Source organism: Cynocephalus volans, chromosome 8 (assembly GCF_027409185.1).
Source record: "Cynocephalus volans isolate mCynVol1 chromosome 8, mCynVol1.pri, whole genome shotgun sequence".
NCBI lineage: Eukaryota > Metazoa > Chordata > Mammalia > Dermoptera > Cynocephalidae > Cynocephalus > Cynocephalus volans.
Window position 1 is genome coordinate 102981375 of NC_084467.1, and position 288358 is coordinate 103269732.

The 288358-nt window shown below is 43.7% G+C and overlaps 3 protein-coding genes across 5 annotated transcripts in view; 1 reads left to right on the forward strand and 2 right to left on the reverse strand.

The window, feature by feature from the left end:
• Positions 1-54473: 54473 nt before the first annotated feature.
• CD58 (CD58 molecule) lies at positions 54474-124528 on the reverse strand. 3 transcript variants are annotated; one of them, XM_063105634.1, is made up of 6 exons: positions 124408-124528; positions 105054-105350; positions 98251-98514; positions 88091-88171; positions 85483-85519; positions 54474-56425 (listed from the first exon to the last, which is right to left on the reverse strand). In XM_063105634.1, the coding sequence occupies exons 1-5, from the start codon at positions 124475-124477 to the stop codon at positions 85503-85505; spliced, it is 729 nt and encodes a 242-aa protein (XP_062961704.1). In that variant the 5' UTR covers positions 124478-124528; the 3' UTR covers positions 54474-56425; positions 85483-85502. The 3 variants fall into 3 exon arrangements, with proteins under 3 accessions (XP_062961704.1, XP_062961703.1, XP_062961705.1); XM_063105633.1 differs by lacking the exon at positions 54474-56425 and adding an exon at positions 80799-81153; XM_063105635.1 differs by lacking the exon at positions 54474-56425 and adding an exon at positions 83093-83160.
• Positions 124529-127953: 3425 nt separating this feature from the next.
• On the reverse strand, positions 127954-218280 carry IGSF3 (immunoglobulin superfamily member 3). The gene is made up of 11 exons (XM_063104496.1): positions 218216-218280; positions 216874-217542; positions 168652-169029; positions 166664-167074; positions 161001-161390; positions 156740-157141; positions 152929-153333; positions 141532-141942; positions 137711-138118; positions 132824-133294; positions 127954-131000 (listed from the first exon to the last, which is right to left on the reverse strand). Exons 2-11 carry the CDS (start codon positions 216914-216916, stop codon positions 130750-130752), a joined length of 3570 nt encoding a protein of 1189 aa, XP_062960566.1. The 5' UTR covers positions 216917-217542; positions 218216-218280; the 3' UTR covers positions 127954-130749.
• A 66332-nt stretch (positions 218281-284612) lies between these two features.
• CD2 (CD2 molecule) overlaps positions 284613-288358 on the forward strand; it is an 11661-nt gene continuing 7915 nt past the window's right edge. The window contains exons 1-2 of the mRNA XM_063105818.1: positions 284613-284673; positions 284812-285123. Coding sequence (XP_062961888.1) covers positions 284613-284673; positions 284812-285123 — 373 coding nt within the window. The remainder of the gene's footprint in view (positions 284674-284811; positions 285124-288358) is intronic.

A 288358-nucleotide genomic window follows, 5' to 3' on the forward strand; every position in this document is an offset into this window, starting at 1 on the left:
AAAAGTTGGTTTTTTGAAAAGATAAATAAAATAGACAAACCATTAGCATGGCTAACAAAAAAAAGAAGAGAGAAGACTCAAATAACCAAAATTAGAAATGAAAAAGGCGATATTACAACTGATTCATCTGAAATACAAGGAATCATTCGAGACTACTATAAACAACTATACGCCAACAAATTTGAAAATCTGGAGGAAATGGATAAATTTCTGGACACACACAAGCTCCCAAAACTGAACCATGAAGATGTAGAAAATTCGAACAGACCAATAACAATAAAGGAGATTGAAGCTGTTATCAGAAGGCTCCCAACAAAGAAAAGCCCAGGACCAGATGGATTCACAGCAGAATTTTACCAAACATTCAGAGAGGAATTGACACCAATTCTTTACAAACTATTCCAAAAGATTGAAATGGACGCAAATCTCCCAAACTCATTCTATGAAGCAAATATCATCCTCATACCAAAACCAGGTAAAGATATAACCAAAAAAGAAAACTACAGGCCGATGTCCTTGATGAATATAGATGCAAAAATCCTCACTAAATTACTAGCAAACAGAATAGAGCAACACATACGAAAAATTATTCATCACGATCAAGTGGGATTCATCCCAGGGATGCAAGGTTGGTTCAACATACGCAAATCAATAAATGTGATACACCATATTAATAAACTCAAACACAAGGACCATATGATCATCTCTATAGATGCTGAAAAAGCATTTGATAAAGTTCAGCACGCATTCATGACAAAGACCCTCTATAAGTTAGGTATAGAGGGAAAGTATCTCAACATAATTAAAGCCATATATGCCAAACCCACAGCCAATATCATCCTGAATGGGGAAAAGCTGAAAGCTTTTCCTTTAAGAACAGGAACTAGACAAGGATGCCCACTCTCACCACTCCTATTCAACATAGTGTTGGAAGTACTAGCCAGAGCAATCAGAGAAGAGAAGGAAATAAAGGGCATGCAGATTGGAAAAGATGAAGTCAAACTGTCCCTGTTTGCAGATGACATGATCCTATATATCGAACAGCCTAAAACCTCTACAAAAAAACTGCTAGAATTGATAAATGATTTCAGCACAGTAGCAGGATACAAAATCAACACACAAAAATCAGTAGCATTTCTTTTCTCCAATAGTGAACATGCAGAAAGAGAAATCAAGAAAGCCGGCCCATTTACAATAGCCACCAAAAAAATAAAATACTTAGGAATTGAGTTAACCAAGGAGGTGAAAAATCTCTATAATGAGAACTACAAAACACTGCTGAGAGAAATTAGAGAGGATACAAGAAGATGGAAAGATATCCCATGCTCTTGGATTGGAAGAATCAACATAGTGAAAATGTCCATACTACCCAAAGTGATATACAAATTCAATGCAATCCCCATCAAAATTCCAAAGACATTTTTCTCAGAAATGGAAAAAACTATCCAGACATTTATATGGAACAATAAAAGACCACGCATAGCCAAAGCAATGCTCAGCAAAAAAAATAAAGCTGGAGGCATAACACTACCTGACTTTAAGCTATACTACAAAGCTATAATAACCAAAACAGTATGGTACTGGCATAAAAGCAGACACACTGACCAATGGAATAGAATAGAGAATCCAGAAATCAACCCACACACTTACTGTCAGCTGATCTTTGACAAAGGCATCAAGCCTATTCAGTGGCGAATGGACTGCCTCTTCAGCAAATGGTGCTGGGATAACTGGATATCCATATGCAGGAGAATGAAACTTGATCCATACCTCTCGCCATATACTAAAATCAACTCAAAATGGATTAAGGATTTAAATATACACCCTGAAACAATAAAACTTCTTAAAGAAAACATAGGAGAAACACTTCAGGAAATAGGACTGGGCACAGACTTCATGAATACGACCCCAAAAGCACAGGCAACCAAAGGAAAAATAAACAAATGGGATTATATCAAACTAAAAAGCTTCTGCACAGCAAAAGAAACAATTAATAGAGTTAAAAGACAACCAACAGAGTGGGAGAAAATATTTGCAAAATATACATCTGACAAAGGATTAATATCCAGAATATATAAGGAACTCAAACAACTGTACAAGAAGAAAACAAGCAACCCAATTAAAACATGGGCAAAAGAGCTAAGTAGGCATTTCTCTAAGGAAGATATCCAAATGGCCAACAGACATATGATAAAATGCTCAACATCACTCAGCATCCGGGAAATGCAAATCAAAACCACACTGAGATACCATCTAACCCCAGTTAGGATGGCTAAAATCCAAAAGACTCTGAACGATAAATGCTGGCGAGGCTGCGGAGAAAAAGGAACTCTCATACATTGTTGGTGGGACTACAAAATGGTGCAGCCTCTATGGAAAATGGTATGGAGGTTCCTCAAACAATTGCAGATAGATCTACCATACGACCCAGCTATCCCACTGTTGGGAATATACCCAGAAGAATGGAAATCATCAAGTCGAAGGTATACCTGTTTCCCAATGTTCATCGCAGCCCTCTTTACAATAGCCAAGAGTTGGAACCAGCCCAAATGCCCATCATCGGATGAGTGGATACGGAAAATGTGGTACATCTACACAATGGAATACTACTCAGCTATAAAAACGAATGAAATACTGCCATTTGCAACAACATGGATGGACCTTGAGAGAATTATATTAAGTGAAACAAGTCAGGCAGAGAAAGAGAAATACCACATGTTCTCACTTATTGGTGGGAGCTAAAAATTAATATATAAATTCACACACACACACACACACACAGACACACACACACACACACACACACACGCACACAAACCGGGGGGGGGGAGAAGATATAACAACCACAATTATTTGAAGTTGATATGACAAGCAAACAGAAAGGACATTGTTGGGGGGGAGGGGGGAGGGAGAAGGGAGGGAGGTTTTGGTGATGGGGAGCAATAATCAGCCACGATGTATATCGACAAAATAAAATTTTTAAAAAAAATAATAAAAAAAATAAAAATAAAAATAAATAAATAAATAAATAAATAAATAAATAAATAAATGCTCACTTCAGAAGAATGGAAAGATGGCAAGTGAACAACCTAACACTTCACCTTAAAGAACTAGAAAAACAAGAACAATCCAATCCTAAAGTTAGCAGACGGAAAGAAATCATTAAGATCAGAGCAGAACTGAATGAAATTGAAAACCAAAAAACAATTCAAAAGATCAACGAATCAAAAAGTTGGTTTTTTGAAAAGATAAATAAAATTGACAAACCATTAGCATGGCTAACAAAAAAAAGAAGAGAGAAGACTCAAATAACAAAAATTAGAAATGAAAAAGGCGATATTACAACTGATTCATCTGAAATACAAGGAATCATTCGAGACTACTATAAACAACTATACGCCAACAAATTTGAAAATCTGGAGGAAATGGATAAATTTCTGGACACACACAAGCTCCCAAAACTGAACCGTGAAGACGTAGAAAATCTGAACAGACCAATAACAATAAAGGAGATTGAAGCTGTTATCAGAAGGCTCCCAACAAAGGAAAGCCCAGGACCAGATGGATTCACAGCAGAATTTTACCAAACATTCAAAGAGGAATTGACACCGATTCTTTACAAACGATTCCAAAAGATTGAAATGGACGCAAATCTCCCAAACTCATTCTATGAAGCAAACATCATCCTGATACCAAAACCAGGTAAAGATATAACCAAAAAAGAAAACTACAGGCCGATATCCTTGATGAATATAGATGCAAAAATCCTCACTAAAATACTAGCAAACAGAATACAGCAACACATACGAAAAATTATTCATCACGATCAAGTGGGATTCATCCCAGGGATGCAAGGTTGGTTCAACATACGCAAATCAATAAATGTGATACACCATATTAATAAACTCAAACACAAGGACCATATGATCATCTCTATAGATGCTGAAAAAGCATTTGATAAAGTTCAGCACTCATTCATGACAAAGACCCTCTATAAGTTAGGTATAGAGGGAAAGTATCTCAACATAATTAAAGCCATATATGACAAACCCACTGCCAATATCATCCTGAATGGGGAAAAGCTGAAAGCTTTTCCTTTAAGAACAGGCACTAGACAAGGATGCCCACTCTCACCACTCCTATTCAACATAGTGTTGGAAGTACTAGCCAGAGCAATCAGAGAAGAGAAGGAAATAAAGGGCATCCAGATTGGAAAAGATGAAGTCAAACTGTCCCTGTTTGCAGATGACATGATCCTATATATCGAACAGCCTAAAACCTCTACAAGAAAACTGTTGGAATTGATAAATGATTTCAGCACAGTAGCAGGATACAAAATCAACACACAAAAATCAGTAGCATTTCTTTTCTCCAATAGTGAACATGCAGAAGGAGAAATCAAGAAAGCCTGCCCATTTACAATAGCCACCAAAAAAATAAAATACTTAGGAATTGAGTTAACCAAGGAGGTGAAAAATCTCTATAATGAGAACTACAAACCACTGCTGAGAGAAATTAGAGAGGATACAAGAAGATGGAAAGATATTCCATGCTCTTGGATTGGAAGAATCAACATAGTGAAAATGTCCATACTACCCAAAGTGATATACAAATTCAATGCAATCCCCATCAAAATTCCAAAGACATTTTTCTCAGAAATGGAAAAAACTATTCAGACATTTATATGGAACAATAAAAGACCACGAATAGCCAAAGCAATGCTCAGCAAAAAAAATAAAGCTGGAGGCATAACACTACCTGACTTTAAGCTATACTACAAAGCCATAATAACCAAAACAGTATGGTACTGGCATAAAAACAGACACACTGACCAATGGAATAGAATAGAGAATCCAGAAATCAACCCACACACTTACTGCCATCTGATCTTTGACAAAGGCACCAAGCCTATTCACTGGGGAAGGGACTGCGTCTTCAGCAAGTGGTGCTGGGATAACTGGATATCGATATGCAGGAGAATGAAACTAGATCCATACCTCTCACCGTATACTAAAATCAACTCAAAATGGATTAAGGATTTAAATATACACCCTGAAACAATAAAACTTCTTAAAGAAAACATAGGGGAAACACTTCAGGAAATAGGACTGGGCACAGACTTCATGAATACGACCCCAAAAGCACGGGCAACCAAAGGAAAAATAAACAAATGGGATTATATCAAACTAAAAAGCTTCTGCACAGCAAAAGAAACAATTAAAAGAGTTAAAAGACAACCAACAGAGTGGGAGAAAATATTTGCAAAATATACATCTGACAAAGGATTAATATCCAGAATATATAAGGAACTCAAACAACTTTACAAGAAGAAAACAAGCAACCCAATTAAAACATGGGCAAAAGAGCTAAGTAGGCATTTCTCTAAGGAAGATATCCAAATGGCCAACAGACATATGAAAAAATGCTCAACATCTCTCAGCATCCGGGAAATGCAAATCAAAACCACATTGAGATACCATCTAACCCCAGTTAGGATGGCTAAAATCCAAAAGACTATGAACGATAAATGCTGGCGAGGCTGCGGAGAAAAAGGAACTCTCATACATTGTTGGTGGGACTGCAAAATGGTGCAGCCTCTATGGAAAATGGTATGGAGGTTCCTTAAACAATTGCAGATAGATCTACCATACGACCCAGCCATCCCACTGTTGGGAATATACCCAGAGGAATGGAAATCATCAAGTCGAAGGTATACCTGTTCCCCAATGTTCATCGCAGCACTCTTTACAATAGCCAAGAGTTGGAACCCGCCCAAATGCCCATCATCAGATGAGTGGATACGGAAAATGTGGTACATCTACACAATGGAATACTACTCAGCTATAAAAACGAATGAAATTCTGCCATTTGCAACAACATGGATGGACCTTGAGAGAATTATATTAAGTGAAACAAGTCAGGCACAGAAAGAGAAATACCACATGTTCTCACTTATTGGAGGGAGCTAAAAATTAATATATAAATTCACACACACACATACACACATACACACACAAACCGGGGGTGGGGAGGAAGAAGATATAACAACCACAATTATTTGAAGTTGATACAACAAACAAACAGAAAGGACATTGTTGGGGGGGAGGGGGGAGGGAGAAGGGAGGGAGGTTTTGGTGATGGGGAGCATTAATCAGCTACAATGTATATCGACAAAATAAAATTTAAAAAAAAAAAAAAAAAAGACGGTGATCATGGGAATGGTTCTGAGGGCATTAAAAGAAGAGCACATGAGAGGTTAGTCTCTCTCTGCTCTGCCGTTTCCTGCCATGTGAGACCCCTGGGTCACTGTTGCCACCACAAAGACCCTCACCAGATGTGTTTCCTGCACTTTGGACTCCCCAGCCTCTGAAACTGTAAGCAATAAATTTTATTTTTTATAAATTACCCAGTTCTGGGTATTTTGTTATAAACAGCAGAAACAGACTAATATAGAAAATTGGTGATAGAGTTTGGATGTGTTGTCCTCTCCAAAACTCATGTGGAAATTTGATCTCCAATGTGGCAGTGTTGGAAACTGATTGAGTCATGGGGGCGGATCCCTCATGAATGGATTAATGCTCTCCCTGGGGGAGGGGGGATTAATGAGTGAGTTCGCGCTCTATTAGTTCCCTCAGAGCTCGTTGCTTAAAAAGACCCTGGCACCTTCTCTCTCTCTTGCTTCCTCTCGCCATGTGATCTGCTTGTACCCGCCGGCTGCCTGCCACTTTTCCGCCATGAGTAGAAGCAGCCTGAGGCCCATGCCAGATGCAGCTGTCCCAGAATTGTAAGCCAAATAAACCTCTTTTCCTTATAAATTTAAAAAAAAAAAAAAAAAAAAAAAATCAGAATTCCTATCACTGTTTAGCACTCTAGAGTTTACAAAGACACTTTACATACATTATGCCATTTGCTCTTAACAACCCTGTAGGACAGGCAAGGAAATTACCATTATTTCCATTTTATTACTAAGAAAATTAGGGCTCAGAGAAGAGAACTGATTTTCCCAAGGTCACACAGCACTAGAAGCCAGGACTCACAGCTGCAAGTCCAGCACTCATTGCACTAGATACATCATGGTTCAGGCCCACCATGTCTGCTCTTTGCCTCAGAGCCAACCTCTGTGCTCTACTGGCCACCTCCTCTCCACTGTCTGCAACCATTCTCTGGCCATTCATTCCTGACAGAAAAACTTGCTTAGCATCTTGGCAAACCTTTTCCCAGATGTTCTGCAGCCACTCTGAGCTTCCTCTAGGGCCACAGTCGTAGACTGTCCTTACTTCCTAGATCCCCCAACCCTTTCCCAATTTTTTCAAGCAGTTGGTTAACTTCCTTGTCTGCTTGGAAGCCTTCTGTGGTGTTTCTAAAGAAAGGCTACTACAGCCCCCTCTGCCCCCTGTTCTGACTCATGCTATGGGTCTCAGCTTGAATGAAACTTCATCTAGGAAGTTCCCTGACTTCCCAGACTGTATTAGATCCCCCTAGCATGTGACACTTTTCCTTTATAGCTATCACAACATTTAGTAATTATTTGTGTCTTCCAATAATGATAAAAAGAGTTAACAATTACTGAGCACCTCTTGCGCTAAGCGTCTTTATTATTTTATTTAATTCTCATAATCCTACAGGGTGGAAACACACAGTTAATCGGATAGGGAATACACTTCTTACCTATTGCATCTCCTAACATAGTACCTGGCACAGGCACATAGTAGGTTTTCAATACCTATCTATTAAATGAACTCCCTTTTGTACCATATCATTGAAACACAGTGCTCTCAAGACACATCTTTCGTGACCAGTCCACAAAATTCCCCAGTCACATTATGATCAACATTGGGGAAAATCCTATGTTAATATCTGCTGTCCATCTATTCATTCAACAAATACTTGCTGAGCTCCTACGGTGCACCAGATACTTGCTAGGTGCTGGGGCAACAATGGTGAGGAAGGCAGGCAAAGTCCTTGCACCCCATGAGCTCACTTAAAGTCTAGCATGCAAGAAACACAATTGAATAGGTAATTCTTCTAAAGGATAATAAATCTTACTGGAGAAGTACAAAGTGCTGTGGGACTCAGTTACAGGGATTCCTAATCTAGTTTAGGGAGACACAAAAGGCTTTCCAGAAGAAGTGATATTTGAGTTGGGACTTTAAAGAATGTGTAGGATGTCAGTAAATTATTTTGTTCTTTATGAGATATATGTAGAGGTCAGTGCTTATTTTGCTATTTCTTTCGCTCTTGCATCTTGGTCAGCATCATGCATCTCAGACTGAAAGCTCCCACAAGGAGCTTTCATCCACTGATCCTCTTTGTCCAATAACCAGACAGATGCAGAGAATAGAAAGATGCCTTTTGATTATGGTGATGATGATGATGAAAAGGGGGACACATGGAACCCTTCCTTTGCCACCCACATCTGTATAAATAAAGGTGAAGTTGGGGACATAGTTCTACTTGGGTCCCCTAGAAGGACCAGGGGATGTGGGAATCCAAGATAAGATTCAGATTGTGCCCCTACCACCTGCTCACACTTCAGTCCAGATAGAATTGGGCTGAAATGAACAAGCACAGTCCTGATTAGCAGAACCTGGGGTTTCTACCGGAAAGTGCTGGGAGAGAAATGATGGAGCCAAAGGGTGGAACTCACACAGATGAGGCCCATTTAGCCAGTGGGCAGCCTGAGAATGAGCAAAAGTTCATTCTCCAGTGCCTAGGGGTGCACAGTCGGCCACAGTCTTAGCTTCAGCCCCAGCCCCACTGATGTTAGGTGCTGCATTTGTGCAGACAGGGGAGAGAACATGCCAACAGACCAGATCCTGGCTGGTTTAGCTCTTTTTTCCTCCACCCTCCATTGCCTTCCTGAGTCACAGCTCAGCAATAACCACTTCGAAGTGGAAGCTACAGCAGCCCCAGTGCCGTGATTTGACATCAGAATTGTTCAGTTCAGGTGAGGTAAACATTTGTACTGCCATCCTTTTGTCTTCCGAGCATTTTATTAGGCTCTTGTTTAGGAAACATTCTCTTTAGGCATCCTAGCTGCCCAGAGTGTCCAGGAGCCAGTTGAGAGTGGGGGTTGGAGAGCCGAGTGTCAGCATGTCCTCAGTGTCCTGCTGTGATGGTGACCAGCGGGAGACTTCGCCTGGAAATGGGCAGAGACAAGAAAGGGCACCCTGGGAAGGGGCATGTGGGGTTATCATGCCCTCCTGCTCCTCTGCAGGGTGGCTCTGGACTGTAAGTTTGGACAAAGAGTCCTGGCCCTTCTGCAGGTTGGACGCCAGCACTATTGTTATTGAAACTTTCTCTGCGTGCCTGCCATCCTGCCTGACCTCAATCCCCTTGCTTTGGATAATCCAGTCACTAGTCTCCTCCTTAGTACATGTTCTGACAACCCCTGCAATAATAAGTTTCTTCAAAAAATGTTGTGTTCCAGATGCCCAAGTAATTCTTTCAGGGGAAGAGCTCTAAGGACCATAGGAAAGAGAAGTTTGAATCTTAGCATTATTAGGTGAATGCCTGAAGGTGCATTACTTATTGCTCCAAACTGATGGAGTGGCAGGCTAAATATTCCCCTGAGTGTAATGTGGATCTTGAGTTTTTCTTTGATTCCCCGTCCCCTCATCTCAAAGCAGATCTTTCTTATTTTGCTGACTGCACATTGCTAGAGAAATCTGTGCTAGTTTCTTACTCCATTTTTAGATTTTCCCTAGACTAACTCAACACATGAGAAGGTTAACCCAGCATCTGAGGTCAAGACTATACACCAACAGTCTCAGGTACATCTGGGCAAAAGTTCTAGAAAGAATAACCAGTACTCTTGCCCTGCTGTGGCCTGACTCTGGCCTGAAGGAGACTCTTCAGCAAAGCAACCACCACAGCTGCACCTGACCCTGAGCCTGACCTCCAGCCCAATCCCAGCAATAAAGTATCCCAGGGCAATGCATGGAGCCATGGTTCACACTCAAGATGTGCAGAGCTTCCTTCCATGGCTGAGCTGTGGGTGGGCACAGGACAGAACTACAGATAAAGGCCTATTTCTACCCATCTGGGTTTTGGCATTTGTTTGCTATTCAACTTTGGGCCCCAAACCAAACCACTCACAGCTTCAGTTTCTTCATATGAAGTTTAGTATAACTTATGTCCCTAAATTTTGGTTTGTAGTGAGGCATATGATCCAATTTGAATGTAAGCATTATTACTTAGTAGCTGTGTGTGAGTTACTTATTTTCTATAAGGATGCATTTCCTTATTGTAAAAATGTGAATAATAATTTGTACAGAGTTGCTGTGAGTAGAGTAGTATTATAGGTTCATAATACAAGGTTAAAATAATTATGATCACCTATAACTAGATGGCTCTTTTTCTTCTTTTTTCCATTTCCAAACCACATCACTAAATTACACATACTCCTCTGGGATCTAACTTGACACATGATTGTTTCTTTGTATATATTTAGTGAATTGAAAAGAGAAAAAAGGGCCAACATTTTTTCTGAAATGTTAACAGTGAATTCTCAGTATTTTGTATCTTTTTGATTTTGTGTCTTATATATAACTCAGTGCTTGGAACAGTGTCAGATATATATGCAGCATTTAAAAAACATTTGCTGAATGAATAAATGATCTAACAAAGACATGTAGAGGAATCAAGGTGAAGTTATTACAGATGAGTGAATCAAACAAAAATATGATCATATTCCTTCTGCCTTCAAAGTTTGATTATATCCCTGAAGTCTACACAAGCCAGAAACCTGGCTATCTTCCCTGGGTCCTCCCACTCCATCTCCTTCTATGTCCAATTGGTCAACACATCTGGTAAATTCTATTTCCTAATTATCCCTTAAGATTGTCCTCTCTATTCTAAACCCTTTGCCTCTTCCCAGATTAGGCCAATCATCTCTTGCCTGCTGCCGCAGCATCCTACCTCAAATCCCTACTTTCTGGCATTGTGTGGCACATTTTGACCAATGTCATTCCTCAAAACAGAAGTCAGATCCTGCCACTGTCTTGCTTAAAACCCTTTGACGGCTCCCCATCTTCTCTACAGAATGGTTTTTAAACTTAGCTAATGCTAATGATTAGAATCACCTGGGAAGAACTTTTAAACACTCATATCCCTGATGGTGGGTCCTGGGATCTGTAGTTGCCCAGGTGACTTTGATGGCCAGCAGATTTGGGAACCACAGATCTCCAGGGTAAAAGTCCAGTTCCTTTGCCTGGCATTGAAGGCTCTCCATGACCTCTCTCCCCCTGCCTTCCTCTCCAGTGTCATCTTGTGCCTTTTTCCCCATCCTGCATTTAATTCTAGCAGCTGGAAGCTGACAGTTTTCACACAGATGTTATCCCCTCTCTCTGCTTTAAGACCTCTTCTTCCCACAGTGGCCCTCTCTGCCTCCTCCCCTGATGAATTCCTATTTATCCCTGCAGGTCCATCTCAGCCACCAAGGAGTTTATGCAGAATGATACCATTTATACAGAATTTAAGACAGGCAGGACTAACCTGTGCTGTAGGAGTCAGGAGAGTGGTTACTCCTTCGTGGGGGTCGGAGGGGAGGAGGGTGGTTACTGGGACAGAGTAGGAGTGGGGCTTCTAGGGTGCTGGTCATGTTCTTGATCTGGGTGATGGTTACACAGTTATGCTCCAATATATGAAGATTCATCAAACTGAACACTAGTGACTTATGCCGCTTTTCTCTGTGTTGAACCAGTTCAGATGATATTTCCTCCAGGAGGCCTTTGTGGATACCCTCCCTTAGCCTTAACCCTGCTCCTTTCCTGTTGTGCTCTGCCTAGTTTTTTGGTATTTAACCCCCTGAATTACAATTCCTTTATTGATATATCTAGATCTAGGTCTCCCCACCTAGACTGTGAGCTATCTGAGGACATGATCTGAGAATCCCCAGCAACTACCCAGTGCTGGCTCCCGTGTCCCAACAGATGTGTGTGGACTGAATGAATGGACAAATGAATGGAGAAAAGTTGAGCTTTGGTGCAGTGGCAAATGGTAAAGAAAAAATGATTAAAAAAAAAAAAGGCAAAAGGTAAAACTCCCCTTTTACCTTTCTTCCTATTGACAATCCACAACATCGTGATATTAAGCCACTTTTAACCAACCAGGGCAGGAGATTGAACTCGCTCGCACCGTTCCTCTCGTGCCTGGGAAGGACTGAGCGCTTCCCCACAGCCGCGGGCTCTGTCTCCATGGACCCTGCAGCGCTACGCTGGGCTCTCAGTGCACTGAGCCGGTAGCAGCTCTTCTGGGCTCATCTTATGTAAACAGCACAGACCAGAAGGGTCCCGTGGGATCACTGAGTTGGCATTTGCTCACTGTCTTTCATTACTGCTCAGCTGGAGAAAACATTTCACTGCCCCAGGCAAGTCATAACAACTTTTTTTTTTTTTTTTTTTAAATAAAGGGCTTTTAGGACTAAGAGGGGTTCCTGTGTCCACTTAGCTAAAAGCAAACTCACCACTTGGCAACAATCATCCCTCCCTTGTGTCCCCTTGGGAGGCCCACTTCCTACTGATGCTGTTTCCCTCTCTTCCTACTTGCAAGACCAGCTTCTGGGATAATGGCCACTTATAGCTCAGTACATATATGTATATATGTAAACACAAGTAAGTCAGAAGTAGGTTAGGCATAGTAAAAAGAGCTCTGGATTTGGAACCATAAAATCCAGGTCTCAGTTCCATCTCTGTCACCTACTGTCCCTGGACAAGTCACTCCAACTCTCTTGTCCTCAGTCTCCATTTATGTAAACTGAGAAATGAACAGGATATATATATCTCATGGATTCATGAGCATTCTCTATGAGATAAGCTAACACAAATGACTTCATATTACTGTAATGTTCCATATAAATATGAGGAGTATCACAGTAGCATGAATAGAAGGCCACCTTTTCAAGGAACAATTGCATTTTAAACCTTACATTTCAAAGAAATTTTAAACATCACTAACCAAGTTGGGGGGAATGTGTGGGTCAGATGGTTTCCTGGTAAGAGTGCTCCAGGACAAAAGAAAATAGTAGTACGTGAAGGTTGCTCGCCTTCTTCAGGGAGCTATGTTTCCACCTCTTGAGCATCCCGTCTCTCTGGTTTTCAACATGCCCATCCCTGAGGTCACAGGACCTCTTCCTTCTGTAATAAGGCCTATTCCCCAAAGCTTAATAGAGGCTCCAGCTTCATTCAGTGGACACCACTGATGGCACACCCTGCCTGCTGTCCCTTTGAAGGACTGCTGAGATTCCCTGCAAACAACCTGTATCATAGGTGCTCCAGCAAAGCTGGATGAGGAGGAAAACACACATACCTCTGTTTACACATCATATCATTGGACTCAAATGGGGAAAGTGAGTTTTGGGAGACCATTCATAGTGAGGGGCCTCCAGCTCATCAAAGAGAAAAAACAGACAAGTACTTAATTTAATACCTAGTACCTAATTTAACAGTCAGCACAGGATGCTCTGAGCTTCCCTTTGAATTAACCATAATAGGGTATATATGCCCAAGGAGTCCCAGGTGGAATTTCAGTGCAATTGCCTAAGAATTTCTGATCGAATGAGGGCTGAGATACGGTCCTGTGAAGTTGGCAAGTTTGTCCCTTAAGCATCTAGAGGAGGCGCAGAAGATGTTCATCTTCGCATGTTCACAGCCACTGACACAGCACCCAGTAGCACAGTGACTACAGGAAAAGGCTTTGGTGTCTGATAGGCTTGGGATGAAATCCTGGTTCTGCCACTTATTCACTGTGGGACCTGGTGACCCCTGGGAAAGTTAAAGAGTCAAGTATCCAAACTCAGTCTCCTCAACTGTAAAACAGGAATTTAAATGCCTACCTCATACTGGTGCTTTGTGAATTAAAGAAAGATGATGCGTGCAAAGAGCTTATCAGTGGCTGGCAGGTAAAAACTCAATTAAATGGTAGTTATTTTAAAACTCTGCTTTATTATTAATTTTCTAGCAAGTGGTCCTTTACACGAGGACCCAGACATTGGTAAAACACTAGCATATTTAAATTCCATTTCCATCCTCCCAAGGTATATTAGGAGAGGAAGAGAGGATACCCAGGCAAAAGGACTATTAAGGGATGTGGTTTCTTATTACTCCATTCAAGGCATGGTACAAGCTGGAGGAGAAAGTGTCTATGGCTGTTCATTCTGATAGCCTATGAGGCTCACCCAACAAAATCAGATCCTTCCAAGTGGGGAAGAATAGAACTTACAAAGATGGGCCCAGCCTCAGCACCTCACATGAGGTAGAAAGATGTCTAAAACTTTAGCCCGTCCTGAGAAGTAGCCACATTGGCTGTCTCTCATGCGGCTTGCTGCGTATCATCTTGCTTACTAATGAGAATGAGCAGTCATTCAGGGACTGGGCTGCCCATGCACAAGTAACTCCCCAAACTTTCAAAAGCATTTAGCTAAAAGAAAACTTAGGATCTTATATTTCAACTATAGCGTAGGTACCTAATCCCACCTACCAAATTATAATCACTTTGCATCAGCCAATTTCTTATTTATGCCTGTTTCTACTACTTTGGGGGACAGTCAACTAACAAAGAAGGACAGTCTCTTTATAAGGTAGGCCTGAAAGGTTAACTCGCTTGGTCAGAGCATAGTGCTGATAACACCAAGGTCACAGATTCAGAGCCCTATACTTCTCAGCCACCAAAAAAAAAAAAAAAAAAAAATTCTTTATAAGGTGACCTCTGCTAAGGATCTTCCAGCCCCAAAAAGGGATTATCCTGCCAAGACACTATTATACAACATAGTCAATATATGTTTATTAAGCAATTGATTTATTCATTAATTCAACAAATGCCTACTGGGCACATATTCCTGCAAGGCTCAAAGGCTAGAGATGACTATGACACAGTCTCTAATCTAAAGAAACTTAAAATCTAGTGGAAGAGTTAGAAATTTTAAAAAAAGAAAGACAAAAGGCTGACTATATAGCGTCAGGAAGAGTGAAATAGGTGCTCTATGAAGTGCGGCAGGAGCTCAGAGGAAGCGTTCAGTGACATGTTGGTAAATGAAGCCTAATGGACTTGGCAAACAACTGGCTGAGGGTGAGATGCTGGCCTCCAGACAGACACGCTCTGCAAAGCAGCCTCCTCCTGGCCCACTCCACATCCGCACTTCTCTGCCTTCCACAGACCCTCTCCTGACCCTCTCTGATGAGCTCTGTCCTTAGCAGAGCTGGGCCCAAGAGTCAGATGCCTAGTGCCTTCCAGCATTCTCAGCTCTGCCTCTCTCCACTGAATTCAGGCCAAGCACTGTTTTTTCTGCATTGTCAACATGTCACATCACTTTGCATCTTATGGGCTCAGCTGATAACCCTCCAGGGGATCTTAGGCAGGAGGCTCGGCCCAAGGGAAAATCGGTTTGGTTCTGAGCCCTGTTGTGACTAATCTTCTTCACATCTTATTAAATATGGATCTTGTCAATTTGGGGGCTTCTTTTGCTCTTCCTAGGAAATAGAATAGAGAGAGGAACAAGAAGGGCTAAAGATGAAGGAGTGAGATATATAGCAGCGTCAGGAATTTTGTCAAGAGATGTGCCCAGCAGTTGACGGTTTTTGTCGTACAGATAGTGCAGCCTGATGACTTAATACAATAAAATCCCCGTGGGACTCTGTGATGTTTCATAATCATAATGGCTGGGACTTGTCAGTTTCGAGGTTCCCAAAATGCTAGTCTTAGTCTAATGGCAAAGTGGAACCAAAATGGTGCTTTTGGAAGATGTGGTCTCATCAGCCCCGGGAGCTGCTCTGGGTCAGGGGAGCATGACAGTGGCCCAGGAGACAGTGGGAGAAGCAGCTGCAAGGCACCAGCACAAGACAGAGGAAGGCAGGGTTTGCAGTGCAAGCCCTGGCTTCAGGTCCTGGCTCTGTACAAATCCAGACACAAAGGCTTAGATAAATTACTTCACCTTTGTGAACCTCAGTTTTCTCATCTTTAAAATGGGAGTATTAATATCTACTCTAACACGATGGTCCGGAGACTTAAACACCCCTGAAGCTCTTTTCCAGAAAACAGAAATCAGTGCAAGGAGGATTTAGACACTATGAATTTGTAAGCCTAAATTTACCAATCAAGAATAGCATTAGCACACATTAAGAAACTAGCTTTTCTTTTCTTCTTTTTTGAGATTTGACTGTTCCTCATCTCTTGACACTTCCAGTTCCCTAAAATAACAATTAATTTTAATTACAGTAACTATTTATTACACACTTGCTCCATGCCAAGCTAGCTCTGTGTTGATCTCTTTATGAGTATTATCTCATATAATCCTCACAACATTCCTATGAGATAGAAATTTCACAGATAAAGAAGGAAAGAGGCAGAGAGGGAAGTAATTTTCCCAAAGTCACACAAGGGCAAAGGCAGGATTTGTACCCAGAGCTAAATCTTCTTCAGGGCTAGTGTTGGTTCTGAAAATAAGAGCAGAGAGATGGCTAATTCTGAAGCAGTGTGAATTTCCTAGGCCATAAAGGACAGAATCCTAAAGTCTCTCCTTTCCTTATTTCCTTTCTGGGACTCTCGCCAGAGGAGGAATGGAGAAAAACCAGAGCTTCAAGCATACAGATCTCACTCACTGAGGCATAGCCCAGTGCTACCCTGGCAGCAGGCAGCAATGGTAATAATTATTCTAGTAGCCATGTGTCCTAATAAGTTGCTACCTCTGCTCAGTATTTAATCCTCATCTCAATTAACCTGCTTGTCCTGCTCTAAAACTTCCCCTATTTTACAAGTGTGCAAACAGATCAATGGATATTGAAATTGCATGCTCTGAGTCTTGTGCTATAAAGTGAGTCTTGTTTCTGCTGCGTTCACTTGAGACTGAGCCCATTAAGTGTGTAAATGTTGCCCATGAGGCTCGCTCAATGCCAGTGCAGTAGCCAGTGGAAGAGAGCTGATTTCTGGAAATGCACCAAGGGCAGCCTGCATCTGTCTTTTTAAATTGTTTTGAGATGAGCTGATTTCAGATCCCTCCCCTTGCTGTGGTTATGGCGGTAGGATAGAAAGGAATGGAAGAGAAGGAAAGGTAAACGGTTTTCTCCCACGCAGGAGTGGGGACGGATGAATCATGCTGTGTAGACGTGGAGGACCCATCAAGGGCTTTCAGGCCAGAGAAGCATCTTTTCTCACAAGATGACTCACCCTGCAGCAGATTCCTGAGATTCCACGTGGCTTTGCTGTGAGGCCTTATCCTGCTGACCTCTCAGCCCAGACTGCCCGAGGGCAGCCCCTCTCTGAAGGAGCCTGTTCCAGCCAAGGCCACTGAGCTCACTCCGCCAGGGCTACTTGCTTGGGCTCGGGCCTCAGTGTGGGCCAATGGTGTAGTAGATGCTAAGGAGGAGGGAGAGAAGAGGAAGGAGAGAGAGGAGGGAGGAGGAGGAGCAAGAAGAGGAGGAGGGAGGGTTTGGAAAGGGTGGGGAAGAGAAGGGAGGTCAGGCAGCAAAAATAGAAGCCACATGTAGATGTCTAGTGTCCCTGCCTGGATGGGCCAGAGTCTAGGCCCCCCGCCATGTATATCTGGAGCCCAAGTTGAACATGAGAATGAGCAGGTGCAGTTTTAGGGTTGAAACCAGAAGCAATTCCAGAGGGATAAGACTTTAATATAGGCGAAAATGAAACCAGTAGGCCTGGACCAAAGCACCAGGTCCAGACAGAGCAGGACAAGAGGCTCAAGGCAAGATTGATTGCTGGGGAGTAGGGGGTTCCAGATGCAGGAGCCTTGCCTGGGGAGAGTTGAGGGTGCACAAGGAGGAGGTCAGAAAGTGAGGTCAAGACAGAAACTTGCCCTGAGAAAGTCTGCCTGTGGAACTCGGGACTTGGGCAGCATTGTGCCCTGGGGGGAAGTCAGCAGGTCCCCTCACTGTCCCTCTCCTGCTCCTACCCCTGCTCTACGTAGAGCAGGCCCAAAGCAGACTGTCCAGTGGGTGCCTGCATCCTTCCTCCTTGTGCTGAAAGAGAAGCATGCTCAGCCCTCCCTGCCCATTCTACAAGAATGCACAGAGAGACTCCATTTGGGCCCAGGCCCTCTGTGACCTATCAGACCCTCAGAGCTCACCTGGGAGTCTGCCCATGACCATGGCCTCCCCACAGGGACACCCAGAGCCCTGCTGATATGGCCAGTCCACCAGCTACGGTGAGGATGATCTGGTGTCTCATCACCTACCCGAGCTCAATCAAATCAAAGTAAAATAAGTTCCCGAAGCGATGGGAACACAACAAACAAAAACAGAGCTCCGGAGCTCCAGAAGCTGGGTATTTTAGTCAAAACAAACAACCTTGTTTACCGCTCACAGAACAAGGCCTGGTCTTGAGCAAAGTGGTTGTCCTCAGCCTCCCGCCTCCTCCCCAACCTCAGTACACAGATACAGTGGCGGCCCTCACTGTCCACCTCCACGCTGGCGAGCATCCAGCCCAAGGTGCCTCACCCCACACAGCCCAGAGCTCCAGACTTTCCACACTTCTAACCACGCCCACCGAAATTAACCCTTGCCTCCCACACATACACCCACAGCCAATCTGTGAATCCCCCAGAAGGGAAAGAAGACTAACTAGCTGAGCTCCTACTACATTTCAGCCACTGTAATGTGTACTTTACAAATGTTACAGCACTGATCCTTACAACAACATTTTGGGGAGTTTTGAGACCACCATTCTGTAAATAAGAATCTGAATTGTGTATGCCCAAGAGCTGGCCTAGTGCCCAGTAGGTAAGAGGTAGAAAGTCGATGTCGAAGTAGTGAGTGGATGAGTAAGAGAAAACAGGTGTATTGAAATAAAATTTGATGATCATAATTTAAGGTGTTAGTCTTCTCGGATGACATCCTATGTATTTGTACAAATGTACTTCAAAAAATTCTTGAAAAATAGAATTGAGAGATAATAGAATTGAAAAATAGACTTGAAAGGTAAAATCTTTCCATGAACTTTTAAAGTACCCTCATACTCCAAAGACAGTTCTGAAGCAGTGGTCCCATTTTAGTTGGTGCCTTCTTTACCAGTTGCAGAAAAACAGAAACTTGTTCAGAGGAAAATATCAGGATTGAAAGGAGCCCCACAATGATATATCACAAAGATTAGTTGCTGAAACTGCTGGAGAATGGAATATAATGTGTTCAAATATTTGAAAGGTGGTTAGGGAGTACATGCAAGAGGAAATGGGCTTGGTCTGTGTTGTTCCAGGCCATCAGAGTTAGGATGAAAACGTGACACTGTGGTGGGGCTGATTTATTATTAATGTATTCTATTCATGCATTCATTCAACAAACACTATTTGTGCACCTTGTGCAAATGAGGCACAATTGAAAATGTCTTATATAAATTGTGATGTCTCTTTAAGAAAAAGGATACAAAATTAGTAGGGCTCCCCTTAGGGCTTTGAAAAATGTCTTTATGGGTATGAGGTCTTGAAGCTTAGGTTTTATTACCTTTCATAGTCGATTTACCTATACCCTGTTCGCTCCCTCCCCCATCAGTAATCCTTTTATTTAAACTTTGTGATTTATGCTTCCATCCAAAAATAAGCAAGTATGTACAAATATTTATATCTTCCCTTTCTTTCATAAAAATAAAATATAATACATTTTTTTCTTTCCAACTTGAGTTTACATAGCCTAGTGATAACTGCATAGTTGTATGTAGAATTATTTCTCATTCCTCTTCACAGCTGCATAGTACTCCACTATGTGCATATACCATAGTTTATTCAATCATTTCCCTGTAGATGGACATTCAGTTAGTTTCCAGGCTTTACTCTCTAAACAGTGATTCAATGAATGGCCTTGAGCACCATCTTTTTATATTTCTGCCAACATATCTTTGGGATAGAGTCCTAGATGTGGGATTGCTGGCAAAAAGGGTCAAGGCATATGTAATTTTGTTAGATATTGCCAAAGTCCCTTCCATTGGGGCTGGAGTTTAGATCTCTTTTAATATCAGCCTCTCCTCCTACCTGTGGCTTCTGCCTAGAAGTGGAGCCCCACAACCACCCCCAAAATTGCTGGTATCTGGGAACCACTCTGAGAAAAGGGAGCATCACAGAATCACATAATAGCAGGTTGGGAAAGGACCTGAAATGTACACATCTAGAGAACAGGACCATTTCTAAAGTACCACTGTCCAAGGCTGCCTGGAGTCAGTGAGCTTTCTCTGAGTGGGGAGATGATTAATAACAATGGTGATATTAATCATTCGAAAGATAAGATGTAACTCAGGAGAGAGGTAGCTGTGCCAGATATGCCTCAACACCCTCATGTGAGTTAGGGAAAGGGACCCTAGTCCCCAGGGCCAGAAGAAAGGGGACTCAGCCCTTCAGGGAGATCCTGTTCTTCTCTCTCAGCCAATATGTTCACACTCATTTAAGTCAGTAAATGGACAGCGGCTACCCAGGACTTAGCTTATTTATAGCACAAACTATAAATATGTCCCCTTTGCCTCCCTACCCTCACCCCTGTGAAAACCACGTGAAGGCAACAAGCCAGCAGGATGGACTGCGTTGCCATCTGCGACTATGTCTCCACAACAAATGCTTCACAGCTGCACGTCATCTGCCGGGCTCCCAGCAGCACTGCTCAGGTTTGCGGGCTGAGGGCATGCAGGGTGCAGCTGGGGCACGGCCTGTGGAATCCCAACCCTCTGTTACCTCATCCCTTCTTAGGAACAGCCTGACAATAGGACAGCCCTTGGAGGTCATTCTATGTGCTCCTAAGGAAAGAAAAAACCGTTCCATGACCAAAGAGTCTGCAGCACGTGGGGGTACAGTCAGCCCTGGGGCATCCCCAGCAGGTACCTCTGTCTTTTGCCACAGTCTGCAACAAGAAGAGGCTCCTTTGAAGGCTTGCAGAACACATGGGTGCTCTAGGGAGCAGGAAACTCCCACTCCAGCGCAGCAGCAAACAGGTTAGACCCTCAGAAACTGAGGGCAAGCACACTTCAAAAACGCCTCTCCGCTGGAACAACTGAGAGGACAAACTTATGTCCATGTTGTGCCACTGATCGTACTATTTCCAGGTCAATGCTACTGTTTTTAAAAGGTTAGGGTCACACTCCATGCTATTTTGAAATTGTTCTGGGCCCACCTTAGGCAGCCAGCAGTCTCTCGGCACCAGGCTCTTGCAATCTGTCCAGGAGCTTAAAGAAAAGGTAGCCAATGGACCCCCACCTTCCAGCTGCTCCCACACTTCCTTCTGACTCCAGGTCCTTTGCAGGGTTGCTTGGATTGCTTTGCCCAAAGCCCAGGAGAATCACTTAGGTAGGGAGGATTTCAGCACGTCTGTGACAAGAAAGGGTTTGAAGAAACCATCCTGGCACTTGGAACGTGACCTGACAATGGCAGCTCCTCTGCCAAATGTGATCGTGGCTAGAGCCCAAGAAAGAGGGGTGCTTTTAAAACCGCCATTCCTTGTCTCTATACCCATGTTCATAGCAGCATTATCACAATAGCCAAAGGGTGGAAGCAACTCAACAGATGGACGGATAAACAAAATGTGGTGTATACAGACAATGGGACATTATTCAGCCTTAAAAAGGAAGGAAATTCTATGTGACAACATAGATGAAACCTAAGGACATTATGCTAAGTGAAATAAGCCAGACAAATGCTGTATGAATGGTGGTTGTCAGGGGCTGGGCAGGGAATACGGGGAGTTGTTTAATATGTATGGAGTTTCAGTTTAGGAAGATGAAAAAATTTTGGAAATAGATGGTAGGGATGCTTCCATACCAGTATGAATGTACTTAATGCCACTGAACTGTACACTTAAAAGTGGTTAAAATGGCATATTTTATGCTATGTATTTTTATACCACTAAACAAATTAAAATTTTAAAAATAAAGATTTTTTTAAAAGGTCTCTCCCAAGGATCATCTAAAAGGTACATTTGCTTTAAAGTTTAGTTAATAAAACCAGGGGTTTAAAATAATCATGTCATTTATCTCTTTGAGTCTTCAAAGAGATCATAAAACAAAAGTCAAGGAAACCAGGACAGATGATGGTCCTGGGGAAGCAGGACTAACATAACAGCAAGGAGAAAATCAGGGGAAGGAAGGTTAACTGTAAGGTAAGACTGCCTTTGAAGTAGCCTGGAGAAGTCAGTAAAAAAAAATCCCCATTCCTTCAGGCATAATAGACTTCAGGATCCAGACCTGGCTTGAGGGTTCTAGTAGCTACAGCTGGGTTCAGAAGCCTGGATAATAATGTGTCTTCTTTCCATTGGTGTGGCCATGTGGAGAAAAGAGTGAAGCAGGGAGCTGGCATATTGATCTCAGGAGACTGAGTGCTGGCTCTCTGTGTCTTCAGGCTTTTCACAGAGAGCTCATCTGACCCATGCATGAGCCACACCAGCCCAGAAGGGCAAACCCTCTCTTGACTCCCAGCCCTCTTGGCATTTGCCCTCATATCCCGGTTCTCAGATTCCTGATTTTGTACCCAGGATCCTTTATCTGTGCTTGGTTCCTTTGATTTGGCAAATCCCTTTATCCTAGTCTTGTGGGCTTCTTAAAAGATCTTAGCTCAACCCACAGAAATTAGCTCCGCCCCTAGCAATTAAGGGCAGCATTTCCACCCCTACAACTCAGCTTCCCCTGATACCCCTTCCCAAGAAGGCAGAGGGAGAGTCAGCCCCCCAGGTCTTTTTGAGAAGAGACCTGTGCACTGAATGTCAGGTTGCTAGGTCCCCGCACTGCAGAGTAGAGAAGAGTGCTGGCCCTTGCAGAGGCCAGGCCTGGAGAGACGGGCTTCCTGACCTATTACAGAGCAGGGCCCTAGACCTTCAAACCCACAGGCTCTAAGATCAGGGGCTAATCTGGAATCTTAGCCCTGCAGTGAAAAATTCAGGGCATCCGTGATGGCAGCTGCTCTCTGCCTTTGTGGTTACACCTCTCCCCTTCCAGACCCCTCTGGGTGAGGGGCTCCTTTTGTCCTCCCAGGCCTTCAGCAGCCACCCTCCATCCCTACCTGTGTCTCCCCCCACCTCCATTCCACACTAGAAATGGTGTATTTCAAGGACACAAGAATATCTATCTTTAAACATACCCAGGGAATCCGACTCCTTAACCTCTCGGTGACTGCCCTGGCCCAGATTCTACTGATTATACACAATGAATAAATAAACTTTAGTCAAGCCCTCTACAGTTACTAAAGATTATTTACTCCATTTAATATCTAACTTACAGATCCCAAACTAAGCCTATGACTGTTGTCTGCTTGGGGAAAGGGCAGATCTGCTGAGTCCCTGCAAGAGAGACATCCTGTTAGGTTCCTCCTGCCTTTTCCCCATAGACCACCCACCTAAAAGCCTCCACCTTGATAGCTGAATTGGCTGTAAACAGGAGACCATACACATGTACATTCACATATACACACATGTGCATATATACACACACATGTATAGGCATGTATATTTGAATGCATGTGTGTATATAAAATATAAATATATATGTATATGAAATCTAGACACTTAGCACTTACTATATGCCAGACTCTGTTCTAAGCACTTGACAAATATCAGCTCCTTCAATCCTCATAGCAACCCCATGAGGTGGACATTATTCTTATCCTTATTTTATAGATAAGGACACTGAGTCACAAAGAGATGAAGTAATTTTTCCAGGCTCATTCAGCTAGTAAGTGACAGAGTCAGGATTCAAACCCGGGAAGTGTAGTGTAATGTAAAGCACTTGGCATTAAATAGGTGCCTGGTAAATAGTAGTAGGGTTAGTATTACTACCTTACCATAGCCTTAACTCATCTACCTTTTCACTATGTGACACTGGAAAAATGACTGAATATGCGCATTTGGTAAATGGCCAGTTTTAGTCAAGTTAGGGATACAGAACTACACAGAGTAATTCCGAGCACATGATCTTTGGTATTCCTGCACTTAACATTAGCTGGTTTGTCTAAGGATGTATAACTGATAGTAATTTCTGTGTTGCTGAGGCACAGACCTGAGGCGTGTGTGCTATTCAGAAGCTGGCTGGCAGGTGCTGGTCTCCTGGTCACCAGGCCAGAGGCTTGACATCCGCAACACATCACAAGTTCATTATCCTCTGTTTGCTGCTGTTCATGTAGAAACTCGTGAATGACAAAAACTCATGTTTCTTTGGGGCTGGCTGGTTAGCTCAGTTGGTTAGAACATGGTGTTACAACACCAAGGTCAAGGTCAGATCCCCAGACTGGCCAGCCGCAAAAAAAAAAAAAAAAATATATGGATGCTACAAGAATGACAATTGCTGGTGCTGATGATAGAAACAAAGAGATCTAAAAAGTGACCATTCATTCCTCAAAACAGCACTCAAACAAATTAAGAAGTAGAACATCAAATTGGCAGTGACTCAGCTCTGTGCCGTGAGCAAGTTAACCATAAGCTCTGTTTAAACCTAAGAATAAGCAGTTTGTGAGTGTTTACAAATATCTCCCTAAAAAACTGTGAAAGCTGAAAAGGTGGGCTCTCAAGGTATGAGAAAATAGTAAAGGGAAAAGGAGACCTGACAGAAATAATATGTAATAGGTGTCCTTGCCATTTTGAGAATTTGCCACAGTTTGGGGATGTAAGCTCCAAGAACATGAAGAATCTGTTCTACCTAAGTACAGGTCTTGGTGGGGGCTTGTATATAGAAATTGCTTCCTCTTTTTTCAATGAAGAAAGCAAATGCGAGCATCTGAGACCGTGAGGGTCTCATGACTCCCCATACTCCCTCCCTAGGCACAGCCAAAGTGCCAGCCTGACCCGCCTATCCAGCCTCCCACATCCTCAACGCAGCCCAAGCACCTATTCCATGATTGGCAGGTTTGAGTATGATTGCTCTACACTTGGCCTCAGATTTCCTCAATGCTCTCCTTTGTCCTCTGTTCTCCCATCTTCAGTGTTTCTACAGACATTTTCAATATAGAAGGACAATCATCAGATCAGATCAGCTTCTATTCAGGGCCGATATTTAACTTGCTGGGGAGCTAACATTTGTGGCATTAAGAAGGAACAGTAAGAGCAAGGGTATCACTGAAAACAAAGACAACTAGTGGGTTATTTTATGCACGAATGGTCCCTTGCCATCCTCATCAAGCTGAAAACAAATATCCTGAAACTATTGACTGCAGCCAATTAAGTTAAATATCTAATGAAAAGAGAACTGGAGCTGTTTTAAAATCAAACACTTCAAACACTTGCCCATCAGAACATGATGAAACTGGGGGTTTTAACTGAAGTAGCAGCAGCAAATGAAATATTTACAGATCTCACTGGAAATAAATGCATAGATTCTCATTTTTAAGGAAAATGCACAGGCGGCTATTTCAAATTCACCCTGGTGAATACTTGATGCCTCCGAGTTAGAGAATGTGCAGGGAGTACAGAATGCAGAAGAGGCATCATTTGTCAGGAAATGGGATAGCATCACCCAGTCTTTCCAGATGTCATCATTTCTAACTGAATGAGGAGAATACTGTGAGTAGAATTCCAGTAGGGTTACCAGATGAAATACAGGACAACAAATTACCTTTTTAAGATAAGTGTTTCACAAATATCACGTGGGACATACTTAGACTAAAATTTTACCTGTGGTTTATCTCAAATTCAAATTTAATAGGTCATTCTGTATTTTCATTTGCTAAATCTGGCAACCTTAAACCCAAGATATGCAAGTAACCCCCACGACGTGGGAGTGTAACTGGGTCACGAGCAGAAGAGAATCCTGGAGTGGTTCAAGTGCTGCAAGAGTGTCATAGGAAAACCTGAGCCTCTGTGTCTTCGGCTGTGCAGTGGGCAGAATGATACTGTGCAGAGCTGTTGTTGTAAGAATGACCGGTGAAGTCCTACGGCACCTGTCACATTTTATGTACTCAATAAAGAGCAGCCATTATTGGTATGTAGACAGCCTATGGCCAATGAGCAGCATACAGCAGGCCCTTAATATGGGTTAGTTAGTTCTTATGTCTAAAGGAAAGAGAACTGTTAGGTGAGACTAGCCACCATTTGTGAGTTCCTCCTGCATACCAAGTGCTTTACAGCATTATCTCATTTAAGTCTCATAATAACTCTACAAAATAGGTATAATTGCTGTCTTTTTGTGGGTATGGACACTGAAGCTCAGAGCTTATCTAGTTTGCCTAACATTATAATACCTGTTAGAAGCAGAGCTGGGGTCCAAATCTGCTTAACTCCAAATCCTGTGCTCTTTACACTCTATCATTCTGTCCTCATCATTTGATTCCAGACAGGTAGGAGCTTGCTAGAACAACAGATAATCCTGTTTGCCACAGAACTGCCCTCTATTTAACCTCTGCTCATGATAAATTCTCATCTCTGATTATTGGGGGATTTTCTTTTTGTGTGGGAACACATCTGTGGTCTCATGATGAAGTCAGTGGAAAATGGGTTTTGCATTTTTAAACTCACTTCCCTGTGAACCTCGCTGATGTGCTTACTTTGCATAAAATAGACAATTATAAAATTTTAAAATAAATAATATATAATTCCTTTAGACAACTGGCAGGAAGTTAAATGATAACTATAGATTCTTTTCAAGTTTCTTACCACCCCCACCCCCATTCTTTTTAACTGAATCAGAAAAGCCTCCTGCTCTTTTCCCCTGGGGTCTTGACTGGTGAGAACAGAAAATAAAATAGTGGGCAGGAAGGCTGTCAAGCTGGAAAAGGAAATCTTTTGGAGGGCAACACATAGAAGTCAATGTCCCTTTTTATAGCAACACAAAGGATCCTAGTTGGGGGCCCACCTGGGAGGGAAGAATCCCTCCTTCGAAGGAAACCTTGATGTGGAGAGAACATGACCAAGTGTTATTTGTTGCAGGATTGAAGGCATCAGGGACTTGGGAAAAGACATAGGAACAAGTGTCATGCCAACCATGCCTAGAATAGGAAGTTGAGACATAAGGCCAAAACAATACATAAAAAAGGGAAATTTCCATCAATCATTTTTAAAACACTCTCCATCACAGACTTAGTTGTCCAGAATGTCAAAATGGGGAGCCAAGGCCTCAGCTCTGGCCAAGTGTTTTCAGTATGCACACTCCCAGTAAGACTTTACCTTCAATGTCTTTTTATCTCTTTATTGATAAAATACCCCAGTACTTTGAGATCTTTCCCTGAGCCTACTTAATATTTTTCCAAAATTTTTTTATTGTGGTAAAGTATACATAACATAAAATTTGCCATCTTAACCCTTTTTAAGCGTACAGTTCAGTGGTTTTAAACACATCAATGATGTTGTACAGACATCGCCAGCTACTTAACTTTGAATTGTAATTTTGGACAGGGCAGACAAAGAAGAGCATTTGCCCCTGGTTTCTTAACAACAGTAAGTTCCTTGAAAAATACTTGACTGACTCACTTGGCTCCCTATGGAACCTTCTTTCCTTCTCTCTCCTGCTCCAGTCTCTTTGCTTTTCACTCTCCTTTTACTTTGTCAGCAAAACGTCTCTTTACTGGAGCAGTCCCAGCCCTTATATTGATTATACGTTCCCTTTCCAAGTCCTGTCCGAGCTGGTTCCACACCCGTTCTCCTCGTTTGCTTCCCCTCTTCTGTTGCTTGTCCTCAGGTCCCCTAATGAATCAGCAAATGTCCTGGGACACCCTCATTGGGCCCCATTCCTCAGATCAAGTGCAGGCGCAGCCCCTCTCTGGATGCATGGATCTGAAATTGGTTGTTTTAATCCTGAGTTTGTGTCTCAGTGTCAGCTGCAGAGCTGTTTACATGTCTGTGGGCCCCAGGAGGCTTATTTGTACAGTGCACTCACCTAAGCAGAGCAGGTCACAAGCCTCAGAGGCCCCAAGAGGGCTTCCCAGGCCTCCCCAATCCGGGCACAATTAGGGACCGGGGAGGACCTTTGTGGCCAACATTGGTTTTCAGCTTCCAAAAACAAGTCTTCTGACTTGCTACCAAGCCTTTCCCCTTGTTTATGTCAGCAAGCTCTCAAATCTGAGTTCCCAGTGAGGTTAAAGCCTTCACTGCAGAACTACGTCCATCACGCATTTGTGTGTAAGGCAGCTTATGAGGCACCCTCTTAGACACAGTCTCTGAGTTCCTGCTCAGGGCCAGATACAGAGAGACACGAATTGGCACCATGATGTCTGGGGTTTGCCTGAAGCTTCTTTCTCTTAACCTGGTGACCCTGTAGCTTTGAGACTGCCCTGAGGGTACATGAAGAAAGCTGAGTTTCTTTATATCTGTTTTATATCTGCTTTCATTTTGAAGGGATTCTGAAGCCTTAACAGTTTGGTACATTGTTGTTCTATTGCAAAGGTTGGAGTGAAGGATTATGGCTCTGCTTTTGTATTTATGTTGGCATCATCAGTCTAGTTCATGCTCCCTAAAATGTGGCTGGTGTAAAAGAGAGAACTATCTGGGCAGAGTATTCTTTGGGTTCTCTAGGATGGGAGTGGTGGTGAGTAATGTTCATGAACAACATTCAATACATAATATTAAATTTTTCTCCATAAACAAATGATGGTGGCAGTGGTAGCAGTGATGATGATATAGACAGTGGCGATGGTGGTGGTGACACCAATGACAGTGGTGCTGGTCATGACGGTGGTGGTGGTGGTGACAGTGGTCATGGTGATGGCAGTGGTGGATGGATGATTGGGATGGGGTTGTTAATGGAGGAAGAAGAGGAAGATGATGATGAAGAGGAAAGGGGGTCAGTGGTAGAACCAGGTTGTTCCTGGTTCTGAGACCTCTTCTCAGCTTGAAAGATTGCCCAAATAGCATCTCTTTTCACTAGTCGCCCCATTTACTATGATCTTACCAGCATTCCAGAACATCAAGTCTTTGTGGACAACAGTAGGATCTGAAATGAGAAAAATAAAGTAATTTCTTATAGAGCTTCCAGAATCAAGGTTGCTTGGAGGGAGTTTGTTCATCCATACATGTCGTTACCTGTTAGCCCACGGTGGCAATCTTTAGGTACAGAAAGAAAAATGCCAATGATGGACGACAGTGCTCTGTACCCAACACCTGCTTGGGGAGAAAAAGCAGGAACTTTGGAGTCATATAAATGAGGGTTCAAATCCCAGGCTTTTCATTTTCTAATAACTTAGACTGTTTAAGTCTGGCTTTTCTCATCCATGAAATGGAAATAATAACACCTCTTGACAAGGCCATGCAGATTAAACGGGACAAGGCCTGGCATGTAGTCGGTGCTCGATGACTGTCAGTTTCTGTGGTGCGCACACCATTCCCAGGATGAGGTCTGAGGCAACATAATGATGCTCGAGGCAGTTTCAAGCTAACCTTCTGTTTCTCCTCATTCTAGATCTCAGCCGGGACCAGTAGGCACTTCCTGACCTAAACATTTTCATGAGCCACATTTTTACTTATTAAGAATCATTTTGATTCCTATGTCTCAGGATAACAAAGCTTCAGACAGCAAAATAACAGTTTAAAAAAGAGAGAGAGAAAAAAATTTTTAACCACTCAATTGCTTGTTTTCTTAAACGCTGCCAAGCTGTTTTTTTCCACTGAATGAACTGATATTTTGGTTGACTTAACCATGTGAAATGATTCTATAAATTTTTTTTTACATTGTCAGGATGTTTTCCTTGATATCTGGCCCAAGTTCTGTTTGCTTATGTCATTCCATTACTCCTACTTAGGCCGTCTGGTACCTGAATAAAACATCTAGATTCTACCACTTGAATTTGTACTTTTCAAATATTTATCAGCCATGGTGATGACTTCATACAGTCAATCCTATACATATTTAATTTTTCTTTATAAACAAGTTCTATTTTCCTTAAATCATTTATTTCCTCTTCTAAAATCTTTCCAAAGTTGTTTTAGCCTTAAAGCAAAGAGATGCCCCTAAGTGAACTGTTATCAGACAGATTCTAAAAAGTAGTTGTTCTGGAACCTGGGGTAGGTATTAAAAGTTCAGATTCCCTGCCCTCATCGTTGGTGATTCTGATTCATGGTTCTGGGATGTGTGGCCCAGGAATGTGCATTTTAACAACCCCCCCCCCCCCCCCCATACAGGCTTCAGGTAATTTTGATGGGGTTTCCCTGTAGGAGACACTTGGAGGTACAGCATCACATCGCAGTTGCCATGGTAAAGCAAAATATAAGCCATTGGGTTTCTACTTCCTAATGTGCAATCACATTTAGGCCTGTCTTCCTGAGATTACATCAAGATCACCTTGATTAGAGTTTTGAGTGTTCCCAAACCCTTCAGTTAAACACGCACTTGTCTTGGTTTACTAATCTGTCCGTTAGAGACAGATTTTGCCCGTTCAACTTCTAGAAGGCTATCCCATCTCCCAGCTCTTTAGTCTTCAGGTTCTGGTTTATGGGAGGCAGAAGGGCTGTAGAGGGCCACTTTCACTGCTACCCCCATGTACGAGAAATCTAGCAGTCTGGCATCATGTATGATTACCATTCATCGCTGTTTTTTTTTTGGTAAGAATTATACAACCCGGTTAATAACAACATTAATAATTTTTTATATTCGTATGGCACTTTGTGGTTTACAAAATACCCTCACTTCCATGATGTCATTTGACCTTTACAATAGCTCTGGTGAGGTGAGGAGGCCAAGTACTACTGTTTCCATTTTACAGATGAAGAAATGCTCACAGAAAATAAGTAATTTGCCCAGGGATTTGCAAAAAGTAAAAGGAGGTCCCAGGCCTTAAAATGATGGATTCTTCCATACTCTGCCTTAAGTTTGCACGTTTCCAGACTGTTGTATTATCAAATGTATAGTCTTTGAATATTTCCAATTAATAATAATATATTTGTTTCAAGTTATCTATTACTTAACATATCTGTTTAAAATGGGTAGAAAATATTCTAGTAGGCTATTTTTAACCTACCCCTTAATTATCGCATCGATGTTCACAATTATATAATATAGTTCTTAATTCCTCTAAGTTTTTTTTTTTTTTTCTGTTTTTTGTTTGTTTGTTTGTTTGTTGCACCTGGCCAGTACAGGGATCAAACCCTTGGACCCTGGTGTTTTCAACACCATGCTCTACCAACTGAGCTAACTGACCAACCCCTCTAAGTTTTCTTTTTTCTTTCTTTTTTTTTTTTTTTTAAGCAAGAGAAAAAGGCACTAATTACAGAAGTAAAATTCCGGAGGTAGGAAATTGATGAGATTTGGTGTACAGGTAGAGAGGTAGGCCACGGGAAGTTCACCCTGAAGCACCTTCATTACCTTGTAGGACCCGGAAAATTAGAATCTTTAAGATGTGGGAGAATAAGGAAAACATATGACTGTCACCATTCCAGGAAGAAAAGATATTCCTCCTTGGTGCAAAATGCAAGTCTTTGGTCCATGTCAATTTTGTCTACAGTGTGATACCCTGGTCAACACAGGACTCTGTAGAGTTTCCACCAAGAAGAAGGCCATCACCAAATATGCTCCCTGGACTTTGGACTTCCCAGCCTCCAAAACTGCTCCAGTTAGTTCAGTTGGTTAGAGTGTAGTACTGATAACACCAAGGTCCAAGGTTTGATCTCTTAATTTGATCCTGGAAAAACCTACAGAATCTTAGATACCCAAGTCTGAAGTGATCATGTCTTTCCTTTTTACCTTCTAGTTGTTGCATTGCATTATCCACAATTCAAGTACTCCTTCATTAAGTTTCCTAGGCTGGGAAGTCCGAAGTCCAAGGAACACACCTGGTGGTGGCTTCAGTGACCCAGCAGTCTCACATTGGAAGATAGTGGAAACAGAGTGAGAGAAGAGCAGAGAGCTAAGTTTTATTTTGAAAGCTAAACATAAAAGACAATGGCAATTTATCTTGTTGTGAAGAATACAACTATTAATTTCATGGGTTCATCCCGCAAGTAATGATTTGACATTACTTGCGGGATGGAGAGGGATGGAGAGAGGTCTCCCAGTTCTTAGATAAGACCTAGGCCGTGAGTCTAATTTTCCCAGTCAATGGATCATAGTTAACTTAAAATATTTATTGGACACTGGCTGTATCAGAGTCCACACATCAGATAAGATTAAAAGAATATAAAAGGAATATAAGCAAATTTAACTAAGAAGTGACCTGTAAGTCCTTGAATTTGCTGCTTTTACCTCCATTTATTTATTTACTCACTTATTGAATAAATATTTTATTGAGCACTTACTGAGATTCACTCACTGTGCTGGGCACTGGGGCCTCAACAGTGACAAAACAGACTTACTCCTGCATCATGAAGCTACCAGCCTAGTGGGGGACGTAGACAAGGACTCCAGCATTCCAGGCTGTATGAAGAATGCTGCAGAAGGGAAAGGCAGGTGTTTCACGTGCACTCACAAGTGGCATCCAGCCAGCTGGGAGTGAGTGGCCCTTGCCAGGAAGTTGGACTTGCGTATGAGGCCAGTGTTTTCACGTGGATTGTGGATTCATTTGGAGTGGCCTGTAAGGGGTGTGCTGAGGGCGTGGCCCCCATTTCCCTTCACACTCTGAGAGGACTAGGGTGTCTTTGCTTTACACATATAGTTGCCCTGCCTGAAACATTTTCTTCCCCTCCTCCCTTCGCTAAATTCTAGTGCCCACACGTCCACGTCCCCAGCCCTCGCTGAGTGCTGCAGCATCCTATGAAAATCCTCTAACATCATCCTGATCACTCTCACTGCCCCTCTAATGTCTCCCCCATCAGGCTTCCAGCACTTCTAGGTCAGGGCCTGTGTCATTTGCCTCTGTATACCCTGCACCGAGCAAGTGTCTGTCACATAGTGGGAGCTTGACAAGTAGTTGTTGAACACACAAATGAATGAATGCCCCTAACCTTCAATATCTGGTTAATGAGGAGGAGGGAAGCTGAACATATACAAACAAAACTGTTTGCAAACAATGAGGCATGAGTCAATATTTTCATGTATAAAATCATGGAGACCCCTCTCTGATGTTTGCAGTGTGCCTCATTTACCCAGCACACACATTCTTGAGGACTGTGGACTGCCCTCACAAGAAAAATATCAGGATTACTCGGAATCACTTGTGGCATTACCCCACCTCACCCCAATATAGAGTAAATCATTTTGGAGTTACTATGGGCAGGTCTCTCATAAACATGGGTTGAGTAGGGGGGTTTCCATCAAAAAGCTGCTCGGTTGCTGAGGTAAAACCCAACAGAACTAGGATTAGGGTGAGGTCAGTGAGATCAGGTCATCCAAGCACAGGGTCAGATTCTGTCTTCATTTAAATTTTTGAGAGTTTTCTCATTAGGATTGTTTTGCACTAGTTTTTATTTTTTTAAACATCACATTGAAATATTTATTTTGATTACTGGGGTTTTTCGTCTCCCCTATCCCACTCCCAGCCCTGGGCCCCTGGGGTGTCTGCCCTCTGTGTGCACAAGTTGCAGGGGACACTTAGGCCCGTCTGCAGGAGCTGGCCATCAGTTGTCATCAGGGCATAGCTGACCATTCCTAGGACACGTTCTGCTTCCCTGGTTCTCCTTTCTCTGCAGTTTCGCCTTCCCCTCTTCCTCCAGCAGACTGAGCCTCTGCACATTGCTTTGCCTGGGCTTTAGTGACATCCATGCCAGGGCTGTGTGCTCTCTATAGTCTGCTCTGTCTCCCTCTTCCCCTCCCTTCCACCCACAATGGACTTGATTTATAATGGAGGAAGATTTTTAATGCCTGCCATGAAATCCTGTCATCTGGGCAGGAAAGGACAGGCTTTCTGGCTGGATCATCAAGAAGAGAGCTCCCGAGTGGAAAAGAGCTCTAAATCCTCGACAGATCTCTTTTTTAGTTTTCCTCCCTCAGAAAGGTCCCCTGGGCCCCACCTGGAGGTGTTGAACCAAAATACCTGCCTGGCTGACTGTGAGGGTCACGTTATCTCATCTCTCATGGATTTCCACCCACTGTGTGTTACATACACGTTTGAATCCCTGACCTCTGATAACTGCCACACATTCCTGTGCTGCTCCCATATGACAGAGAAACAGAGGCCTTGGCAGATCAAGTCATGTGGATCGATCACTTAATCAATCACAGACAAGAGATTAAACCTAAGTTTTCTGACCCTCAGTTCTGTGTCCATTTCATTACTCCGTGTACTCTTTCCTCTACCACTCCCTGCTCCCCCATCAAGTGCCCGCCCCTGCAAAGTCACTTGATCTCTTGATCGGTTAGCATAGGCCAATAAAATAGCAAACTTTTTAGGCTTAAAAAAGTCAAGGTAGTCTTTAAGTCCCCCCAGGAACATATGCCACACTGATAGAAAAATCCTCTCCCACATCTCCCCTCTAGTCTGAATTTATTCATCTACTTTTCTCCAGCTCCTCTGCAGAGGCTTTTACAAATTCCTGCTGAAGGATAAAACATACTGACATGCTCTCCCAGACGGACTGCTACTGTGCACTTCAAAAACACAGACCCAGCACCAGTGAGTGTGTGCATGTATTATATCTCTCAGCTGAACATCCTCAAAAGCTGGGAATGTTAGTTTTCCACTCCAGCCGGTAGGCTCTGTGGCCCCTGAGCCTGTGGGAGGGCAAAGACCTGTAGAGAGGCCATTGTTTTCCTTGCCTTTGCTGATAGCATGAGATCAGCTAAATGATGATGGCAGGTCTCCAAGACCAAGCAAAAGAGCAAGTAAGAGTACAGTAATGGGAAGCAGTAAATTGTAGGAAATATTTGTAATCTAACCAACAGAAGTCGTGCCTTTTCTGGGATATGCATGAAATACCAATTGCTTGAGTGCCTAATGGGTTTGAGGCCCCAGTAAGTTCATATGAATGAGTGCTAGGAGCACAAATCATTGTGACCACAAGCCATCTCAATCCATATCCAAGATGCACACTGAGAATGACTGGAAAGGCTACATGACGTGGGAACCTAAAGCAATTCAGATGTGGGAGGCCTTCGGCAATACCCATCCCCAGTGCTCTCCAGGAGGCATCACTTACAACATGACCTTTGGTCAAACACTGACATAGGTGCTTTACATGTATCATCTCAGTGACAACTCACCACTCTATTGATGGCATGGGTGTTATTATATCCCTATGTAAAGATGGAGAAAGTGATGCTCAGAGAAGTTAAGACCATGCATTTATTAAGAGATGGGGCAAAATCCAAACTCAATTTTGTCTGATTCCAAAGCACATGCTCTTAGCTACTCCACTCTGTTGGCATCAGAGCTCTGGGGCACCAGGCATCCCTAGCTAGAGGGCAGCTTTCATTCATTCATTCAATATTCAACGATATCTTGTGAGCATCCACATTGTGCCAGGCCTTTTAGAAGGCATGGGACTTCACTGAAGGAAAAGACATGGACCCTGCTTATGGAACTCAGGATCTAATGCCCGAGTGCCAGGGTCTGGAAAGGGAGTTAAGATTTCACTTAAGGTTGGGCAGGTTGTGCCCTGCACAAAGGCTCCTAGGCAAGGGGGATAGTGGATACTGAAACCCAGTTCACATTCTACTAAGCTTTGTGCCACAGAGCTGCATCCTCTAAAGAAAGCAATTTTTAAAATATTTCCTAAAGTGTTTTAATGTCCTATCTGGAAGTACCTACCTCCCTTAACTTTTCAAGCCAGTGCCACTCTGCAAGACAGCCCAATGCCCAATCTGCAGTGCCTAGAGAATGTGAATCTGTACCAGGGCAGATTCTGGACTGTAAGGAGGTCAACAGCAGGTCCAAGAAAGTGTTGTCTCGTCCATTTGACCCTGGCCAATGAGGTCCACACCCCCTTTCAGGGAATCCTGGCCAACCAACCATAAATTAAACTAATCCCCGCCTCCAGCAAAGTGCCTTTGTAAGTAAAACATCCAGTGATTCCCAAAGATAATACCCCGCTCCTAGCAGAGAGCTGAGCCCTTTGCTTGGCCCTGGACCTGCAGGCCTCTTCCCCAACTCTCAGACCCCATAGGAACTGAAAGGAAGGCTTCTGGAGACACTTCCTGCAGGGAACAGGGAAAAAAAAAAGTCAAGATGACATTAAGCCCAAAACCTCAGTAAGGAGGAGGAGAGTGTCTCCATTAACAGATGCAGAGATTGAAGGAGTTCTTTGGGAAGAGGGATGAGTTCTTTGTGCAAACTTTCAAGTTATAAACATATAATGGCTTCTACTTACAGACTTCTTATATGAGGAATCGAGTGTAATTCTTACAAAAACCCTAACGTGATTCCCTTTTTATAGATGAGGAAGTTGATACCCAGAGAAACCCAATAATTTGGCCTAGGTCACAGAGCTAGGAAGTGGCGGAGCTAGAACCTGGCAAAGGTGGGTCCTCTTGATTTGAAAGACACAGCATCCACTTGTAGCATAGCTGAGAACAAGTTCTCAACCTAAGATGGACGAAGGACATGAGAGAAAGAAAAGGGGCCAAGAAACAGAGACGGGACAGAGAGAAGGGAAGGAAAGAAGCAAGGGCAGTAGAGGGCAGGCCCTGATGACTCCTCATGGGTAATAAAGAAATACGACAACTGCAGTTAGCTATGAATGGAGCTCATTGGTCTCAGTATCCAAAGCAGAGAGTGTCAGAGCTGGAAAGGACCTTTGTGCTCTCATCCACACCCTCACCCCCTCACTCCACAGCTTCCCCAAGGCTCCTCAGGCTGTAGGAGGCCGAGCCACGACAGGTCCCTGGTCTCCTGGTGCTCAGGTCTAATATTCCTACCACGCTGCATGGAAGAGACGATTCTCCCCTGTGGCAATGTGCTATCAACAGCTGTGGTCACCATCGAGTTCCGCCGCACACAATGTCCTGGCAGCCATCTTAAAGTGTGGCTTGAAGAGAACACTGCCCTGGCCACGTGCACATGCGAAGAGTGGAAAATTACAGGTCAGTGAACAACACCCTGTCAGGTGTCCTTCTTCATCAGCCCTGCCTTCAGAGGCTCCCAGGTCCATTTGTCACCCACCAGTTAATATTTCACTTCAATGAGACTTTAGGGAACAAAGAACACGAAGCTGGCCTTGAGGGGCCAAAGGTAGGCAGCCCGTGGTCTCCGATGAAGCCATAAATAAGAACAGTGCAATGTACTTTGGATTGGCCATGGCTCAGCCTACTGCAGAACAGCTGGGGAAGCTATTCATAGGAAAGTATGCTATTTGCGTCTGCCTGGCATTTGGATTAGGCCCACCTAACTGTGCTGCCTTCCCTACAGATGTGAGTCATGCTCCTCTTCACAAGTAAGGAGCAGCCAGGGGCAAAGGAGCATTGCTTCCCCAGCTAGCTGAGTGAAATGTGGGGGCAGAAATGTGGGGGCATTTCCAAGGAGGGGGAGGGCTTCAGATGGAAAAAGCTCATTTGGTAGTCCTATCAGCCTGACTCACCTCCACAAGGAGGAGGCGCCTCCTTGGACCCTTCCTAATCACACCCTTTGTCCAGGCTGTTGGTCAAGCACAGGTGAAAATCCACAGCCCCTCCCCACTGTGGCTTGGAGTGCCCTCTCACATCTTGAGTACCTGGGAAAGCCAATAGGAGCACCATGGAGGGCAGCCCACAGAGGCCGCAGTCTACTCCCACCCCTCAGTGCTCCCAGCTCCCTGGACGTCACATTGCTGAGCTTACATGCTGTGGACTTAAGGGCCAAGGTTGTGTGTGAGGTGAGATGGGGGGTGACTCTTCCCCCATGCTTAGCACTGCTCCCTTGTGAAATGCCATCCACCAATGCTCATGCATCCAGTAGAGTCCAGTGTGGTTCTGGCCTGGTCCTGAGCCAAGAGCATGCCAGAAACAGGGCCCATTGTGGCCCAACGTAGCCCTGGGAGTGCAAGTCCAGGCCTGAGCATCCCTCATGCAAGTCCCCCTGGAAGGGGACTTCCAGGGCCTTGCTGAACCCAGATGGTTCAGATCAGTCTCAGGCCCATGAGAAAAACTCCAGCTCTGCACCAAAAACGAAATGGCCTTTGAAGCCCATCAGACTCCAAGCATTAGGAAAGGACCAAGTCTTCTCCACTGGTTCCTCCTCCTTCCCTACAATTCCCTGAATTCCTCTCTCTGGCTCTCAAAAGCCTGTGGGCCCAGTGAAGGCCCTGCACAGCATGACGCTGGAGGCTGCAGTAAAGGGGTCTCTGTACACCTAGCAAATACTCAGCTGTAATCAGTGATCACCAATGTGCTAGACCATGAGCTTCTCAAGGAAATGTGCTATGCCTTTCTTTGTATCCCACATGGCTGAACACAGCCAGCATGCAAACGAGGGCTCCATACGCACTTGATGTTTGACCATATCTCTTTAGCTACTAGACTCTGGTCCTGTGGACAGGGACTTCTTATCTCTGCATTTCTAAAGAGGCTAGTGCCAGCTCTGACACAGGGAAGGTATGTAATCAGCGTTGATTTGAACTGTCTGAATGGAGTAAAGAACTTTCTAAATGAGTCAACATTATGACATAATGGATGTTGGTGAGACCATCTGATACATTTGAAATTATACTAAAGGACACATGATGGTAGATACTGTGGATACACAAACTAATGCAAATTCCGCTTTCAAGGAACTAGTAACCTATTTAGAAATTGTACTTTTTACTGTTCTTCATAGGCAGAGGTGATCCCTGCATGGAGGACATGGCATTTAAGCAGTTTCCCCAGTAGAAGGGATGGTTCTCGGGCTAATTCACTCTTTCAGTCTACATTTATGGGCACCTACTGTGTGCCAGGCACTGTATTTTGTGCTTCGTATTCAGAGAAAAACAAGGCCCAGGTGAACACTGCATGGAGGGCTGCGGGGCTATTGGGGCTGAAGGCACTTTCTCAAGGAGCTCATTACGCTAATAGGTGCTGCTTCAGAAGTATGGCCTAAGCTCGGTGTGAGCAGAAGGGACGAATTCCTCCTGGGGCTGGGAAGGGAGGACGAAATTGGGAAAGGCTTCCCATAGGAGGGGAATGTTTGCAGGATGCACAAATCCAGATGGACAATAGAGTATTCTAGGCCAGAGGGTATTAACAAAAGCATCCAACCCCACCAGTGCTTTGGGAATGGGACAACCTCCCCACTCTTGCTTTGGCTGATGGTGTGACAGCAGACCAAGGTCAGGGTGGTACCTTTGCCCAGGGAAAGTGGCATTTGCTTCTCTCTAAGGCAGCTTGTTCAAGGGCTCTTTCTGTCTGAGAATAGCTGGCCAGATTCATTTCCCCTGTCAGTCCCAGAGGCCAGAGATGGGTGAAAAGGCTTTCTCCATGTACAGGGCAGAAGCCGGAACCACAGCACAGGGACCCCCTAGGGAGCCTGGCGATAGGCCATGCCTAACCACACCTTAAATTCTGACCAGCAAAGTTTGGACCCTTTCTAGTTCTTTTCCCTTCATGTGACTAAGAACCGTATAATAAAAGCTGTAAAAATGCCAAACCTTAACCTTATAAAAGACATCGTGTTCTGGTCTTGGCAACCTTAATAGGATTTTACAACTCAGCCTCTCCAACTGGAGTCCTTGAACACCCCAAGGTCCATCAGGGTCTGTGATGGGTGACTAAAACCCACACCCATTCCCACCCCCTCCCCCCGTGTCTATCTACCATCTGGGCTCACTGTGTCCTTCCATAATGGCCTCCTGTTTGTTACTAATGGAAACAGAAATTTCCACATCCTGGACCCTGGGAAGAACCTACAAGTGTACCCTACAGCACTTACCAGCTGACATGGTATTTTCCTCTGGATTAATGAAGCACAGGGGAATTTTCAGCTGTCTTTGTAATGATTAATATGTCAATTCCATATCACTGGAGAGGCAAACAGGAAAGTGATGTGGGAGCACAGGAGGAGGGAAGAGAAAAGGTGGGAAGGGAAGAAAGGCAGCAAAGCCAAAGAAGGCAAATGGGGAGAAAAAGAGAAACAAGGGAAGGAAGAGAAAAAGCAGGGAGGGCGACCACCCTCATTCCCATGGGTTTGGATCAAACAGGCTCAATCACAAGCAGGGGTCTCCTCCTGCCCAGGGCTACATTGTCTTCTAGGAGCAACTATTAGTATAAGATTCTGCATCTTGGGGGGTCATGGACCTTGAAAGTTTAAGGAGAGGTATGTGGTTTTTTTTCTCAGAAAAATTCTCAGAGAGAAATTTTGCATCCAGTGTCAGAGAATTCACTAAGCCCCTAGACCCCTGTACAAAGTAAACCAACCCTCTGTGTTTAGCTGATGGTGTTTTGGCAGCTGGAACTGTGTCACTTGTCAGCACCCCCTCCACAAAGGGATGCCTTTTGGAAACACATTTGGGAAGGTGACGGTGGCATCAGCCACAACGTGCCCTCCCTGCTGAGTCTCTCTCTGCCTTGTCCTGTGAGTGCCCAATCCTGTCCACCCAATGCAGCTCCCAGGAGGAGGTCAAGGTTACTCACTTGCCCTCCCCACCCACCTACTCCCTGTCCAACGCCCAGGTGTCCTACATAAAGCGGTGTCCACACTGTGCGGGAACATGCTCAAGGGTCTTGAGACCATTACACAGATGGACCGAGGGATACGTGGCCACACTGCCAATGGGAAAGTCATTTGCAATGCAAATGAGTCCCCAAAGCCAAGGATTTGCTTCTCCTGCTAATTATTTTTTTCCAGTTGTAACAGAATGATTTCATATTCTGTATAATAAGTAGCTGGCTCAATGTAAACATCATTGTCTCTATCAAAATCACCTGTCAGTTCCAATAGGGCTCAATCTCTTTTCCTGTTTCTTGACCTAAGCCTATAAATAACATCATGGACCAGGGTAATTAAAGTTTACTGAACATTGTGTATTATCATCTGGGCTGTCATATGTGTGACTTCTCTAAAAGCAGAAAGGAAAAATCAGGTCCTGTATGCCCTACAAAAAGTTCAATGATCTCTGTGATGGGAAATTATACAAAGGTTGACAGCAAACACCAGTTTATATACCCAGCAGAGGAAAGAATTAGCCAGATCATATATTTTCTTTCTTTCTTTCTTTCTTTCTTTCTTTTTTTTGTGACCGGTAAGGGGATCGCAACCCTTGGCTCGGTGTCGTCCGCACCGCACTCAGCCAGAGAGCGCACCGGCCATTCCTATATAGGATCCGAACCCGCGGCGGGAGCGCCGCTGCGCTCACCAAGCGCCGCACTGCCCCAAGTGCACCACGGGCCCGGCCCCATATATTTTATTTCTGATTGTATTTTTTAACTTTTTATTTTGAAATAATTATAAGTTCACAGAAGTTTGCCAAAAACGTACAAGGATCACAATAGCTAATAGGTGGAAACAAATCAAAGTCCATTGACAGATGAATGGATAAATAAAATGTGTTACATGTATACAATGGAATATTAATTGGCCTTAAAAAGGAAGGAAATTTTGATATTCTATTACAACATGGATGAACTCTGAAGACATTATACTAAGTAAAATAAATGAGACACAAAAAGACAAAAACTATATGATTTCACTTACATGAGGTACCTGGAGTAGTCAAATTCAAAGAGATGAAAATCCGGGTGGTTGTTGTCGAGGGCCAGGGGAGGGGGATGAGGTTTCAGTTTGTGAAAGTAAAACAGTTCTGGAAATGGACGGTAGTGTTTGTTGCACAATAACATGAAGATTCTTAATGCCGCCAAACTGTGCATGTAAAAATAGTTAAAATGGTAAATGTTATGTTATGTATATTTTACCGCATTAAAAAAATGTACAAGGAAGTCCTGTGCGCCCTTCCCCAGCCTTCCCAGTGGTAACACGTTGCATAACCCCAACACTCAGCAAAACCAGGAAATGGACATTGGTACAATCCACAGCTAATTTAGACTTCCCCAGTTTTATGAGTACTCGTGTGTGTGCGTGTGCAGTTGCAGGCAGTCGTATCATCTGGGTAGCACTGTGTGGCCACCACCACACTCAAGATCCAAATTGTGTTTTCACCACAGGGGACCCTTGTACTACTCTCTGTGGCCACACCCACTCCCTTCCCCCATCCTTAATTCCTGACAAACACTAATCTGTTCTTTAGTTCTATAATGTTTTTTAAGAATTATTTTTCAAGAATGTTACATAAATGAAATTATGTAATAGTAATGCTGCGATTGGTTTTCTCCACTCGGCGTAATTGCCTTGAGATCCATCCAAGTTATTGCATGTGTCAAGTTTGTTCTTTTTTATTGTTGAATAGTATTCGAATAGTATTCAATGATACAGTTGTAAATTTCTGCTTATATTTTTACACCTAAAATTAACTAATTAACAATTCAATTTTCTGTCCACATTAGGGCAAATGGATTTGATTCCATTGTGGCCACTACAGAAGAAGCTGTCCCAGGGGCTCACCAGTGCATCCGGCCTTCACCCCACTACCTGGGGACCTTTGAAGAAAGAGGTACCACCGGGCAAGCTGTTCTGCCTGCTGGCTTCCACCTGTGGGGCCTCCAGTGGACGGGCAGCACGGCGCAATGGGACGCCTTCTGTCGACAGAGATGACACAGTCTCATCCCCCTCCTTGTCCACCCTAGGTGCTGAGGCTGCCTGGGCAGACATCAGGGGAACGGGGAGTGAGGGCTCCTTTAAGAAAAAAGGTAAACTCCAAGACCATTGTTGAAAAATATGATGTTGTTTCCAATCCTCAGAAGGAAACTTCTATATTTCTACCACCCACTGTACTCCAAGCTTCACCATGCTGGGATTTAGTTATTTCCTTGACTATTGACTCCAATAGAGCATAAACTCCCAGCCCCTGACCTACCATAGTGCCTGGCACCCACTGGCACTCAATAAATGTTGCTGCAGGTGGTGGTGTTATTGAAGGAGAGGGGCCAGATCAAGGGGGATTACAAAGGATAACCAAATCTGGCAAGCCAGATTTCATTTCATTTCATTTCACTTCAAAAGCCTGCTATGTTGGCTCTTTGACAACAGGTGGGAGCCAGAGGGCGAGAGAAAGAGAGAACAATAAAACAGTCCCTTTTTTCTTGCTCCTCACTTCCAGCTCTGACTGCGGCCCTCCCCACCCTCCCTTCACACCCCAAGGTCTTCCTCCCAGACTCTGGGAGAGAACTCCACGTTCCAGGCAGGGTGGGGCTTCTTGCTGAAAAGCAGGTGGCAGCGTGGGTGAAATAGCAGGCTGGGCAGGGATAGGGGTAGAGGTGAGGTAGTTCAAGGGGATTCTTCAGCCACCTAGAAATGAGGGAGTAGAATTAAAGTCAACCCCCCCCCCCAAAAAAAAAACAGGACAGAGATTCTTGGAGCCTTTCCCTCCATCTCCCCCTCTCCATATCCATACCTTAGCTTCTCAGCCTTTGACTCTGCTATGGGCAAACTGAAAAGTTTGTTCCAGACAAATAGATGGAAGCAAAGAGTAGCCATGACCCAACATCTCTGTAACTGCCTGAGGCCCTAACAGCTCGGCTCTTCCTCCTCTGAGAAGGACAGAGAGGATGGGGTTGGAGCTGACCTGGAAAGCGAGCAGGCATAGGCACAGGCTCTTTGAAAACATCAAATGCTATTCAAACCTGGGATTTGGTCCCCCACACTCCCTGCCCCCCTCCCCCAAGGATCCTGAAAGTGACTGCTCACAGATGGGCAAGATGCACCCTTTTCCATGAGAACCATAGCATGGCTCCATGAATGGTGGGTGAAGACCTGGCACCAGCCCCTCCGCTGTGCATGCCTGCCTTCCAGGTGTCCTTCGTGGAGCTCACATTGAGTGTTAGGTGCTATGGCCTCTGTGGAGGAGAAGACCTTCCTCTATCCCTGGAGATGGAGTAGAGGTCCTTCTTTGACACCAAGAAAGGCTCTCACCATTCCCTCAAAGCCTTGGGGATTTTTATCCTTGTCTTAGTAACCAGAATTGCTGTGTCTTCCATCTAGAATTTGGTTTACAGGGCAAACTCCATGTCACAAATGCAGTATTTCTTCAAGAAACTCAGTATTCATTTACTTTTATCTGGTGGCTAAAAGTAGCCCAAACACCTAGCCTTTGTTCTTTAAGATGGAAGACTGCATCTCTTAGTAAAAACCACCAAGTCCTAAGAGTCTCTATTGAGACCCTGGGGTTAACACAGGCTCTGGCAAACCCAAATGTTGGCTGAGAGACAGGAGTTAGCAGGATTACTGCTGGAGGGTCAATTTTTATCTAGAACAGGGCTATGCCTGCATTAATTTATCACTAATGGAATGAAAATATGAACCCACTGAGTATGATAGAGCGTGATGTGAGGAGCGGTCAGTTACATAGAACATTTGAAACAAAAAGCCCATGAGAAGTCTATTTTTAAATGCCCATTAACTCCTTCTTAACAGGGTGACAGAAGGTCTTATTCCTGCCACATGGAATGTGTTAGTCTATGCTTGCTTCCCAGTTTGCAAACGTGACTCCTTATCCTTCAAGTCATCGCATTTATTTCACCCTCTCACAGTGGCTTCTTGGACCCCTCTAGGTAAACCAGATCCTTCCTGCTGCTCTTGAGCAGGAGATGGGGCTGCCTGAGCAGAGACTTTGCAGCAGAAGAGGGGCCGGCAGAAGGCCAGGACAGCGGCCACAGTGAGTGCTGAGGAAAGCCACACAAGATTGGGTTGGAGAGTCTGTGAGGAAACTGGGGACATGGCAAGGCCCTTTCTCCCAATGTCCAGAGCAGGGAGGAAGAATCTGCAAGTTCCTTGGGTAAATCAGAGCTTTCTGCCCTCAGTCAAGCCCTAGCACAGGGCAGTGTTTGCCATGCCTGCCACCCTGACTGAGGCACTGGGAGTAGAAGCGAACCACCTAGAGGGGTCAACAGTGACATAAGCAGATAAGCCATGTCCCAGTGGGGCTTGAGCTGTACAGGAGGAGAATGGAAGGCACTGTCCCTGCTTGGAGGTGGTGGCAGGAGTGAGAGGGCTTCAGGGAACCTCAGCTGCTTGGGGCAGCTTCAATCCTGCTCCTCCATTTCTAGGTGGCTGAAGAGGCTCCTGCTCTGACTCATGCTTCTCTTCTCTCCCGCCTCCATCTCTGACCTCTCTCCCCCTTTCCTTCCCTTGAATGCCCCGCCTGCCTCGGCACATCTTGCACATGGTCGGTCCGGGGCCTCCCAGAGTCGGCGGCAGGGAAGAAAGGGGCTGATCTGGGGTTTCCTTCTCACAGACACTGGCTTTTACCTCTGACAAAAAGCAAAGGCAGTGGATTTTTAAAATGGAATGAAATCAAACCCTGTCTGTGGGTGTGGTCAGCCTTGAAATCCCACATGACATGGGGTTTCCCAGGACCTGGGACTTTCAGTACTCAAACCAGGACTGTTCTGGACAAACTGGGACAGTTGGTCACCCTGTAGGAATTGACCACCCAGTAGGGTCAACAGAGAAGATAAGCTGCTGCACAGATAAGGGAAGTGGCAGGTACGAGTAGTTTCCCTCCTTAGGACTAGAAACACCATTCTTGGCACTTAGCTCCCTTCTTGACAGGGCCCTGGGTGCCACCCAGGCCAAGCCTAAGCCCTTGGGATGGGCAAGGATTGGTGCTGAGACAGTGCTGTCTCTGCTGTTTGCCAAGGTTGTTCTCATTATATCAAGCTGTCGAGCCTGTCCACGCGGCTCCCACAGGCGAAGGTCAGCTAAGGACAGCCGATTAGCTTGCCCCTGAGGGCCTTTCTCTTGGTGACACAGCCTTTGGCTCAGAACAAAGGCCCCTCGTTTTGCTGAGGCACCGTTGTTGACCGTGAGGGTGCTGCCACCTGCGGGCTGCTTTCAGGCAGTGAGCTGGAGCCACAGGAGGGAGGCTGGACTGTGAACCTGGAGCTGCTACTGCTCCAGAGGCCATAGCACAGCCTCCCAGAGGGTCCTGGGGAAAAGAAGGGCCTCTAGGGAAAAGAAGCTAGGAACCCCCTAAAAGGCTCTCCAGTGCCAGAACTCTCTCAGGGCTGCCATGGAGTCCTAGAATTCCCTGCCAGTATGGGTGATCTTTTAGCTATGATAGAATCCTCAGGCCCCAGTGGTATGCTGGAGCTGGCTTATACTGGGGTCAATTATTAAATATTCAGGAATTTCACAAGCTGCACTGACAGCTTGAAATCAGCCATGGTGGGAGTATTTATACCATGGGAATTGGCAAATACTACAAATTAGAGCTTTCCCGTGCCCCAGCCCCCTCCAGCCAATTTGTCAACACACCACCGCAAAGCCCATACCAAATTTAAAATATTGTCACCTGGAAGAGAGAAAGTGTCAGCCCGTTAGCAGGGAATTTCTCAGACATACCACCAAGAATGGAATTGATGTCACAGAGAAGAGACACATTCTGATAAGAGGGAAATTGCAAGGGGGGAATAAGAAACTTTTTTAAAGCTCCCTAAGAACAACTAATGTAATAGTTAAGGTCCTGGAATCAGAAACACATGAATTCAAATAACAGCTCTTCTGCTTGCTAACTGCATGACACTGGGCAAACTGCTTCACCTCTTTAGCTCCCAGTTTCCCTGTCTGCAGGTGAGGGTAATAATAGTAGCTACCTCGTATGGTAGTTGTGAGGTGATGCATTTAAGTGCTTAGAACATTGCCAGGCACAAAGCAAGTGCTTATTCCGTGTTAGATACTATCGGTTATTAATTAGAACCTCAACTTCAGCAGGTCTGAAACTGATCTTGCCATCTCCCTACTAAAACCAGGTTCACCTCTAGATGTCCTTTGCAGGGTTGGGGGACGGGGATTGCTTCCTCCATCCTCCGCAGCAGCTAAACTTTCACCTTAGCCTCACTTTTGGCTATTCATTTGTACTTGTACCCTGCAGTTAGTACATAGGACAGGGTATCTTCTAGAACATAGAAATAATATAAGGGAGCATCATGAATGTAAAAGCCTGAGGTTCTAAACAGTGGACACCTACAGAAGCTACACAAGAGATTTCCTGTAAATGAGTCACTGGCCAGTTAAGATGTCTTTATGTAAGTTCAGAAAGGGCAGGACACAAATCTGATTCTAATTTCAAGACCTGAATTATTCTCAATTGTTTTGCACCTGATTTGAAAAAAGACTGTATTAACAAGATGCAGATTGCATAGAATCTAGAAAAGGGGGAATCAGAGAGTACTGCTCTTCCAGTGGAAAAAGACACAAGGCTTAGAGGACATAAACTTTCCTATCATGAGAGAAGAGGGCTTGGTTGTGCAGTAGAGAGACCTGGCAAAGTTTCTATAGAGCCCAATGGACTGATGTCCATGACTTGTCTGCTCCAAGATTCTATGCTCACCTCTCAATCTTTGGATGAATAGTTTGGCTTTTTGAGCACTAAAATCCTTGGGAAAAATTGTCTTCTAGAGTAGATGCAAATATTCCTATTCTTAGAAAGTTATAAATGAGTTGGCATTACTCTCCCTTGAGATTTGTTATATAGAATAAAATTAGATCAGATTTGCTTGCATAAAACATAAAACACAAAATGGTAGCATAAACAAAATACACATGTACTTCTCTTCCATGTCAATGAAATCCAGACATTGGCAGTCTGGGACAGGCATGGTGACTCCACAATCATCAGGGATCACTATTTTATGGCTCCATCATTCTCAACATGTAGTTTTTGCCTCATGGTTCATGCTCTAGTCATCAAGTCCACCTTCTAGCCAGCAGGAAAACTATATTTTCCCAGTCTGACACTCCTGATTATGTAGTGTGTGACCACACCTAGAAGCAAGAAAGGTGGGAAATATGTTTATTACAAGTGAGGGTAGGAAGCATGTGCCTACTTAAAAATTAGGGGTTCTATTTTTAATGAGGGAAGGCCGAGGCTGGGGGATAAACCACAGACCACAGGAGGTTGATTTCCCTAAGTCTGCTCACTCCTTGACATCAGGGAGCTTCTGGACAGCAACCCCAGGATGAGCCACCCTGTGAGCCCAGGATGAGAAGGTGGCCGTGTTCCCTCTGCAGCACTCTCCTTCCTTGGTGTGACTTCAATCCCCACCTCCCATCAGTCATGGAGCCCACTCTGTTGCCCCCATAGCACCTTCCCAAAGTCCCCCTCCTTTCCAATCCCAGTCTCATCACTGAACTTCGGATCCTATGACCACTGGTCTGGGTTGTTGTAATGATCCCCTCAGTGTTCTTTCTACCTCCACTCTCACTTTTCTTAAGGTACATCCCTGCTCAAGAATGTCCACGGTCTCCCAGTTCCTATCCCTAGTCTGAATTCCTCAGAATTCTGAAGACTTTCTATGAATAGGCCTTTACTTGAAGTTCTAGACTCATCTCCCTCAGATACTTGATGCTCCAGCAAGAAAGAGCTCAGGCTTCCGGTCGGATGGCAGAATACACGGTCCCCAGCATCACTCTCTCCCACAAATCAACCAGTTTACAACTATAGAAAAGCAACAACAGCCAATCTGGGGCCACTAGAGCTCAGGGAAAGAGGAGGAGAGGCCTATGGAGTACATGAAGGCAGGAGAAGCCACGATGAGAGAAAGAAAAAACCCGCTCCAACCTTTTAGTGCCCTGGCCACTTTAAGGCTGGAGCTGCTGAGTGCACAGAGCAGGAGCTGGCAAAAGCCACTGCTGTGCCCTTTGGATGAAGTTGCTTGGAGGCGGCAGGAGAGAAGGGGGCCTTGGTGGCCCTCAGGCCAGCAAGACCATTAACAGGCTTCCCATGGACCCACATACGTGTGAGGAGCCACAACAACTGAAAAAAAAGGAGCCATTCAGAGCCCAGTGAGTCACTACAAGGCACCAGTGCATGGCCTGTCCCATGGGAAGTGTTTGCAGCATGGGCAGAGGGGGTGAGACAGGCCCACCTAGAGAATACTGGGGCACAGCAAGGACAGCTGATCTGCCTCCCAATCAGCATAGGACCACTCAGAGGAGACTGGTCAGGAATATAGAACTGCAGGGGGTGCAGTTTGATGAAAAGACTCAGGCCCAGACCAGAGTTTCTACACGAAGTAGGTGCACCGGGTCTCTGGAGAGCCAGAAGTACCTATAAAGTCAACCATTAAAACCATTTTTGTGAGCTACACAAAAAGCTTTCCTAGGGAATCAGCAGCAAAGCAGCAATTTAGCTCAACCACAGAGCTCAAATACTGGTACCCACAGGAAGTTCCCCCATTTTAGAAGTAAGCAAAGGACAAAAAATTAGTTCTGGCCCAGGCACACTACCATTTCCTCAGGGCCTGCTCGGGGTCCCAAGGTATGGATCTGGGGACTGTACCCCCCCACACACACACAACCAGGCACACCACCAGCACCTCAGGGCCTGCCCAGGGTCCTGAGGTACGGATCTGATGACCAGACCCTCCTCCCCACCGCCAAACAATCAGGCACACCGCCAGCACCAAGGAGCATACCAAAAACATCACCTCCATGTGGTCGTCCACCACAGCCACCACAATAACCATGGCTGCTGCAAAAGCGGCTAGACGCCACAACCACCACGCAGATGGTCCACCAGCCACTGGAGTCCATTGACACAAGAAGAGTCACCAGCAGAGACCAAAGAAAAGAAAAGGACGTCTCTCTCCACTAAGCCCATTCCAGAGTGACAGAAGAAGCATCTGCTCTATGATAATATTGTGGGACCTGAACACACCTCTCAGCACTGGACAGATCACCTAGGCAACAAATCAACAGAGTAACCATTACTCTTTCAGAAGGAGAGAAGACATCTAGGATAATTGGAGGTGGGAGGGGGAGGGAGGGGGGATAGGGAGAGACTGAACAAGGGGCAAAAAGAATAAGTACAATTTATAACTATATATATGCTAGTAATATTGATTTGATCCACATGTCAATGTTGAACCCCCAAAATATGTATAATTAATTACGATTCAATAAAATTTTTTTTAAAAAAGAAAGAGCTCTTGTCCCTTCTTACATATGACTTGTGCTCTTCCACCTCTGTGCCTCTGTCCCCATTCCTCCCTCTGCTTGGCATGCTCCTCCTTTGTCTCGGCCTGCCTGCATCCTACCCATCTCACAAAGTGCAGACAAAGGCTTCCTCCCCCATGAAGCATTACCCAGGCTGGATGACTGTCACCTTCCTAAATGTCATCACAGGACTGTATGTCTCTATTAGGCTTGGACTGTGAGGATTTCTGCATTCCCTACTAAAGTGTGAGCTTCCGCAGGGCTGGGGCTGGGCTTGCTCACTCATGGCACTTAGCAGTCCCTCCTGCCACATTGGTGACATGCAATGAGTGTTGGCAGAACTGAACTGCAGAGTAGAGGTAGGGGCTCCGTGGAAAAGGACCAGTTGGGAATTGGACATGAATTTGAACAGCTCACAGAATGACCTGCTGAACCTGCTAGAATTCAGAAAGTTGGGGTGACCATTTACACTACTCTGGGTGTAAGCATTTGGGCTCCATTTGAAAATACGGATGTAGGTACAGGATTTCCACCAAAGTGGAGCCCCTCTGGGCTATATTTGAGGAGCCATGTGGGGTGATAAGGTGGTCCTGGACTGCTGTTATCTCTCATTGGTTTAAGGCTCAAAGTCTGAGTGGCCATGAAAATAAAAATTTTAGAGGAGAGCGTAGAGGGACTTGAAGGGAAATTTTAAATTATCTAGACAAACTATTCATTTTCCAGAGGAAGAACCTCAGTGCCAGAGAAGAGAGGTGGCTTGCCCAATGTCATACAGCTGCAGTGGAGGGTGGAACTTAGACTGTCCCAATTCCCAGTCTACTATTTTTCTGCTCCACCACACCAGATGCCCAGGGTTAAGGCAATACCAATTCCCAAGTTCTCATCTAGTTTTGGGAAATAAGAGGTCACGAAAGTTACACATAGATTTGGCATTTTATGCCCACCATCATAAAATCAGTTTATGCTTATACAACCAAAGAAGAAAGGCATGTGGTCAATTCTCAAAGTTTAAATTCCACATGCCTTTCTATCAGCTATTTAGATTTCCCCCTTCTCTGTTCATTATCACTTGTCTTGAAGACGTAACAAAATGTCTTTTCTGATTATCTGTTGGGACTAAGAAGCCTCACTAAGGATCGCACATTCTCCCTCCAGTTTGTAACTAGCTAGATTTGATTGGAATTGATAAGGCCTCCCATCACGGGCTGCTGAAAGGCTCTTTGTTTGTGGATTACAAACCGGTCATTCAGTTTGTCGCGTTCATTATGCGACCCTACTTTTTTGAATTGCAAGGTTAAGGCCTGGGGCAAAATGTTGATGGAAGGGAACATTAAGCACCAAGTTGTACTGTGTTTGTGTTCATTCCAATCTACTTTCACCCCCCTTAGTTGGTGAAGGTTATGACTACAGCCGACTCTTTAGTGACTCACTCCAGGAAAAGAACATGTGACAAGAACCTGGCTCTCATGGGACCACTTGCCAGGGTGCCAGGACAGAGATGGCATTGTTCAGGGAAGATTCAGGAAGTCAAACATCCGGAGAAAAGTGTGTATGGTCAACTCACCCCCAGGCTGGAAGAGAACAATTTTTCCCCACTTGATCAGCCTGTATGTACTTCCACAAGGGCATGCAGAGGACTTCTGGAATATTTATTCCCTTTGGTCTCAAATGCAGCATTCCTGATGGCCAGAAAAGGGAGAAGGGACCAGTATTCCTGGAAGTGCCTTACCTGTTATCACATTTAATTCCATCCTCCCAATAGCCCTTTGAGATAAACATGATCCCCACTCTCATTTTACAGATGAGGCAATTTAGGCACACAGAAGTGAAGGAGTTTGCCCAGGCCCATGCAGCAGCTAAGTAGCAGAGCCAGGATTCAAACCTGGGTCTAGGTGGTCATAGAAGTATATTTCCAATGTCAGAAAAGGTCCTCTTGCCATATTGATATCCAGACTTCCTCTGAGACAAGTGCTATCTGCTAGCAGCTGCTGAACACATGCTTCTGCAAGCTTCGTCTCTCCCGAACACACTTTCGTTCTGACATCTTTCTCTTCATCCATCTTCAAGACCCACACAAATTCCACATTCCCCAGGAAGACTTCCTGATCAGCCAGTCCCAAGGCACTGTTCTACTGTTCAATCTCTCTCTCTTTCTCTCTGTAATCCTGTCTGCTTACACTCCTGGCTTAGTCCTTAATAGACTATAACTTAGCTAATATAAACTTTCACATGCATATATAAACCCCGAGTTATACTCTAAACTCCTTCTGGCCATGGGCAATACCTCTACTGAGTCCTGAGAATTCTTAGCATAATGAATAATACCAAGTAGCCGCTGAGAAATGCATACTGAATAATTAGCTAGCTAATTTTTAGGAGAGGCTATAGGAGTCCCTGTAATTCTGTTAAGTAGACAAGCACAGAAAACTTAGGGACAGGTAGTTGTCTCTTTGACCAAGACTCACCTTTGCACCCCAGTCTGTAATCCGCTCCCTCAATCTTTCTGAGTGTTTTAGAGGAGACCGCCATTGCTCTGTGCTGAAACCATGCCATAGCCCTCTGCCAGGTCTAAGTGGGGTAAAGCATCCTGCCCACTGGGCTCAGGAGGCTCAGCTGTTTCAGGCCTTCTGGCAGCCTTGTCTTTTCCAGGTCCGGGCGCCCACCCCCCAGCTCCTCCCCAGGTGCCCATCTCTCAGCCTTACCCCAGAGCCTTAGAGATGATGGCCTGAACACCCTGGTCACTGATGTCACCTCAACTCTCCCCCAGCGGCAAATCTGCCTGCACAAACCCCCAGATCTTATCCTCTTCCCTCCTGGGATCCTTATTTTCTTTCCCCTTAACTGCCTCTTCCTCTCTGTGTGGTCTGCATACCTCTGAGAAGAATGATGACGTCAGAGAAGTGGCCACAGGGGCATGTCTGCTTCCCCTCGCCCCCTCCCCTGAGGTTCCCAGTCCTCTGGGGCCTCCTGGGCTCCACCCTCCACACACCCCTTGCCTCACCTGGCTGTGAGGGCCCTGCAGGCGCTATCGCTTCCTACCTTCACTCCTGATGCCCAGCTCTGTGACTGTCGCATAGCAGGTGGTTGGGCAATATTAATCGAGGGTGGAAATGAGAGGTGAGTGAGTAACTGGTCTTAGTTCTGCTCTAGGAAAGCTCTCAACATTCAGATCAATCTGACCTTTACAGTTCAGTCACTTAAAGCAGACCTGTGCACTAGACAGAACTGGGAAGCATGGATTAGTGCAAGCGGGAACTGGTCCTACTCCTCATCTACAAGACAAGGGCCAAGACAGGTGAGTGACTTGGGTCACACAGAGCATGAGGGGCAGACAAGGACTGGACAAGACCCTTTGGTTCTCTGCCAAAGGCCCTGCCTCAGTTTGCCTTCAGAGCAACCATGTGCTTTGCTCCTACTATGCCTTGTAATTTGGACTTACTTTTCTCCCAGTATTTCTAATCAGTGAGGCGTCCTCCTTGAGCGCATGCGTGGATGGATGAATGAAAGCTAGGGTCCTGTTAGGTCTTTCTGGGTCACAACCGCAGCAGTGCAGCTTTTCTAGTGAAAGCATCAGGGATGGTGCAAGAGGAAGATGGTGTATTGAAGGCACCTCCTTCCTGCCTCATAGACTGACAGCTGCATCCCCGGCCCCGCCATCGCCCTGAGTCTGCAGACGGACAGCAGCTGTTCTGGGCTGCCCTTTCCAGTGTCGTTCTTGTTGAACCTATTCAGTTGTTATTGTCACTTTTAGCAAATAGCTGATGCCTCATGGAAAATGTAGCATTTGCTCATCCTGGTTCCATTTATCTTCCAGTTTGTGTGTTTTGACTTCTTTATTAGCAGCGGCGCTTACTGGAAAACTAGATCCCCGCCACTGAGCGGTTTCATATGTTCCTTCTGTTCATAACCCACCTGGAGTCAGAATCATGTCTCTGTGACAGAACAATTGGCTGCTATGGAAACGACTGTACCACCCCAGGCAGCAGGCTGTGCTTGAGAGAAGCGGGAGTGCTGTATGCATGGGGGAGGGGCTGCAGGAATCCTGAGTGTGACTCTTTAGACTAGCAACAGACTTCTGCAGGCTGACTTGGTCCCTCTGCCCCTCTTCCTACTTAAAGCTCTCTGTGTGTGTGTGCGTGTGCGTGTGCGTGTGTGTGTGTGAGAGAGAGAGAGAGAGAGAGACAGACTTCATTTATCCATCCTCCTCCCACCCCCACTAACCACCCCACCCAAATATGGAAACGTTCCCCTAGCTTCTCTCTTCTGCCTCCAAGTCCAGCTTCAATCTTGGCTCCTCAGTCTTCTGTGGTTACCCACTCCTGAGTAATCCCTTCGCAGCCAAAATCCTCCCATTTCTAGTGAGTTTGCCCATACCCATTTGAATCAGAATCCCTTGCTTTGTTTCTCATCATGCTAGTTCTTTCCTCACAGGCTCGAATGCTTTATCTTCCCAGCAGTGTCCAGGCCCCACAGGTTCATGTTTGGGCCAGTGGGCTGTGTCTTCCCACAGAGCCCAAGCTGAGTTTGGTTGACAACAGGTCCCTGATGAAAGCTGCTCCCTGACTCAGCCCCCAGCCTGTCCAATTCAACTGACTCAGTCTTACTTTTGAGGATCGATAAGCCTGGAGCAACAGGCAAATTGGACAGCTCTGGATATAATTTTGAACATTGACAACCCAATGAAGAGAAAAAAACTCTAAAGCTTCTGTTGCCTAAAATGCCCTCAGATGATGAAGGAAGAATGAGAAAACAGTGCTTTGTTATTTGAAAGTGTTTCATTTTTGTGGGTATTAACTCATTTTCATATTTCAAGTTTGTCTTTAGTCTCAGGTGCCTGTCACCCAGAGAAACGCTGACCTCCAGGGTGTTGCATGTGAAGGGCTGAGCGTTGACAGCCCACTGTCCTGGCTGGGAGAACCTGGACCTTTTCCAGAGAGCTGTTTAGGACAAGGTTAAACTCACAAACATGATGTTTGGGTTGGGGGCCTTCCCTTTGTCAAATGGGCAATATCCCTACATCTGGAGCTGGGGAGTGCAGAGCCGGTGAACACCTCTTGCTGTGCGTGGGTGAAGCAGCTGTGTGGCTCAGCTGGCAACGTTGGCTTTGGTGTCCCCACCCCCTTTTTCTGGAATCTGTCCCCCATTCAGTCCCTGAGGTGGGAGTAAACTGATACTCAGGTAAGAAAGGGGAGGAAGTCAGGGTGCCTCTGGAGAGGGAATCAACACTGGAGCTGGTCTAGAGGAACTCCCTTGGTGTGCAGACCAGAGCAGCTCAGAGAGGATGCCATCCACCCAGCGGCAGAGCATGGAGCCCAGCTCCCTGCCACCCAGGCCAGGGCTCTGTCCACTCACGAAAAGGGGCATTGTGCCTGGAAAGCAACACAAACCAGAGAAGCAATTGTGGCATAAGGACAGGGGTGTGGGTCTGTGTGTGCACGTGCCCAGGTGAGAGATGTGGGTATGGAGGGCTTGCCTTTTTCCCTTTCTCAGGGCTGTTTCAGTGAGGGGGTCCTTCTGAGACTGAGGTGGTACTGGGCAGGACATAACCACCAGGCAAAAACACAAAGCAAGTACCAAGCCTACCAACCATCGAACACGTGGGCTGAGCCCCCAGACAGGAAAGCCTAGAAGAGCTGACTGGGGTCCAAGGTGGCTGGGAGAAGGGCCTCTTTGGGGACAGGTCATGAAGAAGCTGCCACCAGCCCTCCCCAGTCTTGCAACCCCAGTGCCCCACTGAGAACCTTGATTTTCCTCATCCCGCCCAGCATGGGCTTAGTGGAGCTGGGAGAAGGCCTCATGCAATGTCCCCTCTCTGCTTCTGACTGAACTCTACAGCCCATGCTCAGGTGAGGCCTCTGTTCTCCATGAAAGGAGGTTTTTGATGGTGCGTTTTAAGGTTCTTTCCAGCATTCTACCCTGACTATACAAGTGAAGAGGCATCTTGTCCCATGGAACACAGACCTTCCTCAAGCCCTCACTGCTTATATTTACTTACAGTTACCCAAGGAGTCAAAGACCCTCTCCAAAGCCATCATCCACTGTTAGGCGGAGAGGCCACAGGCTGTGTGGCCAGTGGAGACAGAGCACAGAGCAGCTTTAGAGCTGAGTGTCTCTCATGGGCACAATGGGGACCCAAGACAGGTCATTAATGTCCCTTCAGCATCTGGCCCAGATTCTTTGTCCTTTCCAAAGAAACTATTTCAATAGTTCTTCCCAGAGAGAGGGAAGACAAAGCTCAAACACCAGAGCCACGGGAGCAGCCAGAGGCCAAGCAGCTCCGGCAGGCCAGGGCTGCGGCCTCCCTCTGACAGCCTTGGTCTGAAATAACAGAGGAGTCACTGCAGGCCCGGGGACCCAGAAGCACAAGGTGCAGGTTTGCAAAGGGTGTCCCTCAGCTTCTGTCCAGCCCAGATCCCGGAGGTGAACATCAGCCCGGGTGACTCCTGCACAGTAGGTGTGGAGGAGCTGGAAAGGGGGAAACGTGGCCAGGGAGGCAAACAGTCCCAGGCCGAACGTGGCTTGAATCAGGCCTGGCTGCCAATGGAGGTAACTGCATTATGGGAAGACGGAGAGGTTAATGTGAAACCAGCTGATACTGAAAGAGAACAATCAGGTAGGTTAAGGGGCTTAATGTTAGATTACTGGCGGCTGGAGGATGAAGTTCACTGCTTCCAGGAAAGAAGTCTCAGAGAAGTCTTTTTAGTTGAAGGCTCTTGGTCCAGTTTTGTTGATACGTTTTTCTCCCTGGCAACAGAGAAAATTACCATTCATTCACAGAAGATTCATTCTCCCCTCTTCTCTCTTCCCCCCTCTCTTTCTGTTTGGAACCTGATTTTCTTTAGGTTCTGGAATGAATTTTGGAGTCCCACCTATGCAATTTGCCTTACCCCACATGTGTCTCCACCTGCAGGGGTCTCTCCCAGTGAGATTGGTGGTGGCCTACAGTGTTGGTTGTGTTCTTGGAATATTTCAGGCCTCTAAATAGTTTCACAGATCAATAGCTCTAGGAGAGATTTTCTGAGACAAAAAGGAGTTTACCAAAACATAGGCCAAGTTGGTAGGTTCCAGGTGGCTGAGGAGACTGGGAGGAGATGGGGAATTACCATGATTCCCAAACCTAGCAGCTCGTCAATTTCTCCTGGGAATTTTAGACATAGATTCCCAGGCCCCACCTGGGCCAACTGAATTAGAATCTTTGAAGGAGCAGTCTGAGAGTCCGCATGTTCTAAAGTGCCTTAGAAGACCTCATGACCAGCCTGGTATGGGCACCACTGGCTTAAAAGAGACATGAAAGAAAAAAGGCAAGGAGGTGCCAGGGACCCCTCAGACCCTGGACTTGGCTGTTTGTGAGATTTCCTAGTTTCTGTACCCCCGTGGCTTTCCTGAGGCAGACATTTTATCTTACTCATCCTGAGAATTCCTACACATGGCTGGTAACATTCAATATGTGCGAACTAAATTAATGTTCAAAATCCCTCCCTTTCCCAGACCCTGAAACCTGTCCACTTTTCAAGTTGACAGAGGCCTGGCTGATGGAGATTGGGCCTGGTCCCACAGAATCATGTACAGGCTTAAAATGACCTAACAGGATCACAGGAACACAGGAGCCCACAGCTGGAAGGGCCCTTAAAGACCCTCTAGTCCAGTGGTTTTCAAACCGTGATCCTAGGCACCCTAGGGTTCCACAGTAGAACCTCAGAGACCACCAAGAGGCAAGAGCGGAGGCCCAGCAGGAGGGGTGGCAGGCCCTCCCTCCACTGCCACCCCTTCAACCAGGGCAGCTCTGCTTTCATAGTCTGTATTACCATCTCAGGAACCTCTTAATTGGTTTCCCAGCTTCTTCCCTTGCCAACCCCCACCCCTAACCTCTACTTTCCATTCAGTGTCCAGAATGATTATTTCAAAACATAAGGCCAATCATGCCACTCCTCTGTTCAAAACCCCACACTGGGTTTCCATGTCACTCAATAACAATCCCAGGTCCGCTTGCCCAGCTGCCCCTCTGCCTCATCTCCAGGCACACTGTCCCCCTTCAGGTCCCTGAGCATGCTAAGCAGGCTCTTACCCAGCACCTGGCACTTCCTGTCCCTTCTGCCTGAAACATCTTCCCCCAACACCCCCATGCTTTGTTTCCTCATTCCCTGACCTTGCTGTCAGAAATGGAGCTCTGTGCCATCAGCCTCCAACACCTCACTCTGCCTGCCCTGCTAGAATGTAAGCTCCATGAGGGCGAGGATGTTGTTCCATTCACTGCCGTATCCCCAGCACTGAGAATAGTGCCTGGCATATAGTAGGTGCTCAATAAATAATCATTTCCTGAATCAATCAAATTGGTTTTGAGTAAGAAACTATTCTGTATAGGGGCTGGCTGCTTATCTCAGTTGGTAGAGTGTTGTGCTGACAACACCAAGATCAAGGGTTTAGATACCCATACTGGCCAGCTGCAAAAAAAAAAAAAAAAAATTCTGTACATTTGCTTCTTTACACATTTCTGTATTTTTCACATTTTCTGTAGTAAATACGTATTATTTTTAGAACCACAAAAAGCAATAAATGACATTGTCTTTTCTCCAGGGCCTTTCTTGGGAGGCCCAGAGCTGTTAGCAAATGACTTAAGCAGATGCAGGGAGGGCTTGCCCCAAGCCCTCCTGGGGCTGGGTGGCACCAGGTGTGTCCTGAATTCTCCCATGACTCAGAGTGTCATAGAGAACTCAGAAGTTCCAGATGAAAGCACAGCCTCACCTACTAGAAACAATTCAGGAAATGAAAGCCCCTTTTACTTGATTATTGTTGGTTCATTTTCTGATGGAAGCTTTTCTGATCCTCTTTCATGAGGCGCATCAGAAACAGACAAATGAAAAGAGAATGAGGAGGCCACATTTCCTCTTTCTCCATCAGCCCCAGAGCTTCGTCATGAGTCATGCAGAGCCCTAAATCCTGGAGCTGGATGGGTCCTAGGGGTCATCTGGCTCCTGCTTGTTTTATTATGACTTACCAGCCAGGTCCTACAACACTCAGGCACAGAGCTGCCCATTGCCCGGGCTAAGACTTTCCTGAGGTGCTCTGCAGCAGGGGTCGGCCAGCTTTATAAAGAGCCAGATGGTAAATACTTGAGGCTTGCAAGCCATATACAGTCTGGTGTCTGTCACCTATTCTTCGTTTTTTCTTACAACCCTGTAGAAATGTGAAAACCATTCTTAGCTCACAGGTCTTTCAAAAGCAGGCTGCTTTTTGAACCAAGTACAGCCCATGGGCCAAAAATCCTGCCTATTGCCTGTTTTTATAAGATAAAGTTTTATCGCAACACAGCCACGCTAATCTGTTTATATATTGGCTATGGCTGCTTTCATGCTAAAGTAGCAGAGTTGAGTAGTTGAGACAGAGACCATAAGGCCAACAAAGCCAGAATTATTTATTACCTGGCCCTTTATAGAAAACATTTTCCAAGCCCTGCCCTAGAGTAATAATGTAAACAACTCATACATACTTGCATTCTTAAAGTGTTTCATGGGCATTCATTCCCATTTAATATGCAAAACAATTTTTGAGGTGAGTATTTGCCCCATTTTACAGATGAGGAAACCGAGGACCAGAAAGGTAAAGGCTTGCTCAAGGTTACACAGCTAGTAAATGGCAGAACCAGAACCCAAACCTTGATCTCTGACCTCTAAACCAGGGCTTTTTGACCAGGTGAAGCTCTCCTGAAAGAGAGCAAGCCATAAAGCCTCGGCTATGTTTCTTGTTTGGCCCACAGGGGGGCAGCAGCACGTCTTTGGTGTCTGGGTCTGAGAGAGACACTGGGCATGGAAAACAACTGGACTGATCTTATACAGAAACTCTTTAGATTCTCATGAAATCCCAGTGTACAGAGAACGTCTCCGAGGGCTTTCTGTGCACAGGAAAGACTCCTTTGATAGATGGGCTGGCTGGCAGGACGCCTGTCCCCTAAAAGCCGAGTTTGGCTTCTGCAAATGTTTAACAGTTGGTGACGTCACTGTGAAGAGCCTCTAAGCTGCAGCAATCCTCCCACCAAAGCCTGCACTGGCCTTGCATACCGCGCGGTCCAAGCGCTGCCGTTTTCTCTAGAACTGGGGACAGCTTTGCTGGCACCTGTATGAGAGAGACCCCCAGTGGGCATTGGTGGTATTGCTGCCTCTAAGAGCAGCTCCGGAAACACTCTCAGGTTCCCAGGAACTCACTTCCTGAGCTGGGTGTGCTCAAGGCTATTGTCTTTGAGTAACTGCCCCAGTACATGAAGCTAAATAAATGTTGTACTCTTCAAAATCCTCCTCAAGGGAGGTTGATATATGCATGTTCTAACAATGCTGCTATTTCACAGAACTTATTTGGAGCACTTCCTTTGGACCTAACTTCATGGCCTTTCATGTGCTTTTTAGAGTCTCATGTGTGGGCAAATCTGAATTCTCAGAACAGGTTCGTCTTTGTAAAGCTTTATTTAGCTGCCTTCAGCCCCAGCTTTGCTCCAGAACCTGTTTTGGGTGCCCCATAGCATTGTTAGTTTTGGTTGTTATTGTTTGTGATATTTTATTTGAATTGGCTACCCAAAATCATAAATTAGGATTCCAAGCATTTCTGGAAAAGTCAGACAACACTTTTGATTTGATTACATTGCTTTCCTGGTCCTTAGAGAAGCTTTATAGTTATATCACACATACAGAATAATTGCCATAGTAATAGCTGCTGCCACAGGTCCAGACACTATGCTAAGCACAGTACATACATTTTCTCATTTAATCCAGTGAGATAGGTATAGCATTATTCCCAATTCATAGATGTAGAAGCTTGCCCATGATCAAACAGAAAGTATCTGCCCCATGCTTTTAACTGCTGTGGTCAGGCAGGCAGGCAAACCTGGATTTAATCCATGAGATACTGGAAAGTCAGGTTACATTGACAGGAAATGTCTTTATGAGTCACAAGGGTTGGATTGACTTTCAATTATGGACCTATGCATTTTGCCTTGCCAGATAACAGAATCCTCTCATTAGCTTTACTGAGACTGGCTCAGTAAATAGACCCCAAACAAGCACCAGGTTTTCCTCTTTTCCACTTATAATATATTCAAGAATGGCTAACCCTGATCTCGATCATGAAGTAGGCAAAGTATTGCTGATGTTAAAGACACTGGAACATCCTCTCTTTCTTCCTCAGGACACCTGTCTTGAGCCCCCCTCTGATGCCAGGTGCTCAGTGCTCTGAGATCTTCCCAGGGGGCCTGCTATGACACAGTGTCTAGGCCTGAACTCTAAGACAGCACCTCACCTTCCAGATCTTCTCCATCCCCTTTGTCTATCAAAACATCCTCTGCTGTGTCTCATATGTCCAAACTCTTGCTAATGACTAACAAATTAATAAGTGATTTGGGAGACAAGGTGTTAATGGACTCATTCATTCCTCTAACAATTACTTATTGAGTGTCCATCCCCTCCTTTTAAAACCACATGATGGCATCCCATTGATCTTAGGAGACTAAAGACCAAAATCCTTATGAAGGCCTAAAAGGTCTATAGAGGCCTTCATCTTCTGGCCCCTCCAGCTGTGCTTCCCACCCCTTTCCACCCAGCATTCCCCCTGGCCTTCTTCCAGTTCCTGTGACATCCCTTTCCCCTACCTACTGAGTCTTTACGCTAACCCTGTCCTAGTCCTGGAAGTCTCTTCCCACCCCTCTTAGCCACTGACTGCTTCTTTGTCCTTCTGATCTCTGTTCAGTCACAGCTTCTTCAAAATGCATTCCCTGACCTCACTGGCTAGCTGCAATCCCACCATTAGACAGGTGCTGGCACCATGAACCTCTCCTGTGGAGCACTCCTCAGGGTTTTAATCCTGCCTTTATTTATTTAACATACCTCTACCTCATCAGACAATGACTTCCATGAGGCCATCATGGAGTTTTATTTGTTTCTACTCACTTTTGTATCCCTAGTGTCTAGATGCCTAATTCATATTTGTTGAAGGGAAGTGGGACGGGGTGAAGGGAAAAAGGGAGGAAGAAATTTTTATTACTTTCTATAGTTGAAATTAAGAGAAACTGAAAGACTCGCCGAAAGACACAGAGCTAGTTGGTGACACACCAGAAAGTTGAACCCAAGTTTCCAAGGCACATTTTTTTTTCCCTACACTGTCATTCTTCCTTCTGGGGCCCTGGATGTCCTCTTTGGGCTGTGGTAAATAATCGCACCCTGAAAATTATTACGACTTTGGAGGCATGCCCAGTCTGGCTCCAGGCAGAAGAGGTGCTGTGTAATCAGACGGCAGCAGTGTTACTTGGCCACTTGTAGAGGCAAAGTGGTGCTGGGCACGCCAGGGCAGATCTCTGAGACGCACAAAGATGACTGACTTGGTGCCATCCAGGTGGATCTGGGGGACACTATGGCTGGGCTTAGCAGGAATGTAAGATCTGGGATAACCAGGCTGCTAGAAAAAGAAAGGTGACTGTCTGTTGTGCCCTTGTCATGTGCAAAACACTTTAAGGACACTATTTGGTTGATTCTGATGTGAGCTCCCCCACAAGGAGCTATTATTTTCCCCCACTTTACAGATGATAAAACCGAGGTCCAGAGTTACACAACTAGTCAGTTGTCAATGGAAGAACTGGCTTTTAAACCCAGGCATGTCGGATCCTGAGCAATTTCTCATTCCATGATGCACTGCAGCCCTGAAATAGAACAGAATGTTCATGCACCTCATATAGAATGTGAGAAAGAAATCAAAACAAGAAGAGTGAAGAAAGAACCAGGTGGCGCTGAATGAACAGTCATGGTTGAAGGCTTGGTAGAAGGCTGCTGGGCCAGGAACCAGGGCCCAGGACCCAAGGAAGAAGGGTCGCCTGGGGCAACAGGAAGCACAGAGGGTGGGAGCCACCAGCTAGCTCAGCAGGACTGCTGACTTATGGGAGTGGGGAAGGGACTGGGGCCTGGGCAGAAAGGGACCTCACTTAGAAGTTTAGACCACTACACAAATTCAATGCACCGTCTTAGTTCTTGAGGCTTTGCCCTTCCCCTCGTCCCGCCCCATTCTTTTTAACAGAAGAATTCATTATTTCCACTTTCTATGGAAACATTAACTTCTTTGCAATCTGATGTCCTAGATCTGGAAGAAGGAAGTGGGTAGGGTGGATCAGCTGTACAGCCCAAAGGAAAATGCACCGATGCTCCTCTGTCCTTAATGTTGTCACTGACCCCTGCTTCTAAGCAAGGGGCAAATAGAGGGGGGAGGAGAAGCACGGTGCGTCCCAAGGAAAGAGCCCTGCTGGGCCTCAGCATCAGGCTTCTAACCAGGCTGCTTTGGGCTCCAGACGTTCTGGGCTTCAGTTCCTTACCTGTGGAGGAAGGTCTCTTGTACTTTTATGCTTCTTTAACATAGGCCTGGGGTGGCAGCAGAGTGAGATAAAAAAAGGACAATGTTGACAGGAGTCACAAGAGATGGTTTAATGGATGATGGCAGAGTAATTGAACAATATGAGCTTGTGTTAGAAACTTATCTCATTTGCACGTATTTCGTAACTTGAGATTTTCTTGCATTGTAGCAAGGAAAATCATGGTAGATTTGAATAGATTGTGGGTGTTGTTTAATATAAACAGTGTAGATTTTGGTGTCAGGCTTAGGTTCAAAAGGTAAGACCTTGGGCAGATAGCTTATCCTCTCTGAGCACAGGTGTCTATTTGTAAGGTAAGGATAATGATACGCACACCTCCCAGGGAGGCTGAGAGGGTGCGATGAGCTTCTCTGTGGAGAGCACAGAGCACAGTACCTGGTGGGATCGCCATCAGTGTCATCTGTCCTCCTCCTCAACTCTCCCCTCCTCCCCCTGCGAGGGGAACAACCAAAGTGGAGAATGGAGTTAAACCTTGCATTCAAATTCATCACAAGCTTTCGAATACGATTTGCCCTGGGCTTTTGCCCAGCTCTTTCATGTGTAATATTCAGCAACCGCGTGGAGTAAGTATGGCTCTTCTGTTGTACAGATGAAGAAACTGAAGGATAGGGATTTTCAGCTTACACATGCAAGGGCTGGGCTTTGAACTCCGTCTGCCGAATGCAACCGCAAATAGCCTGTTCACAGCTCCACATCAGGGGCAGATGCTGTGGGGGAGAAATTCATGAGGAGAAGCTCCTGCTTGGGGGTTGCTGTGGAGGCCCCACTGTTGTATACAGTTGGATCTGATAATCCCCATGTTCCTGGGCCCTAATGCAAAGGCTTTCTGGTCCTTCATTCTGGCTGGAATAGGACCAGCATCACTGTCTGCCTTTCCTACGGTAAGCTAAGGCTTTTAGATCATTACCCCTCCAATTCATCACAACAGTCATATCTATACAGCAACTCAGAGTTTCACAATGACTCCACTCACTCTCCATGAAGTGGGGGATGGATATTATTATCCTTAGTCTGCCACTGGGAGCAGGCCCAGGGAGCTTCCATGACTTGACGGAGGCTGGTGTGGGCAGCTCGGGACCCCGGTGCTCAGGGCTCCTACATTGCCCACGCCTCCCTTCACCAGCACCGGGTCTCAGCAGGGAGCTCCTCCAGGCCTCTCAGTGCTTCGTCCTAAGGGGTTCTTGTCACACAAAGGCTGATGAGGTAGAGGAGAGGGTGGCCTGAGAGTCAAAGCACTGGGAGTCCAGGGATAACAAGGCTGTTTGTTCTCTCTCCCTCCTGGGACCGAGCCAATCATAATGTTAGTTCCTTAACTCTACTCTTCCTTAATGTGCTGTGACTCATTTCACCGCGATGGCCAACAGTGCGGGTGGTGTGACATGGGCAAGGCACTTTATCTGGCTGGGCGTACGTCTGGGGCGGTGTTCTCTTGTGGCTGCCACCCTCCCTGCCCCCGGTTAGGGCCCTCAACAGCCTTACAGGGCTGGAACCTTCCCCAAAGCCTCCCCTGACCACACCAGTTCCTCAGGAAATGCTCACCCCAGCTCAGGCAGCTTCAGCTTTTCTGACTCCTTCCTGCTCCCTTTTAACCCCTTCCTAGGCCAAGCTTAGAACCCAGGTCTCAGCCAGAGTTCTCTTGATGCCAGCTTTGTCCACACTGGCTGCTCCTGGATGGTTCTCCCCAGTCATGTGCCAGCTTAGGGCTTGGTGTCAGGCAGACCTGGGTCCACATCCTGGCTCTACCTTGACTAGCAGTGCAACCTTAACCTTGTTACTTCATTTCTACGAGCCGTTGTTTTTCCATCTATATAATGAGATGAATTTTACCATCTCTTCTTAGTGAAGGGTGAGATGCAGCAGGCAATACACTTAGCCCAGTACCTGGCACACTGTAAATTCTCAGTGAATGACGGTGTGTGCATGTGTGTGTGTGTCCTTCCCTTCTTTACTGTACTTTTCCACCATATACCAATTCATGCACCACATGGCTCACATCATTCCTATCTCCTCAGCATCCTGGTTTCTTATTTCATCCTTCCTTTTGCTTTTGGTTTTCTAACCTCTTCTTTCATATCATTTTTTAATAGCCCTTTGAAGCTTTCATTTACTCTGGTCATTTCAAATGGTTTATGATTACAACATATCAATATATATAACATTTTCCAGTCTTACCCAATAGGACAGGGAATGAAAGCTGATAGGCTAGCTGCAAAAATTAATTAAAGCAATGATTTTTTTTTTTTAAAAAGAAAGAAAATGGACAAAGGATGCAAATAGGCTATTCACAGAGGAGCAAATCCAGATGATCAAAAACATATGAAAAGACTTCAAACTAATAATCTGGGAAATGTAAATTTAAGTAGCAATGAGATATTTCTTTTTTCTTTTTTTTCTTTTTTTTTTTTTGGCAGCTAGCAAGTACAGGGATCAAAACCCTTGACCTTAGTGAAATAACACTGTGCTGTAACCAACTTAGCTAACCAGCCAGCCCAAGATATTTCTTTACTTCTACCAGAATGACCAAAATTTAAAAAGACTGATAATACCAATTGTTGATGAGGCTGCAAGAAATAGGTTATTTTAATAATTGCTCTTGGAGGTCTTCCAGTCAAGATGGTGGAAAAGACAGTCCCCAGCATCACTCCCACAAATCAACCAATTTACAACTATAAAAAAGCAATGACAGCCAAGCTGGGGCCATTAGAGTTCAGGGGAGGAGGAGTAGAGACCTACAGAGTGCATGAAGGCAGGAGAAGCCATGATGAGAGAAAGAAAAAACCCCTCTGACAGTTTCAAATCCTGGCCATTTCCAGGCTGGAGCTGCTGAGTGCACGGAGCAGAAACTGCCAAAAAGCCACAGCTGTGCCTTTTGGATGAAGTCGCTTGGAGAAGAGGACTGTGGTGGCCCCCAGGCCAGCTATACCACTAATAGGGTTCCCATGGACCCACATAGGAGCAAGGAGCCACAACTGAAAAAAAGGCGCCACTCAGAGGCCAGTGAGTCATTGCAAGGGACTGGCACATGGTCCATCCCATGGGAAATGTTTACAGCATGGGTGGTGGGGGAGACGGGTACACTGGGGGAACACTGGGACAGAGCAAAGACAGCTGATCTGTCCCCCAATCAGCATAGGACCACTCAGAGGAGACCAGTCAGGAATATAGAATTGCATGGGGTGCAGTTTGATGAAAGGACTCAGGCCCAGATGAGTGTTTCTACACAACCCAGGTACATCAGATTTCATTAGAACCGAAAGTACCTATAAAGTCAACCATTAAAACCTGAGCTGCACAAAAAGCTTTCCCTGTGGAATCAGCAGCAAAGCAGTTTAGCTCAATCACAGAGCTCAAGTACTGGTCCTCACAGGAAGTTCTCCCACTTTAGAATTAAGTAAAGGACAGCAAATTAATTCCAGCACAGAGTCTGAGAGGTGGGAACAGCAAATAATCCAACACAGAACTGAAATAAAAAACAAAGTACCCACACCAAGGGACAAAGTTTGATATTAACTAGTAAAGGTCTCATTGCACAAAAGAACACCTATGCCATCCTATGTTGGGACAGGCGATGCAATTCTGGGACAGGACTCTGACCCAGCCTCAGAACCCCTTGTCAATTCTAGTTGACTTTTCACTACATCTGTCCCCTTGTCTGCAAAATGGGGTGACACTGTCTAATTCACCAAGTTGTTCTGAGACTCAAATGAGATGGAAGTTCTTAAAAGTATGTGCCATAATGACAGACCCACCTGGGTTTCTGGGTTATTTTCATATCTGTATTTCCTGCATACATTTGTAGCAATGGGTGAGGGGCTTCATCCCCACAACAAGCAGCAAGGTTCCTGGGAAAGAACCTGCTCTCTGGAGGAGATCTGGAGCCACTCTCACCAGGAGCTCACTGCACATCCTTGGGCAAGTCAATCTTGCTGAGCTTCAGTTTTGTCATCTGGGGGATGGGGAGTAACAGCAAGAAAATTATATCTATCTTGAGAAGTTACAATGAGGATTAGACACAGGTTATGGGACTGACAAGGTGTCTAGAACATAGGAGAAGCCCAGTAAATGTTACTCTTGTGCCTATGACTCAATCCACAAACTAAGATCTGAAAGAAATGTAACTTCCTCTAGTTTCTATGACTCAATTTATTTCTGACTTTTTTTTTTTTTTTTTTTTTTTTTTTTTTTGCTGGCCCGTACAGGGATTGAACTTGGGACCTTGGTGTTATCAGCACCATGCTCTAACCAACTGAGTTAACTGGTCAGCCTGGTGACTCCACCTATTTTTGACTGAGTTCATATTTCTCTTAGCTGGTAGAAAACTTAAACCCAAGCCCTTTCTGAGGATCCCTCTTCCCTGGCATTGTAGACTATGATTTCACATTACAAAGGGATTGGGGATGAAAGATATTTGCCCTTGATTCACACAGGTTGGGGCTGGCTGTCCTTTGCTCTGTCCATCTCTCCTGTGACTTTCTATTGCTCCAAGGACATGTTTGAAATACACAATTATCTCCAAAGCTTGGGGCACAGAGCCAGGAAACAAATGAGTGTAAGACAATAGGGAGGAGTAGGGCTTATGGTGAACTGGAGAAAGATCGATCTGAAGGCATACAATTTTTTTTAAAAAACTTAACACTGTGAGGGCTAAACAAAACACACCTGTGGGCTGACTGAGAAAACAGGCCTCTTCACTGCTCTGTGAACACACTGGCCTGCTCTCACCTCAGGACCTCTGCTGGGAATGCTTGTCGCAGGGATGCCATCCTTTACCACTGTCCTGGAGGTCCCCTTGGTGAGGATTGTCCTTGCCCCTTCCCACACTTCCTGCCCAGGTCCCTGTCTTCTCTTGGCCCTTAGTGCTGTAGTTTCCTTATTTACTGTTATCGCTCTGCCCACTATAATGCAAGTCCCATGAAGGCAGATTTTCACTGTTATATCCCAAGGGTACAGAACACTTGGCACATAGTAGGCACTCGATGACTATGTGCTGAGTGACTTTGTTGTTAATGAACAAACTGCTTTCTTTTCTTCCCTTCCTACAATGTCTGCAACTATCAGAAGATTCTCAGCAGATCTGGGACTAGGGTGAGGTGAGTGAGACACCTTCAGCACAAAATTTAAGGGAGCACCAAAAACCTCAGAAATCAAGATAAATAATATTTTAATGCAATATTTTAAGAAATCACAATTAGTGCAAAAATATCTGTGGTGAAAAAATATCAAAATTTTAAATAAAGACACAATCTGAAAAAACTTGCAGGTGAGCTAAAGTTAATTAAAATTATTTAAGATCATCACTTGGTCAAGAGAAATTCTCAAACATGGCAATGCTCTTAACTGAAAAATAAGATACGTAAAGAAGTAGATTTTGAAACTTTTATTAATGAGTTTTCTTCCATTAGTGCTGGGGAAGTAACATTCTAATAAATTCTGGGATTTTTTGTGGGGGAGAGTATAAATAAAATATTTAAACAATGTAGAGTTTTACTATACTTACTTTTCAATTTTTCAATTATTTTTTATGCTACCTTCATGTTCTGGAAAAAATGAACCATTAAGAAAATACATGTATGGCTTTTGTGCAAGTTAGAAAAAGGATCTACTTGGTCTAAGTAGATACAGCCCAGTGCTGGGATTCATGGCTGGGTGAGCAGAGAGCAGGCTGGATTTCAAATCCTTCTTTCTGTCTCATTTGGGCATTCTGGTGCAGGCCACAATCTGTACAACTGTACATGGTGGCCCCTGATGTAACAAGGGCTAACCCTGGCTAAACTGAGAGAAGGAAAAAGAAAGCTCATCCCTCTGGTCCTCAGTGGATTGAGAAGAGGAGAAAGAGAAGGAGTGTGACACCTGCCATCACTGTTGCCACCACCAAGACCTTCACCATCTGTGTTCCCTAGACCTTGGACTTCCAACCTCTGAAACTACATATCAGCTTTCTTTTGGTTGGTGTTAACAAGGGCATGAGCCAAGAGTGGGATGTGTTCCCTGGACTTTGGACTTTCTAGCCTCTGAAACTCCTTAACTTAGTGGCACCAGTGGTAGCGGCAGCAGCGGTGAGAGCGGTGGCAGCGGCAGCAGTGGGGGGAGCAGCAGCGGCAGGAGCGACACCCTGTAGTACCACCCCGTCACCCAGCAGCCCGGCAGAGTCCAAGCTGACCAGAGAGGTGGCTCCCCGGAGAGGCCCAAGACCCGAAGCAGCCACACACGCAAGGTACTAGTGGCCAACTGGGTAGTCACTGAGGTAGCCATACCAAACTGGCAACCACAGCAACATCTTAGTCAATCAATAGTGTCAAACCTGTGGACTGTGAAACCCCCTGCCACAATGAATAAACATCAAAGAAAAGATACCAGAAATACAAAAAATCAAGAAAGTACACCACCCAAAGATAATAAACCTCAAGCTCTAGATCCTATAGAACAAGAAGCCCTTGAAATGACTGACAAGGAATTTCGAGTGATAATTCTAAGGAAACTGAATGAGATACAAGAAAACTCAGCTAGACATCATGATGAAACAAGGAAAGGTATACAGGACCTGAAAGAGGAAATGTACAAGGAAATCAATGCCGTGAAAAAAAATGTAGCAGAACTTGCTGAACTGAAGAAGTTATTCAGTGAAATAAAAAACACAACGGAGAGTTTAACCAGCAGGCTTGTCGAAGTTGAAGAGAGAACCTCTGAACTTGAAGATGGGCTATTTGAAATAATACAAGCAGACAAAAAAAAAGAAAAAAGAAAGACATTGAAGAAAATCTGAGAGAGATATCAGACAACCTTAAGCACTCAAATATCCGAGTCATGGGTATTCCAGAAGGGGAGGAAAAAGGAGATTGCATTGAAAACATATTCAACAAAATAGTGGCAGAAAACTTCCCAGGTATAGGAAAAATCACAGATCTTCAGATCCAGGAAGCTCAATGATCTCCAAACGTATTCAACCCAAAAAGGTCTTCTCCAAGACATGTTATAGTCAAATTGGCAAAACTCACAGACAAAGAGAGAATCTTAAAAGCTGCAAGAGAGAAGCATCAAATCACCTATAAGGGAGCCCCAATCAGGCTAACATCAGACTTTTCATCACAAAGCCTAAAAGCCAGAAAGAAATGGGATGATATATTCAAAATACTAAAAGACAGAGATTGTCAGCCAAGAATACTCTACCCTGCAAGGCTATCCTTCTGAAATGAAGGGCAAATAGTATATTTCTCAGACAAACAAAAACTGCGGGAGTTCACCACCACACAACCACCCTTACAAGAAATTCTCAAGGGAGAACTGGGTTTGGTTCCTGAAAAATAACTACCACTGCCATAAAAACCCAAGAAAAATCAAAACCCACTAGTATAATAAAAATGGCATTCATGAAGAGAAAACAAACAAAAAGGCTATCTACAACCTGAGGAACCAACAAACACAGAAACCAAACAGTAAATCAGAAAGCAAGGAACAAAAGACACCTAAGACAACCAAACAACAATCAATAAAATGCTAGGAATAAATCAACACTTTTCAATAACAACTCTTAATGTAAAAGGCTTAAATTCCCCAATCAAAAGACACAGACTGGATGACTGGATTAAAAAGGAGGACCCAACTATATGCTGCCTACAAGAGACCCACCTCACCCATAAAGACTCACATAGACTAAGAGTGAAAGGATGAAAAAAGATTTACCATGCAAAAAGAAAAGAAAAATGAGCTGGAGTAGCTATTCTTATATTTGACTAAGTAGACTTTAAACTAAAAACCATAAAAAGAGACAATGAGGGACACTACATAATGATAAAAGGACTGATCCATCAAGAAGACATAACAATCATAAATATGTACGCACCCAATGTTGGAGCAGCCAGATTTATAAAACAAACTCTATTAGACCTAAAGAAGGAAATAGACACTAATACCATAATAGCAGGGGACCTGAACATCCCACTGTCAATATTGGACAGATCATCTAGGCAAAGAATCAGCAGAGAAACACAAGATCTAAACGAGACTCTAGACCACTTGGAATTGGCAGATATCTACAGAACATTCCATCCAACAACCTCAGAATATTCATTCTTCTCATCAGCACATGGATCATTCTCCAGGATAGATCACATATTAGGTCACAAATCAAGTCTCAATAAATTCAAAAAAATTGGAATTATCCCATGTATTTTCTCAGACCATAATGGATTAAAACTAGAAATCAATAAGAAACGAAATTCTGGAAACTATACAAACACATGGAAATTAAACAGCATTCTACTTAATGACATATGGGTGCAAGAAGAAATCAAGCAGGAAATCAAAAAATTTATAGAAACTAATGAAAACAATGATACATCATACCAAAACCTGTGGGATACTGCAAAAGCAGTATTAAGGGGGAAATTTATTGCATTAAATGCTCACCTCAGAAGAATGGAAAGATGGCAAGTGAACAACCTAACACTTCACCTTAAAGATCTAGAAAAACAAGAACAATCCAAACCTAAAGTTAGCAGACGGAAAGAAATCATTAAGATCAGAGCAGAACTGAATGAAATTGAAACCCAAAAAACAATACAAAAGATCAATGAATCAAAAAGTTGGTTTTTTGAAAAGATAAATAAAATTGACAAACCATTAGCATGGCTAACAAAAAAAAAGAAGAGAGAAGATTCAAATAACAAAAATTAGAAATGAAAAAGGTGATATTACAACTGATTCATCAGAAATACAAGGAATCATTCAAGACTACTATAAACAACTATACACCAACAAGTTTGAAAATCTGGAGGAAAAAATTTCTGGACACACACAAGCTCCCAAAACTGAGCCATGAAGACACAGAAAATCTGAACAGACCAATAACAATAAAGGAGATTGAAGCTGTTATCAGAAGGCTCCCAACAAAGAAAAGCCCAGGACCAGATGGATTCACAGCAGAATTTTACCAAACATTCAAAGAGGAATTGACATTGATTCTTTACAAACTATTCCAAAAGATTGAAATGGACGCAAATCTCCCAAACTCATTCTATGAAGCAAACATCATCCTGATACCAAAACCAGGTAAAGATATAACCAAAAACGAAAACTACAGGCCGATATCCCTGATGAATATAGATGCAAAACTCCTCACTAAAATACTAGCAAACAGAATACAGCAACACATACGTAAAATTATTCACCACGATCAAGTGGGATTCATCCCAGGGATGCAAGGTTGGTTCAACATACGCAAATCAATAAATGTGATACACCATATTAATAAACTCAAACACAAGGACCATATGATCATCTCTATAGATGCTGAAAAAGCATTTGATAAAGTTCAGCACTCATTCATGACAAAGACCCTCTATAAGTTAGGTATAGAGGGAAAGTATCTCAACATAATTAAAGCCATATATGCCAAACCCACTGCCAATATCATCCTGAATGGGGAAAAGCTGAAAGCTTTTCCTTTAAGAACAGGAACTAGACAAGGATGCCCACTCTCACCACTCTTATTCAACATAGTGTTGGAAGTACTAGCCAGAGCAATCAGAGAAGAGAAGTAAATAAAGGGCATCCAGATTGGAAAAGATGAAGTCAAACTGTCCCTGTTTGCAGATAACATGATCCTATATATGGAACAGCCTAAAGCCTCTGCAAAACAACTCTTGGAGGTGATAAATGATTTCAGCACAGTAGCAGGATACAAAATCAACACACAAAAATCAGTAGCATTTCTATTCTCCAATAGTGAACATGCAGAACAAGAAATCAAGAAAGCCTGCCCATTTACAATAGCCACCAAAAAAATAAAATACTTAGGAACTGAGTTAACCAAGGAGGTGAAAAATCTCTATAATGAGAACTACAAACCACTGCTGAGAGAAATTAGAGAGGATACAAGAAGATGGAAAGATATCCCATGCTCTTGGATTGGAAGAATCAACATAGTGAAAATGTCCATACTACCCAAAGTGATATACAAATTCATTGCAATCCCCATCAAAATTCAAATGACATTTTTCTCAGAAATGGAAGGAACTATCCAGACATTTATATGGAATAACAAAAGACCACGCATAGCCAAAGCAACACTGAGCAAAAAAAATAAAGCTGGAGGCCTGACTTTAAACTATACTACAAAGCTATAATAACCAAAACAATATGTTACTGGCATAAAAACAGACACACTGATCAATGGAATAGAATAGAGAATCCAGAAATCAACCCACACACCTACAGTTATCTTGTCTTTGACAAAGGCACCAAGCCTATACACTGGGTAAGAGACTCCCTCTTTAGCAAATGGTGCTGGAAGAACTGGATATCAATATGCAGGAGAATGAAACTAGACCCATACCTTTCACCATACATTAAACTCAACTCAAAATGGATTAAAGAAATAAATATACACCCTGAAACAATAAAACTTCTTAAAGAAAACATAGGAGAAACACTTCAGGAAATAGGACCGGACACAGACTTCATGAATATGACCCCAAAAGCACGGGCAACCAAAGGAAAAATAAACAAATGGGATTATATCAAACTAAAGAGCTTCTGAACAGCAAAAGAAACAATTAACAGAGTTAAAAGACAACCAACAGAGTGGGAGAAAATATTTGCAAAATATACATCTGACAAAGGATTAATATCCAGAATAGACAAGGAACTCAAACAACTTTACAAGAAAAAAAGCAAGCAACCCAATTAAAAAATGGGCAAAAGAGCTAAGTAGGCATTTCTCTAAGGAAGATATACAAATGGCCAACAGACATATGAAAAAATGCTCAACATCACTCAGCATCCGGGAAATGCAAATCAAAACTACACAGAGATACCATCTCGCCCCAGTTAGGATGGCTAAAATCCAAAAGACTCTGAACGATAAATGCTGGTGAGGTTGCGGAGAAAAAGGAACTCTCATACATTGTTGGTGGGACTGCAAAATGGTGCAGCCTCTATGGAAAATGGTATGGAGGTTCCTCAAACAATTGCAGATAGATCTGCCATATGACCCAGGTATCCCACTGCTGGGAATATACCCAGAGAAATGGAAATCATCAAGTCGAAGGTATACCTCTTCCCCAATGTTCATCGCAGCACTCTTTACAATAGCCAAGAGTTGGAACCAGCCCAAATGTCCATCATCGGATGAGTGGATACGGAAAATGTGGTGTATCTACACAATGGAATACTACTCAGCTATAAAAACGAATGAAATACTGCCATTTGCAACAACATGGATGGACCTTGAGAGAATTATATTAAGTGAAACAAGTCAGGCACAGAAAGAGAAATACCACATGTTCTCACTTACTGGTGGGAGCTAAAAATAAATAAATAAATTCACACACACACACACACACACACACACACACACACACACAAACTGGGGGGCGGGGAAGAAGACATAACAACTACAATTCCTTGAAGTTGATACGAAAAGCAAACAGAAAGGACATTGTTGGGTGGGAGGGGGGAGAGGGAAGAGGGAGGGGGGTTCGGTAATGGGCCACAATAATCAACCACATTGTATATCAACAAAATAAAAATAAATAAATAAATAAAATTTAACCAGGAAAAAAAAAGAAAGAAAGAAAATACATGCATATAGGGCACACATTCTCTCTTTTGCACCAGGCTCCATGTGGGTTGGTGGGGCAATGGCTCTCAGCAGGTGCGTGCTGATTAAGTGGTTTCAAGAGCCATCCCTCCCCAACAAGCTTCGTTAACATTCACAGCCTGAAATGCTTTCATTGAAAGGAGAGGTAGAGGGATTTTAGGAGGCTGGTGGGGGAGACTATCTTGATTGGGGCTCTTTTCAGTGATCCCCAAATCAAGCCATGTGGGCCAGCTCCAACTGAGCACTAGGTTTTCCTTTGTGTGACAGGATCTTGAAAAAGAAATCTTGAAGAAAAAGATAAATGCTGAGACCAGGGACAGGAAGAGCCTGGGGAGAGGAAGGACCCTTCCTGCTTGTTCCCCAGGAATCAGACATCAGTGCGGGCATCCAGGCAGCTCACACATGTGCTCACTCTGTCCTCACTTCTGCCAACACCCACCAGCCCACTGTGACCAACAGGAATGGATGCCTCCCAAGACTGCCAGTGCCACGAGCCCTAGCCAGGTGCAGGCCTCCCACTACGTGGCCCTGTGGCCAGTGCCATGCTTCCTCAAGCTAGCAATGTCTGATTCCTAGCAGGGGGTTTGCAACTAAGGGCAGGTGTTGGGAAGCACCATGGTGTTGTGGAAAAGCACTGGAGTGGAAGCCAGGATATTGGGGCTCCTGCTCCTATTTCTTCCACTGAACTAGTTATGAGACCTTGGTCCAGTGATCATCCCTCTCTCTGCCCAAGTTTTCTCATTTGAGGACCCCTCCAGCCTTAAAAGCTTAGAAGGCGGAGTTCGGTATAGTATTTGGTTCCTCTACGACATGCTCAACGTAAGTGATTAAAAGCAAGCCCCCTCTTTAGAGAATACCTAAATTAAGGATAAACTCTTTCTCGGAATAAACACAAAACAGAACTTGGAGAAGACTTTCAGAGAGCTCCCACCTACATGTGTAAGTTTGACTGCACATACTTCTCACAGTTTAACTTGCTTGCCAAGAGGCCTCTGGGGCCACACTGCCTGGGTTTGAATCCTGGTTCTGCCACTGATAACTGCCTTGGGCAAGTCCCTGTCTGTTTCCTCATTTATAAACCAAGGATAACAATAGTACTGACCTCTCCATTGGAGAGGGTGGCTAGTGGAGACAGAGTCACTGGGGGGAAGTGCCAGGGGATGCAGACAGATGGGTATAACTAAAATACAGAGATGAGGCTGAGGGTTGAGGGTGGAGGGTAGACTGTTGACTGTGGAAAGGAGGTTGCACTGGCTTTGCAGGGAGGACAACCCTGGAAGGAGGAGCACAGAGCAGTAACCCTGGCAGGAAGCAGAGCAGTATGTGAATGGGAATGCAAAGAAGACGGATGACCAGGGGACCTGTACATTGGCAGGGCATGGCTAGTGGTATCAAGGAAGAGAATCACAGTGTGGCGCTCTGTCTTAAGACTCTAAGTTGAACTCTGGTTTAAGAACCTTTCATAGACTCACTGGCTATTACATGTGGCCAGATTATTTTTCTTTGCTCAGATGCACAAATAGGAAGTTGCTTTGTGCCCTGGTAACTTTCAGCCCCTTGTAGAGTGGGGAAATGTAGTCAGAGTCCTGAAGGGAACGTAGTCACCTACAGAGTCTTTCAGCTTCCAAAGAGCTCGGTCCTGGATGAAGAAATTGACAGGTAACGGCCGGGTCAGGACAGGAGCCCTGTCTTTCCTGGGAGGAGGGAGTGCCATCTCCTTTAACTCCTCGTTCTTCTTTTTTATTTTTTAAAAAAACAGCTTCATTGAGGTATAACTCACACACTATACAGTGTGCTCACTTAAAGTGTACAATTCAATGTTTTTCAGTATATACAGAGTTGTACAACCATCACTAGAATCAATTTTAGAACATTTTCATCAACCCACCAAAAAGCCTTGTACTCGTTAGCAGTCACCCCCTTCCCATCCCCATCATCCTTCCCCCAACCTTAGACAACCACCAATGTACTTTCCGTATTTATAGATTTGTCCATGCTAGATGTTTTGTATAAATGAAATTATATGTGGTCTCTTTTGACTGGCTTCTTTCCTTTAGCATAATAATGTTTTCAAGGTTCATCTATGTTGTAACATGTATCAGAATTTCATCACTTTTTATAGGTGAATAATATTCCATTGTACAGATATACCACATTTTATTTATCCATCCTTCAGTTGATGGATATTTTAGTTGTTTCCACTATTTGGCTATTATGGATAATGTTGCTATAAACAGTCATGTACAAATTTTTGTGTGGACATATGTTTTCAGTTCTCGTAAGCACATACATATACTTAGGAGTGCAATTGCTAGGTCACGTGGTTGTAATTCCATACCTCTTTGCACACCTTCCATTTCAGAACTTAGTATACTCACAGGCCTGCTTGCCCTGTTGCACTAGGAACTTTCTTCAGCTTGCACACTCCTTTTGAAGCCAGCACCTATGAAGCACTGAATAAATGCGTGGGTGGGCTCCAATGTGTCAAATGCTGCTTACACACAGCCTAAGATGAGGCCTGAGAACTGACCATTGAATCTTACGGGGAGGGGGGGTCACTGTTGACCTTGCCAAGTACTGGGGCTAAAGTCTGATTACAGAAGGTCCAAGAAAGAATGGGAGAAAAGGAATCAGAAAAAAGCAAACACAGTTCATCTTTGGAGGCTTTTTTTCCATAAAGGACATCATAGAAATGGGTCTGGAGCTAATAAAGAAGTGGAATCAAGGGTTTTTCGTTCTTTTAGAGATGAGAGAAATGACAGTATGTTTGTATGATAAAAAGGTAAAAGCTGATAGAAAGGTAAAAGCTGACAATGCAGGAGAGAGGTGGGCAATGATAGGAGTGATGTCCTCAAGTAGGTGACAGGAGGTGGGGTCCTGTGCATAAGTGGTGGTATAGTCTAAATGTCTGGGTCCCCCCAAAATTCATATGTGGGAGCCCTATTCCCCAATATGACTTTGTTTGGAGATAGGACCTGTGAGGGGGTGATAAATGTTAAATGAGGTCATAGGGGTGGGGCCCTAATCCCACTGGGCTAGTACCCTCAGTAGAAGAGGAAGAGACACCAGAATGCTCTCTCTCTGCTATATGGGGACACTGTAAGATGGTGGCTGTCTGCAAGCCAGGAAGAGAGCCCTCACCAGGAACCAAATTGGCTGCACCTTGATCTTAGACTTCCCAGCCTCCAGAACTGTAAGAAATAAATGTTTAAGCCAGCCAGTCTGTGGCATTTTATTATGGCAACCTGAGCAGACTAATACAAGTGAAAGGACTGGCTTCAGGAGGGGCAAGGAGAGTTTATCCACAGTCAACAGAAGGGGAGGCAAAGTATGTGAGCACTGGCACAGCTGGGTGTGTGGGTGTGGTGAGGTGGGGGAAACGTCTCTTCTGAATGCTACTTTTTTTCAGAGAGATGGGAAGCAAGGTGACCAGGTGAGAGTGAGGACACAGGGTTGGTGGTCTAAGAAGACAGCAGGTGAGGAGACAATGACAGAGAATGCAATGAGGACATTGGAGAAACACTACAAATGTTTTTGAGGTTTGAGGTTATTAAAGTGAAACTAATCAGCCTGGTGGTCGATTTTTCTCCAGGCCTGTTCCACAGGTTGGTGTAAGGAGGGAACTGGTGGAGATAACTATAACCATGGTTGGGATTTGCCAAATGATGTGCCAAATGAGAATGATGATGTGAGAGAAGAAAAGAGTGAACGTAAAGGTGTAATTTTAATGATAAACAATGGGAATCCCAGCCAAAGGGGTTCAGGGCCAGGGAACAGGTGGCAGGGTCACTGGCATGTAGGTTCTGGAGGGGTTGAAGAAGTTTTTAAGTTAGAGCCCTCAGTGGAGTGATGTGGAAGACAGGAAGTAGTGGGGGCTGGAGAAGGGGGTGCTTGTAGCTGAGACTAGGGGGGCAGGGCTGCTGCAGGTACTGGTACAACAGGAAGGTGTTTGGAAAAACACAAACTGTTTCTCCTCTGCTCTCACAGCATAATTATTAACACAAAAGACCAGCTTCCGTGACCAAATGTGTGGAGATTTCTCTACCAGCAAGGGAGCAATCAGTTCCACACTGGACACCAGCTGGGTGCCCTCCAATCCAATTCTCAAACTATCTACCTGGAGATAGTATCAGATCCTACAGGTTGCGGGCTCAGTCCCCAAGACTGCCCCCACCCCACTTCTGATGGCACTCGCAAGCTACAGGTTGTTTTACCTGAGCTTCTGACCAACTGGCTACAAATTGGATTCCCACAACCCCTTCCTTGGGTTTGATTAATTTGCTAAGTGGCTCACAGAACTCAGGGAAACACATACTTATGTTTACTGGCTTATTTTAAAAGACATTACAAAAGACACAGGTGAAGAGATGCACAGGGTGAGGTATGGGGGTAGGGGTGTGCCACGCTCCAGGAACCTCCACATGGAAGCTCTCTGAATCCAGGCCTCATGGGTTTTTAGGGAGGCTTTATTACATAGGCATGACTGACTAAATCACTGGCCATTGGCAATCAACTTAACCTCCAGTCCCTCTCCCCTCCCCAGAGGTTGGGGAGTAAGACTAAAAGCCCCACCTTGGTCTTTCCTGTGACAGCCCCCATCCTGAAGCTACCTAAGGGCTGCCAGCCATCAGCCAACTCATTAGTATGAGAAAAGACTCTTACCGCTTTGGAGATTCTAAGAATTTTAGGAGTTGTGTGCTAGGAGATGCAGATGAGACCAAATATATATGTACAATATCACAGAAGGTCAGGGGGTCCGAACATGGGCTGGCTAGCTGAGAAAGAAGGAGGATCCTTGAAGGAGATCATGCCAGGGTATTAGATTTGTAGATTTTGAAAGAATTAACATTCTTTTTTTTTTTTTTTTTTTTGTCTTTTCCATGACCGGCACTCAGCCAGTGAGTGCACCGGCCATTCCTATATAGGATCGGAACCCGCGGTGGGAGCGTCGTTGTGCTCCCAGCGCCGCACTCACCCAAGTGTGCCACGTGCTCGGCCCAGAATTAACATTCTGATAGAAGTAGTGTTACCGAGAGTGATTTTGACATAGTGCTAAAATCTTCGAGTGATGAAAAATAACAAAATAACTAGAAAAAGGGTTGTCAGGTGGTGATGATCCGCCGGCGTGAACATTGTAGCTGAGGAAGGAGCAAGGGCCTGGAAGCAGATAGGAGCAAAGAGGACATCCTCCCTCCACTAGGCCCCATATACAAAGGGTACAGGAAAGAAAACAGGTAACCCTTGAGGGCTGTGTGAGGCAGCATCCTTGGGGACAGCCAGCTTTCAATTAGAAAAGTGAAGGACACATTCACAAAAGAGGATATTGGGAATGCTGCTGTTAATGGATGGGGGCAGAAAGGGTGACCTACAGAACTACATGGGGTCACAAATCTCCACGGGAGTCCTGGGCTTCCTATAGGGCCTTGAATAAAGGGTTTGACAAGGCTAGTGTGAGACAGACTTGGATAGGAAGCTATGCTACCTGGTGTGGGGGAACTGAGGTGATGTGGGGTCTTCCCAGGGTACACAGAGCTCCAAGGCCCCTTTCTCACTCTTGCTGATGGCTGTGGGGAGTCTGGGTGGGGCCTGTGTAAGAGAGCCCCTTCTTCACATGCCTGCCTTGGAGCAAAGACACATACCTATTCTTTCAGCCTGAAGACTCACATGACAGGAACTCCAGGAGCAGTGCGGGTTAGGAACTAAGGCGTTTGCATGTTGACTCTGGGGGCTTGGGTTCATAGGACAGCTGCCTGGGGGTAGCTGGGGCTATCCACCTCCTAACTGCAGTGGCTGCTGTTCTGCATTTGTAAATGACTTTGATTTTTTTCAAGTGTTCTCTGCTGTTACCAGTGTGTCCCAACGTGACAGCCAAACAAGACAATAAACTAAGTGCGTTAGGAGATGGTGAGAGAAGTCTCCCTGTCCCAACTGTTACACAACTGCATTGGATGTGCGTGATCTGGTCAAGACCCAGGTGTTCACCTGCCTCCCATCTACAGCATAGACCCAGCAAGAAAAGTACTTTGTCCATCTTCTCCTTCAATCCACGACTCTTCCTGCAATGAATCATTTTTCCTCTAAAGCAAAAGAGAAATGGAGTATAGATTCTAAAAAGGTATGTTACTTTTATTTTTCTAACAGGAAAAAATGGCCAAATCACCTAGCCATTATGTACATAGTTACACTTATTTACATAAGTTTCTTTTTGTCCAATAAAAACAATTTAGTGACAAGAAAGTAAGTATCCTGTCATATAATGTGCTGGTAACAGTAGAGACAAATGCTTATTCTTTGTTAGTTGATATTTCTTCTAAAAAAAAGAAAGTAGCTGCTGATGAAGGACCAATTCAGGTTAGATTTCTGAAGTTTCCTCAAAAGGTGTAATACTCAAATGAGAAACAGTTGGCTTTTAAAAGATATTTAGTTAATTTAGTTACTATGCCTCTGCTTTCATCTTCGGTTACCAATCAACTGGAGCTGCAAAAAAATTTTTTCATATTAGTAACTTGTAACTTTCATATTAGTAACTTGTAAAATGCAGTGAATCTGTGCTGCAAACCAGGAGTCTTAATTACCCTCCTACCTTAATGTGAGCAGCTCTTTCGTCATAAACTCGTCAAAGCCAAGGGAGCTAGGGAGCAGAGATGGAGGGAGAACAGCCTGGAGCCGTGTGGGATGGTAGCTTGAATTTTACCTTCAGTATGCAGCACAAATTAACAGTCCCAAGCCTCCTCAAACCAACTCAGTCTTTGAGTCTAACTGAAATTACCAAGTAACAGAGCTGACACTGTAAGACCCAGATGTAAACTGTCACTTGTCTCTAACAGTGAGATCCTTCTTCACCCCACAGAACTCCTGGGGATGGTTTTCTTCCCACCTCAAACTTCTTTTCCTGTTTTGTCATCTTTGTGGTGATGACAGAACTAGAGGAAATCAGCCAAAAAACCAAGCTCCCTGCTCGAGCAAGCCCCTTAGAACCAAGAGTCTGTTCCTTGGCTTTTGCCTTCCTTGGGTCTGTGCGTTTCCATGGAGCCCACAGATCGGACCAGGCCAGAGTTCCCCAACCATTTGTTTCCCATTGGTAACAAAACTTCATGAAAAATTAGTGCTGTGGTCACAGGGTGAGGTAAAGAAAAGCAGATTGGAAGTTTTCCTTATTTAAAACCTCACAGAACATGAAGATGGGTGCTGTGAATTTCTGAGGGGGTGTAGAGTGGGCGATGCTTCTCAAGCTAGCTCAGGTACACAAAGGACTCCTACTTGGAGGGGCACATTGCAGGGCTTTGCTCCCTCTCCCAGGGGCTCCTCATCCACTGCCAAGGAACCACACCTGCATCTGCAACTCAGCTCCAGGCTGAAATCCCACCTGTATATCTTTCTTCTCAGAGAAATAAGACTCCCTGCTCCCTTTTTAACTTGGCTGACTTTGTGATTTGTTTTCTAGGCATTTACACAAAAAAATACCAGGACTCTCAGAAATTGTCTGAATGGAACTGTCTAGGTGAGAAGTGTAATATGTCCATTTTCTCTCAGATGTTCACTATTTGTCTATCCTCTAATATTTCTAATTGGATTTATCTCTTCCTGACACTGTCCTCATGGAGCTGTGACAACTTTGCATTTATACCTGGTTATGCTTGCCTCCACCCTGTCTCTTCCCATGACCCTTCTGCCTCCATCGTATATGTAACCCTTTAATATCTGAGTTTAGAGAGTTCCCCTTGCAGCTACAATGAGTTTTTTAAATTTAAAAATTATTATTAAATAGGTAGTAAACACACATGGGACCAAAATCTGAATAGTAAAGAAAAATATACAGAGAAAAGTAAGCTCCTCTCCCAATCCCAGCCCCAACTACCCAGGTTTCTCCTCAGGATGTCATTGGGGGTGTCAGTTTTACCTTCTTAGACTCATCCCCAAACAGTGCTTTTCATGTCAAACTCTCCTGCTCAAGAACATACAATGGCTCCCTATTTCTATATCACTCCATTTTAATGTCTCTGATTTCCAAGGTTCTCCTTGCAAATATTAAGTCTTTTTTGCCATCACTTCAACTCAATGCCAGGCAGGCTGATCTCATTATCAAATAAACCACAAATGATTTAATTCCCTTCCATGTCTTTGCCTCCGCTGTTTATCCCACCTGGAATGCCTTTTCCACTCTGCTCTTGTTTTGAAAATGTAGCTCACATCTATTCCTCCAAAGTCTTCATGATTATTCTGGCCCTTGCTGGTTGCTGGCCCTCCTCACCATCCATGTCACACACTCTGGCCCATCACCACATGCTATGCTTCTTGCTCAAGTCCTTCTCACAGTTTCTTATGCACTCGTCCACTCTCTCCAGTGTGACCATAAGCTTCTTGAAGGTAGGAGCCCTATTATATGCTTTCTCTGAATCCTACACAGTGTCGAGCCTCCCTGGGTATGCTGCCCCCATGCCATCAGCCATCATAGTCTCTGGCATCAAGTAATCTCCATAATGTCTGTTGAATGAATAAAGGAACAAGTGAAGGTGAGTTCTGGAATACCCCATCCCCTTTCTCACTGGCCCTGGATGACAGCCCTCCCCTGTCATTGCTGCCAGTAGCCATACTTCCAACTCCTCCAGTCAGTCCTCCCCTGCACTGTAACCACCTGGCTTTCAGCAGAGGCCCACCTTGGATCTCGCCCTCACCTGGCACTCACACGTACTGCTTCAAATCTGAAATGCACCACCTCTGACCACAAACCCCTAGTCTTAGACCTCTCCCACCCCACTGCCGGCTCACCTGCTCCTCAGCTCAACACATCTCAAGCCGCTCAGCTCCTCTCCGCCCCCACTTCACGAGGCCTCATCCACCAAACCCTCGTGGCCCATGGCTAGCTGAGCTGTCCCTTGGAATCCCTTGCTGCCAGGCTTTCTGCCTCAGCTGATTTCCCTGGGCAACCTGAGCTTTGTTCCACCTGGCAGCTGAGGAGAAGGAAACCCCACAGCCCATCGATTGGTCCCACTTCACCTAGGCCCTGGCTGCTGCTCAGCGATTCTTTCTTCATCTCCACACCAACCACAGCAGCTCACTCAATAAAGCCAAAGGTCTTAACCACTTGCCCACCTTCTTTGTCTCTGCAGCTCTAACATGCAGCCTCTGCCCATGGGAGCTCTACCAGAGTGCTACCCTGGCTCTCTTCCTAGACTTTACTTCTCCAGTCCTGCCTCCTCTGCCTCTTCCCACCACCTGACAGCTTCTGGCTTTTCTTTCTTGGTGACCCCAGGAGCTCAGGGCATCAATTACTGTACTGATGAAGATGCTCCCCAATCTGTAACTCTAGCCCCAGCCCTGAAACCTGTATCTCCAATTCTGTGCCTCGACATCACTACCCAAGTAATACGCAGCATCCCAAACAACCTGTCAAAGCACAAATTCATCATTTTGCTTCCCAAGTAAGTTCCCTGTCTGACTACTCTGCTACACTTGGTAGTGCCACCCTCTTCTGGGTAAAAAGGGTCAAAATTCCTATTGCTTTTGGCTTCTTTTTTGAATAACAACAATATTCATAACAGTTAACAAGTATTGAACAGTATTATGAGCCAGTCACTATTCTAAGCATTTTACTTATATTGACATATTTCTGCATATCACTATTTCTATGCTGTTATTATTATCCATGTTATCATTGTTATTTTTATACTATTGTTATGCCCATTTTGCACAGCAGAAATCTGAGGCACAGAGAGTTTAAGTGACTTGTCTGAGGCCTGTGGGAGATGGAGCTGGCATTTGAACCCAGGGAGTTCGGCACTGGAGCCTTTACTCTCAGCTGAAAGTTTTAAGCAGGACCTCTGCGGTTTCTCTCAAACCTGACCCTACACATGCATTTCTACCACTGCCACCCTGACTGAGGCTCCCTGCTATGCTTGGCTGGATTACTTCTTTAATCCACTAATCAGTGTCCCCATCTCCAGTCTCTTGTCTATTAATTCATCCTGTGCTTTGCCAGCAGTGGTCTTACTAAAGCATAGCACTGCTAAAATAACACCCTCAATGGTTCTCCCCCCAAAATGACCCCACACCCCTAGCAACTCTCTCTCAGTGTCTCAGCCTGTCTCAGTCTGGAGCCCAGCCCCATCCTCTCCAACCCCTCAATGCTCACTGCTCCAAAGAGGACAACTTGCTACTCCCTATCCTGCCCTTTATAGCCTAGGTCGCTACTCTCCTCCTTGTCCCTAAAAGCCCAGCTCATGTACCCCTGCCTCCTGACAACCAGGGCGATCTGCGAGGAGGGGGCCTTCTGGGGCGTCCTTATGGCAATTTACTTAAATGACCTTGCTGCTGCTAATCATGTTTGTTTACTACCTTTTGTTTGCGACTACAGGCCCAGCTCTGACCCTGGCTCCTGAAGTAACCCAATCCTTGGTCAAACTTTTCCTAATATGGGAGATGGAGGGAATACATTGTGGCTAACAATACTCTTGGAGTTCAAAGACCTAGACTTGAGTCCCAGCCCCACCACTTACTAGCAATGTGACCTTGACTTCTCTGAGCCTCACATGTACTGTCTCTAAGCAAGGGGTAAGGATATACTGATGCAAGGCTCACTGAGAGGGTTCAAGGAGATGATATCTGGCAAGTAGCTAGCACAGTGCACAGCACACAGTTGGTACTTGATATACTATGCTTAGAATACCCACTGATATTACTGCTTATTACCGCACAAGGCAACCAACAGAATCTGGCTCCCCAAGTAATAGGCACTCTACATCAGGCAATTCTTGTTCTGGGCCACGATACAAAATTTACCCACTGCACAGTCTACACGGTACTTACTTGGTTCTGTGTGATTATGTTCAGGCTTTCAGAATACCTAAAAATGAAGAAGTGTTCATCTCATTAAAAGAATTGAAAAGAGAAGCTGAAATCTGGAATTACTAATTGCCTATCAGAGAACTGAATTTGGAAAAGTCTAAACCAGAGCTCTGTCAAGCTGGGATTTCGTACTATCCCAAACGCTTAAATCAAATTGTCTACAGAGGTGGTCCAAAGAGTTGTTTAGAAATTGGTCAAAACATGATAGAAAAACCGAAACAGAAACTGTTGAGAAAACCGTTAATATAACAGCACCTTGTGCATAAGGCTAAAAATGAAGGGAAGGCTAGAACTGTTGGGACTAGTGCTTCCCAAGAGAAACATAATGTGAGTCACGTAAGTAATTTTTTTTAATAATTAAATTTTTTGTGTGTGTGTGTGGCTGGCCAGTATGGGGATCTGAACCCTTGATCTTGGTGTTACAACACCATACTGTAACCAACTAAGCTAACCGGCCAGACCAGTAACTTAAAATTTTAGTAATCACATTACAAAGTGAAAAGAGGGAAAATTAATTTTAATAATATTTTATTTAACCCAATGTAGCAAAAATATTATCATTTCAACATGTAATCAGTATAAAAATTATTAAGGAGATATTTTATGTTTTTCTTTTCATACTAAGTCTTAGAAATCTAGTGTGCACTTGAGACTCATAGCACGTCATAACATGGACTCCCGTTTCAAGCGTCCCTGGCCACATGTAGTCTGCGGATGTAGTACATGTAGTACCGCTGTGGATGTTAAGATGCTGCTCCCACACGTGCATGCAAAAGGCATCAGCCCTCACCCAGAACTATGTGAGTGGTCCAGAAGCCTCATCAATAGGGCAGAGCAGAGCTTATAAAGTTGCCTGTCAACTACAACTAGCCAACTATAGTCGTCTACGGTCAACTCTCTCCCCTTCTGAAGGCTCACCATTTCCCAGTTAATGGCTTTAAGGTTGAGATACTTGCTGAAGTAATTAGTTTTTTAGAATAATTTTTTTTTTTTCAGGCTATCCAGGGCTAGCAGTACTGACCACTGGAATAATTTTCTCTACATTGAATACACTTTTTTTTTTTTAAGTTAAATCAACCCATTATTTTGAAGATCTGTGGGCACTCAATTCCATTCAGGTATCCTGGTGACAGACCCACACACTGAGGGGAAAATAATTTTGGTTTCTGGGGACCAACTTATTAAGGAGATGATTAACTATATAATACCACTATTTGGGGATTAAACATACCTTTAAAAAAAAAGATTTGAACTCCCAAACATTTTATTCACTGGGTAATACTTGAAAACTGATTCAGCTGGTTTTCGATTTTGTTGTTGTTGTTGTTTGGTGCTGGCCAGGACATGGATCCAAACCTTTGATGCTGGTGAACACCATGCTCTAAACAAGTGAGCTAACTGGCCAGACCTTCAGCTGATTTTTATAACATTGTTTAGAGGACAGTCAACTAACTTAAAATCTATTACTTAGGGATCTTCATGTTATTTGCAACCTATAACATGGAAACAGTATCCTTAGGAAATTATATTCTAGCACCAGTAACCCCAAATAGTCTGTGTCAGCACTGACCAAGAGAACTTTCTGCAATGATGGAATTGTTCTGTACCTGGGCTATCCAATACAGTAGCCACTAGCCAGATGCAGCTACTAAGCACTTGAAATGTGGATAGCAAACTAAGGTATGAATTTTAAATTTAATTTTAGTTCATTAAATTTTATATTTAAATCACATGTGGCTAGTGGCTACTGTGTTGAACAGTGCAGGTCTAGGGAAACTGAAATCTAATTTGCAAACTTGATTCAAGACACAAGTGTGAAATGACAAGGATCCTAGATGCCATCACCTTGTAGAAAGTTTACTCTTCAGCGTTCCCTGTGGGAGTAGCAGATTAGCCTAGCAAATTGCCTTTTGGTGAAGGCTGATTTGGAAATTATTCGGGCATCAGGATCATCTACCCTTTACATTTATAGCCTGGTCAACATCTTTTGGGACTTGAGAGGCTTTCCTCGTCACTAGGAAAGAACAGGCTGGGAACAGGTCACCAGTTATCCAAGGTGTATTGCTGGCCCAAGATCTCCGTGGGACTGAGAAAAGCTCAGAAAGTGATACTAACATAATTACACCCGCTTCAAGTCACCCAACTCAACAAAAATTCCTTTCCTACCTAGGCTATAAGACATGGAAATTATGAAATTATGAAGGTGGCAACCAAGAGAGAGGAGTCCTTAGCAAAATTCTGCTTGGAGACTAGAAGTATAACATACACTGAAGCAAACCACAGAAACAAGGAGGCTGTGCCACAGGTCCCAGAGGACGAGGCTGTGTGCCCAGGCCTGTAAAGCTGTCTGTGGCCCAAGGATTCATTCCACCTAACGATAATTCAGAATCTTTGGAGGAACCTAGAACACTCAGCAAACCCAGACAACAAGTAAAACAAAAATGTTTTTATCTTTTCAAATTTTTAAATGTCTAAAATTTCAAACTTTGTTTTCATCTTCAAACTATTTTCTGGCCTTTGAAAAACCAATCCACGTTTAAAAACTATCTTTTTTAAAAAGCATACATACCCGTTATGCACATCACCACAACACATATCATAATTGCTACTACTGATACTGGTATAAGCACAAACCTGTGCCTTACATGACCTGTAAAAAAGGAAAAGAAATCCAATTAGCTGAACTGATCAAAATAAAGATACAGTTGATCCTTCTTATTTGCAGATTCCTACTTCAAATTTGCCTATGTAAATCTATTTGTAATCCCCAAATCAATACCCATACTAGTCATTCTCAGACATAAATGGGCACCATGGTGAGAAAGTTGAGTCCCCAACGTGCACGTTCCCAGAAGAGGTGGACCAGGGCAAAGTTCTGCCTTCTTGCTTCAGCTCTTACACTGTAAACAAATCTAACTGCAGTCTATTTACTGCCATGAGCTTTGCATGTTTATGCTTTTTGTTGATAATTTCACTATTTAAAATGGCCCCCAAGCATAGTGCTGCAGTGCTGGCTAGTGGTCTTAAGGGCAAGAAGGCGTGATGTGCCTTACAGAGAAAATACATGTTAGATAGCTTCATTGAGGCATGAGTTATAGTGCTGTTGGCTGTGTTAATGTTAATTGTTCTATGTTGATAAGACAACAACATATATTAAAGTGTCTTTAAACAGAAACACACATAAAACAAGGTTATGGGCTGATCATTAATGAAAATGTTTGACCAGAGGCTCACAGGAACCCAACCCTGTATTTCCCTAGAAACAATAGTTTAGTACTTGCTAATTCAGGATTCACGAGGTCTATAGAACATAACTAGAATAACAAGAATCTGTGAATAACAAAAATTAACTGTATTTCTAAATGAACTTATATGCACAAGGTTAATACATATCAGGACCTGTGTTATTTATTAAAAGCAAATATTCCATTGGAAGGTTTGTTTCTAACTGTCCCACACTACCAGTGGAAGCGTAACTTGTCATCCTATGATTGGTAGGGCAATTTAGCAGCTGTACATAACAAGTCTTAAAAATACTCATCATGAAGCAGCTAGGCACTGTGCTAAGTGATGTGCCTGCAGTGTCACTGAATCATTACAATGTCAAACAAGTGCCTTAACAACCTTTCAGGGCCTCAGTTTCCTTACAGGGTAACTGTGATTAATAAATATACCTATACGATAGAGTAGTTGTGAGCATTAATTGAGTTAATACACTTAAGAACAGTTATCTATTGTCATTAACCCACTGAGTAAATGTCATTGGTATCTCTATTGATGTCCTTTGACTCTGCAATTCCATTTCTAAGATGTTATCCTTTGAAAACTATCAGTGACGTGCCTCTCCTCTGGCCACCCAAAAGGCACAAAGATACTTTCTGCAGTCTGACTTACAGTGCCAAAAAGCTAAAACAACCTAAGTGTCCTCAACAGAAAACTATAATTTATTCACAAGGTAAACTTTACCCAGCTATTGAAAATCCTGAAGCAGTATGCTTAAGAATATGGAAAAATGTTCACAATGCACTGCTAAAAGAAGGCGGGGTCACTAACAGAAGTAGGACATGGATATGGGAGGAGAGGGGAGGGGAGAGGAGATAGAGAAAATGAATGAATAAATGAGAATAAGAATACAAACACCTACCCTTTCCTCTTACTAGGAATACAAGTGGAACAAACAGGCAGTCACCTACTGGTTTGATTTGAGAGGACCCTGGCCAGAAGCTACTAGCTGCCCTCCAACATCCATTCTCCCCTCTTTAGTAACAGAATTCAGATATGCCATTAGGCACACTGCTACCCAACTAAAAGATTAATTTCTCAGACTTTCTTGCAGCTAGGTTTGACATGTGACTGTTTTTGGCGATGAAATACAAGAAAGGTTGTATGGTATTTCTCAAAAGGCTCCCTAAAAAGGATAGGGCAAGGTACCCTCCCCTTTCTGTATCCTGCTGCCTGAAATGTGATGCACTGGCCAATCTCAAGTAGTCATAGCCTGGAGAGGCAGCAGGATTTGGACTGCACCTGGGTTTCTGACAACTTCATAAAGCAGCAATATGACCAGGGATGCTTGGCTCCAATTTCTTTTTTTTTTTTAATATGAAAGAAATAATCTACATTTCTAAGTCCTGCTACATTTTTCCCCTTCAATTTTATGCATCTGAATCTAATTCTAATTGATACAGTCCCTTCCGAACACTTCTTCCTTCTGGGATGATACCAGATGCTGTTGTCACTTTGAGACAGCAGATATTTAGAGAGATTACAACAACAATAATACAGGTTCTTAATTCTCTGTTCTTCTTTTTTTTTTTTTTTTTGGCAGCTATCCAGTACCAGGGATCCAAACGCTTGACCTTCGCACGACAACACACTCTAAAACAAGTGAGCTACCTGGCCAGCCCTTGTTCTTCCTTCCTGACCTGTCCATTACATTGACCACTGATCACTCCCTCTTCACTTGCTCCTGAGGGTTTTCTTCCCATCTCCCAAGAGATCCTTTTCAGTCTCCTTTGCTGGATCTTCTTCCTCTTAGCCACTGAATGCTGAAGTCCCCAAGACTCAATCCCAGTACACCTCTCTCTGACATCTGCTTTCTCTAAGTGATATCATCAAGGCACATGGCTTTAAATGCCTACTATACCCTGATTATGCCCAAATTTCTATCTTCAGCCATGACTATTCACTAAACCTAGACTTGTAAATCTAAATACTTGATGCCTCCATCTGAAATCTAATAGGATCTCAAATGTAACACATCTCAAACCAATGTTTTTATTTCCTCCACACACGTGCTGTTCCTAAGTCTTTCCAGTCTCAGTAAATGGTAACATGATTCATCTCATTGCTTGGGCCAGAAATCTAGGAATCATTTGAGTATTTCTTAATAGGCACCCCTTTTCCCAACACAAACCATTAGGAAAACCTCTTGGCTCTATTTTCAAAATGTGTCCTGAACTGAACTACTTCTTCCAATCTCTACTGCCAGCACCCTAATCCAAGACACCATATTCTCTTGTTTAGACCAAATGAGGTACATGCACCCCAGGAGATACATAAGATGATCAATTACATGCAAATTAGAACCTCTAATTATATTTATTATTTATAGCCTTCTTTAAATTTTGTCTATTTTTTTATATGTTTTATTTTATTTTTTGGCTGCTGGCAGTAATATTATTTTGTATGTTTTAAAATAGTACAAATTATATTCATTTAGTAGTACACTACAGTACAAGTGTCTATTGCTCCACCAAGTTCAATCTCTTTTTTTCCTTTGGTAATAGAAGCCCTGTGTTTTAACTGGGCAAATGGCCAGATTCCCAGCCTCCCTCAGCTAGTCGTGGCCAGGAACACAGTCTAGCCAAAGGGATGTGATTGGAAGTGATGTGTGCCACGCTGGGTTAATCCTGAAAGGGAAGAACCATGCTCTATCCTTCTTCTCTCTCCCCATTTGCTATGAGATGTGAACCACTGTCTTTGACTTCAGAGAACACAATTCTTAAGCCATAAACACTTCAGTATAAGTTTCCAGAAAAGTATTATTTGTAAAACATAATCATGCTATTACCATACCTAAAAAATTACTTGGTGTTTAATAACAATCAAATATGTAGTCGGGTTTAATGATGGATTACATTAATTGATTTTCGTATGTTGATGGTGTATAATTCTTTTTACACGTTGTTGGATTTGACTGGCTAAAAATTTGTTGAGGATTTTTGCATCTATGTTCAAGAGAGATATTGGTCTGTTGTTTTCTTCTATTGCATTGTCTTTGACTGGTTTTAGTAGTAGGGTAATGTTGATCTCATAGAATAAGTTAGAAAGCATTCCCTCTGCCTCTATCTTCTGAAAGATATTATAGAGAATTGGTATAATTTCTTCCTTAAATGTTTGGTCGAATTACTGGTGAACTCATCTGGGCCTGGTGCTGTTTTGGAAAATTATTAATTATTGATTCAATTTCTTTACTAAATATAGGCCCATTCTGATCATCTGTTTCTTCTTGTGTGAGTTTTGGCCAGTTTGTGTCTTTAGTGAATTGGCCCATATCATTTAAGTTATCAAATTTGTGGGCAATGAGTTGTTCTTAGTATCCCTTGATTATACTTTTAATGTCCACGGAATATGTACTGATGTCTTCTCTCCCATTTCTAATATTAGTAATTCATGTCCTCTCTCTTTTTTTCATAGTTAGCCAGACTAGAGGCTTATTGGTTTTATTGTTTTCTTCAAAGAACCAGCTTTTGGTTTTGTTAATTTTCTCCACTGATTTCCTGTTTTCAATGTTATGGATTTCTGCTCTAATTCTTATCATTTCCTTTCTTCTGCTTATTTTGGATTTAACGTGCTCTTCTTTTTCTAGTTTCCTAAGATGGAAACTTGGATTATTGATTTTATATCTTTCTCCTTTTCTAATACATGCATTCAGTACTATAAATTTCCCCTTAAGCACTGCTTTTGCTGCATCCCACAAGTTTTGACAAGTTGTATTTTCATTTTCATTTAGTTCAAAATATTTTAATTTCTCTTGTTCTCCTTTGATCCATTTGTTATTTGGAAGTGTATCATTTAATTGCCACATATTTGGGGATTTTTCAGTTATCTTTCTATTATTGATTTCTAGTTTGAGACCACTGTGGTCTGAGACTAAACATTGTATGATTTATTTATTTTTTTATTTGATAAGGTGCATTTTATGACAGAATGTGATCTATCTTGGAGAATGTTCCATGTGAGCTTGAGAAAAATATGTATTCTGCTGTTGTTGGATGAAATAGTCTACAGATGTTTATTATATCCAGTTGATTGATAGTGTTGTTGAATTCAACTACATCATTACTGATTTTCTGCCTGCTGGAGCTGTCCATTTTTGATAGACGGATGTTGAAGTCTCCAACTATGATAATGAGTTCATCTATTTCTCCTTTCAGTTCTTTCAGTTTTTGCCTCATGTTGTTAGGTACATACACATTAAGGATTGTTACATCTTCTTGGACAATTGACCTATTTATCTCTATATAATGTCCTTCTTTGTCCCTGATAACTTTTCCTGCTTTGAAGTCTACTCTGTCAGAAATTAATATAGTACTCCTGCTTTCTTTTGATTAGTGTTAACATGGTATATTTTCTTCATCCATTTACTTTTAATCTAATATGTGTTTTTATATTTAAAGTGGGTTTCTTGTAGACAACATGAAAGGATACTTCAAAAAATTGTGGAAAAATAGGATTAAAAGATAATACAAATCTTTCCATGAGCTTTTAAATTCTGCTCATACAGTTGAGTCTTGTTTTTTGATCCATCTCTGTCTTTTGTAAATTTAGATCACTGACGTTCAAAGTGAATATTGATATAGTTGGATTAATATTTATCATATTTGTTACTGTTTACTTTTTGTTACCCTTCTATTGTTGTTCCTTTTTCTTATTTTTCTCTTCCACTCCTTTCTGCCTTTTGGGGTTTTAATATCCTTACATTTTTAATATAAAAAAACATTTTATACAGGGCACATGTATGTTGAACACATATATACTTAAATTTCCCTATTCTTGAATAAACTTTAGCACATGATACTGGTTAACACGTGATACACAATTTTCCTCACCTTGCTTTGTCATTTAGCATTATACCTTGGCAATCACTCCAGTATGTATGGAGATGATTCCCATTCCTGTTCACAGCTGTATAGACTCCATTGTGTGGATTTATTCCACTTTATTCAATCAAACTCCTACTGGCAGGCATTTGAGGAGTTTCCTCCAGTCTTCTACTATTACAAACAGTCCTTCAGTGAGGAACCGTATGTATAGTTTTTTTGTATTGTCAGAATATATTCCTAGAAATAATATTCCTGATTCAAAAAGTGAATACGTAATTTTGCTAGATGTTGATAAATCACCCTCCATGGGGATTGTATTACTCCATATTCCTACCTGCACTGTATGAAAAGGCCTGTTTCTCCATAGCCATGCCAACAGAGAATGCTGAGTATGGTATTTTGGTTATCTTCATTTCCATTTCTCATTATGAGCAAGGTTGAACTTCTTTTCATATTGCATAATGTCCACTTATATTTCTTTTTCTAAGAATTATCTGTTCACATCTCTAGCCCTATTTATTTTCCTACAGTGTTGTTAATCTTTTTTTTCTTCTCAGTTTTTAAAAGCAAAGTACACATTCTCGTTTTTTATTTTATTTTTATTGGCAGCTGGCCAGTACACAGATCGGAACCTTTGACCTTGGTGTTATCAGCACCATGCTCTAACCAACTGAGCTAACTTGCCAGCCCCACAGTCCACATTCTCTTCCCAGTGGAAAGTCAATAAAGCCACAAGAGACCAACTTAAATCAGTTCAAAAATTCTCCTAGTACTATTTCTGCCTGCTACATCCCAACTGCTTCAAATTTGTTCAAAAAATCTCCTCAACATTTTTTATCTCAGTCTATACACGATTACTTCCTATTTTGTACTTCTTTCCTTGTTCTCCTTTTTCCTACTCCCCCACATTTTTATGTTTTTATGATGAACTTTTCTGATTCCTCTCACTTATTTTACGAGTATGATCAGAGGGTGGTTTTTTTTTTTGAGACTTTACCATCAGGCCCTTCAGTAACTTGCTCCCTTGAAGAAACACAATGTCCATTCCAGCTATGGCAGGAAGACCATCTGGTTGACCTCAGAACAATGCTTGTTCTGCATAACTTCAGTTTGGAACTGAATAGTGCCTCTTTTATGTTCTTGGTCTGTGAAAGTGGACAACAGTGGAAAACTGGTACTCTAAAGAATATTTTCTTGCTTACCCCCTCAAAAATGTGCACTTGCCCTGGGCTCCCCTTAGAGTTCTGTGCCAATGTAGAGGGTATTTATATCATCCCTTCTTCTGAGCAATTATCCAAAACAGAATGGCAAGTCCCTTGTGTTTCTTTGCCTGGAAACAACTTCTATTTACTGTCAAAGGTCCTCCAATTTTCTTTTCTTTCTTTCACAGCCAAATATTTAACTGGCTTATTTGACTATTCTTCTTCTTGCTTAAAGCCCAGAAATGTGGTTTCTACCTCCATCTGCTCACAAGATCTGTCATCAGTGACTTCTTAAGTGCCAAATCCATGGCCTCTTCTGTGTTATTTTCCTTGAACTGCTGGTTATATGTGGTGTACACCAAACATGCTCTCTTGAAACTCTCCTCCTTTGCTTTCTGTATCATTAATAATTAATAACAATTTTACAGTGACTAACAATCATCAACACCCTTTCCCTTCCATTATTTCATTTAATTTCCCCAGACCTTGTAATGTAGGTATTATCGCCCTCATTGTTTGGAAAAGGCAGCTGAAGCTCAGAGAGTTTTCACTGAATGTTCTTGCCCACATTCACATTGCCAGTAAGCAATGAAATCAGGTTTGGGATCTAGGTCTTCCTGCTCCAAACCCCATGTTTTCCTCTGTCTAGTGTTTTCTCTGCCTTTGACTTCTCCATTTTCTGATCTGTATAAGCCCATCCATATTCAGGTATTGCCATAAACCAGGCTTCCAACCTTGAGGAAGCTGTTTTGCCTCTCTGAATATCTGTAACGTGGGCATAAACCCCCATGCTATTACTTTCACAGTAGATAAGGAAGAGCAAATTACAGAGCAAGATACAAATACAAGATATAATTGCTCACTGGCTTTCCTTCCAGCTCCCAATGCCTCCTTAATCTGCAACTTGCAGACGTTTATCAATTGAAGTAAATTCCAAATTGTGGATCATAATTATCCATCTCTGAGTCATCTCCTTACCTCTATTTAGCTGATACAGCAGGGAGACACAAGAACTCTGAATATAAAGAGAGCTGGATGTCAAATCCTGGCTTTTCCCCTTAATAAATGTGTGTAGTTGAACAAGTTACTTACCCTCTCTGTGCCTCAGATTCCTCCTTTATAATACTCATATATTTCATATTGGGTTGTGTGGATTAAATGGGATGCATTTATTTAAAGTATTTAGGAAAGTCTGGTGTGGAGAAGGCCTTCAGTAAATAATAGCTTCTTTATTTCCCCTGATACAATGAGGTGACAATAACCTTGTCTTTAATTTTAATTGTCCCTAAAACTACTATTTAGCTTATAAGTTTTTAACTAGTTAATGGCTCACCGACTTCTGGGCTATGGTGATGGTATACCTGTAGACCTCACAATCAAAATGTCTATAATCCACAGAAAGGCCTCGTTAGACAAAATCTTGCAAGAAACATGAAATAATAGGGTAAAAAATTAAGTTTCATCTGACCAATATCTACATAGATTAATATAGTGTGGTTTTCACTAGCTGACTGCTGTGAATAAGTCAAAATTTTTCCTTAATTTGATTCATTTTGAATATACAGACAGTCAGAATGGTATCATGGAAAAAACTTTGGAATTCAAAGATCTAAATTTTATTTCTATCTTCATTACTTAAGAGACCTTGAGGAAGTCACCCCACCTGGCCAAATCTGTCTCCTTATTCTTAAAGGGTAAATAACAGCACCTGTCTGACCAGTCTGACATAGTAGTGGCGAGGAGCAAATGAGACAGTTATTTGGAAGGGTTTCCTCAAGGACAGCAGGCTAGTCAATGTGAGTTATTATGTTTCATTGATAATGTATTAGAAAGTCTGGATGAGAAATCAAAATCTGAAAAAGTAAGATCCAGTACTTACCTCTTACACCTTCATGGGTTTGTATCAGTTATGATGCATGTGGTTCCATACAAAAGCATTCAAAAATCATCATGAGAAAAAAAGAGCCTAGACTTTTATTATTGAAAGGAGTCATTAAGATCATCAAGTGCAGCTCCTGGTTCATAGAAAAGGAAAAGGTTCTCCAACTTTTGGATAGCAGAGACCAAGAGCAGGACCCCAGATATACGTCTCACATGTTGACACTATTTCAGGATTTAAACAATCTAAGAACTATCTGCAATGTTTCTCAAACTTTCAAAATCTACAGTGTAAGGTGAACTCTCAGTTTGGGAGAAAATGTAAAAAATAAAGAGGAATCATCATTATTTAATAACAAAATGGGTTTGTTTTCAAATTAGTAACACTTATTTCGTATCAGTGAGAGGAATATCATCATGACGATTTTTTACCAGATTATCTACAGCCAAGGACATCTTACTTAAGTGTTCAATCCTAATGGCAAAGGTAAAGTGAAAACTGTACAAGGGCAAAACCTTTGAAAATCCTTTAAAATATTCCACATAATTCTATAGGGGATCTTATTCAGAAATTATTTCCTTCAAGTATTTTGCCTCTTAGAACACTTAAGGCTTTTCCAAATTTCAGCATGCTTGCTCTTTGCATAAATGGTTATCTTCTTCCTTCTTGTCGGTTATGTGCACCGCACACCAACCAAAAGCCAAAAGCACATCAGTTTTGCGTTTTTTTTTTGTCATTCCCACTGTAAAACAACGATCTGCTATCACAACAAACTGCATTTATACATTGTATACTTTGAGTATTATGCAACACCCAAAAGGTGTTTATAATTTATTTATGATTATATTATTCTGAATTATAGTATTTACTATTTTCATCCCTTCTCATATTTTAATAAACCACTTTCAAGTCACTGATCCTTTTGTTTATAATCTGGGGATATAACATAAAAAAACATAATAAAAATTGCAAATGTAAATAATACTTAAACAACATAAAAATAAACCCACAGCCAAGGCAGATTGTCATGCTATTAACCTAGTGTTAACCTAGAGAAACATATCAAATGCACATTTTATAGCACATGTGCAACCTTTAAGAATATAATGATTATTAAGAATATTATAAAGCAGCATTGAGAATAAGACCACAGACTCTGAAACTAGATGGCCTCAATTCAAAACCATCCTCTGCCACTTACTAGCTGTTGGCCTTGGGCAAGCAACTTAAACTCCCTGTGTCTTGGCTCCTCCTAATAAAATAGGGATAAATACTAGCACCCAACTCATAGGGCTGTATGAGGATTGATGAAAATTGAATTAACACATGTATTTGACATAGGAAATACTAAAAAAAAGTTAGCTTTATATCTATAATGGGGTTTCTTTATATCTATAATGGGGTGTAAAATGTAACTCATTTTACATTTCAAATTTGTGAACTTTATGTTAGCCACCACATCTGTGGATTGAAAGCCACAAATTACCACTGGTCTTGGACCCTACTTGTATCTCTGCTGTGACACATTTAGTTATTTACTTACCACTGCTTGGGACACAGGTTGCCAAAAGAACTGATGATGTGCTTTTGAATAACGGATTGCTAACAGTACACTGTGTTTCTTGAGAAAGATCATCTTCTATCCCAAAATATATTTCAGTCATTGAGGTATTTTTACATTGTTCTGAAGGGCAATTCCATGAGTACGTAATAAGCTCTGGGTGGTTGTTGTGCTCCGGGATGCTGCATTGGACTGCAATGTTTTCACCAGTCAATGAACAAGTTAGTGTCACGGATGGAAGAGGCCCTGTAAAAAAAAAAAGGTAATATTTAGTATATAAAAGACTAATATTTAGAGTCATCATCTGCAAATTTATCAAGAGTTCCCAACTTCCTTATGACCTTGAAAAGACGAGCAGACTACTTCCTTTAGCATCAAGAGAAGAGAATTCACTCTTCTGCTGGGTCAAATCTACCTGTCCAAATCCAGAAAAATAAATTCGGGCCCCAAATCCCTTATCCTCAATTCTGAAATCAAAAAGGCTCTGAAAGCCAAAAAGTTTTTCACAGGATGGTAGCAAAGTCATATAGGTGCAAATCCTGATCTGAATTGACAGATAACTTAGTCTTTATTTTTCTCACTTACTTTGAATATTCATGATCATGTTTCAACACAAAAATATTTCTGTGCTTGACCACAGGGTGCTTCCCATAACTAAGTGGGGTGCTTAATATGCAGAGAGAAAATATTTCATATTCATATTACCTTCCTAAAATGTAAAGTAAAATTTAATTCCAAAACATATCTGACTCGAAGGGTTTTGTAAAATGTACTGTGGAGCTATACAGAGCCTTGCTGGGCCCTGCCCGTTGGTTGGGCTGGTGCTAACAGGTAGAGGGCTGGAGCATTTCTCCCAGACCTGCCAGTCCAGAGACCTCACTCTCAGCCCTCCATTAGGAAGTGCTTCCTATTGACTAAGGCAGCCTGAATCTACAAGGATGGGTTAAGACACACACATCACATTATACCATTTTCCCCCTGTAAAACCTTAGTGATAATTAGTTTTTCCTAGTAGTCATTTATTTGCTAATTCATATGTCTTCTTGCATCTCAACTTTTTTCCAGCAGCCAATCATAAGAGTCTTGAGAACACATGCAAAATTACATGTAATCTGCAACACTGGCCATGGTGGCATTTGGATAATAAAAAGTTTTGATGCATTATAAACATCTACTAAAAAGGGCATTAAAGTAAATGAAGGTTCAACAAGATAATGGAAAACTATGCTGCCATTTAAGATGAAATTTTCTAAGACAAAGGAATGCTTAAGCTCCAAGTAATAATCTAAAAAATAAAAATGTTGAACTAATCTTCCCCCATCTTCTCCTCCTCCTAAATTCTTTCCTGGCAGTTAAATAATACACCCCACCTACCTTGTTAGAGACCAGAGTCACACACTGACTTCCCTTTCTCCTTGGGTCCTCCTCAGTTTTTAGGTTTAATCTAGCTCACATAACTCCTTACATGCTACCTTAAAGTTTACTTTAACGAAAAGAACTTTTAATCATTTTTAAGCAGTGGAAACCTTTCTCCAAATTAAATTTTAAGCAGCAGACCAATACGTCAAATAGATAAGGAGTTGCTCTGGTTAACTCAAAATTGGAAAGCCTAGAGCCCTGGTCCCTCAGCCTCCTCTGGTTCATATTGCCCACTATACCCCCGTAGCAGCCCCCGGGGGACTTCCAAGGAACCCTACATGTCCCCAGCACAATAGTTCAGAAATGCCTGTTCTCAGTATTGCAAATACTTATGCCTGCCTCTGCAACTAGGCTGGACATTTCTCCGAGGCAAGAAACTGAGCTTTCTACTTCCTCAGAAATATTCCTTAGAAACGCTCCTCAAATTTTAATGTGCTAAGAATCACTAGGTGTGCTTATTAAAAATACAGATTCCGGGGCTAGCTCAGTTGTTTAGAGCACGGTGTTGATAACACCAAGGTCCAGGGTTCAATCCCTGTTCTGGCCAGCCACCAAAAAAAAAAAAAAAATCAAAAAGATTCCTATGTCCCACCACCCCAGTTTCTAATGTAGGTGGCCCATTTGTCCTGTTACAGATTCTAGTTTATTGACCTCATTCAGGCAGCTGTATTTCATCCAATACTGCCTGAACTAAATAGAGGTGCATCATGAGCCCCCTCAGACTGTGAATCTTTGGACAGTAAAGACTAGCTATTATTTACCTCTTAACTGCAGCACCTGACATAATACAAGACACATAGATGGCTCCTCAATAAATATTGCTGGATAGACGTAGAGATGTATGGATAGAATTATAAATTCAGGGAGACAGTCTCCAAATTATTTTCTCTACCCTATAAACTGTCAATCCTTCAGCCAGCTCACCTCCCAAAAGGAATGGTATGGTGCTTAAGAGCATGGACTCAGAAGCCTGACTGCCTGGGTTCATATCCCAGTTCCATTAATAAGAGTCATTTGGCCTTGGATCAAATGATTAAGTTACTTAATCACCATTTGTCTATGTTTCCTCCTCTGTACAATGATGAGACATATAGTACCTACCCCATTGGACTGTGATGAGGATTAAACAAGTTGAAACAGATAACAGTTAATACATGATTAACATGTAGTACCTGCACAGAGTAAGTGCTTACAAATGCTAGCTGTAACAGCACATGGATGGTGGCCATGAGTGATCAACTCCAGGAAGCCAAGGCATCCCAGGAGGGTATGTGATATGTTGAAAAGAGTCACTGACCAGGAGTTGGGAGGTTTGATCTTTAGCCCTGGCTTTTTGTGTGACCTTGGATCACAGTTCTTTAGGAACTAGGAGACGTTTAAGTGATCATCCAGTCCAGGCCTCTTGTTCTACAAACGGAGGAACCCATTCCTAAATCTGTCTCATTTTCATCTGTAAAAGGGAATACGTGATAAAGGCATTGTAAAGGTCAAGTGGAATATGAAAGTAATTGGAGGGGAAACATGTAGAAGAGCTAGTATTATCTTTTATGTTGTTAGAACCCCCTGAACTATACAGACACTCTTTCTGGCTATCTCATTACACCAGTGTTGCCAAATGGCAGACCTAGGAGTGCATATCTAACTCACTTAAAAGTGTGCAGACCTCTCTGTAGCATCTGGGTCAGAGTTTCTACATCTCAGATCCTTCCCTTCTATAAATCTTTCACATTTTCTCACTGCCCAAGGGACTTACCACAGCTATATCTACAAATATTGGTTATATCAGTACCTTAAGCAGCATTAAACAGGCAAGAAATGTGCGTACTTCATCCCTAAGATAATTAGTCAACTTATAATTAATGAATTTAGCTCACTGCTGTGTAAGAAATAAGAATTTCTTACACCTAGCTGGTGACATTTTATAGAAATATGTTTATATTGCCACTTTAATAAAGGCCACATACCAATCCAGACCATTTAAAGACAGAGCAATTAATTCTACTTACATGAATATCATCACCTTCAATATGATAAAGGTTTGTAAGAGGATGAGAGAGAACTAATAAATATTAATGGTGGAAATTTTAAAGGACTTTGATAGAAATGAAAGCCAGATCTTGACTTACACACAGAAGGAAATAAATGCCCTGAATTTAGGAGGTCTCAGGAAATCCCCCTGTCCAAAATATACTTGCTGAAAGTCTCTTATTAGGTCTAGTGTCTCCAGAAGATTACCAAGTCACTTAAACAAGTGTTAACATAACCTCAAGGAAGTATGATTTATTCATTTCTAAAGAACAAGTATGACCAATCGTTTTATTATTCATATGTAAAACCAACAGTCATCTTATGTCTTTTTACAACCAAAACCCCAATCCTGTTTACTCCTTTTTGTAAGTCTCTTTTGATTCTTTCCCTTCCAAACATCTACTACTAACCACTCTGTCTACCTGGATGATCACAGTACCTTCTAACCTGGTAGCTCCTCTCTCTAATCCACCATAAATACTCACTATTGGATTAATCTTCCAACAATATACTTTGTCAAGTCACTTCACTGCTCCAGGATCAGGTAACATGGCTCACCACTGTCACAGGCTAAAGTTCACATCTCAAACCAAGACTTTAGGTCTCACCTTCACCACTGTCGGTGTCACCACCTCCTGATCAAAACTCACCTCCCCTGTACTTTACCCAGGTGCAGGCTTTCACTGTGCTTCCTAATCTCTATCCAGCTGGTCTGACCACCAAAATCACATACCTTTGTTGAGTTACAATAGAATCTTAAAAATTATTCTTAAACATTTCATCAAATATTTTGAACAGTTTTACAACTCTATAAAAAGGGCTCTTAATATATATTCTAGTGTTATCTAAATTCTGAATCAATCTTTTGTTTGCTTGCCCTATAAACTGCCAGATCCTCAACTTCCACATTTCCAAGATTTTACTTCTTCAAGGGGACACATTGGTTCTTCTAACAGGATGCCTTGACATCTTAACAAGCTTCACTTGTCTAAATGGAGTTCCTGGGGGCCAGATCTCATCAGCCTTGCAGGCCACTGTAAAGATTTTAGCTCTGAGAGTAAAATGGGGCCGCTAGAAAGTTCTACACAGATGAGAGACATGACCTGACTTCCATTTTAAAAGGATCACTCTGGCAGAACCAACAAAATTTCTTGGTGGAAGAAATGTGAAGTTCAAGAAAAAGAAAGTGTCAAGGATGACGTCAAAGTTTTGGCCTGAGCAACTGGAGAATGGAGCTGCCTTTAACCAAAAGAAGAAATATTTGAGGAGGAGCAGGTTTTAAGGGTAAGATAACGAGCTTATTTTTGGACATGTGATATTTGAGAGGCCAATTAGATACCCGAGCAGATATAGAATAGGCGGTCAGACATACACATAAGGAGCTCAGCTGAGGTCTGGGCTGAAATTCTAAATCTGTGCATTATCAGCATCGAGATGATATTTAAAGCACTGACATGGATGAGCTCAGCAACCTGGATATGAATGCAGCCAGACAAGGGAAGAGGCCCAAGGCTTAAAGCCTTGAAGTCTCCCATGTCAAGAAGTTGGGGAGATGAGGAAACCAGCAAAGGAAACTAAGAAGAAACAGTGACACAGAAACAAGCCTGACAAGGGCGGTGTCCTGGACACCAAGCGAAGACAGTGTTTCAAGGAGGAAGGAGTGATCAGCTGTGTCAAAAGCTGCTGAGAAGTCTAGAAAGATGTGTATTGAAAACAAACCACCGGATTTAATAACAAGGAGGCCAAGAGACACAGCAGTGGGGATGAAAGCTTATTTGGAGTGGGTTAAAAGTGAATTAGAGAAGAGAGGTCTGAAAACTTACTCAAGGAGCTTTCCTATAAAGTCAGGATGGAAAGTGGTGGTGGTAGCTGAAGGGGTAGAGGTATCATGAGAGGGTTCTCAATGATGGTATTAATAACAGCATATGTGGATGCTGCTGACAATGAGCCACCAACTCTTGGGGGGTAATTACTGTAAGAGGAAAGTAGGTAGAATTGCTAGAGTGCTGTTCCTGAGAACGGTAAGAGGAGGTGAGATCCAGGGCACAAGTGGAAGGTTTGGCCTCAGGTGAGAGCTTAGAAAGTTCATTCACTTTAAATTGAAAGAAAACAGGGTATACAGGCTCAGGCACAGGTAGGAAGATAGGCAGGTGGAAAGAGCTTGTGGAAATTCTTTTCTGATTGCTTCTTTTCCTCAGTGAAACAAGAAACAAAGCTGGAGGAAGAGGTGTTCGAGGTTTGAGGAGAGGAAAAATAACTGTTAGGAGACTGGGAAAGTGAATAGACTAGGGAAATATCAGACTTAGTTGAAGTAACTGAATAGAAACTAAATGTGCAGGACTCCTCAGGGTGATGTGTTTTTCTGTAACCACAGGGTGTGAGCATAGAATAGGCAGAGCACTGGATTTAACCCAGCTGTAATCTGACCACATGAGGATGACAAGTCAAAAAAAGGAGCAAGGAAGCTAAGCATGTCTGCAACAGATAAGTCCAGTGAGTGCCAGTGGCATTTGGGCCAAGTAAGGATGGCAGAGAGGACATCAGGTGGGTGAAGGGCTGTCAGTCTGCACAGTACAGGAAGTGAGCTTCAAAAATAGGAGGTGGTGATCAGAGTGAACACCTGACACTGAGAGAATGCCCTGGTAATGATAAGTTCTAGCTTCTATCCATGGGGAGTGGGTAAAGTGGAGGACAAGATCATTACAGGAGAGATCAAGGACTGAGAAGTCACGATATTAGAAAGAACTTTTATTTAAATATTGTAACCACCAAGAATTATAACAGCAGGAATGTTAGAGACAGGGAAAATAAGCCAGGCACTAAACTGATCAAGAAACACTGGGGCGTGATCCCAGGGCCTATGGATGACTGCAACAAGGAAAGGGCATTAGAGATGAGGGAAGGAGAATGACCTGGCAATATCAGTGAGAAGCAAGAAGCAAGCTGTACCCTACTTCCAATTCTGGTTTAAAGTACAGGAGTACAGGAGGAAAAAATCCGCCACCTGTGTGAGAAAGCAGGAACTCTAATTTACAGAGAGCACCATTTATCAGAGGAGCTCAAAGAATTCTGAGCTAATTGCTGCCACTACATCCCTTTCCAGAACATTCTTAGCAAGACAACAGGTGCTGTTCTCCCCACCTCAGTTAGATTTCTCTCCTCACCCAGACAATGACAAGGGAATTGAAGGTGGCTAGCTCCTGTATACCAGAAAGAGGAGAACCCTGACAGCATGTGGATCTAATTTTTTTATTTCTCATAAACCATTAATTTATATTAGTTGCTGAAAATAGTTGGAAATTTTCCATTTTAAACAAATCGATTTACAGAATACTTACCAATCACAATAAGAGAGAACTTGGCACTCTCCTTAATATCTGGTGATTCAATTTCATATTCACCTTCATCTGATGATGTTAAATTGAAGATGGTGAGGTTACCTGACGTAGTGTCTAAATGAACCCTACCTACGAAAGATGGGAAAGTTTTGACTGCATAGTTACTTTCCCATTCTACGACTTTATCCTTGTGTTTCTTCCACGTGATCTCTTTAAAAGGCATATATCTTGATGTAGGAAAAGTTATATTGTTGTTCACAACTCCATATAACAGTATGGAATCACAGCTGATGAAACCTGGGAAGGGAAAAAAAATTGGTTAGAAAAAGCAACATGACTTTATTGATAACAGAAAATCATCTTCCAAGATGCTCTTTGGGAAACAAAAGTTAAATTTAGTGGCAGAAATTATTCATCAGGTACTTTTTGTGCTAAGCTGACAAACTGCTGACAGAAAGTCCAGGAAGAACATGCTTGACCATGTAGAGCTTACTATTTAATAGAAAATCAGCACCTACACAAATCTAAGAAATGGATTCAACATTTATGGAGCACCAACTACATGCCAGGTCCATGCTAGGAACGTAGCAGCAAAAGACACAGGCACTGCTCTAGGCTCTCCAGGAGTCTCACAGTATGGAGACACTGAGCGGGTGTGTAGGGAAAGTGAAGGTAAATGGTCAGGATCCCTCAGATGTTCAGAATCTTGCCAGGCATGACCGACCCTGTTTGATGTAAATGTTAACTGCACACGTGCGCTGAGGTGTTCCTTGGCTATTGTCTGCTGTGGGGCACCCAGGTGTTCCTGGGTTGTCTGACTCACACCCAGGTGTCCCTGGGTTATTGGACTTGAGTATAAATTCACACACACACATACACACACACACACACAAATCGGGGGGGGGGGAGGGAAGAAGATATAACAACCACAATTACTTGAAGTTGATACGACAAGCAAACAGAAAGGACATTGTTGGGGGGGAGAGGGGGGAGGGAGAAGGGAGGGAGGTTTTGGTGATGGGGAGCATTAATCAGCTACAATGTATATCGACAAAATAAAATTAAAAAAAAAAAAAAAAAAAAAAAAAAAATAAAGGATGAATGGTTCTGCTCCACAGTGCCCCCTGCCCCTGGGACACCCCAAGGGAGCCACTACTGTTGCTGGAAGCTGTTGCTGCCAGGGCCCCCAGGATGCCCCATTAGGCCACCATAGCTGCTGCTGGAAGCTGCTGGAAGCTGCTGCTGCTGAGGAAGCTGAGGACTTAGCTTGCACCAGAATGAAGCACATCAACCTTGCCAGTGGCTCCCAGGATCTTTTTCCAATTACCTAGCTTGTGACCTGTATAGGAGGGGTCTGGTGACCCAGCCTGGCATGTGAGGGGTATGGTGACCCAGCCTGGCATGTGTGGGGTCTGTGACCCAGTCTGTACAATGGGTTTGAAGGATCTGTGAGTCCTAACCCGACAAGGCAACACATGAGGGGCTGCAGTGGAAGGGCCTCCCTGAGGAAGTCATGCTGAAACTGACACAATGCACAAAATCGCTGAAGGATACAGAGGAATTAGCCAGCTGAGGGGTGTGTGGATGGGGAGGGGGAGGAGAGATGATCACACAGATAAAGGAAGCAGCATCTCCAAAGGACAACCCTGAATCAAGAAAGAGCTTGGTGTGTTTGAGGACATAAAAGCAGCTGCAAATGGCTGGAATGAAGAGAGCAAGGGGTGACAAGGGAAATGAGACAGACATATGGGGCAGGTCACAGTCTGTGTGTGTGTTGCGGGGGGTGGGGGCAGGTAAGGTATGCTAAGAGTTTGGACTTACCCTAATGGCAAGAGAAACTCACTGAAAGGTCTTTAACAAAAGACTAGCCTGACATAATTTAAGTTTCAGCAGGCTGACTCTGTCTTTAGAGTGGAGAGAGGTGGACAGTGCAGGCACAGAGGCAGAGAAACCTGAATAAAGTCTGCTATAGCAGGGAGAGAGCTGTGGACTGTGGTATTGGTGGTGGCAACAAGCAAGTGAACAGACTCAGGAGACGTCTGAGAGATGAAATCAACAGGACTTAGTGACCGGGTGTGAGGGGTGGGGAGAGGGAGGAGTCGATGGTGACTGTCCAGTCTTTCGTGGTTGAGAGGTATCATTAATTAAGATCAGAAACAATGACTGGGAAGCATGTTAGAGGGCATGATGCAGATTAAGGACTCAGAGCTTGGGTACAGTAGTGTGTTGTAGCTGACTCGAACCCACTCTTGTGAGCCAATTGTTAGCACCTCTGGCCAACTCTATTCCGTGAAGTCTGGTTGAGAGCTTGAAATCTACCATGGTGGGAGTATGCAAACAGACCAATGCTTCAAATCAGAGACTTCCCTCTCCATCCATGGTGGTTAAACATTTACTAACACCACCAGATTGGGATATTTTTGATGCCCCAGAATGGGTTTAAATGCATCTTGCTCCAGCCTTGACTTTCTTAAGAGAAAAAAGCAGCTATTTAAGGTTAACATTAAAGATAAATTAAAACTTGATTAAAGTTTTAGCCTAGTAGCAATCGGCATAATTGAAAGAGCATGGGAAAAATCGAGAACATGAAAGACCAATTGTAGACAACTGTGTTGAATCATTTCAAATAAGCAAATATCTCCCATTTTTCTATTTGCAAGAATTTTTAGAACCCATCTCCCTTAATTTAAGGGGACTGTCCTCAAAAATATGCCAGCCTACGGTCTGTTGCTTTGCTAATCATGCACTATGTCTCCCATATAACAGAGTATGTGGGAAGGCAGACGAAAAGTAATACAATTTGAGGGGTGATTCTATCCACACACCACAATGGAGGCTCAAAAATGTCTTATAAATGTAAGTGAATGGATGGATGATAGTGGGTAGGGTAGCAGTAAGAGAAAGATATGAGATGAACTGTCACACCCTGGCTGCATGCAGATGTCTTCTTTCTTTCCCAGGGAAAGGGACTGTTTCCTGAGCTTGTGAACAATGAGAAGAAAGAAGTCAGGAATGGAGCCAGTGGTGGAGAGAAGCAAGGGCAGAGAAAAGGGAAACTGCAGCTCAGAAAAAAATCATAGTAATTTTGAGGTGGAAGAAACTCTAAAAAGTATTGAGTCAAATTACCCCCATCTTTTGGTGCAGTGACAAGGCACCAAGAAAAATGAAAGTCAACTTTATTGAATGGCTACTCTCTGCTGGTTTGTCTTCACGTCCTCTTGTATCCCTTTTTAACCTTCTCCACATCTATGTGCCGTAGGTATTGTTAACCCCGTTTTACAGGTCAGGAAACAGGCTCCAAGAGGCATATCAACTTGTTCAATGTCTCTCAGCAAGTTTATGGCAGCACAGAGACCAGAACATTCATTTTCTGACTCCTTGGTAAGAGCTCCTTTCAGAACAGCATGACCCTGTTATTCATTCATTCATTTATTCATTCATTCGTTCATTCAGTATTTATTGGGCATCTATTCTATGTGGGACTCTCGAGAACAAGGAAGACATGTTCCCTGCCCTCTTAGATCTTACTTTCTATTAGGGGAGGCAGACTTTATACAAATAATTAGACAAACACCCAACTGAGGCTTTGATAAGCAGCACTCAGTGAAAGCAGGGGGTGTCAGTAAGAGCACATATCTAGGAAACCAACAAGGGATTAGGAAAAGCTCCCTGAGCTCTGAAGAGTGAGTAACGGCTAGCTCTGCCAAGGAGAGACGGGCAGGCCCCTGTCAAGAGAGCAGCTGTGAAGACCATGAGGTGAAAGCGGCAATGGCATGAGAAAAGCGGGCTGGGCTGGATACACAGGCGGGGCCACCCCTTGCAGGACCCTAGACAAACTCAATTCTGGCCTTTATCTTGAGATAAGAAAGCCACTGAAGAGTTTTAAACAGGATGGGGAAAAACAAAAATAACTTTTTCTTTAAAAAATATATTTAAAAACATAAATTATACATTCAGGGGTACTTCAAAAAGTTCATGGAAAAATAGATTGAAAAGATAATACAAGTCTTTCCACAAATGTTTTGAAGTATCCTCATAGACACATACATATAATTTTACATGAATGCAGAATAACGGCCGGGATTTTTTTTTTTTTTTTTTGTCTGTCTTCGATGCCTTACTCTCTCCCAACCCCCACAGCAACCTCAGTTCTATAATCTACATTAACAATTCAGAATACGTCCTTCAATATTTTTCTCCCTGCTCATACAAATAGATAAATACAAATCACGTATAATGTATATATATAAGAGATTTGCCATTGTTTAATAAAAATGGTGTTATGCACAACTCTCTTCATCCTGTCTTTCTCATCAATAATATCTCATAAAAGTCTCACCAAAATCAACTAGTTACACTTTATTCTTCTAAATGGTACATAATATTCCAGAGTATGAATGAACCGTAATTAATCTGCTATCCACCACTGGCGAATATCCCTTTTGTCCCCAGCTTTGTCTATTGCAGTAACATAGCAATAACTATCCTGGTGTATTTATGGTTTTATATCTATGAGAGCGTCGCAGGAGTGGGGCTAGGGTTTGCTAAATCAAGGGTAAATAGGTTTTTTATTTTAATAGAAGTTGCCATATTTCCTACAAAAATCTTCTGCAATTTACATTCTCATCAGTAATGCCTGCATCACCCTCTCCTTGTATTCCTGCCAGCATTAGGTGGTTTTTTGGCAAGTTTAACTATTGGGCATAAAGTGATATTTCATTATCACTTGAATTTGTGTTTTTCTGACCTTTGGAAATTTAAGCATCTTTTCTGTTTGTTGATAAATTGAATTTCCTTTTCTGAGAACTGCCTTTTCATATCCTTTGCCATTTTTTCTATCAGGTTGCTTGTCTTTTTTCCTGCCAAAGTTTAAGAGCTCCTGACATATTATAGGTAGATCTTTTGTTATCTGTATTATTTTTTTCAAATCTAGCTTTAGCCTATTGATTTTATTAAATGGGTATCTTCCATATAAAAGTTCTAAATGTTTACATAATCAGAATGTCTGTCTTTTCTGGCTGTGGTGTGGAAGACTGATGTGAGGGGTAAGACCAGACCTCAAGAGACCCGTCAGGAGGCATCTTCGGTGGCCCAGGCAGAGGGCAATGGCAGCGTGGACAGGAAGCATCATGGTGCTATGAAAAGTGGTTCCAGAAACATTTGGAGGTAGAGTTGGCAGGACTAGGTGACTGGCAGCATGTGGGGTAAAAAAGGGGGAGGGGAGGCACCAGGGTGGCTCAGAGCTCTGGCTCTCCCTTAGTTGGTTTGTGGCGTCATTTCCTAGGGAAAAAAACACAGCAGGAAGGCCAGGCTTGAACTGGAAGATCATGCTTTCAGTGTGAGATATGGACATTCAAATGGAGATGTCCAATGGCTGCTGGGTACACATATCTGGAGCTCATGGGAGAAGATATGGATTTGGGAATTATCACATGTGTAATGACTCTAACAGAGCCATGAGGACCATCACTTAGGGAGAGTGTATGAAGTGAGAAAAGAAGGCTTGGACCTGTGATTTAAAGGTTGGCTGGAGGGGAACATACTGGCAAAGGGGTCCAAGAGGAAGGGGTGACATCATAACTACAAGAAAGGAGAAAACACATGGAGATTTGACTGAATACAAGGCACTAGAAATATTACTCAGATAACAGGAAAAAGTTGGAAGAAAACTCAAATGTAAGCAGGATTAAGTGTACACACAAACACACACACACAATTTATTTTTGTTTATGCTCTCAATGAACCTGAAAGGAAATATACTAGAATATAACTGTGGTTTCATTGGATGGTGGGATCTGCGTGATATTTATTCAGGACATAAAGAGTAAAGCAATAGTACAAACTACATAAAGATATGTGCATGATAGTCATCTTAAAATTATCTGTAGTAGTAAAATATAACTCATGTAATAGCTAAATAATTTAGCATTGTGCCATAGATTACTATGTGGCTATTTTTTTAAAAAGGATAGACACTATCCTTTTACTACTGGGAATCTGTAAAATTCCTTAATATTAAAAACAAAAAAGTCACAGAACAATTATGTACAGAATAGACTTATTTTAAAAAACTATAAAGAGAAATATGAATACATACATGTACATGTATTCCCACCCCCTTCTTTTTTTAGTTTGGAAAGAGACATCCTAAATTATTAACAATGGTTACTTTTATTTCTGATATGGTCTCTTTATTTATTTACTTTTGGCATCTGGCCAGTACAGGGATCTGAACCCTTAACCTTGGTGTTATCAATACCATGCTCTAAACAAGTTAACAATGGTTACTTTTAAAGAATGAGATTATGATGATAGTGAGATTTCTACTCACTAGTTTACTTATTATTTTATAAATGTCACATTTGACAAATGTTACTTTTTAAGACAAATCTCATATCACTATTGTAATATAAAAATTATATAAATTTAAAGAAAATAAATTGAATTATTCAACCAAGAGGAGCAATTATTAAGAATTGTCTCTGAAGCTAATATCTGATTCTACTTTTTGTGCATGGCTGTGTCAATCATATCCCTCCTACAGTAAAGTCTTTTCTGCTGCACTTCCAAGACTAAACCTGAAGTAAGTAGATGATAAGATAATTTTCAATGAAAAAGAATATGAAAAAGGGGAGTGAGTTTTTCTCAAAGGTCACAGATCATGAATGAATGAATGAATGGATGAATGAGTACACAAACAGCAGCAAAGGCAGGGAGTCAGCAGTGACTCCCTTACTGCTACATTGCTACATTGCCAATGGCTACATTGCTGGTAACAGTATGTGGTCAGAAAAGGGACAGCAGGGATGCTCATTAACCATGCCAGGGTACAGAATGGAAAGTGCCCAGATTTTGAAGCCAGACAGGCCCAGTTTGAAACCCCCAAAGTTCCCCCCCCCCCACCACCACCACCAGGTTTCCTCAGCTATAAATAGAAATCATAAATGCCTACCACAAAAGATTGTTTTGAGGTATGAATAAGATTGAGAGTCTTTATGCACTGGCTGACATAAAACCGGCTTTCAACAGGGTTTCTTTGATTTTTCTTTCAATGAGTTAGGCCAATATCAAGGAATTCACTGGGTGAGAAATAGGCATGGAGTTGCTGTTTAAAAGCAGAGAGAAATGAAGGGATAGAAAAAATTCTTATCAGTTATTACCCAAACAGATTTTCCATGACAGCCAGAATTTTATTTGTTTTGAAGAATATTGAATGTCTTTTTAATAAAGATATGAGGGTACCTAATACCTAATCGGTCCTATATGTACAGAGTAGTTGTATATCTAAAAATAGCTCTAATTTCAAACATTCTGTTGCAGCGTCTTTACAAAACATCAATACCCCAATTTTGATCATTCTTCTTATATGGCTTGAAGTCATAAGCAGCACCCAAAATTTTGCAGATGAGATGTCTTCAATTTTTATTTAGAAAATATTATCACCATAACTATGGGGTTAATAAAAAGGGACCCTCATCCCCAGCCACAAATTCCTCTGCAAATTTTTACTTGGGTCCTGGGATTTAGATTGACTGCTATTTATTTTATTTAATCTAATGCTGGCACGACACTTACTATGTGCCAGGCACCATTACAAGAACTCTGTAGATATGTATTCACTGAATCCTCTTAAAAACATGTTACACAGGTATTATTTCTAATTCTAGCTTGTAGATGAGAAAACTGAGACACACAAAAGTTAAGATACTTGCTAGTTAAGTAGTAAAGCCAGATTTGAACCCAGACAATCTGACTCCAGAGCCAGTGCTTTTAACCACTGTTTCTTATTTCGCCTGCTATATGGCATAAGGCTATTAAAGACAGTGATGTGATACAGGATTTCTCAGGATGCAATTTATAGACTGTTCTGGAACAGCAGGTGTTAAGAATATGAAAGTCAAACTGAATCAAGCATGCCTCTGAATGTGGAATGTTCCATGGTCCCCAAATAACTGAATGTCAAGGCTGGAGAAATCCTCAGAGAACAAGTCTAGCCCACCCACCCCCTATTTACATGAGGAAACTGAAAGGCTTGAGCAAGATAGTGATGAACACAAATCTCCAAAACGTTACATGGGGACCCAAATTCAAACCCAAGTTTTGTGATGGTGGTGATTTTGAGGTTTTTGTAAACACTTTAGACATTACAAAGGAGAATGAGACAGAGTTTCATAATTAAAGACCATGAGGAACTAAGTTGAAAAGGTTTAACAGTTTGCACTTTTCATGAACCAGGGCAAGTAAAATGTAAGATGTGAAAAAGTGAGAGCAGGAAGGAGAATAGAGATGTCTAAAGCAGGGAGACAGAAAAGGCATGCCAGGAAAAAAAGAAAGCAAGGAGCAAAAAAGAAGTCAGAAGGAAGCAAAGCCACAGGAGCCACTGAGAAGCCTGTGACAATTCTGTGGATGACAGTCGCAAAGGAAGTATTGAAATAAAGGCCAACAGAGGAGTCACGAAGGGACCACGTGTGAGACAAAAGGGCATGGTGAGGACTGAGCACCAGGGAGCCTGCACTCTTCTACAGGGAGAGGCTCCCAGCTCCTACCCATGAGGACACGTGGACCTGGGAGCCTGCCATTGCAAGATCTTTTGATTTTTCAAGAAAAGCTGAATAGTCACATTTTATGTGAAAATTCTAGATTCGTAAAAGTTGGCAACTAACTCAAATCTGAGCTACAGGGCATCCCCCAGCCAGGATAGCCCTATGAGGACAAGGACCGGATGATTTCTGTTCTTCGCTGTATCCACATATGCATGGCATATGAAGGACACCTGATGACTATCTGTTGAGTGAATCAACTAAACTGATTTAAATACAACTTAAATGTATCCAAAAGGTAGGGCTTCCTCACAGAACAGCAAAATTTGACAGTCATCCCAAACACAGAGCTTTGCAAAACCCCAAGTTTTGCAAAACACCAAATTGCTGCAGAACCTGGCTGAAGACCCATGACTCAGCAGGGAGAGGTGGGGAAGTCTAACTGGAGCTGAAAAATAAAATGGCCAGGAAGCCCTCACATATAGTCAAAACAGACCCTCCCAGCCCCACTCACTGCCTCCATCACCAAAGCTAGATTGGAGGATCTGCAGTAGCCCTCTTTCCCATCCTCACCCCTCTCCACAACTGCTCCTTCGAGATGTTCCCTTTGTCTACTGCTTTCCCATTCAAGTTCAAATAGGTTTCACCCACCAAGTGTTGCAGGCTGCAGGCCACCACACCTGATAAGCTTGTACCCACTCATGGATGTTGGCCCCTAATCAAAGTTAATGGCCTGTCTGAGGTTTGAGGAGATGCAATTTGTTCGTTGATGCCACTTCTTCAAGATGAGCTAACAGCTTCCTGGGATTTGAGGATAGGTTTTTCTTGAGTTTGTTCTTAGAAACAAACAATGTAATTCTGTGGAATATACTATAAAGCATATGTACTTTACAGGGCCTGGTTTTCCAAAGCCTTGTAGTTTCAAATATTGACCTTGCAAGGATGGGAAATTTTCCTCAGGCTATAAGTCTCTGGTGTGAGATAAAGATTTGTGGCACAGCAAGGTTGCTGGCTCAAGGACAGACAAGTTACTGATTGTTATGTAAAGATAATGAGAGATTGCTGTAAGAAGGAATGTTTGCTAAGATCAAGCTTGTGTTGATAAGATCACTTAATTGTCTACTAGAATGTCATCTGGCTTGTTTCACTGAAAGTTACCAGCCTATATTGTTAAACTATAATCCCACCTATGTTCTCTTCCTGTAACTTCCTGGTCTGGAAAATAAATGCAGGAAGAGAACCCCAATTTGGCATTAATTTCCCAAGGAAGGGATCCCTCTCGCTGGAGGGTCCCAGGGAAGTTAACCACTTTGGGGCTTCTCATTGCTCAGAAGAGATGGGCTTTGAGTAATCCTTTGTGTCTCCGTCACCCAGGGGAAGTGGGATGACAAATCCATGGGGGGCAAAGCAACACAAAGCAACATGATTCTAAAATACTTCTCTCTCTCTAAAGTATTTTAAGGCTAATGCTGCCTGCAGATTTTAACAGTTAAGGTAAAACTTCATTTGATGAAAAGGAAAAAATCCCCTTAAAGTTTCAGTACCCAAATGTAAAAGTCTTGGTATTTCCCTCTGAATGTATGACATCATGATGATGATTCAGTTAAAGTCTCATTCAGGCCAGATATAGCAGGGTCTTGGGGCATTTTTGCTCCCAAGTGAGAGACAAGGTTCTCCTCCACACATAGGCCTGTGGCCGCTGCCTCACTCCTCTCACTTCCCCCTGCACTTCATCTCCGCATCACAGCACACTTTCCATTGATGCCCACCTGGAGTACCAGAATGTGTGACAATCTGGGAAGCAAAGTCTCTATCTTCACACATGCACACGCATTTACAGCATAGAGGAGTGGCCAATCTTCATAAATTTCTAGGCTAGTAGTGATATCAAATAATCTGTTCAATTAAGTCCATAATTCTTCCCACATTAGTCATTCTAGTTTCAGGGGAAGGAAAGACGCTCACCAGGTCTTTAAAGAAGAAGAGGAGCACAGTTTTTTTACTCAAGTGAGTTTAGTGCACCTTGTCTCTTCAACTTAGCTCGTAGTAAATCCAATCCAAAGAGCCTTAGACCAGCTCAGCCTCAACAATAATATTTAATAGCAGCAGCAGCAGAAACATTGACTGAGGGTTATCATGTACCAAGCACTTGTTCCAAGAGCTTTATATGTATACATTAATTTAATCCTCAACTCTGTGAAGCAGTTCTTCTCATCCATTTATTCATTCATCAAATATTTACGGAGTCTCCCCTGTGTGCCAGGCAATGTAATAAGCAGTCAGAATATAGCAGTGAATAAAGCAGACAAAATCCCTGCCCTCTTGAGGTCTACGTTAGAGTGAAGGGAGGGACACGATATTCAAGAAAGTAAGTACCTTCTGTATCGAGTGGTGTTGAGTGTATTAACTAAACTCACTTAAATCAGTTATTTATTGAGAAAATCAGTTTAAATCAGTTATTTATTGAGAAAAATAAAGCAGAGTATGGGGGATGATGAGTACTATGGAGGAGGGGGGTTGCTATGATATGCAGGGTCATCATAAGTTGGCATCTAACCAGAGCCCAGAAAAAGTAAGGGAGTGAATCTGAGAATATCTGGGGAAGAACATTCCAAAGAATGAGAACCATCAGGTTACAGATGAGGAAACGGACTCAGAGAGGTTCAGGAGCTGACTGTGGTCATTGAGCTAGTCAGGGGTGGAACCGGTGTCTAGACACAAGTAGTCGGCTCCAGAGCCTGCACTCTTAGCTATAACGCCAAATGACATAGCTGGAGCTACCGCTCGCCTTTCCTTGTTGGTTCCACCTTTAGCCAGTTCCCACTAGCAACTTCTGTTTCCATTGTTGCTAAAGGCAGAGATCTACTGGTTTCGGTCATACCACCACAGGCTCCCTGACTCCATCTATTTCCGACTGAAACTGCAGCCACCTATCTCCCAACAGCCAATAAGTCCCCAGGTCCTGAAGGCCAGAAATTTCCAAAAACTTACCTCACATGAGCTCACAGTTGTCAATCTGCCTCCACAATTAAGTTCATCAAGATTTAAGAAGTTGATTCTCTAAATCAACTTCCTTTGCACTTTCCTGTCTTCTATCATGCTAAAATAGTTTCCTTTTTATTTCTTGCTTTTGCACTTAATGTCCTTCTCCTTTCCCAAGAAGTTTCCCTCTAGATCCAACACAGTAGCCATTAGCCACACATGGCTAGTGAGCACATGAAATGTGATTAGCCTCAATTGAGATGTGTTGTGAATGTAAAATACACAGCAGACTTTGAAGACTTAGTATGAAAAAGTGGAATATAAAATCTCTCACTAATTTTTTTATATTAACTACATGTTGAGAATATTGTGGTTATATTAGGTTAAATAAAATATATTATTAAAATTAATTTCAACTGTTCTGTATTATATTTATATTTCACAGCACTTTAGCCTGTCCTTTAAGACACCCACATCCCATCGTGTGTTCACATTTGCCTTTGACTACTTTCATCTTAGGCAGAATATAGCTGAGACCTATAGCATGCTTTGGAGGAATAAGGTTCTTACTAGAACTATTTAAGACTGTGAGTCTTTTTAAATCCATTCTCCGAAGCCTGATTCAAGGTATTTTCATGCATTATTGATCATTTCATTACAATTCCTTTAAAATCCCTATTATTTTCCAGATATTCAGTTCATAGTTGTGAAACTCTACTGCAACTAATTTAGGATGGCATGGCCTCATTAGTTTCCTATTAATCTGAATTTCTCATTATTTTTTGACTGTGTATATTAAACACCATTTTTTTTTCTAGTTTTTAACTGTTACATGGGAAAAATGTTCAAGAAACTACAGACCAGGGAACCTGATGAAAATTCAGGCACTAATCTCAATGGACATTTTGGGGAACATTATGAAAAGGAAATGAAGGTCACTAGGACACAAAATGGGTTCATTTCCTGAGAAGTTCCCTATGATGGATTCTTGGTAGACAGAACGAATCAAGGTCACAAAGGATAAACCTTTGGACTAATGGCCCCCAGTTGGGAACAGGGAACAGATACGAATTTATTTCAGTGTTTCTAGGCAAGAGTTCCTCTCACCTGCGCTGGTTTCTGTATGAGCCCCAGGGCCCTTGGGTTAAAGGCTCACCAGCAGAGGCACCAGCGGTAGCTGAGAAAGGGAGGGCAAAGAGCACAAAGAGAAGGAATAAAAAAAAAAAAAAGGAAAGCGGCCAAAGAAGAGGATCCTGTGCCTATAAAGTAATCGAAAGTCATTACCCTTCGAGGCTAGTGGGCAGGCATTGAAAGCTGTCTTCAAAGAGGAACTGCTAAAATGTTTTCCCATACTTTTCTAAAGACAGTCTAGTTATCTCAGTCACATTTCATATTCAAACCTAATAAAACTAATTACTAGATCCAGTTCTTAAAAAGTGGTTCTAAGTCTCTTTCAAAATTTTTGAAAGATGCTTGTCAAATTAAACCAAAAACATTGCAAAAAATGTAATAAGTGAAGCTTGATTAGATCCTAGTTTTTTTTTTTTGTTTTTTTTTTTGTTGTTGTTGTTGTTGGTTTTTCGTGACAGGCACTCAGCCAGTGAGTGCACCGGTCATTCCTATATAGGATCCGAACCCGCGGCGGGAGCGTCGCGGCGCTCCCAACGCCGCACTCTACCGAGTGCGCCACAGGCTCGGCCCTAGATCCTACAGGCTCGGCCCTAGATCCTAGTTTTTTAAAAAGGACGTTCTGTCACAATTACGGAAATCCGAATAAGGGTAGAAGTTAGGTAACATTATGGTATTACTGTTATTTTCATGGGTATTATAATGTTATTGGGATTATGCAAAGGTGTCTAGGAGTGAAGTGTGGGTGTCCAGAGAGAGAATAAATATGGCAAAATACTAATAATACATATGTAAATAAACCCCCATTCTGAATTCTGTAGCCAAAAGAAGCCCCCTGCCCTCATAGATTGTGATACTGAATACAATTTTATGACTGGTAATTGTGCTGTCTTATATAATTTCACATGCTTTAGTAAAATTACATTGAGCAATGTATACATGTCATAGTTAAGAGATCAATTATGGTTGTAACAATCTTCAAAAAGCTGCTTATTGAATCTTGGATTGGGAATGTAACTGAGCAGTTAAGGGCATGGATATTGACTCAGATAGATCTGGGTTCAAGCCCCCTCTGCCACTAATTTGTTGTGTGAACTTAGGCCAAGTACTTAAACTAGTCAAGCTTTGTTCTCCACTTTAATAGTCCCTACTTAATAAAACTGATGTGACTATGAAATGAAAACAAAAATCTAAAATACTTAACACAGCACCTGGCACAGAGCAAGTGCTTAATTTATGGCAGCTATTATTATTTACACCTCATTTTTACACTGATAGGGACACGCAACACTATTTTGACATGGATTGTCTTTTCTAAATAAAAATACAGACTATCTGAATCTTGATTGTAGCAAAGCATATGAACAAATCTCACATAATATCGTGAGATAACTTAGCTTCAAATGGAGAAATGCTTGACAAATATTTTATCATCTAACATCCACATTTAACAATCTGTACTATTAAAAACAAAACATTACAACAAATCACTGAAAGGAAATATTCTAAAAATCGTATATGACTTGGTTCCTGCCTATAAGGAACTTAAAATCCAGTTGGGGAGATAGTTGGCAAGATAAAGGATCTATAAAAGGTCAACAAAAGCAGAATAAGGCAGGTTCCACTAAAAGAGAGCTAAATAATAAAACACTTCCTATTTTTGAGCTGTAGCTACTTGTCCACACTACCTAGACCCTGTCTATTCATCTTATGCAAGCCAGCACCAAATCCTGCTGGCTCTACCTTCAAAACACATCCAGCTGTCTCCCAGTTCTCACTGACATTGCTCCTGCAGCCTCCTAGATGGTCTTCCTGCTTCTTTCTGCCTTTGCTCCCCTCTATAGACTATTCTCCACCCAGCAGCCAGAATAATTCTTTAAAACATTCAAGTCTTCATAATTTCACTCCTGTTCAAAACCCTCCAAAATTTCCATTTCATTGGGATTCAAAAAGTCAAAGTCTTTAAAAGGGTCCACAAAACTTATCTATATGATCTACCCTGAATACTTTTACAACTCTATTTCCTACTGTTCCCCACCACAGTGGTCTCCTTGAAGTTCCCTAAATGCTTGAAGCCTATCTCGGGGTCTTTGCCCCAGCTGTCCCCTCTGCTTGGAATACTATTCCCTCAAATAGCCATGTGGCCTGCTCCTTCACCTCTTTAAGTCTATGATCAACTGTCACCCTAATAAAGAGACCCTCCCTGACATGCTAGATAATACTAACCACCAGGGATGGCTGAATGGACAATCACATATCCACCCCAAGGAGAACTATGCAGCAGTAAAAAAGAATGAGGCTGACCTCTACAAACTGATAAGGAATTATTTTCCAGATATATGGTCAAGCGACAAAAACAAGGTACAAAAGCGTACATAGAGTGTTATCTTACTTAAGGGGAGTTAGAAATAAACACATGTATCTGTTTATAATTGCAAAAAAACACAGAAAAGATAAATCGGAAACAAATAATGTCTATTATGGGGAAGGGGAGGGTGGAAATAGGACTTTTCTAAGCATATCTTTTTATATAGTTTTGATTAACCATGTTAATATTTCACATATTTAAAAATTAAATTAAATCAAACCCTAAAATTGAATAGAAACAAATTAATGAAAATGTATATCAAATTGATAACATTATCACACAGAAGGTAAAAAAAAAAAAAAAAAAAGAATCCAAGTAACTTTTGAATACAGTATTCTATATATCTTCACTGGGATATACTAAAGAATAAAAGGAGCTGCAAAGAAATTTTTACCTGTAGTTAATAAGTTTGTAGTTGGTAATGGTATTGGTACAGCAATTGTAAAACTATTTTGTATTCAATGCTGGTTAGGAAAATATATACTGATGCTACAGAGAGAAGGGAGATACAAATATGGAACAGAGGAAAAGGAAGAAAAACTGAGTTGTTGGATTAGTCTTAGAGCTATCAGGATAGACTCAAGATTTTTTATAAACTCTATTTCTCAGCTCTGAAAATTGATAGGGCCGAGAAGCAATAACTCCAATAGCCTTGAGCACACCTAGAACTCATCCCCTACTAAAAGGAACCAGAGAATCTAATGATTCCAAGGCTGGCGCAGGAAAGGTACAAAATCTGTACAGAACATCTTTCTGTGCCAGAAAGTAAGGAAGTCAGAAACATGGCAAAAGGACACTGAAGCTTAAAGGGTTCCCATTTGGCAAATTTGGGATCACTGAGCACCAAAATGGATAATGACAGGAATGTCATCTTTGGGGGAAAAAAAAAAAATCCATGAGTCCATACTAACACTTAAAAAAAAAAATTAAAAGGAGGGTGTGCAAAAGCTCTCCATTACTGAAGAATGTCAACTAATAAATGTATATAGAAAAATAGGGATAGAAAATTGCCATTCACAAATATTTTAGTGATAACGGATTCTGGAGAAAATCACCATAGGATGCTAAAATCATTGGATGAAAGATAGCTGGAGAATAGAATATTCGCTCAAACTCAAAGCATCACTTAATAAATCATTTATTATCTACAAAGGTGAAAAGGTGCCTCTACAATGGAGAAATATGGTAGTCTTCAACTTAACCAAATAGTTGAAGTTAAAGTCTCCAATAATAGGACGAACATACCACAACTGCCTCCTAATGCAATGAACTGAGAAGGTCACTAAAGAAATTCTTGCCAAAGGGCCGACCCCGTGGCGCACTCGGGAGAGTGCAGCACTGGGAGCGCCAAGGCCACAGGTTCGGATCCTATATAGGGATGGCCGGTGCGCTACTGGCTGAGCGCGGTGTGGGCGACACCATGCCAAGGGTTGCGATCCCCTTACCAGTCACAAAAAGTAAAAAAAAAATTAAAAGAAAAAAAAAATTCTTGCCAAAAAGATTAATCAGAATCTACTTGTGAAGAAACAATCAGACAATCCAAATTGAGGGACGTTCTGTAAAACAACTAGCCCAGACTCTTCAAAAATGGTTATGTCATAAAGTACCAAAAAAAAAAAAAGAGAGAGAGAGAAGAAATTGGCAACAGTTTTAGAATAAAGGGGATTAAAGAGAGATGATTACCAAATGCAGTGTGTGATCCAGGACTGGCTTGTGGTTTCTAACAGAAAACGGAGTTGTATCAAGGCTATATGTCCTGACTGTGACAGTGATTCTCTGGCTTGTTGGAGAACACTCTTGTTCTTAGGAGACACACTTTGAAGTATTTAGGAGTGAGATACCAGGGTTCTGCAACTCTAAAGCAGTTTAGCAAAAAAAAAAAAAAAAAAGGGTGTGTAAGAAAAAAAGAGAGACAGGTAAAACAAATGGACAAAATGTTAACTGGTGATTTGAGAAAAGTGAATAGTATACAGGTGTTTACTATTTTTGCAGTTATTCTAAAGATTCTAAATGTTGCAAAATATTGAAAAACTAAAAAGAACTATGAACCACTTCCATGCTGTGTTTTTTTGCTTTACTAATCTCTATACTGGTAAATGCTTACTTTACCACTATCCAACATCTATGTACTTGTTCATTTACTTATTGCTTCTCTCCCTTACTATACTGTGAACTTCACAAAGGCAGGGAACTGTCTGAACCTTGCTATATCCCCAGGCCCTCATACAGTGCCTCATACACAGCTGACACTCAATAAATATTTGTTAAATTACTGATGTTCATTTCTCTCATGTGAGTGGTGCTCTCTTCAAGGCTGAAGATACTGAGGCATGCAGAAGTTAGATAACTTATACAAGTTCATAACTCATGGGAGGGGTGGGGCCAGGGTCCAATGCCAGGACTGTGACTCTAGAGGTAATGCTGTTAATTACTATGTTTGGCAGTTTCCCTAGTGAGGCAAGCTGAGCCCCCAAAGGGCTCTCCTTCTATAGGGCTATACCATTCAGTCTTGTCCTTAGTTTATGGCCTATTCAGAGCAGGTTATAAATACATGCTCGCTGAATGAAATGACCTGTGAGTGAATACATGAACTAGGTGGGGACCACCTATGAAGGGACTGTTCAAAGAATCTTCTGGAGGTGGGGCTTGATGGGTAGACTGGGTTTGCCATGGAAGAGAGAGCATAGGTGCAGGCAGCGGTGACCAAAGGTGCCAGGGAATGAGAGACCAGCTCTTCTAGAGGAATGTTACCCCATCCATTCGATCTCTGTATGCATCTCTTCCTCCTTTCCCACAGCCACAGCACATGAACCACCACGGCCTCTGGACACTGTGATGGTAGTCCACCCCAGCCTCCCTGCCTCCAATTCCTCCCAGATGCAATGCTGCCTCTTTATTACTGCTAGATTATTCTTCCCAAGTGCATGGTCCTGATCCTGTCAGGCCCAGAAACAGCTCTTCTTTGCTTGCAGAAGAGAATCCAAACTTCCAAAGGAGACATTCAGGGCTCCACCATAGGGCTTCAAGCTCCCTTGTGCACACCTACAACACAGTCACACTGAATAACTCTATTGCCCAAGTTCACCCTGCACACTCCTGCTTTCCTGACTTTCTTACCTGGTCTCCTCCTCTTGGAATCTTTTCCCACATCCTGTCCACATATCACCTGTCTTACCACCTCACAGGCTGGGTTCAAATACCCTCCCTTCCATGAACGCTTTACTTCATAAAAGACATTTGATTTTACAAAAAAGACTTTAGCACTTTATTTTTAACCCCTTTTACAATACTGAACTTCTTTACCATCTAACGTAGGTCCTTTGGAGCGTATCTCAGCTCCTTCCCTCTAAGTGGTCCTCAATAGATGTGCTACCCCATGGGCACTCAATAAATGTCAAACCAATGGATGAATGGAAATGAAAGACTGATAGGGTAGTCATGGACAAAGAGGCCCGCAACAGGGGAAAGGTGAACACCCAGTGAGGGAGTTACTGCTGCAGACCAGGGGTCTGGCTGTCACTTGACCAGGGGCCTGTGTGTGGAGGGATGCAGGAGGGTGAAGAGGAAAGAATGGAAACAAAGATACCTACTTCATAGGGCTGCTATGACGATGTGGATTAAGCAGTGTGGAAAGGATGGCCACAGTAGTAGACACTAGTTCGCTCATGTTTTGAAGGGAAGTAAAGGAATCCCAGAGTGAGGCCTGCTGCTCAGCGCCTCTCTGCCCGTCTCAAGTCTCCGCGGCCAGCGGCTTTCCTTGGAGCTGCCACGCCCAACGCGGGACGGGGGCGAGCCAAGCCTAGTTCTGTTCTTGGGGCAGGTGGGCCCGGGCCACCCTGGCCCTGTCCTGGGCGAATTCATAGGCCGAGGAAGAAGTTATGAGGTCCGCTCAAGTTCTTGGCGACGTTATTTTGGAAGGCCCAAGAAATCTAGCAGTCACTTGAGGAATGTCTCACCCTTCCGGAGATACACTGAATGGGCAGGTGAGCTGGGATGGAGGTCGAGGGGGGACCCTAAGAAGGATCCCAGAGAGGGAGAAAAAAACCCAGAGAGAGGAAAAAGCCCCCAGACAGCGCAGAGGAGAGAGGGCTGGAGCCCGGTCCCTTTCTTCTCTAACAGAACCCGGGCGCCTCGGGTCAAACTTTCTTCCCGACGACAAGAGGGAGAACTGGTGATGAAATGACCACTTTCCCTCCTAGAAAAGGCTCTCGCTGGGTGAGTGTCCCCCGTCCGGGACCCGCAGCCGCCTCGGGCCGCGCCCGCCCACCAGGTTCCGGAGCCCCGGGCCACGCACCGCCCGGGAGCTGGTGAGTCCCCGGAGAAGGCCTCCACTTACCGAACCGGACCAACTGGCAGATCACGCTGAGGACCCCCAGGGCCAGCCCCGGGCCGCTCGCTGAGGCCATCGCGCGTCCGGCTGGTCCCCAGGCGCAGCCTCAGTTTGCAGGCGCGCCGAGGCGGGGTGTAAGGAGGAGGCCCCGCCGTCCGCCCCGCCCCGCGCGCCTTCTTCCTGTGTCCCCAGAACACCGCCCGTCTCCGCTCTTCCCCCGTCCCCTCCGCTCGGTCCCTCAAAAAGGAACTCTCTCCTTAAAAGTGACATGCGTTTTAAAAACCAGTTTTATCTTCATCACGCACCTCCAGCGCTTTTGCTTTCTTTGGGGACAGGATGGGGTGGGGGGAGGGGCTGTCGCTCTCCGAAAGCCGCGTCGCGCGGCTGGCACCTAGGGCAGGGCCCAGACCCCGAGAGGCCCCGAACCGCTTCATTCCTGTAGCTCTTTCTACCAGCAGCAGCAGCAGCAGCGCAGAGCTTGCTTTTCCTGCCAGTTACTCAGTCGTTGGACCCTGGACAAGACAGCCTCTATGAACCCCTCTCTCCTCAGACATTAAAAGAAAAGGGGGCGTTTGAGACCACTGGTAGAACGTGTGAGGTTACCTGGTGCTTTTCTATCCTCATTCCTGCAGTTAAGTACATGCCACCTTGTCCTTAAGCCTGACACCTCCCTCCTCCCCCTGGCCCCAATACTTACTCCCTTAACTCAGAAGCTGGGATTTTCGGCCTTTGGTTTCTCTCGTCTCAGTTTCCTCTTTGTTTTCCTCTTGCTTCCTCCATCTCAACTGTGGATTTTCCCTCAGGCTAAGGTGTCAGACCCATAATCTCCCTCATGCTTTGGCCTCCCCCAAATTTATCTAGCCCAAGCTGCCGCAGACGCTTGAAATTCTCCCTCCTTTTGGTTAGTCTTACTTGGCTTGCCCTCCACTCCAATCCACCACATCCCGGACCAGATTACCCTATTCTCAGAACCAGCTCCTCACATCAGCCTCCCTGTCTGCCCCTTTCATGCAGAGAGGAGCACCATACTTGCCCCTGCCTAGGTGAGGGAGTTAAGAGAACTCTTAGTTATGTGAGCAGGACCCTGTTGCCTCGAACAGGACTCCCTGCTGCCCTAATAAACACCAAAACATGTTGCAGGCTGTGAAACTGAGTGGAAATGTGCATTCTTGTTGAAGTCACCTCCATCACCCTCTGCTGGGGGACCCAGTCACTCACGGAAGACTCTTGAACGATACTGCAAGAATTCATGAATTATTTCTTAAATTAGCCATAAAATCTTATAAGTTATCTCTACCAGTGAAATTTCTGGGACCAATGTCTTGTACCGTGAAGCCTGCTACCTTAAGACATTCCCTACCTAACATCTGTTGATACTGGGAACACGAGGTAGGTGCAGGGTGTAGCACAAAATGTGACAAAATCAAGTTTCTCCTCTGTCCTGGGCTGGTAGGATTTTCCAACTTAGAAAGGTAGGATGGGGTCAAACCTTAACACGCTGGGGAGCCACTGAAAGTTTTTGAGCTGGGAAATTAACAGCAAACATCACCATGAAACACAAACAGCACTGTGAGCCATGCCCAGTGTTAAGAGCATTACCCAGACTAATTTAATCTTATTGCTGTTCCTGTTTGTACAGATGAGGTAACTGAGGCTTGGAGAAGGTAAATGACTTGCCTAAGAGCACACAGTAAGGGGCAGAACTGAGTCCAACCCAGGCCAGGTCCAAAGCCTCCACTCTTACCCTTTCATATGGAGCTGGATGTGATAAAGGGACTTCTGGACTGGCAGCTATCCTGCTGTTTAGACTGGCCAGCAATAGCTGTCAACCCCCTCAAGAGCAGAGCTGAGGAAAGGACTGCCCAGCCACCTGAGCTGGGGAAGTGCCCTCCATATCATGGTCTCCAGGCACTGGGTAAGGAATGATTGGGTGAGGCCCTCCTTGGTTGGACTCTCCTCTGATCAACAAGCAGTGCCAGCTCTTTCACAAAGAGAAATGCTGTGCTTCCATCAAGCATTTTTAGAAGCACTCATCTGCCCGGTGTAGTAGACTTCATGAATCAAAAGTGGCTCAGAAAGCCTGGACCTGCAATGTGTTAGGCACACAGCCCAAAAGGCTCTTCCTTTCATATACTGAGAACTTGCCACCAAAAGGAAGGCTGGGTGTATTTTTCATCCTGTGATCAGCGAGATCCAGTTTTATCCTCGTCATTGTAATCATAGATGAGATGTTTAAAAAGGAGGGCCCTGTCAGCCTGCTCAAGAGACTGGGGCTGCTGTTCTTCCTAGCATGTCACTCTGGTGCTCTGGCTCTAGTTTCTGCCAAATTCTTGGATCCACTCCCCAAACGCTTAGGAATCCCAGATCGTAGTGAGCAAAAACACTAATCCAATCCTGCATAAATGAAAACTGTCATTTTCCTTGTATGCCTCATGGGGAAGTATACATGCGCTTCATTTACATAAGCACTGGGTGGATTTGCACAGAGCGCAGGGGTAACCTTATTCCATAATACTCTATTTCCCTTTTAAAAATGGTCCTTGGGAGAAAAAGCATTTGGAAAAAATGAGACAAAAATAATATATGACAACATGGAACCATTTTGAGAACCCAACAGATAAAGTCACATTTTCAACCCCCAGCCAAGCCAGCAGCTGCAAAACGTTGATAAGAATGCAGCCGGTGGGGCTGGGGAGCAGAGGAAAGCATACACCGCAGCCTTTGGAAGCCTTGGATTTAGAAAAAAAAGAAAAGCAGCTCCCTCTGCTTTTTAAGCTCTGCCTAGTTCCTTTTACATGTTCTTCTATGAATTTTAAAGAACTACAGGTGGACTCTGACTAATCATGTATCACTGCTATGGCTTTAATCATTCTAACATCCTTAATTTGCAGATGTGAACTCTTCCCAGCATTTGAACTGTCAGAGAGCAGAGGCTGTTGTGCCATGCGATCTCGGGGAACAGGAATGCACAGCTCCTGCTCTGATCTGACCTACCTCCTAGAAAATGCTTGCTGACTATTTCACGGTCAGGGCAGCACTACATAATTTGAAAAGGATGGTGTGGTCTTGCTGTAGAGGCCCTAGTGGCCAAGGAGAAGGCCGTGCGTGTTCTTGCTTTCCTCATCAGTCTCCTTTCACCCCATCCTGCCCACCTCCTCACCAAAAGAAGCTGAATCTGCCCATCAGGTTCTGGGTGTGTTGTGTATCGCACAACTCTAGGGACAGCACAGCCTTGACAGTCAGGGTAGAGGTATACGATGATAATTTCAAGAGATGGCAGAAGTGTCTTGAGTTTCCTATCATTTGTACACAGGTGCCATTTAGGGTAGGAGTGCGATTCATGGGACTTTGAGTCTAGCAGGCCAATGCCAAGGGCAGGACTGTAGGCCCCCATGGTACCGTTCCACAGATCTGATTCAGTGAGGGGAAAGAAGGACAGTGGACACCAGCAAATGTAAACAGCCATATTTTCAACATAATTTACTACAGGTCTCTGAAGTGTATATTAAAAAAATGTTTTAGTGCAACATCTTACAAATAGTTTTCCTTTAAAAAAACAAAAACAAACCAACAGCTCTCTACATCATGCATGGGTAATTTCTTTACCTCATATCTTTTTTTCTTCAACAATTAACGCAGAGAAACCATTGTTTGAAAAGAATAAGAAAACTTGCTATATAAACACCCTGGTCAAAGAGGGTGTAGTCATATCCATGTCCTGGAATGCGCCTAGCACAGTGTAGTTTTTCATGAATGCAACATTGTAGACACAGATAAGACAGTATTCTGCAGTTTTCCTCTCTTGGTCTCACAGGACTGAAGCTCCGGTAGACAATGTGCAATGAGGTCTTGCAGCCACTGGAGGGAACCATTACCATTCATTTGACACCACATTTCCATAGAAATGGCCAAAGAAGGTCCTGGAGTTTTTCATACAAAGCTGGAAAAGCTCAACCTTTGATGGTATCCCCCAGACCAATAGAAAATACACAAGAAAGCATTTATTAAAATACTGGCTTCGGTTTCTTTTTTCCTTTCAAATTTCCTGCAACTGCTTCACGTATTTAAAAACGCACAGAACCCACTTTTTACTGCTGTGAACCAATTCAAACTGAAATTTTAGTTACAATCCCAGTTCCAGCCACCCCTCTGGCATCTTTCCATTCAGACAGAGGAAAAGTCAGTCATCTTCCCTCATTGACTCAGCCTGTAAGTTACGAGTCAGCAATTTTTCAATGAAAGCCCACATCCGTGAAATGGAGAAATGGGGCAAAAGACCTTTCTTCACAACTGAGCCAATTCTGTACCTCAAATGTGTTGATGCAGCATAATAAACGAGAATCAGCGTGTCAGGCAACAGTGGGATCAAGGTGACAGTGCCTGCAGACTGTCTCATAGGAGAGTACTGGTGTATCTGGGAGGGAAAAAGGCAGGTCCATGGAAGCCTGTCAGAAAATAACTGAGCAGTTACCTTGCTTCCTCTCAGCCATGGCTCAGCAAAGCACCTGCCAAGCAGCCCGAGCCGCTGGCACACCTGCAGACCCATGATCAGGAACAGCGCCCACATGGCCTGGGGAATCCCACAGCCTCCCCTGGAGTCTGCTCATTATCAGACCAGGGCTTCACAGGAATCGCTCGTTAGACTTTGTCCCAGAATCCCTGGTGGCTTTTTCCAATTTGGGACTCAAGATGCGATTTCCCAGAGGGAGGGAGATGGCACACTTGGCCAGCAAAATATCGGCAAGCAAGGGCGTAAAAACATCTCCACAGAGTGAGCCAAAGGAATCATTTGCAACCAATGATGCACCAGCAGTGCCAAGCATTTGGCCAATAGTGTAAAATAACATGGTGACACAGACCCTTGTTGGGCTTAAGGGACATTAAAATAAAAAGCCACCATAACAAAAACCAAATAACCTAAAACCACGAAAAAGACCCAAGAAAGGGAAGCAGAAAACCCCCCCAGACAACACATGCTGTCTAATGAGACTAGGTAAACCCAACAGACTGCAAAGGGCTGGGCCTGGACTTCCCCCAAGCAGATATTCTTATGGTAGTGAGAGGGAGGGAGAGATAAATGGTGAATAAGGAAGACATAAATATCTTTGAGGAAAACCTAATTGGAAGAAGAAAAACCTAGTCTTCACACCTCCAGAGAGGTAGTTATTCCTCCGTGCTTTCCATCATCAGGCCCTGGAAACCCCCTCCTGCCCCTCACTGTCCCACTCTTCACCAAACTTAGTGTCGGCCGGCCCTGTGCCCTCCACTGGGTATCTGTGGTGGCTGCTTTGGTCCTGTGCTCAGCTTAGAGCTGTCCCCCGTCCAGGCCCACTGGACACTTTCCCTTAAGAGTTGGCAAAGCACCTGAATACAAAAGCCCTCCTGCTCGCAGTCATCAGTTAGACAGTGCCCTTGTGGACCAGATCAAGCCAACAGCCAGCCTTTTCTTCCTTCCATCTCTAGTCATTGGCTCTGATCAATGTGAAAGTCAGTAGCTGTGAAAAGCAGCCCTCCACCCACTTAAGCTTGGAAAGTGTGTGCTGTTTGGAGCTTCTGACCCATCCTCCAAGACAGTTTCCTTATTTTTTGGCAAGGATGGGATGAAGCCTTTTTTGCCTTCCTGATAAGCGTGCCGGGCATCCTCTACTCCTACTGGGGTTATGCAGGATTTCTCTTGTACATACACAGTTCTTTGAAGCAAAATTCAATGCTTTCATCTTCACTACAAAGTGGTTCCAACAACTCCAGCTGAGGAAAAAGATAAGATACAAATTGTGCCCGCACTACACACAATTTTCAAGTCTCTTTAAGAAAGTAAAAAATGTTTGGGTGTATTTTGATTCACAGGTGGCATTTTCAAATGTGCAAAAAAAAGTCTTAGAAGAGATTCCTTGTTGCTATAAAGTTCATCCTTCCTTTTGCCATCAGTTGTATGTAAGAAAAAATCTATCCACAACATTACAGAATCCAAAAAGGGTAAACCAAAGGGATTTTTAAAAAGTACATTACAAAGAATAGGAACCCCTGTAACATCTATCTGAAAATACTAGATAAATCAGTGAGTAGATGAGGCACCTGGAGCTACTCACTACATTACCAAAAACAAAAACAAGAAAACTGTAAGGGCAGGACCACAACATTTGCACGCAAATTGCTAACTAAGACTGCTCCCTAGAGGCGGTCCGTCTCTGTGACTGACCAGGAACTTTGAACACTTCTCAAGTCTGACAGTTTTCTGCCTGGGGCACTCCAGAGTCTGGGTGTGCTGTCAATGTCCAATCACACAGCAAGAGGCAGCAAGGGAGAGCCTCAGCTCCTCTGTGACCAATGTCTGTTGGGACGTCCCCCTTAGTCTATGGCCCCTGGGTGGATACTGAGAACAGGGGGCTCCAGGCAAGTTGGTGAGTAGTTGAGGTGCGGCTCTTTGATCCACAACAAGGGCACCCCATTCTTCCCGTCAGAGTTCTTGCTGGAGTTCCGGCTCTTGAAGCGCACCAGCAGGATAGTGATGATGAGGATGCCAAAGATGGGGAAAGGGTAGAAGAAGACGAAGTAGAAGAGAGCATCGTTGGAGCAGATGATGGACTGGAGGGTGGGACCTGAAAAGGATGTGAAGGAGAGATAAGACAATGAGGGCTAAGAACTGGACTGTCCACATTCATCTCTGAAGACCTCGCCCATCCCGATGGAAGCTGCTTGCTGGAATTCCCACACAGCCCCTCCTTGCCCCCGGTACCACTCAGGGTTGGGGGAGGACTCTTGTATTCTTTCTCTTACAGCTACGCCTCTTCCAATTCACAGCTGTATGTGCAAACAAAGCAATGCTTCCATCTTCCGTTGAGATCTGTTACTACTGCTTGGAAAGCTGTATAATAAAACATAGCTTACTGATTGTGAACTCAACTGAGCCTAGGATGGTAAAGCAGCCACTCCAGTTTAATCTGAACCTTCTGCATGGTTATATTCTGCACTCGGTTCTGCCACAAACTTCCTTCTTTGGGAATATAACACGTTCCCTTCCTGCCAGCTTCTGAGAGCAGTTTTACCAGAAATGATACTTACCTGATTAGCATTACCAATTAACATTAAGTCATTATGGACCATTTATAAATGTCCATGGTGTATCTGTGGCTACACAGGACACAGTATTAGCTATAGCTGCATATGGAAGAGAACGAAACCAGGTGCCCAAAGACCCAGGCTGAGGGCAGGAGTCTGGCCTCTGGAAGACTAATTTTTCTGTGTAAAATAAGGCTGCTGGATGATCTCTATACTCTGTGAAGCTTAGTAATTATGTACGTCCACAATCAGCAGATACAATGTGGCCTAAATGCCTTGCTTTTAATTTTAGACAATGGGATATTCAGTAGATCATTAGGTTGTCTGTGTACAATTTAGCTTTTTTCTGCTTTCCCTTCCACTGCATAGCTGTTTGTCATCAATATTATTAAGAAAAGTTAATATACACTTAAACTTATTAGATTTCCAAAATATATAAAACTGCTGAGAGTCAACTACTTGAGTCAATTTCATATGGTTCCACCTAACACAATATTAACAGGAGGTAATCACAGCAAAAGAGCGGTGGGCAGAACACACACTCAAACCAAGATTATGTGGTAACACATTTTGACCGAAAAAAGTCAAAAATTCTAGCAATTTTTTAACTTCTACATTACAGGCTAATTCTACTATAAGAGACACCATTTTCAGTCTGATATATCCCACATTTTGACAGAAGGCCAACCAAAAGACTGCCTTCCTGCAACAAATAATTCGGTCCAGCAAGTATCCTCCAGTCTCCGTTAATAGTAAACGTCCCTCTGTGTAATGGAAACTCTGTGTTCTGGACACTTCTGTAGCAGCAAGTCTGCTGCTCAGCTCCTCCCCGCTCTTCTGTAACATCCCTGCCCTCCTAGGCTGGTCTTCTCAACTAACCATGCAAAATCCGCCTAAACTTCCAAGTCACCCTCCAAAGTAAAAGTGACTTGGAAACCCAAGAAAAAGAATGACAGTGAGGTATTCAGGCTTCATTTTTTCCCCTCCTCTTATGAGTCTGAAACACTTGCTAATTCACTAAAGAGGAACTAGGTTCAATATTCTAAAAAGTAACAAAGGAACATCTAACAATATACTTGTATAATAAAATATTCCTGACATAGAATCTGGTGGAGCATCAAGTTTATTATAAAGATTATGTAGTATATTATCACTTTAATTCCTATTCCTGCTTTTTGCATGGGCAATCAAAGGCCAGCTATATGAACTAGTATGTCAAATCCTACCATATCTCAAATCCTACTTATCAATGCCTATGACAGTTAAGGAAACTGCTTACTGACCCATAATCAAGCTCTGAATGTATCTTCTGGACACAGGTGGAATCAAAGTGACATCCTTCTCTGTGACTGGGAAAACTTACTTGTGTCCAGAACACGGATGCCGATTGGGGCCGACTCCTCCTCTGTCAGGCGGTACCATTCCTTCTGAGGGCTGGGCAGCCACTCTTCCACACGGCAGGAGTAGTTGCCCGTGTCATGGGGGCTTGCCTGCAGCACTGTGAGCCGGTAGAGCACTGGGGAAAGCCTCTGGAAGCGAAGCCTGCCTTCCCAGGGGGTGCCCTCTGGGCCAAAGACAGCATCTGGGCCCACACTCAGCAGGACCATCCGCTCTGTTGGGTCGTCATCTTCCTCCTCCTCCTCCCTTTCCTCCTCCTGTTCTTCCAAGCCAGGGCTGACCCTTTTCCCTCCAGCTTTAGTCCTCAGGGAATACCAGGCCACAGCAAAGCGGGAGTCCTGGCTTGAGCGAGATGCAATACTACAGTCCAGCTGGAAAGCTGCCTTCTCAGACACTGTGGCATTGGGGACCACTGTGTCCACCTGTAGGGCAGCATCTGGGGAGGGACAATGAATAAAGAAGGGAGAAGAAGTTGTTTTATTTGCTTAAACAAACTATGTCGATAACTAAATACATTACAGTAATATGTGTACAATAGAATACTATGTACCTATTGAAAAGGCATACAGGCAATGCCATGTGCAGAGATGAGGAAGGAAATTTTTAAAAAATAATAGAATACAGAACACTGTGTACTCTACATATCATTGAACCCAGAAAAAATATTTTATTGTGACATATATATCTGCTTATATTTGCATAAAATATCTGTGGAAGAATTCACAAGAAGCTGGTAATGTGGCTGCTTACAGGAATCCAGGGAGGGAGGAACACTCATTTTCACTATAACCCCTTGTGGTGGTTGAATGATATCCCCTCAGAATCCATGTCCACCTGGAAACTCAGAATGTGACCTTATTTGGAAATAGGGTCTTTGCAGATGTAATTAGCTAAGAAGAGATCATGCTGAATTAGAGTGGGCCCCAAATTCAATGACTGGTGCTATGGACTGAAAGGTATCCTCCCAAATGCATAGGTTGGATCACCTAACCACCAATGTGACTGTATTTAGAGATAGGGCTTTCAGGAGGTAATTAGGTTAAATTAGGTCATAAGGGTGGGGCCCTAATCCAGCAGGATTGGTAGCCTTATAAGAGGAGGAAAACAGAGATATCTTTCTCTCTAGGCACATGGAGGAAAGGCCAAGTGAGGAAGCAGTGGAAGGCAGCCATCTGCAAGCCAGGAAGAGAGCCCTCACCAGAACCCTGATCTGAAATGCTGGCTCCCTAATCTCAGACTTCTGGCCTCCAAAATTGTGAGAAAATAAATTTCTATTGTTTAAGTGCCCAGTTTGCAGTATTTTATTATGGCAGCCAAGCAGACTAAGACAAATGGTATCCTTATAAAAACAGGAGAGAACACACAGAGAGAAGACCACAAGACAGGGGTCACAGATTGGAGTGATGCATCTACAGACCAAGGAGTGCATGGGGCGATTCTTCCCTGGAAACTTCAGGGGGAGCATGACTATGATAAGGCCCTTATTTGGGGCTTTTAGCCTCCAGAACTGGAACAGAATAAATTTCTTCTGTTTTAAGCAACTAAGTTTGTGGTATTTTGTTATGGCAGCCCTAGGAAACGAATACATCCTTTCGGTAACTTTTGAATTTAAACTATGTGCATGTAGCGTATTGCCTAAGCCTTAGTGAACCCAAGGAAGTAAACCTTTCTCCCAGGACTAAAGCTGGGCGACAGACAACAGACCAGAAAGCGCCCCTCTCTCTGAGCATGAACCTCTCAGGATGATGTACATGGACAAAGTGTCCTCCCAACTCGGGTAGGAGACACAGAATAACCACAGAGAGGTACCCAAGCAGGTGAGTCACATCTCACAGACACCACCAGGCAGGCTCTAATCTGCTTCTTTTGCTTTTTCTTCTTTTTTTTTTTTTTTTTTGGCTCACTGCAGTAGGTTCTAAACTAATAATTCACTCCCTAATTCCTAAAAGACCTCCCTTCGGCTCTGTTTATGAAATGTTCATGAAAGATGCCGATGCAATACCAACAATGGTAGAGATACCAAATCAGATTCTACTTGGATGAAGACCAAACAGGAGCATTTCCAATGTACTGTACTGAGATTTCAATGAATTGTCTTAATGTTGCTCACAGGTGAACGTAAAGCCGGGGTTCCTACTGTTTCTGTGGGGCTCTGCCAAGGCCCTCTATGTCCCCCTGGCCCATCTGGAATGCACTGCTGGCACACGAAGGGTTAGTAACCAGCTATAGCTGGCCAGCACAGAGCATCATCTCAGCTCTCCCAGGGAGGTGAATATGCTCGAGGACAGAAAACAGCAGAATGGAGGAGATTAAATCAGTTCGCAGGTGACTCAAACCCACAGCTCATTAGCTTATCTTTCCAGAGAGCACGGCTGATGTGTAACCCCAAAGCCATTAGAGAGCTATACTATAGACTAAGGGGCGGTCTATGGTGTTTCTTTTCCTCCAGAGTCTAACAGCATTCCAAGGTTCCTGGCGACCAGCTAATGTGTCAAAGGAGGTGGCCCCAGGTAATAAGCAATGGAACCCATCATGTCAAGGTGGCAAGATGGTCAGACACCAGGCATTTAGTTCCCTCAAGGGGTCCTCTTCCCCATCCACTCTCCCTTTGCTTTCTTCTCTTCTAACCCCTTACAATTTTACCTGGCCCCTTTAAGTGCCCTGTCTGCATCAATAACTCAGAACAAGTTTTCCATATGAAACTAATTTCTTCTTTCTCAAAACATCCTTCCCCTTAACATGCTTCTCTACTAATTTAGTTCCTTGCATCTGTCCCCTTGTAGAACAAACCAACCCTTCTTCCTATTCAGACTTTATCCCTCTCTCTCTTTCCAAGTATAAACCACAAGAAAGAGGTTTGCCTCTGCCCCTTCCCACTACATTCCCCTCCCATGGCTATTACCTTAACCACTGATTCCTGGTCTGTGTGTGATGAATGTGGTTTTCTCTCTTCCCCAGTTTTGTGAACCAAACACAACTACTAATCTACCAACTGCAATCTCAATGAGGGTAAGAGTCCTTCATTCCAGACTATGGCGAATGGTCAACCCTAAGCAATGGAAGGGAATTATTTTCTTAACTCTTAGAATTACATTATTTCAAGTCTCCTAATGTTCAACTTATACCTCAGAAAAAGACTCTGAAGTAAATATTTTAATGAATATTAAATATTAAAAATGGTGGTTATGAAATGCTTTCAATGACATGGAAAAATGCTCACAAAAGAATGAATGGGGAAAAAATCACATAAAACAGTGAGATAGATACTGACTTTAGAGAGAAACACAGAGAAAATATGAAGACATGAGGCAAAGTGCAAATAAATACACCAGATTATCAACACTAGATATTTGTAGGCAGTGAGATTATGGGTAACTTTTCTTTTCAAAATTATACTCTCCTGTTGTCCAAATGTTTTATAATTAGCACAATCAACTTATACAATTGAGGAAGGACAGATGGACAGACTGACAGATGGGAGGAAAGGTTGACCTAGTCTGGCTCATTTGGTTGAACAGGAGACAGATGCAGGGCTAGAGGTTTCAGGCCCATGTTGGGAGCACTCAGTGTGGCAGGAGGAAAACAGGTAGCCACTCAGTCTGCCCTTACTAGCTGTGTAGCAATTCTTTCCAGACTTTAGTTCCCTCATTCATAAAATTCACTCTGGGTGTCGTGAAGACTGAACGTTAAGTCTCCTCCCACTCCATCTGGGGGCCTCAGTGTGGTGATCTGTAAAATGGATGGGAGTTGGGGGAGAAGGGCATTCAGCTGCCATACTATACAATTTTAGTTTTGGGCAAAGACGAGCAGCAGTTTCTAGGCAAGGCAAAAACAAACAAACAAAAACATAAATGAATAAAAGCTCATGAGAAACCATGAGTAACTCAAAGTAGAGGTGATTTCCCCTCCAGTTTAGCCAAGACACAGGCAGTGAAATAATTTTGAAATAATTTTGTTCCTGTAACAAAGGGTGTATTCACCTCCCTAAAGTGTGTTCCACGACCTTCGGGGGCACAGCGCAACCGTGAAGCTCCAGTGTTCCACCAACACAAAGAGCTGCTCTGCTTAGGTACGAACACATTACAAAAACTTCCAACAGCACCAAAGACCACAAATGTGAACATGAGGATGCTCAGAGAACAGACATGACAAAAATGCTCACACCGACAGAGGCCACAAATTCACTTCTGCTCCACGTCCCTATAGAGACTTAACTTTTTGCTCTGATATGGATGAATAACGTTGCGATGTTGCAAAGGACACAGAAATCCTACACATCTTAGCTTTAATTATGTGTTTAAATTGTAACAATTATACCTACTAATTGCATGCATTTAGGTACTTTAGGAATAGCAATAAAGAAAAGCAAAAGGCCACACAGAATAGTCATTAGTATCAAGAAAATTATTAGCAGTGAGGGACAGTGAAGGTTGCAGATACTTCATTGTTCTCTGTTTGAAGCATGGAAATCAATTCTTTTCCACTGAAAATCCATAAGCTTAATTTTTTGAACCACATGATTACAGTTTCTAGATTTTTGTCATATCTACCACTTGTCCAAATCTGAACGCATTCTTTAAACAGAAAACATACTATGATCTGGAATAACTAACTGCAGTATTTTATGTTCATTAAGAAATGGAATCACCTTAGGCCGAAGCCAGATGTGCAATTTTCCATTCACAGGGCAAGAACAAAAAATAAGACAATTTTGAATATAAATGTATAATGTAAATGCTCATATATTTAACGGCAAATAATTTGTTAATTCATAAACTGTTATCCAGTGTATAAAATGTACTTAAAAGGGAAACACCAAAGGGAGTGGAGGCTTGGGGACATGAAGCCTCACCTGGTCGCATGACTGTAACAGCTATCTGCCCAGCAGTGTCCTCCGCCCGCTTATACCACACGCCGCTGGGGCTGGGCAGCCACTCCTCCACGCGGCAGCTGTAGGTTCCGCTGTCCTGCACAGCCATGTTCTGGATGAAGAGCCGGAACACACCTGAGGAAGGACTCTCCAAATGCAGCCGCCCCTTCAGGTTGTTTTTGGCCGCCTGCTCTCCATAGTGGAAAGTGGCCTCACGGCTCAGGCGGGCCACAGTCTCCCGCTCCGGGTGGTTGGGCTTCCAAACAAACCACTCCACCATGAGCTGGGAGGCCACGCTGGTGCGATTCAGGACCACACACTCCAGCTGCACCTGCCGGGTTTCCAGAACCGACAGGTTCCCCTGGGCTTGGCTGAGCTTCAGGCGACTGTCTGGAACAGCAAGAAAAGATATGTCAATAATAAGAAGACAACAAACAACTTGCATGCACCCTTTCTAGAGCTAGGTGAACGGGTGCCTTCCAAATATAGAAGGACAGCAGCACAGACTCAGTGGGCAGAAATACTACTCAGATGTGGCCCCCTAAACACTCTTGATCATGTGTGTGGAGTGCCTTGATCATGCATGCAGAGTGCCTTGATCATATGTGCACTGTGTGTGCAGTGCCTGGGTTTCAAGGATTTCAATGTTATAGTAACATCTGTGCCCCAGTGCATGGCCCTTATCAGTTCAGATGCTTAGGGGAGGACAAGCAGGAGACGTAGAAGACTACACATCCAAATGACAACAGATCACCAAGCGTATGGCTGACTGATGGGGGTGGCTGGGAATGGAGAGGGATGGGCACAGTGAGAAGTTCTCTCAAAGTAACAGTCAACTTTTAAAACTAACCACATGACAGCTAGAATGTGCTGGGCTGCCATCCACAAAAGAACTGCAGAGGAAGCCCCATTTAATATGTTCATGCGTTGACTAAGAATTGCAGTTCTTAACTTTCCTTACAAAAAACCCATAAGGGCTACCTCTCAAGGAGGGAGCAGAACTGATCTGGAGTCAGTAAAGAGAAGACTGATACAGGTGGAACTGGGTGGTTTGAAAACTCAGCCATGCAGATTCTCCTGCAGTGAAAGAGCGTCATTAACAATGGCACACCCTGATGGCGCCTGTAATTTCACAGAGGGCCCTAATGAGCCTACCTGGACCAGAGGCATCTAAAAGCTGCAACACTGTACATGCACAGAAGCACCTCAGGAAAATCACCTGAGAGACATCTGAGGAGGGGAGGGCCAAGCACTCTCACTTTTTACTCTCTACACTTCAATACTGTGTGACTATTTTATAACATTCATGATTACTTTTGTAAGTAAAAGGCCAAAAAAAAAAAAACCAGAAAATATATTTTAAATAGCAAGACTCCCCCAAAAATATATATATATATATATATATATATATATATATATATATATATATATATATATATATATATAAAGCAGAAGTGTTAAGTCTGGTTATCTCTGGGTTGAAAGATTATTATTTTCCTCTTTGGGAGTTTTTATTTTTCTAAAAGCTTGGTAAGTGTATGCTTTCCTATCAGGAAAAAAACAAGAAAAAAGAAAAATCAGAAGTAGGAAAAAAAAGAAAGAAAAATATACAAGCCAAAAATCTCAGCTGAAAAGGGGAAAGTTGTTTTCATTGGTGTTCTGTGTGTTTTCTGTGTATAATGTTAAAATTTGCCGTAACAGAGATTTCACTAAATGTGTCAATAGGGATGCTTACAGCCCTTCAGCACTGTCCCACTCAGTTTGATACTTATCTCAGATGGGAAAATCCCCTTAATAAATTTAGGACCTACCAAGAACTTCTTGGTTTCAGTGCAAATGAGGAAATAGAAAGGATTGTGAGGACCAGAGAGGAAACACAGAGGGGCAAGGGTGATCATGCCCTCCCAGCAGAGAAAATAATCAGAACTGAAAACAGAGAAGAAGAATAGCAACCAAAAGAATGTTGGTGGGCCTGACAACAACCTTCAGTTTTCAAATGCCCCAGGGACTGGCCTGAAGTCTGGGCACAGGGCAGGCACTGGAAATGCCAGCAGGAACCATGCAGACCAGAACTTCCTGTTGAATGCACCAGCAGAAGGGCTAGCAGAAAACATCACTGTGAGGCCAGGAAAAATCCCTGGAAACACGATGTCCTCAGGAAAAGGAAGGGAACAGTCCCACTGCATTCAGCATGGGCCAGGACACATATGGAGTTCTGTGTCTGGTTCCACTGGCTCACAGAACAAATATTTATTGAGGCCTCCTGGGAGACAAGCAGAGGTGAAGAAAAACCAAGTCCCTGCACACACTCAGGGAGCTGCAATTCAGTGGAAGAGACAGACAACAAATGTATATATACTTGAGTATATAAATAATGAATAAGCAATGCATAATAACTGATAATAAGTGAATTATAAGTATAAATATAAATAAGTATTTCATAATTACTTATATATAAATACGTAAATAAACAGAATGCCAGGTGGTGATATGTGTTGTGAAGGGGATGGGGAAAGGGATACAGAGTGACGGTGGTGCTATTTAAGTTAAAATGATCTAGGAATGCCTCTCAGAGGATCAGCGAGATATGTATATACGGCCAATATGTTCTAGGCTAGGTGAACAGCAAATACAAAGGCTCTGGGGTGTTCAAGGAAAGCAAACATTTATTCCTCATTTAACCGATATTTATTAAGGGTGCCACTGCAGTGGCTGGAGATATAAAGACATAGCTCTGTACTCAAAGTGCTTGCAGTACAGTGCAGGAGAAATGCAAACAATTACTATCCTATGTGTTTTATAAGGGATCCCTAGAGATATGACAGAAATCAGGGTAGGCTTCCTGGAGGTGGTACTGAGAGAAGTCTTGGGGATGGGGTGAAGACAGGGGAAAGCAGCAGAAGAGGTACATTCCACGCGGAGACCACAGCATAAGCAAAGGCACGGAGGCGGGACTCGGTGGTAGCTCAGCACCTGGGGCCATCAGGAAGGACAGGCAGCAACGCAACAAATTGTAGGCATGTGGGAATAAGGGACAGAGAGGCCACTCAAGGCCACACTGTGTGAGGAGGAGTTGAAAGAACTAGAGATCTGAGAGGGGCATGGGCCTTCATATATTTGAAGGGAAAGGACCTAACTTCTCTTGGGTTGTTCTAGGGGCAGAACTAAAAGCTGAGAGGGAAACTACAGGAAGACGGACTTTTCTATTAGGGCTGCCCAGAAGTGGAACTGAGGCCTGTGGAGGTAGTGAGCTTTCTCACCCAGAAGCGTTCTGACACAGGCTGGACACCACCTGTGAGGGAGCAGAGGAAGGGCTGCCCCCCGGGGTCTGAGAGGGGGCTGGAGGAGTGATTCTGTTTGGAGATAGGAAGGGCTTGTGGCTGGCATAAAGACTGAGACCTTATGGGTATAGGCTGAGCTGGAGGGTAAGGAAGAAGGGGTAAGAAGATGAGGGAAACCAAAAAAATGCCTTCTAAGGCAGGAATTCTGGGTGTGTGGCTGGGGCCAGCCCGAGATCCAGGGTACAAACTGCAAACCCAGAAAGAGATCCAGGAGCTGCCACCAACCCTACCTCGCTACATTTTGCCAACCACAGCTGCCCTCTCAGGCTGCTCCTTGGTGAAAATGGCCATAAAAGCAGAGTCAAAGATGCTCTGATGAGTGGAAGGACCTGCAGTGCACTAGGACAATGGTCTGCATGCCTGCACCCACTCTCGCCATGTGGCCCCACAGCCCCGCCCACTCCCGAGGCAGTCTCTGCACTAAACTCACTGGCCTAGGATTGCTTCAACCTCCATCCTTACCCGGCTGCTTCACAGTGACTTCCGTGCGCCCTGAGACCTCCTCTGCCAGCTTGTACCAGGCATAGTTGGGGCTCAGCAGCCACTCCTCCACGTGGCAGTAGTAACTGCCACTGTCGCTGACCTCAGCTCTCTGGACGGTGAGACTGAACAGGCCCCCGGATACATGCCTCTCAAACTGGAGCCTGGCTCTCAGGCCCTCCTCCTCGGCGTAGGTGCCGTACTCAAAAGCAGAGTTGTGGGTGGTCTTGAGGATGAGCTTGCCGTCAGCGTCTGAGGGCTTGTGGACATACCAGAGCACAGCAAAGTGGGAGTTCTGGCTGGTCTGAGACTTCACTGAGCAGTTCAACTGAATGGGCCTGTTTTCCACCAGGGTGAGGGTCCTCTTTGATTTGCTCACCTGTAGCTTTGTCACTGCAAAGCAAAGAGAAATGGTTCAGAAGAATCATCACACACTCCTGGAAACAAGGCCCATCCCAAATCTCATTTCTAGGCTCTGAGCCTGGCTTTGTCCAGCACAGTTCCTAGAGCACTTGACATTGACAGGCTTCCTCCAAAACCAGACTCAGCATGAGGAAAGCAGCATGGAACCGACGTCACCCCCAAACACGCCTCCCTCTGCCTCCTCCTTGCCACGCCTGGCTCAGCCTCTCACTCTCTCTCCTCTGTCCCCTGCCTGTTCTCCGTGCCATCCAGGGTGGCCCAGCTAAAATACAAATCTGCCCACTGCATGTCCTTGCTTACACAGTTTAATGGCTCCCAACTGCCTATAGGCACTAAAGAAAAGACCTCCTTTCCACAGCACGAAGTCTCTCCAGAATCTGGCCCTCACCCAACTGTCCTGACTCATCTCCCGAGCCTCACCCTCCAGCACCCCGATCGCCCCCGACAGCTTCGCCCTGAGCTCTGGGCTTTGCTCTGCAGTCCCCTCTGCCTGTCCCCTTCTGCCTCCTCCCTGCTCTGACCCTTCTCTCTACTCATCCTTTAGTTCCCTCATTCCCATCACCCTGGGCTAGATGCCCTTCTCCTCAGCACCCTCTACACGTCCTCCAGGCTGTTTTCCTTTCTCCCTAGACTGTGAGCTCCCTGAGGGCAGAGAACAATGTTTGCTGAAATATGTGTGTGAGTGGGTGAGCGAATGGAAGCATGTTGGAGAAATATGGTAGCAGGCAGAGGATGCTGGGGTGGGTCTTCCTAGGAGAGAGAGAGAGAAGGTTGAGAAGATAATGAGCAATGGGACAAGCAAAACAAATAGAGCCAATTCCAGTTCCCCTTCCCCTCGCTCTCCTGCTCCAAGAAGAGAAGGGAGGGCAGACTCCAGAGTGCTACTCCAGCCGCTCGGTAACGACGATGTTCACCCTTCAGGTGGCAAGAAGCCAGGGTCTAATGAAATATATCTTATGAAAGTAATTTGAGATTGTACCCATTCCATCATTATTATGCTTCCCTCTGCCTTCCCAATACTAAGTTCTTCTTAGGGAACTGACAGTAAAAGCATCATTCTATCCCCACCCCTCTCTTTACAGTTGGCTTTTCAGCCAAAGGACCAAACCACTTGCTAGCTGTGAAAGAAACCTGGGGTAAGGTGCAGATCCCACACAGGGAGAGCAACCAGGCTTCTTCCAACTAGGTTTTCCCAGAGCAGAGAGGCAGGGAAGACTGCCCTTTCCAGTCTCTATCTGGTCGGTCTCCTGTTTCTTTAGGCCAGAGTTGGGCTTCAGGACCAGATGTTGTATCCAGATGCAGGACTGAGCCCACTGGTCAGGACCCTGGGGTTTCCTGACTGCACTGGTTGGCCGGCTTGCTCAGAGCTTGGTGTGTAAAGACAGCACCAAGGGTTGAGTCCCATGCGTCAAGGAATGGAAACTTTTGAAAGCCACAGACTTGATCCCCCTGGTAACATATAGACAAATGTTCTGAATGGATGTGAGAATTTAGCAAGATGAAGTGTGGCAGTATCCAATACCCAACATCGTTACTGCGAAAGCAACCCTGAGGACACATCCTCTGGTTGTAAATCAGACACCCTCCACAAAGGACTGCTGAATTCACATACTTACAGACCTTCTCAAACCATCACGCAAATCAAGCACCAATTTGTGAGAAATCCTATGTCTCACGCCACCCCCCTTCTGGTTTCATCTTTTTTGTTATAAGGCCCATCTTCTACCTTCTCCCTTCTTCATACACAGAAAGTCCTCCAGGGCACTCTGGGAATCCAGGGCAGGGTTTACCATTAAGCTCCCAAGCTCTGGAAACTAGATGTGCATTAGCTTGCCAGCCAACTTTTCAGACTGTATTCCTATAATACTTGAAACAACCGGCTCCTTTTCATTCCTTTCCAACCCAATTCACCACATGCAAATAATGTCTATAACAGCGCAAACGACACCACCTGAATTACCTGGTTCTTTGCCAAAAAAACTGGGTTGTTCAGTGTAGAGTAAGAAAGAGCTTTAAAATGTATTATTAATTGGGGCCAGATTATTTTTTGCAACTGTTACTAAGGAAACCTCAATTGCTATAGTAACTGCATATGTTAAACTGGAATCCTATGACTAAACTTCAATTCGGTCACATGGTCTGAGAGCAAGAATCCAAGGAATAAAATGTTTCAAAGTATTTCCATTTTTTTCCCCTTCCCATGTCAAAATATTGTGAAGTGTTGAGAAGCTTGAAAGAGAGGCATTTTTAAAATTTAGTGCATGTCTGACAGGAGGGCAAGGGGTCAGCTCCTATTCTACACTCTAGATTTCCTCCCCCATGTTAAAGGCAGGGAGGACCTCTCCTGAAGCCAGGAGAGACTGGGACGTGTATAATTAGGAAGCACTCACACATCCTGCCACAGCACTGCCTTGGGCAGTACGTGGCCTTGTATATCACCTTCCTCCATGGAGGTAGGAGAGCCCAGCCCCTTTAAAGACCATATATGTTTTCATCCGCAAAATGAGAATAATAGTATGTATTTGCCTCATTAGGATTGTTGTGCAGACTAAAAGCAATAGTCTATAGGAAGAGTTTAGCACAAACACTGGCATATAATAAATACTCAGTAAACTCGAGCTATTCTCCTTCCTTTTTGGTTTCTATGCCTGGTCCCAAGTTCAAAGCATAAATGGCAAACATAAATGGCAATATTACCTCTAAAAGTGCTATCCTGGACAAGCAGCATCAGCATCACCTGGGAGCTTGTTAGAAATGCAGACTCTCAGGCCCCACTCCAGACCCAATAAATCAGAATCTGCATTTTAACAAGATCCCCGATGACTCAGATGGGCTTGAAAGCCTGAGAAACCCTGGACTTGGCTATGTGGTGAATGGACTAAAGCAATAAATGGAGAGTTGAGAGAAAAGATGATGAGGACTGAGGTTAATCTCCAGCAGTGAATCTGCAGGAAGAAGAAAGAATCCAACAAGAGGCAGGAAGAAGGGTCGGACAGGCTGCGGGCAACGCTGCACCTGCAACAGCAGCCTCCAGCTCACGCCAGCCAGGCAGCTCCCAGGGGCCATACCCAATTGAGGGAATGGCCCTTTCTTTCTGCAACTGGAGAGTTTCCTTCCCAGTCTTCAGATCAAAATGTAAAGAATAGGCGTTTTATATTATAGCAGAGGCTGTTGTGTTACAAACCATTTTTCTAGCAATAAATACAGTTTTACTTATTGTCAAATAAAATTTGTAGGAGTCCAGTGATTTGGATTAAGCTCCTGTACTGAGCCCAATGGACCAAACCAATATGCAGTCATTCGTGCTAAATGAAACTAACTTAGTATCACAGTCATGTTAACAAATAACTGAGTTTCGGTCAGTTACAGCAGCTGAGGTTTGACCAACAGTAGGTAGTCAGTTGATTCAAATAAGGACACTGAGCTGTAACCAATTACACTGCCTCTATACCTCACTTGTTTTCTATACATAAATACTGCCTGATCGTGTTGCTAGGGAAAGTTCTTTAAACCTGTTCCAGTTCCGAGGGCTGCCCAATTCGCAAATTGTGAATAGAAGCCAATTAAGATCTTTAAATTTGGTGTAATTTTGTCTTTTGGTATCAAGGTGAGAGACAGCAGGAGGAGGAAGGCCAACCCACCCATGCTTTGGGTTCTGCTTTGTGTGTACTCTTCTCACTCAATAAAGGATTCCCTTAAACTCCACTGTAGCTCTGTTACATGCTGCCTTACACGGAAGGTAATTTTTTAAAGGTCTTCTCTTTCCTACAAAATTCTAAGCATCTCAAGGGCAGGGACTATGACTCCATCATTGCTAAACAAATGAATGGACTGAATAAATATATGATTAATCTTTTAAAGGAGGAGCAATTAATTCTGACTTTGACAGGAGGGAGAGAACATTTCCAAAAGTATGTGACCTCTGAGCTAGGCTCTGAGAAATGAATGAGGTGTTCAACAGGCAAAGGAGGAGTGTGAAAAGGCACCTGGGAGAGAGGAGACAGGTAGATGACAACTTCTCTGTGCCTACCTGCAGTCAAGTGTGGTGGGTGAAGTTAGAAAGGTAAGCGTCAGCCAGATTTCCAGGGACCAGAGCTTGTACTTGACCCTGACCACCTGGGGCTTTCCAGGTGTGCTCTATGGATCTGCAGCATCACCTGGGAATACATTAGAACCTCACTGAATGGGGCCCAGCACCCTGCGGTTTCCTGAGCTTTCCAGGTGACTGGGTGCACACTCAAGTTTGAGAAGCCACAGGTGTGGTGAGGAGGTGGCCGCCGGTAGGCCTGGAGACAGCAGTTTCAGTTCAGCGGTGTGAACAGAAGCCAGAGAGTAGCCGGTGAGGAGGAGGGGCAGAGAGGAGGACATTGTTCTTTGTTAAAGACACCTGACAGTAACTTCAGGTATAGAGGAGTCCAGTGGCTGGGACAGGAGACACTGTTTTCAAGTGGAAGGAAACAAGTCAGCCTAAAGCCTGGGATAGAATGCTGGGGAAGTGGGCAGCAAAGGCACCTGCCAGAGTCCGGGCGACCTTAACACCCCTTGGCTCCCTCCTCTTCTCTCTCCATACAGCAATGCCCTATTTGAGCCCTTAATAATCTCTTTCTTAGATGGTTATAATCAGCCTGCATACAAGTCTCCCTGCCTCCAGCCTTAGCCACTGCCAGGAAGATCTTCCTAAAGGGCAATAGGAGTATGTTACTCCCCAGCTTAGAGCCTGTCTACAGTTCCCCATCCCACGGCCCATGATAGCGGTCCCCAGCAGGGCAGCCAGTGCCCCAGGACATCGTGGAAATCTGTAGGCAGGTCTTAGGTGGCCACACTGATTTGCAGAGGGACAGGTATTTAATGAACTAAAGCCAATGACAGATGTAAAACCATATCTGGGACAATTCCATGCAACAAAACTCCGCCTTGTGTGCCTCTATGACTTTCAAGTGACATTCATATAGGTGAAAATTCTGAGCCTAGAACCAACCTTCATTTTACTATAAACACTTTTTTATTTTTTTCATGGTTTGAATATATGCCAGGTCAATCAAGAAAGGATCTTCCTTAGTTTTGTTCATAATTGAATAGTTCCTCAGGACTTCAGAAACCCCTTTCTGGACGGCAGTGCTGCTTGGGATGCCGACTCTCTGACACAGTGGCCATCCATTGGCCTGTGTTTAGGGACAGCACCTCTGCCAGCTACAGCACTGACCACTACTGTGCCTTCTAGTGTAGTTGTCCCTGAGTGCTCACATGTTGAAACATTATTTTACCATGAACTTCTTAAAAATTCCTCCTTTATTCCACAATTAGGGAAGTATAACAATTTTTCTAAGATTATGTGATTTGGAATGTTATATTATTTTTGAATTTCTTCTCAGGGTAGCAAAGAGAATGTTAAAAATTGTTATAAAAAAGGGAATATATGATCTGGGTATGATCTAGAGTCCTAATTCCTCGGTTTAGGGTATTCTTATTTAATAAACTTTCATATAGTCCTTTCAATGTGTTCAGCATGATTCTAAGCATTTTATAAATATTAACTATTTGGTCCTCACCAGTCCTATGAAATAAATATCCCAAATTTTGTAAAGACACAGGTCCAAGATCACACAGCCAGTTAAGTGTTAGAGCTGGAATGTAAACCCAGGCCTTCTGGCCTGTCCTTGCTTTTAGCCATTACATATGGTGACCCTCAATGCTCCCTGCCAACCTCGTCTGGGGCAAACTCCCCCAGCTTCAGCCACCTCAAAATAAGCCTGTCGCTTCCTCCCTTGGTAACTTCTTTATTCACACAATCCAAAATGCCCTTCTCCTATTTCCCTCCATCCCATCCCCAGCCCAGTTCCCCCTCGTGCCTCCTGCCCCATCCCCTGTGCCGACTCTGCCACCATTCCTGTAATGCCCTACTGCACTTCTGTCCCCAGGCCTGCGCCTCCTCCAGGCAGCCCAAGAGGACGGGGGGGGGGGGGGGGGGGGGGGGGGGGGGCAACGGGAAAGTAGCAAGAGTTCAGAGGTGGAAACTGCTAATTACAAGTAACTTGGACACGCCCTGCCCTGTCTTACCTGTCTGCATTCAGAGGAATGACCCTTGCTCCTTGATGCCAATAACCAGTGCAGCACCTGTTGTCACCATGACAATGAGGCCTGAGGCATGAGGGGAGGGCTGGGGACTCATGCTCATTCTATCTCTGTGCAGACAACAGGCAGAGGCCACAAGGGGTGGAAGCAGGAGAACCCCAGGCTCCCTTGAAAGAAAGCAGGGGCCAGTCCTCCAAAGGATGGAGCAGCCAGTCACCTCCAGGGCTGTGACAAGGCGTGGCAGTGTTCCCATACCCTGGGCTCATGGAAGGCAAAGAAATAGCCCTCAGCTATCCAATCTGCCAGGTCAGCAAAAAGAAACAAGAAAACGGATTTGGCAACATCCAGAGGGTATTAAATATTCATCCTGACTACCCATCAGTAAAATCCCAGCAGAATGCACCCACTGACAAGTCAGCTCTCTACCACTGGAGGCTGTCCTCCTGGATGCTTGTTTATTGCTTTGTCGATTTTAATGTGCAATATTTAATAGCTAGACCAAGATCTGGTCGTAAACATCTGGAAAATGAGTGCTGACATTTCCCTTATTGCTTCTGTATTTAGGGATGTGTAATTGGAGGGTGTTTCTGGAGCTGAAGAAAATCAGAAGGAAGCAAGGAGATGCTTCCCAATTTAAAAAGAAAAGAACTGATTAAGAATTAAGAATCAAATATGTTCAATTGGCTAAAAGTCTTGCCAAAATGTCCCTTGGGGGTCACACTATGCTATTGATGGGAGTAAGACTAAGATAAATAAACAACAAAATGAAAGTGCTGGCATTCCTTGAAGATTTCCTTGGGGATGTGCATAAGGAATAGGATGCGTGCATATGGAATGGCCGATAACAGATCCACAAGTTGATTGAGCCATCCAGCCAGAGATATTAATGAATCAAATACCCATGATGTGGCCAGGATCAGCAGGTGGCTCTGGCAGGGACTGATCTGGGGCACAGACCACACAGAGCCTTGTTGAGCCTTATTTCTAACATTACAGCAGTGGAAGGCTGATGCTAAACAAACCAGCAAGAATTAGTCAACAGCCCCCAGGTTTCTATTTGAATCTATTAGAATAAGAATATTCAACAAAATATTCTTTTAAAAGGTGAGGAGCAGGGGACATTTCTATGAAAGAGCAGGGCTAAGAATCCATGTTTCCAGGGCCAAGGTATGCAGGGAGAGGAGGAGGAGGAGAGGACAGCACTGGTTTTGAGCTCTGGAATCCCCAAGTCTTAGAGCCACCTTGTGGCAGAAGCTAGAAGAAACAGAGCAGTTAGAAGAGGCACAGATTAAGCTTCTATGCCATTAGCAAACTGTGTTGAGAAACCTCTATGAGTGCCTTATGACACCAACTTCCAAAAAACAAATTTAAGGAATCACAAAGGAGATCATAAAATCAAGGATGGTAAGCCAGAGAGAGTAGACGTTAAATGAAAGTACATGGTACCAAAGAGGATTCCTGAGAAGGAAAACAAATAATTGTCTAGAAAATACCACAATATAATAACATGAAGACCTTGGACTCTGGAGCTAGATTGCCTGTCTGGATTTGAATCTCGGCACTGCCCCTTACTATGGCTCACTGGCAATTTATTTAAGGTCTGTGTCAGTGTTCTCATCTGTAAAATGGGTGAAGCAGTAGCCCCTCACAGCACTGCCTGGACTGAGTAAGGAAGAACTAAATCAGCCACTATGTGTAAAGCGTTCAGGATGGCGATGGACACACAAGAAATGCTCGATCAATACTAGCTGTTCGTGCTGTTACTCTAGTACCCCCAGTGCTGAAGCACCTCTACATCAGCACTCTACGAGGAAAACCTCTTCTGTAAATGACATCATTAACTGAATGCAGAAGGAATAATTTCTGATTATATGACCTCAAAAAAAGGTCAAGGTATCTCCCCCCCCCCATAGCTTTTTAATGAGGCACACCTGGGTTCAAATCCCACCTTTCCCACTCACTAATCTGGCTTTGGCAAGTTAGAACCTGTGTGCCTCCATTACTTCATTAATAAAATGGAAAAGCAATACCTTCCTTCTGGGGTCGCAGCGAAGATGAAGTGAGGTGACACACTAAGTGACCAGTAGTCTCCAGCACATAGTCAGCCCTCATTTGTTTTTCCACTTCTACTTCCCCCAAAATAAAAGCACCAGTACCAATCAGAGTATGTAGGAAAGAGAGAAAAAAGGAACATGAAGCTCCTTGGAAAATATTAAATGCTAAATGCATAAATATTTAATAAAGGAGAGACAATAACACTTAAGGAGATGCACTCTCCCTGGTGCCTCAGCCACTCTCTGGGAGTCCAGCACGGCCTCAGGCACCTACCTTTGCTCTTTCTGGCCTCCAGAGGGCCATGAAAGTGCATTACTGTGCACCTTTAAGGCAGAAGCCTCATAACAGCCCAGTACAACGATGCTCTTAAGACTCCTATGCCAACCAGTGTTCATTCTCACTTAACAGTGAAAACACAAACAGAAACGAACTCAAGATGCACAAGACATAAAGACAGTCCTCAGAGCAGATCCAGGGTCCCCTAACTCTCCAGCTACTTCTTCTGCCCAGAAGGCAACATCATGGTATAATAAAAAATGCTGACATATGGAAGTCAGAGAGACCTGGGCTTCAATCTCAGTTCAAATCTCAGTTTTGCCACTTATCTAGTTGGTTTGCCTCCGTCAAGGCTCCCAACCACTTTGAGCCTTGGTTTCCTCGTTAGCAAAATAAGGATACAAACATCCACATTATTAGACTGTTGGATGTTTATGCGTAAAAAAAATAAGTAAATTACTAAGCACAAAACCTGGCACCCAAGAATTACTTCATAGATTTTTGTCCCTTTCTCCTTTTAGTAACATCATAAATTAATCAGAATTCAAATAATCAGAACTTTCAATGAACTAATTCCATATTCTTCCCTTAGGCACTCTGGTCTTAGATTCCAAGTAGTAACAAAAACAAGCAAATGTGAAGGATTTATTCAAAAAAGGCAACATCAGGCAAGGTCTTGGGTCAGCATCTCCTCCACCTTCTACAGCTGCAGAGCCACGTGATGGGCACTGATGCTCAGAACACTGACCTTGAGGGCCAGCAGAGATAACAAAAGATGCAATTACGATCCTAATGTTCTACTCAATAAGGCAGGCAAGTGGGTACCTCGGCATTTTCCACAACACGGGTTCACATAAAATGCGGTCTCTGCTTAACTCATCATTAACCTGAAAACCCACTTAAGCAGAAGAGGCTCTTCCCTGAGCATCTTGTCAGTCCAGGTTTAGGCTCTAATTGGCCGAGGAACAGTCTCATCATTTATACAACTCACTTGTTCCTAATCTGGTACAGAACAGGACTCTGTTATGGGGTTAGAAGAGGTGAAGGATAACTCAGATGTTACCATTATTTAACCTCACATTGCTGAAAACACCACTGTGGCCAACTGAAGTGGTCTAGCAGACCAGGTCAGGCACTAACCATGGCTGTTAGTGGGCAGAAAAATCCTTTTTGCAAGACGTTCAAGCCATCTTTGCAAAGTGGGTAGGTCAGAAAGTCAGAAAAAAGGGCCGAGCCCGTGGCGCACTCGGGAGAGTGCGGCGCTGGGAGCACAGCGACGCTCCCGCTGCGGGTTCGGATCCTATATAGGAATGGCCGGTGCACTCACTGGCTGAGTACCGGTCACGAAAAAGACAAAAAAAAAAAAAAAAAAGAAAGTCAGAAAAAAGTCTTTGCAAAGTCAAACCCCACCATTCACTGCATGGGTGCCTGTTCTGTCCTGTGCATGGGCTGGACAACAGGAGGAATGCAGGAGCCTACACCCTGGGCTCCACCCCCACCAGCTTCCTACCCAGCAGAGATGAGGAGAGACACATGGGAAAACTGTAAAAGTAGCACATATGCTCCTGCATGTTAGTGCAAGAGCCTGATGAAGGTGAGTGTTTATGCAAAGCTCCACTGACTAATGCTCCCCAAATTAGTGCATTCTTATCATCTGCTTTGAGAGAGACTCAGCACAGAAGATAACTCAAACTCAGAACACCTGGACAAGGCCTGGGTCAAGGAAACAGTGTGGGAGAAAGAAGATGGGGTTCAAATCTTGGCTCCACCATTGACTAGCTACATGACCTTAGACTAGTCACTTAATCTTTCCTGGGGTGGCTGTGAAATTCTAATAGAATAACTGACCCTCAGCACCTAACGCAAAGCAGATGCTCAATAACTGCCCATAATTATTGCAAGGATTATAGCAGATGGGGTTGAAAAAAGACGGAGCTTTCTGTAGAACTGGCCTGCACACTTCATAAATGTCAATGTCTTAACATACATACACACACAGAGGTTAGGGAATTGTTTAGACTAAAGGATTCTAAAGGACAGGACAGTTAAATGCAATGTGTGATCCCCGATTGGTTCATGGTTTGGAAGTAAAAAAAAGCTATAAAGGGCATTACTGGGACTATTGGGGAAACATAGATAATAGGACTATACTGAAGTTAAATTCCCAGAGTATGATAATGGGGCTGTAGTTGGGCAGGACAATGTCCTTTTCTTAGGAACAATGTGTTAAAGTATCTAGAAGGAAGTGTCCTGATGTCCACAATTTACCCTCAAATGGTTCAAAACCAACAAAATACACACAGAGGGAGAAAACAAATGTGGAAAGATGTTAACCATTGGCCATCAAAGAAAGAGAATTAGAATGTTCACTGTATGATTCTTGCAACTTCCTACAAATTTTAAATTTCTCAAAATAAAGATCTGGAAAACAAAGCAGCTATGCCAAGGGCTGAATACACACTTTTCCAGTCATCCTCCCAGGTTTCATCATCCACTGTAAGCACATACCCCACAGGTCCCACATGAGCGAGGCCCTCGGGCCAGAGCACGCACCTGGCTGCAGCACCCTAATCTCCAGCAGGTTGGAGGTCCTTTCCGCCAGCCGCGTCCAGGTGTTGTTGTAGTTCTTCCGCCACAGCTCTGCCACACACTGGTACTTGCCCGCCTCTGTGTCGCTGGCCCGGCTGATGCTTAGGCGGACATTGTTGCTGAACTCGGCCTTCTCGATGGCAGTGCGGGTTCGGAAGCTAGAGGATCTGTCCCCCCACTGGACCCCTCCATCCCGGGTGAAGGTCACCAGGTCATGGAATTCGACGGTGCCCACTGGCTGGAACCGCCATGTCACTGACACAGGGACGTGGGCCGGGTAGTGGGGTTTGATGATGCACTGCAAGTCAAAGGAGTCGCTGTAGGTCACACCCGGCGTGCGGGAGACGGCTGTGACCGCAAAGCCCATTTCTGCAGAGAGACAGAGAGAGTCAACCAGAGGTGGCAGATGGCCATCTCAGGGCAGCATGACACCTGCAACAGGGCCTCTCTTTTGAGCTCTTTCTTTTCACCCAGACTAACACTACTTTAGGTACCATGTTGAAGCACAAACCCAGCAGTTTATGAGACCCCACAGAAAGACCCATGGCAATTCTCTCTGAGCTCTAATAGCCCAAACCCTTCCCAACGAGAACCTCATGTGGATTTGTGTTCCATCCTCCCCTAGAATTCAACATCAGAGTTACTTGTAAGCAGGGCCATTCCTGGAAATCTTGGGATTCCACAAGAAAACGGGGAAAAACCTCCCAAGCCCATTTCCTTTGTTACAGGCAAGGTTGACACATCCCCCAGCCCTGACACCTCCCTTTCCTGGCCCACAGGTACACTGGCAGCCCAGAAGGGAGGCAGATGGAGGAGGCCTCCATCCCTCTTCCACTTCCCTCATGAAACCTGAGGGCAGAGAGGCAGTGAGGGACCTGCAGCAGGAGGGGACCTCCGGTGAGGTGGGACAACAGTATTAAATTCAGGATGCTGCATTCTCAGTGGCCGTGAGCCTCCCAATGTTCCTGACTTAATGGGCAGCATCACTAATACCTGATACTGACTCCTCAATAGAAGTACCTCAGAGTTCCTTCAGCCTGGAAATACTATTTAATATTAAGACATTGACTATAATCATAAAACTAACAGCAGCCAGTACTTATTGAGCACTGTCTCTGTGCCAGGCATGGTGCCAACTGCTTTGCTCTCACCACACTTCACTGAATCGCCAACACCACCTTGCAGAACAGGTAGCTTATCCTCCCTTTTTGCAGATGTGGAAACTGAGGCACAGAGAGGTTAAATTAATTGCCCAATATCAAGCTGCTAGTAAATGGCAGAGTCAGGCAAAAAGCCTGCGTGCACCTGATTCCTGGGGCCTTTTTAAGTTGCTTTAATCATGGGAAGCATAACACAGTGGCTAAAGGCACAGCCTCTGAAGCCAGCTGCCCAGCTTTGACACTTCCTAGCTGTGTGACATTAAACTAGTTACTTAACTTTTCTCTGCCTCTGTTTTCCATCTGTACAACAGGTCCTTGTGAAGATTAAATGAATCAGTATTTGTAAAATATGTGGAATAGTACCTGGTACATGGTATACACTATATTTTGTTAAATACAGGGGTACTTCAGAAAATTTATGAAAAAAATGGAATTAGAAGATAATACGAATCTTTCCATGAGCTTTTTAAGTACCTTGTATGTATTTTGTTAAAGAAACAAAATAGACATAAAGAAAAGTACTTTAAAATCTGTAAGTGAAAGACTAGGCACAGAATGAATCTCTTGGCTTTCTTTGGGGAAGTTGTCAGTGATTAGGTAGGCATAATTTGCTCAAGACTCTGGATCTTCAATCTGGATTTCATAAGCTATCTGTGTGTATGCTTAAGTAAGAAAGTTTAAGATGCAGAGGCCTATGCTCAAACATGAAGTGGCTGTGATGGTCACTTGTGCACTGGGTGCAGTACATGTTGCCAGGAGAGCAGGACCCCAGAACAGGACCCACACCAGGCAATCCTGGCCTCACATACCTGCAGGAGAGAGAGCCTCTTAGAGCAAATGGCTCTGTCTAGGTCTGACACAGGCACATGCCATGGTCACAGACCACAGCACCCAAGTGCCCTACTGTGGTGATAATGGCCCATGTGCATTCTGAGGCCATTCTTGCCTCTTAGCTCACCCCTTGTCACTGTCACCGCCCTGCTGAGGGGGAATCTGCACCTAACTGTACCTATATGACAGTTCCCCTGTGCTATCGTTCACTTCAGACAACTTTAGTCCAGGGTGCTCTCACATTCTCCCCTGGTCCATACCATTTGGCTCTAGCCAGAGGTGTCTCAGGGGTGGGAACAGGTGGGAACAGGTGAGCACATCCGGCCCCAGGATCCCAGGGCAGAGCAGCTCAGCACCCCCCTGGCTGTGGGAACCATCAGACATATGGTGAGTATGAAAAAACTCAAGGGACAACCTGATACCATAGAATGACTTCTGCAGAAACAATCCTGACTAACTCTAACCACTGCTCAGACATTCCTGACCTCCCAGGAGGGGAAGGAGCCACCAGTGCTGGACACCCAGAACTTTCCCCATAAATCCCACCTCCACAGGAGCACAGACACAGGGACTGAGCTGATCAGGAAACAGCCTATGCAGGAAGTTTCTAGAAATCTGAGCTGTGTGATTACTGCAGAAAGCAGATCAATCTTTGGGATTAAGCTTTTAGGAAGTACATGTAATTCTAATCTGAGGGGTGAGAAAATGGAGAACTTTGTCGAGGGCAAACCAACTCAGGGCTGCCATCTTTACTGGTGTCTGTCCAAAAGCGCCACCTACCTATGAGGACAGTGGTGACACGGTCCCAGGGTGGGATATAAAGTGCTGAGGACAGCTGATGTCAGTCTCCTGTCTCCTGATAAACAAGACCTGACGTGACAAGTTACCTTTCCAGCAAAGTGGCAGACTGGTCTTTTAAAATGTAATATACTGATTAGATTAGGCAGATAAATGTTGATAGGAGCCTCTTTAACTACCCTGTGAGAAGCAAATCTAATATTCTTTTGTTTTAGCAAATCTCTAGGTATCTTTTCATTTCATGCTAATGAGGAAATGGCTTTCTTAAGTAGGAGCCTTGTAGAGGAGTAGATAAAAACACAGGCTTTGAAAAACATTAAGATAGATGGCTGGTTTCTTGAGTGCAGCTGGGTTGGTCATTTAAAAGCTGTAGCCTCAGGCAAATTGTTTATTGTGTCTCTATCTCAGTTTCCTTGTAAGATTGAAGTGCCCAACTCTTAGCTAGGTGAGATTTCAATGGAAAAGTTAAGCTTAAGTGCTTAGACTCAGCCAGAACATAGCAAATGCTAAATAAATCGCAATAGATGATTTTCTTCTCTGCCCTGCCCTGCCCACTTTCCGGCAGATCTGCTCCTGGGGAGGAGGGCAGGAGACGCTGAGAGCACAGGAGATGCATCGTGGTGCTCGGCCACTCCGCTCCCTCTCTTCCAGGTCAGCTTTGGCAGTAGCCTTGCCCCTCTTTCTGGGGCCACCGCTCCTGCTGTGTGGCCATGCTAACTTCGCCAGAATTCTTACAACACCACTCCCCACCACAAAGCCCAAGGAGTGGTAACAGCTCCCAGCTGTTCTAGCCCCAGGGGCCCTACCAGCCACTGTTGGTCCCTTCAATCCTGCCTATACTACCATAAAAAGTCCCTTCAATTAGACCCTCTTGAAGGTGCTGATGGTTCCTGCCAGAACTGACTGAGAAAATCCAGGGAGAGATGTTTGACACAGGCACAGCCTCCATAATGGTCTCACCAAAATGCTACCAGATGCTCGCTTACCAAGAGCCGTGATGGAGATGGGAGTGCTGGCCCGGCGCTCCCCCACGATCTGCCACTCGCCATCCACTGCCCGCACCCACTCGGTCACATGGCATTCGTACTGGCCCTCGTCATCCTTCCTGCTGTTGAAGATGCCCAGGCTGAACGAGTTGGGCTGCACCTGCTCCATCTGGACGCCCCCGAAGCTGCTGCGCTCCCAGTAGGATGAGCCTGGCTGCACGGTGCCATCCCGGTCTAGCCACATGATATTGCTGCGGCGGTTCTGCCTGTCCACAAGCTGCCAGATGACAGAGAAGCGGCCCTGTGGCCGAACTGCCGTGCGGACGCTGCAGGAGAAGTGCAGGTCCTCACCTTCCAGGATGACGCTGGCATTGCTGGCTACCTCCACGGAGATGCTGCTCTCTGGGAAGAGGGAGAGAGTGCCACACTGGGGGCCTTATGATCTCCACAGCACCCCCCACACAGAGGCAACAGAAAGAAGGGTACAAATGGAATCGTATTCAGGTACAGTAAGCCTCGAGAGAAAACCCACTCTGACACTGGCTGTTGCAAGCCCTGGCTGGTTCTGGGCACTGCTCCCGTTATTTTTAGATTTGATAACCTAGGATGCTCTTTGCTATGTGCAGAGAACTAAGATAGTGAGGTTCTATGACCTGAAACTGCCTCACAACCTAAGAAATACAATACAATGGGCATAGATCAATTTATCAGGTAACCTATTCACCTGGAGTTCAGGACTTTTCAACTTGGATTTTCAGCAAGTTGAACAACTCCAAAATCCTACTTGACCTCAGTCTTCCCACTATTTGTTACTACAGCAGTCAAAAGCTGAACATCTATAATGTTGCTTTTTAAGTCTTTCAGGGCAATATTAGGAAGTAGAAAAAAATGACAAGAAGTATTTGGAAGATAACATGTGCTTGAGTGTGGACAATAATGGAACACAGACGGCCATTCCACAGTGTTTATGGGGAGTGAGCTTTCATACTTTCATTAACACAGAACAAACCAAAGCCGGTGGCTGAGCATCCACCACTCTCTTGCTGCTCACATTCAGCCCTGGAGTTCCCTTCCTCTCTACCTTGAAACGTTCTGCCAATCAAAGTTTGGGACAAGCATTCCACTCCCTTCCCTGCCTCGATCTAACCTTTGCTATGTGAACTCACTCAATCGAATTGTTGAACTCTACATGCCTCAGTTTCTTCTTCTGTATGAAAGGTAGAGTGCTACCTTTAATTGTAAAAGATTGAAAAGTAAATAGGACAATGTATAAAGATCACCTAACACATACTAGGTTTTCAAGAACAGATCACCATAATCATGATTGATTTTACCATTCCCAATAACTTTTTGTTTTTATAAACATCATGGATATCTTAATCTATCTTAATTACACATGTTATTTTATATAATTATCTAAGTCGAGTTCAAAAGGCCTGTAAGTATTAAAGAACACAAAGTACCATAATTAATTTGGCTCTAATTTTCTGGGTACCACCCACATGAAATACATGCAACAATTTTAAACCAATCAATTAAATCAAATGCCAGATTAAGAGAAACACCCAATTACCAAAGGAAAACGCACATACAGATAATAATGCATTTGAATCAATCTTTTCTCCCCTTTATTTCCCCCACAGGCTGAAACAGACGAAGATGAACACTGAGCCTCCGCATTTGGCTCATTATAGTGAGTACGCCTGCTACCTGCTGCCCATTCTGGACTTGCTTGCTTCATGTGGAAAAACAAAGCTCTGGACAAAGCGGGGAATAGTAATTTTCTAAGAGAGCAACCTCCCCCAGGAGTCATACCAAGACGATCCATGGACATGATGAGGCTCCCAAATAGCCACCATCTATAGCACTAGTGGTTAAAAATATGGATCTGGAGACAGGCCTGGAGTACAGGTCTACTACTTCATAACTCTGTAATCTCGGGGTTCTTACTTCACCTACCCAGGCTCCAATTTCTCATGTGCAAAGTGGAGATACTAACAGTGCCTACTTCTTAGGGTCACAACGTTAAGAGGAACAGATGAGGTAATTATTTTTCATCATCAATAATAACAATATTCCTCTTTAAAGACTCATCCCCACCATTATCAAGTCAAAGTAAGGGATTGAAAGGGCAACTTCAACATCAAGGAAAACACCCTTTTGCTTGCCTTAAGTGGAAGAATGACTTGCAGGAGATCATCCCCTACTGCCACCCAAGGGACTCTTATGTAAGTCCTGGTTTCTTTATCATAAGGGCTGCTGTTTGCTGCTCTGTTGCTTGAGCAAGCCTGGAAAAACCACACAGGTAGAATGTAGAGCTATGAGAAGAAAAGCCATTCTGGCATTGAGGCAAAGGCAAATACAGACTGAAGCTGCGTTGCCTACCAGGACCATTTACAAGGGTTCCCAGGTCTGAGAAAAGGCAGCCAACAATTCAAAACTTTTCATACTAAGTGAAAACTAGGACAGAACTAATGAGAATCGGAGTACGTGTTCACAAATGAAACTTCAGATCAGGAGGTTGATGGCGTAGCACTGGCTCAGCGCAGACCAGTGGATTTGGAGTTAGAAGCAAATATTTCTAAGGCAATGCAAGCTCAACCACTACTGAGTAACTGGCTCAGTCACTTCCCTGGATGGTTCTCTGACTTCACTCACAGGATGGATATAACATTGACCTTTACAGGGATTTGAGAGGTAGGAGTAGAGAAGGAAATGATATATGCAGAAGCACTTTGGGCTCTTGGGAGGAAAAGCGCCATGAAAATCCAAGGTATTATCACCATTACCGATGTGATTATTGTTGTTCTTTCGTAGACTTACCCAAGTGGCCTTGGGACAGGATCTGGTGGTGCTGGGGGACTTTAACTACCCAGTTATCTGCTGGAAAAGCAATATAGCAGGCCACAGATCATCAAACAATTTCTTGGAAGGGGTTGGGGGAAATCTCTTAGTACAAAAGACAGGAAGCAAACAATGTGGCTGCCCTTCACTCAATCCTTACAAAACAGTGAGGAGGAATTAGTTGCAGATTTAAAAGTAGAGAGTCCTTGGTTAAGGCAAGCACAGACCAACAGGAAAATAGTAAAGAGAGTGGGCATTCAATTCAATAATCTCAACTGTGGAAATATTCAGCAAGCACCTACTCTATGTGAAGCACCATGCTAGGCATTACAGGGGGGAAAAAGTCTAAGAAATAGAAGATAATTAGGTGTGTACGTGTGCATGGTTTTAAAAAAATAATAATAATCAGCATGAAAGAAAATAATCCTGTTGATGAGAAAAGAGAGTGGCAAGACCCCTGTGTCTATTTTTTACTTCATACTTGAAGAGAAGTATTTAAATATGTGAAAGTGTAAATAAAAATGTAAAGAAAATCATTACAAGGCTAAGAGAAAGAAAGTTTGAGCAGCTGAGAAAAGGTTAAAAGTTAGTTTTTAAACTTTACATTCTTGTTTAAAATCAGATTATGAGTTTTTTTCTCTTTTTACTAAAAACAGAACTCTGAGAGAAACGAGATTAGTAAGAACCTTCTGACACTATAAATGTTTAAACACACGTGAGCAAACACTGGAAGTCTCTGGAATTCCCAGCAATGGCTGCTACCTACTCAGACTACGCCAGCTTACATGGAGGCAGGGAACCCACCGAAGCAGCCGTGGAAATTGGCTAAGCTTTAAAAGGCTATGCTCCAGGAAGACAGGAGAGATCCCATTCCTGACTTTTAAAAAAATGTAATCTCAATGGGGAAGAGACAATTAGGAAAATGCCAACCTTTATATCCGAAAATCCCCGACAACATATTCTTCTTAATAATAATGCACTTTATGATTTAAAATCCTCCCATAAAAGACCAACTCTCCTTAAGTGAGATTTCAAGACAGGCATGTACCCACTTCTTCTGGGACTTAATTCCCACATGGGAGCAAACAGCTTTCTGGGATTCCTGGTCTTCCTCCAAGTGAAGCTGGCACTGCTGGCATTTGCAAAGAGCTGCTAGAGTTTGGATCTGCTGACACCCCTCTCCAGCCTGCAACACACCCCATGCTCTGCCTAACCATGGCTGCTAAGTGGGACAGGCAAGCTGGAGGGGGAAGGGAGGGTCAACGGTTTTCTCTCCCATTTCTGCTTTAACTCTCCAGTTCCACTCACCCTCCCCTCATCCCCACCACAGATATTCTCTCTGCACCTACATCTGCTAAGTGATGCTCGTGACTGCACCATGAACCAAGAGAGGAGAAAGCAGCATGTGTCTACTTACTGAGGGGGAGGACTATGATGGGGATGTTCTTGGGACGCTTGCTCTCCTTGTCAATGAATTCCCCAGTAACCGTTTTCTCTCGCTCGGTCACACGACAGTTGTATTTCCCACTATCTTCCTGGCGGAGGTGGTAGATTTTCAGCACAAAGATACTGTCACTCTCTTTGGCCACTTTAAGCTGTCCCTTGGCTTCACGGTGGGCAAATTCGCTGTTGAGGACTGGCACAGCATTAGGTCCCATGCTGGCGATGAGTGAGCTGTTGAAGGCCCAGGAGACGGCAAAGTAGCGGTCAGGAATGTTCTGAGCCTCCAGGATGCATCTGAACTCCACCTGCTCACCTACTGTGTGCAGCCGCTTCTCTGTTTCCAGCCGAACAGTGAACTCTTTGTCTGAGAAAAGAAATAACCAAAAGGATGCATTCTGGGTGAATGAGGGCTCCTGCAAACCAAACTGCATCATCAAATTCCCACTACCCTCACCCTTCTTTGCAATGCTAACTACACGGCAGCCACCACAGCACTTCTCTAGAGAGAAAAATCCAATGCAGACCCAGGTTATCTGAGGCCCAGAGAAAACCCTGGATATCAGAGAGAGAATTCGAGGGCAGCTAGTCCCAGACAGTCTAAGGAGCTTGGTATCCCAGTTACAACCAATGGGGCTCAATTCAAAGTTTATGATGCCCTAGATTAGACCTCCAGAGGTGAGTAAGGAACTACTAATATCACTTAAATGGCAGATTGCAAAGGTCTAGGCTTAGTTCATGGAAAAATAGAATTAAAAGATAATACAAATCTTTCCATGAACTTTTTAAAGACCCTTCATATACCCAGAACTCCATTTAAACAACAGGATTACAAATATTTTCAGCAGATATTGTAGACTTACACACTGAGGACTATAGGACAAAATTACAGACAGAGTGGCCAATCCTAATAACTACTCAAAGATGAATGTATCGAAATACTCTCCCTACCTCCATGTGAATACTAGAAATAACACATGGGGAAGATAAACTCTAATAGAATTACACAAGAAAAATGAAAACTAATGTCTTTGGCTAGTTTACTACCTGTCAGATCAAATCGTTAGGCAGATGGAATAGGAAAGTACCAACTTCTGCTGAAAGCCAGACGACTTCTGAAATGGCCAATGAACCCAAGCAGCTTCAAAGAGCTGGGTGTTTAGCCAGGCATAAGGGGGTGATTACAGAAGGGCTCATCGCCACCAACCAACAGCATCATGGCCCTCCATGCACAGGTATACAGTGACTGTCAATCTCATGAGACAGTTGCCATATCTCATAGGAACCCTTGGCAGAAGTGGGGTAAGAAAATGAGTCAAGGGTTAGAGAAAACTTTGTGTCCCAGAAAACAGAATCACAGAATCCTGGCTCAGGGAGGCTGTAGCTGTGACCATTGCCCAAATCCCTCCTCCCTCCAGTTCTAGCTCTGTTCCTATAAAGAGAACACTGAGGAGGGAAATCACATTGCATGGATGTTTGAATTCCTTGCAGATTCATAGCCTCCAACCTCGACTGCCTCGCCTGTACCGGTGTTTCTAAGGCTTTACTGCTGTCTTCAAGACCCTTGCCCCATTCATCCCCTATTCCATGCACTCTTCAAGCAGATGAGAATCCTGTTTCCCTGAGAAAACACAGGAATCACAAGTGAGCCGCTTGCACATTCCTCCTCTCCAGCTCGGGCTTGGCTTTACATCCTCCTGTTCTTCAGGCTCTCCCTCCCCCTGCCCTTTCCGCGTGGGCCAAACACCCCTTCTCTCCACTGACCTAACTCCTTCCTTTACTACCCAAACTTCATAACAGAGAAAGCTACACTCAACAACTCCAGGGCTCCCCGCCAATGTGTCAGCTGCTGCCGCAGCTTCCCCTTCCCAAGAGACCAGTCCTGAGAGACATGGATTGAAAGCAGATTTTACTCTGCCACCACCTGCCCAGATGAACACACCCATTTGGGACTGTGCCCATGTATCTGCCAGATATTGGCTCTCTGGTCAACAACGAGCAGTAATGTATAATCCAACATCAATGACAAAAAAGCACTTCCTTATAAATGCCACTGGAGTCTTGCAAGGGGTGTCCTAGACCTTAGCCATTTCCATGCGCTCCAGGCTTTCTTCTGTGACTGCATCTGTGGCTTTCATCTTTCAGTAGCTAAAGACTCTCCTTATCTCGTGGGAATGCCCCCGTGGCTTGGTGATGCTTTCACGTTCCCAGGCTAAAGACACAAAGCTGACAGCACACCACCCGCTTTCTGCATAGCAATTTTGCCTTTGGTTATACCCAGTCAATTAAATCTCTAGAATGTGATTTATGCCTTTTCCAATACCTTCTCTCCTTAGTTCACTGAAATTTGGCTTCTGGCCCTCTTCCTACACTTCACTGACTAGCAAATGCCACCAGTGATCCACCCTACCCCCACCCCCACCCCCACCAAAGGCTTTTCTCAAGCAGGTTCAGCCTCTCTGGACCCACCCTGTTCCCGTGGGTCCCGTGACACCTCCCCCCTGCTGCTTCTCCTCCTTGCCTGGCCGCCTGCTCCTCTCTCACTGGAGCTCGCTCCTCTGACCACCTCTTACTGCTGCTGTTCTCCTGGCCCTTTCCTCTTCTTACCCCTGGGCTTTTCCTCGGCCCTCATCACTTCCCAGTTCAGTCTCTAACAGAACTTCACACCCCTGTGGCCAGTGGCACACTGGGTGTTCCACATACCGGGTGTCTCTATCAGAGTTTGGCTGCAGAATGGACTCCTTGACTAAAATGTACAAAACCAAAAGAAAAGACAAAGACTTTCAAGCAGAACTCTGCATGTCCTCATTCTTGTTCCTTCCTCTCCCTCCCTCCGCTGGGCCCCAGTCTCAGCCCCAGTCCCTGGGCCCAGCCGGCTGGATTCTTCTTTCCATCTGCTCTTCCTTCTTTTGCCTCCAACACCCACTACCTTCTTTCCAGGCTGCTGCACTGACCTAGCCCTGGTCTTATCAGCTCTTTCCTGCCTGGTCTCTTGACTTCAGACCCAACCTCTTTAATCAGCCTCCAGGTGGCCTCCGTGGGTTTTTCCTTCTAAAACCCTGATCTGACTGTGGGCTCCTGTTTAGAAATCTCTATTCTCACCACCAACCCCTCCAACTGTCTGCAGCAGGGGGTTTCAAACTTTATTAGGAAGAGATGGGGGAAAGGAACCTCCTTTCTTCATACAAAAATCTTTTGCTGAGCAATATAGAAAACATTTGGTTGAAGCAAGGGGGGATTACTCAGGCCATCACTTGCCTTCCCTCTGCACCCCTTGGTATGCACATGAACACACATACTCATGTGAAAGTTCCCAGGTGCCTCCAAGGGGCTGCTAAGGCTCCAGAAAGAACAGCTTGAAAATTCTTGGTCCAGAGAGTCAAGTGCAAGCTCCACATCACAGTACATGGGACTTCAGGCTACCTTTCCCTTCTCCTCCCACCACTCACATATGGAACTCAACATCTAGTCATATTAGACACTTCTCTCAGCTTGCCAAACATATCAAACAATTTTGTACCTGAATGCATCTCCTCCTGCTGGCTCCTCAAGCTTCAAGACTCAGCTCAAGTCACCAACTTACTGGTTTTCTTAGATTTGCCATTAACAACTATTCCATCCAGGGAAAACTTATAGTGTGCAAGAACACTTCATATTTACTATGTTCTGGGGGAACCCTCTATACAAATGCTGTCACAGCACTTAGCACATTCTACTTGGCCACTGTTTCTCAGGTCTGCAAGTACCCTAAGTGCAGGGGCCAAGTGTTACTCATCTTTGAATCCCCTAACGCCTGTCACCACACTTTCAATGCTGTAGAGACTGACTAAACGTTTATTGAAATGAACTAAGAGAAGGGTAAAGTTGGAGATGCAACCACTGAGCCTGAACAGCAGAGGAACACAGAGTGAAATCATCAACTTTTTTTTTTTTTTTCATTTAGTTTTCCCTTTGCTGGCTCAGTCTGGATATAATCGCAGGGCAAATTCAAAAAGTCCTAATTCCAAATTGGTAAGATTAAAATAAAGAAGATTAACTGATGCAACCTAATTTAAAGGCATTAAGATGCAAAATTTGGTCCAGATTTTTGAAGCTGATCTTAAAACCATCCAGGAAAAAAAAAAAAAGAATAAATATGAAATAAAGCCCTTTCGATAGATTTCTTAATATTGCAAGATCCAGAAGCTCTTCAATGTTCTGACTCTTCCAGCAGACAAAGTGCTCCCTGCCCAGGAACCCAACCCCTCTGGTAAAAGCCCTTGCATCCACTAGATGTCCAGAGAACCACTTCTGTCCAATTACCTCGAGAGCTGTACTTGATAAAATGTAGGCAGCGGAAGACTCACCAGGGAAGTGTGCCAGAAATCCAGCTTCCCAGGGACCACCCCAGGAGTCTCTGATTCAGGACTTCTGGGATGAGGCCCAAGAATGTGTACTGTAGTGTCTGAAGCACTGCTCTAGAATGGCAGAGGCACTGTGATGTAAAGACCATGACACTTGAGCTTAGCAACAGGGACAGGTCCTGAAGAGGGACCCACCTGTACTGAGACTCCCTGGCTCACCTCCCACAAACCACACCTCCACTCAACCGCCAGGACCACCACAGCCCTCACAAGAGGGGAACACTAACACAAGGGAAGGCTCTCAGGCCACTTACCACACCTCAGTGACGGCACGAAGGCCACCCTCCAACCAAAGCCAGGGGACCAAGACCCACCAGAGAACCTGCCCCCAGCCCAGCTGAGGCAACCAGCAACAGGAGTCAGCCCTGACATGGAGACTGGTGGGCTTGGGAGCCTAGACAGTGGAGTCTGAGGGTCATGGGAGATAGCAGAGGAGCCAGGGAGGATTTCAGCTCTCCGTGCCACTATCACCTTACCCCAGGTCTAAACACGTCACTCAACCTCCCCAGGACCCTTTCCAGGTCTTCACTTGAGAAAACATCTATGGTGGAACCCAGAACTCTCTAGATTGGCCTCATCAACACACCCTAGGACTCTTTCTGGGCCCCACTATAAAGCAATCCACACTCAGTATCCTCACCTATGAAACGGGAATCACACCACCTATTAACCACCTAGCACTTCTGAGGGACTGTGAAGTAATATGTGATGAAGCATCTTGGAAATTATAAAATACCACCAAAAATATTATTATTATAAGAAATAATTAAGTCCAAATTTCTCTAGTTCATAACTTTATTACCTTGGACGGAGAGCTCATTATTTCAGGTGTCTTCTACAAATGAAACCAGATCAGTACCTGAAGAAAGCAATGTCACTGAAGGGGGCCACAACTATGGCTCATAGAGAAGGCGGAGCCCAGACTCATAAGATACAAATGATTTCCATGAAATCTCCCAATTTTTAAAATGAATTTCTAATTCAAGAGAATGCAGAACACTGTGCAGGTCAAAGAAAACATGTCAATAAGCAGGATTCGTTTGTGCAGCACCTGTCTGTGACCTGCTGGACGATGAGGTCTTAGGAGACACATGTCCTGTACATCCCTCGGCTTCCTCTGGCTGCAGGCAGGGTCATCTTTAACTTCACATGGAAACCTAGTCCCCACACTCTCCCAGCATCTGACAACCTTCACCATCAGATAAAGAACAGGAACAAGAGGCTCAGAGAGACTGACCGGTGGGTTGGATGTTGACCACGGCTCCCTCGGAACGCTTTCGGGTCATGGCATACCACGACCCATCCGGATCCTGGATCCACTCGGCAGCCTCACAGTAGAATTCGCCCTGGTCGGAGGGCTGTAGGTGGAAGATGGTGAGGCGGAAGGTGGTACTCCCCAGCTTGTCCAGCCGCACCTCCCCCAGGTTCTGCCTCTGGGCATATTCGCTGCTGGAGTGCAGCACGAAATCTCGGCTCAGGGAAATGACCTCCACAGGCTTCTCACCACCTTTCTGCCGGAGCCAGGCCACAGACAAGTGGCTATGCTGGAACGTCTCTGTGGCCACCTCACAAGTGAGCTCCAGTGGGTCCTGCTCCACTTTGTGCAGGGTCTGGGGCATGGCGGTGGTCTGCAGGGAGTCTGGGATCACTGCAACAGAGAAATGTCCCAAGAGGGTATGGTCACAAAGCCACAGAATCTTAGACTCCAGGGGCTGAGCTCCCAGTCCACACAGGCACACTGTGTGTTAAGCTCCCAGTCCATGCAGGCACACTGTGACTGTGTTCCTAACAGAGTCAGCCTTCAGCAACTGGCTAAGGCCACAGACAACCCCTTGTGGCGAGTAAACAGAAAGAGTTCTCTGTTTGGATTTGGAATGCACTTTTTTGCACTTATACTTACCTATTTGATATTTTAATAACAATCAAATAAAATATGGGCTGTATTTTGTTTTACATAATAAACAAACTCCCTGAAAATACTACGTAAGAATGATATTTTTTTAGGTCAAATAAAATTGGTTGTTGATTTTGATATTGCTTTGAGACATTTTAACTTCACTTCTGACTGCTCTTCAAATGGAGATGGCTCCCGGAACTTTTTGTTTACATTTCCTTACAACTTCCTCATTTTTTCCCCTTCTACCAACTCCCCTTCCCCAGCTTACTTTAGCAGTACATTGCTCTAGGAAGGCTATTCTTCAAAAAAAAATGTTTTTGGTAGAGACAATCGTCATTATCCCCTATTTTTAATAAGTTTAATTTTCACATAATTCTTTGATCAAAGTGGTCCACATAGGAAAGAACCCAAGGTCCAGGGATGACTCAGGCAAGTGAAGAGATTTCCCCTGCGGCCCTTGGTCAGAATTTTACCCTGATCCTTACATCTGGAGACTAAACACCACCACCTCTCTGTCTGAGGAGGGCACCCCAATCACAACTAGTGTGTGTTTTCTCCCTGTACTCCTCCCAGGATTGGGTCTTAAAAGTCTGATGTTAGGATACAGACTTACTAGAGAAAGAAAAAAGTAAAGGAAGGGCAATATTTGTGTTAATAAAAGAACTGTCAATGGCCCCTGTTTAACGTGTTAATAAAAACTGGAAATGAAGACTGAGGCAGAAAAACAGAACAGCCTTGACATTGTTAACCCTTTCACACTGGTCAACACTGTGGCCAGTGCTGTCCACATGGAAAGCTCCCGCTCCCTCTGCCTCGTGCTTCCTAACCTCATTCCAGGAACACCAAGGGCGACAGCCAGTTCACAATTCCTTACTCATGGAGCCACAGGTCTGAGCAAGGACCCACAGCCACACCCGCTTCCTGACTACTCAGCAGCATCCCGAGTGTCCCAGAGCCTGTCCTTTCCAAGAGGTTCCACCTCTCTTCCAGCTGGTGTCACATGCCTCATCCTCCTCATTTCCTCAGATCATCAACCACAATGTCCTTGCCTTACATTTTCATATCCCCTTGCACCAGCTAGAGGGTTAGTTAACCTCTGAAATTCTTAACATCTGCATTACATCTTTTCTAACTCTCAGCCTCAACCTTCTATTACTTACAAGTGAACACAGAAATTTTATTCACTTATGCTACTCATTGATCTATAAAATGTTTGAGGAGCTTGGGTTTTTTTTTTTTAAAGTCAAATGCAGGGTGTAAAACAAAGTTGCATTATAAAAAAAGTGACTCAGACCAGACAACGCTATGTGAAAACAGCACCTCCTTACCCACTAGGTTCATCTTCGCACTGTAACTCCCAAAGTATGGCCCATCAGTGTTGGGTGTGTGGCACTCGTACTCCCCAGCATCCCGGGCCTGGAGATCCATGATGTGCAACAAGGATGAGTTCCCTTGAACTCTTTCCACATAGATCTTCCCACCACGGACGCGTTGGGTATAAATGGCGTAAGGGAAGGAAGAGTCCACGGTGCTAACGATCTGCACCTCACGCTCCGGGGCAGAGGGCAGGTAGATGGACCACTGGAAATCCTGCTCAGAAGGTCCCTTGTAGCCACTCACATTGCACCAGATGGTGATATGGGAGCCCTCTGTGCGATACAAGGGTCCTTCCTGAACGGTGACCTGCCGCTGTGCTGACGCCATACCTAGGGGAGAGAGACACACACAACATATTCACTTAACTTCTCAGACCAAAATGCAGAAGAGGCAGCAATCTCCAAAGGGTTTGTTATTTGTGTGACATAATAATATAAACAGCTTACCAGCCCTTTCAGAGGTGCTCTGTGATTTATAAATATTAATTAAAACACTCTGTGGTAAAGCACTGGCCCTAATTTGCATATATGGGAATTTGATCATGCAAAGACATGATTTTGTAACTTACTCAACAGCTGACCCTCGGGAATTGCATTTAGTCCCTGTTTGTCATTTATGTGACAGTTTTATATCTATTTATTAATGCTATTTATAAAGTTTTTAATGAAATGAGCAGGAAAAGTAGAATCCTTCACACAAGTTCACATGAAAACAAATAAAAGCAACCATATTGCAATCTGGCTGAAATTACACACTTCTTTCTTGATTAGAAGGTTGGGGGGAGAGAGTCCTGGACTCTTTTGGTGCGACACCCTGCATTTTCCAATGTAGCTCCTCCCCAGCACCATCCTAAGGAGCATAAGCGGAGGGAGAGCGGAGCTCCTGCAGGCTGCTGCTGCTTTAAGTGAGCACACACAAATATGAACATGAAGGGCTGAAGCAGATCCCTACCGCCCAGACTCCCACAGACTGACAAAATGGGAAACTGACAGTGCACAGCAAGAACCGTAACAAGGACAGTCAGGCTGCCCTCAAGTTTGCAGCTCTTACTGGCCCACTGACCCCTGCCTTCTGACTGAGAGAAGGTTCTCCAAGGTCACTTCTGCTGCCTCCTCCTTGTTTGTCTTACCATGGCAGCTCCTTGCAGACGGGAGCAGAGATAAAATATGGTGAGTCTAATTTCTCATTCCATGCCAACATGACACTGATTGTGCCTGAGCCACTCAGAAGGTGGGAGGGCACACCCCCATGCCCTCCCCCCACCCCAACAGCAGCCAGGTGCGGCAGTGCAGTAGAACGAGCAGGTGAGTTCTAGTTGCAGTTTTGCCACAAATTAGAACTGTCTGTATGGTGTCTGACAAGTTACTCTTCACACCTTGATCTTCTCATTTATAAAATGATTTCTTTTTTTTTTTTTTTTTTTTTTTTTTTTTTATTTTATTTTATTTTATTTTATTTTATTTTTTTATTTTTTTATTTTTTTAAATTTTATTTTGTCGATATACATTGTAGCTGATTAATGCTCCCCATCACCAAAACCTCCCTCCCTCCCCCCTCCCCCCCTCCCCCCCAACAATGTCCTTTCTGTTTGTTTGTTGTATCAACTTCAAATAATTGTGGTTGTTATATCTTCTTCCTCCCCGCCCCCCGGATTGTGTGTGTATGTGTGTATGTGTGTGTGTGAATTTATATATTAATTTTTAGCTCCCTCCAATAAGTGAGAACATGTGGTATTTCTCTTTCTGTGCCTGACTTGTTTCACTTAATATAATTCTCTCAAGGTCCATCCATGTTGTTGCAAATGGCAGTATTTCATTCGTTTTTATAGCTGAGTAGTATTCCATTGTGTAGATGTACCACATTTTCCGTATCCACTCATCTGATGATGGGCATTTGGGCTGGTTCCAACTCTTGGCTATTGTAAAGAGTGCTGCGATGAACATTGGGGAACAGGTATACCTTCGACTTGATGATTTCCATTCCTCTGGGTATATTCCCAACAGTGGGATGGCTGGGTCGTATGGTAGATCTATTTGCAATTGTTTAAGGAACCTCCATACCATTTTCCATAGAGGCTGCACCATTTTGCAGTCCCACCAACAATGTATGAGAGTTCCTTTTTCTCCGCAGCCTCGCCAGCATTTATCGTTCAGAGTCTTTTGGATTTTAGCCATCCTAACTGGGGTTAGATGGTATCTCAATGTGGTTTTGATTTGCATTTCCCGGATGCTGAGTGATGTTGAGCATTTTTTCATATGTCTGTTGGCCATTTGGATATCTTCCTTAGAGAAATGCCTACTTAGCTCTTTTGCCCATTTTTTAATTGGGTTGCTTGTTTTCTTCTTGTAAAGTTGTTTGAGTTCCTTATATATTCTGGATATTAATCCTTTGTCAGATGTATATTTTGCAAATATTTTCTCCCACTCTGTTGGTTGTCTTTTAACTCTTTTAATTGTTTCTTTTGCTGTGCAGAAGCTTTTTAGTTTGATATAATCCCATTTGTTTATTTTTCCTTTGGTTGCCCGTGCTTTTGGGGTCGTATTCATGAAGTCTGTGCCCAGTCCTATTTCCTGAAGTGTTTCCCCTATGTTTTCTTTAAGAAGTTTTATTGTCTCAGGGTGTATATTTAAATCCTTAATCCATTTTGAGTTGATTTATAAAATGATTTCTAAGAAGACTCTGCAGAGGACCAGCATGTGTTCCAATTCTGGCTTTGTCACTTATTAGCTATAACCTTGGATAAGTTACTTAACCTCTCTGAGCCTCAGTTTCCTCATCTGCAAGATGGGGATAATAATGCATGCCTCATAGAGTTATTGAGAAGACTGAATAAGATAACATCTACCAAGCCCCCTAGCCAAGGGCCTACCCCACAGTTAGTCCTCAATAAAGAGCTGCTAGCTAGGACCCCTTCTGGCTGGAACACTCTGTGGCTCTAGGTCCACAGAGGACAGGATTTGGCCAATGATCACTCAAGGACATTTCAATGATTTCTTGATAATGACACCATCTCTGGGCCACCCACCTCCACTCACAGCTGCAGCTCACTCCCATGAAAGCTTCCCTTTTTTCCCCCAAATGGGAATGGCAGCTGCCCCATTGTAAACCTATCTGAAGTGGATCCAGCTGGTGAACAGCCGGGACAGCTCGAACACTGTGGGATGCAGCTCTCAGCCCTGCTCAGTGGTGGCTATACCTCAAAGCAAGCAGATCTAATCTGCAGATGACAGACATAAAAACAGTCACTATGAGGAAAGGCCAGTGGCTTGCAAACTTTTATTCATGCAGAACCTTTTCTCCCAAACAAAATCTTACGCAGAACCCCATCTTGGCTTCAACAGAAGCAGAAAAATTTTTTTAAATGGGCAGGGGGAAAGAATAAATAAATGGAACAAAGCGGTACATGACTTAATACATTCTGGTTGATGACGTTCATTACTATATTTAAAGTCATCAAGAAGAAAACTAATTAGTAATTTTCAGTATGTTAAAATTTTGTGTATAACATTTTGACTATGTGTACTCTTTTTATGACAATTTAAAATACATACACACATATGGTGACATGTAAATCAAATGTCTGCAGTACTACTGAAAAGCAGAACATTGTGAAAACAATTTAACTACATTCATAACATTTAGGTCCCCTTTGCATTTCAGTGTTCTAAGACAAAACAGCGACAACCACTCCCCACCTGCTGCAAAAAGGCTGGAGGTAGGTCAGGGTGCACCAGCATCTTCCTTTAAGGATTACGTCTCAACCCTGGACCCACACGGGAATCACCTGGGAGCTTTAAAAAACAACAGTGCCTGGACCCCACCTGACATAATTGGTCTGGGGTGCAGGCTGGGCATGAAGATTTTTAAGAGCTCCTCAAGTGATCATAACCAGGTGTAGCAGGGTCAAGAACTGCTGCTGTAAGGTATCTCTACCTACATGGGTCAGCCAGGTGCCCAAATGAAAGAATATTTCCTAACATAAGGCTCTCAATAGCTTTAAGCTCCTCCCTTCTGCAAAGACTGTAGTGATATGGTGGAAGAAAGTTTCATTCTCCTCTGGTCGTCTTCTGTGCAGGAAGAAGCTGCTGAGGCCATCAGATACTGGCTATTGTGATGCAATAAGGAGTTTAAACAGAGTGCATTCTATTTACAGACCTTACAATAGCACTTGATCAGCAGATCATAAACATACCACACACACGCACACACGCACACACGCACACACGCACGCACGCACACGTGAGCACACAAATGCACGCAAAGGTAAAGTGTTAAGTGGCCCAAATGAGCCAGGGCAGTAGGGTCAAAACAATTTGTCCAGGCCAGCCAGAAGCAGCTTATAAATAGCCCTGACAAATAAATGAATACTGGATTGTACTTTAACCACACATATTCAGCTGTGCCTGTTTATTAAATATCTCCTTAATTTCCCTCCTGTCCCACAAAAGGGCCTTTGACCCCTGAAAATAATGCTGCACTTAGGAAATCGATCTTAATATAGAAATAAAAATTAACGTTTTCTTCTCGGCAGTTTAATTTTCCTTCCATACCCGACCTTCTCTATCTCCTTCTGATACTGCCCCTGCTATGCAGACCTCTGCTGCCTTCAACCAGAACCAGGTACCCACCCATAGCCAAGACTTCCTCTGACCCATGGCCCTTTCTGTCCTTCCCTCTCAACCTACAACAGAAGGCACCTCCCAAACAAGGATCACTGTTTTTTAACCTTAGACATTCTAACTCTTTGGATTACTTTGCAATAAGCAAATATCACTTCTGTAATGTAAAAAGAGTAAAGTGTTATATATGACTGTGTATAAAAAGGACTAGAAAGAAAATACTAGGTGATAGGATGGAAAGTGATTTTTATTTTCTTCTTTACTCCCTCCCCCAGTCCTCTGCAATGAGTAGGTACTAGGTTTTATAACTAGGAAAAAAAATTTAACCAAAAATAAAAATAATGCATGATTGTAGTATAAAATTTTCTTCTGTATTCAGTATTGAAGTAAAATAAAAAATACTTATTTGGTTCTTGTCCCCAGTTCCTAAACCCCTTGGAATTTCCTAAACAACAGGAGTGACTTTTGTTATTCACAACAAACCGCTTTTGGCCATACCAGACTTTATGTTAACAAGGGGACTCAAGGTGGGCCCGTAGTTTCAGAGAGGGGGTGGCCATGCTTCCAGGGTTGGAACTTTCAGCTCCACCTCCAGAACTCCAGGAAAGAAGGGGGACTAGAGATTGATTTCAATTACCAATGGGCAATGATTTAATCAATCATGCCCTTGTAATGAAACCCTATATAAAAACCATAAATTACAGGGTGAAGAGAGTTCCCAGGTTATGCTGGGAGGGTGATGCACCAGAGAAGGCATGGAAGCTCTGCAGTAACCCCCCATACACACACACACACACCTTGGCCTATGCACTAAATAGGGCTGACCTGGGTGGCCAATAACAAATGTAGCAATGACAGAGTGTGACTTCCAAAGCTTGGTCATAAAAAGACATCAGGGTTTCCACCTTGTGCTATGGATCACATACTCTGAAAAAAACCAAACACCATGTCACGAGGACACCAAAACAGCCCCATGGGGAGGTCTACATGAGGCCTCCTGCTGTCAGCCATGCTAACCTGCCCACATTTGACTGAGCTACCTGGGAAGTGGATACTCCAGCAACAGTCAAACCTTCAGATGACAGCAGCCCCACACGACATCTTGACTGCAACCTCCTAGGAGGAGATCCTGAGCCACAACTATCCAGTTAAGATGCTATGGAATTCCTGAGCCACAGAAACTGTGCAAGATAATACATGTTTATTGTTGTTTTTAAGCCTTAAGTTTTGGGGTAATTTGTTGTGCACCCAACATATCACTAATATAGACACTTGAAGGTCCTAAGACTGAATGCAAAATTTGTGTTACATGCACATGTGTGTATTCTTCTGGGAAAAGGATCCATAAATTTCAGAAGATTCTCAAAGGAATTCAAGACCCAAAAAATGATTAAGAATCATTGCTTCAGACAATAAATAGTCAGTGGCAAGGCCATGTGCTTTTAGATTGAGTTTTGACAGTCCCAAGTCACAAAGACACATGATATCACTTAACTAGTTTTTCAAGGTATTGCTTGTCTAAGAGGCTCCCACTTTTTCTTTGTATTCAATCCGAGATTAACCTGACTAGTGGCAGTATGATTCAGGACTTAGTGAGCAGGGAGGGGCCACTGTGCCTGTGAAAGCCAGTTTCACATGCATTATTGGAACATGCCTTGGCTCAGAAACCTAAATTTCAAGGCACAGGATCCAATTTATATATTAAAGATGCATGACTGGGCACATCCAAGAGTCAGAGGATCTACCTCACTGTTTTACATCTACTCTGCCCATTGTGGCCTCTACAATCATCAGAGCTCATTCAGCACCCTGTTGTCCCAAATCCTGCATGTGACTCAACCGCACTAGTACACATATTGCTTTATCTATAAAATGGGAATAATGTAAGGCACCATGTATCAATCTCACAGGGAGCCTTACAGACCAAATAATTTTGTGAAAGCCACCAAATGAATACTTTTAAATTTCATATCATTCCTACCAATGTGAGATAATCTAAAAACAGAAAAAAACTTCATAAATAAAATAAATTAAAAAGAACATTAATGTGTAACTTTGTCATTTTTTTTTTTTTTTTCGTGACCGGCACTCAGCCAGTGAGTGCACAGGCCAGTCCTATATGGGATCCGAACCCGCGGCGGGAGCGTCGCCATTAATGTGTAACTTTGGATTAAAAACACAAAACTGCATATGCAGTAAAATTTTGTTTTAAAAAAAAAATCCTGTACCTAAAAATGTGACCAAACATTAATGATATTGGGCCGAATCACTGAGTAGTAAGAATCTGGATGATTTTCCCCCTTTCCTGTTCTCTATTTTCCCACTTTCCTTTTTCTTTTTTCTCTATTTCCCCATCTTTTTTAAATAAGCAAGGACAGCTGACTTTTGAACAATGTGGGGGTTAGGAGTGTTGACCCCTCACACAGTTGAAAATCCACATAGAAATTTTCACTCCTCAAAAACTTAATTAACAGCCTACTGTTGACTGGAAGCCTTACCAATAACATAAACAATCAATGAGCACATATTTTGTTATATGTATTATATACTGGGGTTTTTTTGTTTTTGTGTGGTTTTTTTGGTGGCTGGCCAGTACAGGGATCGAACCCTAGACCTTAGTGCTATCAGCACCACACTCTAAACAACTGAGCTCACCAGCCAGCCTTACTATATGCTTATGATAAAGTAAATATTCTTACAGTAAAGTAAGTCAGAGAAAAGAAAATGTTAAGAAAGTCACAAGAAAGAGAAAGTACTAGACAGTATTTATCAAAAAATCTGCATGTACATGGACCCATGCAGTTCAAACCTAGTTTGTTCAAGGGTTAACTGTAAATGTTGCTTTTAAAATGAAGATAAATGATCATAATAATTAGCACTCTAGTGTGCCAGGCACTGTCCTTAACTGCTCTGCATACATCATCTCATTTAATCCTCCCAGCAACTGAATGAGGTCAATTTCATTACAGCCACATTTACCAGATGAGGAAATGGTCTTCAAGGTTAAGTAACTTTCTCCATGATACAGAATGTGACTAATAGTTTTCTTAGTCTGCAGCTCACGCTGAATATGTTCTGTGAATATCAGTAATAAGTGATAAAGCACTGATTGGATCTTCTTGCCCACATGATCCTAAAAAATATGACGGTGAATCTGTACAACTCAAGTTAAAAATGGGAGCTTAACTGCTACAGCTAAATAGGTGGAGACCAAGCCAACTAAGCGCTTCATAAAATTTAAAGGCTCCAGAGGGAGAGCAGTCAGGAAGGCCACCTCAGCCAGCACACCAGTAACAACGTCTGGGATGCCCACCTGTTAGCCTTCAGCCAAAGGAGGACAAGAAGTGGCAGGAGCTCCAGGGACGGGAAGACACGAACCTTGGACCTCACCAATAACGAAATCTAGCACTTTCTGAGGCCCAACCAGGTAGCTGGCACTGTTCTAAGTACTCTGCAGGTATTAATTTTAACCTCACAGCAGCCCTGTGAAGTATATACTCCTAGCAACCTCACTTTACAGATGTAGAACTTGAAGCAAGGAGTCAGGGAGTAAAAGGAGCCAGGCTAATGACACCTGAATTATGAAAAACACTTTAGCAAAGAAGGTCCCCGCTAGGTCAATGTAACCACCATCCACGGACAGTCCAACTAAGGTCCAGACAGCACAGAGAGAGCCACAAAGTCAGAACAGCTTGAGGCTCATCTTCCCAAGACCACAGGCACAAGGACATCATCTAGGTCCTAATTTTCACCAGAAATGTCCCCTGAATCAGTCATCAATTCCCATGTGATAAGTGCAGTGCCACAATCTAGCAGCAAACCTAAAGAATGGAGCTAATTCTGGTATCTTCCCTCTCATTGCCTCTCACAGCATAGTCAGTAGCTGTGAGACTTGGAGCTGGTTACTTAACCTCTCTGTGCCTCAGTTTCCTCGACTGTAAAATGGTATAATCTTCATAGCATTATTGAAGGATTAAATGACTTGCTGCAATGAGAACTTAATTTCTGGCATATAATAAGTGCTCACAAATGTTAAGCTACCAACTGTAGTAGTAGCAGTAGTAAGTGATATTAACTCTAGCTATGGAACTAATTTCTCACACACACTATGGCAGTTGTATTTTCCAAACATAATAGTAACAATATCTCTCATCCCACATGCTCTTCTGTAATGTCACCATGCCATACTCCCATCAAGAGGTAGAGTTTAATTCCCTTTGGATCTGTGCAGGCTTGTGACACTGTGACTTCCGAGGCTAGGTCATGAAAAGCAATGCGGTTTTCATTTTGCTAGCTGGTGCCCTGAGCCACCATGTAAAGAAGTTCAATGGTCCTGAGGCTACTATGCTGTGAGGGAACTCAACGCACACGGGGAGGCCATGTTTAGATGCTCCAGTCCAGGGCCCCAGCAGAGTTCCCCATCAACAGCCAGCACCACCTGCCAGCATCTGAGTGAGTGAGCCTCCACTGGGAGCAGCCTCCCCACCTGGGAATCTCCCCAGCTGAGGCCCCCACCATGCCTGCATTCATGCCTGAATTCCTGACCACGGATTCTGTAAACACAACGAATTGCTTGCTTTAAGCCACTCAGTTTTGGAGTAATTTGTTACACAGCAAAGATAACTGGTACATAAGCTTCGCTTTCAATTAACATTTTTCAGTACCTATTATAAGAAGGATATCAGGACAGTATCCATAAGGAGGAGGTGAATAAGACATAGTTTTATCTGAAGCTGACAACCCCAAACGAAATCTACATAACTAATTATTATTACACAACAGGATATGATGGCAGCGAGGCGCAAAGCAAGGTTAAGCCCTCTCAGAAGGAGGCAGTAGGTACAAAAGGCTTCACAGAAGTAGTGATACTGAATTGAGTCTCCAAGGATGCGAGGGGAAGTACATGCCACATGAAGACACTGTAGCATGTTCCAGTATTAGCAAGGAGCTGGTCAAGGTCTCTTTTGTCACAGGACTGGAGGGCACATTAGGTGGAAAGGGCACTGAAACACATGATAAGAAAGTCAAACACTTCTTCTGGGACAGGGAAATTAGAAAGAGGCTAACAGAGGTAAGTAAGGAGACAGATCAGATTTGTGTTTCCGAATCATCAATCCGGTGGCAGCTGGAGGACAGAGCAGAGGGCACAGCTGGAAGCAAGGAGACCAAATTAACAGTCAAGTGAGACAAGATAAGGCCCAGACCTGGTTTTAAGTCCAAGGGCAAAAATATCATTCATTCTTTCTTTTATCTGAATCCCCAGTGGTACCTAAAATAGAGCTGGTCTAAAGATGAGGATTATTAAATGTTAAATTATTAATGCTGCTTCTAAGAAGGTGTAACCACCAGCTACAGAACAAGCTAGGAGGACTGCAAGCCTGATGATTCCACCTCTCTGACCCTGCACTGCTGAGTCACCACACTGCCAAACTGCCCTGCATCAGAATGTGGAACTACTGAGCCCCGGGCTGCGTCTCTGCTGCTAAGCTGCTGCCTAATTTGCTCCTTACTAAATGTTGATGCTGCCTCCTTAGAGGACTGCTCAACTATGACTCCAGAAATATTTTAAAGATTATAATATTTGCTTAGATTATTTAGTTACAAGTTTTAAAAAGTTTGAGTATTACAAGCCTTCGATCTCTTCTATCACTACTACTAATCCTGATTCCCCCCTCATTTCCCTAGAGATTGGCGCTACTATGACTTAAGGATGTATTTCTCCAGACTTTAAAAGAAAATACTTTTACATATGTAACCACTGAAAATTTACAGTATCATTCAGCATTTTCACATAAACAATGTAAATGATTATCTCTGACATTGACTTATGTTCCTTGGTTGTCCTCCTCAATGTTTTTGGGATCAAACAGTTCTATTTCCTTCCCTATATACAGCTGTATAGTATTCCACCACAGGGTTATATCACATTTTCTTTATTCCCATATTGAAGGATATTTAGCATATTTCTAATGCTTTTTGCTATAACCAGAAAGCCCTTATCCTTTCACAGACCTCCTTCCTCTTGTCCTTTCCTCACCTGAGTTTACAGAACCCCAAGCTTCTCTCTCCATGACCATTTAAACCTCAGGGAAGACCTTGTCACTTCCAGGATGTGCCTGGCTCTTCCATTCCATGACATGTTTGGTACCCGGACTCCTCAAAAGACCGTACCTCCTGTTCTTCTATCTCTGCTCCTCCTCTCCTCACACCTTGCTCCACTCCTCTCCCAGAAAAGGTGGGGATAATGCCCTGGAGTCCTACCCACCCTCTCATATTCCTCCCTTGCATCCCCCTCGCTCCCACCTGAAGGATGGCACAGCAGCAGCACCTAGAAGGAAAGGCAGCAAGGGGAGCCCCGCACCCTGCACTAAACCAACTGTGCCCATGGCCAGAGGAATAGACCCTTTGCCCAGCTCCACCTAGATTCAAGGCAACATGCAATCAGAATGCTTACAATTGAATGTAAGTGCCAGTATTGCCTTCTATTTTCTAGAGGGAAAAAAAATTAAAAGATGGGATCAGATTACTTGCCTGTAAATGCTCTCCCTGTAATTACCCTGACTGTTCTCCTTCCGTCCGGTCTCAAAGATAACGGAAATGGGCTGTCAGGCTCTTTTTCAAAGAGGGCAGCCTGGTGGCACAGCTCTCTCTGCTTAGACCAGTGACTTAGTGAACCACAAGCCTAGAGTGGGTTCCAGTAAAAGGACCACACTCAGAACCAGCAAATGCCTTGTTCCTTCTCAGCACACATTTCATAATAACTAGTGCTGCTACTGTTTTAGGCTTCATTTCTAGACCTAGTACACCCCAGTTTCTCCAGACTCTCAGTCTGGTCCCCAGATTTTTAGTCTGGTAGAAAGGCATCTGCTAGATTTCAGAACAGTCTCTTTACTGGCCACTGCCCTCTCCACACTAGGACCAGAATACCTCCTCCTCCTCAGCTCCTGACCCACTGGTCCTTCCCATGCTTCCTCCTGGAAGCAGCAGGGCTCTGTCTGTGCACCTGCAATGCTCTCAGCCCCAGGAAGAGGACGCTAAGCCCAGGTCCTTCCTGACAGCATACCAGAAGGGACACGGGGGCTTTTCAGGTGGCAATCAGGTACAAGACCTGGATACAAAGGGGCAGCCATGTCTCCAGGAAGCTCATGAGAAGTCAATCTGCCATGTCCCTCAACACAGCCTGTCTCCCAACACCCTGGTCAAGGACACACAAAGCTAGAAAACGGGGCTGCCTAGCTGTCCCCAACACACAGGCTTTGAATCAGGGGTCTTCAGAGGAGCCTCAGAGCAGTTTCCTGCTCTGGGTGCAGCCCCTCCAGCTCTCCCCCAGATAGCATTCCTGTGCAAATCACGAATGCTCCTCTTCTCCCAACTCCACTCAGAGCCTTCACAGCAACTCCTCTGGCCTCCCGGTGGTGCCACTGTGACCCTCTTAGTGGTAGAATCTCTAGCTGATGAGCTGATGGGTCATCCTCTTGGGTGTTCATTGGATAACCACAAGGAACTCAACTGTGTGGGAGGAAGTGGTATGAAGAGACACAGAGTAGGATTCCAGGGCACTCCAAGGGTATGGATCACAGCACAGCTAAGCCTTGGAAGGACCAGAACCGGAAACCCTTTGTGACTCAGACCACCCTCCTCAGGACAGCTCCCCTCTGCTCTCCAGAGACAACTTCCTGTACTTGACTGCAGTTTCTGCACTCCAGATATTCAGCTCACACATGCCTACTATTGCTGCCACAGTCACCACTGTGTCTCTCAGTGCAAATTCCCCAGACAGCAATCTCAATGGCTGAGCAACCTTTTGTTTAAATGAGGCCCCCAAAGTTGCACATTTGGGGGCGATTTATTATATGCACTTCACCCCACCCGGCCCAGCTGGACTTGAGCAGATGGGCATCTGTGTTCCATTTCCCAGCATATGACCACTTAGGGCAGCAGGGACCATGGAGGGGCTTCCCCCTGCCACAAGTATGGGTGGACAGGCACCCTGAAATATGTCTAGCACACTCATAAACCACGAACGTCTACACCCAACTAAAAATAAACAGTCAAGAGCACTGACACTGCTTCTGGGGATTTTCCCAAACACCTGTTACTTATGATAACAATCCATGGCCAGTCCTTCTCTCTGGGCTTTGACTTTCATTGTTGGTGTTTCAGTCTCTTGGGCTTTGCCCTTGTCTGTGGGCAGCCCTGAGGTTGCACATTTTCCAGTTCAATTCAAGGAGCATGCTTTGAGCATGGCTATGAACAGGTAGTGAGCAGTGGGCCCCTACCCATTCTTACTGGCAGGCACAGATAAGTTAGCATCACAGACAAAACAGAACCCTGGAGGTGGAGGTTAATTCTGCAGCAGCCCAGGGAAGAGAAGTGGGGGACACAGCACCAGCAGATACAGATGGCTGTGCTTGTGGAGGGGGCTTCCAAAAGTAGGTAGAAGAATGAGCAACATACCACAGGGGGAGTTCACAAAAGAAGGAAGAGGTCCACTAAGAAAGAATCAAATAAACAAATTATAGCCCTTCCCCATGTGGTGAAAATATTATGCAGCCATTAAAAAATAGAAAAATATTTATAAACACCTAAAAATGCTAAAAGCACATTACTAAGCAAAAGAGGGAAGAGGCTATAAATGGGTTTGAGAGTATTTCTGTAAAAAACAAACACCTCCACACAACTCTATGTATGCGTGGAAAAAGTACTGGGCTAATATGAGAGAATACTAAAGGGTGGCTGGGTAATAAGGGATTATTTTTGCTTTGCATGTTGTATTTTCTAAGTATTTTGAGCTCTGGATGGATTACTTCCATAATTAGAATAAACGGTTGTAAGCAATTTCTCAGAACACCTTCCTCCTCACCCCCCTAAAAAGGAGCCAGAGAGGGGTGAAAACTTTGGTGCAGATGAATCCAAGGCTGTGTAAGTGGAGGGGGGAGGGATGGTCAGGGGTCTGAGATGGGAAGGGGGAGCTGGTGTGAACCAGGGAAGGGGTTGAGAGAAAATGATGGCACAATTGGCTGGAGCCAGACTGGCCCAGTGAACTTGGCAGGTATGTGAAGTGTCAGGTGGTTTATCAGTTGCCCTCTATTTGAGCTACTTACTGCTCAGGGGCCTGGTTGAACAGATTTGACCTCATCTACATTTTATTTTTAAGCTGTTTAGCCGCTTTCCTAAAAACTCCTTATTTTCCAAGTTATTAAACTTTCAATTCCACGTTGATCCCTTCCGAGCCCTCTGACGCATCTCTCCTCTCGCTTCTTCTGATTGGATGCCTTTGCGTAGCATTAACACATACCGCAAGCCCTGATAAAAATCATCCTTCTGGGGTACAAAGAAGGCACCTGAGTGACAGATGGCTGGAGGAATCCTGAGAAAGCAGGAGGTGAGGCATTAATATGCAGGCTGATGCTCACCTACACAGGCCAAGGACGAGACGTGCAGCATGGGGCTGTTTCTAAATCCCCATTGAGAGCGAGGGCCCTGGAGGGACAAAGATTTGGAACAGGATTTGGGCTTTGAACATTCGCTGCAGTGTCTGACAAAGCAGCAGGGTTCAAAAGCCTCTGCCCCTGATGGCAAGCCTGACCAGGAGCTGTAAGGGACTCCCCAGGCACACCCTCCTAATTAGGGGCAGGATTTGAGAAGCCCTCTCTGGAAGAATACAAAAGACACAATGATAATCACTACCCTGAAATAGAGACTTTCTCCCTGGTTATCATTTGAAAAAGGAGATAAGGACTAGGTACATGCTAAATTCCAGGCACTAGCCAAATCCACACTGTACTAGCATTTTCACAGGTGTCTTCTCTTTAACTTTACAACCATCTTGTGAGGGAAGTGTACTGTCCCCATTTTACAGTTGAGATGTGCAAACTGAGGCTCAGAGAAATTGTCAGATGGGATGCAGAGCTGGCATCACAACCCATAATCTCTGACTCTGAGCTCCTTTTTCATTCATTCCACAAGTATTTATGGTGCCTCTTCTTTGCCAGACACTGTGCTAGGCTGACAAGGTACAAGACCCAAATCCTCTCAGTCTAGGAGGGGAAGACAGATAAGTACAGGGGGGCTACAAAGTGCTTGTGGCACTGTGAAAGACGCATGGAGAACGTGGAGCAAGGGTCCCATGGGGAGTCAGGGAGTTGTGGGGAGTCAGGAAAGGCTTCACACAAGAGGCTCCTTGTGCCAAGTTGTAATCAGGATGAGTGGGTATTTATGCCTGGTGGGGGCAGGATGGGGAGGATCTAGTACAGAGCAGCTTGAGTAAACACGGAGCTGCATGAGAGAGCTGGAGGGTTCCATGTACCTCAGCTGTTTCACATTGAAGGGTAAAAGAAGACCAAGGGGACACAGAAGACAGGGACCAGACCACGGTGGGGCTCAGAAGACCAGAGTGGGGCTCAGCACCATGCTACAGAGCATGGGTTTTGGCCTCTGGGCAGTAAAGAGCACTGGGGGGTAGGGGGTGTGACAGAGCAAAGAAAGAAATATATATCCTGAATCAAGTCTTGGGAAGATGGTTCTGGAAAGATTGAGGGGAAAGGGGCCCTGGCAGAAGTGATCCAGGTAAGAGCTGCTGAGAGCCCCAACTAGAACAGATCACTGGGGGTGGAGGGGGTGGTCTGGCAGGAGAGATGCTAAGGAAATGAATTCAAGAGGCAAGAGCACATGCAGATGTCCAGGGAGCTGTACGGAACGACTCCCAGGTCTTGGGCAACTGTTAAGGAGAAACTGATGAGGTCATCACTGGACAGAGAATCTGTCCCTGGGCCCATCCAACTTCTAAACCACCTCACCACATGCTACTCAGATATCATCTCACCTAGCCAGCCTTCAGCAGGACAGAAGGAGCAAAGGGCAACAGTCACTCTGCTTATGGACAGCAAGCATTCAAGAGGGAGGTGCCTCCATAGGCCATGACAACCCATGGATCTATTTGAGAAAGATGCCAGAAAGCAGTTAATTCAAGCCTGCTTTAAAATACCTGGCATTTGATCCTCCTCAAAGTCTCCATCAGCTGCAGACCCCATAACTCCCAAATGAGCTTCACTCACCACAAAGGTCAAGGCATAGCAAAAGTCACCGAAAGCAGAGGCCATTCCTGGAAAGCAAAGGACTAGAAACTTATGCAACTCTACCAGTGAAGGGCTTGGGAAGACTCTGGAGAGTTTACTGAGAAAAGAGAGGAAGGATAAACAAAAAGTTCAAATTGGAAAATAATCCCATTGATGAGGGCTTTGTTGACATAGTTGTGAAATTATCACTTTGCTGGAGCTGCACATTTAAAATACATACGTTGTAATCAAAACCAGAAAACGCTGACCATCCCCAAAGGTCTCCCATCCCATCTAGAGCTGATAACTGGAGTTATCAGTTGCCGTCTGTGTACGGCCAGATGAGAAGTGGATCTTGGGGAGGAGCGGGGAGGAAGCAGCATCTCTCAGAAGCAGAATGTCATCGGCTGGTGACATATTCTCCATGATTTAAGAAGCATCTCAAAAACTGCTTTCATGATAACTGCGGAATAACTAACCCCTTGGCATACTGCATGAGGAGCCCTTGGAGACGGAAAAGAGAGCAAAGCCAGAAGGCAACACATGTGTATGTGGATGCTGAAGGATAAGTTCTTAATTCTTCCCAGCAATCCTTTTTCAGACATATATTTCTGTTTCCCCAAACTTCGGAAGGACACTAAAGGAAATGCATGCTCTCAGGGGAAAAGCGAGATTTTGCTCATTAATTCAGATCTGACCTTGTGTGGCAGGATTAACTCGCCACACCTGTACAGCCCACAGAGCCCACCTGGTGCATGGAGGGAGCATCACTAGCCAACTGCAAAAAAGAAAAGGCTGCAGTGAGGAACAAGGGGAGCAACACACAGAAAGTGGCTTTGAGAAAGTTCTAAAACCCCTTGGCTAGGAATGGCAACATTAGTGTGTTTACTGAACATCTGACTTACTTGTTAAGGCAAAATTCCAGAAATGAGAGGCCTGGGACCTGAGTGGAGAGTTTCTTCACTGCACTATCCTTGCCAGGCTCACTGTAAAGTAATGAATTTTGTGGACACTCACAGAGAAAAAAATAGCTTCAAATGCTATGGATCAATGCTACGCACTGCAGAGACACAGCCCTCAGGTTCTACAAGCTGCATTTGAGTATTGTGCAGAGTTCAGCTGCAATCTGTCCCTTTGAAGGCCAGCTAAAAAGAAGGCAGCCCCAGCCCTGGGCACGCATGACTGTCCCACCCTCCAACCATCTGGGACACCATGGGTTCAAACATTCCTGTCCACAGCTGAATCAAGTACTTCCCACTTCCTGCTCCAGGGAATCAGAGGGTCTCCATATGTCACCATATATGGGATGAATTAGATAATCTTTAATTTCCTCTCTAGGGCCAAATTCCCTACATGCAAAAAAAAAATTTTTTTAATTTTAACAAGAGGGAAAACAACTAGATGATCTTTAATATCTCTTTTCAGGTCCAAGACTGTGTAACTCTGTGATACCAGTATTCAAGGCCTCTGAATTCCCCTGACTGCGTATATTCCCCTATGCCAGGGAAAGGAACATTTAAGTGACAGAACAAGAAACCTCAGAATCATGATCTCAGGAGTAAAAGGACGCTTATAAACCGTATAAAGCAAAAATGAAGAAACAACATGGAGTGAATCTGACTTGAATTAAAAGCAGCACTTAAAATTGCAGATTCAAAAAAGGCTTGAACAGAACCCAGGGCTGAGGTTAGCCTGAGCCTGCAGGCTCTGCCTTCTCGTGAAGGTGGGTTGGTCAGTCTGGAGAGGACCTTCAAGGCTCTGCAAGGGCCTCCAAGCCACGGAGGCTAAAACCACAGGCCAAAGAGCAGGAGAAAAATCAGCCCTGCTAGCATATACAGTCAGCATCAAAGAGGCAACAGTGGTAGAGAATATTTTCCAAATGATACACATGAAACCAGTAAGAGAGGTAGTCTCGGGGGGGGGGGGGGATAGGGTGAGAGGCAGACTTAATTTGCACTGTTGATATCTTTTAGTATCTTTTTTAATTAAACATATGTGCATGCATTACCTATTCAAAAATAAAAGAATAAAAATACACGCATGCTAAAGTAATATAGGGAGACAATAAAAAAGATGATAACTTAACATTTCTCCTAATAAATGTCATTTAAAAATCTTAAGGGGGGCTGGCCAGTTGGCTGAGTTGGTTAGAGCACGGTGTTGATAACACCAGCATCGAGGGTTTGGATCCCCGTACTGGCCAGCTGCCAAAATATAAAAAATAAAAAAATAAAAATAGTAATCTAAGGAGGGGCTGGCCAGTTAGCTCAGTTGGTTAGAGCATGGTGCTAATAACACCAAGGTCCAGAGTTCAATCCCTGTACAGGCCAGCTGCCAAAATAAATAAACAAATAAATAAATAAATATCTAAGGGAAAGAAGTGGGGGCGGGGCTCAAGCTAGTGGGGAAAACAACTAAAAAACAAGAACCACATGGTCCTGGCCAAACCCACCTCTTTCCTGTCCTCACTAGTTCACACCTGCCTTGAAGCACCCACAGCAAGCCTGGCTTCCTGCCCAGAATGTCTCCTGGCTTTTCTCCTCCATCCCTGCCCACATCTCCTCAGTCATTTGCTACCTCCTTTCTTGCCTCTTGCCCAGTTCTTGGGTTGCCCACCAAACCTCAGATGGTGCCCTCTACTCTCATCCACCCATCCTCATGCTATGAAAGAGTTCATCTGTCCATGGGATTTCTCCACCTGAGCCAAAGAGTACTTCCCAAAGTCGGCTGCAACAATATCTCCCATCCCTACTCTACTTACAAGTGACTTTGACACTCCTCCCATTAAGAGATGGGATCTGTGTTTCCTCCCCTTCAATGTGGGTGGGCTATGACTCTGGTGGAGGTGACACTCTGTGACCTCAAGGCTACATCATAAAAGGCAATACAGCTTCCACTGGCCCTCCTGGAATACTCACTTGGAACCCTGAGGTGCCATGTGAGCTACCTGGCTACTCTGAGCCAGCCACCATATCAGGAAGCCTAAGGCCGCCCATAGGAAAGACCATGTGAAGAGAAGGAGATGCCAGTCCCCACTGCTCCAGCTCCCTACTGCTCCAGTCACCATCTGACTGCAATCGCATGAAAGACTGAGCCAGAACCACCAGTCAAGCCTTTCCTGAAGTCCTGACCTACACAATTCATGAAAGTGAATAAAATAATTTTTGTTTGAAGCCACTAAGATTTGAGCTGGTTTGTTACATGGCACTAGGTAACTGGAACACCTGCCTCTAAACAGTAGAATCCCAAATGCCTAGGCCCCGTGTCTTACTCATTTCATGTTCCTATTTCTTACTAGTTTTAAGGCACTGAGCTTGACCAAGCCCTTGAGTCACCATTTCCAGATATCTGTTTAAATACATTCATTGTGTCTGTTCATACTGCCTATTCCTCCAAAACAATCGCCCTCTTCTCAGCCTCCCCAGTTCTCTTCCTGGCATAGATATATAGTACGTGCTCTCCTTCTCTCCTTTCTTACGTTTGCTCTTCCTCATGGAGCTGCCACTAAGTTCCGGTTATTCACAACACCTCTTGCCCCAGCCCTTCCTCTCCCTCCTGCAGCCATGATCATATTCTTCGCCAGGCCTTGCACCTGGGGCCACATCAGCCACCTCCCACTACACCATCCTTTCCAACTCCCCACATGCAGAGCAGAAACGACTATGTTTTGTTTCCCACCCACGATGTTCCAGAAAAGAATTAAGGAAGCTTAAGCACAAAGACTTCTCATCCTCAAACATTATAATGACCATCTTCTCTTTAGGGCACTGAAGTACAGACCCCATCGTTTCAAGAATCAAATGAACAACATCTGGTTATGAGGTTGCTGGTCTCGACCCACAACATGAAGGCAAACTCATGAAGTATTCCAAAGCTCTTTGCCTGGAAAAAAGGCCTTTTCCTCACCCATACCCAGCCAAAGCCTTATCACACCTAAGGCCCAGATCATCTGTCACCTATGCGAGGACACCTTCCTCAGTGCCTCGGGCAGGGAGTTATTCCCTCTTTGTGCTGTATGCCTCGCTAGACCTCAGGCACCTTAGGTCACAGCCTTATCTTAACTCATCTTTGTGGGTCCTCTGCGCTTCAGACAATAGGTGCCCAATAAATGCCTGTGGGATGAATCAGCTGCCTACTCTCCTGGAACCCCCTTTCCCAGTGTACTCCACATCCACCCCCATGCTCACTCTGCAGGCCTCCCTCAGCCTCTCGTCACAGAGCCCCTGTCCTCCTGAGAGCCCCACTCCACAGTCACCCTCCCCAGGAAGAACCCCCACACCAGCGTTACCATTCCTTCAGTGCTCAAAGGCATGTTTATAAGCATCTGTTCAGACACCCAAGTCTTCATGACTTGATTTTCATGCACTCTGAATTGGCCCTATTTCCCCATTTAGGCCTCAAGCATGACAAGAGGAAAGCCAATGACAACTTTTCTGAGCTCAGGACAGTTTTCATGCAAACTGGTTCTTCCACGTTCTCATGCCCAGAAGAAATGCTGCTCTCCAATAACATTAATGAAAGTTATGGTGTTCTTAGCACCCTAGATCTTAAAACTAAAAAAAAAAAATATTGGCCTTGCTGGATCCCCAGCTCCTAGAATGGTGTGTGGCACCTAACAGGAGTTCAAAAATATTAGTTTAATGAATGAAAGAAAGAACAGTCAGCTGGCCCAGCCCCTGACTTGGAGACGTTGTGGTCTGCTGAGCCCTCTCTACACCAGGCTCTAAGGCCCGAAAGGCTGTATGACACACCAAGGTCACCTGCAAGCCAGTGAGGAGACTGGAACCCCTGTCATCTGCCTTGCAGCACAGGGCCTCCTTCTGTCCAACCCTGGCTTTCTCACCACATACCCCCTTCCACATTCCAAAGACAGCATTTCCACGAGAAGTTCTGGACAGCATCCAGCAGTATTTTTCTTCCTGGCTTTAAAACAAAATGTGACAAATGGCTCCACAGATCTACTGGGCTGTGGAGCTGAGCAGATGGGACTACAGCTCACACCATTGACTTAAACTCTATTTGCTGCTGTTTCCTATTAGGGTATTTTATCTAGAAATTATAAAAAACATTGTTTGGGGAGGGGTATACTTGTAAGTAAATTTGCTAGCAGATTCATTTACAAATCCACTTCCTCCTAGCCACCCTCACTGATCACAGATTTTTACACACTCTCCATTATTCTCTTCCGCCAAATAGTCCTGATATATGGAGAACGTTGGATTCATGGAGCCCACTAGTTTAACCTTAGCTTGACTTCCCTGTACCTGTGGACATCCTGCCTGCAGATACACCTCTCCACTGATGGCAGTCCAGGTGGTGAATCTCTATTAGAAAGTTCTTCTTTATTTTGAACTGAAATTTGTCTCAGAGGTCCAGGATATAGGACAAGCCCAATCTCTTATTAATCTATTCAACGGACAATAGCTGAGCACATAGCAGGCATGGGCACTGAAGCAGACACTAAAGATACAGGGAGATGCATAGGCACGATACCCTCAGGGAGCCTGCTTTCTATGCATTTAGCTCCTTTCCCTATTTCTTACAAACAGGCTCCAGTTTGTCTCTTTCCCTCAAAGTGTGTTGCCCAGAACTGCATGTTGTTCCCCACGTGTTCTGACCAGGATGAAGCAAGCAGACCATGGTCTTCCAGTGCAGACAAGACAGCTGTGTTTGGTGGCCACATCACATGGAGGATGCCTGCCACCCTTCCCACAGCTCCCTCCTGCGTTTGTGCAGCTGGATTCAGAACCTTGCATTTATCCCGGCTCCCTCCTAACAGGATCCAGACCATCCACCTATCTCATTAAGACTGTCTTTTATCTTACTTGCCAGCCTACATACTTGCTGTGCCTTCTTACTTTGTACTCATATAAGCATGTGTGACCTCAGGTGAGGATGACCTCTACTTTCATCAAACTCACTAAAAAATGGGAAAAGGTCAAGGACAGAATCCTACAACATCCTCATGCAACCAGAGAATGTTGACAATAATGCCTGGACATGTTATTTCCCAGCTATGGACTTGGACTACTCTTGCCCTGCCTGTAATTACATAGGTCACAGTCCCTCTTGCTGGCATTCACAGTAGATTCACTCAATAAACATGTCATTTTGATGCCAAATCCTAAGCCATCCACATGTATTAAAAATAAAAAAATTAAAATGTGTTATCCCTGCTACCCTCATTTTTTGTGGATTCCTGCATTTAATTGGCCAGAAATCTCAGAGCCAAGATTGCACCCCTCTGCTGTGTCCCTTCATCCAGCCAGTGAGTCCTGCTTCTTTCTCACCAGTCTCTCCTGCTTCCCTGCCACTGTCACCAGCCCAATCCAGGCGCTCTGCTCTTCAATCTTACAGGTCTTCAGCATATTTTAAAACTAGTGTCCCTACTGCCACTCTCTCTCTCTGCCCCTGCCAATCCACCCAGGAAACTACTGCCAGACAGGACTCCCACAGCACAGGAAAAATGGCCAGGTGACTCCACTTAGCCAATCACATCAAGTCCTAGCTCTTCGCTCGGTACTCAAGGCTTCTTAATTCTGGCCCCCCTCCACCTATCCAATCTGACTCCCACTGGTCCCTCCAAACACCCGTGTGGTCTGACTGGTTTTTACCATTTGCCCCAAGTCCACCATTAGTCATGCACACCCATAGGCTTTGCTTACACTGTTTTCCATCTGTTGTGTAGGTGAGTTAAAAACAAGAAGGAAAAGAAAAGAAGAAAGGAGGAAGAAGAAGAGGAAGAGCAGAAAGAAGAAAGAAAGAGAGGAAGGGAAGAAACGGGGAAAACGGCGACAGCAGCACCAGCTAACTCTCACAGCACCGAGTCCTGCCAGGCCCTCCTCTAAGAGCTTTACACACGTTACATCATCTAACCCTCACAACAGCAATATGAAGTAGAGGCCATTAGCTTAGTGTGGCACTGACAGGTCAAGTAATCCACCCAGGGTCACGTACAGAGTCTATGTTCTGATCCATTCCACCTGCATGTCTGCCCAGAAGAAAGATACAGGTAGAGGGACAAGCAGGGAATTAAGGACTAAATTAGATAAGGTGCTAACTGTACAAAGCTATGGGGGTGGGTGGTGGAGTCAGCCTGGGTAGTCATCACACAGAAGATCACCTTGATCAGAGCCTGGGAAATATGCACAGGTAAGGGGCAGGCACCCATTCCATTCCATGTGAAAGGACAGGGTACATGCAAAGCCACAGGCCAGAGGACAAAGGGTAAGTTCACTGAGAGGACCAGTGAGGGGGACAGTTGAAAGGAGAGAGTGAACAGAGGCAGGTAGTAAGCAGAGGTGAAGATGGACAGGCAGGGACAGGTCTTATAGGGTTTGCATCTTGCTAAACATGAGCCCTTCATCCTGCAACACATCTATTCAGCTCCTCCTCATTATCTAAATCCTACTGTTCTTTTCCGAGGCTCAGCCCAAGTGCTCTCTCCTCTGAGGCCCACCCCTCTACTCTAGTGCAAACCACAGGTGTCGAGACAAGTGTTAACCAACTACAGATGACAGAAGAGAAGCTGCATTGAGGATCAGTCTACACAGGGCAAGGAAGGGTCCCCTCCTCCGCCTTCTCCCTTCATGCTGTTGTTACCATCTCCAAAAGGAAGCAAGAAAATATGATGTCATTGCTTCTTCCCCAAGCTTAAGTCAAATCACTAGGGATTCATTACTTGGCTTTTTCTAACCATTAATACAAGTGTCTGGAAAATACCAGAGCCATGGGTATAGAGAAATCCATTAAGTTTACAGAGATCCATGATCTACTGTCATTAGATGATAAAGAAAATATGCATTTTCTCAGGATCAGATAACAAAAATTGCCAAGTTTCTTACCTTCGTTCAAGAAAATGACATCATATGACAACAGAGTCTGTTTCAAGCTCATCAGAAGAACAAATGCCCATTTCTTAAATTAATTTTTGAATAAAATACTTAAAAACATGCAAGGAAGTATAACTAACAAATGCCTGTGCACATCCAGGATTTGTAAAATCTTAACATTTTGTCACATTTGCTTTAGGTTTTTTTTTTCAAGAAAGAAAGCATTACAGACCTTGCTCAAGTCCCTATTTCACCCCCTTCCCAACCCTAGAAATGGCAGCATTCCGAACTTTGCATTCATCACCCTCACACATTTGTATACTACGTACGCATACAGCCATAAACAATACACAGAGTTTTTGCATGTTTTAAAACTGCTTAAAATGGCTTCACATTGTGTGCACCCTTTTCCATCTTTTTTTTTTACTTAAAAAAACATTTTTGAGAGTAATCCTTGCTGACATAGGTCACTCCAGTGTTTTCATTTCAATTGCTGTATATCATAGTCCATTGCATGAATATTCAGTATGTATAGTACAATTTATCCATTTTCCTATTGATGAATTTTTAAGTGGTTTCCAACTTTTCACTACAATAAATATTCTTGTCAATGTTCATCCAGGGGTATCTTCAACCACACTAAGCATGACCAAATGATCTCCAACATCTATGTGCCAATTTATATTCCCAAGATCAGTGCTTAAGTGTTCCTGTTGTTTAATGTCTTTGTTAGCCCTGGTATTGTTTGACTACTACATTTTCACCAATCTGATGGGGATGAAATGCTACCTCCTTGTTATTTTGAAAATTAATTTTAAATGGGAAAATAAATTACTAATAAATGCAGCTTAATCAACAAGAGTTTTCGACAACACATGGGAATACAAAAAGCATTGGATTTTCTGGAAAATAATACAGGAAGGGTAGGGAAGTGGGTAAGGATACAGACGAAATAAGATCAGCTGGTCATTGGAACTGAGTGGGTACATGGGGGCTTATTTTCCTATTCTCTCCACTTTAGTACATATTTGAAATTTTCCACAATAGAAAATTTAAAGAAGGGAAAGCAGCAAAGTATCTGGAGCAAAGACTGTCCAAAGAAGAGCATTAGAGCTAGGGAAGGCAGCCATTCAGAACGGGCAGTGTGGCAGAGCTAGCAGGAGTAGGGGACAAAAGGAAAATAGGGAAAGGAAGATGCACAAAGAGCTTTCAAACTGTATTACAATTTTTTTTGGGGGGGGGGGTGGCTGGCTGGTACAGGGCTCTAACCCTGGCCCTTGGTGTTACCAGCACCATGCTCTAGCCAACTGAGCTAACTAGCCAGCCCTGTAGTATGGTTTAAGTCAGGAGAGTTAGGAACATTATTTGTCAAATTCATGTTTCTGATGACCCTTTACAACACAGCACCTAATAAAATGTTATCAGGCCTTGAAAGTACTATCAATATAACGATCACCATCAACAATCTCTCAAGTTTTTGTACCATAAAATTCTACTTTGAAACAGAGCATTTCATTTGTGTTCATACATCTCACATCTGTTTTTTACCATGTGCATGAATTATCTATTATTTAAAAAAAAAAACCCACAAAACTTTTTTTAGTAAAAAAAATTGTCTTTATCCCCATACCGGCCAGCCACCCAAAAAAAAAAAAAAAAACCCTTAAGGACAAATTTTTGGTTTTTTGGAGGTCTGGGATGACCTTAGTAAGGATAACATATCAAACTGTATGCTTTTGCATGAAACTGCAATTATGACTAACAACATTAGAATTCCGAATGCCTCCAAACAACTAGCACAAAGAACACCTAAGGTGGGAGTCCCCTTGCTTAAGGGGAAGGGAAGGGCCCAGGTGCTGGAATTGGCCAAGGCTCCCAGAATGTGAAAGAAACAGAGTGGGATTTGGGACAGAACAAAATTGACCTGAAGGGAGCGAAAAACTCCTGTCACACCAGTAGGAAGAAACAGATTGGCTCAACGGAATAAGAAAATGTGGAAAAGGAAAAGCCTCAACAAGAATTAAAATCAATGGTTTGGAACTGGCAACTCAGAGGTTGTCAGCTAGTGCCCTGAACCCAAGGGCGTGGCAGGAGGCAGCCCCACTGCAACATCATCAATAACTGTTCCACACTGGGCCATGAGAGCCTGGATGGCAGATGTCAGCAGGCGCCACCAGGAATACCTGACAGCAAGCCCACAGCAAAACTGCTTAGTAAGGTCATTTCCAGGTTCCTCTGTACAGCTGCCTGAGAACATCTCACCGAAAACCTACCTGTCCCACCCATCTTCACTTGCACTCCTCACCCCCCCCCCCCCACTTCTGCCTCAAGACAATTATTCATTAACCACAGGGATTTACCATCCAGGAACAAAAGAGGCTGCAAAACCCAATCTGTGCCTGCACTTCTCGGTGGGAGATGCTGGGGTTGTGGTGCAGGCTGGTCTGTGGAGACTCATTCCCCAAACACAATGTGAAAGCTGCCACCGGCTCTGGAGTGGATCATCTGGTCCTGTCCCCTCATTTTACAGAAAAGGAAACTGAGGTCAACCTGCCCAAGGTCACATGGCTAGTTCCTGAGAAAGTGGCCTGAAGAACCAGGTCTCCTGATTCCCAAACCAGTACTCTTATCCCTCTCCTGCCACCTCCTTCTTCTAATGATCCGCCCAGTGGAACCTCCTCAGATGGAATCCCAGCTGCTTTTCCATTCGTTCGCCCCACTGGGTCACTAAGTAATCCCATTTAGGATGGATGGACGCTCATTGAGCAACCTTCAGAGGCCCTGACTCACTCCCCAACATCCTCTCTTGTGCACTTATTACTGTCAGCCTGAGGGAGCCAGCAGGAAATTTTGATGGCTGGTGCTCAGAGACCTGCCCAGCATAGCCTGCCCCGGTCAGTCCCAACCACACAGGGTCCTCCTGGGGATGCAAGCACATGCTCAGGGAGGTAGCCTGTCAGGTCTCATGTTGCCACGTGTATAAAAAGGGCTCTGATGTGAGGCAGATCCTCCAGCTCTGTGAAACAGGGATCATTGTTTCTATTCCCCAGTGAGGAAGCTGAAGTTCAGAAAGGTCAGGTGACTAATGCAAGGTCATAAAGTTAGCAGGAGTCAGGGAAAGGGCAGGAAACCAGAGCTCAGATTTTAGGGCCAGGACTCTTTTCAGCCCAGCAGGCGAGTTCACCAGCCTGCCTCCATGCCCCCAACACGTGCAGCAATTTGGTGAGGCTGCTCCATAGTATCTATGCTGCAGTATAAACGTCTGCGCTCAGCAATCTCACTCTGGCAACCATCCTTTCCTTCATCTGGGCCCTACACCAAAGAACACCTAATTAGCAGTGGGCCCCACTCAGGAAATGCTGCCACAGAGAAAGAAAAAACTAAACCCAACCACGTGTTCCTCAAAATCCTTCTCTCCATTTCACAGAGACACCACACCAGGGCAGAACTGTAACCTAATAATGTCCCTGTCTGTTTTTGGCTCTTCCAAAACATCAGGGACCTAACAGGAAAGCAATGCAGGAAACTGAAGTCATTTGCTGTCTGTTAAGGAGAGCTCTGGACAGCCAGCTCCAGACCTGAGAGGTGCCATAAAACATCACCACCCCCCACACCCCTGCACACCAGCCCACAACCCCTGCAACCACAACAATGCGGAGGCAGTGTCCCACCTCCCCAGTGGCTTCTGCGTTCAGGGTCACTTGGGAGAGGGCATCTCCAACTCCAGCTCTGGCCAGGAGCCAGCATCACACTCAGGAAGCTGGGAGGGAGCCACACAGGAGTGGGCTGTTCTGGTTTCCACAGGCTGCAAGGATCACAGTATAGCAGCAGGATCCCACAGGTGGTGATGGAAAAGAGGAAAGCCACAAAGGGCATGTGTGAGTGGTGAGGTGGCCACCAGAGAAGGCAGCCAGGTATGGCTAAGGGGCCTCCTCAAGAAAACTTCTCCACCAGCAACTCACCCCAAACACTCACATTTTCCCAGAAACCCCTTGCTAAAAGGACAGGCTCAGGGCACACTAACTTGATTATCAGCTATTAACACCTCAGCAGCTAGTGACCTATGGCATAATGCACCCTAGATTAGAAGTAGCAGGTCCTCTTCATACCAGCTGGTGGGAGTGTGGGATGGGGCAGCCACTTTGGAAAACAGGCAAGTTCTTATAAAGTTAAACATAAAGTTACCAGACGACCCAGCAATCCCACTCCTAGGTATTTACCCAAGAGAAACAAAAACCTATGTCCACACAAAGACTCTATACTTCGCAGCAGTTGTATTCATTCATAATAGCCCCAAACTGGAAACTACCCAAATGTCTGTCAGTTGGTGAATGGATGAACAAAACGTGGTATATCCAAGCAATGGATAGCTACTCAACAATAAAAAAGCATGAATTAGATACACATAACAACACAGATGAACCTCAGAAGCTATGATGCTGAGTGAGAGAAGCCAGACTCCAAAAGGGTACACCCTCTACGATTCGATGTGTATCACATTCTGGACAGTGCAAACTGTAGTGACAGGATTCAGACCCCAGCTGCCCAGGGCCTAGAGGTGCAGGAGGAAGCCAATTGCAAGGAGGCACAAGGGTAGTGTTGGGGAGACAGGGGTTTTCCATATTTGATTGTGATGGTGGTTATGTGACTGTTCGCATTTGTTAACACTCAAAGAACTAAACACTTAAAATTGGTGAATTGGGTTGTATGCAAATTATACCACAATAAAGCAGATTTTTAAAATACTGGGTTCCTTTTCCTTATCTAAAGCTCAAAGAAGTGGCCTGTGCTGGCTGTGACTTAGAGAAATCACATAACCTTGCAGGGCCTCTTCTGTACAGGGGGCTGCATAACACGCCCCAGGCCAGGTGACTATAAGGAATTGCAGAATGCGAGTGAACACACACAGCCTGGAACTGCAGGGGTCAGTAAATGTCCCTGCTACTTCTCTATCTCAGTATAAGTAAGTGACTCTACTGAGCCATAAACCTTCCAACCAGCAGGTCAGGGACCAACCTGAGGACTCAGCAAAGCACTGCAACACTGAGGAGAACGAGGGACAGAGGCTGGGCACAGCTGCGTGGGACGGTGGCAGAAAGCATGGATGTGGCTGCTCTGGGGGGAGGGGAGGTGGCGGGAGACAGGACAGCACAAAGGGGAAGCAGGAGGGCCAGACTGCTGCTGACTTGACCATTTTGCTCAAGACCAGCCAGCTGTGGCCTCGGGTCTCTCATTTCCTCCACCTTAATGAGGGGTCATATAAGCTCCTTCCCACAACAGTAGCATCTTCCACCACACTGTGGCTTAAATACAGAGCTGAGCTGGCCTGGGACAAAGTGTCCTTTATGACGCACTGTGATTCGTTCCCCTCTGCAGTTTGAGCCCTTGGGCTCTGTGACGTGGAACACAAGTTTCAGCAGTTCTGGTCGCTTCCCACAGGCGCCAGGACAGACAGAGCATTCCTTTGCCCAGCTTCTGGTGAAATGCTATTATCATTATTTTTAGAAGGAAGATGGAGGCTCCTGGGGTGTGGGGGGCAAAAATAAGATGAATCCAAAACACTTCTAGGAACCTTGAAAGGCTTGGAAGTTAATGGTGCCAGCTCTTCATTGCTTCTAATTTTACATCAAAAGTTCCTCTTAGCACAATACATTTACCAGCCAAGCAAGACAGGGGTAGTTTTTGGTTCACAAACAGAGAAAGGGATTTTCCTCAATTCATTGGGAAAGAGCTGGAACCCGGCAGAAGGTAGCCCTGAAGAGTATTCACAGATAACCAAGACTGCCAGAGGCAGGTTCAGGTGAGTTGCCAGCAGTGAAACAGAGGAAAGTCAAGAGCTCAATTGAGATAACAAAGGCATCCCAGGGAACAAATCCTGGGTCCCTCAAGGCCACCACCACCAGCCAGGACAGTTTGGTGGCTGGCCAACATGTTCCCACTTGTTAGATGTCTGTGTTTCAAGTGATACTAACTCAGACAGTGCAGATATCTCCCCAAACCCTGCCCTGGCCGCTACCCAATGATAAATCACTCACTTTCCCCAGGATACCGCTAATTAGACAGTCCACTATCACTTTACATTGAGATGGCTAAAGGCAAGTTCTTCCCTCAGACACAGCAGGGCACACGAGATGACATCAACACTGCTCTCAGAGCATAGAGGGAGAAAGCAAAACAAAGGAAATCCTACAGAGCAGGCAGGAGGATGGCACTACCAACAGAACAGGAGCCTGAGTAGATGGAGGGGTAGAAATAAAATGTTTCAGTGCTGGAGAACATTTAGAGACAAAGGTGTGGCAGGTGGCAAAAAAGGTGAAGGGCAGGTAGGACCCACACAGTAATATCCAAACCATGGGGCTAAGTAATCACCTCAAAGCTGCCAATGCTCTCAATAACAATGTCCAAGGCTGCTGAACACTTAGTGGCCCATGTACATGGTCAGTGGCTCAGAGATTTCAGAAGCTCAGTCACAATGGCCTTGTCAAGACTGAAACAAGAATGGCAAGATATCCCAAGGGAGGTGACAATGTGATCCAAAGGTCATGCTTTTATGGCTCACAACTATTTACTGTGGCCTAAATCCAATCTCCAAATGGCCGCACCATGTCTAAGGCAACCTGTGGCAGTCAGCTGACCCAGGGTGGCAACTCTGGCCCTGGTCAAGAATAATGACAATGACCATTTACTGAGCATTTACTATGTGCCAGGCACAATGCTAAGCTTTCCTCGGTCCACCCCACTTAATTTGCACCATCACCCTGATGAGTATCTCCTATTATTTTACAGAGGAGGAAATAGGAGCTTAGAAAAGCTAAGTAACTTGCACAAAATCATACTGCTGGCTCAATAACAATCTTTTATTGAATGCTGGCTAGGTGGACATATGGACAACTGTCTGGAAAGACAGACACTTAGACCCTCTTGGCCTATCAGGAGGAAGCAGGCAGAGTCATGTGTGATAAAAGAGTGGCTGCCTGTGAACAGAACGGCATCAACAAATACTTATGGCATCCCAGTTTTGTTGAAAGTGGAGGAAAAGCAAGAACATCAACCCTACATTCAACAGAAAAAGGGTGCCACCCCACCTTTAAATTTTCAACCTCATAAAGGAAAGCCCCAGGCTGGGCAATGCTGGCTGTCTCCCACGTCTACAGGGTTTTCCTCTGGGTATTTAAGGAATCAAGGTGTTGAGCTGGAGGAGAAACAGGGCACATGGGAGACGACATTCCATTCGAGCAGGAGAGGCCCTTTCTCTCGCCTCTAACTCTGCTTTGTTTAAAGCAAGATCAGATTCAGCATCTGCACTTTTACTTGCTGCATGACGAAAACCAGATGCCAAGTGCCTCCCAGCACTCACGGGGCCCTTTGCCCTTGGGAAAACAATGTGAGTCAGTCAGGCAAAATGAATATAAGACGATAACAAAGAGTGTGTTTACTTTAAATGCCTAGCTCTGGGCTCCTGCGCCTTTAAGAAAAGGCACATTTTGAACCTTCTGACAGTGGAAAAGATTAAAAAGGTGGCCTTCATGCCTCATTCTTAGTCTAGTCTGGAGGTCTGGAACTCTTTCCTGAAGCTTCACATTTGGCTGCCTGATTGAGCCTCTCAACCTGGTCACCAGTGGATACCAGTCACCAAAACATTCCCCTCTGCAAGCCACTTGATATTCTGGTGACCCGTGGAGAGAGGAGCCACGTCGCTAGTATAGCCCATGAATGGGGATTTCCTCCCTGGAAAGCTGAAGGGATTTGGGAACCAAGATGTAAACCTGCCCTCCAAAAACACTGAGTCGCAGAGGTAGAATGAAAGTCGGCCAGCATGCTCTAGCCCATTCATTGCAGACCCCTGAGCAAATCAAGCCAGAAAAAGGAGATCACATGTAACCTGAAGATCACATGCCACCTGGACTCTGCACAAATAGCAGTTAGCAGTGTCACCCTGTTCCAGTTTAGACCTCACTTCCACAAGGACTTCCCAGCTGAAAGTGGATCAGTCAAAGTCTGATGCTGGAAGGACAGCCTCCCCACCTTGCAGCCACACAACTGGCCCAGACCCCAAGGCTGCCATAGCATGGGAAGAAAAGATGGAGGAATATCTGGCTCTTAACTGCCTTGGCCAAGAAAGGACGCTGGTCAATTCCCTCCCACTTTATTGGCTAACACCAATCACATGGCCCCAACCAAACTATGAGGGAGGCTGGAAAATTTGGAGGAGTATGTGCATGTCTGGTGAGCTGTTGTCTCTGCCACATAGTCTCTCATTCCCCAAGTCTATATCTATTTTTAAATAAATTCAAGGTCTCATTACTTAGATAGTCCAACAAAACTCCAGTGGTAAAAACCAAACAGCATCTTCCTAAAATTAACCTCCTCTCCCAAACTTCCATTTCATGTCATTTTCCAAATCACCATGCTCAAACTCTTGAAGTCACCTTCCACTCTGCCCCTTCCTCAACATGAGATCAACCAGTTATTTTATTCCTTATTTCATTCCTTTACAATTTTCCTTTGATATCTCCACCACCACCACGCCCCATTTCCTACTGCTCACAACCTTAACTAAATTATTTCAGTAGCTTAAACTGGTCACTCAGCTTTTACTTTCTTCCCCTTCTAATCAACCTGGTACACAGCTGCTTAGTCCTCACCCTTCCTCCCCAGGTCCAGTTTTATTAGTTTCTCTCCTGCTCAAGGGCTCACAACACTTCCCCACTGCATAGGTCAGTACTGACTTCTAAGCTCACAATCTGAGGTGCTCTAGAATCTGCCTGTGGACTTAGTCAAGACACACCTTCCCTGTTCTCTGACGGTGCCACGTCCACTCCCGTCTCCACAGGTTTGCCCATGCCAATGCCATTCCACCCCTCATCCTGAGCAAATCCTAATCCTACTTTAGGATCCGCTCCAAATGCAATCTCCTCACTCAAGTCTTTCCCACTGACATAATTTCCTCTCTCCTTTCTGGCTAATCACAGGGCTAAGCGCAGGCTCTGAATAATATGCTTTTTGATGATAATCGGAATCGTCCTGTTTTATAAGAGGAAATCCTATTTCATGCTCCTGTGAGGGAGTGTCTGATACAGACTGCCTTCTATTAGGAGTAGAAACACCAACTCAACTGGCGTAAACAAGGAGGACAAAAAGTAAGGAGGCCAGACTGCTCAGTCCTCAGGGGCTTGGTCATCAGAACCCTGCAGGATTCTTCCCATCTCTTCCCCTCTGATCGCCTCAACAAACTTGCTTTCCTCGTCGTGACAAGATGCTTGTCTCATGCCAAGAATCTAGTGAAGGCACTGTCCCTGCTATGCTTCTTTTTACAACAGAAAGCATCTTTCTCAGATTCTCCCAACAGACTTCTCATATCTCAATGGCTGACACTGTGTCACACATCCACATCTAAACCATGGACCTCTGTGACTGTCTTAGATCAATCAGCATTCACCCTGGAGCTGAACACAGGATCACCTCTCCTTGAGGGGTGGGAGTGGGGGGGAATATGTGGCATCCAAACCGAATTGGGGCTCTGCCACCAGGAAGAGCAAGAAATGGCTGTTGTAGGCAGCCAAGCACATCTCCCATGGGCAGGGACCAATGACATGTATTTGTGTTCCCCTCACTTGCCACCCCCATCCTGTGCTGGCACATAAGGATGTCAACAAATAGCTGCAGCACTTAGCTGAACTAGAAATTATCCTGTGGGTGTGAGAAAACGGTGAGCATTACAATAGGGTGGCACAATTGGACATGTGTGCATAGAAACTGGAAAGAGGGCCATGAAATCCAAACACATGCAAAAGAGTTCTTAGCAGAGAAGGTTTGGGAAGCTCTGGTCCAAGCCCTAGCCTGGGCCTGACTCCCAGTTCCACAGATAGGGAGCCCCCAGCCAGAATGCTGGGCTTCTCCCAGCAGGGCCCAGCTGGGCCTTCTCCTCACTTCAACCCTTGCCTCTGATGGGCTGGTAGTCTACAATCCAGCCCACAACCCATCAGGCAGAAGCTCCAGGCACAAAGGAGGTTCAGCGCCTAGCAAGTAACTGAGCACACTATGGGCACAAACAAATCTGTCAAATGAGTACACAAACGAGTGAGCCTGGGTCTGGAAAAGTAAGTGCTTCCTTCACTCAGGCTTAAAGAGACAGCTCCGTCTGCTCTGCCAGTACTTCTCTCTGCCCTCCTTCCTTCTCAGGCCAAAGAGCACCTATCCTTGACTTCCATCTCACCTTTTGAGCACACTCTCCCAGATTCTCTAGGCTACTGTTGGCACTCCATACCCAAATACACCCAAATACACATGCCTCCACTACAGGATGGGAAATGCACCAAGAAATGCATAGAAAATATACTGGACACAAGGCTCTCCAGTCCCACTGATGCCCCATGTCTATATCACAGGTCCACAAGGCTTAGCTATTTGAAGTTTTGGAATTCCTTTTCAAATACCAATAGCTGGCATTGCCTTAGCTACTGAAAACTGCTAAATACAGCCTACTACAAGACGTCATTGATTATGATGTGTTCAACATTTAATACATGTTGACTGAGCAACTATTAGGTTGAACTATGAGACATTGCTGATATTCGACTGGTTTTGACCTACAAAAATGGCAATTTCATACAGTTCAACCTAATCTTAACTCTATTCCAGGCAACAGCTAAGGAGGAGCTTGAGACACCATGACAAACACCACAGGCATAATCCCTGTCCTGATGGAACTTATAGTCTAGTGTATTAAACCATTACTTACAAAAGTATAGTCCAGCTTTACTACTGTAATTAACTATGCATGCATTTATTTGTTTATGGCTTGACTTCTTTGCTAGCCTATAAACTACATCCTTGTGGACATTCTACTGCATAAGCATATAGTTTAAAGGCTAGAAAGACGGTGTGTTTCCTACATATCACATACTGCCAAGTACACAGAAGCAAACATTATATATTTGTTAAATTTATTAATTCATGTAACAACAGACAATTCCAGGTGCTGTGGGAGCATGCGACAGAGAGATCTAACTTAATCTTGGGAGGTGAGGACTAGAGACTTCAGTAACTTGGAATTTCTGATATTGCTGTTAAGGTTGAGTTAGATCCTCACAAAACATGTCTTTATACAGCATATAAACTACAAGCATACACTGGGTTTCATAGAGACTATTTAAAATACTTAAGAGAACAAATGGTTTTCAAGCTCCGTCTAGTATTTTAGAGACTCAATTTACATAAACAATCCATACGCTAATTGCACATCATTCTTATTTCTCTCCTAAGGCAGGATCCCCCAAGGATCTTTATTAGGCACTCTATTAGCCTAGTTTGAGTTACAGTATTTACTTAAAAGTAATAACTGAATTTCTTTGAAAAACATTTGATAATTTAGACATTTTATTAATCAAACTAATCTTCTTCATTAGTCTACATTGTAAGGGATTTTACCATCATAATAAGAGAACGTATCAGAGGCTGCACTTAAAGCAATATTCACCAAATTCTTTTGCAGGACACCTTTGGGAGCAGGTCCCTGAGCTGATATCAGAAGGTGGGTGATAAAAAAATAAAGTAATGACAACTTGAAGAGCAATGGTAATCCAATTCAGTCCAACAGACAACACATATATAAAGTCACATTCAAATTTTAAGCGAAGCATATTAAAATTTTTGATCCTCCACCCTTGATCTTTTGTTTAACCTGATATACCTTAATAAAAATGTCAGTAAACACCACTGACCAGCAGGCTGCTTATCTATTCTGCAGCTTCTTCCTGAGAACCAGCCCTGGACACACTGCAGAGATAACAATGAACTTGGACAGTATCTTCATGTGTGCTCTGGCCTGTCATTGTTCTCTGCCAGCATGGAGGTTTAGTAACATACTGGTCACATTCACAGAACGTCTTGAACTCTCTTGACATGGCAAATGAACAGCAGGCCCTATTCCCATGCCAAAAGCAAACAAAAACCTGTCGCCAGTAAGGAGAACACCCGGTCCCTCTGAAGGATGCCAAAGTCCCCATCCTGCCTCCTTTGCAGAACCTCACAAATCTCTCAGATGCAGGCAGGATGATCACGGGCAGGCGAGGGGAGATTACGCTCTGAATGTTTTAAGAGATTAGGTACTTAAAATCCTCCACATGACTTCAGTCATCCTCCTTACAGATCACAGAGTAAAAGCCTACTTGATTAAAGCTGAATGCCTATACATGTGCAAAAGGGAAAACATGCAGAAGAGAACAAGAGTCAGATCACTGATGGGCGAATCTCCAGCTCCCGGACCTCAGGGGCTGCTGAATAAATGATGACAAGAGGCACATATTCACCAGGAATACCTCAGCCCTCAGGCTCTCATACTGACTTGCTTTCTCCCCCAAAGCAGAGATTGAATCTGGCCTTACCCTCAAATGAGGCCCAGGTTGCCCCACATTCCATATATGGGAAATTACAGTTCCTTTATGGTGGGGGTGAGAGTGGGAAGGCAAATGTTCATATTGTGTAACCTTTTAATTAAAACAAAGGCAACATGCACTGGAGTCTCTTTCTCACCTTCTAGTAGGGGCATTTGCTGTCCTCCTTTGACTCTCTCTTCAACCAGGCCACCAGACTTTTCCTCACCTCTAGAATAATTTACCTTTCAAATAAGAGGTTGAGTTTGAGATCTGTAAAGACTCTTCCAAAATAAATGCAAATCCAGAGGCATGTTAGTTCTCAATCTACTTTCTCCCTTCTAGAAGTCCACTGTTCAGTGGGACTCCAGCCAGAGGTGCGGCAACACCCAGCAGCCACAGGAGATCAGCTGTTCTAACAGGAGGAAGCAGAAAGAGCTGGGCAGGGAGCTCAGAATGAGATCTTGCTTTTTTAAAATGAAATACCAGGAGATAGATTACAAAATTGTTCAACAGTGTACTGAAACATCAGAAGACATCATGAAACTGTTCAGCAAATCATCTCTACACAGTGTCATACACGGTGATCTAGATTGGGGGTGCGCCTGGAACGAGTCTATCTGCACAACTGCTCCTCTAATAAACTGACAAACGTGTCCACGTGTGAAGCAGAATTCCCAACAGACCAAGCATCTCCAAACCAACTCAAAACCACTGCCAAGGGTTGGCCCCGTGGTGCACTCGGGAGAGTGCAGCGCTTGGGAGCACAGTGGTGCTCCTGCCGCAGGTTCGGACCCTATCTAGGAATGGCCGGTACGCTCACTGGCTGAGCGCGGTGCGGGCGACAAAACCACTGCCAAACCAAACCAATGAGGAAAACCAGAAGTGCTCCTTGTGGGGAGTAGGACAGCCCTGCACAGAGGCTTGTGAGAGCAGCAGCCACCCGCTCTGGGGCCATGGTAATTTCTACCGAGCATAGCTTATAACACTCCTGGGACCTGAAGGCTAAGGAGGCTCATGCAGAAGGGAGAAGCCCCTGGTTACCTGAGAGGTCACAAGTGATGTGAGAAAAGTACACATCAGTGCCTTATTAGGTTAACCCCAAGTCGGGAGAGGGTACCTGGCAAGGTACAGCCCTAAAAGAGTATGCCCCTCATTGAGCTATACAGCAGCTTCTAGAAAACAAGCTGCACACTGGTGAGGGCCCTGACTATGTCCTCACAGGCTCCCCTCCTAAGGCTCCCTGAGAGGAGTCACCCTGTAGGTAGATGGGAGGCAGAGCACGAGGTGGGGAAGGGAAGCAACTTTCCCACCACCATACCCCAATACGGGGGTGCTCAGGAATAAGCCTGGTGTGAACTCCCGTCACACTATCTGATGGCAAGTATGCGATTTTTCTATTCTATTTCTCTTTTGTTCTGGCTTCCTAGAAATTCAGAGCTAAGTATGAAATTCCCAGTTCCCAGAGACAACATCCCCAACAGTTAATAAGGACGATCCACATATCCAGGACTCGGGATATTTGCATATTTTCAAGAGAAAGAATTTGCCTTTTACCCTCCCCCATCCCCCCTTCACCACATCCTCAATCCCCACCCACCCCCCACCCACCCCCCACCCCCCATCACTGACATTCATCATCTTATTCCTCAAGGTCCCTTCATCAGGGCTGCCCAGGGTACTGGTAATTCATGGCTGCTAGAGAAGAGCAGAGAACAAAATAGGAAGAAAAGATAAGTAATAGCAAGAAAAAAGACTCGCCTTGGGGATAGTAGAGAATTCCCTAATGTCAGTGTTTTTAATTAATCATTCTATTTATTAAAGATTAAAAATACATATCAGGTGGCTACTTAAAATGTTCATGATTTTGACATTTAATTCTATAGCAACTTGAGATAACAGAACAATGAGTACTTGTAGTAGGTTCTCAAATATTTGTGGAATGAATAGATGAAAAGCCTTTTTAGGAGAGTTTCATGAGTAGATTCTAACAGAACAGCGGCTGCCTCCTGTGGTCTCAGAACAGGTGGTAGCAGGTCAAACCCTGATGTTTAAGAAGGGTTGCCTATGATGTGTGAATCCAACAACCATCCCTCCAAGAGAGCAACTATTTTAAAAATCAGGTCTGAAGGTGAACCATCCAAGAAACCTGCTTTTGCTCCTGGGGTTTTAAAGAAAGTCGTACCAGTGAACCTGAGAAGTAACCCAACACTTTGAAATGATAATCTTTTCACAGCTGTAGCTGCTTCTGCAGAGCTAAAGAAAAAAAGTTCTCTCCCTTCGGGTTAAAGTCTAAAATGTCCAGCTGGTAGCCAGCAACCTTAAAGGTTATTCTAGTCCAGTTCATTCTAAATGGAGGAATCATTTGGGAATTGAAAATATAGGAAAACTTCTCCTTTTTTTTTTTTTTTTATAGTCTGTGAACAAACAAGAACACTTGATTGAATCAGACACAAAACCCAGTATTTATGGTTGTCTTCTTAACAATTTTTAAATAGGCTTCATTTTAATTTAATTTCAAAATTATAAAATATGAATGTGCTTAATTTGTTAAATGTATGTTTTTTGAAGAAGAAAATATTCAGATAAGCAAGTCAGGTATTCTTATTAAATACATTAAAATTTCAGGGTAGTGTTTTATTATGACTCATTCTCCTGATACAAGACAAAATTATTCTGTTATATAGCTATTGAATGAGGCTCACTACTCCCCAATGATTTCACAAATTACAGCTTCAACTAGCTATAAAATAACCAAATCAGTTCTGATATGGCCATAAAATTAGGCCTGAAAATATAGTAAAGTAAATCACCCCTTTAAAATCAAGTTGTTGAACAATACGTTCTTATGATTCCATTTATGTCGGAAAAAATATATATATATATTTGTGTGAGTATATGCATAGAAAAAAGGGTTTGGAAGAATATATATCAAACTGTAAAGAATATACATATATCAAATTCAATAAGGGACATAGACGAAGAGGGGGAACTTTCACATTTTACTTTCTGTATTTCTTTGTTTTTTTTGGTGTCGGGGGGCGGCGGCTGGCCAGTACAAGGATCCAAACCCTTGACCTTGGTATTATAACATCACACAATAACCAACCAAGTAACCAGCCAGCCCATACTTTCTGTATTTCTCCTTGACCTTGGTATTATAACATCACACTCTAACCAACCAAGTAACCAGCCAGCCCATACTTTCTGTATTTCTCCTTGACCTTGGTATTATAACATCACACTCTAACCAACCGAGTAACCAGCCAGCCCATACTTTCTGTATTTCTTAAAACAGAATTATATTCAGTGTTACCTCTGCCAAAAAATTAAAATTCAAAAAAAAAAATCAAACAAATATAAGTTACCCTCTGAAGTTGAAACCAATATCTCATCACCTTACTTTTATGTAAAACTTTACCCTAAAGCATTTTATTTGCTGTTTAAATTTTCACTTAATTCAAATCAAATCTTCAGAGAAAATCAAGATTTCCTGCTGGGGGTGTTACATGTAAGAGGCTGTAAAATTTTATTCTCTGGAAGTCTTAAAAAAAAAAAGAGAGAGAGAGAGAGAAGTAGACTGAACCTCAGGGTAGGGTAGGTGTGGCTTGTTGCTCCACTCCAGGTCTCCTTTTCCTCTCCCTACTGAAAGTGCTTCCTAGCAAAATCAATCAAAGTCACCAATGCAAACAATTCACAGGCAAATACCACCTAGGTTATCCAAGGTCTCTAATGTCAACCTAAAGGAAGAAGCTGGGGCAAAAATACATAAAAGAATGAGCTTATTTGGGCCAAATCTGAGGACCGCAGTAAAGGAGACACACACTCAAGTTGCCCTGAATACACATTCCAAAAGGCAGCAGTTACAGATAGACTTTCGATGGAAAAAGGAGAAGTTAAGGGGTCAGTTCCAAAGTTTTTTTTGCCAAAAATTTACATTGATTCACTAAAATAACATAAGCTACTGATTGGCTATACATTGTTCTTTGTGTCATAAATTCTAGGAACACTGCAACAAAAAAGAGTGAGGTCGCATTGTAGTAGTGATAAGATTTGGGTAATTTATATCCATTAGTGGCTGCATCTAGTCTGGAAACCACCGCTAAAACATGCTTTTTAGCAATTATCCCAGACGAGGGTGAGGGGGACATGACTGAAGCCCCATGCTCATATCTCCCTGGGCCTGTTGAATTTAGCAGACTGCGCATTTCTTAGATTGCTCTAAGTCACTTTTCTTTCTCACTAAGACCCAAAGCAGTACTTGGGGTGAGGAAGCTGGCCACCTTAGGGATTTCTAAAACACCTAACAATGCCACCACTTTCCCTAAACTGCAGATGCAGGGCTAAGGTACTCAATGAGTCCAGCATATGTATGTTTTGGTCACTGGCAACTGAGAACACCAGACTAACTTTGCTTTAGAGCTCAACTATATCAAATGTGAGCAATCATACTGGTCATCGCATAGGAAAACAAATTAATTACCACTTAATAAATGCTGTCTGTCTGGGAAACAGAAGATTTCAAATATGGGACTCCTCAGAGAATGGGAGTTAATAAAATTGGTTGTGGAGAAGTAGAAGTCAGAAGCCTGCCTCATGCCATGGTGCCACTACTAGCAATGCCACAGTGTACCCAGTGCCCTGAGAGCAGATACAGTGTTCTTAGAGGTCCTCGTAAAAGAGTGTCAGCAGACTGCACCCTGGAGTATTGGACAATGGGTGTTACAAGCAAAAACAGAATTAAATGCACAAAAATAACACCAACTTAAGGCAAGCCTGGGCAAACTCTAATACATCAAAGAACTCACAACTAGCTAACTAATCAGAAAGAACACACAATTAGCATCAGATTTTTTTGTTTTTCCTAATTTAATAAATGGAACACCTGGGGACCTGAAAGTTGATGAGAAGAAAGCACCACTAGAAGACTGGACACTAATTTTTTTGAGTTTGCAGTTTTGTTAGAATACTTTTGCTCTGATTATGTTTTGATGAATACACAAAAGCTCTTCCTTTGGTATAGGAACAGGCCACCCTTCACTTCTACCTCTGGACCCCCACCTCCAGTAACACCTCTTACCATTCCTGGCCACTTTTCTCAGTGGTCCTCCAGGATACCTCACTTACAGCTTCCTGGTATCTTCCATCTGTCTCTGGCCCAAATAACCAGACCTTGTGCCAACCAACTGCTCCAATCCTTCCCAACCAGCACTGTTAGGGCCCCAGTCCACGGCCACTCGAGGCTATCTCGACCCCTTTAGAAGTCTTCTCAAAGCAGCCCCATGTGCCCAGGGTATCCTCCACCTCACAATTCTGCCAGGACATTACTCTCCTGTTACTCACAAAATGCCTAAAATTCCAGCTATTCCAGAAAGCCTGTCCAGATTGATGACTCACAAGCTACTCCATCCTCAAGCCTCTCCTGGACATAAAATTCCCTTCGCTTTTCCTGCTAAGCTGAAAACAAGAACAAATTTGCTTTGTCTCCTCTCCCCCTGTAGACACCCCTCCTCTGAGAGTACATAATATCAGTGTCTTCCTGTCCATTGGCAAAATGATTTACCACTGGCCTCGGGTTACCATCTCCAGAGGGCAGGAACAGAGTGGTGATCAACTAAGCCTCGGTCCCCCAGGATGATGAGGTATAGGGTCTTCCAGGGAATTAAATTAGAGGGTTAAGAGAGGGTTAGGCAGAAACTTTGTTTCAAGTCTCATCATTATAAAGCCTATTATAAAGCTTTTTAAAGTACATCTGACCACTTTTCAGCCTGGGTAGAGTTAACATAATTTAATCTTTGATTTAGGATCTTGCAGTGCCCCAGGTTCATCATTCTCTTCTGCTACTGTAATTATAAATGTGGAAGATGTAGAGACTGGGCTGACAATTGCTTGGAAACTAATTTCTAGAATAAATCCTTGCTACTGCATCTTGTGTTTTTTTTTTTTTTGCCCTTCTGAAGGTGTAGTTAGGAAACAAAAGCAAAATCCCACTTAACTGAGGATTCCAGCTAAGTGAGGTCCATTGCCATGGTCTTTGTCAAGTGCCTGCACTATGGCCTACATTACTCACTTAATAAAGGGTTCTTGATGAGGGAATTTGGCAACATGTGATTTTCTACAAATATAAGCTTGATTTTGATACAACCACTCATTTCTTTGAAAATCAGGGTGCATTCACACACAGGTGTCCTGAATTTCCTTAAATTAAAAACCAACCCTTTACAAGGAATAACTGTGCTCATTTTGAAGCAGCAAAGAAACAGGTGTTCTCTCATGGCAAATGAGGAAATCCCCAAAGAACCTAAAAATATTAATCAAAGAGTCATAATTCAGGATGCACAGGGCACCCAAGGCCAGAGATCATCAGAGACTAGGAACTGGAGCCACTTCTTCCAGTTCCCAGGCCTGGGCTCAACCAGTGTGGTCTGGGCTCTAGGGACACAGTCTAAGGCCAAATCCCAAATTTATTATAATTTAAGCCAATTCTCCGTGTCCACCATCGTCCCACCCGAACTGGTCCTTGAAAGCACTGCCAGTCACTTCTCCAATCCATAAAAGATTCCTCTACCAGTATTACGACTACAGAATTCTCTGCATTGTCAGGACTCTACTGGGAACAGAATTCCCTCCCCATCCAGATCCTGCCCATTTCTGAAAGCTCAGCCCAAGTCCTCCCTCATAGTCTCTTCCCCAACAACTCTACACTGAACTTTCCTTTGAACTTCGCAGGAGTCTTTGGATAGAATTCAAGAAGTATTTGAAACTGAATGGGGAAAAAATCTCAACAGAATTTTCACTGGCCTCTCGGTGACCTAACCATTCCTTTGATTATGAATGTAGGCAACCAACACAGGAACGTCTCCAATACCGATGATTTGTTACAATAGAAATTACACACACTTTCATATCACATCACAGCTGATGTAGGTACCTTAAAACATCACTTACACTGATCACTACACTAAAATTATAATTGTTAGACCTGCTGTTAAATTATGTGTTAAAGAGGCATATTGCTATGTCATAAATTTTTAAATATTTTGATGGCTCTATTTCAATATAATTTATTCCTTTTGTTATCCTATGTATTTTTATTTATGCATTTTAAAATATTATGTTCAGAAGGGGCGCATAGGCTTCATCAGACTGTGAAAAGAATCCATGGCACAAAAAAGGTTAAAAAACCCCGTTTGTTGGAGTAAAGGCATAAGCTCTACAATAAAACTTGGATTCAAATTCAGGTTCTGCCAATTTCTATCTCTTCTCCTTTAACAAAATTACTTAATCTCCCTGAGCCCTGAATTTCCTCATCTTCACCAAGGGAGCCAATACAGAAACAACATCTATTTTGTGAAAGCATTCACTCATCAAAAAATTAACTGAACACCTGCTTACTCTGTGCCAGGCACAAGGCTGAGTTCTGGAGCTACAGTAATGAACATGACAGAGCCAGTCTTTAAGCACTTTATACAGAAGGTCATGCTGTGTAAAGTGTTTACCACAGTGACCATACTCACTGCTAAAACTACAACATGTAGTGTTTAATTATATACTGATTTTAGGTTGCTTCCTATAAAACAACTGTTGGTTCATCTACCTCATGCCTTCCCAACAAGGCTTCTTCAAGCCAGAGACTGGGCCTCATACTCATAGAGGGAGCAGCTGTTAGACGAAAGAACGCAGGGTCTGGGACCAAGTCATCCTGGCCTCAAAACCCTGCTCTGCCACTACTAGCTTTGTGACTATGGCAGAGACCAGTAGCTGTCCCCAAAAGTCTGTTCTCTCCTTTCCCTACAGTATTAGGACCCCAAGTTCTGAGCAGGGCACACAGACACTCAGAAGAAGATGATTTCCCAACCTCCCTTGCAGCTAAGTATGGTCATATGGCCAATGGGGATATAGGCAGAAAGTATGTGTAACTTCTAGAAAGTATTCTTAAATTAAGAGGGCCTGCCCTTCACCAACTCTTTTCTTCCTTCCTGATGGCTGGGACTAGAATAACCATCTTGGACCATGAGATGATCTTGGGAATTGAGGGCATACACATGGGACAAGACAGAAGGAGCCTGGGTCCCTAACACTGTAGAGAACCACATCAACCTGGTCAGTAACCTACCTGGACCTCAATATCCCCATCTATAAAAAGATGATAATACAGGTATCTATTTTGTAGGATTGTTGTGAAGACTGAAGGAGATAGGGCTTGGTTCATAGTAAGGGCTAGTTAGGATAGTTGAAATTACTGCTGTAAGAGCAATAGTCTTGCTGCAATGAAAAATGTACGAAATTGGGACATTCTAACACAGCCCTGGGTGCCCAGAGGTGGCTCAATGATTTCTCACTGTTGAAAAGCATCCTAACCAGTCTAGTTCTCATGACAAGAAATCCCTTCTCCAGCCCCCCTGTCAATGGTCCCCGGAAAAGGGAAGTACCCTACCTCTGGGACAGTTGTCAGACAGTTGTGCTTCTTCATCTGTAAATCATAATCCTCATCCCCTTCCTTCAGAAATCTTCTCCTGACTGCCCCAAACCAGCTCTGCTGCCTCCTTCTCTTCTGCCTTTGATCACCCCACTCCTGCCTCTGAGCTCATACCCATCAGTACATCAAAGTGTCTTTCAGTCTCTTCTGGAGGTACCTCTGGTTTCTCTCCCAAGAAGCCTTCCCTAACTAACTGGGAAGAAAGTGGTTGCTTCCTAAGTCCCATCCTGTTCTAACAAGAGGCTTCCCAAAGTCTACAAGTGAACTTCTCTCCCACTGAAGGAGAACACGAATGATCATTAGCCATCCACAGGTTCTACTGTGTTGATCCAGAAACGTCCCAATCTCCTACATTTCTCACTGCTAACACTTTTACAGCTACTACATCTTGTTTGCAACATCAGCACTGGTCTGGGAGGTATAACTCTTCATGGCCATGCAAAAGAGAAATATACTTTATGTATGTAAAGCTTACGTTCATCTTTCCTGATTATTCCCTTCCTGTTCTTGCAGACACAAATTCCATTCTCTCTCCACACTACTGTCATTTTTCCATGTCACTGTCACACAGGCTGCTCCCAGGCACAGCCCCGACCATCCTCTCCCTCCCTCCTCCTTCCCTCTTCTTCGCTCATTCACACCAACCCCTACTATCTCTCTCATTTTCTGCCCCTCAGGCTCCATCCATTCTCAGTCATGGAGACTTTACTGTCCTTGTTGCTCAACCAGGCCCAGGCTCAGATGGCTCTGGAATTGGAACAAAGGTTGTGGTGGCAGCCAATGGCTCCCAAGTTAAGTGGGACACCCAAGGCTGCAACATAAGGAAATAAGACACGGTGATGGTGATCAAGACGACAAGCACAAAGCCATGTTGCTTCAGTAGGACAAAGACATGAGTAGGAACCAGTATCCCAACAGGCAGAAAAGAGGGACCTGATCCAAATCCTAGACATTGGCAAAGGAACAAAGCAGGAAAGCACAGGTGTAACGATGTCGAGGGAGTAGGAAGCATCGCAGAGATTCAACCTGTCTACCCCTTCACGTATGGTCATGGGGTTTTCTAACTCAAATTGCCATTTCCAGAGGCTGGCACCTGTATCTATCTCACTTCGCAAAGCTCCTAGCCTTATCCAGCTTTTTACAAACAGAATTTTATCCCAGTTATGCGTTAAAAACCTCGGGATTCTTTGCTATTTCAAATTCACACTACAGTCAAAGGATACAAACTAACAAATAAGTAGGATGAACAAGTCAAAAGATCTAATGTACAACATGAGGACTGTAGTTAATAATAGTGTATCATATTTAGGATTTTCCATAAATGAGTAAATTATAGCTGCTCTTACCATGGGGAAAAATGGGTAAGTATATGAGATGATGGATATGTTAATTTGCTCCACTGCAGTAACCATTTCACTATATATATGTATCTTCTAACATCATGGTATATACCTTAAATATACACAATAATATTTATATTTTTTAAAAAGTAAATAAGTAAATTCATGCTACACATTAAGTCACATTACACAGCAAGAATGCTGATGCATGAATCAGACCACACCAGACTGCAAGCAGAAAGACCCCAACATGGGTTTCATTCCCTTCCCAAACACGTTCTGCTTCTCCCAGGTTAAGAAAGTAGTAGCAAGGCCTCCTCCCCTGCCATACTGGGAGTCATCAGGTGATGAGCAAAGATAAGGTTGCACCGGGAGGGCTCAGAATCAGGCAGAGATTAACATGCATGTCCACAGTTCCAAACCTTCCCACTTTCACCTTCATGCAGCCTTCTGCCACCACTCCCCTTTATGACCACCTTGATGCTCATTTTCCTCCATGGCACCTGTTTAGACATGAGGGTGGGGGTGAAGAGAAGGTGACAGCACCTGCCCAGTAACAGTGCCCGAGCTCCACTCCTTAGAGTGGTCCAGACAGCGAACAGCAGGGGGGCCCAGCAGGCAGCCTTACATTTCTTGAGCAGCCAGAAGAAACAAAAGGCACAAATGTCACATTTCTTTAGTTTCCCATTGGTGGTTTCTTTTCCTGCCCTTGGCCCCACCCTTCCACTCAGCCCTCTTAGCCACACACCCCACCCCAAGCCCAAACTTCCCAAAGGGCTTTCCTTGTTTGTGTCCTTTTGAATCCACATGAATCACTAATTGCTGATTTAAACCCAGACACTAAGTGAATGACAACTAGAGTATAACAAATACAGATACAATTTAAGAGACTGGCAAATGGAGAGAACTGCCTTCTTGACTCTGCCCGAGCATACAGGAGACACGGAGACACTGTCCGTATCCTAACCCACAGCTGGGCAGAAGACTGACTCAACTTGCTGCCAGACTGGGCTGTCTGTGTGTTGGACGGTAGGGGGGGGCGAGCACTAAGGAATTTACCGGTTCTGTAACTCGGCCACGCAGGGAATTACCTGGGACAGCTAAGAGACAGACCTGGGTCCCAACCCCAGAGAGGCTGGCTTCATTGGGCTGGGGTTGTTGCCCGAACACGAGGAACTTAAAAGCTCTCCTGGTGATTCCAATATGCGCCCATGTTGGAGAACCACTAATTAAACACACTTATTATGAGTTTCAGACATTTCAAGAAGTTAGAACACCTTTTTTATATCCTTTGTCAGAATAGCCCTTGGATGTTTTACTGAGATTCAGCTGTCAATCATGGTGAGGTTAAGATCGGCATTCAGATCCTCTAACTCCAAGGTCCATTCTCTTTTCATATACCTGTATCTGTTGTAAGGGTGTAGACAAGGCATGAAATCAATCTCCACTGCCAACAGATCATAAACAAATTCCATAAGTGCAAGACACATAGATTTGGAGATGAAAACACCACAGACAGCAGTGATAACCCCTCTGAATGCAGAGGACTAAGCCACACAGAGAAGGCAGAGGGTATGCTCATCTGTGAGTTTTGAGGAGATGGGGAGAGAAAATGCACCGGATCCAGGCTAGCAAGTTTATCATACACCCAACATGTGTTCTAAGATACCATACTTAAGACGCTCAATGGCATGAAAAGAATGGACAAGTCTTGGGCAGGGGGTGGGGCCTCTTCACTGGAGAGGGAACCGTAAGACAGATGTCAAGAGTTCACCTCTTGGGGCCATAGTTTCTTCTTCCCACTTTAAGCATTCTGACCTTCATTAGGGGCACAAAAACCATTCCTAACACATCCCCCACCAGGCAGCTTCAATTTCTCCAGTCTGTCTTCCTCCCAGAACTATGATCTGAGCTTCCTCGGTGAGGAGACATGTGACTAGGACCCTCAAACATTCTTAGTCAACAGACCGCTTAGGCAGGGCAAAGCATCCCTTCAATCCCTATCCCATCCACTCCGACTTCCCCCTCAAAAAGAAGCACCATCATTACCACTAAACCAACTTTCCTGACTGAATGGAAATGATGTCACCACTTCCAATTAGGAATTAACGCAAACCAAGACAGAAGTGAAGACAATGGAACATCCATGTCTGTCATACTACAAGAAGACAGCCCACAATCCACATGAAGTCCCTAAACCATGGATGTGCAGATGCTGGACCTCATCCTGAGGCCCAAGGCACACACTTCAAGGACAGCAAATGCTCCTTCTTAAAGACAAGGAACGATATTCCACGGTTTCTCCTGGGTCAGAAATGGGCCTCGTGGTATTCTATTCCAACCTGTGATATACCCCCGCTGCCTCCTGGTCCCTAAAGCCTAGTGTTGATGTGAAAGAACCACAAGGAATTACAGGAAACAACAGCAGGTTAAACTTTCACATCGATCGCGCTGATAAGCACAGCCACTTACCCAGCACCGCCAGACAGCTCAGCACTGGGAAAAAGCACTTCATGTCGGCAGTCGCGAGAAGACACAACACAGGTCGCTTCCTCCTCTCCGAGCTCCTAACCTCTCATTTCTGGCAATCCACTTATAGCTCCAGAAAACCCTTTTGGAAATAAAACTTAACTCAGAAAATGAGAACAGATTAAAGAGATCAGGAGGGCGTTGGAGGGCAGGGGGGAGGCGTGGTAGCATGCGTTCAAACTCCCCTACGATAAAGGAAGGGTCCAGAACAATTCTGAAGGCGCCCCAGGCGCCTGCCACATCGTGTGCCTTGCAGTTTTCACTGGAACTGTAGATTGTGTTGTGTTAATCCTCAAGGAAAAGGGAAAAAGAGAGTCTGAGAAAATCCTTTCATCCACTGATTATACAGAAATGTCCTTGGCTTCCCAGTGAAGGTGTCTGTGATCTCCCTCATTCGGATTCTCCAAAGGGAACAGAGCAGGTTTTGTCAAAACCTTTGAGGAGCCAAATCACCCTGGCTGGCATCGACTGTGTAGGTTCCTTCATCAGAAAGTCTGTCTGCATCCATGGCGGTAGGTCACGGAGCTGTCACCTGCCCCACATCTGCCCAGGACACATGAAACAAGTTGACGTTCTGCAGTCCTGAAGCAGTCCCACAATGCCAGCAGATTTCTAAAACAAACACAACCGAGATTTATCAAAGGCAAACACAACCGCCGCAAAACCGAGAGGGGCTGAGCGCTGAGCTGTCCGGACACCTGGGTCCCATTCCTGGACCAGGACAGTCAGCCTTTGCATTCTGACCTTGGGCAAGGCGCTACCTTTTCGTCCTCCTCAGCTTCTCTGCCCAGAGCAGGGCAATTGTGGGAAGGTTCGATTGTTCCTCAAATACTTTCACCCAGTGCTGCGCTCCTGGGAATTCCCGTCGCCTCCTAACAAGCCCCGGCGCCGCGGGGAGCCCCACCCTCGGCCAGGGCAAAGCGGGAAGGGGCTCCGGGGTGGGGCCGCGACTCCCGGGTTCCACCTCTGGCCCCCGCCCCAACCGTGGGAGCTCTGCGCACGCCGCGTCCCAGGTGGCCCCGCTATTGTTTTACCTTCCCGGGTGTTTATTTTTCGCTGGTTGGAAAGAAAAGAGGCCGGGGAAGAAGGGCGCCGGGGCTCCGCTTTCCGCTGCCGGGGCGCTCTCTTCGCGCGCCCGACCAGCCAGGGGAGAGTCTCAGGCCCGACCCCGAGCGGAGCCGGCGCCGGGCCCGCGGCCACCCCTTCCCGCCTCCCTCCCCGGGCTCGCGGCTCCGTGCCCTGCGCCCCCTCGCCGGCACCGCCCGCGCCCCCGCTGGAGCCTTACCTCGCTCCGGGTCCGCTCCCTCCGCGCGTCCGTCCGTCCGTCCGTCGGTCCGTCGATGCCGGCGCACGCCTCAGGGGACGCGCCGCTTCCTCCTCTCCTCCCGCAGCGGCACCAGCAGCCGCGCTCCGGCCCCTCCCGAGTCCCCGCCCCTCCGGCTCCAGCCCGGCCCGCTGCACCGGGCGCGGCGAGCGCGGGGCGAGGGTGGTGGCCTGGGAGAGCGGCCCGCCCCCCGCCCCGCCCCCGCCTGCCGCCCCCGGACCGGGGCCGCAGGCACCCGGGAGCTGAACGGATGCGGCGTGTGGGCCGGGCTCGGAAAGTTAATCAGAGGTTCACACGCACCCTCCGGGGCCGCCGGCGAGATGCACAGGCCCTTCCCACCGCCCAGCAAAGGACCCACGAGCCGCGAAGAGGGCGGCACGGGAGCGCGTCCTCTCCACCGCAAACAAAAACAAAGCCCGCTGTCGGAGACTCGAATCTGTTCCTACAGTCGGACCCCATACTACGCGTCACTCTAGGCTAGAATTTAGACTCTGGAAACGGCCTGGGTTCTGACACCGGTTCCTCCACTTTCTAGCTGTGGACCTTGGCCGAGTTACTTAACCTCTCCGTGCCTTCAATTTCCCCATCTGTTTTATGGGGCGATAACCCCTCTGTTAGGGTTATGTGAGATGTGCATGACATAGTTGTAAAGTACTTAGAATGGTGCTTGATACATTACAAGTAGTCAGTAAACAAGCTATTATTATTTTATGAGGAACAGTCCTATCCAAGCAAGTGCTTTTTCATTCATTCGATACTTTGCCAACACACACAACGTGCTGGGTAGACACAGCTACAAGGCACTTAGGCAGAATGGACAGCCCTGCCCTCATGGAGATTTCATCTAGTGGGGACACAGACAATAAAACAGGTATGATGAGAAAAGTGCAGAATACTGAGAAAGCAAGTGCCAGGGGCCCAGCCCTGTGTTATCTGGGGAAGGGACGAGGCGAGGGTGGCTTGGTCAGATCAGGTTCCAGGAAGACTTCTCAAAAAGAATGAAAACTAGGAAGAATGCCAAGGAGCAGAAGGAGGTCCCAGAGGAAGAGGCAAGAGGAAGGTAAGGAATCACAGACCTTGGAAATAGCAACTCTGCAGGCCTAGAGGGGAGAGAGAGTAGCCCAGTTAGAAGATCAGAAATCTGCTTGGCCCAAACTAGACTGTAAGAAGCAAGAGGCATGAAATGAGTTCAGAAGGAATCAGGTGCCAGAACCTGGAGGGTTTTGTATGGTGTGTTAAGGGATTTGGACTTTGGCCCGGAGGAACAGGGAAGCCCCTGAAGGTTTTGAATAGGGGAGTATAGTTATCTCTGGCCTAGGTGTGGAGAACAGATGGGAAGGGAGTTCTACAGGAGGGTGAGGGGGGTGAGGCTGACGTTGCTGAAAATCCAGACAAGAGATGATGATGACCAGGACCACAGAAGTAGCAAAAGAGAGGGGGAGAAATAAGTAGGTCCCCTTGATATCAGGAGGTGGGCTCCAGGGAATGCCAGATTGAGGATGAGGAATGGGGCAGGAAAAAAACAGTTCCAACCTCAACAGCTGAGATCAGGATACAGAGGATAAGGTTGGATGCATTGAGTTTGAGATGCCCAAGAGGCATCCAGGTGAAGATGTCCAAAAAGCCATCGGTGGGAGTTGGGGAGAGAAGGGTGAAGTTCAGAACTCAGAAAGGGGCTGTAGGTTTGTAAGATGTTTTTCACCCTTTTGGACAGTATAACAGCAAAAGGATGTAGTGAAGGAGTATACCAGAGTACTTCAAAAAGTTCATGGAAAAATAGAATTAAAAGATAATACGAATCTTCCCATGAACTTTTTGAAGTACGCTCATACTGATAATTCACTTATACAAAAAATAATAATAATAATACCCCTAGTGTGTAGGGCAAAGAGGATCATGCTATGGGGATACAAAGATAACTGGAGGTTCTTATTTTCCCTCTCCCCTTCCTCTTGGCAGTAAATTCTTTGAGGCAGAGTCTGCCTTTTAATTACCATTTATCCCAAACAACTCTTGGCATTTGATATGCATATAGTAATTGCACTATAAATACTTCAATTGAATTGAATTCAAAGTGTTTAATTGAAAATCTCCTCTTGTGTATTAAATATTCCCTCTTTCCACCAAAACAACCATGACTCTGGCATCTCTCAGTTTTTGTCTGCTAGACTCCTTCGTTTGTTTATTGAGTATCTACTATCAAAAAAGTCTCTACTCTCTTATATGCCAGTGGGAAACAATGAAACAAATGTATAACATAATGTCACGTGCGTTCAATTATGTACACAAATACTGATAGTCCACTCTGCACCCTATAAATATGTATAAATAAAAATAATTAAAAATTTTTTAAATTAAAAAAAGAAAACGAACATTGAAAAAACTAAATAAAAATAATGTGACGTGTGTTCTGAAGAAAAGTGGGAAAAGGAATAGTGTGTACATGTGTGGATGGGGTGGGGCGGGGAGAGGGATTCTGTTCTGCATGGGGTGGTCAGGGAAGACCTCTAAGAGGGGGTGACAATTGAGCAGAGACCTAATTAGAAAGAAGTAGTGAGCCTTGGAGATTTCTGGAGGAGGAATATTTCAAGCTTAGAGAAGAGCAAGTACAAAGCCTCTTAACATATTCATAAAATAAAAGACATGTTAATACATCTGAAACAGTGTGAAAGGAGAGACAGGAAGGTAATCAGAGACGCCACAGAGGCCAAATCCTGCAGAACTTCATAGGCTGGGAAGCAGTTTGGACCACTCTGGCTGCTGGGGAAGCATAGGAGGTGGAGTGGGGAAGAGATGCTGAATAGGAGGCTTTTGCAGTCAGGCAGGTAAGAGATGACCAGGACTAGGGTGGTGTTAGTGGAGTATGGAGGAGAGTATGGAAGAAGCGGGTGGAGTATGGAAGCATTTTGAAAGTAGATTCAATGGAATTCTCTGGAGAATTGAATATGAAGGGGGAGACAAAGAGGGGAATCAAGGAATCTTCCAGAAGGTCTACCTCAGCCTGCTTTGGAGTTCTCTGACCCCACAAAGCTGATCAACTCCTTCTCCAAGTCCACACTTCCCAAGATCTCTGCTGTCTTCATTCTTGAACCCCTGTACCCAATTATCCCTTCGTAGTTTTTTCCTCCCCAACCTACCCCTCCTCCTACCACCTAGACCCCTTGCATCCTTCTGGATGATCTCTCAACCCTTGACCTCCATCACCACTTGGATGTGTGATAGCTGATTCCCAGCATAGTGTTCTTTCTAATTTCCACATTTATGTGACATCAATGACAAGCAAAGAACTGTGCTAACTGTTGGGTGGGGACAGAAGAGTACAATGAAAAGAATACCCCTGCCCTGCAGACATAGAAACTATGCAGTGAAGTTCCCGAGCAGCGGCATGCTAGAGGCCCCTTCAGGAGATCATCAGCAGGCAGGGAATTGAATGGGAAAGACTCCTGAGGAAAGGAGAGGTGTCAAAGGAGAGCAGAGCTCAGAAGTCTCCAGTCAGCAAACATGTCCGGTGCCCAGGCTGGACATAAGCAGTTTGCTTCACATTTTACATTTGAGTTTTGAAACCTCTTCTGGATTGGCCTGGAATGAGGTGGATATGTGGGATGTTTTGGAAGGACGCTTAACCTTCTCCACAAGGGAGTTAAACTCAGAGCCTATAGAAGCCAGGCTGAAGCACAGTGACAGGGTGTGCCAGGACCCCGTGGACCGAGAGCACACACATCCTGAAGAAGCCTGCGTGGCTCCCACAAAGCGTTGCTGTTGGGAGTGAAGGTCCAGTGTTGCCTGCTTTTCCTACTTTTCAAGAGAATTGGGAAATCCAGATTTTTCTTTGAATTCTTTCTAATTTTTCTCTTTGGAAACTAGTGTTTAAAAATAGATTAAAACACTGTAGGGGGCCAGTACAAACTTCATTTGTGGATAAGATATGACCAAATGGTTCTATCAGTTTGAGGTCTCTAGATCTATAGTGGCCATAATCAGAAGGCTAGTATAAAACTACAAATGGCATAAAGTTAGTTTTTTAAGGAGAAAAAAAAAGGGTGTTAACCAAAGTTCTCCTTTTTCACCTGAAGGAAGTTGAGGGCAAGGCATTTTGTCTAAAGATAGCCTGACTCTATGTGTTCACAAGCAACCTACGTTAATTGCTCTTAATGCACTTGAAATGCCAAGTGCAAAGGGCAAAGCCTCTCTACCTTGCAAAACAGCAAAGTCAGAGCTAAAAGTGTGCTGCTCAACAATTCTCCTGATAGCCAGCTTTCTTCTTGGTGATTACCCTCCTACACAGGCAAGGATCCCCAGAGCAGGAGACTAGGAATAGCTGACACAGGATACCATCTGTCCTTAAAAAAAAAAAAAAAGAAAAAATATGGGTGACTATTTTATCTTGAGATCAGGGTGGTGAGTGGGTAGTCCCCTAAAGCTTTACTCACAGGTGGGTGCTCAGAACCAGAGATGCGCCATCTAGCGTTAGAGAGTATCTGGATTTGCCCCCGATGGAGCTCTGAGGTCTGGTTTTTCCCAGAGGGGGAAATAAGATTCTATCCAGCTAACATTCTCCTTCCTGTACAAGATCCCAGAGCTCTGCTCGCTTATTTTCTTGGCTGACAGTGCACAGTGAATCTGAAAAGGAATGCCTGAGTTTGTGTTCCAGATCTGCACTTATTGACAGACATCTAACTCTGGTCAAGTTACTTAACCTTTCTCGCCCTAGGCTCCTCATTTGTAAGAGGGGATGACAATAGCACCTGCCCTCAGAGGTAGTGTGTAAGGATTAAAAAAGCCAATATGTAGAAAGAAGTTAGCAAAACTCCTGGTACTTAGTTCCCAGTACTCATTAACTATTCTCTTCACTAACTATGTATGTCACATGTCCAGATAGCAGGGAACTAGGAATCAGAAATTCTAGCTTTTGGTTCAGGTTCTGCTGCTTATGATGTGTTTTGACCTCTCTGTACCCAAATTTCTTCTATAAAATGAGATGGATTTGACTAGTCAGAAAGTCCCAATCTGGCCGTGCATGAGTTACTCCAGGAGTATTAAAACGCAGATTCCCAGGCCTCATTCAGAAGATTCTGTTTCTGAACATGTCTGTGAGACTGGACAAAGATGACTTTTAATGTTTCTTCCAGGTCAAAATTTTATGATGGGAATCTTCACAAATTCACAATCCCATCGCCTTTGTCCAAGTCTATTTCTGATTTTGATTGAAAAGCCTCTCAACTTACAGCTTGTCACCAAGATCAAAAGAATCAGAAGAGCTCATCTTTTTCACCAATATTTGATTCTGACTCAGTCTTGACCATGGTCAAGAGCTTCCCTGTTCTTCCCAGCTCTGAATCTTGAGTATTTCATTGCTCTCCATTCCTCTTTTCTAAAATCTCAGCAAATCCTGATTTTTGTTGTTGTGGTTGTTGTTTTTGAACCAGTAGCCTTGGACCTGCTTCTTCTTACACCCAGCTCTGGCTCATGACATGTGCTCTTCCCCCTATGGGCTCCTTCCCTTTGCTAAAATAGTGAAATAACCTAGATCCTGTAGGTAGGCTGAGTGCCATGACTCTTGTCACGTTGGAGTGATTTCTCTAAGTTAGACTGACTGACCCCCATCTCTCTCTCAGTGTCCCAGGGCAGCTGGGCTGTCTGCCCAGACTAGCTGCCACTTTCAACCATGCTGTGGTCCAGGTGGTGGACTCTTAAGAATTTGGCATGACCCTCTAGTGAAAAAAATGTTACCTTGATAATGCGTCTGTCCTTGCACAGGGAAAGGTGTAGCACCATAGATCTGAGATTCTAATACTCTAAACAACCATGAGTTTATAGCAGAACAGATCCTTCTAGAGGAAGTGCGCTTTCTGAGACATCTGCTCCCCACTAATCGCCAGGGCTGTCTGGCTTGATGTGGCTGGCATGTTGCCTCTCCCTGTAAAAGAGTGCAAAGACATTGGCAGATCTTACCCAAATATATATGAGCCTGGCTGGCAGTTTCCAAAAGTTCACCTGGAAGTTAATTATTTGGAACTCAGAACATATTTTCCCATAACAGTAATATAATAAATGGTGACTATATTTCCAGGCTAACAGGCGAGTTTGTTTAACCCTTAACACACTTGACATGCTACATATTTAAGAGGAAAAAAGAGGTAAACCAACAATACAGTTGAAACACCAGGGATTCGATAATACTAAAAAGTAACATTGGGACAAGAATTTTTTCCTTTTAAAAAAAATTAACAAATATTCAATGAATATAAAGCACTGTTCTACACCCTGAGATGGTAAAGAAAGCAGGACAGTTTTCTATCCTCATGGGTTTACATTCTGTATTTGTTTCTCTGCTTATTGTCTGTCTTGCCCATGAATATGTTAAGCTCACTGTGGGCTGGAATCTGTCTTATTTTCTAGTGTGTGCCCAGTGCCTAGAATAATGCCTAGTACGTAAGATGTGCTCAATAAGTATTTATTCAGTGAATGAATAAAATACATTCTAGTTGAGGAGACAGACAATAAACAAGTGAATAAATGCACAATTAAATGTTAGATGGTGATAAGTGCTATGAGGAAAAAGGAAGCAGAGAATGCAGGGATGGAGATGGCTGTTTTTGATGAGATGGTCAAGAAAGGCTTCTCTGAAGAAATGATATTTACACAGAGATCTGGATGAAGAATAGAGTCATGGAAGATCAGGAAGAAGAAGGACTCTTGCTTTTGGTAATATCTGACCAAGAAATTTGAACCAATGTTCTTACTGAGGTCAACTAAAGTACCTGGACAAAATTCAAATAATGTTAAAAATAGTTATTAAAGTGGTGAGGAATTGCTGAGCAAAAGCTCAGAGAAGAGAAGAGCCATCACTCAAAGCCACTATTGCCTTGAGGATATCTATGGAGGTAGAATAAATATCTGCAAAACTGAACTGAGCTTCTGGCCTCATAAAGCAAGGGAGACAAACATCAAAGCCCAGGAAGTAGATGGGGGCTCCCAAGAGCTACAGCCTCAGGATAAATGTGAACCAGAAGTAAATGAGCCCTTATTCAGATTTGCCATCTGACTTCAGTCACCTGGGTAGTACACCTTGAGCTTAGAACTTGGGTTAAAGTAGTTCCAGACTGGGTTCAGCACAAGGTACCTAGCAGAGCGAATGAAAATCATTTCAGGAGGGAGATCCTAACACTCTGAACCTAAAATTATTCCAAAATAAAATTTCCAGTATGTAGTCAGATGTAACTGGGAAATAAGACAACATGAGTGAGAACCAGCAGAAACAAAAGAAAACTGAAACAGGCCCGTAAAATCTTGAGATATTGGAATTCTCTGGCACAGCCAATAGAACAACTATGCTTACTATGTTCAAGGAAATGAAAATCAAACTTAAAAACTTGGGCAAAAACTCAAAACCATATTAAAATGTTGGAGAAGAGGATTCCTAACAACACGTACAAAGGCCCTGAGGCAGAAACAAGCTTGGCATGTCAGAGAGCAAGAAAGAAAGTCACCCTGGCAGGAGCAGTGTGAGCAAAAGGAAGAGGTAGGAGGCTAGTTCAGAGGGAAAGGCAAAGGCCAAGGTCTTACAGAAATTTGGGTTTTATTCTGTGTCAAGGAAAACCATTGGATGCCTTAGGGCAGTAAAGTGGCATGACTTAATTTACATTTTTAAAAGGTCAATCTGGATTTTGTATAAGAAATAGACTATAGGGAAGCAAAAATAGAAGCAAGGAAACCAATTAGCAGATTACTGCATGGTCCAGGTGAAAGATGATAAAGCCTTAGGCTAAGGTGGTTGTGGTGGAGGTGGTGCGAAATTAATTCAGGATATACTTTGAGTTGGATTGGACATGGGATATGAGAAAAAGGTCAGAATGGCTTCCCACTTCCACGTACTTTCTGTATGGCCCCATTTTCCCCCAGCCCCACATGGTTTCTACTTCTCTCTGTCAGTAGATAACTCTTAATTGGCATTTTCAGCCCAGTTCTTTTTTCTGTGCCTCACACATACAAGGCCAACTATCTTCTGAAATGTTCCACCCCAGTGTCACCAGACCTTGCACTGGACATGCCCCAAACTCTGCTCATTATTTTTCCCTCTAAACTATTTATTCCTCCTCGATTTCCTGTTTTAGCTAATGATACCACTTTTTACTTAATCACCTAAGCCAGAAGCTTTGGATTAATTTTAGACTTCTTACTTCACACATCCAATTGTAACCGGGGATTACCAATTCTACCTCCTTAATTTCTTTTGAAGCTGTCAGTTCCTTTCTGTTTCCATGGCTTCTGCCCTAGCTCAGGCCTTCATGCCCTCTCTCTAAACTATTGTCATGGTTTCCCATCTGGTCTTCCAAGTGATGATCTCATGTACCTTTCAAAGTACAGATGTGACCTTCTGGAGCTGTCAATTGTTTACAGAAGATTCAAACTCCTTAGAATGAGTTAAAAGGACCTCCCACCCTCCTTTGATCTTTCTCCAATTTCCCTACGCTTTTGATGATCTGGTGTTACCCAGTTTTCTTTGGTTCCCCGGATATGCCTTTATATGTGCTAGGTAGATATTCTGCCCTTCGACTTATTAAACTCACACCCTTCTTGTAGGATCAACTAAAGTATCAGCTTCTCTATGAAGTGTCCTTTCTTCCCTCCTTCCCGAATTGAGTTAATCATCTTTGAAAGCTCTGTGCTTAGTATAGACCTCTAAAGTAGTGCTTTTTCACTGATTTAGGTAATTTGTTAAATATGTTTTACCTAGTGAGTTTCTTGAAATCAGAGGCCGCCCGACGTCACTGTGTCTTCCGCTCTACCCACCGTGCCTGGCACATAGCAGGCACTCAACTAAAGCTTTACGGGATGGATGAAGGAGTGGTTAAATGAATGAAAACCTCGAACTATACCCTCAAGCCCACAGAGCAGACCTCCAGCCCCTGGGCTCTGGGAAGCTGCAGCAGCCAGGGGTTGCGAGCATTTCATGAGTTCTTATCTGCATGACTTTGTGACATCTGCCTCTCTCCCTAGCTGCTTTGGATAGATGGTTCATACAAATAAGTAAGAGTGCAAACTTTTTGTTTTATCTTGTAACCAAGAGCTTTAATTACTGATAACCCTCATTAGTGCCATCCACAAAGATCCCTGGCAAGGGACATCTGCCTGGAATCCACAAATCTCAGACCCAGCTCAGAACTCAGGGCCCTTGAGACTTAACCAGCAGCAGCAAATCCCCCAGACTTTAGGTGATACTGACACCCACACTTGAGCCCACACATGTACCTTAAGCTCAGAGCACAAATCACCATATATGGATGTTAACGAGCTTTTTTCATAGTCACTTGTAATTTCTACAACACTCTACATATTTCCTTTTTTCCCTCACTTATAATTTGCTATTTATAGAAAAGGGGGAGGGGAAGAGCAGAAGGGAAAGAAAAGAAGAAAGGAGAGAGAGAGAGAAAAAAAAATAAAAGAGAGTAGAAAGAAAGAAAGAAGTGAAGAAAGAAAAAAGAGAACCTTAAATTAAGTAACAACACATGGGTCTGTGAAATATATCTGAAGTATCTCTACTTAAACAGCAGGCAGCTCATGGCAGATATTAAACATTTAATTGACTAGAGAAACCAATCATAGAACAAAGTCCCTTTTCTTTGTGACCTATCATATGATAACCCAAACACAGGAGTTACTATTTTTCTCCAGGCACTATCAACCACAGCCATCTGTCTTGGTCCGAAACTGTTTAAAAGCAAGTTTTTTTTCTTTGTGTGTGTGTGTGTGTGTGTGTGTGTGTGTGTGTCACAGGACCAAAGTAGCCTCTGTTGCAACAATGCCAACTGCGGAACTGAGCAGTGACTCTCCCAGCCCACTCCTGGCCTCCAGATGTCAGACAGTCAGTGTTCCCTTTCATCCTCGCCCACCGCAGAGCCACTTCAGCCTAGGTAGGGTGGGGGCTCCCAACAGTTTCAGTGCCCCAACCCAGATCTGAGTGAGGCCTAATCTATCCTGCAGCCAGCCGTGGGGGAGAGGAAAGAGCAAAGCCACCTGGGAGTGGAGCTGGGGAGGGGTCAGATTTGTTCCAAAGCTCAGGAACTGCTGCTTTTCAAAAGGCTTGTGTTCAGCCTGGGAATTTAGTCTTTACGGTGAGGGGAAAAGAGGACAGACATAATTCCAGGGTATGAAAGGAGTTCCTGAGCTGGTGGACATGGCGGGAAGTGGACATGGCGGGAAGTGCACATGGCCTCCTGCCTGGTGCTTACTGTGTGGTCCTGTGTGCTACTGTGGACCAGGAGGCAACTGAAGGGGACCAATTCTGCCGCTTCCACCACCTCCTCTATCTCTTCCTCTTCCAATTCTTTCTTCTTCTCTTTCTCTCCTCTTTCTTCTCCTTTTCTTTCATAACTGCTGATATGGGTCAGCCATGGAACCACAGTAAAGTGGTCAGAAGTCACACCACACAAAGATGCTGACCAGATGGTGACCAGAGCTGCCAGTTCCACCTCTGGGGCATAAGAGAACCTAAAGAAGGCAAATGACCGTGTAGTTGGCTAGTTAAGAGCTTGAATTCCATACTTTATCTTTTACTGGTTATGTGACCTCTGATAATTTATTTAATTAGTCAGCCTCAGTTTCCCCATCTGCAAAATGGAAATAATAGCACCTGACTTACATGAGGAGATGCTGTGATACTTTTTTCATATGGTTAGCATGGGGAATAAAGGGATAATATGCTAGGTGAAATACATGGCACATAGTAAATGCTCGATGAATTCAGTCATTTCACAAATATGATTAAACACGTACTAAATCTCAGGCTATGTTCCAGGTGCTGAGTGACAACACGGTGCTGAGTGAACAAAAGAGACAAAAAGAAAATTTTGCTTTCATGTAATTAACATTTTAGGAGGGGGAGACAGAAAATAAGCAAGTAAGTAAGTAAAATATACAGCACATCAGATGATGAAAAGAACTATGAGAAAAATAAAGCCAGGAAGGGGATAAAGGAGTACTGGGAGAAAGGGATTGCAATTTTATTTATTTATTCATTCATTCATTCACTCATTTTTGGCAGCTGGCCAGTACAGGTATCAAACCCAGGACCTTGGTGTTATGATTACAATTTTAAGCAGAGCAGCCAGAGACAGACATGTGAATAAAGACCTCAAGGATGAAGGAACCAAGCCTGCAGAAGGAAGAACCTTGTGGACAGAGGGAACTGCAAGTGCAAAGGCCCTGGGCCAGAATGCACCAGGTAAGACTGAGAAACATCTAGAAGGCTGCTGTGGCTGGAGCTGAGGGAGGGAGGGAGGGAGGAGAGTAAGAAATGAGGTCAGAGAGGTAAGGGTGTATGTGTGCTGGAGGGGAGGGTGGCAGCAGGAAGTGCATCATTTAGAACTTGCTTGTGATGAACAACTTTGGAGAGTTGGTTGTAAGGAGAGGAGTGGTAGAATCAGATTGATGTTTTAACAGGATTGCTCAGGCTGCTGTGTTGAGAATAGACTGTGGGGGTTAAGAGTGGCAATTGGGAAACCAGTCACAGGTCATTGCAATAATCCAGGTGAAAGGTGGTGGTGGCTTGGACCAGGTGGTAGGAAAGGAGGTGGTGAGAAGCGGTTGGATTCAGGCTGTGTTTTTTAAGGAAGAGCTGACAAAGTTTGATGATGGGTTTAATGGGAAGTGTGAAAACAAAAGAGGAGTTCAAGAACATCTCTGGGGTGAACAACTGAAAGGATGGAATGGTCATTTACTGAGATGAGAAAGACTGTAGGTGGAGTAGTTGGCAGTGGGGGTTGGGTGAGGGGTTTGTAGGTTTTATGAGATGTTATGAATTCTGTTTTGGACGCTGTGAAAGATTATTACCTTGATGGCCCCCAACAACTTATGCACTGGTGTTTGTACATCGGGGCTTGCCCTCTTAGAATGCTACTTAGCCGTATGAGAAACCTAGGCTATTCTGCTGGAGAGCCGTATGGAGGACTACCAAATTGTCCTGGTCAATAGCCTCAGATAATGGCCAAACATGTAAGTGAGGACATCTTAACCCATCCAATTCCAGTAAAGCTCCAGAGGACTCTGGTTGCATGAGTGATCCCAGGTGAGACCAAAAGAACCATCTAGCTGAGCCTAGCCCAAATTGCCACTAAGCTTCAGAGTTTGTTATGTAGCAATGGATAACTGGTACAATCATGTTAAATTTGAGATGCCTTGTGGACAGTCAAATTAGGAAGTAGGCAGTTGAATGTCTGAGTCTAGAATCCAGGGAAGATGTCCAGGCTGAAAACACATATTGGGACTTGTTAGCATATAGATGGTAATTAAAGCCATGAGACTGATAGATGTACCATGGAAGTGAGTATGTGTAGAGAAGTCCAAGGACTTAGCCCTGGGCACCATAACATTTAAAAAGAAAGAGGAATATGCAAATGTGATAAATAGGACCGGCCAGTGCAACAGGAGAAAAACCAGGTATGCATGAGATCGTGGAAACCAAGTACAGAACGTGTTTGTGGGAGAAAGGAGGTGTCAATTGTGTTGAATACTGCTAACTAATCAAATAAGGTGAGGACTAAGAGTTGATTATGGGATTTAGCCAATGAATGTCTTTGGTTACTTTCAAAGGAGCAGTTTTAGTGGAGTGGTAAGTGTGGAAGCTTGCTTAGGAGGAATTAAAGAGAGAATGGGAGGAGAGGAATTGGATCCATGGCTGGAAATAACCATTTGAAGTGTCAAAGGACAAAATTACAACAGATTTAAAGATCTCAACTGGCTTTATTACAATTCTAGAATTGGGCAACCCTTCATTCCAGAAAATAGAATAAGCATTCCAATGATTGGTTTTATAGATAGAAAAGGCTGAAGAAAGCAAAAACAATGAACAAATGGCAGATTGGTCATTTCAAAGTTACTTTCCTTGCAAGGTAGGGACAGGGAGACATAACAATAGAAAAATAACTGATTATTTAACATCAGGTTACTTCAGGCTATCCTTTTTGTGTAAGAATTAAAGCAGAGGAAACTTCATTATCATGTTATTGAAGATTTAGTGTTTGGAAAATTGGCTCTTACCTCTCCTGATTACTCTGAAAGTCTCACAACTTAGTTTAGGTTTGGTGATGTGAAACTTAACAGGAGTGACTCCATGTTAATGTTTCATCTAGTCTTTGGGGCCTAGTGCAGGGATTTAGTCCAAAACAATGGCCTCTTATAATTTTATATAACATAAGGAATTCTGATGTAAAGGAAAACAGAGAAATGGGTGCATAGCGGTGGAAAGATATGCAGTTAAGAGAGAGTTTTTGTGGTTGGGAGCATGTTGGCCATGGATGGAAATTATCTAGCAGAGAGAGAAAAGTCAAGTGATGCAAGAGACAGAAAGGAGATTTGCTGGATGATATCCTTGAGTAGATAGATGTGAGGGAATGGGACCTCTGGGACAAGTGGAGGCCTTAGCTGGGAGCAGGGATGGATTGTACATAATGTGGGAGGCGAGGCAGAATATGTGGTCACTGATGCAAGTTGGTGGGTCGATGTAGGTAGAAGAATATGAAATTTCCTTGCTTATGTTTTCTCAGCGAGGTCATTGGCTGAGCTTAAGGATGGGGGAGGGTGTATTGAAAGGTTAAGGTGAAAGGAGATAAGCAATTCTTGTCTGGGAATGAACAGTACCCATTGTTATCATCTCCCCGTAGGAGGCAATTCCCCTCCTGCTTATTACCATCCAAGAGCTCAAGACTCCTGCTCTGATGGGCCCAGGCTTGATATAGCCTATAACATAGATTGATTTTGGCTGGTATTATCATGCCTAAACTAAGCCACTTCTTACTTCCTCTTTGACACAGGACCCAATTTTGTTCAGATATGTGGCGGTTGTGTGTTTAGGGGAATCTGAGTCTTTTCTCTGAGCAAGGCTGGTAATCTTGATTAGTGTGAGCCAACCAAGATAGTTCTATATCCTTTGCCAGTGATTGTTTTAGGCACGAACGTGTGTTGCAATTCTGACCAATAATACACGAGAGGAGATCTGCTGGTAGTTTCTTAGAAAAGATTTTCCTTTATGTTAGAAAGAGAATCACAGAAGGAATGCTTTCTTTTCTTTGCTCCCCATGATTGTGCTTGTATGTTGAAACTGGGTCTGCAGCAGCCACTCTGTGACCAGGACTGATGGTGGCCCACTTTGAAAAAGGCAGGTCTTTAATGACATTGCTAAACCATGGAATTCAACCCTGCAGCCTCCCTACCTTCAGCTTCTCAGTATGTGACATATTGTTTTATATTTTCCTCATTGACTATGCCCTTTTGTATGGGTTCATCTGCGATTTGCAATTGGAAGAACTGTGATAAACAGAACATCAATCAGCAAAATAAATGCAGAATTCAGCTTGGCACTATTGAGGACACAAATGCAATCCAGTGCCATATAGATAAAAGGAGAACAACGTGCCAAGCACAGTATTAGACACAGATGAATAAAACTCCCTTACCATGAATATCTCATAACAAATATATGTGTGTCTGCATTGTGTACTGTGGATAATAAAATATAGAGACTACTCTTCTAGAGAGCAGAATGTATTAAGTGCCTTAAAAGAGATATAGAAGGTCAAAGAAGATAGTGATAACATCCATTTGGGGAAACTGGGGTAGTCTCAATCAAGGAAGTAAGCTCTAGAAAATAGGAAAAAGTAATAACAAACATAGACCCAGGAAAGTGGACTGGTCTGAAAAACCAGGTGGTAGATTCAGTCAGCTGGCTTACAGACTGTGTGCAGGCGAGTAGTGGAAATAATAGCGGAAAGTTACATTGGGTCAGGATTTGAGAGACTGTAAATACTAGGCTAAGAAATCAGGGTTTCTTTAGGTTGGAAATGGTAGACTCTGGAGATTTTTGTTTATTTGGTTTTGTTTTATTTTGGCGACTGGCCGGTAAGGGGATCTGAACCCTTGACCTTGGTGTTACCAGCACCATGCTCTCCTAAGTGAGCTAACTGGCTAGCCAGAAATTTTTTTTTTTCCTAATAGGGAAATAATACAATCAGAGCTGAGCGTGGGAAGACTTGTCTTTAGCAGGGGGACCAATGGTATTTGTTTTTATTCAATAATAACATTGTTTTAGTCATTTACCATGCCCTTAATATACACAGACGCTTAATATAGATACACCTAAAGCCTCAGCAAGAATAAACAAGAGATACTCCACGAAAATAAATATAAATAAAATTGTGGGGGAAAAAAAGAAGAAGAAACAAGAGAAAATTACTTTCTCAGGCCCAAGTAATAGGAGGGAGCAGTAAAGACAGAGAATTTGCCTTGGTCTTGCACAAATCTCTCCAATCCTTTCTCTGTATCCCACCCACTTCTTTTAGACTCCCTGTAACTGCAGAGAGCCCCCCTTCCAATGAAAATCTCCCCCAAGATCCCAAATTTGCACTGAGACCATGGTTCTCTATCCTCCAGTCTCAGATGTTTTTCTACAGTGGAGCTCCTCCAATTAGTCATGGTACTCTTTGCAGAACACCATGAAATACTGATATATATATACTGACTGTCCAAAATACAGTCTATGAATTAGCACAAAATTACATATTTAACTACTGTATGCTTAAGTTGCTTAAAAATGTTAAATTTAATTAAATTTATAGACAGTAACACGCAATATGAAACCACAACCATAAGCCCAAACACCTGTCCATAGAAAAAACAAGCTGTCAAACTAAGCACCGTAGGCTGTGTCTGGGTCCATTAATATTCATTTGCCACTTGCTAATTCTTTCTGTCATCTGCTAGCACTGGCCAGTGGACAAGCAATAACAGGTGCCAAAGATTTAATAAAAATGTAGAGAGAAAAAAAACGAAGAGCTGAAGAAATTCTACCCATTAACTTAATTTTTCTGGGAATTAGTATATTTCTTTATTCATTCAACAAAGATTCATTGAACAGGCGGGCACTGCTCCAGGCACTGTGCCAAGAAAAGGAGACACAAAGAAGGAAGGTGCAGTCCTGCCTTCCTGAAGACGTCTAGTAGGGGAGACAGACGAGCAAATGCTAACAAGACAACAGGAAGTGAGTACTATGACAGAAGTAGCACAGGGACCCCTGGAGCCTGGAGGCTGGAGCCTGGGTTTAGAGAGGGCTCAGACAGAATAAGTCACAATAGGTGAGTCTTGAAGATAAGCTCAATTCTCTAAGCCAGTGCTTAGAATGTTCTTGGAATTGGTGTGGGGGAGAGGGGGTCCGAAGCAACAAAGGGTTATCAACTTTTACATTTTGTGAAATAGTGTTGATTCAACATATCATCTGCCATTATCATAATTTTATAGGAGAAAGGACATTTTAGTACCAACAAGAAAAAAGAAAAAGACATAAGAAGGACATGATTTAATGAAAAAAAGAACTGTCCTTTAATTGGTATAAATTTAGCTTTGTGAAGAACTCATCACATTGTCCTTATTTGTCTCATTTTGCTGCAGATTCATGAAGACATGAGCCAGAGAGCTGCTGAGGTGGGGGGAGAAGCTGGGGAAGGAGCCACACACAGAGAGGAGGATCATGGGCAGAGGTCCTGGGGCATCTGGGACTAAGGTTCCTGGTACAATGGGTTTGGGGGAGGGTTGGGTGAGCAGAGCTGACCACTGTCCCCAGGGCTGGGTCATGACCTTCCACAGCCCTAGGCAATTTGTCCTGGGGGATGGAGGAATAAGCAGGGCCTTGTCCATAAAACACGTAAAAACTTTATCTTATGACTATGTTGTTATAAAGAAGATAAAATCTTCAACCCCCTAAGTTTATTATTTTTCTTCTGATATTAAAAGAACTTAAAACATTTTGGGGGACCCTAAAAGTGTTGTGGGCTGGACATGCTTTGCCTACTGTGCCTAATGGAGAAGTCAGGCCTGACCGTTCTGGATTTTAGGATGACAAGTGGGCTGGGGTCCCAAAGGGCTACAGTAGCATGGTAATCCCCTCACCCATTCTGCCTCTGAAGAAATCTGGCCCTATTTGTGGAGCAAGGAGCACGCTAGAGGAAAGTTGAGGAATGAATTCACAAGATGACCAAATGCCACAGAGGGGTGTGAATCTAGAAATGAGCATAGCCAGAACTGGGTACTCCAGGGAGCAAAGAGCCACTTGCCAATGGTTAGTAGGGCCTGCTGACAGCTTCCAGCCCCAGGCACAGGAAGCAGCAAGGACCTGACTTGTCTAGAAACTTGCCAGATGGTCTAGCATTCTGGGCTTAGCTGATCTGCATTTTATCAGCCAGAGCCAGACCAAACGTTTCATAATTCAGAGCCCCTCCCCCTTCAAGACCCCATCCCAAATACTGCCTCTAATGTAGACTCCATAAACTAAGGCTAAAGTTTAGTCTGTCTTTCCTTTTTGTCCAAGCCTCAGGGGTGTGTGTGTGGTGTTTGGGTGATGGGGGCATGACAGGTGTATCTTCTCCTTGCTTCTTTCAAAGGAAGTCTTATCTAGGATATGCAGGGCTGGAGGACAGGGGACCAAGGTCATTTAAGTATTCAGGACACTTGAAGTCACTGGTGAGAAGACAAGCAGAGGGGAAAGAAAAGAAGATGGGGGAGAGGGAGGGGGAGAGGAAGGACATAGCAGGAGCCCAGTTAATATTTTTGAAAGAATGATGCATCTTCTCAAATATGTGTGCTCTGATACGTTGCCCCGGTTTCCCCAGTTTAGGCTAGGTAGAGGTCTAAAGACACATGCATAGTAAAAAAATCCAGAGAATCAAAATGGACAAAACATAAATGTCTAACAAGAATTGGTTTTTGTTCTCTCTGCTAAAGACTTTTCCTTCTGACTTTTTATAGTGAAAAAGATCAAAACTACAGAAAACTTGAAAAAATAGTAAGTACAAAAGATACTTCCCTCCCCTGGATTCACTGCTCTTTTTTTTTTTCCTGGCAACTGGCTGGTATGGGATCGAACCCTTGACCTCAGTGTTATAACACTGCGCTCTAACCAATTGAGCTAACCAGCACATTTCCTTTTTCTGTGTGTGTGTGCATGTGTGTCTGAGTGGTGTGTGTGCATATGTGTGAGTATATACATGTCTGTACATACATATTTATACATATACATGCATTTTTTATTTTTGCTAAATCATATCAAAGTCAGTTACAGACATCATGACATTTCGCTCTGTAACCACTTAAGAACAAGGAGACCAAAATATCATCACACCAAAGAAATTCAACATTAATGCAATAGTATTCTTTAATACATAGTCCAACTATCTAAAAAATGTACTTTACAGCATTTCTGTCATCCAGGATCCAATCAACTTCACTCATTGCAATTTAGTTGTCATAGGAGGGTACTTCAAAAAGTTTGTGGGAAGATTCATGTTATCTTTCAATTCTTTTTTCCACAATATCAAATAAAAGCTATTGGGAACCATGGGTTAAGACTAAGTTCCTGCACTAGGCCCCAGCTAACCAGACTAAAAAACAAGATGGAGTCACCCCTACTAAAAGTTTGAGGTTAAAATACTACTCGGATGATACTGTGCGCTTCCCACTGCACACATCAGGAGGGCCGTGAGGTCAGTTTCCCTCATGTTTGTTTAATTAATTGGTTAAGGGGGCATCCATCAGGTTTCTCCATTGTAAAGATACCTTTTGACCTTTGCATTGTGGGTGTTTTTTTGTTTTGTTTTAGCACCAAAAGTCATCTACTTTGCGTGGAAAAACTGTCTTTCTTTCATTGTCCCATCAAAAACCCACTGCCAGTGTGGTGTGCTTTAGAAATAACTCACACCAGCCTGAAAAAGACTGCTCCTGTAGAATGAAGATTTATGATTGTAATAATCATAACATTTCCTAGTGTTTTTATAGCATTTTAGAGCATTTTCACACATATTGCAGCTTTTGATTTTCCCCCAATTTTTTTTCGTTGTCTAAGAAGTGAGACTACTTAGAATCATTCACTCATTCATTCACCCATCCATTCATCCTGACCACATGCCCACTACTGGGCGAGACAGTGAGGGGACCAGATCCAGGTGAGGAGACCAACACAAACTCTTCCAAACAGTGTAACAGTGCTGCAGCAGAGAGACAGCTCCAGTGTGGAGAACATGGGAACGAAAGGAACCAGCCAAGAAGAGAATCACAGAGAAGTGGAAGCCGAGCCACAAGCCTGCTCCATCCATTGTCACCTGAGAAAATCTATTTCCTCCTTTTTAAAGCATTGTGGGTTGAGTTTTGTTACCAGCAGCCAAATACATTCTAAGTGATACTCTCAATGTCCTCATATTGCAGATGAGAAAATTAAGGCCCCAGAAGTATAATGATTTTGCCACATCGTGACACTCAGCTAGTAAGTCCCTTGCTGATCTCTGTGCCCTGTGCTGGTCTCCTAGGAGAAGAGGCAGGGGGACCCTCTCTAGTCTGAGCCCCAGTGCACTCCCTGGCTCTCTTCTTCTGTACACAGAGCAGGGATAGCTAGACAGAAGGAAGATGCCCAGAGACACTCAGGGGCTGTGAGTGCTGCCCCAGGTGGTTGAGTGATTGATGGACATTTCAGGATATGGAGCAATTTCATTAAGCTCGGCACTGTTCACACGGACAGATAGTGGGCAGGCACAGTTAATCAACCCAAACTGAAAAACATACTGTCTGAAGGCCGCAAAGCGCCACATGAGTAATTCCCTATAATACGGCTCCAATGCCCAAGTTTCAGAAGGACTGACTGAATGTGTGAAAGACTGAATGGCTCAGGAAACAGGAGTTAATGGATGGGAGGAATCTCTTGGGGTTGAGGCCAAAGAGTAGGCTCATCGTGGCAAAGAGCAAGGCTCACCAGCCTGCTGTGAATTTGAAGTATGGGGGTAATTAGGCATGAGCTATTTGCAGGCGGAGGGAAAAATGGTGAGCTAAGCAGCTCTGCTCCATGTGCAGGCTAGGTGCTAAGGACTGTCATCCTCAATAGAGGCTGTGAAATGAGGACGAGGGTCACACTTGTAGAGGGCAGGACCCGGAGTCGGAAACCTTTAAAGTATACCTTTTGAGCTTTGAAAGAGGCATCAAACATATAGATCAACACAAAGGTCAAAAATTCTAAAACCTTGACTGCTAATTGTCCCACTTCACCTTAAGTCATTTTGCTAGAGAATGCTGATGCAGCCTGTAGTTTGTGTGTGTGTGTGTGTGTAGGGGAGGTAGTGAAAAGGGGAAATTGTGGCATTTTTGTCAGTGTTTGCTTTTTTTTTTTGGTTTTTTTGTTTTTGTTTTTGTTTCATTCTTGCTGTTCTCCACCCCTACAATAAGCTGAGCCAGTGTAAGTTACAATTTATTAGCTCGTTGCTATGGGTTACACCAGTGCTCCACAGATATTCCCTTCAGAAATAGTAACATTTAATGTAATGTAAAACAGAACTACTGTATCACACCACTTGGTTTGCTTCTGCTGGCTTGCAATATTATATCCTTCCCTGCTGAGATTGAAGCCTCAGGAAATTAGCTCGTGCCATTATTTTATTATGATGGGTGTCTGCCCTGCCCCTTGTTTCATGTAAAAGAGAGCTTGCAAACCAAGGGTGCCCGCAGGATCTGGGGTGCCCACTTGCAGCGCCATGCAGTGCCCAGAGACTGGCTGACTGTTTCATCTGCCTGTTCATTATTTAAGGCAGTCTTCTCAAACCCAAGTCCCTGTGGGGCCCAGGCCAGCTACCGTCTCAGGGAGACTAGTCATAACTACTGATGGATTTTATTTATTTTGCCATCTGTATAATATTCGTGGCAGGTGGGTCAACAAAAATTTGTGGGCTAGTAAATATTTAGGATAATATTTAACTATAAGGGTGATTTAAAAGGGAAAGGTTTGGAGATAGTGACCTTGAGTATAGCCATTCAATTTAAAATAAACACAGTAGGAGGGAGACCAGTGTTTTCAGGCCATCCACATTCCCTCTTCTCTGCCTATTGTCTTCATTGCCCACCCACCTCACCACCACCCCTCCGGAGCACACCTTTTCCTACCTGTCTGCTCACTCTCTTCTCTCCTGCCCATGCAGGGGTGCTCTCTTTTATGTGTATATCACCAGGTCGGTCTATAAGTGTGTGCTTCCCAAACAGGGTCCACTTCTGTAGGAAAAATTCTGGGGTGGTAGAAGGAACACAGGCTCTGAAGCCAGTTGCTATAAGTTCAAAGCCTGGCTCTGCCGCTCTCTGGCTGTGTGACCTTGGACAAATCACTGAACCCTCTGGAGCCTCAGTTTCCACATTATAAAATGGGACAACAGAACTTACCTTGCATGCATATTGTAAGAAAGAGGGAGTGGATATCGTAGGTGAAATCACTTAGCACAGTGCCTGGCTCATTGTAGGTGCCTAAAAAAGTGGACCTGCTTACTCTGGGACATGGGATGTTGTTATTCCCTCTGCCTGAGAGCATCTTGGCCAGCCTGTCTACCTGAGCAACTCCTGCTTTTCATTCAAGACTCAACTCAGATACAACCTCTTAGGAAACCAGCTCAGTCACCCGCCCACCAAGCACTTTTCTCCTGCTCTCGCTGCTGCTGGCTGCTGTGCACAATACGTACCCTCTCTTGCAGCATGTCCTCTCTGGACTGTCAGCCTCTGTTTACATGTCTTCTCCCCACTGGACTTTGGGTTCCTTCAGGGCAGGAACTCTTCTTTCCAACCTCTTTTCTAGCACGGTGCCTGCTACACATAGGTTTTCAATGAAGTTTGTTGGATGTATGAGCGAAGTACGGAAGGAACTAGTTCATCAACTCATGTTCTGTACCTAGTGGATAAAAACCAGTGCTCCAATCTACAGACCAGTGGCAGCCATTAGGACTAAGGGACAGTGTATGCCTGTCTCTATGGTTCAAATGCCTGTGACTATAACAGATGATGCAATTCACAATGGCTTAATAATAATAATTTACTATGCTCCATAACAAGAAGTCCAGAGGTTTGGAAGCTCCAGGGTTGACTAATTTAGTTCTTCAGTCATGTCACAGAGGACCCAGTTTCTTCAAACTTTTAGCCTAGCTATCTTCATCAGGTTGGGTTTTTCCTCCTGGTAACTTAGTACACAGCTGTGCTAAGCAGTGAATCCAGATCAAATGGCAATGACTGCTTCTCTCTTTATGAGAGAAGAACCTTTTTCAGAGGACCTTTTTTTTTCAGGGGACCTTTTTCAGAGCCCGCTACCCCCACCCATGGCTGATGGCTCCATTCAGACTTATGTTGCAGGTTCTTTCTGAAACCAGCTATTCGCACAGGGAAAAGGACTATCAAGAACAGCTTAGTGAAACACACGGTCATGAGTAGGATGTGTTGTCAAAGCAAATTAGAGTTTTGTTAGGAAGGGAGAAGCACTGGGAAAAAGTTATCTTGGATAAGCAACCACACAGCTCCATGCTGTGTGCACTATTTCATTTAACAGACATTTATTATCTGTTACATACCAGGCATTGTGCTGGAAGTTTGGGACAATGGTGAGCAACAGAGATAAGACCTCTCCCCTGTAGGAGCTAACATTCCAGTGGAGAAAGAAACAGTGAACATGTGAACAAACAAGATAATCTATAGTTAGATTATCTTGCTGTGTCGAAAAGAAAATCAACAGGGCAGTATAGCAGAGAGTAGATGGGGCTACACTAGCGGTGGTTGTAGAAGACCTTCTGAGAAGGTAACATCTGATGGAGTACAGAGTAGCAAGTCTGGTGAAGATCAAGAGGGCTATTCCAGTCAAGAGGGAGCAGCAAGTGCAAAGGCCCTGAGGCAGGAATGAGGTGGCTGTGTGGCTGGAGCAAAGTCTGTGCCTAATGGACTGATCAAAAGCTGCTCCTGGCACCCAGCCCGGCTCCCGCCCCAGGCTGGAAACAGATTACCAGTAACAACTCTAGCTTCCCAGAGCCTCTCCTGCCCAGACTTGCAGCTCCACCCAGGTCAGAAGTACAGCTGCAGCGGCCACAGGACAACGGGCTCAACCTTGTGAAGAGAGGAAAAGCCACCATGGTTTTGATGAAGAACCCACGCATGGAGTCAAAGTCTTCTTTGGGTGCTGCCTGATTTGTGCAGCAGTTTCTTTGGCCACATCTGTCTGGAAGTATAAAAGATAGGTGTAAGGTAACAATGGAATGACTTTGTGTGTGTGTTGCTACCCCTTCCACATCATCTTAAGTGACTCATGGCTCCCCCTTTGCTGCAGGGCGGTGGCCACTACTCCTACTTCATCTGGAGGCAGGGCAGTGCTGCTGCCATGGTGGGCAGCTCTGCCAGGGGCTTAGGAGGCAGGGAATGGAATTCTCAGCTGCTGGGGTGGTAATCTCTACCTCCTTCCTGCAGCTTAGTTTCTGGGTGGGCATAAGGGTTGATTGCTGGCCAGAATCTCTAAATCCTATTCCATTCCAGGCACAGCTAGCTCCCCTCATCCATGATGAAAACCTCTCCTAGGGTTTCAACCTGCTGCTGCCAGGTTCAGGCTAGTCGTGTCCATCACAGCCTGACCTCCTCTTCTTCCTCCGTCCTTGATGGCGTCAGGATCCTCACTGTGCTTCCTCTGGAAACTGATACCTTTTCTACCTCTTCCAGGCAGCCCCTTTTCCAGAATGTGGTCACCAGATTCATTTTAAGTTTTGTTTGTCTTTGAAGCTTTTGTGAAGCTAGTGCAGGCTTGTGGATAGTCTGAAGGAGGCCACATCAAAATCAGTACCTCTCCCTGGCTCACTGCCCCAGGACATCACCTGCTCAGGGTTTCGCATAGCCCCAGTTTCTCTGGAAGTGTCCAGAGTTGTCTCACTCAAGTGTGCAAACTGATTGGCCTTCCTGACCTTTGGTTTTGGCAGTCTGCTTAAAAGTAGAAGAAAGAGAACAGCTCCCTGCTCCAGGTGAGATAATATTTCAGGGCCCAGAGCAGGGTTGCTTGGCATCTAAGGGAGGCTGGTGAGACTCCCCAGATGTCTGCTTGCCTCCACGGTGGCTGGTTGTAGTAGAGCCCACCACGCCAGACCCGGGGCCACTCCTTCCTTCTGACTTGCAACTGTGCTGCTGAGTCAGACAGATTCCTTTCTTCCTGAAGTTGAACTATCTCTTAGGGGCTCCACGTCTGGCTTTTGTTACCAATCTTCCCACTTCCCTCCTCTCCCTGTCCCAAGTTCTGCAGGAACTAGGGAACCCAGCAGTGGACACAGTGAGGTTCTTTCCCCAGAACTCTGGAAATCCAGGTAGATATCTGGAAGAGGTGAGAAAAGAGGTCACTCATCCATCCAGACAAAGCTAAATCTTGACTCTGGCCCCAGGCTTCTAAAGAATATTAACATGAAAGGGAGTTCGAAAGTCATTAGGTTGACTGCCTCATTTTGCAGATGAGAAAACAGAGGCCCAGAGAGGTGAAGTGGTTGGACCGAGGACATGGACCTCAGAACGCATGGCAGGGCTGGACTAAACATGTCTCCTGACTTTCAATCTGGGTCTCTGCTCACTGTAACTTCTGCTCTCACCCCTTCTGAGTTTTATACAAAATATTTTAGATTGGAGCATTTCACCTTGTCCTCTGTTCCCCTGCCCACTCCCCACCTTGTAAGACATCTGATAAGGCACTAAGGCCATGAGCAGCATGCTTGGTGTGTCTTGAGGGCAAAGACACCTTTGTCACTCCCTCCCTGGGCACATACAGGAAGATCAACACATATTTATGGAATCAGATTAGGGCATAATTTCCCATTTTCTACTTATTCTGTAGCATAGTATAGGACTACTGTAAAATAAAAGTGCATTTTCTCAAATTTTCTAATATTTTAAATGATTAGCTTAAACCAAATTAGAATGTTGTTTTTACGGCAGAACTTAGAGCTTATAACAGACTAACGAGCATTGTGACTATGGCGACCTAATATAAACCTACAATCACTGCAAAAAGTGCTTTCTATACCACACATTTAGGGAAAAGCCATGGGGGTATATGCATGGAAAATCTGAGGCTTCCTTGCTCCCACACCAGTACCTGCTGGTTCTCTGGGGCAACTAGAGCTCTGATTAGTCTCAGGGACAGGAGTGTTTCTTCTCCCTGGTGAAGCTGCCTCTGTGTGGCCTCAGGGCTGCTGTGGGGCGCGACAGAGCTCAGGTCACCTCTTGAGCGTACTTGGGGCTTCTGGAGTGGCTGTGACACTCGTACTCCCTGTTTCCCGCTTCCTGGGGCAGAGTTTAACGAAGCCAACTGGGCTTTTGTCCCAGGAGACCAGACTTGAAACAAAACCTGTCTTCTGACAGTCATTCTCTGGCTTTTCCTTCACATGGGATTTTGACAGTCGGACTGGGTTTAAACGTTGAATTTCAATTTTGTACACACACACCAAGAGGCCTGGGGCAATGGGGGTATTTGAAATGAACACCAGCCCAAGTCCTCTACCTGCCAAGTGTTCGATTAAGCTGCTTAGGTCTGTTTCCACCATCCTGTCTTTCAAATATTTATGTGGCAGATTATAGGCAAGCTTCAAAGGCAAGGAAATGCAAATCTGTTCCATAAATCATAGAATAACACAGCTGCTGTCTTCCTCAGAGTGACAGCTTACGAATGCCAGCATTTCTGTCTGCAGAAGGGGTGGTAGGAGGTGGGCTTCTCACATGCAGCCTGGCCTGTTGTGTGTGTGTGTGTGTGTGTGTGTGTGTGTGTGTGTGTGTTGGAAGTGGGTAAGGAAATGGGAAATTCTAATGATATTTGCATTTTTTCAGAACAGCAGATTTTTTTTTGTTTGTTTTTTAAATTTCCCAGTAGCTAAGGAGTTAACTTATTTTGCTAATCTTAAAGAACTGTGGAGGGATAAAACCTTATCCAGGATCTGAGGCATCCAGGGAACTAGAGAAGGAAGTGGCTTTCGGTTTTGTGGAAATGCACCTAGAATGTGAGGTAATGGGGGAAAAGTCAACAAGTAATAACTTTGAGAATTCCAAAATGGATTTAATTTAGCCTAAATGAATAAAAAGGAAATTGTGCATTGCAAATAGTTATGCAAATTAAGTTTGCCCCCAGGGTCTTAACAATCTGCCAGTGGAGACCCCAGTGTGCCAAAGATTAGCTTTTGTGGGCTGTTTTCGGCTGTTGCCATGCACACATCGATTTGGTACATTGGTGTTCAGTGACACATTAACATCCATCAAGACCAACGCTGGGGTTTATGGTCCCTGCCCAGCAGCTGGTTTGGCCTGGTGTCATCCTATGGAAATACCTGGGGAAGGCTACAGTCCACAGGGTGCACAGGCTCAAGGGAAGGTGGTATATAAGAGGAAATGTGTTGGGAAAAGATTTGCCAGGTATTAGTCAGGATTCTGTTGTAAGTGACTCAAACTCACTTAGGCAATTATGGGGATTTTCTTGGTCACAGAAGGGAGCTATGAATAACCAAATCGTGGGAAAGGAAGAGATATAGTTGGGTTTGGGAACAGCTGGAACAAAAACTGGAATACTGCCAGGGCTCTCTGCTATCATCAGTTGCTGGGAAAACAGAATAGTTTTGTGAGGCTCCCTCACCTTGGGGCAGGTTGGGGGCGATGCAGTATTCTTTGTAAGCAAGTTGTATGTGGTGGAGTTGGTGCACATGAGCGGTGCCCTGGCTTTGCTGGCATCTGCCCTGGGCAGCCGCCGCCACAAGCAGCCATGCTTTCCAACCTATGGCTTCCAACGACCTGTTTGCTGGTAACCTAGTTCATAGACCTGCGATTGTGGGGTCTGGTGACCCAGCCTGGCATGTGAAGGGTTTGTGACCCAGTCTGAGAACGGGCTTGAGGGGTCTATGAGCTCCAGACCCAGCCCTAACTCGACAATTGGCCCAGTTGGCACGGGATTACAGGCAGGTAAAAGAGCCCGACAACTGGCATGGTCGTGTAGCTAGACAATTGGTGTCACGAAAAGGATTAAGAGCTCTACAATTGGCGATGTCAGCAGGATTCCAACATTAGCCTAGCTGGACACCTGGCTTTAATTTTTCTGTGTGCTTGTTTCTAACATGGCTGCCAACAACGGGGAGATTTTGTGCTGAACAACTTTTGCCACTATAAAGACTGTCTTGCACCTGACAACTTTTGCCACTATAGAGTCCTATTTTGAATAATCCCAGGAAAGAAACATATAATTGGCTCATATCCATGATGGGAGGCCTTCCTAACAAAAGGAGTGGGGAAGCTTTGGACAGACAATTCAGTAACTATCTACTACCACTAAGAGAGAGTTGGAAAAAAGGGAGCAAATAAAGCAATGAAAAGGGGCCAGTAACGATGGTGTGGCAAAAGAGTTATATGTTGGAATCACTGATACTGTCCTTGAAATTCAGTGTATTAGTCTGTTTCTGTTGCTTATAACATAAATACTTGAAACAGGGTGACTTATAAAGAAAACAAAATTTATTGCTTACAGTTTGGGAGGCTGGGAAGTCCAAAGTCCAGGGAACACATTTGGTGAAGGCTTTGGTGGCGTTGACAGTGACCCAGTGATCTCACATGGCAGAAAACAGTGGAGTGGAGAGAGGGACAGACTCTTCATGCTCCCTTTTAAAGCCCTCAGAACCACGCCCCTGATCATCATTATTAATCCATTTACTGCGGCATGGTCCTACAATCTAATAACCTCTTCAAGGCCACACCTTTCAATTACCATAATAGGATTTTCCCACCCTCAACAGTTACAGTGGAGATTAAGCTTCAGTGAGGTTGAGGGAGGGCATCCAATCTACAGCACTCAGTATTCCATAGTATTCCTTAATGACACTAAATTCTCCCGGTTCTGCTTTTTTCTGATAGCTCTTGTTTCATCTCCTTGATTGTTCTGGATCCTTCTCTTTTCTGTATTGAGAATCCCCTCAAGACTGCAGGCCTTTCACTATCTTTCTTACAGAGAAGACCCATAGACAACTTCCTCCCAACTGCACAAAAAGTACTCCCTGCCAGGACCTTCCCCTTATCTTCCAGAAGAAATCTACACTTGGGCTTCCATTAGTCATTTGTAATACCTTTCTACTCAAAGTGTCATCCCTAAACAAGTCAGATCAGAATCATAGGGAGTTGATAGTTGGAAATGCAGAATCTTGGGCCTTGTCCCAAAACTACTGAATCAGAATCTGTATTCTAACAAGATGAACAGGTAATTTGCAAGTTTATTAATTTGAAAAGCACTGCTTTAAGCAATTGCAAATTGAGCTCATAACCTTTCTGCTCTCAATGCCTAAATAAATATGTGTTCACAATTTTCCCACCAGATCAAAGCAAACCACATCTAAAAACCCAGACTCACAACTCTCAATTATTTTTCAATATTTTCTTGTTCTCTTTACCTATATCCAATCCATCACCAGTTTGTACCTGTTCATCCCACTGTTCCATTGGTCTGCTGTTTCTAACAATACCCTCCTCACTTCTAGCAGGCTCTAATAGATGGCGTTTGCCAGTCCACCTTCTCATTTATAAAATAGGTCAAATAATACATACAATGCCTCATTTGCCTAATATATAATACTGGGGGACCTGGTCATACCTCTCAGCATTGGACAGATCATCTAGGCAACAAATCAACAGAGTAACCATTATTCTTTCAGAAGGAGAGAAGAAATCTAGGGTAATTAGAGTGGGACGGGGGAGGGAGAGGGGGATGGGGAGAGATTGGACAAGGGTCATAAAGAATAATTATAATTTGTAACAATACATATGCTAGTAATATTGATTTGATCAACATATCTCAATGTTGAACACCCAAAATATGTATAATCAATTTTGATTCAATAAATAAAATAAGTTAAAATAAAAAATTTTTAAAAGTAAGTCTTGAAATCAGATAGTATAAATCCTCCAATTTTGAACTTCTTTTTCTTTTTTGTGGGAGGTGGTTGGGGGAGAAGGGACACAGCTGGATGGTGCAGGAATTGAGCTTCATTTTCAAAACGGTTTGGCTAACATAGGTTCTTTGCATTTCCTGTAAATTTTTGGTTCAGCATGACAACTGCTAAAAAAAAAAAAAAAGAAAAAAGCCTACTGGGATTGGGATTTTGATTGGAATTGCATTATATCTATAGATCAATTTGGAGAGAATTGACAGCTAAACAATATTGAGTCTTGCAACTCACAAACATGGTGTATTGCTCCATTTTTTAAAGGCCTTCTTTAATTTCTTTCAACAGTTTTATTTTGTAACTATTAGTGTACAGGTCCTGCATATATTTGGTTAAATTTTTTCCTGAGTATTTTATTTTATTTTATTAAGAATGAGTCAGGCCAAGCTAACCACATTTTTTTTTTTTGGTCAAGGAAGAGAATTTTTTTTTTTTTTTGTGGCTGCCTGGTGCAGGCTTCTAAACCCTTTACCTTGGTGTTATACCACAGAGCTCTAACCAATTGAGCTAACTGGCCAGCCCTTTTGATGTTATTGTAAATGGAATTTAAAAGTTTATTTTCCACTTGTTTGTTACTCGTATACAGAAATACTATCGATTTTGTACGTTGATCTCATATTCTGCAACCTTACTAAATTCACTTATTAATGTAGTAGTCTTTTGTGGTAGATTTGTTAGTATTTTTAGGTACTCAGTTATGTTCTATATAAATAAAAAAAGTTTAAATTCTGTTTTCCTAATCTGTAAGCTTTTATTGGTTTACTTTTTTGGGTCTTATTTCACTGGGTGGGACACCAATACAATGTTGAGGAGAAGGAAAAAGAATGAACAGTCTTTTCTTGATCTCAATATTAGTGGGAAAATATTGAGTCTTTTAATATTAATTATAGTGTTTTCTCAGGCTTTTAAAAGATTCTTTTACTATGTTCAGATTTTCTTTTATTCCTAGTTTGCTGGGTTTTTAAAATCACAACTGGGCATTGAATTTCATCAAATGATTTTCCTCCATTGATTTAAATGATTACATGATTTTTCTGCTTTATTCTGTTAATGTGATGAATTACAGTGATTGATTTTCAAATGTTTAATTAATCTTGCATGCCTAGAATAAACCCCATCCAGTCATGATGTATTAACATTGAAATTATATTTCTGAGTTTTATTTGCTAATATTTTGGTAAGGATTTTTAATCTATGTTCATGAGGAATTGCTCTGTAATTTTCTTTTAATGTCCTTGTCAGGTTTTGATATCAGAATAATGGGGCTTCATAAAATGAGTTGGGAAGTGTTTGCTCTTCCTCTGTTTCTTAAAGGTTTTGTTTAAAACGGGTATTATTTCTTACTTTAATGTTGGATAGAATTCATTATTTAATTCATCTAATCCTGGATTTTGCTTCATCAGAAGTTTTTAAATTATAAATCCAATTTCTTTAGGGTTGAAATCGGGTCATTTAGATTTCCTATTTCTTCTTGTGTCAGTTTCAGTTATTTGTGTTTTCAAAGGGAATTGTCCATTTCAACGAGGTTATTGAATTCATTGGCATAAAATGATTCATAATACTCTTTTTTAAAATGATGTCTGTAAGATTTGTGGTAATGTTCCTTCTCTCATTACTGATATTTATTTTTGTATTTTTGCTTTTCTTTTCTTCATCTGTCTTGCCAAAAGTTTATTTCATTGATTTCTTTAAAACTTTTGAACTTATCAGTTTTTTATTGTTTGCCTGTTTTCTATTGCATTGATTTCCTTTCTTATCTTTATTATTTCTTTTCTTTTACTCACTTGAGATTTAACTTACTGGGTTTTTTCTGGATTCATAAGTTAGAAGCTTTGATTATTGATTTTTAAACCTTTCTTCTTCTAATGTAGGCACTAAAGTTATAAATTTCCCTCTAGATATTTCTTTAGCTTCATCTACATATTTTTATTATCTATCTTTCTATCATTTAGTTCAACATATTTTCTAATTTTTAAGGAATTTTTAATTCAATCCATTGATAATTTAGAAGTGTGTTGTTTAATTTCCAAATATTTGTGAATTTAAGATTTTTTCTTATGTATTTTTAATTGAATTCCATTTTGATATGGTCAGAAAACATACTGTTTATGATTTGAATGTCTTTAAATTTACTGAAACTTGGTTTGTGGCCCAGTATGTGCTTTTCTGTGTCCTTTAAGATAAATGTTCTATATGTGTTTAAAAAGAGGGTGCATTTTGCAGTTGCTGTGAGTTCTGTAAATATCAATTAAGTTTGATTTGTTGGTAGTGTTGTTCAAGTCCTCTAAATCCTTACCGATTTTTCTATATCTTTGTTCTATCAATTACTGAGAGGTGTGTGTTAAAATCTCCAATTATACTTTTGTATTTGTGTGTTTCTTCTTTTAGTCCTGTCAGTATTTTCTTTGTGTATTTTCAAGCTTTGTTATTGGATGCATATGCATTGCATAACGTATGTATTCTTAATAAATTTATCCTTTATCAGGACAAAATACTTGGCTTTAATCTGGAGATATTTTTTGTCATGAAGTATACTTTGCCTAATGTCAAATTAGTCACTCTATGTTTCTTATAATTAGCATTTGCCTAATATATCTTTCTATTTTTAAAATTTTTACCTATATATATCTTTATATTAAAAGAACAAGTCTTATAGAAAGCAAATAGTTGGATCTTGCTTTTCTGCCCAGTGTGGCAGTATCTGCTGTTAAATAGATAATTTTAGTCCATTTTTATTTAATATAATTATTGATATGGCTTTGTTAAATTAGTTAACTCTATATTTGTCCCATATGTTCTTTGTTTTATTTTCTTCCCTCTCTTTCTTCTTTTGGGTTGAAAAGATTTTGTATTTCTTTTTATTTTCACTATTGTTTTATTAGCTGTAACTTTTTATATATTTATATAAAAAAGACACATTACAGAATGTGTCTTTAACTTATCATAGTTTGCCTTTAAGTATTGTACCACTTTACATATAATGTAAACACTTACCTACTTACTTACCTTTCTCCTTTCCTATGTGGTTTTTATTGAGGTTATTTTGCCTAGGTTCATCGAATTCCTGTATCAGTAAGTTTATATTTTTTTACTAAATTAGGAAGATTCACAGTATTTTTTTCTCAAAATATTTTTTTTTCTGTACTCCCTTCTTTTTTTTCCTCTTGGAATTCTGTCTCATAGGTCATAAAGGCTGTGCTCTATTTTTTTTTCTTTTTCTTTTCAGCCTTTTCCCACATGTGCTTTAATTTGTATATTTTCTATTCCATTTTCTTCATGTTTATTGATCTTTTCTTCAGTAATGTATAATCTGCTTTTAAGCCTGCCTAGTGGGTTTTTCATCTTAGATACTGGTTTTTTGTTTGTTTGTTTCTTTGTTTGTTTTGAGCTCTAGGAGATCGATTTGTTTGTTTTAATAATTTCCATTTACTTATTCATAATGGTCATTTTTTCCATAATTCCTTGGACACATTGATAATAGTTGTTTTAAAGTCCTTGACTGATGATTCTACTTTTGCCATTTCTAGATCTGCTTCTATTGACTGATTTTCCCCTTCATTATGGGTTATATTTCTTGCTTTTGGCATGTCTAATAATTTTGATTGGATGATGGCTATTGTGAATGTTTCATTGTTAATCTAAATTTTTTTTGTGTTCCTTTAAAGAGTATTAAGTCTTGTTCTGGAAAGAAGTTAACTTAATTTCAGGTTAGCCTGATCCCTTTGAGGCTTTTTAAGGTAGAATCTAGAGTAGCCTTTGCTCCAAGACTAGTTAGCCCTAGTTAGCCCTGCTAGTAAGGCATGTTCTTTATGGGGTTTCACCTGATTTTCCCAGGTCTTTGACCAGGTCTTTCTGTTCCAGCTGCTCTAAACTCTAATATCTCCCAACCCTTTGCAAGCTCTGGTAGTTGTTCAGGTTATAGCTCCCCATAGTTTATCTTTCCTTGTTAGTTATTATTTTCCTGGGTTTGTGAGTTCCACCCCAAACATATACATCTTACTCATTCAGTCAATGATCCAAGGGGATCCTCTGCAGATTTCTGGAACTCTTTCTGTGTTGCTCTTCCACTCTGGTTCTCTGCTCCACAAGTTCCAACTACCTCAGCCTTTCCGAACTATAATCTCTGACTCTTCAGCTCATGAGACTGCCATATATGCTTGGATACCCCTTTCCTGCACCCTGGTCCAAAAAAATGCATCAGAGCAAAAAGCCAGGGCTATGGTAGGGTTCACCTCACTTGTTTCTCTTCTCTCAGGAATCCCAGTCCTGAATATTGTTGTTCAATAACTAAAAATAACTATTTCATATTTTTTTGTAGTTTTCTAGTTGTTCACACTAGGTGGGCTAGTTGTGTACCAGTTACTCCATTATAGCCAGAAATAGTCCTGTTAAAATTTAGTTTTTATGTTCTCTTTCATGAACACTCTGTTTCAGTCCATTTTAAGCTGTTCCCTATATACAATTGGATATTCTTTAGACTATTACGTATTGAATTGTGTCCCCCCAAAAGTTTAATGTGTTGGAGGCTCGGTCCCCACTGTGATGATGTTAAGAGGGTGGGAAGTCCTATTATGGTAATTGAATGGTGGAGCCTTGGAGAGGTGATTAGATTGTAGGACCATGATGTAGTGAATGGATTAATAATGGTGGTCAGGGCATGGTTTGGGGGGCTTTAAAAGGAGAGCACACAAAGAGCGTGCTCTCTCTCTCTTGCTCTCTCTCTCTCTCTCTCTCTTTCTCTGCTCCACCATTTTCTGCCATGTGAGACCACTGCATTGCTGTAAAGCCACAACCAAAGAAGACCGTCACCAGATGTGTTGCCAGGACTTTGGACTTCCCAGCCTCTGAAACTATAGCAATAAATTTCATTTTCTTATAAATCATCCTGTTTCAAGTATTTTGTTATAAGCAACAGAAACAGACTAATACATGAACTTTTTATGCCTTTCTAAGATGCACCTTCCCCTTTCTTTCTGTGCCTCACTTCTTACAAAAGCTATCTCAAAACTTGCCTTTTCCAGAAAACAGTTGTGATTAATTCATTCACCAACACTTTGTTGTGATTCGTACTTAGTTTCTACTACATTGCATTGCATTTTTGACCATGTAATTTTGTAAAGTTTTTTGGCAGTTATTTTACATGTGACATGATAATTGTAAGTAGGAGCTTATAAATGGAGCCAGTCTTCCATTTATTCTCTTTGTTGCCCATTTGGCTGTTCCCCGTTAGGTAAATATTGGTGGTCCTCAATAGTTAGAGTTTGGTGCAGAGGCCTTGTACCATGAAACAAATGAAGCTGACTATCAGAGCTCTCATTTGATGGGCCACTTCCAAGGTCCTGGGAGGGCCCCCAGAAATCTGTTGACATGGTAGATGTTTTTCTTAATTTTGCAAAGGACAGATATTTGAACTACAATCAATTAAAGCACTCTCTCTTTCCATCATGAATTCCTTTCAGCAAATCTCCCCTTTTGTCAGGAGGTGTTGAGTGGACATAAGCATTTTGGGGATCTAGTTAAGAAGAGATGAGTTGGTAATACATTTAGCTGAGGTTTAGTGGGAGGTATTTATGTGGTTTGCAGACATTTCCATTCATAGTTAACTCATTCTTAGCTGTCCTGTGCAGAAATAGTCTTGCCTCCCACTGGGCAAACTTACCTAATGACATGGTAGGAAGATGCAAGACCAGAGTGCCTACACAACACGAACCTGTTCTGTGGTACTTAGTGCTGGATGTACATGGGGAGAGGAAGAGAAAGATTTTAACTATTCAAAGCAAGAGCAAATTTGTGGAAGAGTCTGCCAATCAAGATATGTAAAATTGTAAGTGGAGGATTCAGTTCTCATCAATTCCTAGTAAAGAAAATTTTGTCAGGAGTATACTCTATATGCAGTGTGTACAATTATAAACATTCCATGATTTTTTTCTTTTTTGAAGATATTATGCTAAACTAAATTTATCAGAATTTCTCTGTTTCTAGGGCACAAACCTGTGGAAGAACTACAAATAGTGAACTTGCCCACTGAAGTTGCATATTTTATAAATTTTAAAAATTAATAGCATGCAAAATTTCTTTGATTAATCATGTTAGAAAAAGCGCTGAATTATGTTATTCTCTCTGTAGAAAACATTACAAAATAGTTGTCACAGAAGAGGCCATCAAAGAATATGCAGCCAAAAAATGTACCAATATATCATAGAGCCATATCAGCCATTCATTAATAAAAATATAATGTTATTTTTCTGGGGCACTGTGACATTTATTACGTTTTTAAAATTTGAAATTTGTCATGATTTCTTTTCTCATTCTGTATAAATATCCACTTTTATACCTAATTTTGTATTTGTAACTTTTAGTACTTTTTCTTTAAGAAGGCCCTCAAAGTGTGTTAAGTTTCAGGCTCCACAAAAGTTGGATCCAACCTTAGGTAGGTGAGGATATTGGTTCTTCCCCTTCCTAACCTTCCTGTCTAGTTACAACAAAGGCAAATATCTGATTAAATTTTGCCTAAATTCTTCTTTGTATAACAAACATGTATTATCAAGCAGGCAGGAAAGCTATCACAATACCTATTCCCTAATCCCAGCTCTGTGTCTTTTTAGGTACTGTGACAGGACCTTTCATGGAAGGCTTATATGAAGCAAATACAATAATATTCTGAAGGCAGAGATCTAGTTAAAGCCAGTGAACAAGAATCCTCTAAAACCCCTGTGCCCAGGATTGTTTAGGTACTGAGCCCAAGTGAAAGGTGAGCACTTGCTAGATTATTATATCCTGTTCCTACAAGTGTGAGGAGCATCTCAACAAAATTTAATCCCCTTATTTTGACCATCACTCACATCACCAATAAAAAGCATTTCTAACATCCATTATGCTAATTAACAAACCTCTGGTGATGACTGGAGCTGATGCTCTCTAAAGTACAGTACTTGCCTCTAGAGTATGGCTTTTTGGGTAAACATTAGCTAATCACCCCTGGAGTGTGCATTCCCAATTATAGCAAGTGACCATCCCTTGCGTACAGATTAAATCTAAATGACCTATCAAAGCAAATCACAGTGCCAATGCCAAAGCATTTCAAAGTAAATTCAAAAGAGAATTTCAAAGTAAGCAAAGAATGTAACGTAGCTATCTCTTCTGTTATGGTTGCTTTTTTATTGAGCCCTGTGGAACTCAAGATTCCTGTGCAGGATGGCACAAGAGAAGCTTTAACTATAAGCAACCCTAGTCTTATCTGTCTACATATTGGGGTTCTGTTTTTTATGTGTGTGTGATAAATAAAGGGGGTTCTCCTGCATTTGAAACTCTGGAAACCATTGCTCTAGCACGAACCTCCACTCTGCATGACCAGTGTTCACTCATTGTTACAGTGAAAGGCCAAAGAAGTGCTTGAGTTAGTTTGTGCCAGTGAAAATGTTGCTGGAGACTTGGTCTAGGTCAGCTGAGCTGGTTTGAAAGCTACAATGTAATCTGATCTTCCTCTCCCTTCTCTGTTCCCACCACCATTGTTGCCAATATACATTCCCACCACATTTTCCCACAAAAAGCTTTGAGTACTGGGGTCAAACTCTTTATAACCAAGTTGCCAAGGTAGAAAGACTTCTCCCAAGTTGGGGCAAGAAGGCTTAGAGGGGAACAAATGAGGGATGGTCGTGGCCAGGATGTATTTAACCTTGTCTGTAGTGGATGTTTGTTATCTGCCAATACTCCTTTCTCTTTCTGTCACCAGACATCCGTTTTTGTAGGAACTGAGCCCCAATGATGAGGTTCTGTAAGGGCTTCTCCAATTTCCCCTTGGTCTCAGAGTTGACCCAATCATCCAATACACCAATTAGGTGCTTTCAAGGATTTGGGGAACTTACAAGCATGCCTCATCCTGTCTGATGGCAAGGCTGGGAACATGAGAGGCTGGAGCTGCTGGCATCTATGCTTCCAGCCTTGAGAGAAAAGCAAGCAGAGAGCATAAGCTGGCCTGCAGCAAGCAGGGAAAAGATAAGGAGAGGGGGTTGCAAGAGCCTCTAGGGTCTGGTTCTAGTCACCACTGATGCCCAACCCTATTCCTGCCTTGTTGGTCTGTTTCTGTTGCTTATAACAACAAGTTATAAGCTTGCTGTTTACAAGTTCTGTTGCTGAAACTGGGGAATTTGTAAAGAAACAATACTTACTGCTTACAGTTTTGGAGGCTGGGAAGTCCAAAGTCTAGAGAACACATCTGGAAACAGCCTTGTTGGAGGATAATGACTCTTCACAGCAAAGCAGGGTATCACATGGTGGGTAGCAGAGGCAGAGAGAGAGAGAGAGAGAGAGAGAGCGCTCCTCATGCACTCTCCTTTTAAAGCCCTCAGAACCACACACCTGACCACCGTTAAACTAGGCAAACCTTGGGATGAGGGGTGCTGGGCTCCCCTTTGCCTTTCCATCCTAAGCATAGGGCACAGCATTCCTGAAGACCCTAAAACACAACTGAAACTAATCAATCCTCCGTCTAGAACACAAACTGCCCAAGGGGAAGGAATTTTTGTCCATTCCACTAGCCCCCTACTCCCATTTATGTATCTCCAAGGTCTAGAACAGTTCCTGGCAGATAATAGGAGTTCAGTAAATCTGACTCTTAACAAGTCTACTACACATTCAAAAGTAAAATAAGAAAAGAGTAAGGCAGAGAATAACTAATGAACAATGAAAAGATATTGTGAATTTCAGGATCCTCAGGCCCAGATTTAGGAACAACTTTGTGCCAATTTCAGAAAAAGACCTACCTTGACCATGGCTTTGCATGTAGAAAATGCCTTCACGGGCAGTAAAGTTTACTGGGTTGACAAAATAGAAAAATGTGTTCCCTCTCCCTGCCCCCCAGGCAGGTAGATACGTTAGAAGAGGGAGATGCCACTTGGCAGACACATGCCCATCAGCAGAGGGTTTGATTAGTAGGGCGTACCTTTATGTGAAGAAAAAAGCAGGCTTTTCTCCCAGCAGGGGCAGCTCATACCAGGGTGGACATGGACCTGTCCTTGAACACACAGCCTGGTGTTACCCCCCTGGGCAGGTGCCTTTTTCCATGGGCAAGCTGCACTGCCTCCCCACAGGGCTCCTTTCCTGCCACCGTGTGGCATGAGCCAGCATAACTGCCCAAATGGCAAGTGCCATTGAGTCAGGTTTACCCTCCTAGAACCTCAGCCCTGCCCCATCCAAGAACCAGAAAATGCAAAGATTTCTCAGGTCTGCCTCCTGCACTCACTTCCTGCCCCAGCACCTGCTCCTCCCTGGGTCTGGTGATGGGACATTCATTCCCCCCAAAACCCAGGCCTCCCTGCAGGCCTGGAACGTTCGCCTCTGTCACCGGTACAATGGTCCCATCAGAACACAATAGTCTCATGGGCATAGGGGTCCTCAGTCTTCAGTAATGCCATGTGAAGGATAGAGACTGCCCCTCCCAAGTTTTCGCTGCTCTGAACGCCCTTCATTCTCCTTTATGGTCTCTTCCAGGGAGAGGTGAATATTCTGCCTGAGCCTCCTCCATTGTCCTCTGGGCTCTCAGCTCTCACAAACAACTGCTCTGGCAAAAACATGCTCAGTTCTGCAAGGATAAGCAAACACTGTAATTCCCTACATTCCTACAGAGTTCAGAAATATTTCTCCTCTTCTCAGAAAGCAAGAAAATTGTAGAGACTTAGCTCAGGTACAACCATATACAAAAATATGCACTACAGAAACAAAACATTTATCATCCAAACCTAAAATCACCATCCAGATTAATGATGACTTTATCTCTCTTTTTTAAGTTTTTTAGTCTGTAAATTTTTTTTGCAGCTGCCAGTATTGGGATTCAAAACCTTGACCTTGGTATTATCAGCACCACACTCTAACCAACTGAGCTAAATGACCAGATCAACAATGACTTTGTAATTCTTCCAAAGAGCACACTGGGCACTTGCTTCCCGTATATTTATATACATAACGAAAAGACCTATGAAGAGTGACCCAAGCGTTGACTGTCTAGATTAATTTTTAAGACACTGTCTTCTTTCTGAACAAAGATTGATGGAGGTTTGAAAGGCAGTTTCTTCAGACTCTACCCATATGTTTCTCAAAGAAATCAGTAGCATCCAGGACACATCCATTATAAAGAAATAACTAAGGGAATGTAAAAGAGCTTCTTGTTCTTGGAAGTGGTGTCATTTCTTGGCCTGAAAACATTTTATTCTCAGGTACTAAGAGATCTTGCAAATGTGATTGTTGAGTTCTGTTAATAATCTTTGAGGGACTGTAGTGAACAAAACTGGTACCCACGTAAATGTTGGCCTAAATGCAAAAAATAGAGGAAAGTGAATTCTAAAAATTACAGAATAGCAAATAATCTTGATTCTGGGTCATATTTATGAATTGTTTAAAAGGGAATGCATGAGCACCTGCAAAAGGAAGCAGTGACTATTAGGAGCCAGTACACGTTCACTCATAGTGGTAAGTCAATGGTAACCATTTTTCCCTTTTTGAGAGGACTATTGAACTCAGGGGATTCTGAGACAGTGGTGTGCTTCAAAGAAGAGGGCAAGACCGTTCACTCCATCTCTGACCCTTTAAATTAGAGGCATAAATTGGTGGCCCATAGTTCCCTGTGTTTTGTTTGGCTCTTCCCAGCATTTACGATACTTTTAATTCAGTTGCCAACATTTAAAAACAGGAAGTTTGGGAGATGGTATTCTTGTCCCCAGTTATCCCCTGCCCTCCTGCCAGTGGCCATGTGAGCAGCAATGCCTCCCTGTGGGAGGGGTGTTCTTCCTCTCCCCACTCACTCAGGCTTGTCCAAGGAACCTGTTCTGGATAACAGGATGTAAGCAGAAGGGACCTGTGACAACCGGGAGCAGCAGCTTGAAGTGGCTTCATGTGGGACTGTGGGCTCTCTGTTCCCTGTGTCACAAAAAAGCACATCTACTCTTCAGCCTGGATCCTGGAAGGAGAAGACATGCAGAGCAGAGCTGTAGCTGCTGATAAGAACATGAACAGAAGTGAACCTTTGTTTGTTTGCTTCTTTTTGATGCTATTGTAAATGAGATTTTTTTCTTAATCTCTTTTTTGGACAGTTCATTAGTGTATTGAAACATTACTAATTTTTGTATGTTGACTTTGTATCCTGCAACTTTACTTTTCATTTATCAGTTCTAACAGTTTGTTTTGGTGGAGTCTTTAGAGTGTTCTATGTATAAGATCGCATTGTCAGCAGAGACAATTTTGCTTCTTGCTTTTCTATTTGGATGCCTTTTATTTCTTTTTCTTGTCTCATTGCTCTAGCTAGGACTTCTAGTACTATTTTGAATAAAAGTGGCAAGATTGGGTGTCCTTATCTTGTTCCTGATCTTAGAAGAAAAGCTTTCAGCTTTTCACCATTCAGTATGATGCTAGCTGTGGGCTTGTTATATATGGCCTTTACAGTGTTGAAGTACAATCTTTCTGTTGAGAGTTTTCATCATGAAAGGATACTGAATTTTGTCAAATGCCTTTTCTGCACCTATTGAGATGATCATATGGTTTTTGTCCTTCGTTCTGTTAATATGGTGTATCACATTTATCGATTTGCATATGTTGAACCATCCTTGCATCCCAGGGATAAATCCCATTTGGTTATGGTGAATGATCATTTTTATGTACCACTGAATTCAGTTAGCCAGTATTTTGTTGGAGATTTTTGCATCTATGTTCATCAGGATACTGGCCTGAAATTTTCTTTTCTTGTAGTGTCCCTATCTGGCTTTTGTATTAGGGTAATGCTGGCCTTGCAAAATGAGTTTGGAAGTATTCCCTCTACATTAATTTTTTCTAATGAGTTTGAGAAGGATTGGTATTATTTCTTCTTCAAATGTTTTGTAGAATTCAACCATGAAGATGTCTGGTCTTGGGCTTTTCTTTGATGGGGAACTTTTTATTACTGATTCAATTTCCATACTCATTATTGATCTATTCAGATTTCTGTTCTTCCAGATTCAGTCTTGAATTCAGGCTACATGTTTCTAGAAATTTATCTATTTCTTCTAGGTTATCCAATTTTCTGACATTTAATTGTTCATAGTAGTCTCTTATGATCTTTGGTATTTCTGTGGTTGAATGTTTCCTCTTTCATTTCTGATCCTATTTATTTGAGTCATCTCTCTTTTTTCTTAATCTAGTTAAAAATTTTTAATTTTGTTTATCTTTTCAATAACCAACTCTTAGTTTTATTAATTTTTTTCCTATTGTTTTTCTGAGCCTCTTATTTATTTCTGCATTGATCTTTGTTATATACTCCTTCTGCTAAATTTGGGCTTAGTTTGTTCTTTTTCTAGATCCTTGAGGTGTAACATTAGGTTGTTTATTTAAGATATTTCTTCTTTTTTGATATAGGTGATTATTGTTACAAACTTCCCTCTAGAACTGCTTTTGCTGCATTCCCTATGTTTTGGTAAATTTAGACAAGCAGGTGAAATATCTGTACACTGCATGCTATAAGACATTGATGAAAGAAATTGAAGAAGACAAAATAAATGGGAAGATATTCCATGTTAATGAATTTGAATAATTAATGTTGTTTAAATGTTCATAGTACATAAAGTGATCTACAGATTGAATTCAATCTCTATCAAAATTCCAATGTTGTTTTTCACAGAAATAGAAAAAAACAATCCTAAAATTTTTATAGAACCACAGAGGACCCCAAATAGCCAAAGAAATTTTAAGCAAAAAGAACAAAGCTGGAGGCATCACTCTACCTGATTACAAAATATATTACAGGTCTGGCTGATTAGCTCAGTTGGTTACAGCATGTCACAACTTGTAACACCAAGGTCAAGGGTTGGGATGCCCCTACTGGCCAGCTGAAAAAAAAATTACAAAGCTATAGTAATTTAAACAGCATGTATTGGCATAAAAACAGACACATAGGCCAATGAAACACAATGGAGAGCCCAGAAATAAACCCACACATTTATGGTCAATTGAATTTTAATAATAGTGCCAAGAACACACAATGGGAAAAAGACTGTCTCCTCAATAAATAGTGTTGGAAAAACTGGATATCCCCATGCAGAAGAATGAAATTGGAACTTTATATCATACCATATACAAGAATTAACTCAGAATGGATTAAAAACTTAAACATAAGATGTGGAACTGTAAACCTAATAAAAGAAAACATGGGGAGGAAAGCTCCATGACATTGGTCTGGACAATGACTTTTTGGATATGGTCCTGAAACATAAGCAACAAAAGCAAAAATAAACAAATGGGATTGAGTCAAACTACACAGCTTCTGCACACTAAAGAAAACAATTAGCAGAGTGAAGAGACAACCCACAGACTAGGAGAAAATGTCTGTAAATAATACATCTCATAAGGGGTTAATATCCAAAATATATTAGGAATTCAATTCAATATCAAGATACCGGAATAAAAATGGACAAAGGACCTGAATAGCATTTCTCATAAGATGACATGCAAATGGTCAACAAATTTGTGAAAAAATGCTCAGCATCACTAGTCATCAGGGGAATGCAAGTTAAAACCACAACGAGATATTTTCTCACACCTGTTAGAATGGCTATTGTCAAAAAGACAAAGATAACAAGTGTTGGTGAGGACATGGAGAAAAAGGAATACTTGCACACTGTTGGCAGGAATGTAAATTAGTACAGCCATTATGGAAAACAGTATGCAGCTTCCTCAAAAAACTAAAATTGTGGTTACCAAATGATCCAGCAATCCCACTTCTGGGTATATATCCAAAGAAGTTAAAATCAGTATGTAAAGAAATATCTGCACTCACATGTTCACTGCAGCACTATTCACAATAGCCAGGATATGGAATAAATCAAAGTGTTCATTAATGGATGAATGCATAAAGAAAATGTGGTATGTACACACAAGAAAATGCTATTTGGTCTTTAAAAAGAAGGAAATTCTGTCATTTGTGAAAACATGGATGAAACTGTAGGACATTATGCTAAGTTCAATAAGCCAGACACATAAAGACAAATATAGCATGATCTCACTTATATGTGGAATCTAAAAAAGTTTGGATTTGGGGGCTATTTGTTACTACAGCCTAGACAAATGGACTCATAAGAGGACATTCAGTGCAGCTACCCATTGCCGACATCCCCTGTCTTCCTTGGCCTCTCCTATCTGGAGGATGTCAACCCTAGTCTACTGAAATGCAGCTATATTGTTAATATACCCAAAACATCCCCTCTCTGCCACCGCTCAGATGCTAAGACCCTAAACACTTAGGTTACAACATGACAGACCTGGTGCCTGGGCCTCCTAAATATCCTCCCTTCCAGCTGGACCCCAAGGCCCTTGGCATATTCATGGGCACTGGTTTGTGGCAGCAGTTCATCAGGACTCCACCACCCCTGCAGGGTCCCTTCTGGATGGTGAGAGAAGGTAGAATAGAACTCCATCAGGGTTGCCAGATGTCACTGCTTGAAAGCACTGCCCTCTCCTGGAGTCCAGGGTTTTGTGAAACTAGACCTAGAAGGCACCCACACCCCCACCTGGTGCAGGGAGGATGGAAGTTCAAAGAGCTTCCTAGGCTCCCATTGGCTAGAGCTAGGCCACGTGGTGTGCATTATCTTACAGCAGTTATGGGCTGAGATCCTGGACCACCCTGGGATGTTGTGATATAATTGCCTCACTTGGCCTCTAATCTCACCTCCATGCCAATCCCGTTTGCAGGCAGCTGCCAGAAAGAGCCTCATGAAATGCACAGCTGATTATGCCATTGGCCTGCTTAGACCTCTCTTGCTTGGTTCCCATTATTTCAGGATACAGGTCAAGCTTCTGAGCATAACAGGCAAGTCTGTTCATGACTTATGCCCTACAGGCCTTTCTGCCCTCCCCTACCCGCCTTCCACCCACCCAGAGTTCACACCCTATCAAACTGCTCAGGGTTCCTCCAACCCACCATGCTGTGGCACATTGCCTGCTCTTCCTTGTGCCAGGGATACCTCTTCTGGATTCTTCTCCCAGCTGATTCCTCCTGGTGTTGCCTCCTTTGGCAAGCTTCCCCTGATCCCTCAGGCCAATTTCAATGCCCATCCCCTGAGCTTCAGAGCACCCGGGACTCCCGTGGCACAGCAGTTCTCACAGTGGGCTGCTACCTGTTTCCATGTTCCATGTCGCCACGGACTAGGAGTGCCTGGAGAGCCAGAACTCCACATGCCTGGTGCATATATTGTCTCTGGCACCAAATAATACTTAATGTGAAAAATTGCAAAAAGGATCATCCCACTTGTGTCACCCTGCTTTCCACCCTCCTCCCCACCATCTACCCCAAGCTTTGTTATTTTCCCCATTAATTCTGTGTATCTAATCAGGAAGACAGCCCCTAGAATTGTCAGTCTGCCTGTTCAACCATCAAATATTGATTTAGCCTCTACACTGTGACAGCCACCATGCTAGGCAGTGGGGACATGTAGGAGACCAGCCTGACCAGATGGCAGCCTTCGTGGAACTTACCTTCTAGTAGACTGAGAAGGATGGCAAATGACTCAGGCAGCAAACAAAAGCTAGTAAATAAAGTCTGTGTCAGATGATGAAGAGAAACAAAACAGTGCCCGGCAGGGGAGCGCTGGGGTAGGGGGCTGCAATTTTGTTTAGGGCGGCCTGGGAAAGCCTCTCTGCTAAGATGGCATTGGAACAGAGACCTGAAGGAAGTGAAGGATCTTGCCGATATTTGGGGAAGAGCATTCCAGCAGTGGAAACAGCAAGAGTGACAGCCCTGTGTGAGTTAGGGTAACACCAATTGTCATGACAAACACATCCCCAAACTTCCCAATGAGAACTCAGACAGTAAATGTTCATCTCTTACTCATGTTCCAGTCCAATGCTACATTGCTGATTGATGGGCGGTTTTCTTCAGCTGGGTCCAGAGACCCGAACGCGTTCTATCTTAGGCTTTCCCATTTCCAAAGGCCCTGAAGTACCCCCGCTCTGTGAAGTAGGCAGATGAGGAGTAGAGAAGGCACAGACGGTTCTTAAGACCCCCCAGGGCTTCCGGTCAAGATGGCAAAATAGATGGTCCCCAGCATCACTCTCTCCCACAAATCAACAAATTTACAACTGGAAAAAGTAATTACAGCCTAGCTGGAGCTTGAGTTCAGGGGAAGAGGAAGAGAGACCTATGGAGAGCATGAAGGCAGGAGAAGCCATGATGAGAGAAAGAAAGGATCGATCCCACCATTTCAAATCCCGGCCACTTTGGGGCTAGAGCTGGTGAGCTCATGGAGCAAGAGCTGGCAAAAGCTGTAGCTGTGCCCTTCCTATGAAGTTGCTTGGAGGTGGCAGAGGAGAAGAGGGCCTTGGTGGCCCTCAGGCTAGCAAGACATTAACAGGGTTCCTGTGGACCCCTATAGGAGCAAGGAGCCACAGACAACAGAAAAAAGGAGCCACTCAGAGCCAGTGAGTCACTGCAATGGACTGGCGCATGGCCCGTCCTGTGGGAAGTGTTTGGAGCACAGGTAGTGGGGGAGACAGGCCACCAGGGGAACAGTGGGGCACAGCAAGGACAGCTGATCTGCCCCCAGTCAGCACAGGCCAACTCTGTGGAGACTGGTCAGGAATACAGAACTGCAGGGGGAGCAGTTTGCTGAAAAGACTCAGGTCCAGACCAGAGTTTCTACACAACCCAGGTGAACTGGATCTCACGAGACCTGAAGTACCTACAAAGTCAACCATTAAAACCTGAGCTGCACAAAAAGCCTTCCCGAGGGAATCAGCAGCAAAGCAGCAATTTAGCTCAACCACAGAGCTCAAGTACGGGTCCCCATAGGAAGTTCCTCTATTTTAGAAGTAAGCAAAGGACAACAAATTAGTTCCAGTGCAGAGTTTAACTAGTGGAAACAGTGAATATTCCAACACAGAACTGAAAGAAAAAACAAAATAACCACAGACTACAGACGAAGTTTGATATTTACTAGCAAAGGTCTCGCTTCAACAAAGAACATCTATAAAACCTGGAAGGACCAGAAGCCCCCTGGGCCCACAAGCCAGGGAGAGGGGAGAGCCAGGGGCTACAGCCGTGCCCCCAACACCTACAACCAGCCCAGCAACAACCAGCAAGACACTGCAGGAAGTGCACTGGGACCCCAAACTGGGACAGTGGGGGACCTTGGCCATGCCCCCCCAACACCCACACCCAGCCAAGTGACAACCAGTGAGCTGCAGCAAGAAGCACCCTGGGCTCCTGAGCCAGGTGGTAGGGGTGCCAAGGGCCTCGGCCATGCCCCCCAGACATCTGCATTCAGACCAGCAATGACCAAGCCACCACTGGAAGCCTGCTGGTCTCCCCTGCAGGAATGAGGGGGGTGCCACAGGCCTCAACCATGCCTGCCTCCTTCCTCCTCTCCACCCTATTTCCTTCCACCTTCCCCTCTCCCCCTCGCACCCAACTGCTTCACAACATCTTAGAATGTAAAAACAGATGGAGCTGGGGACCGACCCCTCCTCCCACAGCCAGGCAAGGAGAATGCCAAAAACACTACTTCCATGTGGGTGGCCCACCACAGCCACCACAATAACCACGGCTGCTGCAAAAGTGGCTAGATGCCACAAACACCATGCAGATGGCCCGCCAGCCACTCAAGTGCATTGACACAAGGAGAGTCACCAGCAGAGATAAAGAAGAGCATGTCTCTCTCCACAAAGCCCATTCCAGAGTGACAGAAGAAGCATCTGCTCTATGATAATAGTGGGGGACCTGATCACACCTCTCTTAGCACTGGACAGAACATCTAGGCAGCAAATCAACAGAGTAACTGTTACTCTTTCAGAAGGAGAGAAGGAACTTAAGGTTATCAGAGGGGGGAGGGGGGTGGGAAGGGGGATGGAGAGAGATTAGATAAGTGGCATAAAGAATAAGTACAATTTGTAATAATATATATGCTAATAATATTGACTTGATCAACAGAGGTCAATATTGAACCCCCCAAATATGTATAATCAATTATGATTTAAAAAAAAGACTGCCCCCCCTGTACCCCCACCAAAAGTGATGAGCTCCACTTCCACTTCCTGCTATGCCTCATTGGTGAGAACCAGTCACATGGCCACACCTGAAAGCCAGGGGACTGACTGGGCAGCCACCACCCAGCTACAAGGCCACACGTGATGGGCATTTTCGGTGGCCAGCTAGCCACCTCTGAACTCCTCTGAGTGCAAACAGTGCTTGGCAGTTTGAGAATCAGTAAGGAAGGCAGTGTGGCTGGGGCTGAGGGAGCCAGAGGAGCACATGGCTCGGGGGGTAACGTGATGGGTGGGGGGCAGATGGGGTAGGGCCCTGCAGGTCACTGTAAGGACTTTGTATTTTACTCTCTACAAGACGGAAAGTGCTTGGAGGGCTTTTAAGCAAGGCAGCGACATGAACGGCTTGTGTTTCAAAGGGGCACTCTGGCTGTGGTGAGGAGAATAGACTGCAGGGGGCGAGGAGGGAACACAGGTAGGCAGGAAGGGGACTAGAGCTGTCATGTAGGGTTGAGATGATGGTGTCCTGGGCCAGGGGGAGGGAAGGGTCAGTGTGAGCCCTCTCACAGAGGTACAGAACAGGAGACCTCAATCCAACCCAACTCCTGCCTTCCAAGCCAAGGACTGGCAAAATTCATCTGTAAAGGGTCAGATAGGAAGGATTTCAGGCTTTGCAGGTCATGTGGTGTCTGCTGTAACTAGTCAACTCTGCTGTTGTAGCACAAAAGCAGCCATACACAATATGTAAATAAATAAGCATGGCTGTGTTCCAATAAAACTTTATTTTAAAAAATAGTCAGCTGCAAGCGAAGTTTGCGGACCCCCGTTAAACCAGTCACAAATGGTGCTGGTCTTCTCTCAACACACATTTCTAGTCAAGGTGTCAGTTGCAGAAGATGGCTGAGAACTCTGGATGTTGTCACTGCTTAAAGTTAGTGCAACAGCCACTCCCAACAAACTGAATTTCTGGTAGTAACACTTGTGGCATAAGAATGAATCACAGCTTCCCACTGTCTTTGAGCAAGTTCTCTCTTGACAAAGAAAATGGCTTTTGGCAAGACCTTTTTATTACAGTTCAGGCTCATCAGCTATTCTTCTATAACTAAATACCTTTATTATGTGTAATTAAGGCAGCAACTGAGAAAAGATGTAAATGTGTTCTTAAAAACCTGACTTTGCAGCATCTGGGAGCTTTGTGACCTTTTAAAAGAGCAGGTTTAAACTGAAACACATTTGGCATGTGCCAAAATGAAAAAAGAAAAGAATAAAAGCTAAATAAAGGAATTAAAAGATAAGGTGGCTGTAGCTTCGTGTTCAGGAATTCATGCCAGTCTAGTGCTCACCCTGTGAGCTGAGCCAACTGCAAACACCAGGGAGCATCCTTGCTGCTTAGCCTGCTCTGCCCTCCACAATGGTCCCCTGCCCCAAAGTTAGAAGTATTGTAGCAGCAGAAATATCATAAGCTGCCACTTTAACTTTTGTTGGCATTTCCTTTTTCAGAATTTCTTCTATTTCTTTGCATGGCTGGGCTGTATAGTGTAACATAACAAGGCAGTTGGAAAATGGAGAAAAAGACTGGAGAAAGGGAGAGACTATCTCATCACCTCACCTGTGAGAAAAGTGGATGCAAACAGTGATCCATTCCTCTAGCACGGCACTGCCTGATAGAACTTTCTGTGATGTTGGAAATGTTCTGTATCTTCACTGTCCAGTATGGTAGCCACTAGCCACACGTGGCCACTGAGCACTTGAAATGTGGCTAGTGCAACTGAAGAATTGAATCTTTGATTTAGCTTCATATAAATTAATTTAAATCCAGATGTGCATAGCCACTTGTGGCCAGTGACACTGTATGGGACAGTGCAGCTGCAGTATGTTGGATAAGAAACTGGGCTCAGAAGTCAGACAGACATGGGTTTTACACTTGCTTCCCGCTACTAACAGTGACCAGGCAAGTTACTTACTGCTATGACAGCATGCAAGATTGACTCAGGGGAGGGACAAAGTGGGAGCAGAAAGAGAGCCAACGGCCACCAAGTCAAACCTCTGACTACCTTTAAGATTTCTTTGGGGAGGCAAAAACTGCTGGTTGTCCAATATTTGGGTGGTAATGTGCCCTGATAAAAGACCACATTTCCCAGCTATCCTGCAGTGAGGAATGGTCAAAAAGATGTCAGCAGACGTTGTTAAATCTCATGTAGATTTCAGGACTTTCGGGACATGTTAAGAGAGATCAAAGAGCTTCTACCTGCCCTTTTGCCTTTTGCCCCTTCATCCTTCCTCCTTCCCATCTGGCATGCATACATGATGGCTGGAGCTCCAGCATCCTTGAGGAATTGTTCCAGAGCATGGGAGCTCTGTCCTTCCGAGGATGGCAGAGCAAAGATACGACAGGCCTGGGCTCCTGAACACCATGAAACCACCGTTCCAGCCTGGACTGCCCACATGCAGATTTCTTTGACATGAAAGCAACCTCCATAGCATGTTTAAGGAAGCATTCCTTTTGTTTTTTCTTATATGTGGCAGTTTTGAGCTAATTATTCCTGAGCAGTGATTAATTCTACAAGTCCTGGATGTTATGGCATATATTGGATGAAAGAAAGAGCTTAAGAAATTATCAGCTCAGTCCTTATTCTTTCATTGTGCCTGCAGGGGGCATCTAAGCCTGGGAGCAACATTTGAGATCATCTAGTCCAATCTCTTTTTTTATCATCAAGGCTGTTTATTATTCTTTTTTCTTCTCATGGATCCCATCTTCCAAAATATGTTTTTCCACCATCAGTTAAGTTCTATTTTTTTTTTTATCATGAAAAACATTTAATGGCCATAGTGGACATTTTTTGTTTGGGGGCTTTCCAGCACCTCTTTGTATATTTGGAGAATTCTCCTAATAAAATAGTCTTTGAAAACCTGATACTTGTTGTACCTGTCCTTCACCAGCTGGACATGAGCACACAAGGCTTACCATTTGCCAACTAGATGGTCTCACCTGGGATTTTGCGTCTGGGGTGAGTGACACAAAGCAGCAGCATCTTGTGTCCTATAGTGCTGTTCCAGTGGGTCAGTAGCTGGTGCCCAGTGGCACCCCAGTCAGGCTGCTCCTGTAGTGCAACCTTGGCTGGGCTGTTCATCACTCAGCTATCCCTGGTTACTGTCCATTTTCAGAGCCTGGTCCTCCTGCCTTTCTGTTTGCTCTGGACCTGGTTGACATTTTTTCAAAGCACTTTTTTTCCATGTAAGTCAACTAGACGGTTTCTGCTGTTTGCAGCCAAGAATCCTGACTGATGTACATGTGACTAACACGATTTTACCTATAATACTACACAGAGTTGGCCTGTGGACATGGCATCTCAAAGAGCTTAAAGTCTGGTAGGGAGATGAATGACTTCAGTGGATGCATGAGCCCACCCTCTGGAGAAGAACTCTGGGAAAATAAAAAGACAGAAATAAGATAGAAAAGGGCAGGTAAGGATAGTCAGAAGGAGGCATTTCAATGACATTGAGAACAGAAGGAATGAGACTTAAGCTTCAAGAATCGAGCATGGGTGTAAAAGCAGCAACTTGGCAAGGCGGCCATTAGCACCGCAGATGTTAACCTGTTACGGACCCAATGAGAAGGTCTGCCAAGAACAGGGTGGGGTTCTAGAATGTGTGATGCAGAAACATCAGAACTTGCAAAATAGACTTTTGAAAGGATTTATTCTCTTTTTAAAAATGATTCTTCCTTTTAAAGACAGGAAGATGTACCTATTTCCTAGATTGCAGGAATTTTGCTTAGCTTATTTATTTTCTACAACAATATGTTAAGGAGGTGCTATTATCCCCCTTTCACAGATTAGAGACTAGGGCTCATATAGATTAAGCCACCAGTCAAGGTCACGCAGCTTATAAGAAAGAGGTAGACCAGATTTGGGTGTTGTTCTCTTTGGCTCCAAAGGCCTTGTGTTTCTCATTCTCCATTCCACCTCCCACAGAAGGACTGTAAATAATGAACATTTGAAATACATTTGGAAGGCACTTCTAATTGGAGAGACTCAATCTACAAAGATTAGATTTGCACACAATTTTGAGAACACATTCATCGCACAAAGCATTATGCAGCAATATAAGGATAAATAGCACGGATCCCATGCAAAAAAAAGGAAAATAATAGAGGAAGTTTGGTTAATTAATGCAGCAGGAACTGAAACACTACAGGAGCAGATGAACATGCACTCCCAGAATATGAAACAATAAGCGGCTTCATTAGTAGGACAATTTGTGTGGTAGGAGAGATAATAGCAAGAGAGAGGAAAATGTAAAAACAAATTAGTCTACTAGAAAACATTAATTTGAAAATATTTTATAATGATTTGATTTGTAAGAAATATCTATGCAATAAACATCAGTGGAACCCTTGCTTTTAAAGATCTTAAAAAAAATAGGTCAGCATCTCTGGGTTGGACAGGTTTAGGTGTGATTTTTCCTCTGCAGGGAAAGGGACCAGCTGGGTATTTTCAAAGGCTCCCTTTAGTTTATGATTCTAAGGTTCCACTTATGGGAGCTTTCTATGACTGTCATTTTTTAAAGCTGGTTAACTCAGTGGCTTTATTTATTTTTTTTTTTCCTCCTCTAAATTCCCCACAGGGCTTTAACTAAATCAGACCACATTTGGAGTCTTGTGTTGCTTTCTGGGCACCACATTTTAAAAAGGACATTGACCTGCTCTGCCGTCAGATAATGGAACCAAGACAAATGGGTGGAAGTCACTCAGAGATAAATTTTGACTCAATACAAGAAAATCCTATCTCCTGCGATCAGAGCCCTCTGACAATGGAACCAGCTGCTTTCTGAGACAGTTTGCAGACAGTTTGCTCCCAGGCACTGGAAACACTGAAGCAGAGGGTGTTTGAACAGCTGTCAAAGTTGCTCTGGAAGAGAATTTTTTTTTTTTTTTTTTTTTTACTAAGTTTCCTTCTAATTCCAACACTATATGATTGATTGATCATGTAATATTTTAGCATGTTTTGCCAAGTCAATAGCTCCATTTTAGTTCTTTTATCTTGGTCATTAGCCTCTCCTACTCCCCGCCCCCACATAAAAATACAATAAAAAACAACAGTAAAACACCAAGTTCATATTGCCCTACTGTGCCATGCTTCCTTTACTGGGGAAGCTGGATACAATGTGGCCTGTTGATTACCAAAGTAGGGATCTGTACGTCAATTGGGGTGATGGGTACAGCACTGGTACCTCCCAATGGTGCAAGAACAAGGTAAGCTGAGGGTTGGGTGAGGCTTACGTACGTCCTCTTCTGGGGCTCTCCATCTTGGTAACGGCACCTCTGTGCAGATGTGTGGTCCAAAACCCCAAGTGTCCCTTTTGATACTTTCCTTTCCACACTCCAGCCCCACACCACCAGTCAGCCCAGCACTGTGTCCTGCCCACTTCCTGTCCATCTTCACTGCCTCTGTGCTAATCCAAGTCCCCAGCCTCGTCTGTCACCTGGACCTGCATCCACACCATGTGAGCCCACCTTACCTTATTTATACACTGAAGCCAGAGTGATTTTTTAAAAATCAGAACCTGTCCTGTCACCCTGCTGCTTAGATTTCTCGGTGGCTTCCCGCTGCCATGGGGATAAACAGGACTTGGCCTAGGCATTGTTGTCCTGGATCCTCTGTGCTTCGCCAGCTCCGTCTTCCTTTATGCCCTCCACCCCACTCCTGCTCTCTCGGCTCTGGCCACACTGGCCTTCCCTCCCCCCACCATTACTGTGTGCATCACCCCATGTTGCCAAGATGTGTGTGTGCAGGTCCCCTTGCTGGGCTGGGAGCTCCTTGGGGCAGCACCCACATCTCACTTCCTTGCATCCCCAGTGCCTAGCGTAGAACTGGGCTGTATCAGTCAGGACATGGGGTTACAAGTTTCAGGAATCAACTTGATCTTCTCTTTCAAGCATAACAGGGAAAGCCACTCTCGTGTACTCAGCATGCTCCAGCCACACTGTGCTTCCTTCCGTTTCTCAAAAACATGACAATCTTGCCGGTGTGCTTTTCACAAGGAACAACCCAGTAGATGTGCTCTAAACACCCAGAGAGTAAGCACTCCAGGAGGAAGCAGAGAGGGGGGAAGAATGGGCTGGGGGCAGCGCGGTAGACTAGCTGAACCTTCCTCACTGTTCAGCTTGGGGCCACCTGAAGATTCCAAACTCACCCTGGCTTGGGAGTGCCTGGCCTGGGTCTCCTTCCCACTGTCCTCTGCTCGCTCTACTCTCTCTCCCCAGCTCTGTCAATTCCTTAAGCTCAGGAAAAAACTGGGGTGCATCACGCTCGCCAGCCCAGCACCAAATGCAGGGCTGGGGCTGTTCCGTGAGCCCGTGGTACATTTGCGTCCCAGGAAAGTGCCCCAAAGTTTGAAGGCCATGAGGGATAGACACCTCCTCCCTGCCAATGTCTACTTGACTATTTTCTCAAGTTGTCCTTACTTTTTAATTGCTCGATTTCTTTTCTTTGTTTTCCCAGTTAAAGGCTAACAAAGAATGAATTGGGTATTTCATCCAATTGTGGTCATCATTAATTTTATGGTCCTCTGCATTTATTAAGTCTTATTTCCTCTCCATAATCTCCTTTCCCCCTGATGTTTGTAAAAGCACATCTTATTCTCCTTAATTGCTTTGGCTGGCACGATCTAATTCTGATTTTTCACCACCCTTATCTTTCTTAGGAAGCTTTACCCAATGCAGTATATTCTTGACTAATTCTCTCCCTTTTTCTGTGCAGACAGGAGTATATTTCTGTCTCTATAGACCTCTCACCAGTCTTTGGGGAAGTTGCCTTGATTGGATTCTGCTTTTTCTTTAGAAGAAGTCCTGGGCTGGGCTTTAATTGTGTGTGGACCCCTCCTTTTCCACTTGCACCTCCCTATAAAACCATCCTGGCTCTTGTCTTCCCTCTGCAGCCAAAGTGCCCTTTGCCCCTCAGCCGCCGGTAACTCTTCCCTTGCTGTTTGACTGCTTGAACAGAAGGCTGTACCTGGGGCCAGAAGGAAGAAAGGGAACTGTGCAGCCAGACGGGCTTCCCATGAGCAGGTCTGGTGGTGAAGTCAGCAACAGAAAAGATGCCAGGGACCCAGTGGGGCTGAGGACCGCGGGTGATTAAATGCTCTTTGTCCAAGACAGTGACACTCCACTTGTGGTTTGCTGAGAGCCAGATGCAAACATCCCCGACTGTTGTCCATATCTCCAACCGTGACCTTCAGGCTCCACAGTTGTAGCTCTCCCTGTGTGTTTTGCTGATCCTTTTCATCTAGCACCTCTTTTGTTCTGCCTTGACTAGTGGTTAGTTGTTTACATGTCTATCTCTCTTACGTGTCCAAAATTTACTCATTATTATTACTTTGCAACCTAAATGTACTTTGGATCCCATAGTCCCCATTTCTATTAACTTTGTTGCCTAAATTATTCGAGAAGCATCTCCAGCCTCCCTTCTCCCTCAGTCTCCACACACAATTGTTCACCAGTTTGCATCTTCTATGTGTACCTTCCTTTCCATTCAACGCGGATACCCTTATTAAATTTTCCTGGCCACAGTGGACATTGTGGTGGCCCACCCACATCCAGCCCCCTCTCTCAGTAACAACCCTTGGTTTTCTTTCCATTGTCCACATCGCCCCATGTGCTTAAGGGGAGCCAGCTGCATGCATAGTTCTAGGAACGGAGCACGTGGCATAGGCCTAACCCTGTCAGTGTAACTCCACCCCCAGCTGTTCTCGGTGGTTCAGGGGTGAGCTTGTGACCAGTTCAAACCAATGAGATGAGAGAGGACACTCACTGAAGACTTTTGGAACAAAAACTTCCTTGCTGTTCTGAGAAAGCTTCTGGAAGTAGGTCGTGAGGTGCTGGTGTTCATCTTTACTGCCATATGAGAAGAGGCTGCATGAAAATGAAGCCAATGCAGTAGAAGGTAGAGGCAAGCGATGCAGAAAGACAGAAAGTCCTCGTTTTGTTATTAGAGCTTATGGACTCAGCTGTGCCTGAACCACTCCTAGACCTTCGCCATGCATGCACATCCTGTATCCAATCCATAAGCAAATCCCACCAGCTCTGCCTCTGACGTATATTCAGATTCCAACCCCTTCTATGTGTCTCCTGCTGCCTTGCTAGTTCTCTTGCTCAGACTGCTACAATAGCCTCCACACTGGTCTCTCTGCTTGCACTCTTGTTCTACAGAGTGGCCAAGGGATCCTCTTAAAACCGTAAGTCAGATCATACCTCTGCTATGCTCAGACCCCTCTGAAAGCCCTCTATTCATTTTTTTTTTTTTTAAAGATGACCGGTAAGGGGATCTCAACCCTTGGCTTGGTGGTGTCAGCACCACGCTCAGCCAGTGAGCGAACCGGCCATCCGTATATGGGATCCGAACCCGTGGCCTTGGTGTTACCAGCACCGCACTCTCCCGAGTGAGCCACGGGCCGGCCCTTGAAAGCTCTCCATTCAACTCCAAGAACTTTGACCCTTAGATCTTGCATGACCTGCCTGCTCCCCTTGAACCTCACCTCTTCTCTTACCACTGCCGCTGCAGCTCAGCCCATTCTATTCTCACTGGTCTTTAACTCCCACCTCAGGGCTTTTGCACATGCTGTTCTCTCCCCCTGGAATGAGCTTCCACCACATAGGCACATGGTTTGCTCCCCCTTTCCTTCAGGAACATTTTCAGTTAGTCTGTCTCTGACCATTCCTGCCTAAAATTGCTCTTCCTTGTTACTCTGTATCCCCTTGTGTTGCTTTATTTTTCTGGATAGTACTTACCACTGCCTGAGAAATTATATCTTTATGTGGCTATTATTATCTGTACCTGCCCTTTAGAGCATGCACTCTACGAGACACTTGGGCTGTTCTGTTTCCTGCTACATACCCAGTTCCTAGAACAGCAACTGGCACTTAGCAGGTACTCAGCAGAGTGTTGTCAACTTACTGATTGAATAGATTAATAAATGAGCTAATCACTTTCCTATTTTGAATGAGGTATTTTCAGTTGGGTTTCTGCCACTTGTAGACAAAATGTTCTAATACAGCATTCAATTGATATTTGCTTAAAAAGTGGACAAATGAAAACCTTAGCTTTGGTTAGGTTGTAAGTGACATCCTCATAGAATAACAATACCTGACATGTGGCTGCTCCTGTTGAATCCCAAGACACAGTCACACACAGATCCCCCTTAGATACTCACATTGGTTTTGCAAGATAAACAGAGCAAATATTGCCCTCCCCCCATATTACAGGGAAAGTGAATAGGTTTGGCAGAATTAAGCAACACAGTAGGAATCAGAGCCCACTTCTTCTTGGCCCCAGCCCACAGCTCTTTCCATGTCTCAGTTTTGCATTTCTGTCCACATTTCTGCAGCTTCGTAGCTCAGCACTTACCCCCAGCCCTGAGGAAGTGCTATAAAATGTTCCATGTGGTCTCTATTTATCTAACATTTCCAATTCCCTCTTCTCTGAAACCCAATAAAATTCTGAATTTTTCCCACATGAGATCGTGGGCTATTTGGGAAAAAGAAAAGCAAGCATATGGCTCTCAGGAAATCAAATCTGCCTCGTGAGACAAAAATTTTCCCCATGTAAGTCAGCCTGCGGTATAACATTCTTTGCAGCTGCCTTTTACATGTTGGGGCCACAGACAACAGACACGCATGTGCTCCTGCCCTGAGCAGCCGTAATACATTGCAGAAAATCCTTCTGCGGCCCCTCTCTTGCAGAGTGTTTTTTTCCTTCCACAGCTATTCCCCACGGATGACATTAGCTCTCTTTTTAATTCCTTTCACCTCGCTGCACACTCTGATGTTACTCACCAACCCCCAGTGGACATGCAGAGACTTATTCGGTTTCACATGTAATAGATAAAACAGCAGGGGCTTCTAATCGCAAAAAGTCTTCCAGGCTGCAAAAGGCTGCAAAAAACCACAAAGCTGCCAATATGGTTCAAAGTTTATTAATACATACTTGGCACAAATTTGGCACATGACACTGCCCCATACCCCATGGGGAGAGAGCAGGGATTAGTTACATGTTCACAGACACAGCCCCTGGTGAGAGGAGGACTGGGACACAGCCCCCCTTTCCAGGGACCTCTGGAAGGCTTGTTCTTTTACATGAGACCCAGAGACACATAGATAGTAGGCCTCTTCACGCAGGCACAGTGTTATAGGTTGCTTAGGTCTTCTTTCTAATGATAAAACTGAGGCCTACAGTAATTCTGCTTTGATTTGCCCCAAGGCACATTGTGGTGGTGTTTTGTTTTTTTTTTTTTTTAAAGATGACCAGTAAGGGGATCTCAACCCTTGACTTGGTGTTGTCAGCACCACACTCTCCCAAGTGAGCCGCGGGCCGGCCCTTGTGGTGTTATTTTTATTTTTATTTTTATTTTTTTATTTTTATTATTTTATTTTTTATTTTTTTTAAAAGATGACCGGTAAGGGGATCTTAACCCTTGACTTGGTGTTGTCAGCACCAGGCTCTCCTGAGTGAGCTAACCAGCCATCCCTATATAGGGATCTGAACCCTTGGCCTTGGTGTTATCAGCACCACACCCTCCCAAGTGAGCCACGGGCCGGCCCTATGGTGTTATTTTTAAAGGCTGTCAATTCTTTGACACACTTCCCATCAGGAAGTGGGGGTCTATGTCCCTTCCTCTTGAATCTGGGCTCAATTGGGTATAGTAGAAGGAATGCTATGAGACTCCTGAGGCAAGGTCATAAAAGGCCAGGCAGCTCCTCCTCACTGTGAGGAGCCCAGTCCCATGGAGAGGCCACATGGAGTGCCCTGGTCAATTGCCCCTCAGCCTGCAGGCACAGGCACCAGTCATGTGAGTGACACCACCACTTTGGATGTGCATCCTCCAGCCCCAGCTTGCCCAGTGCCCAGCCCTTTGCATCACTCCAGTCACTTGTGTCTTCCCAGCAGGGTTCCAGACATGGCAGACCATGGAAAAGCCCTGCCCACAGATCCCATGACCATAACATGGTGGTTGCTTCATGCCATTGAGTGCTGGCAGCCTGCTGTGCAGCAGCAGTAAGCGGAGCACACATCAAGGTGAGTGTGGAGCGTGGAAGAGACCTACGCGCGTACCAACAGTCAGACCTCCCAGCTCCTGGCCGCACCTCCCCACACCTCAGTCAAGTCTACACAGTCAGAATGCAGAAAAAGCTCCTTTTCCATTGTTTTATCCTTTTCTTTCTTTTTTTTTTTTTTTTTTTTTTCAATTTTTGGTGGCTAGCCGGTAATAGGGATTGACCCCTGGAAGTTGTTGTTATCCACACCACACTATAACCAACTGAGTAACTGGCCAGGCTCCTTTTCCATTGTTTTAAACTCTGTAGAAAGAATCAGACTCTATGGCAGTCAGCACCGAGTTGCTGCCACTCTGAACAAAACCTCCTGTGATCTCCTACGTAGCCTGCCTGTCCCTCCTGTGCCTCTCTGACCTCTTCTCCTTCCACCCTCTCCTCACTTGTTCCTCAGCTCCACTGGCCTCCTCTCTGGCCCGCATATATACCAGGTATGGGTCCACCGCAGGGCCTTTGCTCACGCAGACCTCCCACCTGGACTGCTCTGTGTTTATCTGGCATTGTGTGTTTACCTGATTGTCTCCCTCAGTTCCTTCAGGTCTTCACTCAGGACCACTTCCTCGGTGAGACCTTTGTGGCTATCCCTTTTAAAAGTGCAAATCCCCCGCCTCAGCTTTCACACTCCCTTTCCTACCTTGTATTTCTCCTGAACACTTATCACTATCCAAATAATTCTATTTTACTTATTTATGTTGTTTATCATCTGTTTCACCTGTTAGAATGAAAGTTCCATGTGGTCAAGGAGACGTCCCCAGGGCCCAGAAAAGCACCTAGCATGAGAAAAGCAGGCAGTCAATAAATATTCACTGCATAAATAAATGAGTACTATGGAACAAAGTTTCGGGTATGCTATTATCCTGAGAAACAAACAGAATATGTGCCTATCTCAATAAATACTTGTTAAGTGAACAAACGGAAGACACGAAGAATGGATGGCTTCTCACAGCCTTTAGAAAAGAGTTTGAATATCATCCTTCCGTGATCTCCCTGCAACCTCCCTTTCCAGCTTCCCCACCTGCCTCTCTCCTCTGCCAAACTGGAGCGGGTAACATGCTGAAGCCTCCCTTCGTCTGTGCTTCCCTCCTGCCCATTCCTCTTCCTTGGATGTCCTTCATCTACCTCTTTATGAACTTACATCTTGTTCATCTATGAAGGACTAGCTCAGGCACCATCCCCCAGTTAGAGTCCCTTTGATCTCCCGTTAATTCCACTTGAGCCTGTCTGTGGCTCTCCTTGCTGGCATGAGGTCCCCATGTGCCTGTCTTACCTCCCTCACCAGTCTGAGATCCCTAGGGGGGCAGGGGCTGTGCCTGCCTTGTTCATATTTGCAGTCCCTACCACCTCTTGCCTGTAGGCAACTGCAGGTACAGGTGGGATATGAGAGTGTGGGGCCGGTTGGAGGGGTGAAATAGGAGAGGAGGTCAGAGTACTCCATGTTCACATCGGATTTGTTCAGATTCTGAGAACTGCTACAATTGTAGTAGAACTGACACAGCCCTAGTAATAGTGGAAAGCACACAAGTCTTGGAACCAGAGATCCTGGGTGTATCTCCTGGCTTAGTCTCTATAGACAATTCATTGAACTTCTCCAAGCCTTGGTTTCTTCATCTGTGAAAATGTTTATGCCACAAGGATATCGTGTGGATGAAAGAACATTATTTTTGAGGGAAAAAAAGTATAAACTGAAAAACAGTATGCAAAAGCAAACAATATGCAAAAGTTGGCCCTCTAACCACCACAATGAAATTAGCAAGGGTGCAGTTCAGGTTGTGGCCAGAGGGTGGCAGCAGCAGCAGAGACTTTGCCCCGAGGTCCCTTGAAATAAAGCAGCCCTGGAAGTTGCATGAAGGGGATAGATTTATTGGGCTGCTCTGAGATGACTGTTCTGTTTCTGCCCAGTTCACCTTACCCTGAAGAGATTGCCCTCTCTCCTGGTGTAAGACCTGGTCATGACTGAACCGAACCCCACAAAGCTTCTCTTGAGTGATTTTCCTGACGTTTTTATGGTCACCCTCACCATTGCCACCCTGTCCTGCAATTTCCAGTGTATCGTGTAGGTTTTTCATCGGGGACCTTATCTAGCCTTCATCACAAACTTTTGAGCTAAATTGGGCAAGCAGAATGATTCCCCCTTCCGGGCCGAGCCCGTGGCGCACTCGGTAGAGTGCTGCGCTGGGAGCGCGGCGACGCTCCCGCCGCGGGTTAGGATCCTATATAGGAATGACCGGTGCGCTCACTGGCTGAGTGCCGGTCACAAAAAAAAAAAAAAAAAAAAAGAATGATTCCCCCTTCCCCCACCTCACCATTTCAGACACAACGAAACTGAGGCCCAGAGAGATTACTTTGAAGATCACACAGATGGCAAATAGGAAAAGTTAGAATTTGCATTTTAAAGGTGAGTTTTCTAGCTCAGATTCCATCACACAGTCACTTTCAGCTGTTTGTTCAGTTGTACATACAACCGGCATTACAGGACTCTTAACGTTTGTTGGAGAGCCACTGTGGCCTCCTCCCCTGGCCTAGGCCAGCCTAAATATCCTCTCCTGCTGTTCTCAGGCCCAGGCCCCAGTCTAGCTTCCTCCACTCTAGGCAGAGATCATCACCCCCTCAGTGTCCTGGAACTGATGTTCCCAAGCCTGGCAGCTGAGTACTCTCTCTTCCCATGTCCCTACATCCATGCTTCTTAGATCACCAACTTGCAGGCCCTGCTGGCTTTATAGCTAAGCAGTGCTGAGAAATACCTAGGAAGAGGGTTACAAAAATGAAATTAAAAAGCAGGGGAAAGTACCACATACCTAAGAAATCTTACAAAGGTTCCTAATTCTTGTCAGCCTACAGTCCCTGACTTCCTTGCTAGAAAGTGTTCAGAAGCCCCGAGAGCCTTGAGTTTTCTTGGCTTATTTCTGAAGGGCGAACTGCTCTATCTCATCCCTCCCGTTATTCTCTTAAATAGGCCTCCCTATCAGGAACGTAGAGGCAAAAGGGGAGAAGGCTGGCAACTGTCGAGATCTCTCAGGAGCCAGGCACAGCGTTAGACCCTGCACACACATCACCACATCTGACTCTCACAATAAACTTGAGAACAAAGCATCTGTCTTCTTTTAGAAATGTGGAAACCGAGGCTCAAAGACATGAGCTGACACGCGTAGGTTCGTATATCTGATAGGTAATGGCTCGAGGTCTTTTCTCCGTAATCATGTGATTGCACAGCTGCTGTCAGAGTACATATTCCTTCTTCTCTCGGAGGCACTACCCTTGGGGGATTTCCAGGCTGGGTGACTCTCAGCTCAGAAACCCAGGCTTCACATAGGAATTGTCACCGTGGGTCGGTTCTGTCCTCTCTGTCGTGTGGGTGGGAAGCACAAGAGAAAAGAAAACTCAGTTTTTACCCCGGAGAAGACAGCACTGGGCAGAGGAACAGGCTCTCAGAGAGGGGTTTTTCGGTTGGAAAGAAGCATGTCTCCGCCATGGAGTAAACATGGGTGGCGGATGACATGAGGCTGCTTTTGTGAGAATGCCCAACTTATTGGCTGGCAACGACGATGCCTGTGCTATCTGAGGCTGATGCTGGTGTGACCACCAGGAAACAACCCGGCTGAACATCAACAAGACCTGGCCGCAGACATACACTGTGTGGCCTTTCTGATCACCACAAATGGCAGTTTTTAGTAAAAAAATGCTACACACCTGGCTCCTTTTTTGTGTTTCTCCCCTGTGTTTGTGGGAAGGTATAACAAGGGCACAAGCGGGGAGGCACCCAGGACAGGTGACGTGAGGTCTCAGGAAAAGCAGACAGTGTCCCAGAGTTTGGGGCACAGGCCCAAGAGGCTGGGGATCAGGCGCTGACTCGGCCGAGGAAGGCAGGCATATCCCACAATCTCCCTGGGCTCAGGACCCTCCATTGAAGTGTGGACAGGAGACCAAATCCCTTTTTGATTTGTTTTTTCTCCTCTAAAATATCACAATTGGAGAAATTCAGTTGGGTGAACTACAGAAGTGGTTATCTTGACCACAGTGCTAACTTATCTGAATCTTGCTAGTGCCTTCCCTGATACAGGGAGACGTAAGGGTCAGGCTGATGGGAATTCTACTCATCAAGGAATAGGAACTCATCCTAAAGCAAGACCTCTGTTTCCCCAGGAGTGTTAGTTCGCGTAAGGAAAAGGGTCAATGAAGATAGAACAAGAGCCAACCCTTAGACTGAGGTGAGAGTGGTAAGGGAGAAACGGAAAAGAGACACACTCAAAGGCAGAACTACACCCACCCCCAGTACTTGGAGCTTTTTCCAAAGTGGGAGGCCCACTTCCAATGAAAAAGAAATCAATCGAAAGGCAACGCACGTTCAGTTTATAAATGCTAGAACAGCAACAACCAAGGACAACAGAACAATAGCTATTATCCCACCACACAGAGACCAATACCCTGGTGGACATCCTTCCAAAAGACACACACCCAACACACACTTTTTGAGAAATAAAATGAGATTATATTGTTTACTGTGAAGGGCACCAAAAGATGCCACCCCAAAACATGACCTTCGGATATGAATTATTGTGAGCTAAAGGCCATGCAGAACCAATAGACTCAGGAAAAGCTCTAAAACAGGACTCAAAGTTTTCATTTTGTAAGGAAAATTTGCATCTATTAAGGAAATATCCATTTGTAAAAGCGTGTCTTGACTCTTATATCAGGAAGAGGAGGACTCTTAACAACTGTCACCAATGGAAAAGGTATCGACATCAGTCTGCACAACAAACCTTACTGAACAACCCTTGTTTACCATACTATTTCTGGCCACCTCATAACTTGCCTCCCCACCCCAGAATACCAAAACCCCTTTTTCTTTGCCTAAAATGGTATAAGCCCAAGTTCTAACCAACCCTTCAGATTAGTCATCACTGGATGGCTCCCACATGTACACGCAATGCACGTGTTAATAAACTTCCATGTGCTTTTCTCTTGTTAATCTGTCTTTTGTCAGAGACCCTAAGATGAGTAGAAGAAAAAGATGTTTTTTTTCCATCTCCTACAACTGTGACCTGTTTTTTTTTCCATATTCCACAGTTTGTCCATTTCATTATTTACTTAATCAATTTCCTTCTCTTGAACATTTAAATTGTTTCCAGTTTTGACTTAAAAATACTGCAGTGTATAAACTTATAGCCAAGTCTTAGTACATATCTTTCATTAATTCCTTACAATAAAATCATCCTTGTGTACCTGTTAGGTCAAAAAATAAATATTTTTGTTGCTTCCAATTCACACTGACAAATTGCCCACCAGAAACTGTACCTATCTGTAGTTCTACTGACTATATACAAGAATGTCTGTTTTCACTATCATCAACACTGTATGTTTTGGCTTTTTAAACAAAAGATGAAAAATGCATCTGTGTTAAAATTGACATATTTTAATTTATAAATTAACGATGTTTTCATAGATTTGTTGTTCAACAGTATTTCTTCTTTTGAGAATTGCTCTTTTTACAGCTTTGACCCATTTTACTATTAAGGTATCTATCTTTTCTTTCTTTGTTTACAAGAAAAATTAAAATTTTTGTCATATATCTTGCAAATAATGTGCCCCTTTTCGTACTTTGTCATTTAATTTTTTATGGCTTTTTACATAGAAAAGTTTTAAATTTCACAGAGTCTGTTCTATCAATCCCTTTCTTTTTCAAGGTTTCTACCTTCGAAGCCAAGCTCATGGCTCAGAATTGAATTAGATGTGAGAAGAGCAGAATTAATGTTTTAAACAGAAGAACAGAAAGCCCCTCTCCACTTGCTCCATGAGAGCTTAGGAAAAGGAAAGTGAGAAAAAGAGGGCAACCTCCCTCGAAAGCCGAAGCAGGTTAAAGGATGGCTGTCACCACATTGTCCAGAACAGGCCTGGACAGGATGGAGTTGGACAGTGGTTAATGGGTTAATTAGCCACCTAGAAGCAGGGACACAACATACTAATTGTTTCTCAGGTCTGCATACACTTTTGAAAACAGAATGTGTGTCATAAGCATCCTCTAAAAAATAGTTATTACAAAAAATGTGTTCATTATCAAAATGTTTAACTTCACAGAAGTTGATTAAGTGAAATGAAAAAGTTTCCTTTCAGCCCCCTAGCAATCTAAGTCCTGAAAGAGAGCACTGTTAAAAGTTCAGCATGAATCCTTCCACACTTTTCCATGCATACACTAATAATAATATAGGATAGCATGGTACGGTCTAATATAGTACAGTAGAGTATAGTATAACACAGTATAATACATACAGTGGGGTTATACTATATATATTGTTTTGCAACTTGTTCTTTTCATGTGATTTACCAAAGGTATCTTTCTTTGTCTCCCTTTTAGGTCTACTTCATTCTATTTTGACCATCACACAATATTTCATAATATAAATATACAATAATTTTAGTTGTTTGCAATTTTTTATTACCAAAAAAAAAAAAAAATGCTACAATCACCAGAATTTTCACACATTTATGCAATCATTTGTGTAGAATAGATTTCTCAAATTAAAATTATTGGATCAAAAAATACATATATTTTAAAGTTTGGTGGAAATTGTCAAATTCCACCCTCCCAGGAGGCTTTGATTTATATTCCCTTTAATATTGTATGAAGGTGCCTGTTTCTCCCCACATTCATGTCAATAATGTAAATTATTATTTTTTTCATTATGCCAATCTGATGGTAAAAAATGGTATTTTATGGCTATGATATATAGATATACATATGGTGAAATTAGACTATTCTTATAAGTTTAACATTTCTTCCGTGAAGTATTTCTTCTATAAACTGGTCATTTACATCCTTTGCCCATTTTAAAAATTGTTTTTTTCTTATTGATTGATAGACATTATTTATATATCTTGGATATTAATACTTTTTCACTTATATTACAAATGTTTTGTCATGTCTTTTCATTTTGTTCATTATCTCACTGTCTATACATAAATTTTACATTTTTATGTGGTCAATTGTGTCCGTATTTTCTTTATTACTTCTGGGATTGTGTAGTATACGTAGGTAGGTCTTCCATTCTCAAAGGTATAAAAATATCTTCCTGTATTGTCTTTTTAGCATAATTACAGGATTTTTTTGGCATTTATAATTTTAATCCAACTGTAATTTATTATTGTGAATGATGTGAATTAGGGATTTATCACGTAATCATAAAGTAAATATATGGGCTTTCTTTTACCCAGTGGTAAGGATTAATTGCTTTGACTTAATTTCGATTCCAGGGCAACTTTCTGAGAGATAATATCCATATTTGTACTAAAGTTGAGAAGGAAAACAAGCACAACTTTAAAATTCTTACTCACGTTGTCCTGAGGAATCATAAAACTGGAAATTTGCTTTGGAAATCTGTCACCAGATTGTCCCTTTTTTCTGTGGCTGGGTCTCTCTGGGCGTCTTTGTCACGGCGCGTCTACCTCCCATCACCGTCTCTCCTGTACCGTACATTTCCTTGCTCTTTTTCTCTCCCAGTCCCCTCTCACTTTTCTTTTTCTCTGTTTTCCTCCCTTTCCTTACCATCTATAACGTTATTCACCTTGACTGTGTTTGAACCATTTGTTCTGGTTATTTAATAGTATCTCAGTCTCTATGCTCCTTTTTTTTTTTTTTTTTTTTTTTTGGAACAAGTTTTTATTTATCTAACTGTAAATTTCAATAGAATTGCAAAATGTAAGCTAAATATAAGATTTGGAGATTTCAAGTATTTATAGCTGAGACTCAATTTGTTTCTTTTTACCACAAAAATAATTTCAGAATATTAAAAACATCTTTTGGAAAAGAGAAAATATCCATTTTCTAATCATTTCATATGTATACGTTTTCTAATATCTATAATCATAGGATAGATATTCGTATTCTGCTATTCACTTGTGAACAGCTACCTATATTTCTATGTGGTCTTGTTAGAGGCAATATAGTTGAGTGGATAGAAGACGGACTGCAGGGTTGAATTTGGCTGCTCATGTACATAAAGGTGATCCTGGGTGATTTACTTAGCTTTTTATTTCCTTTTCAATGGTGATGATAAAAACCCACTCACCCTCCCAAATTTTTTTCTGTGAGGATTGAAATGTGGTAAGAAAACACACTTGTAAACACACCTGCTCTGGCAAAGGAGCACATCAGAGGGATCTGTTTGCTGTGTGGGGGGCAGGGTGGCAGGGGGGTCTATGCTACTGTAAAAGAAGCAGGGCTGGCCGATTAGCTCACTTGCTTAGAGCGTGATGCTGATAACACTAAGGTCAAGGTTCAGATCCCCTTAGTAGACAGCAGTCAAAAAAACAACAAAAAGGAAAAAAAAAAAAGAAGAGGAAGAAAAAAGAGAGGCACGTGGTTAAGCTCTCAGAGGGTGGACTCCACCTGTCCTACTTCGTTCAGTTCCTTTTGCAAGAAGAGCTCACAATCACAAGAAAACCACTCCCAAAGATGAGCCTCCCTTGTAAAATTTTAGCCAGCTTCCTTCTGATTTTCAACTTTTCTGCCAAAGGTAAGTTGGTGTGTGGGTTTCCACAGTCACTGTTAGAAGCGTCTTCGGAGACCGTGAAGTGAGCCTAAGAGTCAAAGAGGTCACAGCCAAGCTTTCCCTGGCAGTGAGTCCCAAGACTGACTGTCTTGCTTTTTACAGGTGCTGTTGCCGAAAACATTATAGTCGTCTGGGGTGCCTTGGATCAGGACGTCAACTTGAACATTCCTAATTTTCAAATGAGTGACAATATTGAAGATATACGATGGGACAGAGAACCAAACAAGACCAAGGTTGCACAGTTCAAAACAAGCAAGGGAACTTACCAGCTAAATAAGACATACGAGTTATTAGCAAATGGAACTCTGAAAATTAAACATCTGGAGAGAAATTATAACAATAACTACAAGGTATCAATATATAATAAAGAAGGAAGAAACGTATTGGAAAAAACATTCGATTTGAGGATTCAAGGTAAGTCTTCGTTCCCTAAGTTCGTTCATCTCAGTGTGGGTGCTATTTAGCAAGCTGGGAAATAGCATTTCTGAATATCCCCAGCCCTGGCCTCTGCCTCCAGGGGAACTTTGAGGAAAATCTAATGCATCCTCCTACCCAGTAGAGACTGCAGTCCTGTGGGGGGTGGCGTGGAATCCACATATGTGGAGATACACAGCTGAGAGACCTCAAGTCTGTCTACCTACAGCTCTCTCGTCAGGTGGCTATGTGGATGTGGGCTAGGTGGAGAACCTGAATTAAGGTGCCATTCACCAGAAGGGGGACAAGTGGGCAGAGGAAAAAGGTGACTGTTTCAGGTGTGGGATGAAGGGGCGAGTTGGGCGTAGGGCAGGGAAGGAGAGGCTTGCCGGGGAGCAGTAGGTCTTTTCCTCCAAAGAGCCAATTTCAAGCCAGGGTGCCCCGAAGGAGTAGTTATATGGCAGGAAAGGGCTGAAAAACAACAAATTTAAGGATAAGCAGCTCTTGTTTCTGATCTGCTCAACATCAGTGATTGAAGGTAGAAGGTGATTTTTGCTGATCTGCATAGAAAAATCCACAAGGTGTGGCTTTGTATATTTCTGCAGGTACTGGGAGGGCAGAGTGGACATTGGAGATGAATTGGGGAAGACTAGCCAGAAAGCAGCTGCTATAAGCCAAGGGAAGGGGAGAAGGGCCGGTTGGTGCTTCTTAATGCTGGCCGCACATTGGAATGAACAGCGATGCTATCAAAAATTACCCAGGCCCAGGCCCCATCCAGGACCAATTAAATCAGAAGTTTGGGGCATGGAGTCCTGGGAATCAGTAGGTTCTAAAGTTCCCCAGGTAACTCTAATGAGCAGCCAAAGTTGGAAACCACTGGCCTAGACTCAGGGGTGCCTGTAAAATGAGGGAGAATGAGAATGGGGTGATGGGGCATGTGTGGAGAAAGGACAAGCAAGGTGGCTCGCATGAAGGAGAGAAGACAGAGAAAGCGGAATTGAAATGCTATTGAAGTCGAAAGTCCAGGGGACACTGGCAGGGAATGTTAAGATGGGAGAGGAAGAAGCTGCACTTGGCTTGAAGAGGAAGACAGGAAGGCCAGCATGAGCACAGGCCAGTGATGCAGTGAACAGATAAACGCTTCTGTGCTTCACACAGAAAAGGTTGCCAGAGGCAGGGACCTCTCCCTTTAAGGTCTCCCTCCAGCCCTATTCTCAGCTCCTGGACCTAGCAGCAGACCCACACCCACAAGCCCAGACACTCCTCTACAAATGACAGCGTTCCATACCCTAGTCTTACAACCTTAAATGGAGAGCACCTTCCAGAAATGGAGTGGGGCTGAGAAGGATGTGGAAGGGGCCTCTGATAACGGGCTCTGAGAGCCACAGATGTTATCCTCCAGCCAGCAAGCCTGGAGTGTCCTGTTTTGAACTGGTGCTTCCACATTCTTGTGGCATTTAGTATTGTGGTGGTGATAATGGCTACCAGCTAGGTGTCAGGTGCTTTCTTGCATGATCTTATTTAAAGCTCCCAGAAATCCTGAGAGGTAGCCGTTATTATCCCTTTATTTTCTGTAAAGAAACAGAGACCCAGAAAGAAGCGACTTGTCCAAGGTCTCTTTGCTTAATGGGAGCAAAGTCAGGATCCAAACCCAGGGTCCTTTTGGCAAGATTGGTGACTTTTTTTGATTTTTCCAAACAGCCCCATTAAGATATAATTCCTATACCATACAATTTGCTCATTTGTTTATTTATCTACTTATTTTAATATTTTCATTTTTTTGGCATGGCTGGTGCAGGGATCCAAACCTTTGACCTTGCTGTCTTAACACTATTGTTTAAACAATTGAGCTAACCAGCCAGCCCCAATTCGTTCATTTAAAGTTTACAATTCAATGGCTTTTTATATATTCAGAGCTGTGCAACCATCACCACAATCGAATTGAGATTGCTTAATTCACAGAGTTGTGAAAACATCACCACAGTCAACATTTTCATTACCCCAAAAAGAAACCTCACACCCCTTAGCTAAAATGTAGTAGAATTGCAGGTGATTTTTAAAATGCTTTAAATGTTTTTTATGTTTTATCCATTTGTACGGTGTTTGGATGTTCCTGTTATAAATAGAAAAAAGAATATTTTCACACCTTCATTTTGAAGAGATAGGTAACACCACGACCTAACCCCTACACTCTGTACTGACTCTGTGGCTGTATATTGATGTCTCTTCTTTTTCTTCATTCTGGGTCACACAGAATTTTGGGACGAAAAGAAAACTTAATTTCTGCCTGCCTGTATATTGGGACAGAAATGAAATTTGGCTGGGACAGTCTATGGGGAAGATACTGTCTGGAGGAGGTCAGAGAGGCAGGGAGTCATTGAAAAATAAGCTGTCCATCTGCATTATGAATGGAGAGAAACCAAGAGAAAAAGATGGCGAGGCTGGGGAAAGAGAGTAGAGGATGAGAGAAAGAACAGAAGAGGAGAAAAAGGACAAGGTCACACAACTAGGAAGCAGAGGAGCTAGAATTCACACCTGACCATCTAACACCAAGGCCGCCGTTTTTCTTTTATGACATAGCCTTTAAATATTATCATGACAGAAAAGGAGAGGCAAAGAGTTTATGATTATGAATGGGAGAACCATCACTCATAATGTCAGTACCTACCAATTTTCCCTTTGCTGCATGTATCCCTTTTGTTACAGGTGGGGAATATTTTTCTTATCTTTCTCTTATAGATGAGGTTCAGTGAGGCACAGTAAATAGTCAAGCAGCTTTGAGCTAGGAAAAGGCAGAACCAAGTCTCTGGTTTCCAAGCTGGTGCCCTTTCTCTGCAGAGTCTTGAGCTGTTAGACACCCAGCACCCACATGCACCCACCCAGCACTCTGCTCCCAGGACCCTGGTGGAGGCAGAGAGTGACCAAGGTCCCAGGCCACACATGTAATGATTTCTCCAAGATTGGGTTCCTGGCTGCTCTTTAAGCATCACACCCCTCAAGCTCCTGGGGCGAGTGGGGATCAGGGCATGGTAACACTTTTACCCATTCTTCTGAATGTGGACTCAGAAGGGTGAGCTCATCTCCTGATCTGCCACTTTTTAGGTGCTGCCCTAAGACCATCCACTGAACCGCTCAGAGCCTTGGGCATTCTGTCTGTAAATGGGAAGAAAAACATCAGCCTCCGTTTGTTAGGGTTAAATGATATCACACTTGTGAAAACATTTTAAGGTATAAA

Excerpts from the sequence above, each read along its gene's own strand:
- CD58 (XM_063105634.1), bottom strand. The coding sequence starts at position 124,477 with ATGGCCTCAGCGAGCGGCCCGGGGCTGGCCCTGGGGGTCCTCAGCGTG. Across the intron at positions 105,351-124,407 it reads CTGCCAGTTGGTCCGGTTCG|GTTTCATCAGCTGTGATTCC; the intron begins GTAAGTGGAGGC and ends TTCCCTTCCCAG. Across the intron at positions 88,172-98,250 it reads AACCTGTGTCCCAAGCAGTG|GTCATGTAAGGCACAGGTTT; the intron begins GTAAGTAAATAA and ends CCTTTTTTACAG.
- IGSF3 (XM_063104496.1), bottom strand. The coding sequence starts at position 216,916 with ATGAAGTGCTTTTTCCCAGTGCTGAGCTGTCTGGCGGTGCTGG. Across the intron at positions 169,030-216,873 it reads GAGCTGTCTGGCGGTGCTGG|GTATGGCGTCAGCACAGCGG; the intron begins GTAAGTGGCTGT and ends TCTCTCCCCTAG. Across the intron at positions 157,142-161,000 it reads CATCATAGTCCTCCCCCTCA|AGAGCAGCATCTCCGTGGAG; the intron begins GTAAGTAGACAC and ends CCCTCTTCCCAG.